Here is a 288,358-nt window from a genome sequence, read left to right as displayed (position 1 = left end):
GTCACAGAATATGACAGATTGAAGAAATAAATTAATGAATTAGAAATGATGGTCCAGCTATTATAAAGCTGTATTTATTGTAGAGAATTTTTTTAAATGTTTAGAGATTTTTTAAAAAAAGAAATGGGAAAGATGTATAAAAGAAGAGGTGATTTTTTTTCCCCTTAGAGTCAGTACATGTTTTATGTAACAATATCATTTTATTGCATTTGTAAATAATTTCAGGAAGAAGAAATAAAGTGAGTGTACTGGCAACCAAAAGAAAAATCGATAATAACACACTTTAATCAGAAATGAAAAAGCAAATAAATAAATAAATGGCTGGAAATAAATTGATGGAGGACTATGTTGGAAATGAACATGAAAGGCAAAGAGATACAAGGAGCAGAGTGGTGGGGAAATGAAGCCATCAAAGAAAACAGATCATAGATTGGATTTTCAAAATAACTACAAGGAAGCAGAAAAAAATACTATGAAAAATTACTCTACTGCTATACTACTTTATCCCCTTTATTGTTCATTCCAGAGGAAAATCTTGTGGTAACAGCTTACTATTACTTTCTTTTCCCCAGGGGAAACAAGACAGTTTTTTGATTCCTTTGGTAACCTTGACCGTTATTTCAACTGACAGAAGTTTTTAAAGTTCAATGGCTTATGTTTGTGACTACTTTAAAAAAAAATCATATGAAGTTTCTGATCCTTATTGCTAGGTAGCAATGGTGCCCTAGTAGGGAAAGAATCATCCCTCAACTTTTAATTATGACTTCCCTGAAAAAAGAAATAGATGTTATTTAATGCTTTTGAAAAAGCACTCTACTTGTTCATTCTATATAATCAACAAAGAGGCAATCTGATATGGAGAAAACACTGCATTTAGAATCTTAAGGTTCTCGATTCAAATCCAGAATTTGCTACTAATCAGCTGTGTAACTATGAACAAACAAACCTCTTTGGAATGTCTCAGTTTCCTTCACAGTAGACTAAGATAATCTATAAGGTCCCTTCCAGATATAAATCTATGATTTTTGTATACCATAAATACATAGTGTCAATCCTTTTTTAGTCACGGACTTTAGGTAGGCCAATAATTTTTAAAGTGTCTCTTCTGGATCTATTTTCCAGGTCGCCTTTTTCATTCTTTTTAGTTTCTTTGATTCTTGCTGTCTCACAAAGTCATTAGCTTCCATTTGCCATGTGTGGTTTTTTTTCAGTTAGCTTTTATATATCTTTTTCCATTTGTTTAATTTTACTGTTTTAAGGAGTTATTTTCTTCAGACAATTTTTTTCTTTCTGTTTCCAAGCTCTGTTTCCAACCTCTCATGCATACATCTCATTTCTTTTCTCATTTCTTTCTTCTATTCCTCTTATTCACCTTTAAAAGTCTTTTATGAGTATTTCCAAAAAGCTTTTTTGAGCTTGAGACCAATTCATATCACTCTTTGAGATTTCTTCTGTGGACATTCTGTCTTCTTCTGACTTGATGGGTTTTTTTTGTTTTTGTTTTTGTTTTTGTTTTTGTTTTTTTTTTTTTTTGAGGCTGGGGTTATGTGACTTGCCCAGGGTCACACAGCTAGGACATGTTAAGTGTCTGATTCCAGATTTGAACTGGGGTCCTCCTGAATTCAGGGCTGGTGCTCTATCCACTGCGCCACCTAGCTGCCCCCTGACTTGGTGTTTTGAACTATCCTGTCACCATAGTAGTTTTCTATGGTCAAGGTCCTTATGTGTTTCTTGCTCATTTTCTTTCTTTTTTCTTTTGGTATTTCTTCTTTTTTTTTTTTTCTTTTATGGTTGAGCTCTGCTTCTGGGGTAAAGGGGACACTGTCCCAAACTTCCTGTGCAGCCCTGAGCCTTTGCTTTGAACACAGGAGCCCCTTGTGTTTGAAAGGGGTAGCTTTGCCTTCTCTTTTGAGGAAATAGCCTGATTTTTCAAAGTTTGCCTTCTGAACTGAGACTGGAAGCTGTCCCACTGGTTTGTTCCTTTACTTAGCCAAGATTGAAGGTCTTAGTTGATTATTTTGTGTGATGAATCTCCCTCATTGGCTTTCCCAGTCTTCTGAGCTGAGCTAAACATCCTTTTCACCCCAATGAGGCTGACTGTTCTTGAAGTTCTGCCTTGAGCAGACTGTCAGACTGTTCAGAGGCTTGGTTTCACATGGGTTTTGAGGGAAACTGGGAGATCTCAAGCAGCTCCTGACTTTACTCTGCCATCTTGGCTCTACCCTGGAACTAGAATAAGGTCAACCTCAAATAGAAACAGAATCACTAAATCATACATAAGGACCCCTATTGGCTACAGACTGACTTAGAAAAATACATATTAATATTATCTATGTTCTATTAAATTTTTACTTATTTTGATAGCTATTTTCTACTTCTATTTTATTTTGGTTAGGGATGTACTTGTAAGCTGAGTATTTGACATCCCTGACATAAACTTAAAAGAAGGAATCTTCCAACTTACTCTGGCTACAAAGGATTGTTATCTGCCTTTTTTTCATCTTTCTATATTCCAAAATAATTCAACTCACAGAAAAGGTTTCAAATAAAGGACTGCACAAACACAATCATAAGAATCTTTCTCAAATTTGTAAAAAGGGTTCCAAATCTGTTTGGTTTGGAATATAAAATAACCCAAACAACTTGAGCTTCTCATAAGATTGGAAAGGGATTTATTGGTTAACATAGAACTCTAAGTGTAAAAACAGAAAGGAGAAATGGCTCCCTCTGTCTTGGAAATTTTCAAGGACTAGGTGTATGAGAGCAAGTGTAGCTGAAGATCTAAATAAATGAGATTGGTTAGGATGGGGATTTGAGTGAGGTTCAAATTTAGAGAAAATGCAGTAATACTATGATAAGAAGTAGCTAGATAATATAGTAGAAAGAGGCCCAGGCTAGGACCTAAGTTCAAATCTAGCCTCAGATACTTAATGTCTGTATGACACTGGGCATAAATGCCTACATTTCCTTAATTCTAGAATGAAGATTATAATCACACCAATTTCATAAAGTTGTGAGAATCAAGTGATAATATGTGTGAAAAGTGCCTGGCACATAGTAAACATTATATAAATGTCTATTTCCTCCTCTTTTCCTTCCCCAGGAATATACAGCAGACCACCCATTAATTAATTGGATGAGTTCTTGATTGAGTAGTGATAAGAATATCTACCATAATTACTTAGTTCATTAATTTAAAGGTGGAAGAAGCCACCTTTAAATCCTCCACCAAAAGGTGAATTGCCATTCTATATGTGAATTAAATTACTCAGTTCTAATAGTCTACTGAAAGAGAAGTCACAGGAAACATTGGGAATCAAACCATCTTAGAGTAAGGGGATGTTAGGTATAGTCTGAACTTAAAGTATTCAGAGAAAAAAATAGATCAAATTATAGCTGATATCTATGTACCACCTAAGGCTCTGAGTATTTTGCATATACTGTTCATTTAATGATCAGAACAATCCTGGGAGGTATCCAATATATTATTGTTGCCATTACACAAAGAGGTTAAATAACCTGTCTACAGCCACACAACTGATAAAAAATGCTACAGGCAGGATTTAAAGGTATGTCCATCTTAACTTAGACTCCAGCTAAGGCTGGATAAATACAGTTTAAGTGGGGTTACTTATTTAACTTCAATGACACAATACATGTGATTCTAACAGGAGAAGGAGCAGAAAAAAAAAAAAAAAACATCCTAAAAAGATAGCTGTGAATGAAATGCAACTCATCAATCAATTCAAATTTAAATAAATGTATGTGTATTCAAATATACATTAATTACATATATTAATTAATAGTAATATGTATTAAACAAACACATTTAAATTTAAATTGATATACATGTATTATATATATATATATATATATATGTATATATGTATGTAAAATATATAATCCAGGAGCAGTTACTGAAAATGATTACAGAAGAGTGGCAGTCTTCTAAGAATAACATTTTTTCTATCATTAATAGTATTTTATCTTTACAAATAGATACAAAAATAGTTTTCAATGTTCACCTTTGTAAAAATTTGTGTTCCAAATTTTTCTCCCTTCCCTCTCCCTTACCCAAAACAATAAACGATCCTATATAAGTTAAACATATATAATCTAAGCAAGATGTTAAGGGCACTATTATTCATAATAAGCTGAAGCTATAATAAATGACAAGTTGAGAGAAAGGATCTTTTTTTAAAAAGCTATTTTGGAGAACAAGAAGAGCAAAGAAGATCCAGGGCAGTAAATTCTGGCAATCTCAGTGAAATGGATGAATATTTACAAAAATATATATTTCCCAGACTAACATAAGAAGAAACAAAATACTTACCCCCATGTTAGAAAAATAAATTGAACAAGTCATCAGTGAACTCCCTAAGAAAAAATCTCCAGGCCAGATGGGTTCACAAGTAAATTCTACCAAACATTTAAAGATCAATTAATTCCAATACTATATAAATTAGTTGAAAAATTGGGTAAATAAGAAATCCTACCAAATTCTATTTATGACACAAATATGGTATTATTACCTAAACCAGAAAAGGGCCAAAAAAAGAGAAAGAAAATTATAGACCAATCTCCCTGATTAATATTGATACAAAAAAATTTAAATAAACCATTAGCAAAAATATTAGACCAACTTATTTCCAGGATAATATACTGTGGTCAGGTAGAAGTTAAACCAGGAATGCAAGACTGGTTTAATATTAGGAAAACCTATCAGCTAATTGAAAATATCAATAATAAAAACAATAGAAAGTATATATGATTATCTCAATAGATGCAGGTAAAAGTCTTTGGCAAAACACAGCTTCCATTTCTATTAAAAAAAAAAAAAAAAACCAAGAGTACATAAGAATGAATAGAGTTTTCCATAAACCATCAGGAAGCATTACATGTAATGGAAATAAGTTAGACACCTTCCCAATAAGATCAGGGATGAAGCAAGGATAGCCATTGTCCCGTTATTATTCAATACAGTATTAGAAATATTAGCTTTATGGCACCCCTCTTTGTAGTGGACACAAACTGGAAACTGAATGGATGCCCATCAATTGGAGAATGGCTGAATAAATTGTGGTATATGAATATTGTGGAATATTATTGTTCTGTAAGAAATAACCAGCAGGATGAATACAGAGAGGCTTGGAGAGACTTATATGAACTGATGCTGAGTGAAATGAGCAGGACCAGAAGATCATTCTATACTTCAACAACAATACTATATGATGATCAATTCTGAGGAACATGACCCTCTTCAACAATGAGATGAACCAAATCAGTTCCAATAGAGCAGTAATGAATTGAACCAGCTATACCCAGCAAAAGAACTCTGGGAGATGACTATGAACCACTACATAGAATTCCCAATCCCTTTATTTTTGTCTGCCTGTGTTTTTCATTTCCTTCACAGATTAATCGTATACTATTTCAAAGTCCAATTCTTTTTGTAGAGCAAAATAACTGTATGGACATGTATACATATGTTGTATTTAACTGATACTTTAACATATTTAACATGTATTGGTCAACCTGCCATCTGGAGGAAGGGGTGGGGGGAAGGAGGGAAAACATTGGAACAAAAGGTTTTGCAACTGTCAGTGCTGAAAAATTACCCATGCATATATTTTGTAAATAAAGAACTATAATAAAAAAATGTTAAAAAGAAATATTAGTTTTAGCAATAAGAAGAAAGAAATTGAAGGAATTAGAATAGGCAATGAAGAAACAAAACTATCACTCTTTGCAGATGATGCTTAGAAAATGTTTAGATGATATGCTTAGAAAATCCTAGAGAATCAACTAAAAACTACTTGAAATAATTAACCACTTTAGCAAAGTTGCAGGACATAAAATAAACCCCACATAAATCATCAGCATTTCTGTATATTTCCACCTAAGTCCACCAGCAAAAGACAGAAAAAAATTCCATTTAAAATACCTATAGACAATATAAAACTATATTAACACAATTACAAAGTACTTTTCATTCAAATAAAATTAGATCTAAGCAATTTTTAAAATACCAATTGTTCATGGGTAGATCAAACTAATATAATAAAAATGGACAATTCTACGTTAATCTACTTATTATATTATATTACTTATACTATGTACTACTTAGAAAAATATTTTATAGAGCTAGAAAAATAATAACAAAATTCATCTGAAAGAATAAAAGGTCAAGAATATCAAGGGAATTAATTTTTTTAAATGCAAAAGAAAATGGCCTAGCTGTACCAGACCCAAAAGTGTATTATAAAAGGCACTCATCAAAATCATTTGGTAGTGGCTAAGAATATTGTAGATCAGTGGAATGAGTAAGGTACAAAAGACACAATAGTCAATGATTATGGAAATCTAGTCTTTAATAAACCCAAAAACTCCAACTTCTGGGATAAGAATTCACTATGTGACAAAAATTGCTGGGGAAATGGGGAAATAGTATGGTAGAAGCTAGGCATTGACCAACATCTAACACACTATATCAAGATAATGTCAAAATGGATTCATAATAGTCATTAAGGGTGGTACTATAAGCAAATTAGGAGAGCAAAAGGTAGACTATCTGTCAGATCTGTGGAAAAGAAAAGAATTTTGACCAAAAAATAACTAGTGAAAATTATGAAATGCAAAATGGATAATTTTGACTCCATTAAATTAAAAAGGCTTTGCACAAACAAAACCAATGCATCCAAGAATAGAAGGGAAACAGAAAGATGGGGGGAAATTTTTTACAGCCAGTGTTTCTGATAAAGGCCCCATTTCTAAAATATATATATAAAGAACAGATTTATAAGACAATAAGTCATTCCCCAATTGCTAAATGGTCAAAAGATATGAACAGGCAATTTTTAGAGGAAAAAATTAAATCCCTCCATATGAAAAAAAAAAAATCCTCTAAATCACTTTTGATTAGAGGAATGCAAATTAAAACAAATCTGAGATACCACTTCATATCTATCAGATTGGCTACAATGATAGGAAAGATAATAATAAATGTTGGAGGGGATGCAGTAAAACTGGAAAACTAATGCACTAGTGGAGTTATGAAATGATCCAACCATTCTGGAGAGCATTTAGAAGTATGCCCAAAGAGCTATAAAACTGGGCATTTTCTTTCATCCAGCAGTGTCACTATTAGGTTTTTACCCTAAAAAGATCATAAAAGAGAGGAAAGGACACATGTGCAAAAATGTTTGTATCAGCAATTTTTTATGGTGACAAGGAATTGGAAATATGAATGGATGCCCATCAATTGGGGAATAGCTGAATAAGTTATGGAATATGAATGAAATAGAATACTATTGTTCTATAACAATCTATGAGACATGATGAGTAGACTGATTTCAGAAAAGCCTAAAAGATAAGAACTGTTATTGAGTGAAGTGAGCAGAACCAGGAAAACATTGTACACAATAACAGTAAGATTACGTGATGATTAGCTTTGATGAACTTTGCTTTTAGCAACATAATGATTCAAGATAATTCCAATATACTTGGAATGGAAAATGCCATTCATATCCAGAGAGAGAACTGTGGGGACTAAATGTGGATTAAAGCATAGTATTTTCATTTTTGTTTGTTTGTTTTTTCTTCCTCATGGTTTTTTCCCCTTTTGATCTGATTTTACTTGTACAACATGACAAATATAGAAATATGTTTAGAATAATTGTATATGTATCACTTATATCAGATTACTTGCTGCCTTGGGGTGGGGGGAGGCAAAGAATGGAGGGGGAGGAAAAAAAAGAAGTCTTACAAAAGTGAATTTTGAAAACTGTCTTTACATGTATTTGGGAAAATAAAATACTTTTGAGGAAAAAAAGATTAAGATAAATTTTGAAATATATTCAAAGGAATTGAAGAAAACATAGAAACCTAAAAATCATGAGCAATTAAAAGGGAAAGGAAAAAACATCCATTATAATGGAGAAAGGAGGGAGAATAACAAGCATTCTTTTAGAACCATATTTTTCTCAAGCATCACAGACAGAAATAAATAAAACACAAACAAAGGAGCCAGGTGTCATTTTGTCTTGGATTGGGTTTTTTTTCTCCTAATCTTCAGAGAAGAAATAAAAATAAGAGAGAAAGGAATATATCATGGAAGAAGTGTAAGAGCACAACTGATGTATGAAAGAAGAATACAAAAAATAAGGAAGGAGTGATATTCTTTACCCAAGAAGTATCAAATCCAAGAGGAAGAAACAGAAAATGAAATTCCTTTTCAAACAACTACAAAAAATATATAATATGGAATCAACTAGCCAAAACAGAAAGAGGAAGTATATGAATAAAATCATAAGACATATTTTGCATAAGTAAATATAAGTTTAAATAATTGGAAAGATATTAATTGCTCATAGTTGGACTATGCCAATATGACAAAGAGAAACAATATTATCTATATTAATTTAATTTTTCAGAACTAGAAAAAACTATGCAATTCACATGAAAGAATAGGAGGTGAAGAAGCTCAAGGGAAATACAGGGAAGAAAGTGGAAAGAAGAGGGACCAAGTAGTATAAAATCTCAAATTATATTATAAAGCTGTAATCATCAATACTATTTGGTACTGTTTTAAAAATAGGGAGTTGATCAGTTTGTAACACTGTGTGAGGATGGAGGTAATTAGTTTCATAGAAAAATTAACTACTTCATCTTACCTGACCCCCACCTTCAGGCTGGCAAAGCTACGTACCACGTCCCAATTTTTCCCTTCAGCTATCTCTAAGAGCATAACCTTTCCTTAGGTTACTTGCATTGCACCCCTCAATCAGGATTAAACTGAGTAGAGCACAAAGTAGATTTAATTTTCCTGAAGAATCTGCTCTGAGAGAATAATTTCTTCTTCATTAATTCCTTTTCACCATTTAAATTTTGTTACCCATGATTTAGACTTTGATCAAGAGGAATTCTCTTGACAATTCAACTGAAATTTCAAAAACTATCATAATCCATAAGATTCTCTCTCAGTTGACTCAGGAACCCCAAGCTAGGATAGAATCTTGGAAAATCAAACAGAACCTATACCTTAATTTTTATTCTTTCTATGTATGAAATATACCACTTACTTTGTTCTTGGAACTTTTTTGTAATTTATGGATAATAAAGTACTTAAACTCAAGTAATTAGGATAAATCATTTTCTATAACTGGCAAATTAAAAACTAATTAAGCAGAAATGATAAATGTAACTTTAAGGAACAATACAGCTTTGGCTTTTTATATACAATCTCCCAGTAGGGGGGAGAAAGCAGAATACTATTATCCACAGGAGTTCTCTTGAAGAGAGCAGATGGGTTCAAAAGAATCAGACTTACCTTTTGCCCAAGTCTTAGATTTCTCTCATATAATTACTACTTAAATCATAAATGCCTCTACTCCCTGCTATATATATATATATATATATATATATATTCATTTTAAAATTAAATATAAAATGAAAAAAGAAAAAAGAACATTTCCATGTTCAGCAAAACATGAAAGGGTTCAATATAAAACAATAAATTTCTATTTCAATAAAATCTATTTAATAAATTGTGATGTTCTTTTTCTCTAAATTACAATCATTCTCTGGGAGGAGGTTTCTTGAGGAGCTTCTGGAGGCAGCCTTATTTTCAGTTCAGTTCAATAATCCCAACATGCAACCAGGACTTAAAGTCCAGCTCCTTTATTGTGTCCTTCAAAATCCTGAATCTTTTTCTGTGCCCTGTTAGCTTTCTTAGAGGCCTATCTCTCTCCTTGATTCCCGAGAGCTCTCGTCTGAATGTCTCCAGCCAGCTTCAGCTTCTCGTTCTCCCCAGTGTCTCCAGCCAGCATAAACATGGAAATGGGAATGATCAGACTCTACCTCCAAGAGTGTGGGATTATGAGTTTCTGCCTTGTGAATCTCCAGGAATTCAGTCCTAGTTCTGAATCTCCTGGAAGTCCATGAGCAGGCTTTTCCTTTAGACTTGGGAATCTCCTGGACTTGTGAATCTCCCCACTGAATTCTGGCTCTGAATCTTCTCTCAGAGAGTGGGCTTGTCCTTTTATATGCTCTCTAAAGGTATAAAGTCTAATGTGTGAACCAATGAGCAAACTCCTTTAAAGGTATGAACCAAGTATATTACCTTGTCTCAAGTTTTGGCCCATAACATCTCCTTGTAGGATCAGATCAATCATACTAAACCATGCTAAATTAAATAATTATTGTCTCTATTCATTCCAGTGACTTAACACCTTGTAAGAATCCTAACAATAAATATTACATATTGTTTTTAAAATTATGCAACTTTTCTTTGTTTTCTTCTAGAATTTCTTTTGTTTTCTATTTTGTGTACTTTTTACATTATTTTATTTTCTCCTTCCTCCTCACTCCAGCCTTAAAGAAGACTATAATTTTTTTATAAAGCTTTTTATTTTCAAAACATATGTATGGATAATTTGACACTGACTTTTGCATAACCTTGTGTTTCAGATTTTCTCCTTCCCCCTGCCCCCTCCTCTAGATGTCAAGCAATCCAATATATAAAACGTGTTAAAATATATATTAAATCCAATATATATAAACATATTTATACAATTCTTTTGCTGTGCAACAAAATTAAACTTAAAAAAAGTAAATAAGTAAGAAAACAAAATGCAAGCGAACAACAAAAAAAAGAGAATGTTAGGTTGTGATTCACATTCAGTTCTTACAATCCTCTCTGAGTGTAAGATGGCTCTCTTCATCACAAGATCATTGGAATTGGCATCAATCATTTTATTGTTGGAAAGAGTCACAATCATCAGAATTGAACATCATATAATCTTGTTGTTGCCGTGTACAATGATCTCCTGTTTCTGTTCATTTCACTTAGCATCAGTTCTTGTAAGTCTCTCAAGCCTCTCTAAAATGATCCTCCTGATCTTTGCTTATTCTATTATAATTCCATAACATTCATATACCATAACTTATTCAACCATTCTCCAACTGATGGGCATCCACTCAGTAAGCAGGCTACAATTAAATATGGCTATACACATGCATATACACACACACACACACACACACACACACACACACAGAAGCTGCTACAAATGTACACATAAAATTATATTCCCTATAAATGTAAGACCACACTATGCTTATTTCTATTTGTCTTCTTCCTTGGAGGTGAATAACATCTTCCTTTATAGGTCTAAGTCTTTCCATGTTTTTCTAACTCAATGAACTCATCATTTCCCATACCACAGCAGTATTCCAATCCAATCACATCCTATCTGAGAGATTATCCATGATGACTTTTTCCCCCAACTTTCCACACTCCTTCTATTCTTGACTATAGTGGTTTTATTTATACAAAAAATATTTTATTTAAAATAATCAAAATTATTCATTTTACACTTCAAGTAATAAGTATAGTAAGACTCTTATCATATAGTTTTAGATCTGGTCCTGCTGAATCACCTTCCTTTAATCCTTTTTCTCTAATTTTTTTGAATTTCTTGACCTTTATTCTTTCAAGTAAATTTTATTATTACTTTTTCTAATTCAGCAAAATAATTTTTGTTATTTAGTTGGGATGTATTGAATAAATAGATTAGTTAGGTAAAATTGTACATTTTCATTATGTTGACTTTACCTATGCATAAACAATAAATATTACTCCAATGATTTAAATCTGACTTTATTACTGGGACACTGATGCATTGTTGGTGGAGTTGTGAACAAATCCAACCATTCTGGAGAGCAATTTGGAATTATGCCCAAATTCTCTTAAATTATAATGTTCTCTGGGACCAGATTTCTCGGGGAGCTTCTGGAGGCCTTGGCTTTAGTTCACTTTCAATACTCACCTCAAATGCAGCCAGGAGTTAAGGTCCAGATCCTTTATTTTCTCCTTCAAGTCTTTTCTCCTTCCTTGGGCCTGGTTAGCTCTAATAGAGGCCTAGCTCTATCCTTGGTTCCTGAGAAATCTTAACCAAATGTCTCCATCCAGCACAAAGATAGAAGTTGGAAATGAATCTTGACTCTGAATCTCCTTGAACTTCCAGAGCGGTTGTCCTTTTATATGCTCTTTTAAAAGTGTGAAAGGTGTGAACTCTGAATTAGAGAACTGTTAAGTACCATGCTAAATTAGACAACTGACTTAGCACCTTGTAAGAATCCTCACAAAACTGTGCATACCCTTTGATCCAGGAGTGTTACTACTGGGCTTATATCCCAAAGAAATACTAAAGAAGGGAAAGGGACTTGTATGTGCCAAAATGTTTGTGGCAGCCCTTTTTGTAGTGGCTAAAAACTGGAAAATGAATGGATGCCCATCAATTGGAGAATGGTTGGGTAAATTGTGGTATATGAATATTATAGAATATTATTGTACTGTAAGAAATGATCAGCAGGATGAATACAGAGAGGCTTGGAGAGACTTACATGAACTGATGCTGAGTGAAACGAGCAGAACCAGGAGATCACTATACACTTCAACAACAATACTGTATGAGGATGTATTCTGATGGAAGTGGATATCTTCGACAAAGAGAAGATCTAATTCAGTTCCAATTGATCAATGATGGACAGAATCAGCTACACCTAGAGAAGGAACACTGGGAAATGAGTGTAAACTGTTTGCATTTTTGTTTTTCTTCCCAGATTATTTTTACGTCCTGAATCCAATTCTTCCTGTGCAACAAGAAATTCGGTTCTGCACATATATATTGTATCTAGGATATACTATAACATATTTAACATGTATAAAACTACATGCCATCTAGGGGAGGAGGTGGAGGGAGGGAAGGGAAAAATTGGAACAGAAGTGAGTGCAAGGGATAATGTTGTAAAAAATTACCCATGCATACATACTGTCAATAAAAAGTTATAATAAAAAAAAACTTGAAAAAAAAATCTGACTTTATATATGTTCATGTCATTTCCTATGTCTGCTTTGGCAGGTATATTCTCGATTATTTCATACTATTTAATAATTTTAAATGGTCTAAAACAATATTGAACAATATTGGTGACATATAGTGTTTTCCCCATTTTTCTCTTTTAATTAAAACTATTTTAGCTTTAATTTTGTATGAGGTCATGATTACTACCCAGTTTTTTTTTTTTTACATAATAAATTCTACTACAGAACTTTATTTTGTCTTTTTTTGTGTTTCTCTCATTGCCTAAAGCAACATATTGTTGAATTCAGATTTTTAATCTGCTATGCATTTTTTATAGTTAAATTCATTTCATTCACATACTAAGAAACTATTACTTATTGTATATTTCCTTCCTTCCTATTTTTCATCAATATTCTTCTCATCCTATTTAGATATATATGTTGGTCTCCTGTTTCCAATGAGAGTAAGGTTCCAAGCACTACCCACCCTTCCCTCACCACTTTTTCTGTATCAATTCTTCCCTCCATGCCTTATTTATATGAGATAATTATTCCCTTTTGCCTCTCCTTACACTGTTTTATATTTTTAGAATCATCCCATCATACTCAGCTAAATCCAAGACTTTCTTCCAAACTACCCAAATAATGACAGTCACTAGAGTACTGATAATATTTTCACATATAAGAAGTAAACAATTTGACCTTATTGAGTCTCTTATAATTATCTTTTAATATTTATCTTATACATTAATTTTCCATTAAGTTCTACTATTTTTTGTCACAAATGCCTGAAAGTCTTTCAGTTAATTATTCTTTTTTTTTTTTTTCATTTAAAATTATACTTAACTTTGCTGGGTAATTTATTCTTGGTTGTAATCCCAGCTCTTTTGCTCTATGAAATATAATACTCCAAGACCCATGCTCCTTTAACAGAGTAGCTACTAGGTCTTCTGTAATTCTTTTTGTAGCTCCATGATATTAAAATTTTTTCTTGTTGCTTGCAATATTTTCTCCTTAAATTGGGAGCTTAGAAATTTGGTTATGATATTCCTATAAGTTTTTCTCCTGGGATCTTTGTCCAGTAGTGGTCAGCAGATTTTTTTTTCTATTCCTGCTTTGCCTCTTAGACCCTCAGGGAAATTTTCCTTGACAATTTCTTGCAATATTGTATCAAGATTCTTTTTTTCATCATAACTTTCAGGCAGTCCTATAATTCTTATATTGTTTCTCCTCAATCTGTTCTCCAGATGAGCTGTTTTTCTGATGAAATGTTTCACATTCTATTTTTTTCATTGTTTTTATTTTGTTTTATAATTTCTTGGTCTCTTATAATATCATTTGTTTCCCCTTTGCCCAATTCTAATTTTCAAGGAATTACTTTCTTCCTTGAGTTTTTTATCCTCTATTTCCTGTTGGTGGACTTTCTTTTCATAATTCTCTTGATTTTCTTGTATTGCTCTTTTTTTCCCCTAATTTTTCTTTGACATCTCTTACCTGGTTTTTAAAGTCCTTTATAGGTTCTTCCAAGAATAAGAATCAATAACAATAAAAATCAATTAACAAGTATTTATTAAGTACCTACTATGTGCTAGACACTATGGTAGGTATTAAGTTACACGTATAAAGAATGGAATAGTCCCTACAGACAAGGAACTTGTATAGTAATGGGGAAGAGTTATATTACACAAAGTTAAAAAAAAAAAAAAAGACAAATATATACAAGATAATCAAATATAAGATTATTTTGAAAGGAGTTCAATCCATTCATTCAAAGAAATAGAGGATTTTCAAATATTCTTGATGAAAAGAGCAAAGCTGAACAGAGAATCTGACATTCAAATACAAGCTCAAAACAAGCCTAAAAAAGTAAATAGGTACAAAAAATCATAAGGAGCATAATAAGACTACTTTTTTTTTACATTTCTATAGGGGAAGATGATACTTGTAACTCAAAAAAAGAACTTTCTCATTCTTAGGGCAGTTAGAAAGCACACAGGTGAGTTAAATATGAGAGTTAAAATTAAGAGGTGAGAGTAGAATTCACTGAGAGAAAAGGAAAGGAAAAAAATCAAATGAGGAATATTATCTCATATAAAAGAGCCAAGAAAAAGCTTTTACAGTGGAGGAAGATGGAGAAGTTGAGAGGAGTGAGTAAATCCTATTCTCATTGGAATTGGCTCAAGCAGTGAATAATATGCACACTCAGTTTAGAATAGAAATCTATTTTACCCTACAGGAAAGTACGAGAGGAGAGAGATAAGAGGAGGTAGGGATGATCGGAAGGAGGGTAGGATGGAGGAGGCAGTAGTTAGAAGCAAAATACTTTTGAGGAGGGACAAGGTAAAAGGAGAGAGAGAGAGTAAAATAAACAGAGGAGAAAATAGGATGGAGAAAAATACAGTTAGCAATCATAACTCTAGAGAAAATTTTGAAGCAAGTTTCTCTGATAAAAACTTCATTTCTCAAACACAGAGAATTGATTCAAATTTATCAAAATAAGAGCCATTCCCCAAGTGATAAATAAACAAAAGATATGAACAGTTTTCAGATGAAGTAATCAAAGCTATCTATAGCTATATGAAAAAATGTTCTGACTCACTATTGATTAGAAAAATGTAAATTCAAACAATTCTAAAGTACTATTTCATACCTATTAGGTTGACTATTAAGTTAGAAAAGGAAAATGGCAAATGACAGCAGGAATGTAAGGGAAATGAGACATTAATGCATTTTTGGTGAAATTGTAACCTCATTCAAACCATTCTGTAGAGCAATTTGAAACTATGCCCAATTAACTATAAAGCCATGCATACTCTTTGACCTAGCAATACTACTACTAGATTTGTAGCCCAAAAGAGTTTTTTTTTTTGTTTTGTTTTGTTTTGTTTTTTAAGGGAAAGAACCTATATATAAACAAAAATGTTTTTAGCTACTCTATTCTGGTGGCAAAGAATTAGAAAATGAGGTCATGTCTGTCAACTGAGTAATGACTGAACAAATTATGATATGTGATTGTGACAGAATATTGTGCTATAAGAAATGATAAGCAAGATACTCTCAAAAAAACCTGGAAAATTTTCCATGAGCTGATACAAACTGACATGTACTGTGTACAAAGTAACAGCAATATTGTAAGGTGATCATATGTGAATGACTTAGCTATTCTCAGCAATACAATGATCCAAGAAAACTCTGAAGGATTTAAGATGAAAAATGTTATCCATCGCCAGAGAAAGAACTGATAGTGACTGAATACAGATTGAAGCATACTTTATTTTTCTTGAAATGTTTTTTATCTGTGTTTTGTTTTATAACACGGTTAAAATGGAAATAGGTTTTACATGACTATACATGTATTACTATACATATATCAAATTGCTTGCCTTCTTAAGGAGGAGGAAAAGAGGGAGGAAGGAGAAAAAATTTGGAATTAAAAGCTTTAAATACAAATATTTTTTAAAATTTTACAGGTGAAGAAAAATTATTTCGATTTCCATAATTATCATGATGTTATGTTTAATGAATATACTAATAATTTAGTTTTCCTAGAGCTGCATCTTCTGGCTTGGAGTCAGAATCTTATAATGCAGCTTGAAATGATCAATCAATTCTTGACAAAGCTTTCCTATGTATTTTAGGTGAAGTAAATCAAAGATTGTAGAATCTGTTCCCATGACAGAACTCTGGTCTTGTCCTCCCACCAAATAACAAACCCCAGAATATGACACAATCATTTATGAACTGTTCTTACAGGACTGGAAAGCATCCATATTGTCCTGCATTTGTGAGTTTGTCATGGGAAACCACATATGCCCTGAAAATGATTGTACTATAATCCATCTTCCCCCCTCCCTTTTTACTTATGATAAAATCTCTACCTGTTTCTCAGGAAAACTTGCTCCGGGAGCTCAGGAGAGCTCCTGCTCAGGAGAACTTTGAGTTTGCAAACTGTGTTCCTTACTCTGAAAGTGATTCATTAAACTGCTATTTAATCTCTAAAAAACCTATCAGCTTTGTGCGGTTATACACAGTTTAGAGAACAAGATAATAAAATTTGGTTAAAACGTGTAATTGGGGGAAAATAAAATATTAAACAAAAAGACAAAAGAAAAAATTCTGGTGCCTTTAACAGAAACAGGGAGTTTGGAAGAAAAGAGGATTCAGGGGGAAATGAAAATACTTTGGTTTTAGCCATGTTTTCTTTGTCTCTTGGACATACAATTTGAAATTTCTAATAGGCAACTGGTAGTATAAACCTGAAGCTCAAGGTATATACTGAGGCTGGATACAGATCTGATAGTTAAATCCATGGGACTAATATGGCTATCAAGAAAAATTAGAGAAGGAGAAGAGAACCCAGGATGGGACCTTGGAGAAGAATATTTGCGGTTATCCCAACTGGATAATGTTGAGAAAAGACTCAGAAGATGCAATTAGACAGATAGGAGGTAATCAAGGAGAAGGACATGTCATGAAAATCTAAGAAAGGAAAAAATATCAGAGGACAGAGTAGTCAACAGTATCATATGTAGCAGAAAGGATTAGGTTTAAGGGAAGTCCAAAAGGTTGCATAGATTCCAAAATTAATGGTTACTTACTTAGATTTCAGTTCTTTGCTTCTACTGAAAGTATTGCTCTAATATTTTGGTGTATATCATACTCTTATTTCTATATTTGACTTCCTTGGGAGTATATGACTAACAGTGGGATCCTGGGTCAAAGTATGAACATTTTAGTTATTTTCTTAAGAAATTACTATCCAGAATATTGAGAACAATCCACAGATGAACCAATAATATCTTTCATGCCTTTTTCCCCACAATCCTCCTATGCTGACCATTGTCATATTTTGTCATGTTTGCCAATTTATTGAGCATGAATTTAAACTTCATAGTTGTTTTTATTTATAGTATTCTTATCTTTACTGATTAGGAGCAATATTTCCTGTTTTTTAAAATACTTTGCTATTCTTCTTTTGAGAACTATTTGCTCATATTCTTTGACTACTGATCCATTCATTGAGTAATGACTATCTTGTATACTTGTATTTGTTGATTTCCTATTATCTAACCCTTATGAATATATGTAATAGAGTTTTCCCAACCAAGTATTCCCTTCTTATCCTAATTGTACTGATTTTATTGATGTAAAAATTTGTCATTTTATGTGACTAAATTATCTATTTTATCTTTTGTAATTCTCTCTATCCTTTGGTAAATTAAATGGCTTTTTTTCTATTATCAAAAAAAAATGCAGTGGGATTTTTTTTTATGTGATTAGAAAGATCTCATCTGCCATAGAATATCATCTGATTTCCTTCTCAAATCTTCATCAAGAATGTCCCCAATACATGAAGTGAACTGGTTTTTTAATAAATATTTTGTAAAGATGAGAAAATAGGCATATGGTTAATAGTTCCATAGCTACCTTTTTCAATAATTATAACATCCAATCAATACTTCAGCCCCCTTCTGAGTGACCTCAAATTTAGACTTCTATGAATGTTTGATCTACTTCAAATGCATTTCCTATCTGTTTTCTACTTTCTCAGAACACTGGGTATTGTTTTGGAGTCCAAATGTGGTGTCCTCACTGACATTAATGAAGAAAATAGTTTATTGTAGAGATCTTTACATATATCCTCTGGTTAATATATTATTTTTCCATACATATATATATATGTATATATATAGAGAGAGAGAGATATCTAGATATCTAGATATATATATATATATATCCTCTGATTATAATTCTCTTTCCAGTATTATACTTAATATACTGGCTTAACTAGATCCCTCAACAAGCTTTCCTAGACTGATCCTTTATGTTTTTGAAATGATACTTTTGCCTGAAAAAAAATTCTATAGGTCTAATTTATAATCTATAATAAAGCAGAGGCTGCTATTTGTCCAAACAATATTCCTCAGCATACTAATAAACTTTTCTTTAAAAAAAAAAAAAAAGAAATGAAATTATACTGTTAATAATCTTCCACTAACACCCTCAATAATATTTTCCAAATAAATTATATACTAAGTATATAATACATATGCTTAAGCTAACATTGCTTTTGAATACCATATCTCTTCCCCTTGCAAGAACATGCTTTTTGACAAAGGTAATTTCTAGGCTTGTTTGGTATCTCCTTTATGTTAATTTACTTGCATTAAGATGTAATCATATTCTATATTCATACAGAGAAGAGATGGAATGAGCCTACAGGGCCATTCCTTGAAACATGCTTAATACTGTTGTTCTTTCTAGTTCTAATCAACTATGGAGGTGCTATGGAGAGAGCTTCTGGTCACATATGACTCAGAAATAATAAGCTCACACATTCAGATGATGAGGAGTTCTCTAATTGACTGCAGAGCTAGAAAAGCAAGTGACTCACTGGACATGTTAAAAATGGAGACAGTTTCCAGCAGATTTCTCTCAGCTATGATTCTCTAGGTGATATGATGTGATTCAAGCAAGGAGAGAAGGATACATCCTTCTCTACCCCACATCATTTTAACTTCATCCACCTAGCAGCCAGTGCCAGGGTTTGCAATTAGGTGAGCTTTCCCCTACATCCCTGTATTCCTCTCCTTTTTTTGATTTATTTCCTGATTTTGGGTGAATGAGTGATCAACCACAAAATGGATGTAGCCAGGGTTAAAAACAATCTGGTGAGTTAGAGTAGGCTGATGGCTGTAACTCATGAGATTAGAACTAGTTGGCAAAACTTCTTCTGCATTAGAGAAGTAGTCACCAATAAGAAAAAAATTGCACAGCTGTTTGGACAATGTCAGACTAAAGTAAAATGGAAAATACCAAATTATCAATACTAACCTCCCAATAAATTATTTTAGTGGTTTTGATTTAAGTTCCTGAATCCTGTTTAATTGTTCTGTTAATGCATGCTTGTGGATATTTAGCATTCCTTTTGTATGTATAAATAAATTAACTACACTTTTTGGATTTTGCATTGAGTACATAATTTTCTATTTTCTCTCTTTGGTCCTAGATGCTAGTCATAAATAAAAGCAGCCTTGGAATGATAGAATGAGGGAATTAACAAACTGAAGAGTGTGAAAAGGGGAATCTAATCCCCCTAATTAGAGGTTTCCTTTGAAGTGAGCCTAGTGAGTAAGTAAGTGATGATAGGATAAAGAAAAGGAATAGTACCACAATTCCTTCAGGCCCAGCAGCAATTCCTTAAGACTAGACATGCTTTTTTTCCCCCTTTTAGCTGTTTCCCTCCTTTCAGTGTTAATAGCTTGTTTTAATAGGTTGTGATCTACTAAAACTAAAATTCTCATTTTTATTATCTCTTTTAATGTAGTATTGAGTTTTACTTTTGTTCTAATAAGACAAGTCAAATAAACAAAAACCCTAAAATAAGATTATAAATCATAGGAGCTTATATTTAAAATCTGAAGATAACATCTAGTCCAAACCACTCCTTTTATAAGTGAAAAAAAGTAAGCCCTAGAGAGAGGAAGAGATTTGCCCCAAAGTCACAAAAATCAAAAAATCAAAGCACTAAATATATGTTTAATAGCCATTCACTTCACAAAATATAGAATTTCTTTCTCTTCTATTTACAAAGGATATGCTTCATCCATTCCAAAATATCAAGATTATAAAGAGGAGTCAACTTCAGACTCCTGTTGTCTAGAAGAAAACCATATCCTGAGGGGGAAAAAATGTTTCAATTTGGTCACAATCCAAGAAGAGAGAGAAAAAAAATTCAATTCTTGAATAATATTTTTATAAATATATTTCACTGGGAAGAAAAAATTTCAGTTCTTGAATAGTATTTTCATAAATGTATTTTCCTATATAGCAGTTTTTATGGACTTCAAGTTCAATAGTCCAAGAATTGATAGATTTGTTGAAATTATATATTCAGTACCTATGATAATGAATAATAGATTGATTAATGCCTTCCTGGTTTATTTCCGCTTCAGAAAAGATTATAAAAGTATCTCAGTAGCTCATGTTCATTCATTATAAAAGATTTTTTAGTGAAACAACTTCCAATGTTAGATAAGCTGATTCTATGTTAAGGGAACATATTTGTAGAAGATACTTAGGAGATATTATTTACAAAATATTTGAAAAAAATCTCTTCTTAAAATTATGAAAAGAAACAATTTTGGAAGATTTTAGAACACTGTGCAATGCAATGATTAACCAGTGTCCACACAAGAAGGAATATGACACATCCTACTCTTCTCCTGACAGAAAAATGATAAATTCAGAGAGACATGATAAAAGTACACTGAACAGTCTTGCTACTAAAATATATTTCATACATGCCCTTGATCAAGTATGACTGTTAGTGATTTTACTACTCTTGGCAATGAATGGGAATTATTATTTTCAAGTGTTGATGTTTGTGTTTATACTATATAATCAGGTTTTGGACTTACCCCAGTTGATCCTTGCAAGGGTTTACAAAGATTTTCAGTCCAAGGGAGGAATGTAATCTGAGTTTCAAAGCCCATTGGTATAGTACTCTCTCCTCTTTGATGAAAACCAATGCCTTCAAAGAGGCTAAGGTAGAGCTGGTGAAAGTAAGAGAAATGAGAGCCCTGCTCTTTTCAGCCCTTCTTCCACTTTGATCAGCTTTCTTTGGAACCTGCAATCACTTACGGCATTTCTGGCTTATGGTTTTGAGAGAAAAAATGGAAAATGCCAACCCCACCTCAGGCTGCTGAAGGAGAAAAAAAAAATTAATTCTGAGAAGAAGACAACATGAGAAGAACTGGCAGTCTCTATTATGCTCTAATCCCCAGCTTACTGCTTTAGAGACTTCAGGGAACTTTCCCTTGGATAAAAGCTGGGATTCTCTCTCTCTCTCTCTCTCTCTCTCTCTCTCTCTCTCTCTCTCTCTCTCTCTCTCTCTCTCTCTCTCTCTTTCTCTCTCTCTCTCTCTCTCTTGAGCTGAGTTACTTCATTCCCAATGGAAGAGCTCCTTCATTCTGTATTGTCTGATATATATATTTGTCTATAAATACTTCCTCTGATTTGTTTTGCTCTCAACATAAATGAATAAATTTTTTTACTTAAATAAAAAAATTTATTCATTTATGTGAGAGCAAATTAAATTCAGCAGGTTGTATTTTTAGTCATTGTATTTCTAAGATACTCATAATGAAACAAAAAATCAAAGAAAATTTCTAATTTCTATCTTTAAAATTTTATATCTCTAAGGTGTGACATTATAAGTAGGAACACTTAGAACTACCTAATGCTGGTTTTAGAGGACCTGACCTTTCTTTTATCTTTCCCTGGGCAAATAGAACCTTGAAGCACTTGAATTGTAATTATCTATGAATGTCAAAAATCAGCTAGCAAATAGTGCACTAGAGTAAGCCTTAACCTTTGCCTTTTTTCATTCCTATCATTTTTATGGACTTAATAGCAATGTGCTTTTCAGACACCAGACTTCAATTTTGAGGAAAGCAAGATATCTTTTGAAATATATTCTGCATTTTGATTGTCTTAAAGTATCACGTTACCAAAGAAATCATACCAAGTGCCTCCCTCATGTGATTCCTGAAGTCTTTCAAATCTAGGCAGAGATATTCCTTGGTGTGTGTTAATATCTCTCCTCTTACTATTAGATTCTGAATTTAAATCATCATATCCACACAAAGTATCACCAAATTATAAGAATAAGACAAGGGGAAAGCAACAATCATTAATTAAACACCTACTTTATATCACACATTGTGCAATTTTATAAATATAGAACTGGACCTGTGATTCCCCTGGGATAGGGAATTGCCAAACGAGGAAACTACTTCAGATAATTTATCTAAAGCACTAAGTTAAGAGACTTGCCAAAGATCATATTGTCTGTGTATGTCAGAGACTGAACTTGAACTTGGGTCTTCCTGTTTTTAAGACCAGCTTTCTGTGTACTATGCCATCTCTAACAAATTATAAGACATAAAAGCATTTATTTAAAAAAATCTTCCATTTCTCAATTCAGAGGGTGATTTGGGGAGAAAAAAATATTAAAATTTATTTTACCTATTTGGTACAGATTTCATTCAGAGAACTAAAGAAAGCTGTACTATGCATCCATTTGGAATTAGAGCAGTAGACCATAGGAGTGTGTAATACTTTACATACTACTATTGCCATTAATCATAAAAATAATAACAGCAGAGCCTAGATGGCAGAGAGTAAATAGAATATCCCCTGAGCTCTTTCCTCCTTCCCTTAGAATCCACACTAGATCAATTCTCTGAATAGAATTTTAATGACAGAACCCACAAACATTTGGAGTGTAATAATTTTCCAGCTTAAGATATCTTGGAAGGACATCAAGAAAGGTCTATCTCAATTGGGCAGGGGATAATTCGGCCTAGTGCAGACATGGCACAGAGAAGCCTAATGTGGAGACAGTCAGGATTGGGAACCTAATGAGAGGTCTTAGCCAAAATACAGTAAAATACAGCTAAAATACAAAATACAAATATCTTGGTTCAGAAGGTGAGTGGATCAGCTGATCAGTTGTGAGACCTCCAAGGCAACTACAGAAAGCAAGTCTGCCCAAACCGCCAGGACTTAACCAGGCCCAGTTGGCATAATAAGAAAGCCTGTAGCTGCCCCAGCTTAGTCAGTGAGAAGCCCCTGTTTACCTGCACAGGAAGCTTGGGACAAGCTTCCCTGTGCTCTGGGAGCAGAGCGTAACTTTTTTAAATGAGAAAAAAAGAAAAAAGAGCTCTGACTATAGAAAGCTACTATGAAGACAGGGAAGATCAGAACACAGACTCAGAAGAAGACAGCAAAGGCAAAATACCTTCAGATGAAGCCTCAGAGGGGATATGAATTGTTCTCCAACTAAAACGGTTCTCTTCAAAGAGTTCAAAAAGATATTAAAAGAGAGATAGGAAAAAATGGAGAAAAGAAATAAGAAAAGGAGAGTTATGAAAGTTTGAAGAAAAAAAAGTCAACAGCTTGGAAAAGGAAGCACAGAGATTTACTGAAGAAAACAACTCCTTAAAAAATAAAATTAACAAAAATGGGAAAAATATACTGAAGAAAACAACTTCTTAAAAAATAATAAGGGACAGTTAGATGGTACAGTGGATAGAGCACCAGCCCTGAGGTCAGGAGGACCTGAGTTCAGATCTGATCTCAGACACTTAACACTTCCTAGCTGGGTGACCCTGGGCAAGTCACTTAACCCCAATTGCTTCAGAAAAAATAAAAAAAAATTTTAAAATAATAATAATAATAACACCTAGCATCTATATAGTCAATATTTACAAAGCATTTTACAAATATTTTTCTCATTTTATGGGTGGTGTTATCACCACTATTAAATAATATTAAATAATACCTTTATTATTATCCCCTATTATTTTATTTATTATAATACATATTTTATAATTTTTCCCCCCCTGAGGCTGGGGTTAAGTGACTTGCCCAGGGTCACAAGCTAGGAAGTATTAAGTGTTTAGGAAGTATTAAGTGTCTGAGACCAGATTTGAACTCTGGTCCTCCTGAATTCAGGGCTGATGCTCTATCCACTGCGCCACCTAGCTGCCCCTCCTATTTTACAATTGAAACTGATGTAAACAGACTTACTTAGGGTCACATAGCTAATAAATGTTTGAGGTTAAATATGAACTCAAGTTTTCCTGAATCTAGGTTTAGGCTCTAGCCACTACAACATTTAAATTGCCTAATCTCTTTTAAATTCTTTTTCCCTCAGTTAGAGATTAGATGTGTCATTGTTGCACTTACAAAGACATTCTTTCAAGAAAACTGATGTTAGAAAGAATGGGAGGAAGAAGGAAGCAAAATTATAACAGAACATTCTCCAGAGAAGCTTCAGATTTTTCCACTTCCATGCAACTTTACTTCTAGCCAGGCTGAGGTAGTTTTGTGGAATGAGAGTGGAGAGTATTGTACTTTGTATGGAAGGGAAGTTTAGTTGTTCAGTCATTTTAGTCACATTCAATCTTTTGTGACACCATTTGGGGTTTTCTTGGCAAAAATACTAGAGAGGTTTGCCATTTCTTTCTCCAACTCATTTTACACATAAGAAAACTGAGTCAAACAGGGATAAGTGACTTCCCCAGACCACATAGCTAGTAAGTGTCTAAGTTCAGATTTGACCTCAGGAAGATGAAGTCTTCCTGTCTCTAGGATGGAATTCTATTGCATCTACATCTAGTGTACTGACTACCTATGGAAGAAAGGGAAGAAAGGAAATGAGACTTGGTGGGCTGAGAAAATTGTGGACACAATATTGTGTATCTGAATAAGAGACTTACTTCACTTTGTTGCAAAGATTTCAGAGACAGATGTAAAGTTCAGGTAGACATTTAGACAGAAACAAAGTTAAACTAATCTTACAGAAAATAATGTTTTTCCTCAGGATTGGCCCAAAATAGAATTGTAAAATTGTAAAAGTAGCAAATTCCTTGTCTTCCTCTCCTATTCTTCTTTCTTTATTCATTGTCCCTTTCCCCCTCTTTCTAACCTTCTTATGTTTTTCTTACTCCTTGAACTCTCTTATTGTTATCAGTCAATCCTATATTCCTTCTGTCACCAAATCAATCTGATAAATAATTCTTTCTAATGTTTTAGTATGTGCATTTTTCAAGTGGGGTGGTACCCAAACTGAATGAGTAAATTTCTAATGTTAGAATTTTAAACACTATAACATCTCAGTGAGATTCATTCTTAAGGAATGGATGAATGAATAAAATAAAAGCATTTATTAAATGACTATGTATTAGACAGAATTGGAAATATGCTAAGAACTAGAGACATGCATACAAAAATGAAACAGTCTCTGTCCTTGAAAAGCACACTTTTTTCTTTTAAATCCATGGAGGAAGATAATACATATAGAGGAGTGGTCACCAGGGAAAGTAATTTTGGTCTGAGGCAGCACAAAGATCATGAGTGAAGCCATAAGGTAATAATATGATCAGTTGTCCATAGAATATGTTGAAACTTGTGTTGTGATTCATATGGCAATAGAGTTCTTTTTACCTATGGGGTAGAGGGTAATGTTATTACCAAGAAAGAAGAATCTAGAATAGAGCACAGTTATGAACTAACATTTTACCAAGTCCCCTTAGCAACTTCTTCATGCAAAATGATGCAAATTGCTAGAATATTTAAAAATTGTGGATAAGCCTCATTTTGTAATTAGTAAACCAAACTGCAATCTAGAGATGAAATAGATAACTGAAGTGAGACAAAAATCTATAGTCTACATGGTTTTGAGGTACTTTTGCAGAAGGAGAGTCCTATACTTTGTATGGAAGAGAGGTTTTGTTGTTTACTCATTTCAGTCATGTTCAATTCTTTGTGACCCTATTTAGGGTTTCTTTGGCAAAGATATTAGAATGACTTGCCATTTTCTTCTCCAATTCATTTTGCAGATGAGAAAACTGAGGCAAACAGGATTAAGTTTCTTGCTCGGGGTCATATAGCTAGTAAATTTTGCTTGAAATTGCTAAAAGAGTATGTTTCTAGCTAATAATAGAAAATAATAATGTCATTAGGAAAAATACACTTGTGTATCAATCACATATGGATAGAAATTGCACCTATTCCCAACAGGACCTCCCTGTGGATATTTAAATAATGAAAGAAATTAGAATACTGGAAATTTAGCTGGAGAAACCCAAAATTATTATTGGAAAGCTAGATCACCAACTAAAAATTATGTATGTAAATTCACTAGATCTTATAATGTGTCCCAATTTGTTATATAATGTCCTAAATACCTATAAATATGTGTTTTTAGCAAATGGAGAATAACATCATTACCAGGAAAGAATATCCTTATGTAGAATGCAGATATGATTTGACACTGCACAAAATCCCATTAAAGGTTTCCTATTGATGTTGCATTAATATGAATAGCTAAATTACTGGCAATTTTGCCCAATATTTTTATTTGAAAGATAAATAATGAACTAGAGATCATGCTACTCCTTTACACTTCTAGGGAGAATGTCCAAAAGTTCTAATAAGATTGAAAAGAAAGAAGATATAGAAATCTAAAGCATAGGATCATTTACTTTAAGGTCTTAACTTTGCATTTCCTCAGAATTAAGAATTCTTTGGTTAAAAAAAAAATAGCAAAAAAATGGAGAGTTGTCCTCAATTAGGAGAGAATCATTACAAATGATACTAGATACATTCCAGACCAATTGCTACTTATCTGAGATTGTAACTCTGAAGTGCTCCTCATATTTACTTTACCAATCTATCATCCAAGGAAAGGGGAAGTTGTTATCATAATTATCTGAGCTTATTCAAGACAAGAATAGCATGAATTGAAAACTACTGATAATACCTAAGTCTCAATATAGCAAGAAGTTAAAGTAGTGCCTTTCATCAGAGATGCTAATAATTAGTTTTTTTTTAAATATCAAGTCCTCATTTCATTTCCTTGTACTTCTCCAACACCCTTGTAAGGGAGGTGCTAATGAACCCCAAAATGATAAAAAGAAAAGAGAATATAAAATTAGTGGTCTGAATAATGACTTCTAGATAATCAAGAGTTGTATGTTAGGTCTCATTACCTACTTTCAGAATTCTATGTTATGGGGAAAATAATCCTGTTGTTGTCTCCATAGAAAAACTTTACAGTCTAGATCCCTTTAAAGAGAGGGAAAGGGGAAATTTCTATCCCATACCAACCCAAAGGATGAGCCAAAATAACCAGAAAATACAATTGCATTTTCTAGTTATAAAAGATAATATGACATAATAAATAGAAAATTCAATAGAATTGAACTTGACCTAGATTCAAATTGTGACATTGTTGCTTACTATCACTTTGATGAGGGTGGAGGTACCTTTAAGATTCCTTTCTAATTGACCAACCCATGGCTGACCTTGATTCACAAGTCCTGGTCAAAGGCACTCTTTAAATATCCGGGCCCAGCCCCACTATCAGCTCAGCTTCCCCCAGCCCTCACCTGATCTGAGCTAACTGAAAAGCCCACCGAGAACTTAGGGGTACCACCCATCATCTTTTGGGTATAAAAGAGGTGAGCCAGAACTCCCTCTTTGCAGGAGCCCTCCCAGTCAACACATGGTATCCTTCCAGCCATGTAAGGGTTCCTGCCCGCCCAGCAGCCACCTCTGGCCCTGGCGTCTTTCTAACTTAACTTTACTTCCAAATTCCTACAATAAACCTTTTATTTATCAATCGAGGTTTTGGGGCCTGTAAATTCATTTTACAGGGGATAGTGCGCCTCATGGGATTATCTATGTGCCAAGAAATGGGGTTCCCCCTTTCCTTTCCCTCATTAGTTGGTGGCCTGTATGGGGACTCTGAAAATTGTTATCCCGAAAAACTAACCTTTTCAGGTCTCTCAGAACCAATTTTTGTCCTTAGCAGCTCAAGCAGCTTCCGGGAAGAATATCTGTGTTCTTACCCTCATCTCACTCTATCTCTAAAATATAGGGCACCAAGACCAGGTTTGGGGTGCGAGCAAAGTCTCCCGTGGAGACTACTAGCGTTTCAGGGGGAAAAAAGCTCTCTTTTTGTCTCACTGTCACTACAGGCTGCTTTTCCAAAGCATTTCTAGTCCCTTTATCTCACCAGAAAAGCCTACACACAGGCTGCAACTCCGACACTGGAGAGTGTCTCTTCTTCACCCCTCCCCCCACCATGTGGCCAACCCTCTCGGGTCCCAGGCCGGCAGTCTCCTTGATCTCTTCTGGGGGAGATATCTGTGTTTGAGCCCTCTCACACTCCACCATAGTGGCCAGGCTGTAGCCACAAGGAGACAGTCAATGGATCGGGGCAAACTTGGTGATGTGTCTCTACCCAACTGTGTGAGCCTTCACTTTTACCACCTGAGAAGCACTGGGTAAGATAACATCTCTCCCCTTCCCCATCCTCTCTCTTTTCCAATCTCTCCCATGTGGCTTAACCTGCCATTTAAATGCTCCCATCCTGTCCCCTTCTTGGGGTACAGTGGGAAGATTTGGGGACTCTTTTCAAGATCTCTAGAAACACCCCTCTCATAGCTTCTACCTGGCTTTTAAAGGAGCCAAGGCTTCCAGCACTCTCAGAATTAGCTTGTCCCATACCTTTTAAAATGGGACTCGGTTTCCTGCATTAGGCCATGCTCTCTAGGCAGGATTTTAAAACTGCCCATTTTCTTTCTAAGCCTCAGGATATACTTGCCTGCTTTCCCTTACCTTAAAGGTGGGAACTCCTGACTTTTCTCTTGGTCCAGGACTTTTAGCTCCTAGCACACTCTCTTATTTCTTTCAATTGGCATCCTATGCGCCCTATGCCCCCTCATATGCTGACAATTAAAAGATGTCCTTTCTAAGTTCTGGTCCTGGCCAGCCTAGAGCTTCAGAAAGGACATCTTTGTAATTTTGGCTGGGAAACAAAATTCCGAATCCAGGCAAATTAATTGTTAAGAGAGTGAAAATAGTTTCTTTTGATTTCTCCTTTTTTTCCCTCATCCTGACTGCAGGCAGGCAGGGGTGAATTAAAGTGGTTGAAACTATTTAAACATTCCTTAACTACTTTTAATTTGGCGCTTCGCTAGAATCTTTCTCTCTTCCAGTGTGCGACAATTCTTTTTTTACTGCCTCAGTTTCCTTAAATTGTCTCTCTCGTCTCAATTTCTTTGGCTTCAGTCCAGGAAGCCAGGGATATAAAATAATAGATTCTCCCTCAAGCTGCCTTTTAGAGAATGGCTAAATTAACACCTGAATTCTATGTAGAGTTCCAATCTCTCTCTACTCGCCCAACCCCCAACTTGCTTCAGGAGTCGCTTATCTCCAATTAGGGTCTGACCTTTCTAAATGCCCCAAACGCCCCCACACCCTAATCACTAGATGATGGGTGGGGGGTAGGGTTTTTGTCCTCCACTCTGTAATTCTCTGTATTAAGTACCTTGTATGGAGCCTGAGAGCTGCCTTCCCCTCCAACAGAGTAGGGAGGGGTCATGTGGGATTTCTCTTCTGCAGAGAAGGTTTTGAGATGGACCCACTCGTTAAAACTGGGGGACTTGCATAAAACTGTTTGACTATTGTTCTGTATGAGAAAAAATTTTAACTATTGCTGTATAAACCTGTTTAACTATTGCTGCATAAAACTGTTTGACTATTGCTATTTCAGGAAATTTACTAGTCTGTTATGTATAATCTGATAATTTCTGTAAACAGGGGAGGAAGGAAACTGAGATTTCAACTGGTCAGGAAATTGGGAAAAACTGATGTCTTATTTCAGTTTAGGCCAAATTGGAAACTATTTTACTCTTTGCTTACCTCATCATTTTGGTTCCCTGACGAAGGACCTCAAAAACTAGACATAATTTGGGTACTGAATGGAACTCTAGAAAAGGTAAAAGATTTTTTCTTTTCCTATTTTGCAGTGGACATGTAAGCTGCTTCAGGCCTGGATCATTGTTAGAGCTCTATGCTCGGGCACAATTCTTTAAGTATTGCTGGGATTGACAAAAGGTCTCCTTTTGTCTCACACTCTTGTCTCTACAGATAAGGGAGAGGCTGCAAAAAGTTGGAAAACTAAAAGCTTTTTACCTATCCACTATCTAGACACACCTGATTTTAAAATTCTTCCTTAGCAGACACTGGGTTTGGAGAAGGCTGCAGAGACAAAAGGCCTTCTTTTGCATCTCAAGACATTTCTAACCAGACCTTAACCTTGCTTCCAAACCTGGCAATAAACATCTTTTTACCCATCTAGGTTTTTGGCCTGTAAATTCATTTACGGGGGACTCTCGCCGAAAATTTACTAGACTATGATTTGCCAAGTTATGTTTTAACTTTAAAATCGCTTATTCAGTCTTTGGGATTATTCTTTAGAAACAACCAAAATCAGACACCTGTCCTGGGACTGGCAGCCTCTCTGATCTGTTTCTCCCCTCCTGTTACCCCAGTTCCTTAATTATTATTTCCGCATTTCAACATCAGGACTCTAATGGTTTGGGGTGGCCTGTGTTGGTCTAATTGCATAATTTACTCAGAAATCTCTCCTCCCTAGAGAGAGAGAGAATGAAGCTCTCAAACTCCATTTTTTGTTTCTCTCTCGGAGCCCCTGACTTGGAGTGCTTTCTCGGGGCAGTGGGACCGCCTTGAGCACTGCTACATAGCAGACTCTGAGTTAAATGCACAAATGACCACAGACCTAAAGACTGTCCATCTCTGGCTGAAATGTCCCCCAACTGCAGAGATTTGAACAGGGAGACTTGTGTCTCTCTGAATAAGGAGTGCTGTTCTATGCTAATAGAATTCTGGAGTTATTAGGGAGAAACTGGTCCTTGCCACAAGTCCTTGCATTTTCTAGTTTTAGTCTGGTTTAGTATTGTCCTGACTCAGTTTCCCTAATTATCCTGACTCAATCCTGACTCAGTTTCCCTGCCTCTTAGTTCTACAAAACCTCCCCTTGCCTCTTTATCAGAATACTTGATAAGATCTTATATTTCAGAATAGCAGAATGTTTCTCCCATCCCAAGCTATGGGAATGCCTTATCAAGATGCTGTCTCCACTGATTATGTCATCTCTCTAGAAACCTACTCCAATATTGCTCTCTCCTCTATTAGGTAACACAACCCCCCCCACACTCTATCAGCGAGGTGGGACAGCTCAATTTCCCGGGACTTGATTGCCGCTGTCTAGAGCTCTATGCTCAAGCCAAGCATTGCTCATTGAGACGTCATGGCACAGCTCTGGTGAAATAAAAGTTTTTGTCGTATTTCTCTCTCTCCCTTAGGGACACCTAAAGGGAATGAAGGCTACAGAGTTGGGGTCCAGTTACTGCCTCTCAATAAACTCCACTGAACAGAATCTAATCTCTCTCCACCCACCTTGACAGGGCCTCCCTGCTGTTAGGACACACCCAGCAAAGCTAGCCCCTTTGAAACAAAAAAGTTGAGAAAAGAGCAATATTCAAACTTAGCCTAGGTTTCTGTGAATTCCATCCATACTTCGGTAGGATTTATTTCTAAAAGTTTAACTGCTACCTTCTTGAATTCTCTTATGTGGAATTAGACATTCTGTATATGATTGTATTTGCATTGGATATTTTAAAAAAACTGATTTGTATGAATATCATCTACTTGGATATGAACTCATTGGGACAAATTCCTTATTGTTATCAATATAAGGTTATGATAAATATTTGTTGAGAATTTATGTTCTTGCATTTTTTTCCTCATGTAACTGATTTTAACATCAGAGCAATAATCAATAGAAATTGTTAATGCAATTCAATTATGTCATACCTTGCTGTTTCTAGCCTGATTATATGTAATCATTGTATCCTAAATGCTTGGCCAAATAAGTATTTAGCCTGGTCATCTGTCTGCTACTGGACAACTAATAGAGATCTGCAAGACCAAAACTGATTTCTAACACCTGTTGGTTTCCCTTTATCTCGCTAACCTGAGACTCTTAGTTCTCTTCTCAGGGCAACTCCTGCCTCCAGACACTCAGAAAGAAGCAGAGATGCCCTTTTAATGCAAATCTCTTCTAGACTTAAGCCTTAGAAGACCCCAGTCTCTGCCCTGAATTCAAGCAGGAAGAACTGCCTTCTCATCACCACAGACCTGGCCCCCAGTGTCCTGCTCCCTGGTAGGAATTTGAGGTCTGGCCCTGTTTCCCTTTTATCTCAGGACAGCCTCAGGGGCCGGTAAGCTGGGTAGGCTATGCTGATACTTTTTATCCCTCCCCCATAAAGAGTGGGGAAACTAGGAAGGAAAAGATTCAGGATCTTTGCTTATTGACTAACCAACTCTCTTCAAGAACAGCACGGTTTTTCCAACATTTCCAAGAGCTTAAACTGCATTCTTATCTTGATCTGCAGCTCTGACAACTGGGGATATAGCCATCCCTAGAACCTGCCTTACAAAAGAGCAGTGGTTCATTAAATCTACTAGATATCAAGGCCTCTTGCCTCCCCTGGCTTCTGGTCCACACCCGTTAATCCCAAACCCAGGAGAAATTAGCTTTCCTGGAATTTAAGGGTGAAAGAGCTAGGCTATAAATAATCTTTTTCTCTCAGCATTTTCTCCTATTTCTCTTTGATAATTAGATGGGCATCAGACAAGCAGCCCACAGAAGGGACCTGATGCATTTCTTGTTAAAGGCCCCATTCTCCTGAATGTCACCATCTCCACCCTAGATGACACCCCACTTTTAATCTGTTCCCAAGATCTGTTTTCTCTAGGCTTCACACTTTGGATTCTCAGATGGCCTTTCAGCCTGGAGAACACTGACTGGAGACAACTGACCGGGACACCTCCTCGATGCCCTGCTGCCATCCCCTACACCTCATGCCTCACCTCCTGGCATGAAACCCCAAATCTCTACGACCCTTCTCAGCTCGAAGAAGTTAAAGAAGAGATCGATGCCCCTTCTCCCACATGCATCTGGAGGCGATGGTTTGAGGGGAGAACAAGACGAGGGGACCCCACTACTCTGAAGATCTTTGGAGAAAATGTTCAACCTTGCCTTAAATGAAGGATGGATACTCCCCCAAATTTTCATTTTTCTTAAATGAATTTAAGTCTCAACTGTTTAAGGGGGGAACTGATGAGGGTGGAGGTCCCTTTAAGATTCCTTTCTAATTGCCCAACCCATGGCTGACCTTGATTCACAAATCCTAGTCAAAGGCACCCTTTGAATATCCGGGCCCAGCCCCACTATCAGCTCAGCTTCCCCCAGCCCTCACCTGATCTGAGCTAACTGAAAAGCCCGCCGAGAACTTAGGGGTACTGCCCATCATCTTTTGGGTATAAAAGAGGTGAGCCGGAACACCCTCATTGCAGGAGCCCTCTCAGCCAACACTTGGTATCCTTCCAGCCATGTAAGGGTTCCTGCCCGCCAGCGCCACCTTTGGCCCTGGCGTCTAACTGAGCTTTACTTCCAAATTCCTACAATAAACCTTTTATTTATCAATCTGGGTTTCTGAGCCTATAAATTCATTTTACAGGGGACACTGCACCTCATGGGATTATCTGTGCACCGAGAAATGGGGTTCCCCCTTTCCTTTCCCTCATTAACTTAATCTCTCTGACCATGGTTTCCTCATGTGTTAAGTACAATTATAATACTTAATTTACTTATGCAACAAGGTTGTTTTGAGGAAAGAGTGTGAATCTATGTATGAGGTATTGTTATTCTCTGCTATTTGTCTTAAAGAATGTGTAAGACTAATTGGATTGCCCAATACCCTGCAAGAGTTCTTGTCTATGAGTGGTGACTAGGAATAAGCACATCTGATAATTCTGATAAGCAGGCTGCTTCTGATCTCACAGCTTCATCACTTGCAATTTGTACTATAGCAAAATCTGAGAAATCACTGAAGCAGCCAATTTATGAACCTAAACCAACACAGACACTCAAGATCATTCCTTCACACAACACAATGCTAATCAATACAAGGAAACTCAAAACCAAAATGGGTGGCTACAAAACTATATCTTCTCCCATATCTATTTTTCCCACAATTCTGAATGAGTACTATTTTGGCCACACATTCTATCCATCAATAAGCAATTATTAAGTTATTATTACTCATCCTTCATTTTCCAAGAAGACATTATGAAAGATGGTTTGACTTGCATATGAATTGGATTTAAGTGAGGGAGTTACACAAAGTTGTCTTCATTCTCTCTAAACCATAGAAATGTTGAGGTTGGGAAGGGGAGGGGGTCCCAAAAGTCCCAGCCAGTGTCATGAGGTATCTCAAAAGAATTTGCAGGCTTGAACCCATCTCCTAGTCAAGGGGCCAAGTTTTATTGAAAATAATGGTACATCATTACAAAGTGGACTGAATTCCAAGAGAATTCAGTAAAGAAACAGAATCAAGGAGAGTTATTTTATCCAGCTTCTACCATAGATATGCTAATTCTGTGGTTCAAGGTAGGGAGGAGTGGTCTCTGGAAGGAGTGGCTCTTGGTTGATCAGATTATTAATGACAAGATTACCATCAGCCATGAATAGGAGTGGTTTTATTTACTATTGTTTCAGGAGTTTAATCTGTGCGAGTTTTCTGAGGCCAGAAGCTATCTGGTCTGAATCAGATAGATTGGGTGTGCAAATTTCCTGAGGCAGATTCCAAAGCCAGAAGACGCAGGACCACTGACCCATTAGAACAGAAGTCCCCCAAGATCAGGGGACCCCAAAATCACATTATATCAGTAGTCTGGTGGCAAGACAAAAGTCAGGACTACTAGTGATAGCCTAGGATACATCTTCAATATCTAAGCTCTAAGCACTCTACGACACCTATTTTAGCCACCTTTGTGGTCATTGGAACAAAATTGTTCTCATCTACCCATTCCACCAGGATAAGTTTTCACAATGCTTGTGATGAGTTCCTGAATGGTGTTCCTGTTGGGTGAAAGAACTGAAGAACTGATAAAAATCATTCCCTGAGGCAGACAAGCAGAAATAAGGCTTTGATAATCAGTTTAGTTTAGTGGTCCCATCCTCTAGAAGTAATCCAGTCAGAAATCCAGTAATGTCAGATCCCTGAGTTCAAATTCTCCCTCAATGTGCCACTGCACTCTGCCTCATAGTGCCTTTTTCCTTACCCTTCTTCATGCCATGTGGTATCTCCTAACCCCACCATGTCTTGTTGGTTTCTCTCCTAACCCCACCATGCCTTGTGGTGTCTCTCCTAACTTCATTTCTCTTCCTTACAGCTAACAAACTTTTGGGGGATGCTAAGTCCCTTTTAGGATTTAGCCTGCTAGCTAAGGGTTTGCCCCAACCTCATGGGGTATTTCCTTTCTCCTGGTAAATGGCAAGTTCCACAGGGGAATTTGCCTTTGCACCAATAATTATTAAAACCCCTTTCTATGCTCTCCCAACTCTATTTTATATTGACCATACCCAGTGTCTATTGTATCCTTATATTTTGTCTATAACCTCTTCCCTAAAAAAACCTGCCTTTTGTCAAAGAGAATGGCCACTGTAAATTCTTCACATGACCAGACCCTATCATTTGGTTTCTACCATTATCTAGTATCTCCATCAGCCATATTATTTGAGGTAACCATCTCCTGAATCATTGATGAGTTAAAATTCTAGTCAGTTACCCTCAACCTGGGTTAACCCATCTGCCAAGATGCTTTTACTGGGCATGGCCATCATGTATGCTACAGCTTCTTTGAAGCCATAGATGAGAGTTAAATGCCAAATAGATATTAAAGGTAGATGAACAGCTCTGGAAAGAGTTTGGCAAGCCCTACATACTATATACTGGTAGTCCTCTCTAAATTCCCCATATGTCCCATTTATCAAATAGCTACTACCGTGTTTCCCCGATAATAAGACCTATCCTGAAAATAAGACACCCACATACTCTTTAATATTCCGCTAAAATAAGCCCTCCCCCGAAAATAAGCCCTATCGAACTTACTATGAAAACGGTCATCATGGTGATCCCCTGCGCTATATGCTGCGTAGCGGTACCTTCAGTAAGCAGCGCCGCCCTCCCCTCCCGGGTGAAACGCACGTCGCGCTCCGAGCTGCATCCAATCAGAGCTGCAGCAGTGAGCGCGTCATCCTCTTCTTCCCTGGTGATTTGCTTGCTGGCGCTACTGAGAGCAGCGCTGCGGAGTAGAGCTGAGACAGGACCATCTAAAAACTCGGTAAGTTCAGTAAGCGATGGAGAATAAAATAAGCACTCAGGGGGCATGATGGAGGCTAAAAGGGGCATGATGGAGGCTAAAATGGGCATGATGGAGGATAAAAGGGGCATGATGGAGGCTAAAATGGGCATGATGGAGGATAAAAGGGGCATGATGGAGGATAAAATAAGCCCTCCCCTGAAAATAAGCCCTCTGGTGTTTTTTAGTCCCAAAAAAATAATAAGACAGTGTCTTATTATCGGGGAAACACGGTATGTATCAGGCACTGTGCTAAGAATGGACAATACAAAGACAAAAATGAAACAGTTTTTGTCCTCAAGGAGCCTACATCTACAAATTATAAGTGTAATAAATGAATGGGAAGAGAGCACCTTTTATACAAGGCATGTAGCTACTTGCTCACTCTGAGTTTGCTCACTTACTCAATGTGCCTTCATGTTGACTAAGGTAGGTTCTCAGAAAAAAAAAAAAAAAAGTACAATTATATTCAAATTCTCTCAAGTTCCTAGGAGTAACATTATTTTTTTATTTAATTTTTATTTTATTTTATAATTATAACTTTTTTTTGACAGTACATATGCATGGGTAATTTTTTACAACATTATCCCTTGCACTTACTTCTGTTCAGATTTTTTCCCTTCCTCCCCCAACCCCCTCCCCCAGATGGCAGGCAGTCTTATACATGTTAAATATATTACAATATATTCTAGATACAATATATGTGTGTAGAACCGAATTTCTTGTTGCACAGGAAGAATTGGATTCAGAAGGTAAAAATAACAGTTTACACTCATTTCCCAGTGTTCCTTTTCTGGATGTAGCTGATTCTGTCCATCATTAATCAATTGGAATTGGATTAGCTCTTCTCTATGTTGAAGAAATCCACTTCCATCAGCATACATCCTCGTACAGTATCATTGTTGAAGTGTATAATGATCTTCTGGTTCTGCTCGTTTCACTTAGCATCAGTTGATGTAAGTCTCTCCAAGCCTCTCTGTAATTCTCCTGTTGGTCATTTCTTATAGAACAATAATATTCCATAACATTCATATACCATAATTTACCCAACCATTCTCCAATTGATGGACATCCATTCATCTTCCAGCTTCTAGTCACTATGAAAAGGGCTGCCACAAACATTTTGGCACATACAGGTCCCTTTCCCTTCTTTAGTATTTCCTTGGGATATAAGCCCAGTAGTAGTATGGCTGGGTCAAAGGGTATGCACAGTTTGATAACTTTTTGGGCATAATTCCAGATTGCTCTCCTGAATGGTTGGATTCTTTCACAACTCCACCAACAATGCATCAGTGTCCCAGTTTTCCCACAGCCCCTCCAACATTCATCGTTATTTGTTCCTGTCATCTTAGCCAATCTGACAGGTGTGTAATGATATCTCAGAGTTGTCTTAATTTGCATTTCTCTGATCAATAGTGATTTGGAACACTCTTTCATATGAGTGGAAATAGTTTTAATTTCATCATCTGAAAAATGTCTGTTCATATCCTTTGACCATTTATCAATTGGAGAATGGCTTGATTTCTTATAAATTAAAGTCAATTCTCTGTATATTTTGGAGATGAGGCCTTTATCAGAACCTTTAACTGTAAAAATGTTTTCCCAATTTGTTACTTCCCTTCTAATCTTGTTTGCATTAGTTTTGTTTGTGCAAAAGCTTTTTAATTTGGTGTAATCAAAATGTTCTATTTTGTGATCAATAATGGTCTCTAGTTCTCCCTTGGACACAAACTCCTTCCTCCTCCACAAGTCTGAGAGGTAAACCATGCCATGTTCCTCCAATTTATTTATGATTTCGTTCTTTATGCCTAAATCTTGGACCCATTTTGATCTAATCTTAGTATGTGGTGTTAAATGTGGGTCCATGCCTAGTTTTTGCCATACTAATTTCCAGTTTTCCCAGCAGTTTTTGTCAAATAATGAATTCTTATCCCAAAATTTGGGATCTTTGGGTTTGTCAAACACTAGATTGCTATTTTTATTCACTACCTTGCTCTGTGAACCTAACCTATGCCACTGATCAACTAATCTATTTCTTAGCCAATACCAAATGGTTTTGGTGACTGTTGCTTTATAATACAGTTCTAGATCAGGTACAGCTAGACCACCTTCAATTAATTTTTTTTTTCATTACTTCCCTTGAAATTTTCAACCTTTTGTTGTTCCATATGAATTCTGTTGTTATTTTTTCTAGGTTATTAAAATAGTTTCTTGTTAGTCTGATTGGTATAGCACTAAATAAATAGATTAGTTTAGGGAGTATTGTCATCTTAATTATATTCGCTCGGCCTATCCAAGAGCACTGAATGTCTTTCCAATTATTTAAATCTGACTTTATTTTTGTGGCAAGTGTTTTGTAATTTTGCTCATATAATTCCTGACTCTCCTTTGGTAGATATATTCCCAAATAATTTATACTATCGACAGTTATTTTGAATGGAATTTCTCTTTGTATTTCTTGCTGTTGGATTGTGTTGGTAATGTATAAAAAGGCTGAGGATTTATGTGGATTTATTTTGTATCCTGCAACTTTGCTAAAATTCTGAATTATTTCTAATAGCTTTTTAGCAGAGTCTTTGGGGTTCTCTAAGCATACCATCATGTCATCTGCGAAAAGTGATAATTTGATTTCCTCATTTCCTACTCTAATTCCTTGAATCTCTTTCTCGGCTCTTATTGCTGAGGCTAGAGTTTCTAGTACTATATTGAAAAGTAATGGTGATAGTGGGCAACCTTGTTTCACTCCTGATCTTATAGGGAAAGGTTCTAGTTTATCACCATTACATATGATGTTTACTGAAGGTTTTAAATATATGCTCCTTATTATTTTAAGGAATAGTCCATTTATTCCTATACTCTCAAGCGTTTTTAGTAGGAATGGATGTTGGATTTTATCAAATACTTTTTCTACATCTATTGAGATGATCATATGGTTTTTATTAATTTGATTATTAATATGGTCAATTATACTAATAGTTTTCCTAATATTAAACCAGCCCTGCATTCCTGGTATAAATCCCACTTGGTCATAGTGTATTATCCTGGGGATGATTTTCTGAAGTCTATTTGCTAATATCTTATTTAAGATTTTAGCATCAATATTCATTAAGGAAATTGGTCTATAGTTTTCTTTCTCAGTTTTCCATCTACCTGGTTTAGGTATCAGTACCATGTCTGTGTCATAGAAGGAATTTGGTAGGACTCCTTCAATCCCTATTTTTTCAAATAGTTTACATAGCATTGGAGTTAGTTGTTCTTTAAATGTTTGGTAGAATTCACATGTAAATCCATCTGGTCCTGGGGACTTTTTCTTAGGAAGTTGGTTAATAGCTTGGTCTATTTCGTTTTCTGAGAGGGGACTATTTAGACTACTTACTACTTCCTCTGTTAATCTGGGCAAGCTATATTTTTGAAGGTATTCTTCCATTTCATTTAAGTTATCGAATTTATCGGCATAAAGTTGAGCAAAGTAGCTCCTAACTATTGTTCTAATTTCCTCTTCATTAGTGGTGAGTTCACCCTTTTCGTTTTCAAGACTAACAATTTGCTTTTTCTCTTTCCTTTTTTAAATCAGGTTTACTAAGGATTTGTCTATTTTGTTGGTTTTTTCATAGAACCAACTCTTAGTTTTATTAATTAATTCAATAGTTTTTTTTACTTTCAATTTTATTAATCTCACCTTTTATTTTTTGAATTTCAAGTTTTGTGTTTGTCTGGGGGTTTTTAATTTGTTCCTTTTCTAGCAATTTTAGTTGTAAGCCCAATTCGTTGGCCCTCTCTTTCTGTATTTTATGCAAGTAGGCCTGTAGAGATATAAAACTTTCCCTTATTACTGCTTTGGCTGTATCCCACACATTTTGGTATGAGGTCTCATTATTGTCATTTTCTTGGGTGAAGTTATTAATTATGTCTATGATTTGCTGTTTTACCCAATCATTCTTTAGTATAAGATTATTTAGTTTCCAATTATTTTTTGGTCTGTTTTCCCCTGGCTTTTTATTAAATGTAATTTTGATTGCATTATGGTCTGAAAAGGATGCATTTACTATTTCTGCCTTACTGCATTTGATTTTGAGGTTTTTATGCCCTAGTATATGATTAATTTTTGTATAGGTTCCATGAACTTCTGAGAAGAAAGTATACTCCTTTCTGTCTCCATTTAGCTTTCGCCAAAGATCTATCATATCACACTTTTCTAGTATTCTATTTACCTCTTTGACTTCTTTCTTATTCATTTTGTGGTTTGATTTATCTAATTCTGAGAGTGCAAGGTTGAGATTTCCCACTATTATAGTTTTGCTATCTATTTCCTCTTGCAGCTCTCTTAATTTCTCTTTTAAGAATTTAAATGCTGCACCACTTGGTGCATATATGTTTAATATTGATACTGCTTCATTATTGATGCTGCCCTTTAGCAGGATATAATGCCCTTCCTTATCTCTTTTAATTAGATCAATTTTTGTTTTTGCTTGATCTGAGATGAGGATGGCTACTCCTGCTTTTTTGATTTTGCCCGAAGCATAATAGATTCTGCTCCACCCTTTTACTTTTAGTTTGAATGTCTCACCCTGTTTCAGGTGTGTTTCCTGTAAACAACATATAGTAGGATTCTGACTTTTAATCCAGTCTGCTTCCTCTTTATGAGGCAGTTTGCCCCATTCACATTTATGGTTAGAAGGACTAATTCTATATTGCTTGCCATCCTATTAACCCCTGCTTATGCTTTTCCCCTTTCCTTCCCTCTTACCCTCCTATCCAGTATTAAACTTGTGAACCACTTGCTTTTCACAGCCCTCCCTTTTTAGGATCCCTCCCCCACCTTAAAGTTCTTCCCCTTATTTTATCCCTTTTCCTCAAAATTTCTGTATTCCCTTCCCCTTAGCTTACTCCTTCCCTTTCACTTTTCAATGAAGTGGAAGAAGTTTCACCATAACTCGAATATGTCTATTGATACACACTATGTTCTTCTCCCTCCTTTCTTTCTCTCAGATATAATAGGTTACCTTTGCCTCTTCATGAGATGTAGTACCACCACTTTACACTTTTTCATGATGTAATTTCCTTTCCACCTCTAGTTTCTAAGACAAATTGTACATATGTTCTTTACATATTTTTTTGGCAGAAGTATAGTTCTCAAGATTTCTTTTTATACCTTTTTAGAAATCTCTTGAGTTCTGTATTTGAAGATCAAACCTTTTATGTAGGTCTGGTTTTTTTCATCAAAAATAGATGGAATTCATTTATTTCGTTAAATGTCCATCTTCTTCCCTGGAAAATGATGCTCATTCTTGCTGGGTAAGTTATTCTTGGCTGCATACCAAGTTCCTTAGCCTTTCGGAATATCATGTTCCAGGCCCTTAGTTCTTTTAATGTGGACACTGCTAGATCCTGGGTTATCCTTATTGTTGATCCTCCATATCTGAATTGCTTTTTTCTAGCAGCTTCCAATATCTTTTCCTTTGTCTGATGGTTCTTGAACTTGGCCACTATATTTCTTGGCGTTTTGATTTTAGGGTCCCTTTCAGTAGGTAATCGATGAATTTTTTCAATGTCTATTTTACCCTCTGTTTCCAGAACGTCTGGGCAGTTCTCTTTGATAATTTCCTCGAAAATGGTGTCCAAGCTCTTTTTTTCCTCACATTTTTCAGGGAGTCCGATTATTTTCAAATTGTCTCTCCTGGATCTGTTTTCCAGGTCTGTTGTCTTTCTAATAAGGTGACATTCTTTTCAATTGTTTCATTTCTCTGGTTTTGCTTGACTACCTCTTGGTTTCTCCTTGAGTCATTCATTTCTACTTGTTCCAGTCTAATTTTCAATGATGTATTTTCTTCACTCACTTTTTTTATATCTCTTTGTAATTGTCCAATTGAGTTTTTATCTTCTATGGAATTTTTTTCCATTTTATTTTTTAGAGAGCTATTTTCTTTTTCCAGCTCACTAATCCTGTTTTCCTTGGAGTTGTTTACCTTTTCCAGCTCACTAATCTTGTTTCTCAATGATTTGATTTCTTTATCCACTCTGTCTTTAAATGCATGGGATGACTTCTCCAGGCTCTCTTGCCAAGCTTCCCTTTCCTTTTCCCATTTCTCTTCCAGCTCTCTTGTGAGAGCCTTTTTGATTTCCTCTATGAGATTCTTCTGTATTGAGGAGCAGCTCATATCCCCCTTAGGGGATTCCTCTGGGGACAGTCTGTTTTTAGTTTCCTCAGTGTTTGAAGTCTGCTCTCTCTCCATACAAAAGCTGTCAATGGTTAGAGCCCTTTTGAATTTTTTGTTCATTTTGTCAGAGTAGGAATCAAAGAAAACAAATTGACAAGAGAAACAATTGGTCTGTTTTGTGGGGGATGGGGCTGGATGGTATTAATGGGCTTCCTCTACAGACTGGGGGTAGGGCAGCAGAGAGCCACTAACAGAACAGCGATGACTATACTGAGTCTGGGCTCTGGGGCTCTGAGAATGCGCTGAGTCAGTCCAAAGTGGGGGTCGGGGATGGCCAGGTTCTGAGAGATGCTGGCTTTTCCAGGGTTTTAATCTTCACCTCCGGTGTTTATACCCTCTCTGCTACTCCTGGCTTACTGCCAAGATGGAGCATCCACACTGGGGAAAAAGTCTTTTCGCAGAAACGGCAGAGATCGTACCCCTCCCCCTCTAGTCTGAGCTGTGTGAGCTGCCAGTCTCACTCTGGCTTGCCTGCCCTCAGTCTGTGCCCAGTCTGATTGACCCTCCCCCGAGCAAACACAGACCTTTTCTGGCGACTTTCAAGGATGTCTTCTCTTGGTGATTATTTGTGGATTTCTTTCTGGGTCAAGCATTAAATCTGAGGCTTGTCATGAAGTAAGTTCTGAGAGAAAACGAGGAGCTCAAGCAGCTGTCTGCCTCCACGCCGCCATCTTGGCCGGAAGTCGGAGTAACATTATTATAGTGATTGTTCTCCTTCTCCTCACCACTTGAGCTTCAAGCCCCTCAATATGCTTCCATTTATATAAAATCAGCCATTCACAGTAATGGCACTTTGGAATCTTAACTACTTTTATAGCAATAAAGCAAATAAATAATATCATTATAAGCAAAACAAATCCAGCAATGATAATAATAAAGCAAATCCAGGAAAATAAGCATACTCCACACATAAACCCGAGTCACACTCTTCCACCATAAAAGAATGGATAAATGCATACATTCATCTTTCCAGCAACTAAATAGCTGTTTGAAGAATGAAGGGAGATCAAGAAACCTATACAGTCTCAATCTTTTTAATTAAGCAGGAAGTTAGGTTATCATCTGCCATAAGTGGAGGGAGAATAGAGTGGAAGGGAAGAGTTAAAAAGAAAAGGTTGAGAAATTAAGTAAAGAGTCAATAAAAGTAGAATAAAAGGATCATTGAGCAGCAATGAAATTATATACTATGAATTTATCATGGGTGAAATCAACTCAGTTTCATGACTGCAAAGAGCAAGAGAATCTAAGGTCATCACTAATGAACTTTAAAGAAACAAAATATGGAGTTAAGGTTGGCAAAGTAAAGGAGTTGAACAGGAATAATAAAGATACTCATAGTTGGTGCTTAATAAATGCTTGTTGAATTTAACTGAACCATCAACATGAATAGCAAAGCCCCCAGGGATTGGAAGTCTTAATTACTTCTCTACTGGATTATTATAACAGCTTTGTAATTGTTCTCCATATTTCCAATCTCTCTTTTCTCCAATTCATCTTCCACATAGCTTCCAAAATAATCTTCCTAAGGCACAGTTTTAACTAAGTCCCTCCCCTGTTCAAAAATCTTCAGAGATGCCCTTTTGCTTCTAGAAAAAAGCACAATCTGGTCCAGGCTACTTTTTCAGCCCCATTTCATAGTATTCTATTTTACATAGTCTATGAGTAGATGACTAGCTTAGTCCTGAGCTTATCTGAATTCTTTTCACAAGCAAAGGAATGAAATAATGTTTCATCCACAGAGTCACTGAGCAACATGAATTTGAATAATGCTGTTCAACAAGCAGAGAAATTAAAAAATCAGTTCACACAATTTTTCTTTGGGGACATTGTGTTTAGGGACTTTCTGTGACTGTGCTACTATTTTTCAAATATATCCATGAATTGTGGGGCCAATGATGACATAGCAGCAGGTCTTAGGTACCACAAAGAACCATATGGATTACCTGGGACCAATTAGATGAGTTTGAGACATTTTTCATCTACCATCCTTATTTTCAAAAACAGGAGTTTTGGGGTTTTTTTGTTTTGTTTTGTTTTCTTTTAATTGACATATGTAGGTTCCTTTTCATAACCAACATACTCTTTCTTCTATATGATATTTTTCCCCTCTCCAAAAATATTGAATGGTAAATATTGCATGGTAAAAAATCAATTAGCTCATATGTAAGAGACAGATAATAACTTGCAGGAACTTTTTAACCTATAGAAGAAGAAGAAAAGAAGAAGAAGAAGAAAAGAAGAAGAAGAACAAGAACAAGAACAAGAAGGGGAAGAGGAAGGGGAAGAGGAAGAGGAAGAGGAAGGGGAAGGGGAAGAGGAAGGGGAAGGGGAAGGAGGAGAGAAGAAGGGGAAGGGAAGGGGAAGGAGGAGAGAAGAAGGGGAAGGAGAAGGAGAAGGAGGAGAGAAGAAGAGGAAGGAGAAGGAGAAGAAGAAGGAGAAGAAGAAGAAGAAGAAGAAGAAGAAGAAGAAGAAGAAGAAGAAGAAGAAGAAGAAGAAGAAGAAGAAGAAGAAGAAGAAGAAGAAGAAGAAGAAAGAAGAAGAAAAGAAGAAGGAAGAAGAAGAAAAGAAGAAGAAAGAAGAAGAAGAAGAAGAAGAAGAAGAAGAAGAAGAAGAAAGAAGAAGAAGAAGAAGAAGAAGAAGAAGAAGAAGAAGAAAGAAGAAGAAGAAGAAGAAGAAGAAGAAGAAGAAGAAAGAAGAAGAAGAAGAAGAAAAAGAAGAAGAAGAAGAAGAAGAAGAAGAAGAAGAAGAAGAAGAAGAAGAAGAAGAAGAAGAAGAAGAAGAAGAAGAAGAAGAAGAAAAAGAAGAAGGAGGAGGAGGAGGAGGAGGAGAAGAAGAAGAAGACTACAGGAAGAACTAAACATGTTGGACAGAATAATCTTATTTTTCTCAAATAAAATAATCAAATTTCAGTTTGATTCAGCAAGGATAAAGTATGGTTAATTTGCCAACAGGAACCACTAAAATTAAAGTATCAAATAGTTAACCAAAGTTTTTTCCTGCTATGTAAACATTTTAATTGTTTAGTTCAATGAATCCCCAGGTTTTCACTATAATATTAAAATAAAAACTGAAGCTTTTGCAGGGGAATTAATACTACTCTCTCTTACATTTTGGTCCCCCCCTCAAAACTGATTTAAATGGAAATTGCTATACTAGGAAAATGGTTGGAGTCATGAGAATAGTTTCCTATGAGTCTGAGAGACAGAGACCAAGATATATTCCCTTACTGATGAACTTCTTTCATTTCCTAACATTTATAGCAGGTACAAGAGGGGCTGATTTTAGGGAAATTTGCCAGCATAAAGACTGCAGGATGCAACCTAAATCAGATGAATTGCTACAAATAAAGAATATAAATTACAGCAACCAAAACAACCCTGACTCATTCAGTATTTATATTTGGTGCTTAACATTTTAGAAAAAACAGAAAGCTATGGTACTATGTACACTCATATATCCTAATGATTCTAATTTCATTCTGAAACATGGGCTTATGAGCATTAGCATCATAGAAGATTACAAGAACTTTTGGATGGAAAAATAAATTCCTTTCATTTTTAAATTATAGAGTAGCTTACTGAAAGGTAGCATGGAGTAGTAGGGAAATAATCAGATTGTGACTCAAGAGAGTCGAGTTCTTGTCTTAGTTTTCTGACCAGTCAACCATACACTTGGGTGGGTCATTTAATTTAGGAAAGTATAGTAGAACAGAATAATAATTAGCATTTATATAACTTTGTAAGGGTTGCAAAATATATTACATGCACTGTCACATTTGATCATCACCACAATCCAATGAGATAGGTGCTGTTATTACCCTCATTTTACAGATGAGGAAACTGAAACTCAGAGAGCTTAAATGACTTGCCCAGTCACACAGGCTAGAGGCAAGATTTGAACTAAAGTCTCTGTGATTCCAAAGACAGCACTTGACTCACACCACCCAAATGCCTCAAAAAGAATTGTCTCTGGGGCAGCTAGGTGGCACAGTGGATAGAGCACCAGCCCTGAAGTCAGAAGGATCTGAGTTCAAATTTGGTCTCATACATTTAACGCTTCCTAGCTGTGTGACCCTGAGCAAGTCACAACCCCAATTGCCTCAGGGCGGGGGGGGGGGAACACTGACTACAATCAAAGAATTTCAGTTCACATCTTGTCTCTGAGACTTACTATCTATGACAGCTTGCAAAAAATGTTCAAGGTTTCCAAGCTTCCTCAGATGTAAAATGAGAAGTTAGCACTAAAAGACCTCTATAGCCTCTTCCCACTCTGGATCTGATTTTCTTGTTCAGTTCTCAACTCTTCATGACCTTATTTGGGGTTTTCTTGACAAAGATACCAAGTAGTTTGCCCATTTTTTCTCCAGCTCATTTTGCAGTTGGGGAAACTGAGGCAAACAGGATAAAATGGATTGCCCAGGATAATATAGCTAATAAGTGTCTGAGACAGATTTGAGATCAGGAAGATGAGTCTTTCTGACCTGGTCTAGCTTTCTATCCATTGTATTATCTAACTGCCCTGATTCTCCAGTTTCAGTTTTCCCATAGCGATGGAGACGATCTCTAAAGACCCATCAATTCTATGATTTTGAACGCCCCTGAAATGGATTTTACTTTTCTTTTCCATAAAGTTAAATTATACTATAGGAGGAAGTTAGGTACCTTTAAAAACTGCAATAAATTTCCTCATTTTCAAACATTTAGTGCATGAATCAGTAGTTTTCTTCATGATTGCCTGAAGCTACATAAGATACTTGGTAAGATCTTCAAAGAGCCTGGTTTTTTGTTTTTTTTTTAACATTCCTATTAACCAGGAATTGAAACTCAAGCTAAGAAGTTAATAATATAGTATCTAGCAGCATTCAGTGAATGCAATTCTGTAAGCCCAAATGTACTATATATGTGCTTTACAAATATTATCTCATTTGATCTTCATAAAAACCCTGGGAGGTAGGTGCTCAATTTTATAGTTGAGGAAACTAAGGCAGGCAGAATCTGCCTGGGATCACAGAGTATCAGGTCTTTATTTATAGGCTCTATGCTCTATCCATTGTGCTACCTAGCTATGGATAACAAGGTGTAAGAAGTTCCATTTTTTTTTTTTTTTTTTTTTTTTGCTGAGGCAATTAAGGTTAAGTGATTTGCCCAGGGTCACACAGCTAGAAAGTATTAAGTGTTTGAGTTCACATTTGAACTCATGTCCGCCTAACTTCAGAGCTGGTACTCTATCCACTGTGCCATCTAGCTGCCCCAGAAGTTCCAATTTTCAAAAAATGGTTTGGAGTGAGGTAGGACCAAGGAGGTAAAGAAGGAAAGAAGGTGAATTCTTCAAACAACAGTCTAGTGAACTTGATTTAGATTCCTAGCAAAATTCTAGGACATATTATTAAAGATATCCTTTGTGTACAGATAGAAAAGGAAGCAATAATCAAAAAGAACTAGCATAAGTTCAAAAAGAGATCATAATAGACTAATGTTATTTCCTTTTTTGACAGACCTATTTGAATGGATCCAGTCACAGTAATACTGCAGCCATGGTGGACCTGAATTTCAGTAAAGCATTATTAGATAAAGTCTCATGCAACAGAATCATACCCAGGGGAGCGTGGATAGGATTTTGCCCAAAAGGCCAAAATTGATACTGCAAACTGGTACCTGTAGGGTTGAGGGAGTGAGGGAAGAGCACCCACACAGGTCAGAAAAAGAGAAAGAAAGGAGAGTGAAAGTTGACATTACAGGTGTCTCTTCTCTTCCATCCACCACTAACACCATCCACTAGGTTCTGTGGAAATAAATAGGTCTTCTCAGCTTCAGTCCATTGGAAACTGAAAGCCAAACCAGAAGCCAAATGAGAAGGAATAAGGATCAGAATGCTAGATTACTACATTCTTTAAAGAGATGAGTAAAAGTTATCTTACTTCAATCTTGAAAGCAAAACTAAACCATCCTCCCTCATCTATTCACCCAATGATGTACAGAAGGATAAAGTGCAGCATTGAGGAACTAAGGATCCAAGGAGCAGAGGCATCCTGGTACCTGAATGCTAGTAGGAAAGGGTAGAAATAAGCATTCCATTCCCAAAAGACATACTCTTTCTATAAACCTCTTCTTGCACAAAGGGATAGGGGAAGACAAGACTATTCTGACTGGTAAGGTTAAGTTCCCACCACTTTTATGTCTTACCTTTTTGCCACCCTCGACTAGGGACTGACCTCATCCATTATCAAAGGGATCATATTATATACTACTGGAATCACATCCAAATATCAACAGGAATGGCAGGAAGATGGACAAGGATAGGCAAGTGAGAGAGGCAGGATGTTGTCTGACTTCATCTTCTTCCTTGGAACTTCTAGCATGACCTAACTAATATCTAATTTAAAATAATAATTAAAATAAGTAGTATTCATCCTAGATCTCTCCTTTTGACAGCCAAACTCCAAAAAAAGAGGGAAGTTCCTCTCTTACCACTCTTTCCTCAAACCCTTGTTCTTGACCCTACCAATTGATAGACATTTTTCTCGAAGATTACCGTCAATCTCTTAATTACTAAATCTGATAGACTTTTCTCAGTTTTCATCCTTTTGATCTCTCTGCAGTTTTTGATTATGTTGATCATCCCTTCTTCCTGGATATTCTCATCTCCTTCCTTCCTTCTTCTTTTTTTTTTTTCTTTTTTGATACTGCTCCTTTCTTATGCTCTTTCTACCCTAGCTGAACATTCCCACTGAATCTTTGTAAAATTATCAACCATGTTCCATAAACATGAAGGGATTATACTAGATGTTCTTCTCTCTACTTCCTCTCTTCTGATATAACTCCCATGGGATTAATTATCTCTTTAAAGATAACTCCCACTTCTATATATCTAACACTAAACTCTCTCCTGAGCTTTAGCTCCTTACTGCCAATAAATTGTACCACCAACATCTCAAAGTCAACATATCCAAAACAAAAGTCATTATCTTCCCTCAAAAAGCCTCCATTCCTCCAAACTTCCTTAATCCTGTTAAGGACTCCACCATCTTTCCAGTCACCTATGATCACAAATTCAATCATCCTTTTTTCCCCACCTCCTATCATATGCCATCTGTTGATTTTTGTCACTGTGGCCTCCACATCTCTTCATCTTACTTCTTCTCCTAGTCTTGTGACTATCATTCTAATAAAGACCCTCTTTACCTCCTACCTGACTCTCAGATTTTAATTTCTCCCCAATTATGTCAATCTTAAACAGAGTTGCCAGAGGAATGTTTCTGGATCCTAAATCTATGTCATTCTCCTGCATGTTAGGGTAGAAAAAGCATTGATCCTGAAAGCAGACTATCTACGTTCTATAATATTTACTACCTATGTAATCCTGGCAAGTGTGTTGGGGTTTCAATTTTGTTATCTGCAGAATGAGGAATTATCCTAGAGGGCTTCTGAGATTCCTTCCAACTCTAAACTATGCTCCTTGTTCAAAAAAATTTGGTAACTCCCTGTTTCCACTAAAATAAAATATAACCTTCTTTGCTTGGCATTTCACATTGTAGATCCAATTACCTTTCCAACTTTATTTCACATTACTTCCCCTCATATACTTTGTATTTTTGTCTAAACTAGCTTCTTGCTGTTCCCTGAAATCAGCATTCTATATCAGAACTTCTTAAAGTTTTTCCTCAAGAAACTTTTATATAACCACAGGTACATACATATGTAAGGCATACAAATCCAACATTTATTGATAACAAATCATAATTTGTGACCCCCACATTCAGTATGAGATGCTATATAGGGTTGTGACCCACAGTTTAAGAAGCTGAGTTCTATATCACCTTGTGACTTTGCATGGGTGAAGTAAACCATGTCTAGAATACAGGAACATCTAGAATGTCACCTCACCTCCATCTTCTAGTAGCCCTAGTTTCCTTCAGTTCCTAGCTCAGATGAAACCTATAGCAGAAGTGTCAAACAGACTACTAGACATATGTAGACAATACATAGGCTTGTTGTTCAGTATGTTTGACTCTTTGTGACCCCATTTGGCAAAAATACTGGAGTGATTTGCCATTTTCTTCTTCAGCCTATTTTACAGATGAGGAAACTAAGGCAAACAGAGTTAAGTGATTTGCTCAGAGTCACACAGCTAATAAGAGTCTGAGGCTGGATTTGAACTCAGATCTTCTTGATTCCAAGCACTGCACTTTATTCACTATACTACCTAGTTGCCCATGTATGTAAATATAAATCTAAACAGACAAAAATGTAGTTGGAAAATTTTTAACAAAATAAATAAAAATAATATTAATATGTGGTTTTCTAAGTCACATGAGGCTGCAGAGATTTTATGTACATTTTAGTGGCCCCCATTTCTATTTGGGTTTGACATCATTGTCCTACAGGAAGCCTTTCCTGGTCTTCTTTGTTGTTCATGCAGTTTTCCCCTCCTCAAACTATCTTGTATGATGCAAAGGTATAATCAGTGTTCATGTGTATACCCCTAGTAGAATGTCACCTCCTTGAAAATAGAGACTGTGTGGTACGGAAATGGTGAGGGGTCACCATTTAATAAAAAAAAAGCTGGAGAGAGCTCTAGAGAAAAACAAAGTTTATTGTACATTCTCGAGAGAAGGGCGTCCCACCCTTCCAGCAAACAAAAAGAGAGGAAGAGCCTCCTGTGGGCAGGACAGCACCTTTAATCCCTAATGCAAAACATCCCCTCCCACCACTGACTCTCAGCCTCATTGGCTGAGAGTCTTACATTCTAACCGCGAGATCTACCCATGAAATTGAACTTGACCAATAAGTACATAGTTGCCCATATTTGACTGAAATAGGGAGGAAGTTGTGTCATGGGAAGGTAGCAGGAAGGGGACTCGATTATGTCCTTGAATCAATGCTCAAAGTCCTTCAAGCCTACTCAAACTCTGAAATAGATGAAGCCTTACTCGACTTTCACAATTGTCTTGAAAGATCTCAACTCATCTCATTCAGGACTTTTGTCTGTTTGCTTATTTGTATCAACTTGTCTATATCAGTCAATCAATAAGCATTTATTAAGTGCTTGCTATAGGCACTATGCTAAATTCTGAGGAAACAAAAGCAAAAATACCGTCTCTGCCCTGAAAGTGATCATTTTCTAGAGGGAGAGACACTATGCAAACAACTAGATAAATCCAAAATTTTCACAACATAATTGGAAGTAATCTCAGAGGGAAGGCATGGGCTTGGCAGAAAGAGGGAAGAGAGGAACCACAAAAGGCTTATGTAGAAAGTAAAATTTGTGACAGTTCTTTGCATATAGTAGGCACTTAATAAAAAAAAAATTTATTGGATTAGATCAAATTAAGACCTACCAGATAACAGGCAGGGACCCATTTTTACTATTCATTCTGTCAAATGAATATGTCTTTACTGCTTCTTGCCTCATTGCAAAAAATACTTTTTGTATGTCTCTATCTCATAATATTCTGTCAGACAAGATGAAAAAACATGGGCTGAATGATGAGTGGATTTAGATCTGGTTGAATGACTGGACCAAAAGAGTAGTGATTAATGGATCAATGTTAGCCTGAAGGGAGAGCTCCCACAGAACGTCCAAAGGCTCTGTTTTGGCTCTGTTCTGTTCCACACTTTTATCAGTTACTTGGATGAAGAAATAGATGGAATACTTTTTCAGATGTGTAAATGACTCAAAGCTGGGAGGGAGACAGTTCAACATGGTAGAATCAAGATCTGAAAACCTCTAAACTAAATAGAATAACAAGTCTGATTTAATGATATAGTAGGAATAAATGCTAAATTACATATAGCCAGAGGATTTAGAACTGGAAGAACACTTGGAGATCATCTAATTCAACTCTCTTATTTAATATATAAAAAATCTGTGATCTAGAATGATAAAGTGGCATGACCAATATAATGTAATAAAATGTCCAGTTAGGATTCTAATCCAGGTCATCTGATGCCAAATCCAGTATTCTTTGTCTGTTTGTTTAAATAATTGGAGTATTATTCAATTACATAAAAAAAAAACAATTTTTTTAACATTTTTTAATTTTGAGGTGCCAAAATCTCTTCTTCCCTCTTTCCTTCTTCCTCCCTAAGACAGTAAGCAATATACAAATCAAGTATTCTTGACACCACATCACTGTCTATTTCCAAAGGTAAAATTTATACCTCCAAAAAACTTCTCTGAACAGAACTAAATTTTGAGAATTAGTGAAAAAACTGACCTAAATAGACCAAAGTCTGTTACTGTAGCAAATATACTCTGTTGATTTATTATGGTAAATGTTATTTGGTTTTAATTATTAATACTAGCACTTCACTATAAACTAGTAAATATTACTGTGAGGATATATATACACTTTGTGACAGTAATGAAGTCTTAGTAATATAAGTCCTCATCTCTGCATCTTGTCATTAAATAATTGTTTTGTAAATGGAATGAGTCTGCCAGGCTTTTTGTGAGTATGGATGAAGTGTTAATTATAAAGGTCTTTATTGTACTTATAGTTTGATTTTTTAAATGTGTAGTTATCCTTTTCTCTTGGAAAATAATTATTGGAAAGTGACATCTTAAGAATCGTCAAAAAATATGTTAGATATTCAAGAATTCCTTTCTCCTCTTTCCTTTTTATCTCCTTTCTTCTCTTCCTTCCTTCTTTTTCTTTCTTCCGCTTTCTAGTAGTTTCTTCCCTCACTTTTCCAGAACTTTAAGACTTTGATTTCTCATCTGCATTTGTAAATTAGTACAAAAATATGTTTCATTAAAAAACATCAACTAAAAAGAGAAAGAAAATGGGCTAAAGGTAAGAACTTTCCCAACTTCTCCCCCAAACCACTCCAAATTCCTTTATATAATAACTCTAAACAAATGTTAAAGCATTACCCCACAAACACCCACAAAAAAAGGAATAAACATTTTCCAGCCAAAGGCAAATTAGAAGATCAGCAGAAAAGGTCTATGTCTCTAGGGTGGGAGCCCAGCATGCAATCTTAGAGTTGCAGCCCCAGCCCTGCTCTAGCAGTCTGGGGAAATCAACAAGGACTTGAAAGGTCAGTGGAGAGGGTTTATAGCAAGGGTAGGAGTCTGGTGTGCAGTCCCAGAGCAGCAGAGCCAGAACAGCCCTTGTCCCAAACCCAGCAACTCTAGTGTAAGCAAAGGACTCTGGTACTTTAACACGCTGGATTGAATAGTCCTGGGGAACAGAACACTCTAACAACTCCAGAGCAGAAAAGAGTGTTTGTGGTCAAATTCCTAGAAGGATTTCTGAAACAGCTGCACAAAAGTTTGGGACAGTATACCCTCCATCCTGGAAACAGAGCTCTAAAAGCTGAATAATAAGCTAGGAAAATGAGCAGACCATAAAAAAAGTTTCTGATCATAGAAAGTTAAATGGTAACAAGGAAGATGGAAACACTTGGAAGATGATAACAAAGTCAAAGCTCCTACATTCAAACTCTCCAAGAAAAATGAAAATTCAGCTTAGACTATGGAAGAGCTCAAAAGGGATTTTGAAAATCAAGCAAGAGTGATAGAGGAAAAGTTGGAAAAGAATTGAGAGTGGTACAAAAGGAAATACAAAATAATGAGGAGAAGAATGCAAAATTATCCAGTTGAGAAAGGAGGTACAAAAAGTCACTGAGGAAAATAATTTCTTAAAAAATAGAATTGAGTAAATGGAAGCTAATGACTTTATGAGAAATCAAGATACAATAAAGCAAAACCAAAAATATTTTTAAAATAGAAAAAAATGTGAAATATCTCATTGGAAAAACAACTGATCTAGAAAATAGACCCGGGAGAGATAATTTTTAAATTATTGGTCTATCTGAAAATCATGATCAAAAAAAGAGCCTGGGCATCACTTTCACGACATTATCAAGGAAAACCATCCCAATATTGTAAAACCAGAGGGTAAAGTAGAAATTGAAAGAATGCACTGATTATTTCCTGAAAAAGATCCCAAAATGAAAACACCCAGGAATATGATAGGCAAATTCCAGGTCCCCCAGGTGAAGAAGAAAATAGTGCAAATATCCAGAAAGAAACCATTCAAATACCATGGAGTCACAATCAGGATCTTATGTTACAGTAGCTTCCATATTTAAGAAGTGAAGGTTTTTTAATATTATATTTTAGAAGGCAAATCCCCCAGGATTACAACAAATAATACCTACCCAGAAAAACTGAATATAATTGTTTAGGATAAAATGGGTATTTCATTAAATAGAGTAGTTCTAAACATTCTTGGTAAAAAGATCAGAGCTGAACAAAAAATTTTATATACAGACACAAGACGCAAGAGAAGCATTAAAATGTAAAAATGAAAGAGAAATCATAAAGGACTTAATAAGGTTAAACTCTTAGCATTCCCATGTAGAAAGATGATGCATGTAACAACTAAGAATTTTTTTAGAAGAGTTACAAGCAATCTACATAGACAGAAGATATAACTTTTTGTCAATTATATTGGAATGATCTCAAAAGAAAATTAAGAGGTGAGAAAAAGGGATGTATGGGAAAGGGGAAAAGGAAAATGAACAAATGTTATCCTTGTTCACAGAAAACAGTGATGACTTCTAAGTGCAAAGTTTTACCTTTTTTCTTGCTTTTTTTTCTACTATATAACTAATGTGGAAATATGTTTTGCATGATTTCACATATACAACTGATTGCCTTCTCGTTGAGTGTTGAAAGAATTTTTAACTAAAAATTCTAAAAGAAAAAAAAGTTAAAATATAATAAACTGCAAGAAAAAAAATTGGATCTACCAAAACAAACAAACAAACTGTGATATGTGCTTGTGATAGAATATTATTGTTCTATGGGAAATTATAAGCAGGATGCTTTCAGGGAAAAAAAATCCTGAAAAGTCTTCCATGAACTCAAGCAAAGGGAAATGCATCTATCTCTTTTTAATTTAATTTTTCTCGAAAGTTTTCATTATCATTAGGGTAGAAGATCTATGTTTTCTTTCACAACTTGACTTTTATGAAAATGATTCCAAAAGTTTTATAATTAAGAAAATAACCATTCTCCTGAATAGGACTATGGATACACATATGGAGTAAAACATGCATTTTTTGGACATAGTTAATATAAAAATGTGTTTTGCTTGATCATGTGCATTTGTTTTGATTTTTTTTCCTCTAAGGTAAAAGGGATAAAGGTAGGGAAAAGAGAAGGCAGATGCTTTTTAACTAAAAAAAAAATTTAATTTTGTTTTTAAAAAAGAAAAAAAAAGCAAGTGAAAAACACATGAACCAAATTTCAACATACTATTAGATGGATAGTTCACTAAATTAATTCATCCATGTATGCATGTGTACACACATGCACATGTCAAGAAATGCAGATGGATAATGATGTAGGCCCAAAAATGAACAAGGCTGCCCTGCATTGCATTTGTAAAATTGTACAGTGTTTTCAATGATTCCAAGGTGCTTGGTCATTAAAAAGCTCACTTCTTGAAAAAAAATACTATGAAATGGATTCTTCAAAAACCCTAAAATCTATTTTCTAAAAGAAGCACAATAAGATAGATAACACATTTTCCAATGGGAGAAGAATTGATCAGTATATTCCTAACCAATTTATTTTCCTTTCCCCTGCTCAAATGAAGCAATTGCAAAAGACTAGGGGCCAATTACAGAGATAATAGATCTTGATATCAGGTCTTAATTGAGATTTTGAATTAAGTACAAATATTCGTCAACATTGTGATAAATTTACAATATATTAAGAAATTCTTCAATCAAAATTTAACTGCCTGATCAAAATTAATGAAGGTATCTAGCTATGAGTTGGCCAAAAATCAGCCACATATCACTTAAAAAACTTAGATCCAATTTCTAAGCAGTAAAGTAAGGTAGAAGAGAGCTCTGAGAATACATGAGAGGATTTTCACCTAATAAAGAACCTAGTTCTTGAAAGAGAATTGCTCTTCCCCTCTTAGGGGTTAGAGAAGAAATTTGTGTATCCTTCCCACCCCTATTAGCTGTGATTCTTGTTTCTATTTAGTTTTTGGTTTGTTTTTGGTTTCTGGAATAAAACAAGCATTTCCATAACTTAATAAAATAAAAAAGATGATTGCATATGAAACTGCAAAACTATTATGCAAAACTTGTTATTCCTCTCAAACATACAAAGCTATCACCATGTGAATTTCTTTTTTTCCCTTTTTTTTCTTCCCTCTTCCTTCCCATCCTAGGGATGACTACTGTTAGACATATAAGGAGTATGTGTATGTATATATATTGTGTGTATATGAGAGTATGTGAGGGTGTTTTGGTTGGGGAGATGTAAAATTATTCTATACATATTTTCACCAGATGAAATGCAAGTAGTATCTTTCTTTGTATAACCTGTATAGTTAATTTGGGTATTTTTATTACTCAAAATAACTTATTTGCTCAAAATTGTTAAAATAACATTGCTATTATTGTATATAATATTTTCTTTGTTCTGCTCATTTTGCTCTTCATTATTTTGTACAAGTCTTTTCCTGTTTTTCTAAGATCATTGAACTCATTTCTTATAGCACAGTAGTATTCTATCACAATCATAAACTATAATTTGCTCAGTTATTCCCCAATTGAAGTGCAACCCTGCAATTTTCAGTTCTTTGCCATCACAAAGAGAGTTACATTTTAGAATATAGATTTTTTTTCCTTTCTCCTTTGGTCATAGTTCCAGATTGCTCTCCAAAATGGTTGGATCAGTTCATGATTCCAACAAAAATGAATTAATGTTCCAATTTTTCCACCTCCTTGCCAACATTTTTTGTTTTCTCCTTCAATTATTTTAGCTACTCTGGTAGGTATAAAATGATATTTCAAAGTTGCTTTAATTTGTATTTCTTTAATCAATACAGATTTAGAACATTTCTTTCATATGACTATATATTGGTTTGATTTCATTAGAAAACTGCTTGTTCATATCCTTTGAACATTTGTCAATTGACTTTTAGCCATGTGATCTTATAATGAAGCTGCTTTTCCAATAGGAGACTCCACACTGAGGAAAAAGTAGGGTCAAGGCATTGAGGCAGGGGAGAGCTCTGAGGAGTGTGACCTCCATTAATCAATAAGAGCCAGACCTGGTCATCAGGAGTTGAACTGAAGAGCAGAAAAGGCCCAGAGAGACCAGTTAAGTTGTCTGCCCAGCACAAATGCTACAATCAGGGAGAAGCATCAGAAGGATAACTTGAAAGGAAAAGAACATCAGGACCTTGCAATACTAAAGGGTTGAATTGCTTTAGCCACTGATATATTCTAAATGTGTGAGCCTTTCTACTAATGTACTTATGTATATATTCACAATTCTCATTGATGTTACATGGGAATTTATGGGAAAGTACACCTAGGAGAATGTTTGGTAGCAATTATTCTCATAATTCCACTGTAGTGAATGCCTTTGCTTCAAGTTAATCATATCCTCTGGCTAACTATTAAAAATAATGTATTTATGGGGATTCATGAACCACTTCACTTCATAAACCTTAGTGTCAGGATTGTTGACTCACAGTGTACCTTGAACCCAAAGTGGCTATCTCCCGAGAAACCCAATCTATAAGTGATAACTGGAAGGATGTAATGAGAGTATGACATAAAAGAGAGGAAAACTATATTTCCAAAATGAAAATTAGAAAGTAGAGAATTTGCCTCAAAAGAAGAAGAAATAGAAACATTAGAAACTACTAAAGCAAATTTATATTCCACTAAAACTAAAAAAAAAAAATTAAAGGGATGGATATTTACAAATATACAAATGCCCAATTTAATGAAATAGCAGAAATGATCAAAATAACTTAATTTTAAAAAGAATAAATCAATAAGTCATTAATGAAAACCAAAATAAAAGAGCACTATAAGTTCAGTAAATTATATCAAATAATTAAAGAATAAGTAATTCTTCTACAACATAAAATGTTCACAAAATCATGAAATAAAATATCTTACGAATTCCTTCTATAAGGCTAACATAGTCATGATACTGAAATGAGGGAAAATTAGAGAAAGAAGCTATAAAACTATATTCCTAATGAACAGTGACCCAAAAATATTAAATAAAATACTCTTAAAAAGGCTTTGCAAATATATGTTTTCATCATCTACCACAACCAGTTGAAAGTTTTACCAGCTAGGTGGCGCAGTGGATAGAGCACCAGCCCTGAAGTCAGGAGGACCTGAGTTCAAATGTGATCTCAGACACTTAACACTTCCTAGCTGTGTGACCGCGGGCAAGTCACTTAACACCAGCCTCAGGGAAAAAAAAAAAAAAAAAGTTTTACCAGGAATACAATTAGAAAAATTGTAAATATTATAAGTCATATTAAGAACAAAAATAATAAAAATCAGAAATTATGAAAATAAATGCACAAAAATCCTTTGACATGAAATTATACTCATTGAAATACTTTTTTAAAAGAATAAAGGAGGGGCAGCTAGGTGGTGTAGGACATAGAGCACCAGAGCTGAAGTCAGGAGGACCTGAGTTCAAATGTGACCTCAGACATTTAACAATTCCTAGCTGTGTGACCCTGGGCAAGTCATTTAACCCTAAATGCCTCTAAAAAAAAATAAATAAATATAATGGACCTTTCTTAATGTGATCAAAAAGTTTTTATTTTAAAAAGAAAATGAGCATTATGTTAATGAGTAAAAGATACAAACTTTAGAGGTAAGATCAGGAATAAAGTAAGGATTTCTAATCTCTTCACCACATGTAACTAGAAATGCTATCTATAGTAGTAAAATCAGAAAAAGAAATAAAGTTATGGTATGGTAAGAGAATTTGCATTTATATAACACCTAAAATGGCAAGCACTGTGGGTTTTGTTTTTTGGGTTTTTTTTACATCTCATTTAATCCTTACAACAGCGCTGTGAGAGAGAGATGATATTATTTTATCCATTTTCTACAAAGAAATTGAGACAAATAGAGATTAAGTGACTTGCCTAAGGTCACATAGCTACTAAGTATCTAAGGTCATATTTGGACTCAAATATTCCTGACTCTGAGCCCTGCACCACGTAGCTGCCTCTTTGAGAACCCTAAAAAATAAATTTAAAAAGTTACTCAGATTAAAAATAGCTTAATAAAGACCCTGGATTAAAAAATTAAAGTACAAACATCTGACCTTTCTAAATATTTCTAAATAAAATAGAGGAAAAAGATATAGAAGAGAGATTTTATTTAGGATAACAACAAATTTTGTTAAATATCTATCACTTAACCTACCAAGATACACACAGGACTTATGAATATATATATATATATTTTTTTTAAATTTACAAAGATAGTAGACCTAGATAATTAAATAAATATTCAATGTTCACAGTTGGGTTGTACCATCCCAACAAAAATGACAATGTCATCCAAATTATTTTTGAGATTTTGTTCTATGCAGCTGAATTACCAAAGATATGTTTCGTACAATTAGGAAAAAAATAATAAAAATTATTTAAGGACTAAAAAGTAAAAAGGAGGACATTTTTTTAAAAAGTAGCAAAGGACTGTAGCACTGCCAGATTTCAATCTACGTTATAAAATTAAATTATTGATGTTTTCTGGTACTAGACTAGAACAAGTGAGTAAAACATAAATAACATAAATAAACACAGCAGTCTATATAACCTATTGAGAAATTCCCTTTTTGACAAATTATATGAAGAACTAAGAAATAGCTTGTTAAAAAATAATTATGAACATGATGATATAATTTGCTTATATCAGCAGCTCACATTGTATCCTACAAAAATTTCCTAATGGATAAATAGTCTACACATTAAATTGATAAATGTATTATTCATTAAAAGTCATATTATGATAACAAGAGTTCACACTTATATAGTACTTTAAATTTTGGAAAGCCCTTTATACAAATGAACTTATTTGATCCTTCCAACAACCTTGTGAAATGGGTGCTATTATGTCCATTGTACAGATGAGGAAACTAAGGTTTAGAAAAATTAAGAGTTTTATCAGAATCACATAGCTAGAAAATGCCTGAGGGAGGAGCTGAACCTTAGTGTTCCTGACTCCAAGTCTAAGTCTCTACTTATTGTGCTGTTCTGCCTCAGCATTTAAAAAATATATATAGAAGAATGAAAGTTTATATTTCTTGCTATTATAGCTGGAAGGAAAATTCTAAATTAAAAAAAAAAGGATAGAAAGATCATAAAAGATACAATAGACCACTTTTAGTCACAAATAATATGATTTTACAGTAATAAAAACAATACCATCACAGTGAAATCAAAAGAAAAGATTTGGATTTGGAAAAAACAGTAAATAATTATCACCAATAAAATTTTAACATTTAAAACATACAGGAACCACAGGATGATAGATTTGCTCCTGGGGAAAAGATTAGAAGTCATAGAGTCTAACCTCCTCTTTTACAAATGAGACACTTAGGGTCAGAGTGATTAAATGACACAAGTATTAAGTAGCAGAATCATATTTTGAACCCAGGTCCTTTCACTCCAAATTCAACATACTTTTCACTATAGCACTCCATGATGAAAAAAAAAATGATAAAGTAATACCATTATTAGGTCTGTATCACAAAATGAGAAACAATCTACATGTACAAAAATATTTATAGCAGCTCTTTTTGTGGTGTGATGCCCATCAATTAGGAAATGCTTGAACAAGTTGTGGTATATGAATGCAGTGGAATACTATTGTTTCAAAACAAATAATGAGCAGGCAGATTTCAGAAAAACTTAGAAAGATTTACATAAACTGATGCTGAGTGAAGTGAGCAGAACAAGGATAACATTGTCCATCATGAAGGCACATTGTGTAATGATCAACTATAATGGACTTTTACTCTTCTTAGCAATGCAATGACCCAAGACAATTTCAAGAGACTAGTAATGGAAAATGCTGAACAATCCAGAGAAAGAATAATGGAGTCTGAATGCAAATCAAAGTATATTATTTTCACCTTTATGTTTTATTTTATTTTTTTCTTTCTCATGGTTTTTCCCTTTTGTTTTAGCATTCTTGCATAACATGATCAATGTGGAAACATGTTTAACATGATTGTACATGTATAACCTATATCAGATTGCTTGCTATCTTGGAGTTAGGGAAGGGAAGTAAAGAAGGGGAAAAACTGGAGCTCAAAAGTTTTAGAAAAATAAATGTTGAAAACTATCTTTATATGTAATTAGAAAAAATACTATTAAGTTATTTTAAAGGCAAGAGACATAAAGTTTTCCAAAGAGAAATGCATGTTATAATAACCACATACTCCCCCAAAATGTTCAAAATATAAATCATAACAGATATATATCAGATATATATCAGAAAGGTTAAATTATTTGCCCAAGGTCTTGCCCCAGTATGTGACAAAGACTAAACTTGAACTCAGAACTTGCTGACTGAGGAGGGCTCTCTAACCATACCATACTTCTCTCACTGAGTTTGCCTCCATAATGAAATTGTGAATTGGTTCAACCAGTTCTGAAAACAATTTGGAATTATACAAGAAAAGTTAATAAATCATGAGGCAGAAGTGAAGGAGGAAGAAAAAAAAGGCAGAGAAATAATATACATATATATACATACACATAATGCATACATTCATATGTACATATTCTAATAATATATATTCATATGTATATATCTATATATTCATATGTGTTTCTTATTCATATTTGTATATAGGTTAAAATGTTCATAGTAGCATAATTTGTGATAACAAAGAACTAGAAACAATTTAAGTACATAGTGACTAGAGAGTGCAGAACAAATGGTATATGAATGTAATAGAATATTCCCATGCAGTCAAGACTAATGACTAAGGAAGATTCTGAGAAGTTAGTGGAATAGATCAGTTAACTTCAGACTCTCCAGATTTCCCCTACAAACAGAACAAATAGAGCAAACATAGACGAGAAAAAACCAAGAAGTCTCAGATAGAACAGAGATTCTCAGAAAGACTTGAAGTAAAACTTGAGACCAGGGATTAAGCAATGTGAAGTCCAAATACCTCCAGGCTAGCCCCAAAGAAACAGCAAGTGGGGACTCCTCATGGGTTTGGCTGGAACCTCAGATGGAATCATAGAAACTTTTATCTCCTGAACAGCATTCTGATTTGGGGGTCTGAGTACAGGAATACTGAAGGTACCTTTGCTGATTAGGAACATCAGGCCCAGCTGTGCTGCTGAGACTTCACCCTAGGTGGATGAAGTAGAGCAGGGATGTGACTGGCTATGGGCACTTGCAGGAAGGGAAGGGGGGTTTTGGTTTGGGGTTCCAGGTCACCCTCTCACCCCAGGATTAGAGGTACTTACAATAATACTTCTCATTAAAAAAAAAAAAAATGAACTGGCAAAGAAGAAAGAACCCAATTATAAAAACTTACTATGAGAATAGGGAAAGCCAGAGTTCATCTTCAGAGAACACTGAAGTAACAAAAAGATTCTTCTACCCTCAAAAGTAATATTAATGGCACCCTATCCAAAGAGAATTTATAGAAAAACTCAAAAAAGACTTTACAAATCAAATGAGAAAGATTGACAATCAAGGGAGAAAACTACATTATATAGCAACTATATTCTTATTGTTTTAGAGGCATGTTTATATATAAGTAAGTGAATATACATATATATGTATCTAAGTATATCTAAGTATATATGTATATAGATCTGTTGGGGGGGGTCTGTGGGGGTGTGAATGTGTATATAAACATATATATGTATATATAAATATATTTTGCTTAACTTGGATTAAGGAAGATGGGGGAAGGAAAGGGGAAAAAAGAATTAAAAGTTAAAAGTGCTCAGCAGAGAATAACCTACAAAGAAACAAAGAGGAACATTCATGAATATAATTTCTTCTATTGCTATATATGCTTTCTTTTTTTTTTTTTTTTTTTTTTTTCTTTTTTTTCCCTATTATTTTAATACAGGCGGAACATTGAATAATTCCTTCACTTCAGCTCCTTCACAGCCAAACCAGGTGGCAAGGACTGTTTAAGTTTCTCTGCCTTTTCTTTGTCTGTGATGACCAACGTGTACAGGTACCTGCTGCACCGAACCTTAAACTTCACATTGTCCTTGTTTTTCTTGATCTTGACAGATTTGGCATCCTTTCGCCTGGCTGTGAGCAGGAAGTCTTTTATTTCCTCAATTTTTCTTGGCATGGCGGCGGCAGGACGAGGGGGCTGCGTGCGGCCCGAGACGTCTAACAACTGCTAAGCAGCAGAGGAAGACGGAAAAGCGCTATATATGCTTTCTTGAAATGGAAATTTACTATTTTATATATTGAATTCTCTCTGATGATCTGCTGGACAATGTTTCATTTTCTTCTTTTCTTTTTTTCTATTCTATTTTTTCTTATTTTTACATTTAGTTCAATATTTTTTTAAAAATATTGATGACTACAAAGAATTTAAAGAAACTTATAAGATATTTTGGAATAGAAAGACCTTCAAGTTATATATGGTATATATACATATGTGTATACATACATACATATATATGTATATGTGTGTAAACATTGAACTAGAATTTAATTCAACTCAGTGCTAGGCACTGGGGGATAACAAAAATAAGTAAGATGGAGATATCTAGTCAAGATAGCAACATGAAGGGTCTCAGAAGAGCATAGTTCTTCCACATGTAGCCTAGAAAGGTCTAAAAAGGGGAATAGATTAAATAATGGTCAAGCAATCCAAAGGGAACCAACAATAATTACCTTCATCTATCTCAGAACTACACAAAAAGACAGCCATGATTTGCAGACGTTAGGAGTGTGATCCCATTAGAGAAGCCAGCACAAATATAGCCAAACAATAGGAAAGCCAGCCAGCTCTTTGATCAGAAAGGCTTCAGGAGTACCAGAGGTCCACAGAATTTTCTGGCGTGAAAAGCCAGCCACGATATAGGAGATCTTAAAGATCATGAAGTTTTTCTCTCAAGATAATCAAGGGAAAACCTAAAGCTTGCCAGTGCTCTCAATGCAAGATACACTGGTAGGCAGGGGCAGGAGGGTTGCAGTCACTAATAGAACTCAAAAAATAAAAATCAGGACAAAACAGGGCCTGATCACCTTATCCAAGGGAGCAAGAGTATCCCTGATACAAAGTCTCAAACTAGGAACTAATTTGCTAGAAATATGCATAAATAGAAGATATGGAAGGCAATTAAATAATAAAATCAATCAAGAGTGACCCAAAAGGAAATTAATTCCACAGCTACAAGCAGAGTCTCAAAAAAAAAAATAAAAAATAAAAAAATAAATAAATAAAAGGCTTGGGCATAAGAGTTATCTGAGCAAAATGAAGCAAAAGTCTAAAAAATACAACAAGACCTCTGGAGAAAAAAATGGAAGGAAAATTGTTAGCTTAAAATGAAACATGAAAAAACTTACCCAAGTAGCAGATTACTTCAAAAAAAAATAGAATGAAACAAACAGAGCTCAATGACTACAGGAGACTAGAAATAATAAAACAAATTTTAAAGATTTTTAAAATGCAAGAACATGTATAGTATTTAGTATCAAAAACCACTATAAATCATGTCAAGAAGAGAATTTAAAAATCACTAAAGTGTCTACACTATAACCCAAAAAAAGTGAATGCTATATTACAAGGTCATAAAACTACCTAGATCTATCAGAAACCAAAAACAAAGTGAAAAAAGAAAGAAGCCACTAATCATCTCCTGAAACAAATCCCAAACTGAAAATTCCTCAATATGTCAAAACCCAAATCCAGAATTTCCATGTCAAAGAAAAATACTGCAAATAATCAGAAAGAGTTCAATCTCCAAGAAACCTAGTCAGCATCACAAAAGGTTATGTTGAAACACCCATAAGAGGTAAAATCTTAAAAAACAATACTCCAAAGGTCAAAAATTAAAAGCTTACATAAGACTAATTTACTCTGCAAATTTAATTCTAAAGTAATGCATTGGAGAAATGAACCTTTAATAGAAATAGAGGACTTTCAAGTCCTCTTCCTGATGAAGAGTCCAGAGATGACTAGAAGTTTTGAAATACAAACACTGGAATCCAGGGAAAACTAGAAAGGTAAATACATTTAAGCATTTGAAAGGGGCTAAAATTTAAAGAGGTAGTTAGGTGTTACAGTAGATCAAATACTGGGCCTAGAGTCATAATGAACTGCAGATGCAAATGTGGACTCAGACACTTTACTGGCCTTCAGCTTACTTAACCTTAGTTTCTGCATCTGTAAAATAGAGATAAAAATAGCACTAACCTCACAGTGATGTTACAAAGAACAAATGAGATGACATTTGTAAAATGTATAGCACAGTAACATAAATGTTCATTGTTATTATTATTATTATACAATGATGACCTATTTCCATCCTAATGGGAAGAGAAAAGATAGTATCCCTTCAGAATCCCAATGTCTTCCAGAATCACAGATAAAGTTAAATTAGAAAAACATGAGTCTGGAAATAATTAGTTCTATTTTTGTGTGTGTGTGTGTGTGTGTGGTTTTAAGAAATGAAAGAAAAAGGACAGAGAAAGGAGTACAACAAAAAAGAAATGAGGAAGAAGGTGCACGAAAGGAAAAGTATAGAAAACATCAAAAGAATAAGGAACAAATAAACTTCATTCTGAAATGAACTAAACAAAGTATGGTTGAACGGATCCCTACATTTTACACATACCCAGAAAGACTGGTTTAGAAAAATAATAAACCCAAAAAGAACACAGGCAGGAAAAGAAAGAGGAGAGAGAAGGTTTAAAGAGAAAGAGAAGAGGCAAAGGAAAAAAAAGAGTGACAAATAAAACATATGTCACCTTCTGAGGGTGAATCTTAAGGGAGAATAAAAAGGGAAAAAAAATGTAAGAAACAGTGACCCAGATCTAGACAAAGTAAAATGAAGAGGAGCAATAGAGGGACAGCAGATCACTTTTATTTATAGAATACCAATATCGATCACATTCCTTCTTTTTCCCCATCTTCTATTTATTCCCCAGGATTATTTCTTTCTTGTCTATCCCACCTCTCCATTTCTTTTCCATCAACCAAAAGTATGGGTATCCAGGATTTTCTCATCTACACTGAATTATCTCGTAGGTTCTGAGAGGTTTCAGGCACAATGGATATGGTTATACATGATTTTGCAATCTTTTACATATTGTTAAAAATTATGTGAACATGATATACTGTTTGAATGTGTGAATTTTATAGGAAGTGACCTAAGATAATTGAAAACTCCTAAGAGATATGAGGGCTCTTATTTAAGAAATAAACAGTAGATTTTGTATTTTAACACTCATATGAACATCTCTTTTCATTTCCCAGACTAAACTGAAATTCTATGCCCTAGGGATCAAAAAGGCTATTTCTGAGCTTCAGTCTTAAGGATACAAATGGCTTCCAGTTGGCTGAGGCTGCCACCCCACTAGAAAGCAACTTGTCAGGGTATAGATAGGCAGAGTGGAAAGCTCAGGTGTTTATGGGTTTTGAGCACCAACTGGTGACTATGTCAGATATTGCACTCAGCCTTTATTTAAATATATTTGGCTGGATTAGCAAAGTACCTAGCACACAGTAAGTGCTTAATAAATAATTGCTGACTAACTGCCTGGATTTATTAATATAGCTATACTTGACAACTTGGGAAGTGAAAAGGGAAGTAGAACAGAGCCAAAGTGTTACAAAAGTTCCTAGAGTATACACTTTTATTCCTAAGTCATATACATGAATTATAAAAGAATTTTCTAGAGCTAATATATAAATATTTTAATGTTTCAATAATATTGTATTAGTTTGTTTCTATGAAGTAAAATGATTAAAAGGTGCAAATTAGCATAATATCCCTCTAACATTATTTGAAAACCTATATACATACATTATATACAAGATGTGTGTGTGTGTGTGTAAAACAACTCTCCAAAATTATATGATCTAGAAATATAATCAACAATAGTCTTTTACAAATAAGTTTATTATATTCTAGATAAAGGCATAAATTAGAGTAGTAAGAATTATTCCTAGAAATCAAAGTAACTATTAAGAAAGAAAGAGAAGAAATCTAAAAACTAGAGAAATATTCATTTAAAAAACTGAAGTTTTGTCTCACTCAGATGAGTAAAGGTGACATAAAAGAAAATGACAAATATTAGATTGGCTAGAAGAAAACAGGAAATGCATTATTGGTAGAGCTTTGATGTGGTCCAACCATTCTGGAAAGCAATTTTGTACTATGCCCTAGAAGTTACTAAACTGTGCCTCCCCTTCTGACACACTATTAGGCTTGTAATACAAAGAGGTCAAAAAAAGAAGTTTCTTTATGTGCAAAAATATTTATAGCAAGGGCAGCTAGTCTGCCCTGTAGTCTGGAGGACTTGAGTGCAAATCTGACTCAGACACTTAACATTTCCTAGCTGTGTGACCTTGGGCAAGTCACTTAACCCCAACTGCTTCAGCAAAAAAACCATATATATATATATATATATCTCCATTCATAGCAGTCCTTTTTTTTTTTTCTTTTTCTGAGGCTGGGGTTAAGTGACTTGGCCAGGGTCACACAGCTAGGAAGTGTTAAGTGTCTGAGACCAGATTTGAACTCTAGTTCTTCTGAAGTCAGGGCTGGTGCTCTATCCACTGTACTACCTAGCTGCCCCATAGCAGTCCATTTTTGTAAGTAGAAGAGCTAGAAGACTAAAGCTAGAAAGAGCCAGAAACTAAAACATCTTTATCAATTAAGCAATGACTAAACAAATTGTGATATATGTGGGTAATGAAATATTATTATGCTGTAAGAAATGCTAAAAGATTTCAGCTTCAGGGAACCATTGGAAGATTTGGATGAACTGATATAGAGGGAAGTGAACAGCACTAGAAGAATATTTTAGACTATAACAGTAACATTGTAGAAAGAAGTTTAGAAAAACTGGAGATCTCTAATTAACCCAATGATCAATCACAATTCCAGAGGTACAACAATGAAACATGCTACCCTCCTTCTAAAAGAAAGTTAAAGAACTAAATACAAGTATGCAAAATCAGAGTTACATTTTTGGAAGTGAACAATAAAGCAATCATTTTGCTTGACAATATGTATTCATTTCAAGAGTTTTGTTTTCCTTTTTTTTGGGGGGTAGAGCAATTGGTGCTAAGTGACTTGCCCTGAATCACACAGCTAGACGTTTATCTGAAGTTCAATTAGAACTCAAGTCCTTTTATCTCCAATGGTCAGTTCTCTATCCACTCTCTATCCATCTGGCTGCCTGCCTCCTCATTTTCCTTTTGATTGGAGTTGGAGTAGGATTAGATTGGAATAGGATCATGTAGAAGTAGGAGGACCATGAAGTAGGAGGACAGAACATAAATGGTTATTAATTAAATAATAAAAATCTTTTAAAATTAAAAACAAAGTAAAAAGACAATGAAAGAATGAGCAGCAATATGAAATGATGCTAATAAATAAATAAATAAATAAATAAATAAATAGATAGATAGATAGATAGATAGATAGATAGATAAATAAATAAATAAATGTCAGGAAGGAACTCCTTTTCCTGGTAGTAAAATTCTAGATTGAGTGTTATTCTCTGTGCTCAAAGAGAACAAATATAATATCACTATCTTGCAATTAATGTGCAATGTCATATTATGTTCCTTGGCCTATATGTTGTAGACTCTACTCCCTGTCTTCTTTTTAAAAGTGGGACATTTGCCTCTCTCATGTCTTGTGGCACTTCTCCCATTCAGGCAGTCAGTCAATAAGTATATTTATGAAATGCTTACAACACGTTGGCACTATACTAAGCAGTGTAAATCCAAATACAGGCTAGCTGGGGTGTCCTCTTTAAATGAAAATTCTTGAAGAAGCCATCCAATCAAAAGAAAGGGTCCCAAGGACAGATGGTACTTCCAATATGTGAATTCTAGAGCTGAAGTGATCTTCTAGATGACATGTGTTTTCTAGGGCAAAACAGAAGAGCATTCACCAGAATTGCAGCCTGGTGAAAAATTATTTTCCATGATCTTTCAAAGATCACAAGGCAATCACATTTGCCAGTTCTTTCTCCATGCAAGATACAACTCATTTTGCATCTGGTACACTGAGAGCAGTTAGGTGGGCTCTGTCTTTTAGGTGCTTTCTTTCATAACTTGGGTATTACCTCCCCCATTAACTATTATCATTCTGTTCCTTCTCATTCCAAAGATCATTCTCTATAATAGAAAAAAGTAGAAGCAAATGAAAGTGTTGGTAATTTGTGCCTTCTCTCCATCAATCTATATCATCATCTATATACTCTATCTGGTCCCTTCTCCCAAGGGTCCCATTAATTCCACTTTCCAGTAATCATTTCCTTTTTATTGTTCTATAAGAAATGATCAGCAGGATGATTTCAGAGAGGCCTGGAGAGACCTACATGAACTGATGCTGAGTGAAGTGAATAGAACGGAGAGAAAATTGTATACAGAAACAAGACTATATGATGATCAACTCTGAAGAGCGTGGCTCTTTTCAGTAGCTGGATGATTCTGGCCAATTCCAATGGTCTTGTGATGAAGAGAGCCATCTGTATCCAGAAAGAGGACTATGGGAATTAAATATGTATCACAACATAGTGTTTTCACCTTTTTATTGTTGTTGTTGGTTTTTTGCTTGCATTTTGTTTTCTTTTTCATTTTCTTCCTTTTTGATCTGATTTTTCTTGTGCAACATGACAAATGTGGAAATATGTATAGAAGAATTACACATATTTAGCATATTAAATTACTTGCTGTCTATGAGAGGGGGTGGGAAGAAGAGAAGGGAAAAATATTTGGAACACAAAGTTTTGCAAAGGTGAATGCTGAAAATTATGCATATGTTTTAAAAATAAAAAGCTTTGGGGCAGCTAGGTGGCGCAGTGGATAGAGCACAAGCCTTGAATTCAGGAGGACCGGAGTTCAAATCTAGTCTCAGACACTTAACACTTCCTAGCTGTGTGACCCTGGGCAAGTCACTTAACCCCAGCCTCAGGAAAAAATAAATAAATAAAAATTAATTAATTAATTAAAAATATAAATAAATAAAAATTAAAAGCTTTAATCAAAAAAGAGAGAGAAAAGAGAAAAAAAAAAAAAAAAAGAACTTGACACTGTGCCTAGCACATAGTAGTTGCTTAATAAATGCTTATTGATTTGAAAGAAATAGAGCCAGATCTAAGAGTAGTTAATTTCTTCAAGCTTTTGAAGAATAAAATTACTGTTAATGCATACTGTTAAGACATTTAAAGCTGCTATGCTTTGAGCAGAAACATATTGTTGTAATATGGTCAACAAAGAAAAGCCTTCATATCCCTCAGCAGAGAGTCAACAATCACCATTTTATGAACCTCTTATTCTTATGATGTTTATGAGAGATGGTCTCTCACTTGACATCACCTGTAGATACACATCATTTTTTCTTAAAGGACAAGAAAAATTTTCCTCCTGAGAGAGTAGTTCTCCCCTCTTTAGGAAGTCTCATATCTGTTTCTCAGTCTCAATTAGTTCAGTTATATTTCTCCTCTTTTTTCTTTCTGTCACATTCTTCTACCCTCTAACCTCATGCAATAATCCATGATTCTCTTCTTTAGAGTCTTTCATCTTCATCTGAAATAAGGTCTGACCATGTCATCATCCTACTGTGATGTAACAACTATCATTTAAATAGCAATTGAAGATTTTCAAAGCACTTTACATATGTTATCTTATTTCATCTTCTCAACAACTCTGTGACAAATATGCTATTATTGTCCTCATTTTACAGGTGGAGAAACTGAGGCTGAAAGAGGTTAATTGACTTGCCCAAAATCATGGGGCTAATAATCCCATAAGCCTAGAAACCACTCCTTCCTTATCTCCATCTCCCCTTATTTTTATCTTTTTACAAGGAAAATCCAGGTGCTATAATATTATCCAGAAGGATTCCAACTAAGACTACCATAATCCAACTATTCAAGGACTGGCACCAACTCCAAGAAAAGGGAATGTATGCTGGAAAACACCTGTGGAAGTTCTCGAGAACCAGCAAGTGGGGAAAAGAATCCATAATATCAGCCTTTAAAGGACAGTGAAGTTTGAGAAACAGAATTTCACAATGGAACAGTAAGAAAGAGCATAACACTGCCTAGAAGAGGAGAACAATGATTAAAGAAGCACTGGACATTGGCCATAAGCAGAACTACTGCTAAGCACAAGGCAGAGCAACTATGAGTGATGAGAGAAATCACTCAATCTCTCCTCTTTAATAGAAGTGCACTCATAGCAATATTGCAATTTACCAGGAGGTCATAGATTTCTGAGTAACAGTGTAAGGGCACTGTCAAGTCTTTACAAACTTGAATGAAATTTTTTTTGCGTCCTTTACTGTGTAAACAAAAGCTATTCTATCTTTAAAATCTTGTAAGTATAAGAGCTTATAAGGGGAGCTAATGTTATCATTTGGGAGTGTCAAATCATAGCATTCCCAGATTTCTCCTGTAAAGGAGTTAGCTATCTAGAGAAATTTAAATGTCTCCCAAATAATCTTGGGCTCTTCCTATCAATAGTGTTCCCCTGGTATACATTTTATATAACTGTGTGATCCTAGGTAAGTTTTGTTCAGTTAAATTGAGTACCTAGAAATTTGATTGATAACAATAAAAATAATTGTCATTTCATCCACGTGGACAATACATACACTGACAAAGATCAGAGACTCTCCACTCTTTAATAGCTAGTTTTGTTAGGCACTGTGAGCAAAAATACTTACTACTTCATAGACCACTCTCTATTGTGAACTTGTCCAGATTGATCTCAGGGAAACAGACACAGTCCATTGTCAGGACCATACATACAGCCTATGCAATTTGGGAGGGTCTGCTTCAACTTCTGATCTATTGGCCAAGATTATCTCCACATTATAATAAGGTATCAGACTAGGAATTTCATAGAGGAATAATTATGATAATAGCTTATGACACTTTACAGTCACAAAGCACTATCTATGCATTAATTTATTGGATCCTATGTGGGAAAACTGAGTCAGAAAGATAAAATGACTTGCCTAAATTCAAATCACTAGATCATATAGGTTTAGAGCTTGTTGAGATCCAGAGATCATTTTAATCTAACTTCCTCATTTTGCAGGTAAGGAAATTAAGTAAGATTAAATAATATATCCAAGATAAATCAACCAGATGTGGTAGAGCAAAAGCTCAAACTGAGATTTTTTGACTAGGTCTAGTAGTCCTTTTTATGCATCACACTGGATTCCACCATGGTCCTGACCAATATAATCTCACACTGTTTCACACATATCACACAGCTACAATACACCAAAAAACTGACCTACAACTTAGTAACCCTGCTAGAGCTACCACCTATATTAAAGAACTATTTTTTAATAAACATTTTTAAATAAATCTGATACTACTAGGTCTAATTCTACATAACATGCTTGCCATCTAGTGGCCAAAATAGATCTTTAAAAACTATTGGGATGACAATTTATATTTCTCTTTTACTTTTATTCCAAAAATCTCAAAGCATTTTATATGTATAATTTCATTATCCATTCTAAATTTTATGTAATTGAAAAAATGAGTAGTGAAATCCAAGCAAATCTTAGATGGATAGATAGATAGATGACTTTATTTCAATATTAATGATACCCTTTATAATCCCACAAATAAATATATGGTTAGGAAAGCAGTAAGACCATCTGAAATGAGAACTAAGGAAGAGGAAGGAATATTAAAGTCTGGATTCCCAGTCAATCCTTTCTTCTCCTATTTTTCTTGCTAAAGGAAAAATCTCTACAATGTTATTTCATACCAGTTTTATTTCTACTGAATATTTTTTACTCCTCAATCTACCAACAAAATTTAATATTCAACTAGAAAATACTCAGGATCACAAGCATTTTGATACACCAATGGAATTGTGATCTCATCAGTGTATATCTTCCCTTTATTAAAGCAAAACCTAACCCATCTATGTCTTTCTATTCTGGGGCATTCTCTACACCCAATATTCTTTAAAGGATTTTCCAGCATATTAGAAGTCTTTCCCCAGTGGTATGATGATAAATTTTTAATAACAAACTCTAATAATAATGCACTTTTAAGTTCAATCTGTATTGCTATTAATATTTCTCTAATTTAGCTTTCTTGATTCCAGACAATCAAAATAATAAGGCCCTGATTAGTAGTATTTGTTGATTTTCAAGGTGTAAATGTTCACACTAATAATTTAATGAACTATAGTAAGCTTTAACTAGTTTGTTCCACGTTCCTGTTTTCCTTCAATAAATGTTTGGGGTTTTCTTTAAGTTGATTGACTTTGTGTATACATAGACTGTCCATTCATCTGTTATTCTGTTCTCCTTATATGACCAGGGAGATCTTTCACTTTCTTTTCCAGTGTTTCAAATCATACACGTTTATGAATTTAGGTCCACCACAGTCTTCAAGGATTCAAAGTTATGACTATTCCAGAAAATAATGGAGAGCCACCTGTTGGGTGAAAGTAATGATCTGTGTTCAAGAAACAATGAAGCTTAAGGAGATCTCAAAGGAACTGTATAATAAAAATGTATCAGGATCACCAGTTTGGTCTCAATGTGAAAATGGACTAGGAAATCCCTGTTTAGTAATTATCAGAGAAATGAATGTCATTGTACAATGTTTGGGGTTTTTTGAAGGGGAAGAGGAGGAAGGTTTAAACAAGTAGTACCCAAACTAGATGAAAAAATTGAAAACTTTATTTTAGAATCTGGGTATCTGGTTTATATAATCCCAAAATTACAAATGGCTACTAAGTAATGGAATGGATATTGGGTCTGGAATCAGGGAGACCTGTGTTCAAATTCCACCTCAGATACTTACTGTATACTGCAGCTGTAGCTGTGTAACTTGGACCAAATCCTTTCACATTTGTCTGCCTCAATTTCCTCAATTATAAAATAGGGATAATAATAGCATCTCCCTCCTAGGAGTATTGTGAGGATCAAATTAAATAATATTTTAAAAGTGCCCAGCACAGTTTCTATCATGTATTAGATGCTATATAAAAGCTTATTATTATTACCATTATTACAATCATCATCATTATTATTTGTTGTTTGTTGCTGTTGTGCTGCTGTGATTAAGAGGTGGGGTTTTTTTAAATTAGATCACTGATTAAAGCTTACAATCAGTTGTTTGGGGAAATATTAATATGATCTCAGAATAGTAAGCTAATAAACTATTCTTTTTCATATTATCCTAGGCAGCTACATAGCATAATGGATAGTGCCTGGTCTAGAGTCAGAAAGACCTAATTTCAAATCTCACCTCAGATACTAACTACATGACCCTGGACAAGTCATTTAAGCCATTTGCCTCAGTTTCCTCATCTGTAAAAAATAAGCTGGAGAAAGAAATGGCAAACCACTGCAATATCTTTGCCAAGAAAACCCCAAAGGGGCTCACAAAGAGTTGCACATAACTGAAATGAATGAATAAATTATCTTATTCCTTTCAGAGGGAAAGAATCATTTTTTTCTATCTTATTTCAGATTAAATAGAACATCTTCTCCACTCTTAATAAGGTTTGATTCTGGGGAAGAGAAATTTATATACTTATTGTCCTTCATTCTTGAAGAGGACCAAAATGACATAACTATGCTAGAATCAAGTTACAGTGTGTTCAACTGTGGCTGATCAGATCAATATGAGTTCAGAAGGTTTTACCACAGGTCAGGCATAAAAAGTCCACATGAATCTTTGGGGTGGATTGTCTAAATTTGTGCATCTCCCATTTCTTTTGAGCTCTTGCAATTCTGCTTTGCTCACAGAACACAGCACCTTCTCTGATAAAAGCACACCAGGCTGGGCAATTCTGTGCCAGTGTCTCCCATGTCACATAATCAATTCCAAAGTTCTTAGGAGAGACTTTGAGAGAATCCTTAGATCACTTTTTCTGATCACTTTGTGAGCACTTTAAGGCTTACCACACAATTTACATATCTCTTTTGAAATTCACAAAAACCTTGTGAAGTAATAAGAGTGATGAGAATATATACTAGGTGACCCAAATCAGTGCAGTTTAAAGCTATTGTGACTCTAAACTGAAGTAAGACTTTTGGAACTTCCTCTACAGCACTTTGAAGTTCACAAAGCATTTTATGTATGCCAACTCATTTAATTCTATAATAGTTAGTTCAGAGTTCAGTTAGTTCATATGGGAAAAGATGAGGAAAATTACAGCTCTAAAACATTAATCAACTTGTCCTAGGCTACATAGCCAGTATCAGAATTAGAATTTGAACCCATCTCCCTGAGTCCAAGTAAAGCATTTTTCCTACTACAGTACCTAAAATATATATCGATAACAGTAATAATCTCCCTAGTTTTGAGGATGAATTTCACACTCCCATCTCATACATCAAAAGTACTAACGAGACTAAAGAAGCTTTGCTTTTATGGTTTAAGAATGGATGAAGAAATTAAAGCTATGTATAATAATGTGAAAAAATGCTCTAAATCACTATTGATTAGAGAAATACAAATTAAAACAATCCGGAGGTACCACCTAATACCTATCAGATTAACTTTTTGCTGCCACATGTAACTGGAAAAAATACAATACTATCAAGTGGAAATTAAAAAAAAAAAAAAAAAAGCTTTACCTTGTCAGGTAGACATAGGTATTTAAGTATTTATTACTTAAATAATTCTTACTTTTTGTATTTATTGATGATAGTGGCTACATTCTGAGAGAGGGAAAAGACCAGCCAACTTGGAGACAAGAGAGGCCTGAATTTAAATCCTGTTTCAAATATTTTCTATAAGCAAGTTTCAAGCCTCACAAAATCATAAGAGAGAACTGAAAGGAAATTCTGCTACCATCTAGTCCAATCACCCCATATTAAAAGATGAAGAAAACTTGAAGCCCAGAGAGATTAAATTATTACCCACAGTCACACAAATAATAAGCATTAGAAATGACATTTGAACCCAAGTTTTCTAACTTCAAAGTCAGTGCTCTTTCCCTTTCTTCATGTAAAATGGGAAAAATAAAAGCACTTAACTAACAGGATTGTCATAAGGCTCAAATAGGAAAATATATATAAATGGTCTTATGAGTCACTATGGTCAAAAATAAAGTGTTTTGCACACTTTAAACTGCCATGTAAAAATCAGGATTTATTATACTCAATTTTCCATTCCAACTGGTTAAGTTGCTGATGATGAAGAACCTTAGACTCAATCACTCTTATGATCCTGTAACACAAAAGAAAATAAAGCAAACAGTACAAGAGAAAGGATTTGGTCCTCTGTAAAAATTTTTAAAAAGAAAAGAAAAGAAAAACTGAAGTGACAACCCTGAAAAAGAGCATCTTATTCTACTTATTCTACTATGTTACTCAGTATTACAATTCTTATTCTCCTAAAAGGAGCATGAGCTTTTCTCACTTCCCTCAGCCCTGTGCCTCAAAGGTCAAAAAGCTGGGGCTTCTGGGTTCACATACCCATTAGTACTTCATCTGATTCTACCAATTGGCATGGTTTTTGGAACTACATTTGGTCATACAGATATCAGTACTATTTATTACTGACTACAGCCTCTAACTCATTTCAAAAATTGTCATAGTTGTTCTGTCATTTCAGTCTCCTCAAGTTCTTCATGACACCATTAGGGGTTTTCTTGGCAAGATACTGAAGTACTTAGCTTTTTTTTTTTTTTCTTCTCCAGTTCACTTTACCAATGAGGCAAACAGGATTAAGTGATTTGCTAGGGATCATACAACTAGTAAGTATCTAAGGCTAGATTTACTGACTTAAACCAAGTGCTCTATCAATTCCATCCATCACTCCTCTAGATATTCTTAAACAATCCCACTTTATCTTAGTTGACAAGACAGTAAGCCTCCTTGGTAGGCAAAGGGTCAACAATCAGTCATCAAACATTTATTAAGTGCTTATTATAGGTTGGTGCTATATGGCATAGGCAATATTTTAGGCTATAAGATAGGTGATACGACATTATAAAATGAAGTGTTTCCAGTAACTAAAGACTTTCTGGGCCTTAAACAAGATTTTATATCAAATTCTATGCCAAGGTAAAAATGTGTTGACTAAAAAATTCCTAAGAGTCTTCAGAGACCATCTGATTCTTCTTGAGCATTACTTCTAATTAGAAGATTTGAACCAATATAATATCTTTTTTTAAAAAAATTAAAATAAAGGGTGAATGTAAGAAATCTTAGTAAGTCTCAGCCATGTCCTTGGAATATTTTCTATGATTGTAAGGAATCTCAGTGAATATCAGCCAAATCCCTTTGTATAACCTTGTACTGAGAACATGAGAATGTGCTTGCAATTATTTGATAAGACACCTGGAGGCACAGGAAGAATTGGCCATTTTTCCTTGGGCTTGATTTAAGACCTTCCTTTGAGCTTTACCATGGGTTTCACCCAGAAAAAAGTTGGCCAATTCCCTGAGTGAAACCAGCTGGTTTAAGAGAATGAATGAACTACTCCCCTTGGTGGAAGCCCCCATATCTGAGAAGCTGTTCTGTCCAGGGGGATTATATATCACATAATAATACTGGCACAGTACCTTCTTTGGTCTCAGCTTATATAAACCCCATGGTAGAGTAGAGACTTGGGAGCTTCACTCAGAAAGGGATGCCTTGCCTGAGATTTGTTTTCCTCTCTGGAACTGACTTAGGCCAGCTCTGTAGATTTGGGGGTCCTCCAGCCAGAAAGCTCAGGAGTTAATGTTTCCCAAATTAGTGATGATGTATGTTCCCTATTTGTCTGCCTGTTTTTGTTATAATTGTGATAACAGCCTCTGTTTGTAATGTGCTGTTGTCTCCAGAAACTGCCGATCGCTCTCTGAGGAGATCTGCTGTCTCAACTGCCACCAACTCTGATCTTTTGTAGAGACTCTTTCTCAATCTCTTGAGTGCCACCCTCTTTTATCCTCCCAGAGAATGGGTGTGGGATAACACAAGGGCTTCTGGGAAGAAATACTTCAACCAATGAACTTGCTCCTCCTAAACATGTAAGCTCCTCCCCAGGAGTTCAGAGGGGTAAAACTCCCCTAAAGGCCGGAACTAGAGAATTATTAAGTACCAACTTAGCACTTAGTAAGAACCTAATATCTCATTAGCTCATTAGTACTTAGTAAGAACCTAACATCTCCCCCTTTCTTTTGATTTAGAACATAGGGTGGTTATGACCTTGAAACATAAATCCATCAATATGGGAGGCATTACACATAATTACATAAACACATAGTAACATAATACATGCTAGAAGTATGTAACAAATAACATGATCAAATAATCATAAATTGAGAATTTATAAATGTCCATAAGTCCATCGTCCATTAGTCTCATCTTGTGTTAGGAAATCCAATTATTCCTGCTGGTTTTAAAGTTCTTTAACAGTCTTCTTATTAGCCATGCTCTTTCAGTGTCAGATGTTTCTTAGATTTTCTCCTTTGTTTGAGGTCTTTCTCTTTTTCTGTCTCTCTTCAATGGACAAGGCGAATATGACTTGTTGGCACCCATCTGATTCCTTCTCCATCTGAAGAAATACAAGCAAACCCTCTCCCTCAGGCAGTTAACCTATCTGGTCCCTTCCATTCACCAGTTTCTGGGTCTCTCCACATGACCTGGTGATTATCTAAGGATAGCGGAGCTGCTCGAACTGGACACTGCCCTTCTGGTGGGTTATAAAACCTGTCTGCCGGAGCCAATGCATCTTTGTCAAAAATTAGAAAATTAATGGTATAGAGAACTAAATTTAGAAGTTCTCTAGAGTTACCTGTGGCTCCCCCTTTCTTTTGTTTTTGGAGGAATGTCTTAATGTCTCTGTTTCTTCTCTCTACTATTGCCTGACCTTGCGGATTAAAAGGTACTCCAGTAGTGTGTAAAATTTTATACTGTGCACAAAAGTGCGCAAAATGTTTAGAACTATATGCAGGTCCATTATCTGTTTTTATTTCTTGTGGCACAAGCATAATTGCAAATGCTTGGATAAGGAATTCAGTGACCACTCGGGCTGTCTCTTTTGCTGTTGGCACTGCAAAAGTGAATCCTGAAAAGGTATCTACTACTACTCATTAGCACTTAGTAAAAACCTAACATATGTTAAGTGGTGTATTGTTTCTCTATTTCAAGTTTCTTCTTCCTTTATGTCTGGTTGAAATCAAGGTTCTGAGCAGTAATAAACTAGTATTCACCCCTACTAAGTCTGTGCTGACTGAATACGAATTCTGAACCTAGATTAATCTTACAAGGAGAAAGTCTGAAAATTACACCTTATATCATTTTAACACTACATCTTGTATTTCCCTGAAAATTGACTACATAGCCTATGATGGATGAATGACAAGATGACTAAATGAGTGGGAAAACATTTATTGTGCTTATATGTGTGTGTGTGTGTGTGTGTGTGTGTAAATTATTTGAATATACATGCCTGGGTTTTAATTCAAAATCTCAGGGGGGAAATACAAATCATTGGCAAATTGCACTCTTCATTCCCTGCAAGTCTTTCTGACTTCATTATTTTTATGCAAGTACCAAAAAAAAAAAAGCTTAAAATGAATAACAGGGAAAACACAGGGGGAAAAAAAGCAACCTTAATCACATCAATGCATTATATAACACAAAAGCATAGTTCCATTGGGCTCTGAGATTAGAGTTGGGAAAATTGCTATACTGTAAAGAGGCACTCAGGCTAACTATTGCATATGTTTTAATATGCCCCTTAGTAAAATTCTAGTGGTACACAATAAACTAGAGCAAGTAGCTTTGAGATTAAAGGAATAAATACATGAACTACTGTAAAAACCTTTATCTGCCTCAGTTTCTTCATATATTAAAAAAAAGAGAGAAATAAAAATAGTAGCAAATTCCCAGGGTTGCTACAAAGATAGTTTTTGTAGAGCACTTTGCAAACCATTAAAAATTATAATAATAATTATTATTAACATCATAATTATTAGGTCTTCCTGCTTCTACTGTATTCCTTCTATAGTTCATCATCTCTGTAACTGCCCCCCAAAAGCATGGATCTGACTAAGAATCTTTCATAAATTACAAACTCCTCAGCTTGGCAATTAAAGACTTTTACAGACTGGTTCCCACCTTGCTTTCCATTTTTCACATCATTTTCCTTCATATACTCTGTGATATAGATTAGCTGGCCTATTCCCCAAATTCAGCATTCCACATCTGGCTTTCGTTGCCTTTACACCCTATTCTTGGAATGCATTTTTTTCCTCTCCTTAGCTGTTTACCAAAATCCAGAAGCCTTTATGGAACATGATAGTTATCATGCTTTCTCCCTCCTCAAATTACCTTGCACTTACTTATCTATTTAAATATCATGTAACCCTTTCAAGTAGAATGTAAACTTCTTGAGGAAAAGGATTAGCTTTTTGTTTTTGTATCCCCAGTATGTAGAAGCTTTATCAGTGCTTGTGAGTGAATGAACAAATAAATCACCTGAAAAGTAATAATCTCACACTGGAAAATCATAAAGAAAAATCATGATTCAAAAGAAGAAATACAAAAACAGACTCTTCACCCCACTCCTAGCAGAAGTAAGAGATACACAAATATTAGATTTATTTTTGTGCTTTTTTGATATGTTGATCAGGTAGGTTTTTTCCTTTTTATTTTTTCTCTTTAAAAATATTAAATATTAAATGGAATGGCTTTTTGGAAAGAGAGAGGAAAAGATAATGGAAGAAATTAAAAATAATGTTAAAATGCAACCGAAAAAAATCAATAAAAATTTTATTTTTAAAGATGTTGCCCTGGAACCAGTAGAAAATTATAGCTCACTTATAGTTTTTATAGTTGTATAAGAATACTTATTGTATACTTTTTGTACTTGTGCAATTGTATAATAAACCCAAAGATTACTTCAAATGAGGGGTTTCATTAGACTGCATATAAATACAAATTTACCTCATCCTAGAAAGATTAAAGACAATACGTATTGGACTATGTACCAAAATGAAAGGAAAATCTATTGAGTCAAAACTCCACGCAATGCCAAAATACAAAAATCTGCATTCATATAGCTGTTTTATTTGCCTTTTTGCCAAGTATCCACATTTCTAAACATCAGATTACTTTAGTTAACTAATTATTTTTGTGAATTTTTGTGAATTATGCCCAAATATCCTACATTATAGAAAAATCCATTCCTCTATGTAATTGTACTAAGAATTGTATAGATTTTCAAATATATATATATATATATATATATATATATATATATATATATTTCCCCCCGAGGCTGGGATTAAGTGACTTGCCCAGGGTCACACAGCTAGGAAGTGTTATGTGTCTGAGATCACATTTGAACTCTGGTTCTCCTGAGTTCAAGGCTGGTGCTCTCTATCCACTGCACCACCTAGCTGCCCCTCAAATATATATATTTATTAAGCAGTTTTCAAAATGTAGGCATAATTTATATATTTTTTCTTTTAATGACTCATTCTAACCAAAGAATATTTTTGTTAGTCTCATTTTTGTTTGTGCTCATTGTGTTGTATAAATAATTATTAATGGCTTAAAAAGCTTAATGAGTCATTTAATTAAGACATTAATTTATTTTTCATCTCTGAAAATAATTCAGAACAGTTATTTCTTGGGAAAAGTAATGAATGAATAAGTGAAAAAAAGCATTTATAAATGTCTATTATGTGACAAATATTGTGCTAAGCCCTGTAGATACAACTACAAAATCTAACACAATAAAACCTTCAAAGAATTTTTATTGTAATAGAGACAACACATACAAAGGAATGGTGTCCAGGGAGGAATATTTTAGTTAGAAAGTTACAAGGATGATGAGCAAATCTATAGGGGAGCAGGTTGATATCCTTTCTGGTAGAAATGGCAGTGTTGATATTTTATTATGGTTGCAGAAATAGAAAGCAGTGAGGAAGAGAAGTATGAAGCATACTCAAGTTGTGGCAGGACAGATGACCAGAAGGTAGCTGGAGGGTTAAAACGAAACATGGTTTAGGACCAGTTTAAGTTAAATGAGCTCAATGTGGACACTGGAGTCCCAGGGCAGGAGTTCAGCAATTAAAGAGCTAAATCCTCAGCTGGTCACTAGTTGGCTCCTAGTAAAATGAAACAAGATTGATAGTTGACCAGAGATCCCCAACCCCCACCTCAACATAAGAAACTATATAATTATGCTTTACAATCGAAATTGGAATTTTGAAATGTAACAGCATAATCCAATAACAAGAAAGGAATAAAATTGTCAAAACATGCATCTTCATCAATCTAGTATTTTTTTCTTGTTTCTGTATCGTCATTTAAGAACTTAATATCATTTTGTCCAACATTTTAATACTATTATGTTAATTCTATAGTTTAATCCTGTTAAAGAATCTTAAATTTGGAAGAGACAGCAGAGCTTATTTAATCCAATTTAGTCCAATTGCTTCATTTTACACATGAGGAAACTGAATATCAGTTGTCCAAGGTCACATAGCAAGATAGTGATAAAGCTCATACTGACTTCCTTGCCAATGTTCTATTCAGTTGTATTGCCAAATCAAAAAAAGTTGTGCTAGAGTAAATTCAGACTTTAAATATTCCTGAATAGTTATGTCAAATAATGCATAAAATACATGTTTTTAATTGATAAATGCACTTTAAAAGGCCATCTCTATGGTGAATTTATCATTGCTTAAGAGCAATTTAAATTGCCAACAGGACAATTTGGCTTGGTAAAACACATGCTAAAAGTTTTATAGTGATCAAAAAGTTAATGGGACATTACAACAAGCTTAATAGGCAAAGTCAGGCCTCCTTACTCAGCAAAGCACCCATTGATTCTTAAGCAGACTTCTGCTTATTGGTCAAAGTCAATATGTTGGGGACAATTTTAAAGAAATTACTATTGATAAACAGGAAGTTATTGATGAACTATTTATAATTTTATGCATTTCCTTAATGGAAATTGTCCTTTTATGCTTATTTTTTAAAACCTTGGGACTATTTGTTCCTGTGCTAGTGAAACAATCACTTTCTTTGATAATTCATTACATTACACTCATAAATTTATGGAACTTAAAAATGAAAACTGGAGAACAGTGATGAGTGGTAATGGGAAGATTTTCTTATGTCCCATTTGTATCTGTATTAGAAATAAATGAGACTGTGACATTCACTTTAAAAAATACCAGGAAAGAATATTAAAAGGATCAGTACATTAACTTAACATTAAGTGCTTGAAGTATTATGAAGGTCAAAAAGAATTTATCAGAGTTATGATCTTGAGTCTTAGTTAACAGGTGTTTATTACGTACATGTTTTATGATAACCACAGTATTAGGCACTGGGTGGGGGGGGAGGGAGAAGAGAGGGAGGAAAAAGAAAGAAAGAATCCTTACTCTCAAGAAATTTACAGTGTGATAGTAGTTAACTTGCAAACAACCATGGACAAACAAGATATATTCAGGATAAATTGGAGATGGTCTCCAAGGTAAGTCACTGAGATTAAAAGGGACTAGGAAAGGTTTCTTGCAGGGGAAAGGATTTTAGCTGAGATTTGCAAGAAGGTAAGGAAATGACTCATTGGGAATGAGGAGGAAGAGAGTTCCAGGCATGGAGGAAATAGTGAAAATGAAGTTGGGAGGTGGAGGGTCTTAACTGAGGATTAGGAAGGAAGCCAGAGTCACAGGATCTCAGAATACATAGAAGGGAGGTAAGTATTAGAAAACTGAAGAGGTAGGAAAGGGTCACATTGAAAAAGAATTAAAATGTTGAGACATGAGTCTCCTAATGCCAAGGAATAGCCTGCTGTATTCTACTAGATGAACTTCCCATACTCTTTACTGTGGGAAAGAGGTTAGAAATCCAGAGAGTTCTCAAATTTTCAATTCAGTGACAGCAATATGATCAGTTAAAAGGAATTTAAGATGTGGTCAGAAAACACAATGCATCTCTGCAAAGTATGTTCAGAATGAACATGAAAGGAATACATACCTCTCCTCCCAGCTCTTTCAGTTCCAGACTGAATCCAAACAAAGACAACTTTTTTTCCTATCTTGACTAATTTCACATAAAAAAGGAAAGTATTAGGTCTTAAAAACAAAACCTTAATGAGAGAAGAGCTATGCAGATATGATTATAGTACAGTTATTTGGGAAGAGAAGAAAATTATCCTATTGGGGAGAAAAAGAAAGTAAAATCTTACTTTCTTCAATCCAAAGACATTTTTGGTGTGTGTGTGTGTGTGTGTGTGGTTTTTTTCCTCCTGACCAAATGAATATAATAAAAATGACTGCTCAACCATCAGAAATTGATTAAACAAATGTCCATCAAGTTATGGTAAAGAACTGGGTTTCTTCATTTCCCCAAGTAGAACACTATTTTTACCCTCCAGAAAGGTAAAAAACATTTACCTTCTGTCATGAGCCATTTAAGAAGCAGCTTTGTATAATCCACATAAGGCTGATCTTAAAAGTTTTGCCACTGACACATACTGACATTGTCAATTATTTGCCCTTGAAAGAAAGGTGCCAATTTGCCTTGGTAGAGGGAGCTTTTTTATCTAGAAATTCCCTACACCATTGAAATCACAAATCTAGTATTTGTCCCTACTACAGCCACTGATAAAGAACCCTCAAGCCAAAAGTATAATTACAGAAACTGAGGTAAAAGAAAGTTTGAAGATCAGTATTTGCCAAGTTAAAAGAATCTTAACTTTGAAAGAGAATTGGATCATCTAATACAACTTCCCTGTTTTAGAGATTAGGAAACTGAGGTACAATGATATCCAATGAATTAACACTGGTATAATCTCCTTTTCTTTTCTTTTTTTTTTTTTTAATAGCTTTTTATATACAAAACAAATGCATAAATCTCCTTTTCATTGCGAACTAAAAGGCACCTTAAAGATTATCAAATCCCTCATTTTACAAGTGAGGAAACTGAAGTCCACAGAATTTAAGTGCTTTGCCCTCAGAGTATCTGAGGTAGAATTCATTCCCTTTTTGAAGTCCATTATACCAAGATTCTTCTCTTTTACTTCACTAAACTGCCTCAATTGAAAAGCGTGACATCCTTTCATCACATCATGTTTGATTATATTGGACAAATTAAAATTCTTATTTTAGGAAAAAAGTTGCATTATAAGATTAAAGCAATCTCTCCAGGTGCTTAATGCCACCACCAAAAAGTTTCTTTATATTTATTTTGTTTATATTTTATGTAAAGGATAAGGAGTGAGCTGAGTCAGCTCTACTAGGCTGCCAGACTTGTTCATTCACTTTTTAGTGTGAGCATTTACACTTTGGCTTGATTTATTGTTTTGCTGATTATCCAGATTGAGGAAAATGATGTAGAGAGAGTTAATAGAGAATAAACTTAAAAGTGTGTCATGTGAACATATGAGGAGGAGGTAGAGTTGTTAAACACTTACAAGAACATCCTTGCATAGTTATGTACATAGATTTATCCTCTGATATAATATAAGCCCCTCAAAGATAGGAACTGTCTTATTTTTGTCTTCATTTCCCTAGTACCTAGCAAAGAGCCTCAAATATTTAGGTGATTAATAAATAATTGATTGATTGAATAACATTTTTTAGGATCATGGGATCCCAAATTTAGAGCTGGAAAAAACCAAAAATCTGAAGCTTGAAGAGGTGAAATGATTTACCCAAGATCACATAGCTAGTAAATGTCTAATAGGAGAGGAGGAGAGTTATGAATGAATAAGAGCAGAGAAAATGAAGACTATTTCCCATTGTATAAAGTTTATGTGCTCAAGAAGTCTAAAAAGGAAAGAAACAAGTATTTATTAAGTGACTACTATATGTCAGATGCTATACAAATATTATTTCCTCTGATCTTGACAACAAACCTTTGTGGGAGATAGTTTCTAGCAGTATCCCCATTTTAAAAATGAGGAAACTGAAGCAAATAGGGTTAAGTGAGTTGCCCAGGGTCACACCTCTAGTAAAATATCTGAAAAACTATATCTGAACTCATTTCTTATTGATTCCAGGTAGCTGAGTGATAGAGTGAGGGGCCTAGGATCAGGAAGACTCATCTTCCTAAATTTAAGTCTGGTCTCAGAAACTATCTGTATGACCCTCCAGGTCACTTAACCCTGTTTGCCTCAATTTTCACATCTGTAAAATGAGCTGGAGAAGGAAACGGCAAACTAATCTTTGCCAAGAAAACCTTAAATGGGGTCCTGTCCAGAGCTGGACAGGACTCAATAACTGAAACTTTTCCAATCTGCAAAATACACAAAAGAAGCCATATTGCTTTCTTTTTAGACTTATGTTTTACATGTGAAAAGTGACACAGCCCATTCCCAAGCATAGAGGGAAAGGGAAAGGAAATCATTCACTAACTTAGTATATAAAGTGCCTATTAAAAGTCAGGCAATGTGCTATCTCCTCATCACTAAGCACTGGTGATATAAAAATTATCCAATTACTGGTTTCATTATGCCAAGAAAGAGAACATGTGGATAAATATGTGAATGCTGTGAATTTATACAAAATCAATGAACAAACAAAATAAGCATGTATTAAGCAACTATTATAAGCATTGGGATCACAAAGGGGGGCAATAGTTTTTATCCTTGAGGAGTTTAAATTTTATCAGGAAATATAAATACTATGTCTTTATAGATATATGTATACAAAATTATATAAGGTGATAAGGGAAATGGAGGAAGGTGCTTGCGCTCCTATGGAGGAAGAGAGGCTACAAATAAGCAAAAGGCCTTGAAGGGAGATATGGATTCTAAGAACTAGAAGCAGGCATATCAGGATTGGGTTATGGCCTAGGCAAAGATTTAAAAGCAAGGAGGTGGAATTTGCTTTATGGGGAAACAGCAATTAGGCCCTTTGGGCTGGAGTAAACTGGGTTAGGGGGCAATAATCTATAATCAAACCTGAAAAGATTGTTTGGAGTCAGATTTTGAAGGGCTTTAAATGCCAAGCAGATGAGTTTATATTATGTCCTAACAGCAATTAAGGAACCACAGAAGCTTCTTGAGCAGAAGAGTGATCTGATTAAATCTTAGCTTTACACCTCTGTAGGAGGCTAGAATGAAGGTATAAACAATAAGACTAGTGAGAAGGCTACTGAAATTGTCCAGGAAAAAGGTGATAAAAATTAGTACTTGACAGTGTTATTTTTATTATAATAAGTACTGTGAATTCCTAGAACAATATTTATAGTTAAATACAGAAACACTTTCTGTTTTACAGTGACAGAATACTGGTAAAAGAGAAGCTGTACAAAGCAATTTTGTTAACCTTATCCTGTAATCAAATTCCTACAAGGGACTATCTAAAAAACTTACCATAGTATTTTTTTTTTAATTGGGGTATGTTATTCTTTATCCTTTCTGGATACAAGTAATATTGCTTTATTGTGAATTGTGTTGGCTACATTTTAATGATTTGTGAAATGATTCCTATTTCATTTACAAGGCATTGCATAGAATGTTCCTAGATAAAATGAGAAAAACATGGGGGGCGGGGGTGGAAAGAGAAAACAAGCTATATACTTTTTCCTTTTTCTTCCCCCATGCCACATTGTATCTCTCCTAATTCCATTATGCTTCACAATTTCCTTTCTCCTCCTTATAGCTAGCTAACTCTTTGGGGATGCTATTTCCCTTTCAGGAAAACCCCTTTCTGCGCTCTCCCAACTCTGTTTCATATTGATCATTCCTGGTGTCTATTGTGTCCCTTCATTTTGTCTGTAACCTCTTGCCAAAGAGAATGGCCGTTATGGAGTCTTCACATGACCGAACCCCAACTTTTGGTGAAAGATCATCTGGTGACTACATCACCCACACATTTTAGTCCATGAACCACATAATTTGGTGCTAAACTCCATATCACAAACCATCATAAACCAGAGGTTTTTTTTTTTTTTAATACTATAAATCAGGTGAAGAGAGAAAAATAACATCAACAACTTAAAACTACCTTTCCATTAAGATATGTGTTTTACTTAACTGTCTAAATGCTATTTCTAAGTGCTATATATACCTTTCCATTTCTAGGCTCAATTCATTTTACAGCTTCCAGTAACAGATAACAGAGTCCTTCCTTTGCAAGAGTACAATTTGCGTTTCTGTTCTAAGTCCAGTGACACCTTTCAAAGTCTGACCTCAGAAGAGCAAATAAAGGAGTCACAGAAATTTTACCCAGTGGCTTTCCCTAGTGAATTGCAAATACTCGGTGCAATTTCAATACCACTTATATTTGGAAATTTTTAAGAAAGAAGGGTCTCCAACGGGAATTCCATCCATTCTTTATCTTCCTTCCCTTTAAGCGTTTCATTTTTATTTAAAGAACCAGTAGTTGATGGGTTTTGTTTTGCTAATTGAAGAGTACTTCCCTATTGCCTCCAAGATAAAATACAAAATCCTCCAGCGTCCAAAGTCTCTTCAGAACCTAGCCCCCCCCCCCCCTCCTACTTTCCACTCTTTTTGTACCTTACTTTGCACTTACTCTTCGGTCCTGTAACAACCGACTTCCTTTGCAACTGGCCTCCTCGATGTTCCATGTCTCCCAATTCTAGCATTTTCTTTGGCTGTCTCATGCCTAGAATGTTCTTTCTCCTTATTGCTGCCTGCTGACGCCCCTGATTTCCTTTAACCGATTCATATCACACCTGCACCAGAAGCCTTTGCCGCCGCCCCCCCCCGTAATTCTAATTTTTAGTCTTCCCTTATTTCCTGTTTATCCTCTGTATAGCTCGTTTGTACGTATTTGCTTGCTTGCTTTCTCCCCCGAAAAACTGAGTTCCTACTAGGCAGAGACTATCTATGGCTTTTTTTTTAATCCCTTCGATTAGAACAGACCTGGCGCAGATTTTCTGTGTACCTGCGGCCCTGACAGGGAGCCCGAAATCTAGCCCTCCTCAGCGCCGGGTCCAACGTAACACACCATCTGAGCGTCCCATCCCCCCCTTACTCCTTCACTGCACCTCCAGCGTTTCTTTCCGAACCTAAAGTCAAGGTCATGCTGTTCACAAGTGCCTCTCTCTCCAACTTAGACGGGAAAAGGCCCATCGCTCTTAATGCTACTGTGTTCAATCCCTTCAACTAGTCACTAAAATAAGGGGGGGGGGTGTTGCCTCCCCCATACTATTCCCACCCCCCGCAAATACTGAGAATAAGAGAAATGCACCTAGCGAGAGCGTCCGGTCACAAGTTCACCTAGAAAGTGACCGGAACTGTAGAGATCCAGTCCGCGTTTTATAGATAAGGAAGCAGACGACCAGAGAGCAAAGCAAGTAATTTGCCTGTTATCACACAAGTGGTAAATGGAGGGAGTGAAGTTTGGGCCCCGGCTCTGGCTCTAAGCTCGATTCTTTCCAAGGTACTCCTGAAAGAGTGAGTGCTGGCAGTAGTGGGCGCACAGTCCGCCCACGTGGGGCACAGCCCCTCGCGGCCACCCAAAAAGCCAGAACAAAACCCGCAAGGACAGCCCCTAACCCCTGACAGGCTGGCACTGCCACGCTCGCTGCACTCACATCTAAATCTCCTCAGACTCCCAGTCTTAGCGCCCGTCCCCTCGGTGCGTTTGAGTTCTGTGCTCTAACTCCGAGTGGCAGGGAGTCGGAGGGGTCGCCGGCAGCGCGCCCTTCACTCCCATCAGCCACAATGAAAGGTTAGAACCGTGCTCGGTCCCCAGGCCGGCTCCCCCGGGCGGGAGTCTGAAGGAAGTTCAAGCCGCGGTTTGGGAAACTTCTGAAGAGACCCTGGCACGGCCAGGCACCAAGTGACTCCCCCCAGGGCAGAGCTGGCGCGAGAAAACAAGGACCAGCGCGTCGCGCCCTCCGGGGGTCCCTCCCCTCGGCCGCCCTGCCCCAGGTGCTCCTCGGGATCCCGAGGGCCCAGGGGGGACCCGCGCCTGCGCCCGGTCTGGGTGCGGGCCCCAGGAGAGGGCGCCCTGCGCCCAGCAGAGCGCATCCGGTGCCTCTCCCCGGCCCGAGGTGCCCCGGCCTCGCTCGCCTCAGCCCTAGCCCAGCGCAGGTAGGGCCAGGCCGCGCCCCGCCCCGCCCCTCCTTTGCTTGGGCTGCCGCGTCAGACTGCACCGCCCTCTCCGTGCTTCCTCCCCCTTTCCCCTCGCGTCCGGCTCCAGGTCCTGATTCCAGTTCTCCGGGCTCGGCGCGGCCGTGGCAGCTGGATCTCCCCAAGTTTTGACAGTTTCTCTGGGGGCTCGGCCGAGAGAAAAGGGCGCGCCGGCCCGGGCGGCGGAGTACTGGAGCTAGCCTCGCTTCTCCCCCGCCTGCTGCCCGCACCCTGCCGCGGTCCTGCTCCCGGCTCGCCTCCCCTGGAGACGGGGGCGCCCGGGCACTCAGCCCAAGCGGCCCGGGTAGGCGCTGTGGCCCCGGAGCGGGGTCGGCACTCGTCCTCCCTCCTCTCCGTCCCAGAGGCGGGCACTGAGACCCCCGGCGGAGCGGCGGAGACACCGGCACCATGTCTCGGGGTCCCGAGGAAGTGAACAAGCTCACCGAAAACACCTACAGAGTAAGGGACTGGGGCCCGCGGGCCCGGCTGAGTCGTGGGAGGGAACTGACGGGGCTCGTGTGGAGGACCCTGAGCTCGGGAGCGGTGCCCAGAGTTTGCTGGGGAGTTGGGGTGCGGGGGGCGGAGAGAAAGGCGGGGAATCTTCCTGATGGATGCTAGACCACCTCTCGTGTCCTTAGCTGTGGAGAAAGAACGGAAACTGTCCCTCTCAGCCCGGAGCTGTCGGCTCTCCCACTCCGGGCTGGGGGAGTGAGACTTAAAGGAGAAAGAAAGTGGGGAGCAGTCGTTGCGTGGTGAAAGGAGCAGCCTTTACCTATCCCTTTGAGCGCCGCTAAAAACCAAAAAAAACGCAAGTCCCAAGGTTTTGTGGCAGACACTTCTCCCACTTTTACTACGGAAGGGCGCCGTCCAAGAGAATCGGGCTCCGTTTACATTAGTCCCCATAGTCCGAGGTGGACTTGGATTGAAGTAAATAGCCAGATTTATCGTCCCAAGAGGCAAATGCTGATCGAGGCAAGGATGGTGCTTCCAGCAAGATTTTTTTCTGCACAAACGTTTATTTAGAACTCTTTGGATTTAAGGGACATAAAACCAGTCTTTTAACTAATAATAATAATGAATCTGCTGTAAAAACTTAAACCCTGGGAAAAGGAGCTTCCCTTGAAAAGTTTTCCATTTTTCATCAAACCACATGAAAATTATAGTGAAAACACATAAAGGTAGCAAAGGTAGCAGTGGGATTATTATTACATGTTTTCCAGAAGCCAAAAAAAGGCATCCAGTGTCTCGTCTTAAAAAAAAATACTATTTGCAAGTATGTGAAAGAGAAACTCCCCATTTAATTAAGAATTACCAGGTGAGCAATATAGCTCATTTGTAGTTCCTGCAGCTGAAAAGGCTTTATTGTAGCACACTCATCTTGTTGGATTTTACTAAAGTGGCAGTTAGTCTGCTTTTCAGTGGATCTTGAAACACCCTTTTCTTTTTATACCTTCTCTCATGTTAGACTAGGCTTTGATAGATGCCGATTATGATTGTGAAACATTTTGAGTCAACAAAAACTCAATGTTTTAATAAAGTGGATGTTCCTTTTTTTAAGTCATGATTAACGTTTATGTTTCTTAAGGAATTTTTTTAATATTGAATAATGTCTTTTACATTTGCACGAGCATTTTTCCAGAAACAGACTTATGAGGAGTGATCTATTCAGTAATGAGATACTTCTAAGTTTAAGTATTTGTAAATGAATTCCTTTTGAAAAAAGATATATACTTAATTATTTATAGACTGCAGAGCAACTTTTGTTTTATAACAACTTTTTAATAACTATTGGACTCAGACATATGGCTTTGCTAAACTCCAGATTTTTTTTTTTTGAGGCCTACATTAAGTTTTATTTTTTTTTTATTTACCCCAAGATTTAGTTTATGTTGTCTCACTGAATTCTCAAAATGAGTTTCCTGGGTAGGAGATTAAAAATGTTTCCATTTTAACCCCATGGATTCCAAAGATTAAACTGTTTTTTTTTTTTTCATATGTATGCCCAAAATGCACCCCCAATTTATTTTAAATTATTTCATTTTTTAACATACCTTTAGCACACATTGATTCTGCCCCTATCTGACTTTGATATCAAATTAAAGGCCTTGTTTGAGAAAATTGTGTATGTGTCCGTATATGAATGAGAGAAATGCGTAAGGCTGATAGATCTAAGAAGGTCATGCTTTGGGGTCCATTAACCTTGACCAAATTGCTTCCGTCGTATTTATATTTCCTTTCATAGTTGGCAGGTTTTTAAATTTCCAGAGACTTGAGTGTTAATATTTTATACTTAAATGGAAAAAATACTTTGTGTTAGGTCACTATACTGAGAATTTGTAGATACATATGAACATGCGTATGACTGTGTGCCATACACATTTGGTATAATGGATAGTGTTGGACTTGGCATCAGAAAGTGCTTGGATACAAATGCCACCTTAAACACTTATTAGTATCATCCTGGGCAAGTCACTTAACCACTTGGGCATAAATTTCCTCATCTGTAAAATGAGGATTGGATTAGGTTCTAAAGTTCCTTCTAGTTTTTCAGTTTGTGATTTATGATTCTCTGAAACAAATGGTAAGTGCCATCCTCATCTAGAGAGAGAATTATAAAGAATGACTATGGATCAAAGCATAGTATTTTCACCATTTTTGTTTTGTTTGCTTGTGGTTTTTTTTTTCTTTCTCATTTTTTTTCCTTTTGAGCTGACTTTTCTTGTGCAGCATGATGAGTACAAAAATATGTTTAACTTATGTCAGATTGCTTGCTGTCTTAGGGAGGGAAGAGGGTGAGAGAGAGAAAAATTTGAAACATCAGGTTTTGCAGAGGTGAATGTTGAAAACTTCTTTGCATGAATTTAGAAAAATAAAATCATATTTAAGGGAGATATATATATATATATATATATATATATATATATATATATATATATATATATATAATTATCCAGATTAATCCAAAAAAATGCTTATCTTTCTGGAGGCTCAGCCTGATTGATGACTGATTGTAAAGAAGGAAAATTTTTCATACACTATACAAGTTAGGGGGACTGTGAATATAAATCTACATATTTCATACTTTTTATGTGTTTTTCCCCCCTCTTTTTATTCTTTGTTTTAAGGAATAGCCTTCTGGGAAGATAAGGGATACATTGTATCCCCCTATACTTTGCTCCTAGTACACACTTAATAATTAATTGTTTTGTTTGTTTTTTTCATTCACAGAGAAATCCCAAGTGATGAAGCAAAAGATATCAAAAAACAAAAGTATATTTTAGATTTTCTCAAGCTCCAGTTCTATGACATTCTATCATTGTTATCCAATGACAGCTAGATAGCCTTGGGCCTAAAGTTGGGAAAGCCTGAGTTCATATCTTACTTTAAACATACATAGACTAGAATATTAAATAAAACTTCTTAATTTTTTTTTTAAGTTGTAAATCTCCCTGACAGTACAAGGAGCAAAGGAAAGAAATAATCACTTACTATTATGTGCACACACTGCTAAACATTTTACAAATATTATCTCATTGGATCCTTACAACAATGCTGTGTTTGTCCCCATTTTACAATTGAGGAAATTGAGACAGAGGTTAAGTGACTTTACTGGAGTCTCACAATTAGTGTGTGAGGTAGAATTTAAACTGTGGTCTTTCTGACTCATAGCCTAGCATTCTATCCATATGGCTGTATCTGTAAAAGACTTTGCACATATCTAAGCTCAAGAAATGTTTGATGACAATGATTAATTTCAGTCATTTTTTTTCTCAAATTTTTTTTATTTAGCATCTGGGAATGGGAGTCTATATTTACCATGTAAAAAAATAAAACAATTTAATCTGTGCAATATAAAACTGAAAGTGATCATGAATGGTTTCATTAAACCATGACTGTCCCTTACTTTTTTGCATGTTCAGATTGAAAGCCTTGAAAACCTCAGTTACTTATCTCCTGTATTCCCTATAAACAAATCTAAAGCTAAACCCTATTGAAAGCAAAATTTGTATGGCTAGGCATCCCTAGGAGTGCTTACTACAATTCTTTTTAAAGTGTTTTTTTTTTTTTTTTTTTTTTTCTGAGTCCTTTGCATTACCTGCCAAGCTGCTATATCTTTATAATGCAAAACATAAAATAACCAGGTGCATTTACAAAAGCCAACTCCAGGAAAGAATCTGTGGTTTGCAGAAATAGGTTTTAATTTCTTTATATTTTAAAGTTCTCACATTTCTGTAACTTTAAAGGAACAAATGCTGAAGAGGAAGAAGAAATTACCCCTTTGTTTGTCTAGCTATCAAGTATCTATCTTTAAATGTTTATTTGTTGTTGTTTTTTTAATGTGGCTTTGCAAATATTTAAGATGATATTTGTGAGAATATCAGTTAGGTTGCCTTTAACTTTATTCTAAGCTTAAACCTATTTCAATGCCCTCTTTTTACAGATGAGGAAACAAAATTATTTGACTATGGCCACTTTGTTTTTGTTTTTCAACCATGTCTGCCACTATCTCCATTTTAGGGTTTTCTTGGTAAAAGTTTGCCTAATTATAATTCATTTTATTGAATGGGGAAACTGAATCGGAGTCAAGTGACTTGTTCAGGGTCACATAGCTAGTAAGTGTCTGAGACTAGATTTGAATTTAGGAAGATAAGTCTTTCTGACTTCAGGCCCCACTTCTATCTACTGTTCCACCTAGCTGCTTCTACTAGGGCCATAGCTAATAAGTTTCATAGGAAGAAACTGGACATAGGTCTTTCACTCTAGTACTTAACCACTACACCTTGGTGCATGTTCAGTCTCGAGAATTTGTATGATGATACTTTAAAAACAAATGGAAATTAATAAATACTAAAATGTTGAAGAATGATAATATTAAGAATAAATGCAAATTTTGTCAGTTTGATTGTTTGGGGAGTTAAATTCTCTACTCTACCCTGAATTTGCCCTCACACTCTTGTTGTATTGCTTATGTATCTTAGTGACACTTAAGAGGAAACAAAGCTTCAGGGTGTGCAAGCATATGATTAAACAGAGCTACATAACCTTCCTGGAAGTTAGGTGTTGAGGAAGTCTTTGACAATTCAGGATTATGACATCATCCAGCCATCTTTTCTAATGGTTAGAATTTGACCAAAAGCAGGATAATGCCATTTTCCTTTACAAATTTTTTCAATGTAAGTGTGGGTATTTGAATGTTTAATGGTGACAGTGAAGGAGAAAAACTACCAATTATTCTTGATAAAGGAATACATTTTAACCTTTTAATTTCTTGCTTCTAACTGATGACTCATTAAACTACTAGCTGCATTTTGGCAATTTATGAAGACATCAACATTTTGTGTCATTTATCCCTTTAAATCTTAGCACTGCATTTTTTTTTTTTTTTTGCTATCTTATAGCAAAATGAGGGTAAACAGAAATAGTATTTTCCTATTATGATACTTTTTCTCTTTTGCAGCTTATTCTGTGATTTGTAAATGAAAGCCAATGCCAGATTTCCATTACTTATAAAACACATCAAGCACTGTAATACACAGGTGCAAGTTATTTATTTGAAGTTTCAAATTGTCTCCACCTTCCTTCCCCTATTAATAGCAATGCTTGTTACATCAGCTAAAAAATATCTGACATTCCTCTCTGTTTTTTTTTTTTTTTTTTAAGCTAGTCTTTCCCAAAAATATGTGCTTTCATCAGGTTTACTCAAAGGAACTTGGGTCATAAGATAAAAGAGGATTTAACAGCCCAAGGCTCCCCCATTCGAGGGCCCCATGGTGACTAAAGGGAAAGGAGGGAAGCTTCTGAGAGAGGTTACTTGTATCAGTAGCTTCATTCCATATCTCAATTGGCCCTAAATTAATCAGAAGAAAAGCGAGGTTGGTTCCTGGCTGTAAATCAAGAAAAAAGCCTAAGACATCAGCTTTCTGTTAGGAGCACTAAGATAAAAATAATAATTTTGCTTCAGTGGATCTAGGATTTCCTCAATGTGGGTATTCCTCCAGTGATCTGTCCTATCCATGACTGCTTATCCTTTTTAACTTTTATCCATGTTCTCCTATAAATTCTCCACACAGGATTCACCAGTGGTGGGGATCTTCCCCTAGTTCTCAAGGTTTCATAAAATGGGTGTCCAAATAATTCATCAATATCTCAAATCAACGTAGACTTTTAGGATTAAATTTGTTTAATGTTGAAGGGTTTTAAAGAGATACATCTTTGTTTAATTTTATTATAAAAGAGTTTTTAATCATAACATTTGGGAATTTATTAGTTAATTTATTTTCAGTCAGAAAGGCCTTTACCTTTTTACAAAGACATTTCAACTTTTTTTTTTTTTTAACTTTTCTGTTTCAACTAGTTCAACCCCTTTTTTTGGACAGCTAAGGAAAAATGCAGGTTGAATAGACTTTTCCAGGGTCTTTTCATGCTTTAGAACTGGAAGGGAGATACTTTGGGATAAAGTCAATAAATACTAGAACCCAAATATTCTGACTTCAGTTCTATCTTCATAATGCTATATTAATTTCTTTAAATTTTTGTGAAGTTTATAGGAGATTAATACTATTTATTTGACAAGTGGAAAAACAGCTATAGAACTATCAAACAACTCAAAATGTTACATGACATTAGAACTTTTATGTCTTCTACTTTTAAGTTTAGTATACTTTTCACTAAATAACTATTCAATAAGGAATTTTTAAAAGTAGCCAAAATTTAATATTAACATGTGATATTTTAATGGCCAGTATTTAATGCTAATATGTAATTTAATAACATATTTAGTATCTAATATACTTACATAGCATTTTATGTTATTATATAATATTTTAACTAATATTTGGAAAATGTGCCTCATTGGAAGTTTTCCCACATTTATACCAGAAGTTATGAAAGTTAGGAGACAGTAAATATGTTATAATATTCCCAGTTCTTGGGTTAAAAACTGTTGGAAAGGCATAAAACCTGAAGCCATCGAGAACATACATATTGTTTGGTTAGGTATTCCCTACCTGCCTTGTCTATTGTTTTGAAAAGGTGTGTCATGAAATAAAAATCGAGGGAGTTTACAGGAAAGTACTTTTTTTTTCCTGAAATGGGCCTCATTTGTTTGGAAGCCTGAGACTACTTAACAAGTAACAGGAACTGGAGACTAGCTTTAACAGATGAAAGGACAGTGATTTCAGGTGAACTACATTTCTTTTGAGTTCACCAATTCTTCACAAATGCTACTCTTAATAATTTCTGGAATAATTCTCTTGTATTTTCTTTGTAAACCTTGTGTAGATTACAGTAGGATTCCTTTGAATACTGTGCATTTTAAAAATTTCATGTGATATGATTCTTTTGTTTTAGTTTTTTTTTTTTAACCCATAAGTTTTTATTGCTGTTGAAACATTGAGTTGAATTCTTCACATCATACATTCTCTATTAAAAGTTCTTTTCAAATTTGTTTAACTACAACTGTGGTTTAAATGGAGTAAAAAATATTTTTTGCTAAACTCAGTATAAGAATATAAGTCTGTTTAGAAGAAAGGTATGGCTATAATAACTTCTGGGTGGTTTTTTAATGTCCTGTCCCTTAGAGTCACTTTTGAGATTTAGAACTTTGTGAAATTCTTCTCTCTAATCATAGCTTCATGTATGTACAGAGAATTCCTCATGAGGATACTACTTATCAATGCTGGGCAACATCTATTCTGAAATTTTATTTTTTAAATTTTTATTAAAGTTTTTTATTTACAACTGAAATATCTTAAGTATTAATTATTTAGAATCTTGAGAGATTGAATAAGCACACACCCCAGATCTTCTGACCTTGGGAAACCTCTCATGTTCATGGTTGTAAATTTTTGTCCTTTGTTTTTTATATGTTCTCAGTTGACAGTGATATATGTACCTCTCTCTTCTAGACATTTATTCAGAGGAATAAAATGGCATAAACATGAGTCCATAGCCACCAGTTACTCTCTGCTGTTTATAAATTGTAGATAATCTCAGAGAAAAGGAGGTGGCATTAAGGGGGACTGAGAAAGACTTTTTGCCAAAAGTGAGATTTTAGCTGAAATTTGAAGACGAACTATTAGATAAGCAAGGAAAAATTTTCAAGTGGATAGTTACATGAAGATTTTGTGAAGGAAGTGCCCTCATTGGGTCAAAGTTTATACCGAAAGTGATAGAGCTAGAATTGCAAATCAAGTCCATCATTTTTTCCATTGCATCCCGAGAAAAGAAGGGAAAACTACAGAAAGGTAGAAATGAAAAGAAAAGAGAGCAAATACAAAAACACCCCCAAAAATTATCATTTTTTTTTTGCTATCAGAATGCTTGCAAATTATTTTTGAAACACTAAATAGACCTATTTACCCAGGGCATAGACTATATGAAAGGGAATAATGTGGAAAAAGACATGGCAAAGGAGGCTGAAGCCAGATTGTGGATAGTCTTGAATTTCAAGCTAAGGAACTGATATTTTATCCAATGGCAAAAGATAGATTTTTAAGCACAAGTTCTCTGTGCATTAGGAAGGTTATTTTACTCTAGGTAGCTTCAAAAGCTAGAACAGAAAGAAGAAAGACCATATAGGAAGTTATTTTGATAGTTCAAAAGATGTATGATAAAAAGGTGAATAATAATAACTTACAATAGGATTAAAAATAAGAAAATAGATGCTGGACATAAAAAGATTAAAATCAGCTGGCAGCTGGTTAGATATTGGAGTAGGATGCAAGGGAGAATCTTACATAACTTGAATTTCAAACCTAGGTAATAAAGGGGATGAAGGTACCATCATCTGAGAAGGAATTATCAAAGAAACAGAAAAAGAAGCAGAAGGTATAATTGTCATAGAAGTAAGGATAGACTGATATAGGGAGTGACTTGAGGCAGTGAAACCAAGCAAGAGAACATTTCAATAGTTCAAACATGAAATCTTGAGAGCTGCAGGTAATCCCCTACGGGGGTTAATAATGTCAGAGGAGGGAAGAAAGAGATATTGAAGAGATGTTGCAAAAGTAAAACTGAACTCATCTTTGCCTCTACCCCAGTTCTAAAAACCTCCCCTCTTCCTAACTTCTTTATTACTGTTGAGGATACTATGATTCTTTTAGTCCCCCAGATTTATGCTCTTAAGTATCATCCTTGATTCCTCCTCCATTCTGACACTTCAGCTATCCTATTGTAGATCTTCATCACCTCACAGCTGGCCCATTGAAATAGCCTTTCTTGAGCTTCCTTGCCTCAAATCTCTTTCCCACTCCAATCCATTACCTACTTTGCCATCAAACTGATCTCCTAAAAGTATAGATCCTACCATACTGGTAGCCCCTTCCAAGACACTAACCTTATTGTTCTTCATACAAAACTCCCATCTCCAGATCCAAATCAGTTCTAGTTGATCTGTAATGAACAGAACCAGCTATATTCAGAGAAAGAACATTGGGAAATGAATATGGACCACAACATAACATTTCCACTCTTTCTGTTACTGTTTGCTTGCATTTTTGTTTTTTTCTTCTCAGATTATTTTTACCTTCTTTCTAAATCCAATCTTTCCTGTGCAACAAGATAAGTGTATACATATATTGTATTTGACATATACTTTAACATATTTAACACATAAGGGACTGCCTGCCATCTAAGGGGAGAGAGTTGGGGAAAGGAGGGGAAAAGTAGGAACAGAAGTTCTTGCAAGGGTCAATGTTGAAAAATTACCTAAAATGTTTTGTATATTAAAAGCTATAATAAAAAAAATTAAAAACTCCATCTCCCAAATAACCAAGCATTTTCATTAGCTGTTCCCCCATACTTGGATTTCTCTACTTTAGCATTCTGGAATTTTCTCCCTTCATTCATTCCTACTTTTTGGCTTTCCCAGTTTCTTTCAAATCCCAGCTAATATTCTGCCTTCTACAAGAAGCCTTTTATAGTCTTCCATAATCTTAGTGCCTTCCCTTTAAGACTACTCCCAATTTATTCTGTTTTGTAAAGTTTCTTGCATGTTATCTCCCTTTTTTATCCATTAACTCCTTGAGGGCAGGACTTTTTTTTTTTTTAATTCTTTGTATCACCAGAGCTGAGCACAATGCCCAGAATAGGTGTTGAAGAAAGCTCATTGACCCATTCCTTCCCTCCAGTCACAGAAGAGAGATTGCTACTTTTCATCAAAATTAATCCTACTTTCTCCACCTTGATCCCATTCCTGCCTGTCTTCTCTTGGATCTTGATCTAGTAATCATCCCCTACTATTCAGTTTCTTTTCATTTGCCTATAATAATACTCAGATCTCTCATTCTTAATTAAGCTTTCAATCCTTCTACCCCATCCAGATATCAATCAGCTCATCTTTTTTTCTTATCATTTCTAAAGTTCTTGAAGGAGCTTCCTTCCAGCTTCCTCACTGTCAATTCTCTCTTCCATTACTTGCAGTCAAATCTTACCTTCCCACTCTACCGAGACTCAAAGTAAGCTCTAACTCTCCAATCAAGAAATCAGAACTCCTCCCTTCAGCTTTTGTAACAGTGGAGTTTGGGGGGGGGGGGTTTCTTTCCTCTTTGGTTTCAGAAACACCCCACCTTCTCCTTTGATCTATCTGTTTCTTTCTCTTGTACCAGGATTTCTTTATAACCTATTAATGAGAATATTTCCCAAATTTCTGTCCTTGTTTCACTTAACTCTCTATCTTTCCTCTGCCAGTCGTATTTACTTCCACAAGTTCAACTATAACAATCATAGAGATTACTTTGAAATCTTACAAAATCTCCAATTCTATATCTCCTCTGAACTCTAGACCTCTGTTTCCTACTGTCTACAAGTTATCTCCAACCAATTGGGCTTCCAGTATGTCAAATTCAATATAGAAGCCCAAACTCCTTAACCCCTACCCTGTTTCTCCTTCTGACTTCACTATTTCTTTCTGGGATCACATTCATCTAGTCTCCTATGTTTAAACCCTGAAATTATTTTTGATTCTTTTATATCCCATATCTCAATAATATTATAAAGACAAATAATTTTCAAAGACTTTAATCGATGCAATGACCAACCACAATTCCAGAAGACTGATGTTGATACATGCTTCCCCTCTCTGATAGAAAGATGGACTCCTGCAGAACAAGACATATTTTTGGACATGGCCAATGTGGTGGTTTGTTTTGCTGTTAGAAGATTTTTGTTTTCCTTTATTTTCCAAAGGGAGGACAGGAAGAAAAAAAAGATGAATTCTTATTAATTGGAAAAAAAAAAATAGGGGCAGCTAGGTGGCGCAGTGGGTAGAGCACCAGCCTTGAATTCAGGAGGACCCGAGTTCAAATTTGGCCTCAGACACTTAACACTTCCTAGCAGTGTGACCCTGGGCAAGTCACTTAATCCCAGCCTCAGGGGGGGAAATATATATATTTGAAAATTATAGTAAGCCTCAAAAAATAAATAAATAAATAAATACCCTTGATGCCTGAACTGTTACTAAAAATAGCTTTCTAAGAGGTTTTTATACTTCCTCATTATCCCTTCAAAATATCACTGCCAGAGTAATCTTTATTACATAATATAGTTCTGATTGTATCACTGCTACTCATAAGATCTTCAAGAGTTCCTTTTTTTGTGGGGAAGGGGATAATTAAGTCATTTTATTAACAAGGCCAACAAGTTATTTAAAAGAATGGTCATTTGGCCATCAAGAGTTATTTATTGCCTCATGTAAATTTCAAAATCATTTGCTTGACATTCAGGGCCCTCTATAATCTGGTAGCTCCTCACCTACCTGTCTTCAATTCAATAAATATTTTTTGCATCAAATTGGTAGATTAGAGATTAGAAAGAAGGGAGAGAGTAAGCATTTATATAGTATCTTTGTGCCAGGCACTGTGCTAATTACTTTTATAGTGTTTTATCCTCACTAGTGCCTACTTTAAGGTTGGAACTCTTAGGTTTAAATGGCCTAATAAATACTACATGAATGACCTTGGTCTTATCACTTCAATGGTAATAGTTAATATTTATGCTTTAAAATTGGCAGAGCTTTGGATATATATTACCTCAACCCTCTAGCCCTCAGGTTGCTTATTTCTAAAATGAGGAAATTAAGCTAGATAAGGGTTTTTAATCTTTTTTATGTTTTGGAACTCTTTGGCGATCAATAATGATTTAGAGCATCTTTTCATATGACTAAAAATAATCTCAATTTCTTCATCTGAAAATTGTCTATTCATATCCTTTGATCATTTATCAATTGAAGAATGGTTTGAATTCTTATAAGTTTGGGTCATTTCTCTATATATTTTAGAAATAGAGACTCATAGTTTTAAATCTATTCTGAGCACCAACACCACCTTTGTGTTTTAAAATATTTAATAACTCACGAGGACCTGAGTTCAAATCTGGTCTCAGACATTTAACACTGCCTAGCTATGTGACCCTGGGCAAGTTACTTACCCCCAATTCCTCAGCAAAACAAAACAAAAATTAATAATGGAACTAGTAACATTTTCCTTTTTGTATTAAGAAGGTAATTCTGGAAGACTATAAACTAGCCGGTTATTTTAGATCATTTCTCTTTTGTCTTGTACAATACTTTTTTCATTTTTGTTTGGAGAAAAGGATGGTATAAACCTGTGATTTCACTGGTTTAAATTTTTTCTAATGAACAAATTTCTTCTAGTAATGCAGGTCAGCACATGCTCTGGAGTTTATCCACTTTGATCAGTGCAATTAGAGATTAACGAATTTGCCAAGGACCATACAGCCAGTATAGAAGCAGAATTTGAATTCAGGTCCTCGTGACCCTAAAGCCATCTATCCTCTAGTCTCTCTCCTCAGTACCAGTATTACCTTTCCTTATTCATATCATCCTAGCCTAAAACCTTGGAATCATCTCTTCAATTTCACCATCTATTAATGCTAGAGAAATATTCTTAATACACAGGTCCAGTTATTATTACCCTGCTCAAAAGCTCTCCATAGCTTCTCTGTTAGCTCTAATATTCAAGGCTCTGACAAACCATTCCAGCTCCATCTTAAATTATACCCCCATATACTCTATATGATTGCAAGGATTCTTCATGATTATGTAAACTCCTTCTGTTCCATTTTTGCATTTATAATCATGTCATCCCATTTACCTGGTATTCCCATTACCATATTTCCTACCCCTCTCCCTACTCCACATCCCCATTACCCCTGCTCTCCCCACCAATCTATGTTGAAATGTTGTTTATTCTTTAAGGCCCAATTTAGGCATTACTTCCTTAATGAAATCCTTTCTAATCTAATTCAAACTTGGAAGTGCCATTTTAGATCTGGCAACATTTTTTTTTTTTTTTTTTTTGCATCTTAACTCATTTATATCCTAATTTATATTATGATTATCTTATATTTAACATATTGCTTTCTGTTTGAGAACATTAGTTAAGGCTCCAGAAGCAGAATCTTTTTTTTAATTGTCTAAAACAATAACAACAACAATAACAAAAACCCTAATTACAGGGTGTTGTTTTGGGGTTTGTTTTTTGTTTTTTTTTACTTTTTTCTAATATGATGAATTGAGTGAAAAACATTTCTCACTTATAGCTAGTCCTCCTCAATTAAAGTTCAAAGTCTAAAAAAGAAACAATACTCCAAAATCATTGCTGAAGTAAGGAACTAGTATAGCTCTGACATCCTTATAAAATCTAAAACTTGCTAACTGCCAAGAGTAAAAATGCCTACTTTCTACCACTTGAAAGCTTTTTTGGCATTGTCCCATAACTATAGCACCCTATGGACTTTGAACCAGTGTAATTTTCTGCCTTTAAGCTCTAAGTAAAAAAATTTTAATGATCTTATCCTATAACCAAATATAAAACTTTTTTTTTTTTTTAGTATTTAAAATAGAATCACATTTTGCAGTCCAGTAGTGAAATTGGATCTCTTCAATTGCCATTGCATTTTCTTTGATTCAGTTACTTTATTTTTTAATGTTTTACTGATGCTTTTTTCCATCAGTGTCACTTCCTCATAACCCCTTTTCTCCTTCCTTCTCCCCTTCCCCACACCATGGATCCCTCCTTTCTAACAAAGAACAGTTAAGAAAAAATAAATTAGCACATTGACTGTATTTGACAAAAGATATATTCTATAGTTGGATCAAATATGAAATTTTCTCTTTTGACATTCACAACCTCTCATAATATGCTTTCTTTCTATCTTTCATAATATGCTTCTTATTCTTTACTCCCCACCCACTTACTCTAATAACACTATCTTCCTCAAACACAACACTCCATTTCCCCATTCTAAGTATTTTCACTGATTGTTTCCCAACTTGGAATTCTTCTGCTCTCCTCTCTTTGTCTCCTATTTTGCTGACTTTCTGAAAGCCTCAGCCAAATTCTTACCTTCTAACAAAAAGCACTTTCCTACCTTTCTTAATCTTATGATCTTTCTTCTGAGACTCTCTCCAATTTATCCTATGTATATCTTTATTGTCCGTAGTTGATTACATATTGTCTCCCACACTGGAATGTGAACTATGTGAGAGCAGGGATTGGGGATGTATTGTTTTGTGCTTGGGACAGCAGGGAGGCCATTGTCCCTAGATTAAAGAGTTTATTGGGATGAGTAAGTAAGGTCTAAGAAGCCTGGAAAGATAGGAGGGAGCTAAGTTATCTACTATTTGGTTTATTTGGTTTGGGGCATTTCTTTGTATCTCCAGAGTTTTGCACAGTGCCTGACACATAGGTAGTGTTTAATATATGCTTACTAACTTGTCAGTATTCTAAAGTAAGTATTCCAAAATTAGGACTGCATATTGCATTGAACTGGCTTAATGCTGAAATTTTAACAAGTATTCATTAACTCAAGAGTTAGCAGAACTAGAACCACAATTCTTTCAAAACAAATGAACACCTACATTTTTTACCTTCTTTGTTGTTGCTTAAGGTTAGAATTTATGTCTAAGGATCCCAATGTATTCCAGAAAAATTCTAACCCCATAAATCTTTCCAGGACTGTCTTGAACCAATCCAGATGACACACTAATGGACTTAATGGGAAAGAGACATTAAGTCTCAGCTGTGCATACAAACTCTTTGGCAACACACAAATACCTTCCAGTGTCATGCTATTGAAAGAAGTCAAGGCAATAGAGTCTGATAAAGAGTTTCATAATCATAGTTTGATGTCACAAATTTACTGATGCCTTTTGTTAATGCCAGTGTCCTCATTCCCACCATCACCATCATTCAGCAATAAAATCCTCAGTTATATCCAAAAAGTATACTTCAACAAAACAAACCAGCATACCAGCCAGTCACATCTGACATTATTTTCTTTTACATTATTTGCCATCAATGTTTTCTTCCCTACTGTGGACTTCATTCACTTGAAGAGAAAAGCTTTTGCTGAAATAATTTCTTAATAATCAGAAACCCCGTATGTAATTAAAAAAAAAAAAATGAAAGGAAGAAGAGTTCAAGAGGATGTTCAGGACAATAAGAAGACCCTACTTTTTTTTTAAGCTGAGGATTTTTTAATAAAAACTTCCTTAAAAAGTGGTCCTATATTTTTACTTAAGTTCTTTTTTCCTTAAGAATAGTTATGACAGTTTCAAACTGGGCAGTATAACTATTGGATTTGCTGGTTTATAAATGGCTTTTTCCCATTGAATTCTAATTAACATAGGAAAAAAATCACCAAAATAATAATTATGGTTGCTTTCTTGGATTTTCTAGACTGATTCCAGTGCTCAGAAAGGGAAACATATCACTAATTTCTCTTTTTCTGTAGGTGTTGTTTTAGCTTTGTTTTTGTTTCTTATTTCTATTAACTCATGTTTCCCAATGGCCCAGGAAGTGAAAGGTGGCCATACTTGGAATTTTTCATGGAAAGAGGATGCCTAATCTAATACCTAAGGCAGGATCTAAAAAAGTGATCTCATGGAAAAAACCAGGTCTGGCGATCCATAATCTTCAGGGAGAGCTCTGATATTTCTTTCTGAAGGCCTGTTATGGTTCACTAGGTAGAAGCTGAGTCTAGTGATTATGGGTTGGAGAGTTATTAATATGATCTAATGAAGCTGGAGGCAGTGGCCTTGTTGCCACACACTAAAGTTTCTTACCTAATTGGTCCATTGGGCCATGGGATTTATCAGCAGTGCTTTCATATGTGTTAGTTAAGCTAAAGAGAAGCCAAATACAGCTTGCTTACCTGTAAAGACATTTCTAAGATGTTTGAGATATATTATTTTAAAGTGCTACTGATAGTGTCATATAGTATTCTACATTAACCATAAATTTTGACTACACTTCTCTGACCTAAATGATGAAAAATTACCCATGATTACATTAATCTGTAATGTAAGTGAACCACTAAAGATTAAATCATCAATTTAGTTATTGAAAAAAAAATTTTTTCCACTCCTACTGAGAGATTATCAACATTTTAAAAAGCTGACACAGAGTTTTTAAAAAGTTGTTTCTCTCTATCTAAATGAGAATGGCCTTATCTGAAAATAAAGAAAATTCCTCCTCATTTTTCAAAGAAATCCATTGCTGAATTTCTTGTGATGTTGTTAAAAAATTAAAAATGTTCTCCATTCAAGTTAGATTATATAGTAAGTAAAAATGTACATTTAAAAACTTCCAGATGAAAAGAGAAACATTTCAAACAACCAAGTGGTAAAAGTTTGTATTTAAATAGCTCCAAGATTTTACACAATGCATAATATTTCCATTCTATACTTGAGAAAACTGAAGCTCAATAAAATTAGTTTGCTCAATTATACCTAATTATTAAATCAATACAGAACTCTTTTCTCTGTAACATTTGTATTTTCATGTGCATATAATATTTTCAACTTTTCAAAGTACTTCTATACCATCTCATCTGAACAGTAAGCCTGTAGAGTAGATTCTAATATATTACATTAGGAGTTTTGAACAGGGGGTTAATTATATTGGTATAAATTTATAAGCTATCAATAAACACAAATTATCAAATATATGTTTTAAAACACTGTAATAATTTGTTTTGTGTCCTACTCTGAATCAGTTTATGTACTTGTAAAATTGTTTCATTTATTAAATATATTTCAATCTTATTAAAATTTATGCAGGAGAAACTTTTCACATAATCTTGAGTTAAAGATCTAATTTTATGAATGGCAGATTCTCAATCCCTATCTGGACAATTAAGGGATTAAACTAATCTCTGAGGAGTGCCTCCTGATTCTAGATTCTGTGATTTCTATGAAAAGATAGATATTAGAGATATTTCATTATTTTAGTTTTTAATCTTAAAGTAATGTATAATGTAAAAACTAGCACATTGTCCATCAGAAGATATAAAGTATTCCAAATAGATGATCAAAATCATATTTTGCTTTTGGAATGTATTTTAATATTTATTTATATGGATACTTCTAATTATAAAATTTTTGAAAAGACTATTTAGATAAAATTATTCTGTCCAGCTTCTTCATCTTATTCTAATTTCCCATGTTTCCCATTTCACACTGCAGTGATTACATTTCAGAAGAAATATCTGTTTATAAATGGAGTTTCTTTTTTCTCAAATTTGTTCATTCATTAGAAGAAAAGGATATAAAGAGAGTAATGATATCACCAAGCAGTAAAGGAGGGGCAGTGGAAAAGTATGCTGAATTTGAAGTCAAAGGGATCTGATTTTGAATCTCAATCTTGCCTCTCTGACTTTGATCAAATTGATTCACTTCACTCCTCACTAATTCAGTTTTCTCATGTGTTTAAACACACACACACAAGAGAGAGAGAGGGAGAGAACATTAATATAGGTGATCTAAGATTCCTTTCTCCTCTAAGTCCTGTGATTTTAATAACATGAGTGTCCCTTAGATCAGAACCTCATGGTTGGATCTCAGAGACTATTTAATCCAATTTGTATTGGAATGAGTATTTAGTCTACAACATATGTTAACAAATGGTCATCTAATTTTTGCTTGATGATCCCCAGACTTTAAGTATATATTTTATTCTTAACTGGCTAGACACTTTTTTCATTTACCTTTTTAATTAGTGGATTTTTATTGATTAGTTTTTGTTTTTATACCATCCTCCTTTACCCCTGTATCCTCCCAGAGAATTATCCCTATAACCAAGAGAAGAAGAAGATAAAAGTTAATGTAGCAAAATCAGTCAGCAGATTGAAAAAATCTGATGGTATATGTATCTCTGCAAAGTAGAGTGGAAGGGCTCTTTAGTACTAAGCTTGCTCTTCATAATTTTGCAGCATTCAGTTTTGACTCTTGTGATTATTCTTTCAATTTACATTGTGCATGTATAATTTTTTGGCTCTACCTTTATTTTGCATCAGTTTGTGCATTCTCTGTATGCTTTTCAGTAATTATCATGATCTTTTTTCTTAAAACAGTCGTTTCCTTTACATTCAAGATTGTAATTTAGCTCATTTCCCTATCAATAGGTATCAATGTTTCTAGTTACTTTATTACTATGAGAAATGCTCTATGTGCCTAAATATTTTAGTTTATAGGGAGCCTTTATTTTTTTTTTATCAGCAATCTCTTTAGGGTAGATGCCTACAAGTAGTATTTCTGAATCAGAGTATGGATATTTGGTCACTTTATTTGAAGAATTTCAAATTGATTTCCAGAATGTAGGGTAGGGGCAGCTATGTGGTAAAGAAGATAGAGCATTCAGCCTGAAGTCAGGAGGACCTGAGTTCAAATGAGACCTCAAACATTTAATACTTCCTACCTGTGTGACCCTAAGCAAATCAATTAACCCCAATTTCCTTGAAAAAGAAAAAGAAAAAAATATTAAAACAGAGTGTGGGGGGAAATTGTAAATTCCTCCATTTATCCCATAAGATACAATTAATCAAAAGCAATCATTTTTAGGAGAGTGAATGAATAAGGAAGAATGGGAAGAGATCAGTTGCTACCCTGTAAAATAAGGGTTTTGGACTAGACTGTCTCTAAATATTCATGTAATTCTGGTCACATAAAATTAAAAAGGTTTTCCACAAAGAAAACCAAAGCAACCAAAATTAGAAGAAAAAAGTAGGAAGCTGGGGGATTGCAGCTACTTTCTCTGAAAAAGATCTTACTCCTCAACCAAAAGAAAACAAAGTCAAATTTATAAAAATAGGAACCATTCCCCAATTGGTAAATGGTCAAAAAATATCAACCATTTTCAGAGGAAGAAGTCAAAGCTATCAATACTCATGAAAAAATACTGAGTCACTAATAATTAGAGAAATACAATTTTAAACAACTCTGATACCACCTCATTGACTAAGATGACAGAAGAAAAAAGCACAAAACATGACAGATGCTTGAGGGGTTGTGGGAAAATAGCTACACTGTTGGTGCAATTGTAAACTAGTCTAACCATTCTGGAAAACAATTTGGAACTTTGCCCAGAGGGCTAGAAAACTACAAATATACTTTGACCCAGCAATACAACAATAAGTAGCATAATATCTTTCACATAGTAAGAATTTAATAAACATTTGACTTATTAAAAAGATGGGGGCAAGATTTGTTTAGGAAAATAGCCATATTGCAAATTAACTGAGGAACAACTTTTAAAACATCTGGCATTCTTAATAGACATTTTAAAATAGATTTCTTTGGCTTGGACATGTAGTGTCATTGGCTTAGAGAATTTCCAGTGTAGAAATTCCTCCCAGATACAGTTATATTAATGGACTTAGAAATAAAAGAACTTTTATCCAGTCACATAGCCAGAAAGAAACATTTATTAAGTACCTGCTATATTCTAGGTACTGTGCTGAGTGTTGGATATAAAAAGAGACAAAAGACAAGCCCCCCCTGCCCTAAAGAAATTCATGATTTTGGTATGAGTCAGAGATGGAACTTAAACTTTGTTCTTCCTGATTCTAAGCTTCTGACACTATTGTCTCCTAGTTCTCCTCCTACTTGAGTCATAGTTCCATTTGTTAGGTGCCACAATATATGTGTACTCATTCTCCAAATAATGAGCTTCTGCTCTGTTTCCAGTTCTTAACTACCACAAAAGATTGTTCACCTCTCCTGACTCCCTTTATTGGACTATCATCTGTGTCCTTGCCCCATACTGTGGTCTTCTTGCCTCAAATCTCTGTTCTTCACTACATCTTCCACACAGATAGAAGGAAAAGTTTGCCCATATTAGTCTTTTGTTCAAGCAAATTTATTAGTAATTTGCAATTAGTAATTGCTGAGTAATCAACTGATTGCTTTCTCACTCAGAATAAAACCGGTTAATTGAGAACTACTCTATAGAATCAAAATAATGTACATTTTTATAAAATCGTAATTTTAGAGCTCAGAGGGATTTCAAAAGTCATATAGTCCAACTCCTTCATTTTACAAATCAGGAAAGTAAAACCAAGAGAAATTAAATAACTTAGCCAAGATAACACAGGTAAGTTAAGTGATAAAGCTAAGATTCAAACTTCTAACCCCAAATTCAGTCCTCTTTCCATTATCTATACTGCATATTTATTGCTTCCAGAATAAAATACAGACTCTTGTTCAGCACTTAAGGCCAGTTTGACTACACATGATCTTTAGATTGATTTCACATCACTTCTCTATTACTCCAAATCCTCTATATTCTAGCCAAACCAGCCTACTTTTTATTTCCTGTATGTGTCATCCTGTCATCCATCTCCATATTTGTGCCCAGTTTGGTCTTCCATACTCCCTTCTCTCTCTTAAAATCCATAGCTTTTTATGCCTGAAAAATTGTCAATAAGTCATTCAGTTGTGGCTGATTCTTTTTGAACCACGATTCATGTACACCAGGCTCATCTGTCTTCCATTATCTTCAAAGCCTGTCCAAACTCATGTTTATTGCTTTCATGATATTATCTATGTATTTCATTCTCTGCCTCTCCTTTCCTTTTGTCTTCAGTCTTTTCCAGGGAATCCTTTCTTATTATATAGCCAAAGTAAATTTCAGCTTTAGCATTTGATCTTTTAATGAATAGCAGAAATTAATGTCTTTAAATATTGACTGATTTGATCTCCTTGCTGTTCAGAGGATTCTCAAAAGTCTACTCTAGCACCAAAATTCAAAAGCATTGATTCTACAGTGCTCAGCATTCCTTATAGTCCAACTCTCCTAGCCATACTCTGCTCCTGGAAAGGAAAAACCAGGTCAGTTTGACTAAGGAATCTTTTAATTTCATGGCTACAATCACTATCTACAGAGAACTTTGAGCCCAAAAATATAAAATCTGAAACTGCTTCCATTTCTTCTCCCTCAGTTTGCCAGGAAATGATAGGATCACTTGCCATGATTTTAGGGTGATTTTGTGTTTATTTTTGCTATGTTAAGCTTCAAGTCAGCTTTTCTATTCTCTGTTACTTTCATCAAGAAGCTTCTTAATTCTTTTTGACTTACTGCCATCAAAGTGTTATCACATGCATATCTGAGGTTGTTGGTATTTCTTAATTCTGGTTTTTAATTCATTCAGCTGGTATTTCACATGATGTACTCTGCATATAAGTTAAATAAATAAGGTGACAATATACAGCTTTGTCATAGTCCCCAATCTTAAACCAATCTTTTGTTGCATGTTTGGTTCTAACTATTTTATCTGCTTTTTTATTTGCATACAGGTTCTTCAGGAGATAAGTAAGATGATCTGTTACTTCTTTCTCTTTGAGGACGTAACACATTTTGTTGTGATCTACACAATCAAAGGCTGTATTTAGAGTGCTCTTCTGGTAGTTCTCTGTTCACATATTGCTGAAATCTGCCTTGTGATATCTTAAGTATAACCTTGTTGACATTTGAAATGAGTGCAGTTGGTTCAATAATTTCAACATTACTTAGCATTACCCTTCTTTAGGACTGGAATATAGTTTGATCTTTTCCAATCTAGTGGCCACTGTTGAGTGTTCCAAATTTGCTGACATATTAAAAGCAGCACTTTAACAGCATCATCTTTTAAGATTTTTAAATAGCTCATTTTCCAAGATAATTGTGGTTCTAGATCAGTAACTACACCATCATGGTTATCAGTAATGTTAAAATCTTTCTTGTATAGTTCTTTTGTGTATTTTTGTCACCTCTTCTTATTCTTTTCTATTTCTGTTAAGCTCCTACTATCTTTTATCGTGCCCATTTTTATATGAAACTTTTCCTTGAAATCTCTCATTTTCTTGAAGAGATCTGTCTTTCCCGTACTGTTATTTTCTTCCATCTCTTTGTATTGCTCATTGAAGAAAACCCTTTAACCTTTCTTGCTATTCTCTGGAATTGGGTATATATTTTCCTTTCTCCTTTACCTTTTGCTTTCCTTCTTTCTTCAACTATTTGTTAAAAAGTCATCAGAGAGCCATTTTGCTTTCTTGCTTTTTTTTGTGGTTTTTTGTTGTTGTTGTTGTTGTTGCTGTGCAGTATTTTAAACTTCTGTCTGTAGTTCTTGAGACTATATACCAGATCTAATCCCTGAAATCTGTTCATCACTTCTATTTCATATTTCTAAGAGATGTTATTTAGGTCGCACTTATATAGTTTGATGGTTTTCCTTACCTTGTGCAAGTTTAATGAAAATCCTATTATAAGAAGCTCAGGAGTGGAGTCACAATCAGCTTTAGGTCTTGTTGCAACTGATTATGTGGAGCTTATTCCTCTTTTGGCTCCCATTACAGAGAGAGAGAGAGAGAAGGAGAAGAAAAGGAGAAGAGAGGTCCCTGCTTGTATTGACCATGCTGGTATGGTAGAGCAGAAAAAGGAGCTCCACACTCCTCTTTAGATAGCTTTTGTATTTAGACTACCAAAAGCTGCATCAATGGGCACAACCTTGGTTCCCTAGATTACTTAACTCTAAAGGATAATCTTCACACACACACCTTTATTTATTTATTTATTTTTATTTATGATTTTTTTTTTCACAGTATATATGCATGAGTAATTTTTTTAAAAATAATATTATCCCTTGTATTCATTTTTCCAAATTATCCCCTCCCCTCTACTCCCTTCCCTTGATGGCAGGCAATCCCATACATTTTACATATGTTACAATATAACCTAGATACAATATATGTGTGTAAATACCATTTTTTTGTTGCACATTAAGTATTAGATTCCGAAGGTATAAGTAACCTGGGTAGATAGTGCTAACAATTTACATTCACTTCCCAGTGTTCCTTCTTTGGGACACACACCTTTTTTAAGAGAAATAGTAGTGTAGCCTAAAGTATAAGGCAGGGACTTGAGTATGGTGTCCTTGCCACAGGGCAAATGAAGCAAGCCCTATACTTATTAAATTTAACTCTTTCAAGTAGTAAAATATGTATTTTGTATTTCAATCATTTCATTTGTGATAGCAAAAATCTTTTATTTTAAAGATAAGCAAAATTAAGAAAAATCATTTATTCTGCTTTAAAAGACTTTAAATCCTACAGAGAATAGCGTAACATTGATTGCTACTTAAGTCAAATCTAGCCAGCCTAAAAATGTAATAGAAATCATTTACTAATAATCTTCATTTATCAACATTATTTTGAAGTATATAATAGGGGGGAAAAGATGGCCATCAATTCTAGTATTTTACTTTGGAATGAATCAAATATAATGTGGAGAATTTGAAACTTAAAATATAAGATGAAAATCAAAATAGGAAGGGATCATTTCAGGCAATGAAACAGTTTCTCTACCACCACCCTTAATTTTTTTTTAATCCTCTTAAATTTTGTGGGGTGGGGTAGACATCCTGTGAGTAGAGGGAGAAGTTCCAGGTATGACACACGAATATCCTGCTTTTCTCCACCATCACAACCCTCAAATTTGTTGTTTTGTAACCATAGCTACATCATGCCCATGTTTCCCTCTAAGAGGGTGTGTAACTTATTCTGGCTTAAACTGGAACAACAAATGGAATTCCACACCAAGCAGTGGATAGTGGCATATATAGCAATTAGTATTGTCAAACCCAAATGATGATTTGAGCATCCTCTATTTTAAAATCATAATAATGATAATCCTTTTAAAAATTACCCAATATCTCATGATTGCTTTAATCTTTGATTCAAATTGCTTTCTTGAAGTCAGTTTGTTCTCTATGACTAATATACCTCCGAACTGTAAAATTTCAACAATTTAAGCTTTGTAAGCCACCATTGCCAATTTTTCTTAGGTGCTGAACACTGAAATAGGAGCTCCTATTCTACTCTATATACTGTTTTTCTCTACATTTCTGTTCCAACTTAGAAATCTATTTAATTCATGAATATAATAGGACTATAGAATTCTATGGGTTACAAGAGCACTTGTAGCAGCACTTGTTTGTTGCTGGATTTCAAACTGCATGTGCCTCAGCCAAAATAATTGGATTAATAGCCAAGAGAAGCAGGAGAAGTAGATTTTCCACTCTCAAAAGAGGCCAGGATTACGGAGTTTCTTTTTTAATTTGATTCTATAACTGGACCTTAAATAGTGAAATCACACACTGAACTTTCAGATCTTTTTGAACTGCTTTTTTCTAAGCTCATCATGTTTCTACTGAAAAAAAAAATTATATTTAGACTGATTTTTTTTTTTAATTATCTGATTTGAGTTGTTTTACTTGAACAAGTTTTCGGTGATTTTTTTTTTTTCTTAGCTTGAAACTCAAAAGTTTGTGTAACTTGAAAATCTTGGTAGTAGAAGGAATTATCTTGTATCATTTCATAAATGAAGAAGAAACTGAGTCACAGTAAAATGAATTGGCTTGTCTAAGATTGCATCAAAAATTAGTAGTAGAGTTGGAGAGATAGAGTTCAAGTTTTCTGGTTCCCAGTCCTAATTATTCTATATATATATATATGCCTTAAAGTACCATTTTCACAAAAAGTAACAATCGCTTTCACTTGGAAAATCATTTGAAGAGACTACACTGTGTAAATAAAAAAATATATAAATTAGACTTCTGTAATATAATAAGCATTATGCAGAATACTGCGTTATATACTAGGAGAAATTCAAAAGGCTGGTGGAGGTAGTGCCTTTATTTTTGAGAGTAGGTCTCCCTATTTTTCCCAAAACCATTCATTGACCAACTCCAATATTGATTGGCATAGCAACCTGCCCTGCTCTGTTTTCTGAGGCTTCCTTAGGCAGCCTGATAGCTCTGCTTGCTGTTCAATATGTTGATTCACCATTTCCTTAGCCTACTGTAGCTCGAAGTTGCCAAGCTCTAGCAGTTCTCCCAGCCTCTGCTTCCCTAGGAGTAGGGATTATAGGAATGTTCTATCACTCCTAGCTAAAACTTCCTGCCTCCAAAGAGCTTTTGCTTCTAATTATATATTTTGTTGCACATGTTTCTTAAACCAAGCCTTATTTCTGTAGTTACAAAAATTGAGGAAAATCATTGTTCCATCTAGAATATTATTGTTCAGTTGTGTCAAACTCTTTGACTCCCATGAACCATATTGTTGAAGGGGGGTTTCCCAGCAAAGATAATGGAGGGGTTTGCCATTTCCTTTTCCAGTAGATTAAGCAAACAGGTTAAGTGACTTGCTTAGGGTGATGCAACTGGTCTAAGGCTAGTTTTGAACTCAGAAATTCCTCCAGGCACAGCACTTTATCCATTGAGTCACCTAGCTATCTATTAAGAATACTATAAGATTAAATAATACCGCTATACTGTATTCTACTGACATAGTATTTTAAAGTAATATATGAAAACATATTATACTATATCTTATTCAAACTCCCACTGAACAATCCATCTCATTTTGAAAAGAAAATGTATAAAAGATCTAGATTTATGAATGTTGGCTATTGTTTCTCACTCAGCTCCCACCTGCACATTTTTTTTCCCTCTGGCTGGACATCTAGAGTAATAAACAGTATTGAATGAAAATAGAGTTCAAAACAATTATGAAATTTAAAAGTTCATATTTTCTATATTTCTGACCCCATATTGTCTTTTTAAGTCATTTAATTGTCATTTAAGATAAAAAAAAGCATTGTACTTGTCATTTTCACTACATCCATTTGTATGGTAAATGTGGATATTTTTGAGATTATAACATCTGGGTTGACTATAAAAACAGGGCTGAAAATGCCATTGACAACCTGGAGAGGAAAAAAAAATTGGTACTATTTCATGATGGCATATGTCTTTGAAACAGAATACAGGTTTTTTTTGGTGGTTGGTTTTTTTTTTTTTTTAAAGATTTTCTGCTCTAATTAAAAAAAAAAAAGCCAAAGGATTTAGCAGTTTCTATGACAGTGGAACTAAAAACAACCAAACAAATTGGGTAATGATTGGGCTTTTTTCTTTTTTTTACTGGGTCTATAGCCCCTGCCTTGTTTAGAAACCGAGATAGAGCCTTAATCTGTGGGACCTCTATGCAATATGAGTTGCACTTTCACAATAGTGACTTGAGTGTTTGCAAAGCACACCATTTATAGTAGGTCATACCCAACCCTTAGGCCTCTGGAAATATGCCAGTACTAGATACAGCATGACAAATATAAGTGCTCTTATTCAACCATGTGAGGAAGTAACAGCTATTAATTATTTTTAAACCATTACCCCTTTCTAATTGGTAGTAGTTATACGTGTATTTACAGGGTCTAAGTTATTCTGTTACATTTAGTCAGTTCATGTATAGAAATCTGTGGATGTACTTGGTTTATTTTTTAACTGATTTTTCTTTATTTGTTTATCAGAATGTAGTGGAGCAGTTCAATCCTGGGCTACGAAACTTAATAAACCTAGGGAAAAACTATGAGAAGGCCGTTAATGGTAAGTGTTAATTAGTCTGATTTTTTTTTTTTTAATTTAAGATACACAATCCCTTGCACATAGTAGGTGAGCAATAAATGTTTGTTGTTTTTAACTTTAAATCTTTACATATTCCCAAAATTTTCCATTCTGGAAATAGATTTTTCACAGTCATGGAACTAAGTTTTTCAATCTGATACCATTAAGCAAATCCCAACTATATGCAAAGCCCTGTTTTTGACATTGGGGATGTCAAGATAAATGCAAAATGGCTCTTGCTCCTTAAGAACTTATATTCTACCTGAGAATAGAAATTGTAGGGAACTTAGAGATAATTTAATAGACATCTAGTTCACACCTTATTTTACAAATAAGGAAACTAAGATTCAGAAATTGTATCTCTTATTCAAACAGCTATTTAGTATCAAGTGCCTTGGTTCTCAGTCCAGTAGTCTTTCAATTACAAAATGCTATTCTTAATATTATATGAGCAAGTTTTTGTCTTTAGAAATAACTTCATTTTAGAAGTTTTATTTTTAACTTGGATCAAAACAAGTGAATTAGTAATTTTCATATCATTATTTTTCAAAATATATGCATGGGGGGCAGCTAGATGGTGCAGTGGATGGAGCACCAGCCCTGAAATCAGGAAGATCTGAGTTCAAATCTGGCCTTAGACACAACTCTTCCTAGCTATGTGACCCTGGGCAAGTCACTTAATCCTAATTGCCTCAGTACAAAAAAAAATATATGCATGGACAATTTTTCAACATTAGTCCTTGCAAAACCCTGTGTTCCATTTTTCCCCTTCCCCTAGATGGCAAGTACCCAATATATGTTAAATCATATAAACATATACAAGAAAAAAAGAGAAGCAAAATAAAATGCAAGCAAACAACGACAACAAAAAAGAGTAAAAATGCTATGTTGTGAACTGAACTCAATTCCCACAGTCTTTTCTCTGGGTGTAGATGGCTCTCTTCATCACTGAACAGTTACAACTGGTTAGAATCATCTCATTGTTGAAGAGAGTCGCATCCATCAGAACTGATCATCATATAATCTTGTTGCTGTATATAATGTCATATCATTATCTTGAAATTATTTCCTAGATTTAGAAAATCTAGGTTTTTCACATCAAAACAAAGTGAGTTTAATGTTAAATTTGAGTTTTATAACTTGTTTATCTGTGTGAAACAAAGTAGTTTGCTACACATGAATCCCTTATCTTAACAAGGTTTTATTGAGGAATTCAACAACTTCATAAGAAATTGTACTCTTTCTTTTAAAAAATTACATTTTGGGGGAGCAGCTAAGTGGTACAGTGGACAGGAGGACGAGAGTTCAAATCTGGTCTCAGACACTTAATACTGCCTAGTTGTGTGACCCTGGGCAAGTCACTCAACCCCAAATGCCTCAGCAGAAATATTTTATATTTTATATTATATTGTATTATATTATGTTACATTATATTATATTTATTATATTAGATAATAAATAAATGAATTTGCATTTTTCTAATGAGAAATGTATAAAAAAAACTTCAGCTTGAAATTAAATATTGATTTAAAATGTGATCAAAACAATTCTTCCCTGGATAATGTGTCCCCAAACTGTCCAGAATCCACTTTGCCACTTCTTCCCCTCCCCATCACTTAAGTTTTATTAGACACTATATAATGATGACTAGAAGGCACATCTCCATCTAGTATGATTTGAACTTTTTGTGTCATTAGTTTTTTCTCACACACAAACATATAAATAAATTTTGTATTTAACATACACACATATACATATATACATGCATATTTCCTTTCTTTTAAAAAGATTTACCATTGGTTATTTAGTAATATGGTACAGGCAGACTTTGAAATCAGGAAAACTGTTTATTAGTGAGTTTTTGGATATGTCCATTTCTCTTGCCTAGAGAATTCAAAAAGTAATTAATCTCTTCAGGTCTAGTTTTTTCTTTCTGTTTTGAATACCTCTTTGTTATTGAATAGTCACCATTTTCCTCTTATGAATAAGCTCACATGTCCAGGTTACCTGAGCTACATCCTCAGTGCCATTGCTCTTCAGAATATATCTAATTCTCCTATTCTTTTTTTTTTTTTTTTTATTGTTATTGTTGTTGTTGTTGTTGTCATATTCTTCTGGGAGACTTATAATTTTTAGTTGTTTCAACACATCCTATATACCATCAATTTACTTTGCTTGAATTTGAAAACATGTTTCCTACTGGGACACTAATACATTGTTGGTGGAGTTGTGAACTAATTCAACTATTCTGGAGAGCAATTTGGAACTATTTATGCCAGAAGGGCTATCAAACTGCACACTCTTTGATTCAACAGTGTCTCTATTGGGCCTGTATCCCAAAGATACCATAAAAAAGGGAAAAGACCCACGTTTGCAAAAATATTTCTAGCAGCCATTTTTATAGTGGCAAAAAGAGCTAGAAATTGAGTGGATACCCATCAGTTGAGGAATAGTTGAATGTTATAGAATATTATTGTTCTATAAGAAACAATCAGCAAGGTCATTTCAGAAAGGCCTGGAGAGACTTAGATGAATTGATGTTAAGTGAATTTAGTACAACCAAGAGAACATTGTACATAGCAACTGCAAGACTCTGGACACGAATGTTTTCAACGGTGAGGTGATTCAGGCCAATTCCAATAGACTTAAGAGCCTTTTCCATCCAGAAGGAGCACTCTGGGGACTGAATATGTATCACAACGTAATATTTTCACCTTTATTGTTGTTTGCTTGCTTATTTTTTTCCTTTTTGATCTGACTTTTCTTATGCAGCATGATAAGTAAAGAGGCATGTATAAAAGAATTACATGTGTTTAACACTGGATTACTTGCTATTTTGGAGAGGGAGAGGCAGAGAAAATTTGGAATACAGGGTTTTTGGGGGGTTTTTTGTTCAACCATTCTCTTTTTTTAATTTTATAATTATAAATTTTTTTGACAGTACATATGCATGGGTAATTTTTTTCACTTTTCCAAATTTTCCCCTCCCTTCCTCTTTCTATTCCCTCCCCTAGATGACAGGCAATGCCATACATAATAAATGTGTTATAGTATATCCTAGATACAATATATGTGTGTAAAACCAAATTTCTTGTTGCACAATAAGAATTGGATTCCGAAGGTATAAGTAACCTGGGTAGAAAGACAATAGTGCAGACAAGGAATACAGGCAAGGGTGAATGTTGAAAACTATTTTTGCATGTATTTTGAAAATAAAAAGCTATTAGAATTTTTTAAAAAGAAAAAGAAAGAATGTTTCCTTTTAATGTTATTGCTTTTTGCTTTTCTTCTTCTAGATTGTCCTTCACTTCTGTATATTTGCATTCTTTGTTTCTTTGACGAGATTTGCTGACTGAAATTCAGGTTTTTCTATTCTACTAATTACTTCTGCAGACTATAAATTCTATTCTCATAATCCTCATTTCTCTTTAAATCCACTCAGGAAAAAGTATGTTATGATTCCATATTCTCTTCAAATTCTACAAGGTCTTCTATCTCATCATGCATTGATCTTTCTCTTAGTTTTATTATATTTATTTTTAGATGCTTGAACTTTTTTATTGAAGACCATACTACCTTCTGTTTTTAGTGTTTTCCCTATTGATTTATCTGATTTTGCCAAAGGTTGGGTTTTCTTCCTTCTCAAATCTTTGGTAATTTCAGTCCATTTTTTTTCTTATTATTTTTCCCCATTGCTCACTTTATGACTCCCTCCCCTTTGGGATGGTTCCCCTGGATATTGGCCCTTAAAGCATCTCAGCGTCCTCCCATAATGGATAATTCCAAATTCATCAGACCTAGGCTGGTGACAAAACTGGCCCCAGAAGACTATCACGAAACCATCAAGGTTGTGTAGTGAATTTGGTTTTGCTGCAAATCTGTGTACCAGATCAGCTATTGCAGCTTTGTTGCCAGTAGCATGATGGGAGGTAGGGGAGGGAGTGTTGAATAAGTTCAAGGTAGGCATTATTATTTCATGGAGTTGTGGGGGGGTTTTCAATCTTCTTCTCGAGTACTAGTGACCTAAATCATGTAGACAACTGAAGTTGCTTTTCTTTGGTACTTAATTTCTGTTTTGGAGACCTGAGTGATTGTGAGGATCAAAGAAAATTTCTAATTATCTACCTATCTAATCACATGATCGAAAAGTTCTCTCCCTTCTTTGTCAAGGAATTCATCATCTGGCTCCTATTTTCTTTTCCAATTCAGTCATAGTCCTAATACTTAAGAAATTAAATTGTGCATTTTGATGTCTCCATAACACACTTTGGTCTCCAAGCTCCTCAGCATCATTCTTTCAAATTATATCAGTCATATACAGAAATATCTTTTATCTCACTCATAATTTTGTAGCCTTCATCTTTTGCCATTCCTTTCTCAAACTATCATCTCTCATTCTTCTACATCTCTGCTTTACTCCTGTAATTATTCTTCACCTTTTCCTAACTTCTAGTCACTCCTTCTCCCCCCTTCCCCATCCCAGAAAATCAATCCTCCATTTGAAATCTTAACTCTATGGGCAACCAGTTGAACCTTGTATTATTCTCTATCCCAGAATCTCTGTGACTTATTGAACGTCAACCCTTCCATTGATGTGTTGCTGAATGTCACTGAAAAAGGTCTTAAAACCATGCCAACTGGGATCACTACAAACTTTTATTATCCTATCACAACTGGGCCTTTACTATTACTAAAAAATAATTTGTCAGGCCATTAAAAGCTCCCGCTTCTTAGTTCTATACTTCACGTTTCCTCAAAATCATCCTTCATTCTCTGCTTTGTACTAGGTCTTGAGAAAGAAATATTCTATTTTCCTTAAGGCAAAGCTTTCTACATGTGCCTATCTATTCTTGGAGCCTCAAAGAAATTGCTCTCTTCAGATACTCTCTGTCTTCTAATGTTCAATTTCTCTTTATCTACTGACTCTTCCCCTCACCTACAAATATATGCAGATCATCCCCATCCTTAAAAAATCTTTACTTGAACAGCAATATTATATTGCTATATATATTATTATGTTATATTTATTATATAGTATTTTTGTTATATTTTGTTGTGTTTATATGTGTGAATTATTTATTATATTATAATTATATACATATATGTAACAATAATATAATAGCATTCACAGGTATGAATGACTTAGATATTCTCAGTAATACAATGAGCCAATGAGTTCAAGACTCTGAAGGACTAATAATGAAAAAGGCTATCCATCCCTAGAAAAAGAACTGATGGTGTCTGAATACAGATTCAAACATACTTTTTTATTTTTCATTAGAGTTGGGAGGGAGGTGATGTTTGTGTTTGGTCAGTGCTTTCTTTCACAATGTGACTTAATAATGGAAAAGTTTTGCATGACTACACATGTGTAACCTATATCGAATTGCTTGCCTTCTCAGCGAGGGAAGAGAGAAGGAAAGGAGGCAGAGTTTTAAAAATTGTCTATACACATAACTGGGGGAAAATAAAATACTAAATAAATGTTAATGAAGATTTTTTTTAAATTTACTTCACCCTTCTATATCCTCGTCATCATTTGATTTTTGTCGTCAAAACCTTTTTTTAAAAAGTTGTTGACTCTTTGTTATCTCTACTTCACTTGACAGTCATTTCTCAACCCATCACTTGCTACTTGACTGAAACTGCTCTCTCCAAGGTTATTAGTAATCTTTTAATTGCTAAGTTCAATAACCTTTTATCAGCCCTAATCTTTCTTAACTTCTCAGTAGGGTATGGCACTGTTAACATACTTTTCACTCCTCTTCTTTGATACTCTATTTCCATGACTTTCATGACATTGATCTCTACAAGTTTTTTTCCCTAAGGACTTCTCAGTCCCATTTATTGGATTGCTGTATGTGTTCTACTCTGTTCTACACTTTCTTTGCTGTAAGTGATCTCCTTAGTTCAGTCGTGTCTATGCAAACAATTCCCAAATCTACTTCTCCTAAGCTCTGGATCCACACCTCCAATGGCAACTCCATGGCAACTCTACCTGGACATTCCATCCCAATCTCATCATATCCAAAACCGAAGTCATTGACTTTCCCCTCCAACACACCCTTCCTCCTAACTTCCTAAATTCTGTGCAGGATATCATCAACCTTCCAGATAGTCAGGTCCTAATTTCATTCTCCCCTCTTCACTCTTGTATACTTGTATCTATTCAGTTGCCAGTCCTTGTCTAATCTGCTTCTACAGTATCCATCCCCTTCTCTCCATTTACACAGCTATTATTTATCTCAGAGCCTTGTAATAGCCTCCTCGTTGTTCTCCCTGCCTCCAGTTTCTGCCCTTTCTAATCCAACCTCCAGACAGCTGACAAAGTGATGTGCTTAATTGATATAATTGACTGTGTTACTCTGAAAGCTCCGGTTGAGAAAGAATACCGACTCTGGAGTGAGAAGATCCAGTTTCAAATACTCTCTCTGATGTGTATTATATCTATGATCCTGGGCAAATCATTTCTCTTCACCTCAGTTTCCTTCTCTGTAATATGAGGAAGTTGGACTGTAGCCTACAAGCTAAAATATAAACTCATTTGGCATTTGAATCCCTTTTTTTGACTAACTCCATGTTTTGTTTCCAGACATATTTCACATTATTCCCTTTAATACATTCTGTGTTGGAATAAATTGGCCTAGTCACTATTCTACTACAAGAGACATTCTATCTTTGAACAAGTGTACTTCATGTCTGATTATCAATTAATCAATGAGCATTTATTAAGTACTTTCTGCATGCCAAACTATATAAGCACTAGACAAAGATGAAAAATGAAACAATCCCTGTTCTTACATTGTATTGGAGGAGACCAATATGTATAAATGTGGAACACTAGACTCAATATTCTCTCCCACAGAGACTATAGATATTGTTACTGTGTCATTAAAAAGCATTAAAATCTTGGACAAGAATAGGAATCTATGAGGCAATTGAGAGTTTAAATGTGGTTCTGAAGAGATTGTTAACTGTAATGACTGGAGAGAGAGAACTAAGGGGAAAAGTCTGAGATGATTTATTTCTTGGAGAATTGTATTAGAATTGTTGAAAAAATTTTAATTTGTATCCTGAGAAAACTGAATGATAGGATTGTGTGCCCAGAATTGAGAAATCCAGCAGTTTTAATGATGGTTAATAACTTTTCCTGTGATCTTTCTCACAGCTGATATATTATAAATAATTATTTATGTCTTTGTTTTAACTGTATCTAGCACTATTAGTAAATAGTAACCTTGATGCTTATTTAAGCCAAGGCAATTAGAGGTTTGATATATAGAGATGAGCAAATGTTTCTGGGAAAGAGGTTACTCTTTTATGAGTTGGGGACTAAGAGCTAACTGTAATGAGAAAGATATTGCAATTTAATAATTAATGTGGACAGTAGAACATGTTTCTTTGTTACCTTAAGGTTTAAAATAAGAATGAATAAACAAAATAAATTAGAGATTGGGGAAAGAGAGAGAGGATTTGAATGAGCACCCTACCTAGGCTACATGAATGTGGGAAACCCTAAATATCCTGCTTTATAAATATACAGAATAAATATAGAGTAACTCAGCACTGTGTCTTGCTCATACTAATAAGTAACTTGGGAAATGTTTGTTAAATTGAATTGAATTTTTCTTCTGGGTTTCTATTGTTCTTTGCCAGAAATTTTCACTTGTCTGACTATCACAAAACCATCAAGATTGTGTGGTGAACAAGTTTCTTTACAAGTGCCAAGAAATTTGTATTCTAGTTTCATTTCAGCTGAGCCTCAATTGCTCCATTTGTAAAATTAGAGAGTTGGGGAAAGAGCTCTGCAGGTCTTTTTTTCAGTTATTTAGTTAATGGTTCTGTGGGTTCTACCAGGACCACGTTACCAGCTATATTATACAGAGTGGCTCAGATGGAAGTCCTAGGACTATTGAATTTAATAGCTGAAAGGGACTTGCAAAGATCATTTAGTCTAACTCCCTAATTTTACAGATGGAGCAAACTATAAAATATGGTATATCTATATGTCTATATTAGCACATTGTATGTAATATGGGTTTTACATATTTTTATATGCCAGAGAGACAAGAAAATCTCTTTTATGGTTTACAAAAAGCTTTTTGCATATTCTCATTTCATTCTCACATCCCTCTAAGGTAGGTAGTTTGGAATATTACATTTTACAAATAAGGAAACTGGAACTCATAGAACAATTGCCCAGTGGCTCACAAGTAGCAATAGAGCTGTGGTTCTTCATAATCCAGATTTAGGACTTTTTCCCAGCCTTCAAGAGACTCCCATTTGGAAGCTTTATGTGGCTCTTCTTTTCTTCCAGATCATTTAATTTGAAGTCATTTCTTCAGAGTTCCCCTGCTGAAAAGTCACAGTGACCTGCCAAGTAGTAATGTTTTTCTTGTATTGTTTTGTCTTTGCAATTCAACTGCTTCACCAAAGTGGGGAGAAAACAATTCAAGCTAAATAAAAAGAAAGAAAAGAAAAGAAAATATTTAAGCCAAATTACTGAGATGTACAGACAACTTTTACACCTAATCCCCAAGTAAGATGTGATTCAACTTATATAAATCTTTGGTTTTTCTCCTTTCTAGAAAGGTCTTTAATGTTTTCTACGCTCCCTTAGAGTCCTTATCAATAGTCATTTGGGATAGTTTTGTGCAGATTTGACATTTGACTTTAACATTAAAGGATAATTTGGAATTTAGATAGCTGGGAGAGAGGGGAATAAAAGGGAAATTAGGGAAGTTTCTCCATTTCAAGCAAAGTGAACATTATGAGCAAAGACTGAGGAGGTTTTGGGATATTTGGGTTTGTTTGTTTTGTTTTAGGTTCCTTCTGAGTAAATATTGAAAAAAAATTCTTGTGAGTAAATGATGAGGTGATAGATAATGTAAGATAGCAACAGATTATAGGAGCCTCAAATGACTGTCAAGAGAATTTGAAATCTGCTTTGTAGGTAGGAGGTTTTTAGTAAAAAAGTGCCACACCTAAGTCTGAACAGAAGAAATCTTGGTCTGTCAGGGGTTTGAAAAATACATTTTTAGGGGAAAGTAAGCATGTAGGTCAACTTTAAAGGTAAAATACAAATGGCACTAGTCAATGCTGGAAGAGCTGCAGAAAGATGGGCACACTATTATGCTATTAGTGGAGCTATGAGTTGATACAAATACCTTAGAATATATTTTAGAATCATACTTTTAAAAAAATAATTCTAAAATGTCCATATTCCTTGACCTAGATTTCCCACTGCAAGACTTAGACCCAAAGAAAGTCAAAGTCAGAAATAAAGATCCTATGTATGCTGAAATACCTCCTTGATTTTTTTCATAATATCAAAGAATTTGAAACAAATAAATTATAATGCATAAATGCATTATATAAATGCATAAATATGATGGGATTTTACTGCTCTTTAAAAAAAAAACAGAATTAAGAGAAATACAAGAATTAAAGCACCCTCTACCTTTGCCTTATGTTTAGACAATAATTAAGCAGTTATGGGGCAAATTAAACTAGAAAATACTGTAGTTAATGTAGGAAAACCCGAGTTGGAATTCTGCCTCAAACAATTAATAATTGCAATTCTGGACAAGCCACTTAACCAATTTCTGCCTCAGTGTCTTCATCTATAAAATGGAGATAATAAAAACTACCATCTTTCTTCCAAGGATCCTTATTTGATCCTTTGTTGTAAGGATCAAATAAAGTAATGCTTTGTAAGCCTTAAAGTGCTATATAAATATTAGTTATTGCTATTATTATTTTTTAAAATTGAGGTTATCCACTAAGAATTTCCTCTTCTCCCTTTTTAACCTAACAGTCCCTTCTCTTCATCTCACATCCAAGTCTCCATCCTAAGAAATCCTCACTAGATCCTACCATGCTATCATCCTACATTTCCTCCCTCTCTCAGCTAAATACCTTGAAAAAAATTACCCATACTCATCCATTTCCTCTCCCCTCACTCTCTTTATCTCCAAAAGTCTGCTTTCCAGCCTCATCATTCAACTGATATTGCTTCCTCTGAAATTACTCATAATTTCTTTATCACCAATCTAATGGTTCCTTCTTAGTCCTTGACCTTGGTGCTGCATTTGACACAATTAATCATTTTCTTCCTGGATATTTTCTCCTATCAGAGACATTACTTTCTCCTGATTCTCTCCCTGTCCAGCAATTTCTCAGTTTTATTTTACTGATTCATCATCTGTCTTCCTCCCTATCCTAAAGTTATGTCCTGAAACCTGTCCTCTCTCCTATCTCACCTGGTAATGTCATCAGATGTTGTAGATTCAATTATCACCACTTTGCAGAAGATTCCCAAATCTATGTATGTATGGAATTTCTCTATTTTGAATTTCAATCACACATCACCAACACTGCTGCTGTAGTTATTTCAATCATGTCTGACTCTTCATAACCCCATTTGGGATTTTCTTGGCAAAGACACTGGAGTAATTTGCCATTTCTTTTTCCAGCTCATTTTATAGGTGAAGAAACTGAGACAAACAGTAACTAAATAGATGCCCCACCTAGCTGCCCCACAATATCTCTTGTATACATTCTGTCTTTATTCATAAGGCCACCACCTTAATAAAATCTTCCAGCCTCAAGGCTCTCCCCTTCCCAATTGTCCTCCACACAGCTGCCAATTATTTTTCTTAGCTACAAGTCTTTCCTCAGCACTTCTCTGCCTCTTTCCCTCCTTGCAATTCTTAACTCTGCAAACTCCAGTGGCTCTCTCTTGCCTGGAAGATTATCTGTAAATTCCTGTTTAATATTTAAATCTTTCCATAACTTGGCCCCTATCTGCCTTTCCAATTTTCTTCCTATTTTACTCCCATCCTTGCAATTTATACTTAACAACACACACCACTTTTGGAACCCCTGAATTCTAAGTTCTACTGATATTTTCTTCATGAAGCATTTCCAGCAATGCATCCCCAGCTGCTAATAAACCTCTTTCCAATACTGCCCTGGATTCATTTTGCATTCGTTCTTTATGCACTTGGATACACATATGGTGTTTCTCCATTAAATAAGAGCTATTCGTTTTTGTCTTTGTATACCCAGCATTTAATGCTGTGCTTAGCAAATGCTTGTTTGATTGAGGGGAAGGCTTCCAGAGTGTGAGACAAAGTGGATAAGTTTGGAAATGAAAGAAATTTTAAAAAAAAAATTTTTTTAAAACAAAGGTAAAATGATTGCACATGTATAACCTATAGCTTGGTTGCTTATCTCAGGGAGTGAAGGAAAGAAGGAATAGAACTTGAAATTTAAAAAAAAAAATTTTTTTTAATGTTTAGAATTGTTTTAATGAAGGGAGATTTATTCAATCAATTTGTGTTTGTTTAATAAATTTAAATTTTATTTTAAAAATAAAGGTAAAATGAATAGTTAAAGAAAATTTTCAATGCGGTTTGTATAATGAGAGTAAATAGATAAACCAACATAATATTTAAGGAACCAAATTATTATAACTAGCAAGCATAGATATAAAAGGGCAACTAAATGGCACAATGGCACAAATTCAGGAAGACTCATCTTCCTAAGTTTAAATCCAGCCTCAAATACTTAATAGCTGTGTGACCCTGAGAAAATCACTTAAACCTGTTTGCTTTAATTTCCTCATCTGCAAAATGAGGTAAAGAAGGAAATGGCTAAAATATTCCACTACCTTTGCCCAAAACAATACCAGATGAGGTCATGCAGAGTCAGACCCAATCGAACAGCAACCATAGATATGAAATATTTGCTGTAGTATAGTTTGTGTAATTTACCTTTTTATCCCACAGATTGCCTTTGGTAATTGGTAGCTGTCAATATTTAATCCTCACACTGAAATATTACTTTTACCTTGACAGTTTAATAAACAAAGACTATATGTGTATAGCGTATATACATAAAAGTGTATGTATTTAAAATGCATATATATTTCTGTGCAGGGGATATACTCTTCACTATGTAATAACCATCTCTCCAGAAAAATTGTATGTATTTTTAATATATGTCATATATTATATATGCATGTATATAATATAAAATACAACATAATGCATGATTCAATATATGTATGTGTAATGCATACAATTTACATAATATAAAATAAATGTATTTTTAAATGTAGATTTCTTCTGAATTATTAATGTTTTTCCAATATTTTCTTAAGTCTAGACAATCATTAAATCAAATATTGATTTGTAGTATTTGTCAATTTCTGAGATAAATGCTCACACTGAAAGCTTAACAATTGGCTCTTAAGCAAGTTCAGGTTGGTTCTAGCACAGCCCTGCTTATATGTATATATTCTCAAAAGGAAGGTTTTTATGTTTACAAGCCCAGGGATCAAAATTGTCAAAGCATTTTAAAACTGGAAATAATCTTGTGAATAATTTACTTACCCTGATTCTTCTCCCTCTTTGTCTATCGTAAGACCTTGGGTACTTAAACTATTTACATCCTTTCTTTGTTTAGATATGGGATTCTGATGCTATAAAAAAGCCCTCAAGAGGGAACTCTCTTCATCAATTAGCTGTTTTGCAACTTCCTAGTCTTAAAGATTTGTCTAGTGGTTTGGAGAGATTAATTGATTTGCCTAGGTCCAGAATATGTTTGAGACAGGACTTGAACCCAGGTTTTCCTCACTCTAAGATCAACTCTCTATCCACCATTTCTCTCCCAACTTCTTGCTCATTAGTAAAATGTGAATGATGATATTAACGTCTAAAATTTATGTAGCACTATTTTGAGAGCATTGCATTTGTCAAAGATAAACCAGAAGAATTAACATAATCCCTTTTCACTGAGTTAAAATCTGGTTGTTAATCTGTGTTTTATCACTTATAAAACTGTTGTTTGTTCTTTGTCTCAAAGAAGACCAAGTCATCAGGAAAGGTGATCAAGCAAGTAAATTGGATTTAAGTGAGGGAGGACTGTGGAAAGGCTGACTCATTTTCCCCTCCAAAGCAATCTGGGTCCAGTGGTCAGATACAGATTACTACTGGAGTATTGGAGATGGCCCTGGATGCAGTGGGAGAGCTTGGCCTTGAATGGGATAAACTGAGTAAAGACCTCTCATGGGAATGGTGCCCTTAAACTCTGCCCTAATTGTGACTGGAGACTTTGCCATAACAAGTGGAGCTATAGCTAAAAAGCTGCAGGTGTTCGACTGTCTTGGATGAACATTTCCCCTCTTGGTTCCCCCCCACCTCTTAGCATTTAAGTACTTCTTTTAAAGATTATTGGGAATTCAGGTAACATAATTCACTCATCCAAGACTATTTGCTTGTATAACAATTCTCTAGAGAAATTTGAATTAAGAGTTAGTTATTTATTAGCATTCTTTTGTTGTTGGGATAGATTTCTGCCTTTGGAGTATATTCCCCTAGACTATGGGAGAAAAGGTGGGGGCGGAGGGTTCTGCCTTTAGGGTCTATTTAATTTTATGTTTTGTACTCCTACTGACTGACACCTTGTCTGTTGGGAGTTGCCCTTTCTCCAGAGATAATAATAAATAATTTTTTTTTGTTTTTTAACCTTGAGAGTCTGATTTTAATTTGGAAAGGACCACTGTCCCACACAGTCTTTTTAAACTAAGGTTTTCAACAAATCTCAATTTGACTGAGGCCTGGCATCCATTCAGTGATTAAAGCTAGGTAGTAGTAGTAGTAATTGAGACAAAGAATCTCTTCTTTCTATTTCACCTAGTCTAAAAAAAATCTAAATGAATGAATGCATGAATCTGAGCGGGGAAGATCCTCAGAGTTTCTAGCCAAAGCAAAATGATTGCTAATTACATTAAATTTGAGTCAAGCAGGACCCAAACAATGACCAAATGGGGCTTGGCCTAGGATCTATTGATGGTCAATTAGAATCACATTGGTTTTGGTTTTAGGCCTGATCCTTAAGAAAGAAATCTTGCCAGTAAACTTCAAGTTATCTTGGAAGGGTTCAGAGGTGCAAGAGAGAGAAAAATTATTTTCTCTTATTTATCTTTTAAAAATTATCTGCTCTATTATTACTAGATATATTAATTGTTAATTAATAGATTATATTATTATAATTAATATAGTTATATTATTATAGTTAATTAATATTAATAGATAAATTATCTCTTTTTAAGAATATGATATCCAAGTGGACAGAGGGAGGGAGCACTATTGCTGCCACTTGGCCAACCTTTTCTCAACTGGAGAAGATACCTCATTCTTCTTACCTATCACTTCAGTCCCTGAAAAGAGAGAATGGACATTTAAATAGCATTTAATTTGTCAGGTGCTGTGCTGAGGACAGCATATGACTTACATATGAAAAAAACTGAGGTAAACAGAGGTTATTGCACTTGCCTAGGGTCACTCAGATATTGTCTGAGATAAAATTTGAACTCGGATCTTCATGACTCTAGGTCTATTCTCTATCCATCGTCTATCTTTTCACTACTGTCAAACTGAGTGAAAGCTGTTATAGAATATTTACATATGCCCTTTGCCAGGGGAAGCTTCTTTCTCATAGAATGCGCAGATTGTTCTGCTTGTTTCTGGTTTCGTGGAAGAGGCTGGAGAACCTGCTTCTGGAAAGGTCTGATAATAAAAGATAAAACAAGGGATCACATATAAAATGAGGCACTAAAATGTATAATGAGAAATACTGTAAGTCCTCAAAGTGAGCCTTATTTTCTAGTAAAGGAATTTCAAATAAAAGCTTCTCTATAAAAAACTCCCATTTATACCCCTCCAAATTAAATCTCTAGAAACAAAGATCTAGGCTCAAAACTTTGGAATGAAAATAGAAAGTTATATTTGAAGAAAATTGAAAACAATATACATAATTGGTATTATCTTCACTTTGTGAATAGATGTTTGATTATTAAGGCCTCTTTTTTTTGGAATGATAAATTCCTTCAAAGCTTTCGTAGGTTTTTCATGGGACAAACTCAAATTTATTCACAGATTCAGAAACAATACTACTCTAAAGGCACAGGCAACTCCCACAAAGTTGATTGTTTGGAACTGATTGATTGGAAATTGGAATCTGTTTCCTCATAGAAGCAATGATTGATGGTGAGCCAATAGTGGCTCACTTTCCCAGTCCGTCCAGTTGACTAACACTTATGCTGCCTAAGTCAGATACTAGCAAGTCCCAGACTGCCTGTCAGCTGAATTATAAAACCAAATCTGCATTCAAGTCAATTGTTTTTGAAAGAGTTATTGATTTATTCTGTGATAAAAGCAATGGATATGTTTGTTTTTTATAGTAGCTTTTTACTTTTCAAAATACATGCAATGCAAAGATAGTTTTCAACATTCACCTCTGCAAACTTTGTGTTCCAATTTTTTCTCCTCACCTTCCCCCTCTAGATGGAAAGTAGGATAAATATTTTAAAGGGGAAATCTGCATTGTTGTTTTTTTCCAATCTTTTTATTAATTACTTTATTAATTATTACTTTTTTCTTCCCCTTCTAGCTATGATAATGGCAGGAAGAGCATATTATGATGGTGTAGCAAAGATTGGAGAAATAGCTACTGGTTCTCCTGTGTCCACTGAGTTGGGTAAGTTGAACAACAAATCACCTACACACACATAGCAGGGGTCCTTCAGTGTTGTTGTTGTTTTTGATTTGATTCTCTCTTTTGTTTCTAATTCCTCCAAATGAAATGTGTGGCAGTGTTTCTGTACTGCCAAAAAAGAAAGCAGTCTCCCATCTTCCTTCAGCCCATGTGAGGAAGTACTAAGTTCATTTTGAGAAGCAACAGGGTACAGGGTAAAAAGGCAAGTTAACAAGCATTTATTAAGCATATATTATTCCAGGCACTATTCAAAGACTAGGGATTCAAAGAAAGACCAAAAAAAAAAAAAAAAAACCCAGGGAAATAACATATAAACAATAATATACACAAACTATATGTATGCGATAAATTGATGATAATCGATAATAAACAAAAGAAGACACTAGCATTAAAGGAAATCAAGATACTTTTTTACAAGGTGGAGATTTTAGCCAAAATTTGTAGAAATCCAGAAAAACAAAGCAGAAATAAGAAAGGAGAAAGACAATGAAAATGCCTAGAGTTGGGGGGGGGGCAGGTAATCTTAAATGAAGAGCAGCAGAGAACAGTGTCTAAGTCTAAGAAGAAAAGAAAGATAGAAACCAAATTGTGACAGTTCTTAAAAATTTGTTTTTGGAGGCAAAAGGGACCCACTGGAGTTGATTAAAGAAAAAAAATTTAAAAAAAAAAAAAACAACACAAAAAAAGGAAAGTCACCAAGTGATCATAGCAGAGCGCTTAAGAATAAGGAATTCCTAGGGGAATAAGGAATATTCCAACTGCCCCACCATAATCAGTAGTATTAGAAAGGGTAGCAGGAGCTATGTCCTCAGCTCTTGGTGAGTACAGAAAATGAAGGGTTAAATAAACAGCAAAGGTTTTTGTTGTTTGTGGGTTGTTGTTTTTTTTATTATAGCTTTTTATTGACAAAACATATGCATCAGCAATTTTTCAACATTGACTCTTGCAAAAACTTGTGTTCCACCTTTTCCCTTTCTTCCCTCAATCCCCTCCCCTAGATGGCAGATAGTCCCATATATGTTAAATATGTTAAAGTATATGTCAAATACAATATATGTATGCATATTTATATAGTTGTCTTGCTACACAAGAAAAATCAGATTTAGAAAGAAGATAAAAATAACCTGGGAAGAAAAATAAAAATGCAAGCAAACAATAAGAGTGTAAATGCTGTGTTGTGTTTCACACTCATCTCCCAGAGTTCTTTTGCTGGGTGTAGCTGGTTCTGTTCATTACTAATTAAGTAGAACTGATTTGGATCCCCCCATTGTTGAAGATAGCCATGTCCATCAGAATTGATCCTCATATAGTATTGTTGTTGAAGTATATAATGATCTCCAGGTCCTGCTCATTTCACTCAGCATCAGTTCATGTAAGTCTCTACAGGACTTTCTGAAATCATCCTGTTGGTCATTTCTTACAGAACAATAATATCCCATAAGATTCATATATCACAATTTATTCAGCCATTCTCCAATTGATGGGCATCCATTTTCCAGTTTCTGGCCACTACAAAGAGGGCTGCCACAAACATTTTGGGATACAAACCCAGTAGTAACACTGCTGGATCGAAGTACAGTTTGACAACTTTTTGAGCATAATTCCCAATTGCTCTCCAGAATGGATGGATCTGTTCACAACTCCACCAACAATGCATCCATGTCCCAGTTTCCCCACCCCCTCCAACATTCATCATTATCTTGTCCTATCATTTTAGCCACTCTGACAGGTGTGTAGTGGTATCTCAGAGTTGTCTTAAATTGTATTTCTTTGATCAATAATGATTTGGAACACCCTTTCATATGAGTAGAAATAGTTTCAATTTCATCATCTGAAAATTGTCTCTTCATATCCTTTGACCATTTATCAATTGGAGAATGGCTTGATTTCTTATAAATTTGAGTCAATTTTCTGTATATTTTGGAAATGAGGCCTTTATCAGAACTTTTAACTGTAAAGATGTTTCCCCAGTTTATTGCTTCCCTTCTAATCTTGTCTGCATTGTACAAAAGCTTTTTAACTTGATATAATCAAAATTTTCTATTTTGTGATCAATAATTCTTTCCTCTTCCATAGGACTGAGAGGTAAATTACCCTATGTTCTTCTAATTTATTTATAATCTCATTCTTTATACCTAGATCATGAGCCCATATTGACCTTATCTTGGTGTGTCGTATTAAGTGTGGACCAATGCCTAGTTTCTGCCATATTAATTTCCAATTCTCCCAGCAGTTTTTGTCAAATAGTGCATTCTTATCCATAAAGTTGGGGTCTTTTTTTTAAATTTTCATTAGTTCCCTTGAAATTCTTGACCTTTTGTTCTTTATTCTAGGTCATTAAAATAGTTTCTTGGGAGTCTGATTGACATAGCACTAAATAAATAGATTACTTTTGGTAGTATTATCATATTTATTATATTCGCTCGACCTATCCAAGAGCATTTAATATTTTTCCAATTGGTTAGATCTGACTTTATTTGTGTGAAAAGTGTTTTGTAGTTTTGCTCATTTAGTTTCTGACTTTCCCTTGGCAGATAGATTCCCAAATATTTATACTATCGATAGTTATTTTAAATGGAATTTCTCTTTGTATCTCTGAACAGCAAAGGTTTTAAGATGAAAGTTAGTTTGTTACCTATAGAGTAGGAATTCCAGGGAACACAGTGAAAAGGGCTAAGTAGCTTAAAAGTAGGATTCTGGTAGGATCGGGTTGAGGCTGATGGGCATAAGGGAATAGTCAATAGGGATTGTTGAGAACAGAGTTTAAACAAGGAAGTAGGGACTTCAGAATCACTGAGATAGGGAGAGACCTATAGAGTAGAATTGAGGAATGAATTTAAATAGATTGTTCAGTCATTAGTTTTGGTCATGTCTTGACTCTTTGTGACCTTATTTGGAGCTTTCTTGGCATATATATTAGAGTGGTTTGCCATTTCCTTTTCTACCTTATTTTTACAGATGAGGAACTAAAATAAATGGGATTAAGTAACTTTCCCAGAGTTACACAACTAAGTATCTGAGGTAAAGAGTCCTTACTTCAAACCCAGACTGCATCACCTACTTACCCCTTAAATAAATTATCATTGTCTAAAAGTGTTCAGCCATCCAAGGCAATCCCAATGAACATTGGATAGAGAGCTCCAGCTGCATCCAGAAAAAGAACTATGGAGATTGAATGCAAATCAGCATGTGCTATATATTCATTTCTTTTTTCTGTTTGTTGTTGTTTTTTCCCCTCTCCCATGGTTTTTCCTTTTCTGAATTTTCTCTCAACATGATTCATAAAGCAATGCACATTTAAAAATAAGTAAATAAGATTTTAAGAAAAAAGTAACCATTAAAGATTCAATATTAGAGCAGCTAGATAGTACAATGGATAGAGTATCAGTTCTAAAGGCAGGAGGATCTAAATCTGACTTTAGACATTTATCACACTAGCTGTGTGACTCTGGTAAGTCACTTATCTCCAATTGCCTCTCCCCCCCCCAAAAAAAAAAAAAAAAAAAAAAAACCAAGAAAGATACAGTGTTAAGTGGGTGGGGAGGAGGGGGAGGATTCAGTTAGGGTGCCAGGCAAATAAATGTACCTGGAAGGGAATAAGATGTAGAGGTGTTAGGTGATAAGTTGTAAGTTATATTCAGGTGCCCCTAGCTAGGGTTAGCAAAATGGTGAAACCCTAGGGTTGGGAAAAGGTGATGTGGTACAGGTCAAAAACAGAGCAAGTAAAAGTTGGCTTATAGTGCTTGTTGCTCTTCCGGCTTGGGAAAGGTGGGAAGACCAGTTGGGGGAAGGGGAGGGGGAAGAGGGAAAGAGGAAGGGAGACAGGAACACAGAGAGAGAAGAGAGAAAGGGAGGAGAGAGAGTGCTCGGGTAGACAGCATATAGACTATATCAGTGGTGTCAAATTCTAATAGGAATAGATCTCTCCTGGCACATACATACATATTGACTTAGGAAACTATAAACTATAAATATTATCTATGTTGCATTGTATTTTTATTTATTTTGTTAAACATTTCCTATTTATATTTTCATTTGGTTTAGGGAGTTTTAAAAGCTAGGAGTTTGATTCCTCTGGACTAAATGACCTCTAAATTTCCTCTGAATTCATCCCCTCTCTATTTTTTTTCCCCTTAATTTATTTATACACACACACACACACACACACACACACACTCATTGGCTCCCCCATTGGAATTCAAGCTCCTTGAGAGTAAGGACTTTTTGTTTCTTTGTAAGTACTAGAAGAGTGTTTGTCATGTAGTAATTATTTACAGTTCAGTGGATAGAGTAAGGAAGGCTTAAGTTCAAATTCAGACTTAGACATTTACTATCTACATGGCCCTATGCAAGTATCTTAACCTGTTTGCTTCAGTTTCCTCATCTTTATAGACTTTTATCTGTATGATAAAATGGGGATAATAATATCTACCTCCTAGGCTTATCAAATGAGAAAATAATTGTGAAGTACATAGTATAGTGCCTGCCTTGCACATAATAAACTCTATAAATATTACCTAGTATTATTATTACTTAATAAATGCTTGTTAATTAGGAAATATAGTATTGATCTTGGAGTCAAAAAGACCTAAGTTGAAATCCATTCCCAGACACTTATTAGATGTGTAGGTAATTGTTTAACTGCTGTCTGCCTCAGTTTCCTTAACTATAAAATGGGGAGAGCACCTTCTTTCCATAGTGATTATGAGCATTAGATATTATACATCTCCTAGCCCAGTGCCTATCATGTAATAGTTTATTAATTTGTTTCCTTTCATGCTTGTTAATTGATTGATTTCTTGTTTTAAAATGAACAAATACAATGAATTGGACTAGATGATCTCTGAGTACATTTCAGCTCTAAATCATTGATCCTTAAAGTGAGACAGGATGAAGAAGTGATGATTAAGAAAAACTTAAGAGAATAGTTGCTTAACAGGAAATAATTGGCAACAGAAATGACAAGTAGACCAGAAAAAGACTGTATAACTATGTCTGCCTGACTTTCTTAGGACTTCATTAAAAACATCCCTCATTTTCAACTCCCATTTGGTGAAAAATGCTATTATAATATAGGCAGGATTTCCATGTCAGATTTACAACTCCTGATTCATAGAACAGAAATTATTGGAGTTATGATCTGTATTTATCTGAGAGGGATGGGTTAACTGGGCCCCCAGATTTTACCTTATGGTATGAACATTTCCTGTGACTCACATAGTTAAAAATCAGAAGCTCATTTTGTTTTGTTTTTTTTGTGGGTTTTTTTTTTTTTTGTGACCCTCCCTTTTTCCCTGAGTTGCTTTTAGATTTTATCTTATCAGTTTTGTTTAAATTGATCTACTTTACCGAGTCAACCTATTTAGCAATGCATTTTCATAATAACAGGCAATCTTAGATCACCATAAAGTAAGAGGAATTTGGTTCTCTCCAGAGGGTTTTTTTTTTTTTTTTCATTTTTACTAGTACAATTCTGTTTCTGTTCTCCTATTAAACAATTTTCTTACTTCATGAATACTTAAGAAAATTTAATCAATGTGACTTAGCTTAAATGAAGTAAAAATGACAAGTAGCAAACATTTCAAAGAGAGAAACTTTATACCATCATCTGAACCATAGCAGTAAAAAAGCAGACATTTGTAAAGGGTAAAGAAGAGAAAATCACAATATATTAAATTTAAGGTATAAACCATTTTTAAACTTCCAAGTAAGTTATTTTATGGTTTATCAAGAGTGATAATTGAAATGACCCTCATTGTTCAAATAAGCCTGGAAAAAGGACTAAATGGGTATGTAATACACTATGTTGTAATTAACATCAACTTAGCATATAAGAACTCTTAAACTATATAAATTAAAGCAGAATTCAAGTATGACTAGGGTAATAAACATTACCATATTTAATAGAGTTAATCATTACAGGAAGTTATTCAAAATGTTATGTTCCCTTTGGTTATCTTTAGCAGGGTTTTTCCATGTTTTTAACAATGTCTGAATTGGAATATTTTAAACATTATCATGTTGCCAATACATAAGTACAAAGGGAAGGTAGGGGTAACAATTTAAGACACTACTACAAACATTAAAGGATTAGAGAAATTGGGTTGATAATGTTCTCAAAATGTTACTAAATTGGAATAAAAAGTCTTTTTTTTTTTTTTTTTTTTTTTTTTGGTATCTAAAGAAAGGAAATATGTTCCCATTGAAACATATGGTTTTATGCTTAAACATCAGTCATCAGTTGCTATTTTTACATTTTATAGTTCTTGCCACTGTTTGAATAAGACTTTTTCTCTTCCACACCTTCACTTTATACAAAAGCAAGTTCATAATACTCAATCAGCTATTTCCACAGCAACAATGTTGTTGTAAATACTGGATTAAAACTTCAGTTCCACTAAGAAAAATGTGTAAAGAAGGTGAAGTCTTTCTTTCCTACTTCTACATAAATACAAATTACATAAATGTTAATATTCTGTATTGCTTTTTTTCCCCCTTCAAACTTACCCTTTGAAGTACAGTCCCTGAATGCCATATTGACTAAAACAGAAAAAGAACTGATTTCCTACAAGAGTCTAGAACATTTTTTTTTTACAGAAGAATAACATGCAAATAGGAGTTGTCCTTGAAAGATTAATATTTATTCCCTTTTACTTACGTGGCTTTTCTGAACTTAAACTACACCACTATCATGTGACTTTTCACATTCTGTGTTCCTATGGAAAGAACAGTAAATAAAAAAGAACAAACAATTCGAAAGTCTGTATTTGGTGTTTGGTCTAGTTACGGTTCTGCCTTTGCTTTTTTGAGTGTATCTTTTTTCTATAATTGTTTTTAATATATTGCCTAGCTTTTTGTGATCTTTTTCAATGTACATTAAATCTCTCCCAGAAGGAGTAAGTTTCAATGAATTTTTGAATGAAAAACTAAAGAAATATATTACATAAAAAGATTTTGTTTTAAGATTTTCCCAGGATGAGGGTGGGGGTAGGGAGGAAAAGGTGGAGAATAGAGATCTGTTTGAACTTTTTACTGTAAGTTATACTGAAGAACCAGTCAGCTAGATTTTGGGTCACAAACTGAAGTTATTTTCTTCTACATCACATTTTGTGACATTTAAAGTTTGTTTCATATTTTATGTTAGAATCCCTTATTATTTTTATTGAATTGTTTATAATTTGGGAGTACAGAAAATGTTCTCTTAAGGAAACTTAAATTAGCAGAAGTTTAAAATGAAATTTTTAGTTTTGGAAACTAGATGAACTATATTCATATGAATATTCCCTCAGTAATGATAAAGAAAAAACTAATTCCAGTGTGTTCCCCAAATAATAAAGACGAAGGGAATTCTAATGATTTGGATTTGTGTGCTGGGAAAAGGTTTCCTCCAGAAATTTGCTAGATGGCTTTCTAGAAGTTGGTTAAAATTATTGCCTCCCTTCCCTCCCCCGACAAAACAAACAAACAAAAAAAAGTGTTCTTATTTCCCAGTTATGTCCAGGCCCTACATTTGTCCTTGGATTCCTCTCTCAGCATTTTGGATTTGGGAACCAATTTGTATGGTACTGTTCAGTGGGGAGTAATTCATGAATTGACTGTTAATCTCATTTTTCTGAAGTACAACTTGGAAATTGGGGAAGGGGAGATAGAGGAAAACACTTAAGAGACTACAAACAGTTGTTTTTACCAAAGATTAAAGTCAAAACTAGTTTAACTTATTAGTCTTTTTTTTTTGTTCGGTCCTTTCTAGTCTAAAGATCATTCCCTTTAAAGAGAAAAGAAGAGCAAAATAAGATTAACATGTTTTATTAATTAATAATAGTCATTAATTTCATCCAGTCTTCCTTTTTTTGATCATTCTTTTTTCCTAATGCATAACTAAAATAGAGCTATCATATTATTGTACTTAACGTTAATCATAATTCTTTTATGAACAGCACCATGTTTTTCTCTCCATCCTTAGCTACTTGTCTTTGCTTCTTCTATTTTCTGTTTTGTTTTAAAACTTAGGTTGACCTGTGCATTCCTAATGCATTCATTCCAACCATCTTTTCCTGAATCATTTCTGTTTGAGTGCTAAGAATTGTCGCATCCTTTTGGGAATGACTTTTTTTTTTTAAGTTATATTGATAATTTTTCTTTTTACACCAAAATCATTGGTGTATTTACTCCCTACAAACCCTTTTGTGAGCATTCTCTTATACCAAGGCAAGGGGAAGGGGAAGAGGAAGAAGTAAGTAGTCTGTCTAACTATCAACTGACCACATTTGATAGCATCTGCAGTATTATACGTTTCTTCTCCTAGACCAAGATTAGTCACTATAATTATAGCATTTGGTTTCATGTTAATATTTTTTCACTGGCTTTGTGTATATTATCCAGTCTTCAAATATACTAAAAGTTAATAGTGTATCTGTCTTCCTACAGCCTGGATTGACCTTATAGAACCTTAGGCCATGGAATACGAACTGTTCTTCCTCTGAATCCTTTGAAATCTTTCTTCTAAAGGTCTAGACTATGCCTTGCTTTCCATTCCTATTTCACAGATTTCAAATTGAAATGGTCATTGCTCCCCATGATTCTTAATTAGTATTTGTTTCCTTGTCCACTTCCTCCTGTGTAGTTGTTCTATAGCATATTCTTAAATCAATATCACTTCTGTTTTGTTCCTCTTAGAATTCCTCAAAATGATCCCTCACTCTAGTTCCTTCATTTCCTCACATTAGAATAGCTTCTTTTTGTTGTTGTTGTTCAGCATTTTTAAAATTATTATTAAAATTTTTTATTTACAAACATATGCAGGGGTAATTTTTTCCAGCATTGACCCTTGCGTAACCTTTTGTTCCAAAATTTCCCCTTTTTCTCCCACCCCCTTCCTTAGCTGGCAGGTAGTCCAATACATGTTAAATATATTGAAATACATGTTAAATCAAAATATATATATATGTATATATATACATATTTATAGTTATCTTGCTGCACAAGAAAAATAAGATCAAGAAGAAAGAAAAAGAAAAACTGAAAAAGAAAACAATATGCAAGCTAATAACAATAGAGAGAGTGAGAATGCTATGTTGTGTTCTACACTCAGTTCCCATCGTCCTTTCTCTGAGTATAGATGGCTCTCTACATCACTGAACAATTGGAACTAGTTTGAATTCTCTTATTGAAGATGGCCACATCCATCAGAATTGTTGTTGCTGTGTATAATGGTCTCCTGGTTCTGCTCATTTCACTTAGCATCAGTTCATGTAAGTCTCTTCAGACCATATTCCATAATATTCATATACCACAATTTATTCAGCCATTCTCCAATTGGTGAGCATCCACTCATTTTCCAGTTTCTAGTCACTACAAAAGGGCTGCCACAGACATTCTTGCACATACAGGTCCCTTTCCCTCCTTTAAGATCTCTGGGATATAAGCCCAGTAGTAGCACTGCTGTGTCAAAGAGTATGCACAGTTTGATAATTTTTTGAGCATAGTTCCAAATTGCTCTCCAGAATGGCTGTATTTGTTCACAGTAGAATAACTTCTTAATAAATCTAATCCAATAAATATGCATTTATTTGTCTTAATGGAAAACTATTCCAATATCTTTGCCTAGAATACCCCATAGGTGCGCTATGATCTACAGGGCCACAGAGATTAAGACACTATAATCAATTGAGCAACATCAATGTGGCAGGCACTGTGGGCGGCATGATGATAAAAAAAAAAAAAAAAAAAAAAAAAAAAAAAAAAAGACAATCCCTGTTCTTGAGGAGTTTATAATCTCAAAGGGAAAACAACACACACAATGAGGCAGAAAAGCTGGAGTGAGGATGAGAGGAAGGAAAGGACACCAGAAAGTTCCAGGAGCATTTTGTTTTGGGAGTTAAAACCAGGCAGAGCAGAAATTAGATATGGATCCACACTTAACACCATATACCAAGATAAGATCAAAATGGGTCCATGATTTAGGCGTAAAGAATGAGATCATAAATAGATTAGAGGAACAGAGGATAGTCTACCTCTCAGACCTGTGGAGGAGGAAGGAATTTATGACCAGAGGAGAACTAGAGATCATTATTGATCACAAAATAGAAGATTTTGATTACATCAAACTAAAAAGTTTCTGTACAAAAAATACTAATGCAAACAAGATTAGAAGGGAAGTAACAAATTGGGAAAATATTTTTACAGTTAAAGGTTCTGACAAAGGTCTCATTTCCAAAATATACAGAGAATTGACTTTAATTTATAAGAAATCAAGCCATTCTCCAATTGATAAATGGTCAAAGGATATGAACAGACAATTCTCAGATGATGAAATTGAAATTATACCCACTCATATGAAAGAGTGTTCCAAATCACTACTGATCAGAGAAATGCAAATTAAGACAACTCTGAGATACCACTACACACCTGCCAGATTGGCTAAGATGACAGGAACAAATAATGATGAATGTTGGAGGGGATGTGGGAAAACTGGGACACTGATACATTGTTGGTGGAGTTGTGAAAGAATCCAACCATTCTGGAGAGCAATTTGGAACTATGCCCAAAAAGTTATCAAACTGTGCATAGCCTTTGATCCAGCATTGCTGTTATTGGGCTTATATCCCAAAGAAATACTAAAGAGGGGAAAGGGACCTGTATGTGCCAAAATGTTTGTGGCAGCCCTCTTTGTAGTGGCCAGAAACTGGAAGATGAATGGATGTCCATCAATTGGAGAATGGTTGGGTAAATTATGATATATTAAGGTTATGGAATATTATTGTTCTGTAAGAAATGACCAGCAGGACGAATACAGAGAGGCTTGGAGAGACTTACATCAACTGATGCTGAGTGAAATGAATAGAACCAGAAGATCGCTGTACACTTCAATGCTGTATGAGGATGTATTCTGATGGAAGTGGAAATCTTCAACATAAAGAAGATCCAACTCACTTCCAGTTGATCAATGATTGACAGGAACAACTACACCCAGAGAAGGAACACTGGGATGTAAATTGTTAGCACTACTGTCTATCTACCCAGGTTGCTTATACCTTCAGAATCCAATACTTAACGTGCAACAAGAAAATTGGATTTACACACATATATTGTATCTAGGTTATACTGTAACACATGTAAAATGTATGGGATTGCCTGTCATCTAGGGGAGGGAGTAGAGGGAGAGAGGGGATAATTTGGAAAAATGATTACAAGGGATAATGTTATAAAAAAAATTACTCATGCATATATACTGTCAAAAAAATTTATAATTATAAAATAAATAAATAAAACCAGGCAGAGTAGCAGGTGCAGGGTGGTATGAACTAAGAATCCAGCTTCTGTCTTCTATAAAGGAAGATATTAGTACGAGTTTCATACTTTACTCTCCAGGTTTTTAGTCAAAGGGGAGAAAAGGGGCTAAGAGATGTAGAGTCACTTTGGCTTGAATTAGCCATATGGTAGAAAGACATGGTAAATTTATCCTGGGAGGGGCGTCATATGCCAAGGAGTTGAAATCAGGCAAAGCAACAGTTCATTTTAAAAGTCTCCTATATTTGCAAAATTTCAGAAAAGTTTTTATTTCATATTTAGGTTTACTACATTCCCTGTATTTTAACTTTGAAATCCAAATTCTGTTTCAGATGCCATCTTTACTCTATGAAGATGAAATAATATCTTTAAGAAAATTAGTACTAACAAAAAAGCTTGTTTTCACTAAAATATTTAGTTATTCAATTTAGCAAAAGCAATATTATGCTTCATTATTTTTTAAAATCTTGGTTTAACATTTTGTGATACAGGGAGTTAAAGTTCTAATTCTGAGTTTAGTTTATTTAAATATTTGGTTTTAGTACCTACAAAAGATACTTCACACAGATATATTAGACAACTAGATGGTATACAGAATAGAACACTGGATTCAAATGCAGACTCAAATACTTTCTAGTTGTCCCTGGAAAAGTTACTTAACCTCTATCTCAATTTCCCCATCTGTAAAATGGGGATAATAATAGCCCCTTTTTTGTAGGAGGATAGTTGTGAGGATCAGATGAGTTAATGTTTGTAAAGCACTTGGAACTAATTGGCACAGAGTAGGTATAATTAATTCCCTTTCTTTCCCTGCACCAAGATTTTTGGAATAGATCCCAAAAAAATGCACCATTAACTTCATTTACTAAATTATAATACTCATTTTTAAATATCATCCACCCATTTATACAAAAGGTTTTGTTGAAATATGGCTGGTAAATTTACATCTTGCCTAATTTCAATCAGTTCTTACAAACTCATTAAAAGGACCTATATTTTTTAACAAATTGATTCAAACCCCACTAAAACTATTCATTTGGAATATTTTAAGCTTGTTATAGAATTTCTTTTCTAAGTTTTTAAAGCGTACAGAAATGGCCATCTCTTTCTTGTTTATATTCTCATGTTTTCATATTATCATTAGCTATTATCCTAAAGCACAGAACACACTGAGTAAAGGTTTACTCCATCAGATTCAACCACTGTATCTGATGGCTTTGCTTATGTCATTCTTTACGGTAAGGAAAGATCAACTGGAGCCAAAGCCTTTCTTTTGGTAAAAGTAATAGTAATGCAAAAGCTTAAAAGTACAGCTTTTTTTTTTTTTTTTTTTTTTTTTTTTTTTTTTTTTAATGATTTTCTCCAAAATAAAGTGCCTCTGAATATCAATTTTTCTTCCTGGGAAATAGAAAAAATAATATGTGGCTTTTATTAGATTTATAAGGACAGTCATTTTTCTTCAGGTAATCTATTCATTTCTTTAAGATCCTTCCAGTTGACCATTATAAAAATTTGAGTGTTAGAATTACCTGTTTTGTTAACTATATGGTGTTAGATGGGATCACACACACATCACAAAAATTTTATCCTTCTATCAGTAAGATTTTTAATATTTTCAAAAGAAGTAAAGTATACTATACCTTTATGATTTTTAAAGGAAGAAGAGTTGGTCACTTTTATATATATATATATATATATATATATATATATATATATATATATATATATATATATATATATTTTTTTTTTTTTTTTTTTTTTTTTTTTTTTTTTGCTGAAGCAATTGGGGTTAAGTGACTTGCCCAGGGTCACACAGTTAAGAAATGTCAAGTATCTGAGACCAGATTTGAACTCGGGTCCTCTTGACTTCAGGATGGTGTATTGCGCCACCTAGCTGCCCCAACTTAAATATTTTAACTAACGAACTCTGGATAGTTTTCTGTGTGTTTGTGTATGTATTTTGTATTACTCAAAACCAATATTCAAAGTTCCTTTCTTTCATAGAGAAAATGAGAATGGACATTTTTATAAGGTAATCTAAACAAGAGAAAGTGTACTCCATTTGGGATGCTGGGAACTGAGTTCAAAGCCCTACTCTTCCATTTACTAGTTAAATGACCTTTGGTTAGATTAGATTTCTTTCTCATAATTCCAGTTCCCTCATTTTTGGAATGCTCTCTAAGGCCTCATACACTATTTTGTGTATAGACTATAACAACAAGGTAGTTAATATAACCATAATAGCATTCACATAGCACTTAAAGGTTTGCAAAGCAATTTGCAAATGTTTTAATTTTCTGTCAGCACTATGCAGTCAAATTTCATTTGTAAATCCAGGCTATGTTTTTCTTGATCAGGAATTTACAAAGAGTCCTTACCTTGACTAGGTTTTTAACCATTAGATCATGAGCTCTTTTGGCAATCTAATGAAGCCTGTGGGCTCCTCATGGTAATGTCTTAAAATGTATAAAATAAAATATATAGAACTACAAAGAAAACCAATTATATTGAAATAGTTATCAAAATATAAAGAACCTCTGGTCTAAGACAAATCATTTAGTTCATTCTCCCATTTTCTGGGGCCCAGAAAAATGGACACTTACCTAACATTCCATATGGAATAAGTGGCAGCTGGATTGCAACCCAGGTCCTCTTCTTCCAAATACAATGAGGTAACAGTAGAACATGCTGTCTGCAGATGAGGCTCACTTGCTCCTTTTCTAATTTATTAAGATAAGTGAGTTTACTTTTTAAAAAATTAAAGAATCTGAGATCTCAGGGATCTAAATTGATTTTCTCCTATAATTGACATTTTTTCAGGAATATTAAATGTCAGTGAACCATATATAGCATCAATAGCATGTGGCTGACAACTTTATTACAGCTTTTCTTTTTTTCCATTGACATTTGACAGTTTTTCTAATGCAAATGAGAATCAAATGTTTTAATACTTTGAACTCTTAATCACTTACTTTCTATATGAATGTTCTTATAGATATTGACATTTTTTTCTAGTATAGAGCTTGTGAACTTCTCCCCAACAGTATTTATTAGCATTAATATTATACCAGAATAGTTGCAGACCATATTTTGATGACCTCTTCACAAAAACATGTGCCTGATTACTACCTTGGCAATGATATCTTTTATGAGGCAGCTAGGTGATACAGTGGTAGGGTTTTGGACTTGGAGTCAGGAATACCTGACTCTTCTATCAAACACTTGATAGCTTTGTGACTCTGAATAAGTCACCTTGTCTGTTTCCTCATCTGTAAAAATAAGGATAATAGCAACTCATAGGTTAGGTTGTCATTAAAATCAATTGAAATGCTTTAAAAAAATCAAATGAAATAATATATGTAGGCTTTACAAGCTTTTACAATCACCTTGAGATTTATACAATACACTGTGTCAATTTACACAATACCAATATCTCCATATTGCAGCACCTATCTGATTCAAGGCAAAAGGAGAAAGCTCTGAATTATGCATTCCAACATATCTAGATCTTACTTAGTTGAGGTCAAGGTTGCACTTTATTATTTACTTGAAGTTGTCCTCAGTGAAAAATAGGCAGCATACAAGTGGTTTTATTTTTTCCCTCATTGAAATTAGTTTTGTTTTTCCCCAAAGAAACTGTGATATAAGTAATAAGGTTTTTTTGAACCTGTTAATCTGTTTATCTTTTAATTATCAAAGCAACTGAACTATATTATTCTTAATGCTTTACTTAAAGATATTAATAATTTTACTTCTAATTTGATTTTTAAAAATCTATTATTGTGCTAAGAGCAATTTTTTTCTTCCTATTATTTCTTTCTTTTTTTTTTTTTTTTTTTTTTCCTGAGGCTGGGGTTAAGTGACTTGCCCAGGGTCACAGAGCTAGGAAGTGTTAAGTGTCTGAGACCAGATTTGAACTCAGGTCCTCATGAATTTAAGGCTGGTGCTCTATCCACTGTGCCACCTAGCTGCCCCTCTTCCTATTATTTCTATGAAGTTTTGTTTAAGGGCAGCGGTTTGTGGAAATTAGGAAGATTTCTAGAGATACTAAGGCGACCCAGATGATGAGAGCAACTGAAAGCTATCATATGAGAATTGGGGAGTGTTTACTGGAGAAAGATGTGATATAATACTATAGTCTTCAGTGATAATTTCAAGATTATCTTTTGGATGAGGGATTAACCTTGTTCTCCTTGGTGGGTGCTTTAAAAAGTACTATTGACTGGATATGATACCTGTCTTCAAAATGAATACATTTTGAATAAATCATAGTTTAGCTACGTGTGTGTGTGTACATATATATGAAATAAATAGGTTCCTATTGTAGCCTACCAATGTTAAACTGTCATTTATAGTATAAATTCTGAAAATGTATTCTTTTTGATCTGATCAAGATCAATAATAGAAACTATAGGAAAAACATTTTGGCTCAACAGTTATTGCTGTCTAACTACGGGATAGATTGTCTTAAAAGGTCTGTACTTCAAAGGTATAGAGTTGTTTGGGACAGAAAGTCTTCAATTAAAAGACCACTTGTGGAAAATATTGGAGAGGGATTCATGATTCAAGTTGTTTTCTAACTCTGGGTGGATTGTATAAGTCTCTTTACAGTCCTTTACAATACCTCTCCCTCTCAGATAATCTATTTTTTTTTTTTTTTAACTTACTGAGATTGACCCTGTGTGATATGAACTCCCTCAACACTTTTTTTAAAATTTCAGAATGTTCCTACCCATCCTTTCTGCCTTCTCTCTATCTATAAATGAAAATATCTGTTACAGAAAAGGTAGACAATAGTATGACATTAATGCTCTACTTCCACCGTTTTGTAAGGTGTGTGCCCATATCTCTTCTTTGGGATCTTCATTAGTTTTTCTGTTGTTATTGTTTGTCCTTTGTTTTCCAAGAGGACCGATAATATCATAGGATGATGTCTTGACTCTTGATTGAATTTAATTTAAGGGGGCAGAATTGCACAGTCATCAGCCATACTTACTCTTTTCTTCCAGAGACATCAAAGTCCAGTCATAATTTTGTATTTACCTTATACCAATAATAATTCCTTTTTAAAAAATGTTCACATATATTTCTACCATGTTGAACATATAATGGATTACTTGGTATCTAGGAAAGGGGGGAGGGAATTGGAACATAAGATTTTGCAAGGGTTAATATTGAAAAATTATCCATGCATATGTTTTGAAAATAAAAAGCTTTAATTAAAAAGAAAGAAAGAAAGAAAAGAAAATGTTCACAGTATCTCCTATTGGCAGTTCAGGTAAATAGGCACATCAAGATAGTTGACTTTTTAAATTACTATGATCAAGTAACAAGAACTTTTTCTCAGTGTTGAATATAAAGAACACCTTGATTTCTTACAGTCCTTCAATTTAAAAGCAGTTTTTCCATTATTCAGAATTCAACTTCTTTTGAGGGATTTTTTTTTTGTTCACATAGTCATTATGATTCTACTTATTTTGCCCTGTATCAATTGATACATGTTTTCCTAAGTTTCACTAAATTCCTCCTATTTGTCATTTCCTACTGCATAAAGTAGCCTATTTTATTCATATTCCATAATTTTCCGACCATTCCATAATCAATAGACATTTGTTTCAAAGTTTTTGCTACTGTTGTCCTGAAATGAATATTTTGGTTTATATTGGATTTTAGTTTTGTCTTTGGTTTCCTTGGGAACTGCTGGGTCTTGAAGAAAATGGATTGCTAAGTACATCCCAGCTAAAACAGTTTGTAATGCAATAAGAAAGAAGTGTGTAGGATTTGGAGTAAGATAACCTGAGTTCAAATCCCAGTTCTATTACTTATTTAGCTTGAACAAATCACTTAATTTTCTGTGCCTTAGTTTCCTCATCCAAAAAAATGTTATGTTAGACTACATGAACATTCTAGCTCTAATCTATCGTCTTTTTACATTCTTTACAATTACTTACTACAATGTAATAGTCTTCTTTCCAAAGCTGTCCTCTCAATTCAGTAGATAACTTATTATCTTCCTGATTTCTGCACCATCAAATTATTCCTTCTATTCTGATTTCTTTATTATTAAAAATTCCTTTAGTCTCCAACCATTGTATTGCCTCAAACAATCTCTCCCCAAGAAAAGGCATTTTTTAAACATTTACTTTGTGCTAGACATTGTTCTAAATGCTGGGGATAAAAATACAAAAAAGAAAGTCTTTGCCTTCAAGAACATACATACATACATACATACATACATTCAGTGGGAGAAGACCATACAAAAAGGGCAGCTAGAAAAGTTTTTTGGGGAGAGGGGAAGAAGAGGGAACTAATAAAATTATACTGAACACTTTTCCAAGTAAAGATACCATTCAGCTTCATCTGAGCAGGGTTATTATAAGGTAGGGATTCTTAACCTGAGGTCCATGAACTCTGTGTGTGTGTGTATGGGGGGGGGGAATAACTTGGTAACTCTATTCCAATAAAATTCATTTTTCTCAGTAATCTAATGTGTTTTGTTTATGCGTTTAAAAAAACATTGAACTGAGAAGCCCCTAGACTTCACCAGAATACCAATCTAAAAAGAATGAGAACCTTCCATTTTCTCCCTTGATTGTTTCACAGTTTAAACAGTTTGACTGGGAAATGAGTTGAACCACTACATAGCATTTTCAATCCCTCTATTTTTGTCTGCCTGCATTTTTTATTTCCTTCTCAGGTTAATTGTGCACTATTTCAAAATCCAATTCTTCTGTCCAGCAAAACAACTGTATGGATATGTATACATATATTGTATTTAACATATACTTTAACATTTTTAACATGTATGGGTCTACCTGCCATCTGGGGGAGGGAGTGGGGAGAAGGGGGAAAAGTTGGAACAGAAGGTTTTGCAATTGTCAATGCTGAAAAATTACCCATGCATATATCTTGTAAATAAGAAGCTATAATAAAAAAAAATTTTTTTTTAAGTTTAAACATTTTGAATTTTGAGGAAACCTTAGCCCTCACCCTAATTCCAAGTGTCACTTAAATCTGTACATAAAAACCTAAATGACTTTGAACATGAAAGACCAACCAACAGTTTTAAGTATGTCCGAAAATTTGGTGGGACAGAAGTATCCTGTTCTTGATCCAGATTTTCCAACACAGATTTATTTACAGCACCTAGCTAACAATCTGAGCACTACTCATCTTACCTATCCTAAATATTAAAAAGCTTCTAAAGCTCCTTACAGGTAATAATCTCATCACCTTCTGCCTCCATAATAGAGCAGCAGCCATTATCCCTCCTCACATCATTGCCAGAGCACCTATTTGCCCAGACCTGCTGGAGTGCCCCAATCTCCTGCTCAAAATTGACTTGCCCAGGCCTGTATAGTGGTCTGGCAATGAATATCCACAGCTAAGTCTTGGTGCTTTTCAAGTAGGATTCTGCCCAGAAATCAATACCAGTTAACTGTACTTCAACTAGTCTGGCCATAAGGAGTTGGGAAAGGTCATAGAAACAGGGTATGCATTCAGTCCACCAAACCCATTTTTAAAATAACAAAAACAACTATATCTCCTCCCTTACTTTCCTCCAGCTGAGAATTGGTTTTGAGGGAAATCCCAAACTCTGCTCTCTTCCTAACTTTCTCTTGCTGTTGAGGGTTCACAACCTCAGTGCCATCCTTAACCATAGTCTAAGCCTTAATCACTCTCAGCCTTAACTGGACTACAGCAATAACCTTCTATTTGATTCTCCTGCCTCAGATCTCTTCAATGTATCTTCAATATACCAACATAGCTGGCAAAGTAATTCACCTAATGCACGTCTGATCATGTCATCACCACCCCCAACAAATTCCATGGCTCCCTGTTGCCTGGAGGATCTTATAAACTCCTATTTGATATTTAAAAGTCTTTGCAATTTGGTCTCTTTCTACATTTCCAGTTTTTTCACATCTCATTCCTCATCACAAATTCCCAAGCCAGATACACTGGTTTGCTTTCTGGTTTTTTATATGTAACATTCCATCTTCACGACTTTGCACTGGCTGGCTGTCCATCATGCAGCAGATAGGAGAATAGAGAAAAGACTTCTGCAGAAGGTTGGCTTTGAGCTGAATCTTGAAGGAAGTCAGAGAAACTAAGGGGCAGATAATGGTGACTTCAGACTCAAAAAGGTAGATTTAGATTGAATCCTCTAAGCTGGCTTCAGCTCATTCTTGACTCTTGGACATCTCTTAAATCACTAATAAAAATGTTGGTAATGATTCTAAAAATGGAGGGAGTTGCTTTCTCTTCTTTTCTGTCTAATTCTATATGTATTTTGTCATTTATACATTGTTTCACCCGTTGATATGTAAGCTCATTGAGAGTAAGAGTTGGTTTTGTTTTTGTTTTTTCTTTTGTATTTTTAGTACCTAATAAAAATGCTTGGCACGTAGTAAACTCTCAATAAACGAAGGTTGGCTGACAATATAGTACTGACTTTTATAAATATTGAATTAGAAGATCATAGATCTAATGTTAGAAGGGATCTCAGAGATCAAGTTCAACCCTATTTTACAGATGAAAAAACTGATGTACAGAGAAATTTTGACTTGCCCAAAATCCCAGATCTTTAATTAGTGTCTAAGTAAAGTTTGAACCAATGTGTTCTTCATCTACATGTCTACCTTCTATACCTAGTGTTTTTAAATTGAAAATTGCCTATAAATGATTCAGCTGTGAATTTAACATGTTTTGGTTTGTTTCTCAGTGAGGGAGAAATGCAAAAGAAAAAAAAAATGGCATCTCAAAATTATGAGAATATACATAGAATAAAAAGGACTTTTTCCCTTTTTTTTTTTCCTCTTTCTCCTCCCTCCCCGAAAACTGACTGATATTTTAGAAATAGTTCAGAAACAAAATAGTAATCACTAGGTGCAAGTTAAAGCAAATATCCTGCCACTTATAAGTATATCTAGCTACTATGTTTAAGAGCTAGACCCTTTCCATATTCTATTAATTTATCCATAAAAATCTTGACTGTAATACATATCCTGGCCAGGTAGTTAGCACACAGAGATATTCTTGATAGGTTTTTGTTTCTTGCTTTTTTTTCTTAGTAACTTAGAATTTTGTTACCCTATGAAGCCAATTATATTTTATAATTTTAACAGTCATTCATGACAGACAACACACATACACTTTTCAATCCTGTCATGTGAACATGAAGGTACTTTTAAAAAAGAAAGCCTCTTTTGTCTGACGATTGTTAAGCTGCTGTAGCCATAGTTACAAAATAACATCTGTAAATTAGTTTATTTGAATCCAAGTAGATAAATATTTCAGTTGCCATAAAGTCATTGTTAATTGCATGTGTTGTAAAAAGTACTTCCTTTAAAATGTAATTGTTTTTTTTTTAATCTGTATGTATTTAGATAATTATAATAGCTACATATCTGACAGACTATTTAAATTTTCAATGGTATTTTCTTTAATGCAGTTAAATTGAAGGAATTGCCATAAATATATGATCATTTCAGACTAATCTTGAGATAACAGAATGGGAGGCAATAAAGTGAAGGATCTGACCTCTGGAGATACCAAGGTCTGTGTTTGAATCCAGACTCATTCACTAAACTACCTGAGCAACTTTGGGCAAATACTTAATGTTTTAGGAATTCAACTTCTTTTGTAACATAAAAGGGTTGGAATAGATAATATTTAAAGTCCATTATTTTTGCATTCTTCTGATGTAAACTAAACAAATAGAATAGAATTAGGTCACTCTCAGCACCTAAGTATCAGAATCTTTAGAAATGTATCTTATGGTATCATGTGCACTTAACCCATATGGCCCTTTCAAAAAAACAAATAAGGTCAAAAGTCTGCAAAATACATGCATTATTCAGAAGTTAAACAACTTTAGGAGGTAAGTTGAGATCCTGTGTGTAGATGGAGCCTTGAAGCTTTCTGTTAATTTTCTTTCTATAAAGGAACTATAAACATTCCTTATTAAAATATCAGTCTCAAATGACTAGGTAAGGGGCTTCCATCAAAGCCCCATATTTTAGGTAATGGCTCATCTAACCTGAGTGCTGCCATAATTTTCAGTTTGCTTGGTAATATTCTGATCTTGGGGTATAATTCTTTGAAGAAAGTAGCTAGGTAATAAATTGGATAGAGTATTGGATGTAGAAGAAGGAAGACCTGAATTCAAATGCCATCTCAGACTTTACTAGGTGTGTGAAACCTTAAGCAAATCCTCAGTTCTTCCATCTGTCAATTAAAAATAACAATGGCTCCTACCTCCCAGAATTTGTTAAAAGGATCAAATGGTCCAGCAGTGTCAATATTGGGTCTATATCCCAAAGAGATCATAAAAGAAGGGAAAGGACTCACATGTACAAAAATGTTTGTAGCAGCCAGTTTTGTAGTGGAAAGAAATTGGAAACTGAGTGGATGCCCATCAGTTGGGGAATGGCTGTGGAATAGGAATACTATTTTTTGTCTTTCATTATTGAAAACCACTTATCACATCAGGGAGGGGATGCCATGACATGTAAGTGAATTGGATTTAAGTGAGGGAGGACTGAGCAGGGTCACCTGCCCCACTTTCCTCTCCAGAGCTACATGGGTCCAGTGACCAGATATAGATCAGGATGACTAGAGATGGCCAATGGAATATTATTGTACTATAAGAAATGACAAGCAGGCTGATTTTTAAAATGTCTAGAGAGACTTCTAGGAACTGATGCTAAGTGAAATGAGCAGAACCAAGAGAATCACAGTAACACAAGATTATGTAATTATCAAGTGTGATAGACTTGACTCTTCAGCAATGCAACGATTCAAGGCAATTCCAATAGATTTGTAATGGAAAGTGTCAGCAACATCCAGAGAAAGAACTATTGGAGACTGATTGTGGATCAAAGTATAATGTTTTTATGTTTTTGTTGTTGTTTGCTTACTTGGTTTTTGTTTTTAACGTTTCTCTTGGGGTTTTTTCCCTCTTTTGGTGTGTGTGTGTGTGTATACGTGGCATGACAAATACGGAAATATGTTTAGAAGAATTCCGTGTGGTTAAAATATATCAGCTTGCTGACTTGGGAAGGGGGAGGAGCAAGGGAGGAGGAAAACATGTATTTGGGGGAAAAAATTAAAAGGATCAAATGGGTTTAGTATAAAATAAATAGCACAGTACCTTGCACATAAGCTGCTAACAATGGCTAGTTTTTTTTATTAGAAAGAGAATTGGAATTGGGATAGAAATCCTAGGTTCAAGACTTAACTTCAGATACTAAGAGTAGGGTTTTTGGAAAATTACTTAAGCAGTCTGAGTCTGTTTCCTTATCTGTGAAATGGATATAGTTTATACTACTTACCTCACAAGGTGTTGTAAGGAAAACTCTATCAAATGTACTTCCCTCCTTTTTTAATGGAAAGATTAAAGAGGAGTCTTTTAGTTGTGAAATGTTGCACATGATCTTACCTGGGTCCAATCCACCAACTGGTTTTGCTGAACTGATTTTTCTTTTTTTTTAACCTTTGTTTAAAAAGGTGAAGAGAAAGACTCATTATCAAGGTGTTTGACCATTGGGTCTTTTTTTCCTAGACACAGAAACTTGTGAAGATGGTAATAATTAATAGCAGTAGCTAGCATATGTAGATAAATAAATGTATAGATACCTATTGGTATGTTTGTACATACCAACTTGGCAGTGCCTTGCCAAGAGTGCCATAGCTAATAAGTGTCTGAGCCATATTTGAACTCAGGAAGATATCTTTTTGACTCCAGACCCAGCACTCTATCCTCTGTACCACCTAACTTTTAATTAACCTGAGTTATGAAGGAAAAGATGAGTGATCAGAAGAATTCTAGACACAGCCAATGTTTTAATTGGCAGCATTCTTCAGTGGATTTCAAACTTCTGGGAAGCAGCACCTTGTCTACTATTATTAGTTAAGGAATACAAAATTTTTTCCATGCTATGAATAACACAATATCATTGCTTAAGACTTAGCAATTCACTCTTTTTCTTAATGGTTTTCTTTGTTTAATTTTAAAAATATGATCAGCTCCCAATTTATGAATGGGTTCAGTTCCAATATGAATGGGTTCAGTTCCAAAAGTTTGTTATTAACTCTGTCATATGGAAATTTGAATACATTTTTTTCCTAAAACTAATGTTATGAATATTGGTTAGATTCTTCCCACCCCCCACCCCTGGCAATTGGGGTTAAGTGACTTGCTGGAGTCACAGAGCTAGGAAGTGTTAAAGTGTCTGAGACCAAATTTGAACTCAGGTCCTTCTGACTTCAGGGCTGGTGCTCTCTCTATCCACTGTGCCACCTAGCTGCCCCTATTGGTTAGATTCTTAAGTCAATCTATTTAATTAGTAATTTCATACAAATATGTTACTGTACTAATAATTTTACAGGTAATTAGGTGGCAAGATTATGTATAGAATGCTGGACTGGAATCAAGAAGCTCATCAATTCAAATCTGGCCTCAGATATTTATGTGACCCTTGGCAAGTCACTTAACCCTGTTTACCTTGGTTTTCTTAGGAATAAAATGAACTAGTATAGGAAATGGTAAACCACTTTAGTATCTTAGTCAAGAAAACCTCAAATTGAGTCACAGTCAGACACAATTGTAATAACTACACAATAACAACAAAATAATTCTAGTTCATCCATAAAATAACACCACTTGTGATGTTGATTTTCTAAGAAAAGTTAGGCTTGTTATGTAAGTTGTAACTCCGAGAACATAATATTCTCTACTCCCAAATTGTCAGAGATTCCTTTCGGGACTATTTTTTGGGAAGCAGGGGGAGAAATAGAGGAAGAACGAACAGAGTATGATTTGAAGGGAAAATGTTCTTTCATACCAGTGTATGGGATAAACTGAGTGAAGACCTCTCATAAGGATATAGCTTCAACTTATTTCTGTTTAGAATGAAAGCCTGGACTCCCAGACAATGGGAGAAAAGGTGTGGTTTAGGGACACTTCTGGTCAATATAATCTTGTGTTTTGCAGTTTGTGCTTGACAAACATCTTGTAAGATGGGAGTTGCCCTTTCTCTCAAGATCATAATAAACCCCTTTTTGCTTTTCTTTGAAAGTCTCTGATTATTTTTGTGGTCACTGCTGTCCCACACACCAGTGACAATGACATGATGTGATAAAACAAGTACCAGATTTGGGAGGTCAGGAAACCTGTGTTTGAAGCCTGATTCTGACAAATTACCTCTGTGCTACATAATTAGGTGTCCATTGTTTAGTTATTTCAGTCTTGTCTAGCTTCTTATGACCCCATTTGGGGTTTCCTTAGCAAAGATCCTAGCGTGGACTGTCATTTCCTTCTATAGCTCAATTTACAAATGAGGAAACTGAGGCAAACAGGATGAAGTGATTTAGCTAGAATCACACAGCTAGGAATGTCTGAGGCTATATTTGAACTCAGGTTTTCCTGACTCCACACCTGGCAGGCACTCTTATCTACTTTACCACCTAGTTGCCCCTGGTTTAAATCTATGTTTTCTGTATAAGGTACTGTTCCAAATAATGACAAATTTACTGTGTAGCTTGAAAAGAGAAACTTTCTCCTTTATAGTCATGTGTATAGAAATGCTTCCTATTCTTTTGTATTTAAAAAAAAAAAATGTTCATTTTTATGCTTGTTGTTTTTCCTTCTCTCCTGGGAAGGCAAGTGGCCTTTGTAAGGTAAGGTCTTCAGGTCTCAGTTTAATCCAAGGCTATACACTCTGTGATTTAGGTTAGGAGCAATTGAGGCAAAGAATCTCCTCTTTCACTTAATCTAAAAAAAAATCTAAATAAATAAATCTAACAGGGGAAGACCCTCAGGGTTTCTGGACTAAGCACAAATTTATGCTGTTTTCATTCAATCTGAGTCAATTAGTACCCAAACAAAAAACAAAGGAGGCTGGCCTGTGACCTTTTAGTGGCCAATATATGAGAATCTCAATGGTTTTGGTTTAAGACATGGTCCTGAAGAAAGCAATCTAGCTAGTAAATAAACCCCATGATATCTTGCAAGGGTTCAGAGATCCACCCACCCCACCTCCCCCAAAAAAACTTTTAAGATCCTCTATGATACCTTTTATAGTCTATAGGAGGGAAGGAGGAAACTGAAGGATGATGTTGAATAAGATTTGTTTGATAATGAAATAAACCAATAAGATTGTGGAATCTCTTTAAACTTAGACAAGAGATCTGTCAATAATTATGATATGGTTTATGATATAGGAATGCGTGAGCTGATACATGCAACATCGTATAACAAGGGACTTGGGTTCAAATTCTAGTGTCTACTAATTTCTGTAACTGGGCAACTCTTGGTGCCTCATCTAATTGAGGGAGGAGACATAGAGGATCCTATCTAGATCTAAATCTATAATCTGAAGGGTCCTTAAAACTCTTGGGTTTTGGTTTTTTGTTTCGTTTTGTTTTTTAGAATTGTTTCATTCTCATTGACATCTACTTTTGTCTCATAATGCTTTCTTTGTTTGATTAGTATTTAGACTGAAAGCTGCTTTTTTGTATTTGAAGAGGCACTATTTTCATTTTTTAAATTTTATTTCTTAGTCTTAACCAACATCTCTACAGGTCTCCTAAAGTTTGTTACTGCTGTGAAATGAAAAAGATAAGCTTTGTCATCTTCATTTATTATTTACAGTACACCTGTTTAGAGTTTTTGTTGTTGATAACATTAAATGGTTGTACTTGCCCCTTAATTTACCAGTTGCTTAAAAACAAGATTAATTTTTAATGTTAATTTGCATTGCTTGGGAAAATGAGCCTTTAGCAAAATCTTGATCTTTTAATGGTGAGGTTTTTATTTAATTTTCTTAACTGAAAAAGCAATCTTTGTATATAGATTCAAATTGTTAGTGTTTCTTTGATATACATAATTAATACACTTGAACAAACCTTTGTGTAAATGAACATTTTTCATTGAGATTTAAAAATAAGAATAATACATCCGAATCAAATTTAGAAAATTTATTCTTTTTTCTTATTGGTTAATTTGTTGGCATTTGTAGCACAGTGGGTAGATTATCTAGAAATAAGTTAAGTTGCTACTCAAGAGTGAAGCATATTAATTTGCTTCTGGAATCAATTAACAAGGCATAAAAGAAACTGCAGGCTTATCTAGGGTCTGAATCCTTCTATTTATTCTAGAAGCATAACAATGTTCCATTTTTGTTTAAATGATATCTCCACTAAAGGTCTGTTTGGTTTATTAAAAGAACTTGTGTATTCATGCCATGTTTTGTTTTTATCTTATCAACAATAATTCCTTAAAGAAAATATTAAGTGCTTCCTGTTAGTAGTTCAGGTAAATGAACACATCAAGTTGGCTTATGTAGGATTAATTAAATAAAGCCATTATTCAGATGAAGTAGCAACCCTTTTATTATCTTCCCTACACATTGACATGTTTTGTATCTTCCCTAGAACAAAGGGACATGTGATTGAAGATCTGAAAAAAAAAATTTTTTTTTTTTACTGATAATATCAATTTTTTTTTTTTGCATTTTTAAGGGAGAAGAGAAAGAAAAAGTGGTAGAACTAATATGTCAAAAAAAATAAAAACTTATACAATGTTACACAGTGCAAAAGAATAGAATCAGGATATCTTCTCATATTTCTTCTGTGGAGCCATGTTTGTTCTTGGTGATTTTGCAAAATTCACTCTTCTTATTCCAAACTCTCTGCTCCTTCATAGTAGAGGTTGTTAAGCAATATTTTTTTTCTTTGATCTATAAACTCTAAATTTTGACTGTAATGTTCCTAGTGATGAGGTTAATGGGAGTCAGAGAGTTGTTAAAATGCCCTTTTGGTCAGCACAGGCTTTCATGAAAGAATTCATGAAACCCCGAATTATTAATTGACAAAAATGAAAGTGTATTGTTGGATAGGAAGCCAGTTTTGCTAAGAGACTGACTTTGTTAGTGGCAAAGTCCTGTTAGGGAAATGAAGGTGACATTGAGAAGAGAATGCCTTCTCAGCGGGCAGAGGGTCCTTGCAGTAGAGCAAGCTGCTGCAGGCCTTCTGCAAAGTTTTATTAGGAAAATTGCCCTTTAAAGGGGGTCTTGAGGCTTCAGATTTCAGAAAGCCAAAGTTTCCAGGCCTAGGTGCTTATCTCAGTATCTGGCCCAGATCTCCTATTGGAATTAACAACACTTCAAAGAAGTGCTTTTTGACCAGGATTTCTTATTGAATCAAAGGCTCTGGCATCCCCAAAAGATAACTTATCTGGGGGGATATGCCTTCCCTAGGAGGGGCTGAGACTCCAAAAAGGAACACGGCTTCAGTAAAGGGAACAGTTTGTCGTCGTCCCCCCCCCCCCCCACTAGGAGTTGTCATTTTGAATTCTTTTCATTTCAATTTTACCCTCATCCCGAGTTGTGTTTTGTTTTCAGTATTTCTTATTATGATGTCATAGCTTTTACATTTCATTTTTTAAAATATTTTAAACTTCTTAATTATTATTCATCTTTTCCAAGAATTCTAGTTGAATTTGTGCCTGACTCAGTTTTCCTATGAGTTTATATATGTTTTGGAATTATTCTCTTTTCTAGGTTTGTCTTAAGCATCCCTGCGTTGGTAATAGCTTGGTGGGATTTTTGTTGTTTTCATTTTACTACTTCCAGATTTTGGATTTGAGATTAGGGCCTAGGTCTACTAACCTTTGGACAGATGATGTGGTTTGGTTCTGGATTTCTAGACTATTTTTAGAGTATTTGCATCCCCAGTCCTATCACAGTACCTAACACAGTGGATATTTAATAAATGCTTCATAAATTGACATTAATAATGCAAAATATTTTTGCATTAATGTTTCTGTATTGTACTTTTGCAGAATTAAGTTATTCTATTACCTTTTTTAGCTGAAACAGCTAGATTTTCTCAATACTGATGCAAATGACATTTGTAATTCATTTCCATTATTAATCCCTCTAATTTCCTCTTTTATTACAATTATTAGAATTTCCATTATCATCAAATAAAACTATTGGAAGTAAACATCTCCTTGTATATGTCCTTAGTGGCGATGCTTCTCTATCCCAATGACTAATACTAATTTTTTTTTTTTAAAAACAAAAATTAATCTGTTAAGACCAATTATCTTTCAAATCTTGCTGACTGGCTCATAGTGAATGGCCCATATATTCTAGAATTTTACCAGAAATCTAAGTAAAAGTGCATTTGATGGATTGTGCCATATGAAAATTGGTTTTAAAAAGAACTAGTAATGTTTAACCTGGAGAAAAGTTATAATTTGTTTTTTGTTTGTAAGGAGGAAAAGTGATAGAAAAATAGAGAATAAAATTCTCTTCAGTAATTTGAAAGGATGTCACATGAAAGAAAGCCTAGACACCACATGAAACTTATTTTCTGCTAGCTCTTCCTCTTCTTGTCCTCTACACAGATTCTACTTTTTGCTTTGTCAAATTAGTTCTTAGCCAATAAGCTCTCAGCCTCATCTTTGCAGATGCAAACCCTATATAGCACATATATACAAAGTCTATAGCATTCTTTCTCTCCCTTAGTACAGAACACTAGAAACCTCCTAAGAGGTTTCCTGTCTCTCAAACTGTGAAGGATTCATGAGGTCAAACAACTTTAAAGAGCACCAGAATTGAGCTAGCTTCCTATAGGCTTTCAAACAAGCTTCCATGCCTTTTTTTCCCTACCCAATCAGAAAAGAAATACTACCTTTCCTAATAGTAGGCTCCCAGCATAGCAGCTAAAGCCTTCTTATCAGCTTACTATCTCCCCTGTTGGCTTGCCTTTTATTTTTTAAAACACTGTTTACTCACTGTGCCTCAAATCAGTCTCCCAAAGTCAGAAACTTATTTTCACCTTATAATATTAAACTCATAAAGTCCACATTTCTACAATGAAGTTGAGTTCTTATTGAATCTTTCTACAACCTGCACAATTATTTGACCTATAGTTTTATGAGTTATAAAATTTAAAACTTTAAAACACAATTACATGTAAATGACCTGATGAAACAAAATGCCCTGCAGCCATCATTACCTCTGTCATTTCTCTTCCTTCAAATAAGTCCAGTCCTTTCAGTACATTTATCTGAGGGGCTCTTTCTGCTCATTTCAACAGTCTGTGTTGTCTCTCCTTCACATTTTATCTGAGAAACTGTGGTTCTTCACAAGCTGATTGCATCCTTTTTTCCTTACACAAAAGTTCTTTTTCTTCTTTCAGCACCCAAACTGTTCACATAAGAAAGGAACACTTTCTTAGGCTCTGAAGAAACATTGTAAAGAACCATTGCTGGATTAGAATCCATAATAAGATTGTAGAGTTTGGTCCGTAGATAATTCTTGTTTACCAGATCTGATGGTATATCAATGAATGCTATGTTCTATGAATAATCATCTTCTTAAATATTTTCCTTTTAAAATGGGGAAAAGATATCAATAATCAGTGATAGAATAATTGTGTTCTGTTTGTAAAAAAAAATATTTCTCAGAGAAACTCACTCCTATGATTTGCTGAGAAAACTGGCCTAGAATTTTAGAATCATAGGACCATAGGTTTAAAGCTACAAGGAATCTTAGAGAACTTTCAGTCCAATATGCTCATTATAGATGAAGAAATCAGAGCCTAGGATGATAAAATGATTTGCCTAAATACATACAAGTAATAAGCAAAAAGGCTAGAATTAGAAATCAATTCCTCTTTCTGGTACAGTGTACTGCCTCCCAAGCAAAAAGACAGGACCAAGAAGCGTTTTGTTTTATTTTTTTATTTTATTATTAGGTCAGGTTACTCTGACCTAAGAATCTGTTAACTATGGGCCTACCTATTCATGAGCTTCTCTGTCCCTAGACTAGTCCTTGGATAGAAAACAGTGTTACTGGATTGTGGTCAAAATCCTTCCAATTCGGTAGAAACCATCAGAGCTTGTTCTCCACTGACATAACTTTCAAGAATCCAGGGCCACCTCCATACCACAATGAGGTTTGTAACAGGATTTTTGTGGTGGATAATGGTGGAAAGTAAGGAAGAAGGTGCTTAAGAATCAGTTTTTTAGACCACCTTTAAACATTAATTTAACTCTTACTAATCTAAGTGCAAGGTCCTTATTCAGTGACTAGCAAGTTAATATAAGTTATCCCACGTCAAGATTGGTGTACTAGCTGTAGATGAAACAAGAAGACATAAAGATACAACTGAATGGAAGGATGATTCACAAGGGAAATAAAAGAGTATCACCTGTCTATGCAGTCAAACTGTCAATGAGTAAAATATAAAAGGCAAAGCCAGCACCAAATTGGAGAAAGAGGGGGAATGAGAAAATAATACTGTATATAGATAAAATACCTTCAGTCTAATCTGTTTGAACAAGTTGTTGCTACCCCCAAAAGAGGAAATGAGCAAATAGGCAAAGATTCTCTCCAAGTTAAAAATAAAGTGAAATTCTTGCAGAAAATTAACCAGTTATAAAACCACAAAAAGACAGTCCCAAAGAGCCTAGAAACCACCTAATCCTATTTAATTCAGCATGCTGAGAGTCCCTGTAGGTATAAAAAAAGTAAAGGGGGGGGGCGGCTAATAAAAGGTTTTCTAAAGGAGATAATAATTGAGAGAACTAGGAATTGGCCAAACTGAATGGAAGTAATTTAGGAGTACTGATTTCTTAGCTAGATGAAGATGTGTTGGAAAAATGGAGGTTTTGAAACCAGAAGAGGAGTGGGGTTTTTTTGGTTTGTTTTGATATAACTTATTTGATCACTCATTTGGGGCAAGATTTTTCACTTGTGTGTTCAGTAGTTTCTGTCAACAATTATTAAGGTGTTTTGTGGCTTTTTGGTTTTGTTCTTTTATTTTTATTTATTTATTAGTATATTTAATTCAATCAGCCAACAAGCTCTTATTAAGACCATACTTTGTGCCAAGGAAGTTGTTGGGGATTCAAAGACAAAAATTAAAGTCCCTGCCTTCAAGAAGTTTACATTCTATGGGAGAATTAACATGTAAAAACATATGAATATGAAAAGCAGCTAGTAGCTGGAGTGCCTGAGTTCAAATCCAACACTAGTTATGGGACCCTGGAAAAGTTACTTAACCCTGTTTGCCTCTTTTTCCTCGTTTGTAAAATGAGCTAGAAAAGGAAATGGCTAACCACTTCAGGATCTTTGCCAAGAAAACTACAAATGGGATTACACAGAGTCAGATATGACTGAAATGACTGCATAACAACCAAAATTTGGAGGCAACCACTAGCAGCTGAGGGGGATAATAATGGAGAGAAAGAGGAGGAGGAATGTGTGTAAGTGTACTTTTAAGTTTACAAAACACTTTATAAATGTCATTTTATCCTTCACAATAACTCTATGAAATGCTATTAGTATCATCATCTCTTTATAGATGAGAAAACTAAGGCAAAATTGAGGCTAAGTGACTTGCTTAGGGCCACTGGTTAATGTTTGGGGTAAGATTTAAATTCAGGTCATCCTGTCTCCATATCCAATACTTTATTCACTGTACCAACTGGTTTGGTATAGAAGTTAACTCTATAGTTTAACTCTGAAGGAAGCTAAGGATTCTAAGAGACAAAGGTAAGGAAGAAACTTGTTCCAGATGTAAAATTATGAAGAACATCAACAGGGCTAGTTTGTCTGGCAGTACAACTATTTAAATCCTGGTAAGATCAGAAAACCTACTTTACCTGCTCTGCTCCCAGGTGCTCCACTACCAACTATCAGTCTAGCATTCATAAGGTGTGAAAATATTTGATGTTACTCCTTTGCTGCATTTAATATTTACTTTTAAACTTTTGTTTTTTATATATAAATTTTGCCTTCTTACACGTACATTATTAATAGAATAGACAACAAAGTTTGCCACTTAAAAAAAAGTTCAAGCACATTAATGAACATTTAGAGATATATGTAGATGCTTATTTGATGAATGACTGGTATATATTCAAAGCATTATGCCTAGGGACTAAGGATAGAGAAATAAAATAAATGCAGATTGTGACTTCAGAGTCTTACATTCTAATGTAAGATAGATCTACCTACAAATAAGTAAATATAGACTTGCATGATACATAGGATGCTAGGAGAATTCTAATTAAAGCAAGTGTGGCTTAGAATACTGGTTCTCCCCCCCCCCAACTTTATCATTTATCAATTCCTCTCCTTTTTTCTCCTTGAAGCATCCAGGTGGCATAATGGATAGAGTGCCATAACTTCCATTGTCCTCAGGTTCCTCATCTATAAAACAGGGATCATTAACATTTTCCTTATAGGATGTTATGAAAATAAAATGAGATAATATAGCTAATAAAATATTTTCCAATCTTAAAGTATAGTAAATTCACAATAATCATCCAACATTTATAATCATAAACTTATGTGTTTATTTCTTGTGGATTTAATTGAATTTTTTGTTTATATTTTGAAATAAATTACTCTGCATTAGTTATTTTTATAAATCCCATCTATTAATTTTTCATTTAATTTTCTTTTTCATAAATGAGTAAAATTTGTCAGAGCACATTCTTATAATATCTAGTAATATGTTTATTCTTAATAAAACCCAAGTTGTAGAGGAAAAAGGATGTGATAATTGCTCTTTGTCAGCTCTGGGGAAAGTTTGTCCTTGTGGCATTCAGAGCCTCTTGCATACTCCTGGGTCCAATGTTTCTGAAGAATATGGCAACTCAAAAAAAATAAGTTTAGGAAGCTCAGGAGCTCCTTAATGCTCTTGAATGTTTTAGGATCAAATTTTAGAGCAAATCTATTCTGAATTTCTGAATATCCCTAATGTGGAAAACTAAGAAGAAACTTTAGAACATCACAGTTGTCACAATCTCTTCAAATTAAGAGGCTAGGGAATTAGAACTGGGAAATGTGGTCTCCTATGTCTTCCCGCCACCCCTACCCTCACACCCATACATATTTCTGCTTGTGCAAGGTCCTAATTGCCCTAAAGTTTGGCTTTTCTGCCATTTGAATAGCAACATTTATCTGTTTAAAAGAGCTAGGTGCTCAAAAATTGCTTAAGGTATACATCCCTATCCAAAGGATATTTAACATGAATCTAATATTGGAAGAGGGGATGGGAAGGTGAGAAGTGATGCTGATCTAGACCTGTGGTTTCATCTCTGTAAAGGACCACTCTGTACCACTGCCAGATCTACAGTTCCAAAAATGAAAGTTTACTGAGAGATTAAGGAAAGTTCTTTTGGGCCCACAGTATTTGTCAATCCTCCTGGCATTCTATATACTTCCCCATGTGAAGTTAGTATATAAGGAGGTAACTTGGAGTTGAGGAAAGGGTACTGGGACTAGAACCAAAAGGATCCAAGTTTGGTTCCAAATTCCTTGGGCTATCATGGGTGAGGTTATTTCAGCTCTCTTGAACTTGTTTTCTTGGTGACTCAGGATAAAAATTGTTGGATTCTAATTTCTACTTCATTCTGTTATCTGCTTTCATTTTTTGAGTGAACTCATCCCATTCACATTCACAGATATGATTAATATTTCCTTCCCTCTTTATCCTCTGTCTCTGTGTCTCTCTCCCTCCCTTCAAAAAAATCTGTTTTCCTTCTGATGACTTCCTCTATTAATCCACCTTCTCTTTTTTGTTACCTCCCCTACCATATCTCTTAACCCCTTAATCTCTTCTCCTTTTGGGTTAGATTTCTATGTCCAACTGAGTGTGCATGCATATTGTTCCCTCTTTTAACCAGTTCCAATGGGAATGAGATCAAAATATTGCTCATCACCCCATTTTCTTCTCCACTATAAAAACTCTTCCCTTATCACTTCTTTAAGTGAGAAATTTTTCCCCATTCTGCTTCTCCTTTTTACTTAATCCCAATTCATCTCTTTCTCACTTCATTTTTTTTAGATCATCCCAACATAATTAATGCTTACTCAAGCCCTCTCTATAAATCCCTTCTAAATGCCTTACTAATGATAAAATTCTTAGAAGTTATGTATATCATCATCTCACATAGGAATATAAGCAGTTTAATTTTATTGAATTCCTGATGAAAATTCTCTTTCATATTTATTTTTTCATGTTTTTCTTGAGTCTTGTGTTTCATTGTCAAATTTTCTATTAAGCTTTGATCTTTTCAGGAATGCTTCTTCTGTTTTGTTAAATATCCATTCTCTCCTCCTACCCTCCAAACTCCAAATATTACACTGCATAGGTTATTCTTGGTAATATTTTCTTCTTGGAAGCTCTGGAATTTGGTTATAATGTTTCTAGGAGTTTTCCTTTAGGATCATAATTTTAGGAGTTAATCAGTGTATTCTTTCAATTTCTACTTTACCCTCTGTGTCTAAAACAGTGGGACAGTTTTCCTTTATAGTTTCTTGAAATATGATATCTAGGTTCTTTTTATCATGACTTTCAGGTAGTCCAGTGATTCCTAAATTATTTCTCTTCAATATATTTTTCAGGTCAATTGTTTTTCCAATGAAAACTCTATTGTTTCTTTTTCTTCTGTAGTCATTAGTTTCCTCATGTCCAATTCTAATTTTCTTCAGTGAGCTTTTGTACTTTTTTTTCCATTTAGACCAATTTTTGCTTTCTTAATTTTTTTAGTTTTGTTTGTTTTTTTTCTTCAATGAATTTATGGATCTTCTTTTCCATTTGGCTTACTCTACATGTTAAATCCAATATATGTTTGAATGTTTATACAAGGATTATGCACAAGAAAAATCAGATGAAAAGGAAAACAAAATGCAAGCAAACAACAACAAAGAGTAAAAATGCTGTGTTGTGTTCCACACTCAGTTCCCACAGTCCTCTCTCTGGGTGTAGATGGCTTTCTTCATAAGATCATTGGAACTGACCTCAATCATCTCATTGTTGGAAAGAGCTACGCCCATCAGAATTGATCTTTGTATTATCTTGTTGCCATGTACAATAATCCCCTGGTTCTGTTCATTTCACTTAGCATCTATTCATGTAAGATTAAATGTTTTTAAGGTGTTTTTTCCTCCAGGATTTTTTGTTGTTGTTGAGCATGTTTCCAATTAGCATTTTTCTTTGAGGTCTTGCTTGTAGCTGTTTTCAATTTATATTTTGGTCTTCCTTGCCACTATAATGGCTTTTTATGGTCAGGTTCTTTTTTTTTTTTTTTTTCCTTGTTTGATCATTTTTCCAGCCTATTTTTAAACTTTGAATTTTATGTTAAAGGTAGGGATAAGGAAACAGTGTCCCAACCTTCAGGCTTTTTTATGCAATTCTTCTAAGGTGATCCAGGAAGAGATGTGGTCACTCTCCTGGTCTACATCTGCCCTTTACCTAGGAAGAGCCCTGCTTCCTTACAGGTGAAAATGCAAATGTTCTTCCTGTATATAGAACAGTGACCAGGCTCCCTCTCACCTATAGTCACAAGCACTAGTGCCTTTCTCTTCCTTGGAACTGTGACTAGGGCCCCCACTCCCTTGTGATGAACAACTAGCATACCTCAACACTGATGGTCCTAAAAGTTTAATTGAGTTATAATTAAATGTTATTATTTTATACCTCTACTAAGACTTTCTTGAGAGAATCTGCATAAGATCTCTCAAAAGCCTTTGTTCTCTTTCAAGCTTTATCATTAAAGTGCACTGATTTTTGTATGAAGCTCTATGCAAACCTTAAACCACTATATAAATGGGAGCTATTGTAGTTATTGTCTTTCCTTCATAACTTAAGTGTAATCAGTGGCCAAATAACACCACCACCCACCAAGTAATGTAGAATTTGTAGAGTTTTAGAGGTTCTAGTTTGTATAATAAGATTCTCTTAGGGAAAAAATGAATTATTCTCTTTTTAAAAAAATTCTAATCTCTTTAAATTAAAGCTTTTTCTTTTCAAAGCATATGAATGGATCATTTTTCAACATCTTTTTTTTTTTCAACCCTGCAAAATCTTGTATTTCAGATTTCTTCTCTTCCCCCTACCCCTCCCTCTAGATGGCAAGTAATTCAATATATGTTAAATATGTTTTTTTTTAATATGTTAAATCTTATATATGTATACATATTTATGCATTTATCATGCTATACAAGAAAAATCAGATCAAAAAAGGGAAAATGAGAAAGAAAATAAAATGCAAACCATCAACAACAAAAAGAGTGAAAATTCTGTGTTGTGATCCACACTTAGTTCTCACAGTCCTCTGGATATAGATGACTCTTGAAGAAACTCTTCAGCAAATTATTACTGCAAAATCTCATTTTATATTATATTCATAATATATACTTAATTTATTCAAACAAGAGACTTTTTGCCACTTCTATAAAATCTTAAATCTAACATAAATTGAAAATGTCTCAGCTTCATTTTTTTTTTTTTTGTATGAATTTAAGTTAGAAATTGGGGAAGAGGGTATTTTAAGTTTTATTTAGTTTTTTAAATGTATGAGATCCCATTTTATTAGTAGATCCATACAGCAATATAATTCATTCTTAACAATCACAGTAGGTTTATGTACTCCAGATTTGTTCTCCAAATACTGACTCAAAATCTAAAAGAGGAGACATGATTAAGTTTTTACATATAGTGCCTCTGAGGTTCTGATAGTGTCAAGTTAATTCAAGCTTAGACATGTCTTTAGATCTACACTTATAATCTGTAGCTAGTCTTTTTCCTCCTTTTCCAAGTTTTTTCTTTCCCCTTTCAAAATAATTTATGTAAGAGGAGGTCACAGCAATAAAAATAAACAGAGGCATGTGGTGTGGACACTTCAAACATAAAGTAACTTTTGATATTAATATTAAGCCACTCTAAATACTTAAAATAACACAAAATATTTTCATTTTCTATTTCAAGATAAACCTTTGACAGCATCATAGTAAAGATGACGGGGTTTTTGTTGTTGGTTTATGCTAAATCCTCTTGACTAAGGATTTAGTGTCTGATGCTTTGAGGTCTACTTTTAAATTCCATGCACTGTGAGGGACAAGAATAACAAGCTGTGTAAGGTTAGGTTTTCCATTCCTGACCCACAGAGTGAATGGCTTATTTTATTAAGCTTTTGCACCAGGGTGAGAACAAGAAACCATAGGAAAGGGTGTGTTAGTGATGAGAGAGTTCAAAGACACAACTATATTCTCTTCTGACTTGTGCCTCGCTACCATCCAGCATTAACAGATAGTTTTCTTGGGCATATAAAGTTGGAGAAATATATTTAACATAAAAATGTGAGTGGCATGTCCCTAGCCATTAAATATTAAACTCCTTGAAATAGTTCCTTTGGGGGTGCAGAGGGATAGGGAAGAAGGATTTTACTATTTAAGTAAAAATGTTGTAATTTAAGCAAATTTTTCAACTAAACTTTTTACCAAGATGCCTAATTTTAGATATCAAATAAGAGACTTTTTGCCACTTCTATGAAATCATAAATCTGACATAAATTGAAAATATTTTTGATGCGAATATGACAAAGGAACAGGCAGGCTTTTGTAAATGGTTCTCTATAGCAGACTGTATCTTGTTAGTAAAGAAACTGACTAAAAATAAAATAAAATAAAATCCCACTATTTCTTATTTGTTAGTTATCTGTTGGTAATTTTTTTTAAGGGTTTGACTCTAGGCAAAATGCAACTTTGAAAATCTCCTATTGTAGGCCAGGCCTAAACTAGATCAGTCCAGGAATTCAAGCCTGAGGATAAAAATGTAGGCAATAAGGTATCAGTACATAAAGGAAACTAAGATCCATTTTACCAATGATACATTAAAGGAATCAAGTTTAAAAAAATCCCGAATCAAAATAAAATACTTGACACATTCTTACTTAGCTGGGTATTTTTTATACTACTTTAAGCAAGGCAGTTAATGGCCTCCTTCTACCTAACATTAAAGAATAATCCCAGTATGTGTGTGTTCTCTCTGACAGAAGTAGCTACTTAGATAAACTCTTCATTAGAATTCAGTAGCTTATTAACATCCCACAAGATATAAATCAAACTTTTTTGTTGTTCACTCATTCCAGTTGTGTCCAACTCTTCTTTGACCCCATTTGGAGTTTTCTTGGCAGAGATGCATGAATGAGTTGCCATTTCCTTTTCTAGTTCATTTTATAGATGGGGAAGCTGAGGCAAACAGGGTTAAGTGACTTGCCCAGGGTCATATAACTGTTATCTGAGACTGAATTTGAACTACCCAACTCTAAACCTGACATTTTATCTACTCCATTACCTACCTGCCCATAAGCAGCAAGCATTTATTAAGTACTTGCTGTATACCAAGTACAGGGGTTAAAATCCAAAACAAATGGAACCATCTCTGCTCTGAAGTCAGTCAGCTTATGCATTCAATAGTATGTTTTTTCAATCATAAATTATATTTATATATATATATATGTGTGTGTGTATATATATATATTTCTATTAGGGCAACTGAGGAAGGGATCATAAATAGTGTGTATTACATTAATATGAATTTGTGTTGTGGGTATTTATTATTTTCAGTGATAAACAGTTTCGAAATAATATATGAAAACATTATATTCTAGATACTATGATCTTATCATCACAACCCATTCATGCCTGCCTGTCCTATGAATTCCTGTCTGTATATTCCCATAAATTTAAGTATAGAGTTTGTATACTATGTTACAAAAATTGTTCTACTCCAGACTAGGACCATTTTTCTTTTTCTTTTTTTTTTTATTATTTTTTATTATTATATATTTTTTTATAATATTATCCCTTGTATTCATTTTTCCAAATTATCCCCCCCCGATGGCAGGTAATCCCATACATTTTACATGTGTTACAATATAACCTAGATACAATACATGTGTGTAAATACCATTTTCTTGTTGCACAATAAGCATTAGATTCCGAAGGTATAAGTAACCTGGGCAGACAGATATTAGTGCTAACAATTTACATTCACTTCCCAGTGTTCCTTCTCTGGGTGTAGTTGTTTCTGTCCATCATTGATCAACTGGAAGTGAGTTGGCTCCTCTTTATGTTGAAGATTTCCACTTAGGACCATTTTTCAGCCAAAACTGTTAGGATGGTAGGAACAATATAGACATGAATGTATACTTATAAAGCATTTACTAAGTTTTTATTATGTCCTGAGAATACAAATATAAAACGCTAGATAAATCCTGCTATCAAGAAGCTCACTTTCTAATTGAGAAGTCAATAAATAAAGTTAAATTGTTAGGCAGATTGAAAAGCCTGGAAAAATTCCAAGGGTGTAACATGGAATATTATGATTTTAAATTTGAGGACTATATTTAGGACCTACCACAAAGCATCCAAAAGAATGCAACCAGTGTGGGGAGATCTTGTCATGTGAGGATCATTTGGTAGAATTAGAGGTACTTATCCTGGAAAAAGAAAGGAAAAACTTATAGGGGAGAATTGAAGGTTGACATTTAGAAGGATTACATTTGTTCTGCTTGGCCTCATAGGGCCTAACTCTTAGAGCAGTGGATGGAAGCAGCAGGGAGATAGACTTCAGCTTGCTATAGGGAGAAGCTTCCTAATCATTAGAACTGTTTATTCAAAAGTAAAATGAGCTAGAGGAGTAGTGGAGCTCCACAGGCGATCAACAAGCATCTATTTATTTATTTGTTTGTTTATTTTTTATTTTTTCTAATACATGCAAGATATTTCCCATCATTCGACTTTGCAAAAACTTGTGTTCCAAATTTTTCTCTCTTCCTCCCCCTACTCCCTCTCTTAGACAATAAGCAATCCAATCCAATATAGGTTAAATGTGGGCAGTTCTTCTAAAATATATTTCCATATTTATCATGCTGCACAAGAAAAATCAAAGTGGGGGAACTTGAGAGAGAAAAAAAAAAGGTGAAAATACTATGCTGTTATCTATATTAATTCTCCATAGTTCTGTCTTTGGATGCAGTTGGCTCTTTCCATCACAAGTCTGTTGAAATTGCCTTGAATCACCTCATCAACAAGCATTTATTTAGGTACCAGCTAGGTGCCAAGTGTTGTGTTAAATGTGAAGGATACAAAGAAAAATTAAAGAGTCTCTCTTCTCAAGGAGTTTATTGTCTAATAGGATATGAGTCAGCATGCAAATAACTATGTTCTTTAAAAAAAAGATATTTGATTAATTGAAGATAATCAACAGATGAAGACATTAATATTGAGAGCAATAGAGAAAAGCTTCATGTAGAAAGTGAGATTTTAGCTGGGGCTTGAAGGAAGCCAAGGAAAACAGAGAGAATTCCAGCTATGAGGAATAGCCATTGAAAATGCCCAAAGCCAGAATATGTGTCCCTGGGGGAGGGATGGCAAGGTTCACTGAATCATAGAGTGCATAAAGGTGAGTAAGGTATAAAAAAGTCGGGCAAGGAAAGAAGGGAACAGATTATAAAGAGATACTAGAGAAGTTTGCATTTGGTTTCCTTCTGATTCCAAATTCTGTTAAAATTGGATAAGAAACGAACCTGTTTATTATATAGAAGGCCATCTACATGGAAGAAAACTTTATCAAAGATTGTCTGGGTATTCTGAATACTCTTTCTGCCAAAGATTCACAACATGGTGCGTGTTGTGAAAGGAAGAAACACATTAGTAGAATGCCTACTATGTGCCAGGCTCTGGGCTTTGCAAATATCTCATTTTATCCTCACAACTTTGGAAAACAGGTGCCATCATTATCCCCATTTTACATTTGAGGAAACTGAGACAAATAAAAATTAAAGTCACTTTCCTGGCTCACTTAGCAAATTTTAAGCCAGATTTTGAATTCAGATCTTCCTGACTCCAAGCAATTCCTATGTAAATAAGCCATTACTGTTTGGATATCAGTTCTAGAGTTAAATGAACAAATAGATTCTGGTATTTTCTGTAACCATGTTAGGAGAAGGGGAAAGAGTAAAGGATCAGCTAACCATTCCCAGAAGATTCAATAAATCGATTGCTGACATTGTGCTTGTTTACATATCTAATGACTTGATGCTTTTTGCCTTGATCACCAGTTCTAAATTATAGTTTTTAATTGTGGTACCTACAGCTAATATATTTGGTTAATTTTGCTGAACTACTATTTTCCCCACTTTTTTGTTTCTTTTTCATTTTGTTATTCTCTGTAACCAGGGCTAGTTCTCTGGGTAGGAAGGGGAAAGAAATATATTTTAAAAAAATAAATATGATGACTCAAATGAGAAGACACCTCCAACCTACTTCATGGAAGTGGGAGGTACAAGGTTACATATAGCACATGTTTTTGAACTTTTTAAATGTATTGATAAGCTATGCTGATTTTTCTTCTGATGGAGATATAAAAACTAAAGTATGACTACAAAATAATCTTTTAAATGTTATGTTTTTATGACTGCTATTCTTTCCCAGACTTAGTTGAAAGAACACCCTCCAACTGGTCCAAGAAATGTTCCTTACTTTGTATAGCATTTATTTATTTGTTTGTTTGTTTTGCTGAGGCAATTGGAGTTCACAGCTAGGAAATGTTAAGTGTCTGAGGTCGGATTTGAACTCGGGTCCTCCTGACTTCAGGGCTGGTGCACCCTCTAGCTATCCCCATATATCATATATATTCTGAGTATAACATGCATCCACTATATTTAGCATACTTTAAAGATCCTACACATCAAATGGTCCCAGAGCTATGTGTATCATTTGTTGTACATATAATATACCTATATATATATATATATACATACATACACACACACACACACACACTGTATTTGCATTTATCTGTAATTTGGGCACCAATAACTTAACTTTCTGACTCCAAGTGCAGTGCTCTATGCCAAACTTGAAAATTAAGTTACTTATTTACTAAAAATTTAATGAAACTTAATGACTGACTTTTCATTGGTATATGACATGACTTCAAACTTTTCATATTTTAAACTTATCAAGACAGTATTCATGAAAGTTCTTGAGTCTATGTCATGAGGATCTGTTGAAGAAACTACACGTTTTAGCTTGGAAAAGAGAAGACCCAGGAACACTGACAAGTGTCTTTAAGCAGTTGAAGAATTCTTGTGTATATAAGATTTGTTTTGTGGAACCCCAGAGGTTCCAGGAATAATGGAAATTTTAAGGGAGTAAATTTAGGCTTTATTTCAAGGGGGGGAAAAAAACCTTTTTAGCAATTAGCACCAACTTTAAAATCAAAGGGCTTGGATTTATATCTAGGTTCTGCCACTTTACAACCTGTAATTTTTATCCTTAAGTTTATAGTTCTTTCTCTTTGAGCTCTTTTAACACTGCTGTATTGCTTTTAAAAAATTTTATATTATATAAAAAGTTATTCTGTAAAAATTTTCCCCTTTTTTTCTTCCTAATTCACCTCCTGCTCTAGAGATGGCTACCATTAGATGTGTGTGTACATACAATTATTTTATACATCTATTTACGACTTCTTTCTGCAGTTACACAAAGCATCTTCATATGTCATTTGTTTAATTTGTGTATTTATAATAGTCAAAATGACTTATTTGTTCAAAGTTCTTAAAACAATATTGCTGTGACTATATACAGTGTCTCTTTGTAATGTTCATTTGTTAACTAAACTAGGTCAATATTCTGTTGTGTCTTTGGAAATCAATGATGCTTGCTCTTTTGTCTCCCCTTTATTTTATTTCATTTAAGTATTATGCATATATGTTTGCTTTTCTACTCTGTAAGTTAAATTACTTTTGACTTTTAAGCTTTTTTCTAGCATCACACCACTGTCTTCTGAAGACAGTTGATGGAGAATTGGGGTCATATTTAACTGGGCTAGAATAGTACAGCAAAAAAAGTATACACCCTAGTGACAGAATAGAATATCTTTAACATAACATCAGAAACTTATAGTTTTTGGAGAAAGGATGATACCAAAATATCTATACTTCTTTGCAATTTCTACATTTAATGAACTAGTAAAAATAGTGAATAGAAAATAATGAATCCCATGAAAGGGTCACATGGATTTGAATGGAAACCAGTTAGTATATTTTATGTAATCACATCTTCAAGTAGTTTTAATTCAAATATACTTCATTGTATACATTATTCATATTAATTTGGACTTCCCCAGCACTTTATTTTTGTTTTCTTTTGGGGGTTAAGTGATTTGCTAGTAAGTAAATGCTTTTTTGAACTCATGGCCAGGGCTCTATCCACTGTGCCATCTAGCTGCCCTGAATTTTGTTTTCAAACATTCACTTCTTTCTTTGTGAATGGATCCTGACAGAATTTATGCAGTTGTTTCAGTAACTTGCCAAGCCTAATGTCCCATGAAAAGATATATATTCAAAGTGTTCATGCTGCATACCATAGCACCACTACTTTGTTCTGGGATGAGAAAATTGCAGATGTTAGAAAAAGAAAGTAATCTCTCCCTTTAACCCTGATAGATAATCAGATTATAGTTTAAAAAAAAAAAAAAAAAGCATAATCTGCTCCTATAATTAGTTACTGTAATCATCCAGGTAGTTATTTATCAGATACAACATGTGGAGCAAAGTATAGTAGGCTTGTGTTTAAAAAAAAAATAAAATAAAGGACAGTGTACATAAGATAAGTTTCACAATGACAGTAAATTTTTGATACATATCAAATTCTGAAGTAGAGATGCTGTTTTTCAATATATTTGGCTTTATTTGCAGGACATGTCCTTATAGAGATTTCAAATACTCACAAGAAACTCAATGACAGTCTTGATGAAAATGTAGGTGAACTTTTTTTCATATTTAGTTTTTTGAAATTCATTCAATTTTGTTTTTAGAATTTCCAACATCTATTTTTAAACATGCCATGTGTTTTTTTTCTTTCCGGTAGTTTAAAAAATTCCATAAAGAAATTATACATGAACTTGAGAAGAAGACAGAACTTGATGTCAAATACATGAATGTGAGTATTCTGCTTTCAGTCACCAGATTTCTACAGATGACTATCACCAAAGAAATAATCTTCCTACTTTCAATTCTGGGTCAATTTTTCACTGTAATCTGAATCCAAAGACCTATTGCTAGCTGTGCAGGGATTTCCCCAACCAGCTTCCAGTTTCCCCAGCCTTAAAACTTAGATGGAGTTTCTTCATTTCTTTCTTTTCTTTTTTCTTGCATTCTTTTTTACTCTCTAATCTTTCTTCTGGGCTTCTTTTTAAAGAACACACAGCTACCTGCTTAAAATGTTGTAAGAAATATTGTAAGAAATCATTAACGCTTTCTGCAAATTTAATAATACCTAGCATTTACATAGTGCCCACTAAGCACTGTGCTAAGCACTTTTTATAAATAAATATTATCTCATTTAAACAATTTCCTTGATTTATTTAAGTATTTAGTTAAGACATCTAAGTGACACTATGGACAGAGTGCTGGACTCTGAAGTCAAACATACTTGGGTTCAATACTCACTAACCAAGGTAAGTTACTTAACCAGTTTGCCTCAATTTCCTCATGTAAAAAGGGGACATAATAGTACCCGCCTCATAGGATGTAATGAGGATTAAATGAGATAATAATAATAAAGAAAAGTTTGTGTTGACTGTAGTATTTTTTTAATAAAGCATATATTAAAATTTTGCAAATTAAGTACTGAAATGCGTCATAGTGAAAGTTTACCTAACAATAAGAGATAGTACACTCATTCCTGGAATATTGCTCTAATCCAATCAATTCCAACAGACATTTATTAAGTGCCTTCCTGGATCATGGAAGAAAGAATTACAGACAATTAGAGACAATAGAGACAATTGCAGACAAGCGGAAACTTGAAGGAAATTCTGGAAATCTAAGAGGCAAAAATGAGAAGTAAAGACAATTCTTTTTTTCCTTTCCCAGTGAAGTTAGGATTGGTGGGGTGGATACCGCAGGCACATGACCTGAAATCTGGAAGATCTGAGTTCACCACTTGACTTTGAGGCTCTAGGCAAATCATTCAACTTCAGTTTGCTATACTTTTTTGAAGTGTAAAATAGAGATTAATATTATTGTTAGAATCAAAAGAGATTGTTAAGTGCTTAACCCAGTGCTAATCTTTTAGCACTTTTTACTTTGTAAAAACTTATTCCCTTTCTCTTTCCCCCATCTAGCCTTTTATCTTTGGTCACATCTTCATCCTTTCAATAAAAATTTTCTGTTTTCCTAGAACTTTTATTTCATCCCAAAGCTCTGTCCTTTATGTTCCTACTATTACATTATTACTACTTAGCAAAACTCTCCATATTAACCTTTCTCCTTTTCTATTAGTATAAAAAGCTACTACCATTTTCTTTCACTTTTGACTTAGCCTTTGGGCTCCCATTTACCTTATCAGAGTCCTTCCCAGCATTATCCTTAGATAACTTTTTCCTATACCCACCTAATCTACCACCCAGGGTTTTTAATCCTATTCAATTATCTTGCTAAAAATCCTTTGCATTCCTTTTTTTTCCTAAATTTCTTTTATTGAATCTCTTCTTTTGTAACTTCTTCCTTATTGATCACTGTACTAGAAAACTTTAACCTATAATACTTTTTCTTTAATCTGCTCATTTCCCCTTACTTATTCCTCTACTCAACCTCAGCTACACACAGATCTTATCATATACAAGAGTTCCACTTCCATTCTTCAATTCCAATTGGTTTCCCTGCATCAAATCTCTCCGGACTCCTCAAATCACTCAGGTGATTTTTTTTTTTTTTTTTTTAAGAATGGGTCTGACCATGGTCACACCCTATTCTATGAGCCCTAGACCTCCTGTTAACTTTGGGACCTAATGTAAATGCCTTAGGCACTTTACTGTTCTTAATTTGACTCCTTCCTACGTTTCCACACTTTTTCCCCCCCTTATTCTACTCCAAAAACTCTGTTTTGGCTACACTGCACTATTTAAAATTCCTCAAATACTGCACTCAATCTCCTATCTCTGTGCCTTTGAACTAACTGGAATGTTCTTAAACCTTAACTCAACCTCTTAATTTCCCTAATTCTCAGTCCAAATCCTCCAAACTATCTAGGTTGTTTACAAATTGTCGTATATTGATATAATTTTATTAGAACAGAAGTAAATGTCTAAAGGCAGGTACTGCTTGCTTGCTTTTATTTCTTTTTTACTTATTTCCAGCACTTAGCCCAGTCCCTGAAATGTATATGTATTCAATAAATGCTTGTGTGTTTAACTTGTCTTGACTTGACACCTCCCATCTCTTCATTTAAGGAGTCTTTCAAATTTTCTTTCTGTAAAGAAAGCTGTAAAAATCACTTTCCCATCCCATCCAAAACAATGTTAGGGCTACTCACCAATGAAAACTATTAACTTCCACCAGAGTTCCATTAAAATAATGACAAAAAAATGCTAAAACCCACATATAAATCTTCACATAAAAACAAAATTATAACTAGACTAAACCATGATCCTATTATTTTTCAAAGTAGTAATGTGAAACATTGTATGCTTTCAAAAAAAATGAGCAATATAAAATGGAGATTTATCATTTCATATATAATCTTTCTGTGTCTGTGTGTTAAAGGTGGTATTAAAAATGAAAAAGAAGATATTTGTTCTCACTTTCACAGAGTTTTCTATCTATCTGGGGTTTTAAAATATTCCAACAAATCTTTAGATACAGAACAATTTACATGCAATATTTATATAGTACTTTATAATATACAAAAAGCTTTCCTCACAACTCTGCAGGGGAGTATTTTTTACCATTTTATAGATGAGAAAGTTGAGGCGTATGAGGGTTAATTGACTTGCTCGTGGCCATCTAACTACTTTTGGAGCCAGAGCCCAAGTCTCCTCAAAGCAGAGTTTTTCTATTCCAACAGGCAACTACTCTTCACCTTCCCACTATAATTATAAGGTACTTCAGAGTTGCAAAGTAAAGGACTTGCCCCTTCATTAAATGCTAATTGGTAGTGATAATTGAATAAATGTTTATATGGCATTTTGGCATAATGTTTTAATTACAGGCAACTCTAAAGAGATACCAAACTGAACACAGAAGTAAATTAGATTCTTTGGAGAAATCTCAGGCGGAGTTGAAAAAGATTAGAAGGAAAAGTCAAGGTGGAAGAAATGCCCTAAAATATGAACACAAAGAAATTGAGGTAAATAGAAGCTTTCTATCAGATTGTTTTAATTTTATTTCTGGGTTGGTTTTATTTTGGGTTTTTTGCCAGCAAATGATTCCTGATAAATGGTATGCTTGCCCAGATGCATTTTTATCTACTAACATTCCATCTGATAGGATGAGTGATACACTAATTTGATATAGTTTAGAGCAATTAGTAATCAAAAGCCTAGAGGCTATTGAGTTTTCTATAGTTAGGGATAGTTAAAAACATTAGCATTTCTGTATCAAACTGAAGATATGAGGTACCCAATTGCCCAGTTTGACTATGGATCATCTTAAACTAGGCTCTTAAAGATCTTTTTGATAACTGATCCAGCTAATAAATGTTGAACTTGTACTGAGAATTTGTTTTCTATGATCTGGATAGCTTGAATATTAACATTGTTACACTTATAATTGTTATTTTTCCCTTAGTATGTGGAAACTGTCACTTCTCGTCAGAGTGATATCCAAAAATTTATTGCGGATGGCTGCAAAGAAGCTCTCCTTGAAGAGAAAAGGCGATTCTGCTTTCTAGTTGACAAACATTGTTCTTTTGCCAATCACATAAATTACTATCACTTACAGGTAAGTATAAAAGGAAAATAAGGTTGTGAAGGTTCTAACAATCTTCCAAATATAATTATACTTACATAGGATTGTAACATCATAGATTTAGAGTTAGAAGGGACCTCAGAAGTCAAGCCATCTGGTTCAACCCCTTTTTGTAACTGGGGAAACTAAGATCTAGGGAGGTTGAGTGATTTCATCAAGTAATACATGTACTTGGGCAGCAGAAGTAGAATTTTAATTCACTGCTCTGATTCAAGAACTAGGTCTCTTTCTGCTATAACTTCTTACTGCGTTCTATATACATACTCATACTTGCTTGCAGAATATATAATATATAAAATATTCAGATTTTTATGGTTTTTTCAAATACATGCAAAGATAGTTTTCAATATGTATCTTTGCAAAACTTTTCTACATATATTTTTGAAGAGGGCAATGTGGTAATATAATAGAAAAAGACTATATATGTGGTATATTATATAATAAATATATTTCAAATGATTCTGATAGATGTATATATTGCATTGTGTGTATGTGTACAAATGCAATATGAAATTGGGTTGGTCCTTTTTTTCCCCCCTTAATATATATTTTGGTAAACCAAGATCTTGGACTTGTCTACCATTTCCTTCTTCAATTTATTTTACAAATACGGAAACTGAGACAAATAGGGTTAAGTGACTTGCCTAAGATTATATCCCTATTAAGGGGTAAGTAAGAATTATATTATTCACTCTGAGACTGAACTTAAACTTGGGTCTTTCTGACTTCAGGTCCAGGGATCTATCTACTTTGCCACCAATAAATATTGTTGAATTCAATTCAGTTCAAAGCTTTCTGTCTTTTTAAGAAGTGATGGTATTATCCTGTGTGGCAACAGCGGCATCTGGGGTTTAAGGAGAAAAGAATCCTGAGCCAAAAGCTAGAAGGCAGACATTCTTGTTCTAAGACTGCCATTAATTAGCCGTGCAAGAATGGTCAAATCTCTTAACCTCCCTGAGCTTTAGTGCCTTTGCCTATACTTTTGGACTAGATGATTTCCAAAGTCCCTTTCAGCTCCAGAGTTCACCATTACAGACGATATCTTGTTTATCATCAAGTTCCCAACAAAATAAGTTCCTCTTTAACTCTTTTATTTCTTTTGGCTTTACAGTCTGCAGAATTGCTCAATTCTAAACTACCTAAATGGCAGGAAACTTGTGGTGATGCTACCAAAGTGCCAGAGAAAATCATGAATATGATAGAAGAAATAAAAACACCAGGTTCCACCCCAGTATCAGGAACTCCTCAACCATCACCAATGATAGAAAGAAATAGTATGGTGGGTACTTTTATTTTGATTTATGTTGGAAGCCAATTTAACAACTGAAAGACATCCTGATATAATGAATACAGGAGAGTGTGGCAGGAAGAGGGGTTTTGCACAGGTTAATTTTTTAAAATTATCCATGCATATCTTTTGAAAATTATAAAACTTTAATTAAAAAAATAAAGCACTTTGAGATTTGCAAAAAAAAAAAAAAAAAAAAAAAAAAGTGAAGAGATGATGGCCTCTCAGGTCTTTTCCAACTCTGTTTTCTTCTCTGATAATCTGTGGGATTTTATTGGAAGAGCTTTGGAGTGCTTTGCCATTTCCTTCTCCAGCTCATTTTGCAGATGAGGAAACTGAGGCAAACAAGGTTCAGTAATTTATTGAGGATCACACAACTAGTAAGAGGTTGGATTTGAACTCATGAAAATGAGTCTTCCTGATTCCAGACTTGACACTCAATCCATAGTGATACTTAACCACCCCTTAAGCAACTAGTCATGCCTAAATTTAATAGAATTTAAGTAACACAGAATTGTCATGAATGCTATAACTTAAGGCAATTAATTCAGTATCATTATTCTTGTTTGTTAATGTAATATTAATTATTATCCACAGGTTGGAAAAGATTATGATACTCTCCCTAAGTATTCACCAAAGATGCCCCCAGTTTCTTCAGCCAGAGCATATGCCAGTCCTCTGGCTGATATGTTCAACAACCCAGCAACCATCCCAAAAACTTCAGAAAGATTAAATAATACAGCTGGTAAGAAATTTGGTTGTAGTTTTTTTGAACCAATACTTAATTTGTAATTACACTGTGTGAATATTTTCAATCAAACATGTACCAGTTGCTGGGAAAAACAGAAATATAATTAGTGTCAACAATGAAATTCTTCAAAACAAAGATCCACTTTTATAAGAGCATCCTAATTAGTGACATGCTGGTTGTTTTGTGATATATGCTGAATTTATGCATTGATTTAGAGTTTGGGAAGAAACGAACAACATTTTAATAAATACTTATGTGTCAAGCATCATACTGTATTATACAATTCTCTGCACTGTGTCTCTTGTATTCAGTAATTTTATTTTCAAAATCTTCATTGAAACATTCATTAAGTACATGCTACATCCAAGGCGCTATGCTACGGTCTGGAAAGACAGAAACAAAACAGATCCCTGCCCTCGAGGAACTTAGATTCTACTGGAGGGGCTCACATAATGGGAATGTAAGCCAGTGATATCTATGGCCATTATCATGAAGTTGTATTTACAATGAAACATTCTGAGACATGTTTCAGATTATAAATTCCCAGACTACAACTCCTCTTGCCAGTAGGCTCAGATAGATTTTTCATCTTTTCTAGCAAAGAATTATGTATGTTTTAGATGCAGAATCAATACTATTGGGTCGTTTTCCCAAATGATTAAATTCATCATGCAGCCAAGATTATTAAACAGTTCTGAAAATTAAAAACCAAAATGTAAATTTGCATTTTCAGTCCTAAGCATAGAAGGATTAATTACCACATAAAGATTACTGTGCCTCTTAGGAGGTCATGATTTCTTTCCATTTTCTGTGTCCTCCATCTCCTTTTGAGTTCCATTTCAGTTTTAATTTACAAGATTCAGTTTTATGTAAAAAAAAATATATATATATATATAGCGCAAGATTTGGGCTTTGAAGTAGTTGGGGCAAAGGTAAGAATAGGAAATCTTTACAATGACTTTTGAGAGAGATCTATATGGAAAGAACATTTTATAGTCTTGCTTTTGGGAAATGTTTCCAATAGTAGTAGTTTAGAATGTATAATTAAAATATTGTATATAGGATTCACATTCATGTGACTTTGATTTTGAGGTTTTAGAAAATATCACTTTGGGAAGCTAAATGAAAAATTCTAATTGTTTCAGTATTATCTAGATAATAAGAGTTTGGAAAGCTTGCTATATTTAAATTTTTTAAAAGTATACCAAAGTGCATCTCATGCTTAAAAACTGGAATAACAACTACCTGTCTAGCAAGAAGTGCATGGTATAATATATCTTGATTGGAATGTCCAGAGTATTTTCTTTGCTCTTATGTTTCCATATACTTGTTTTTTTGGATAAGCCCATTAGGTGAAGTTGAGGAACCTTTAACATTTTTAGACTTTCCATCCAGATCAAAAATTTCCTTCTTTTCTTTTTTTTTTTTTTTTTTTTTTTTCCAATAGAGAAAAAAAAAAAAAACAGTAGAATTTGTCGTTGGGATTTGAGTTATAGTTTTTAAAATTGGTGTATATTTCCTTTGAATATGATTAAAGTATAGAGAACATGGGATGAGAAAGTACTTTCTTGCCATCTGGAAGTAAAGTATCTTCAGAGTTACAAAAAAAAATACCCCTGAAGAGAATCAGATTGGCAAATTGAACAAGGTTTTGGTTTGTTTTAATGATGTGGGGGGAAATGTTTGTGGTCTAGAAAGAAAAATTCCTCTAGCCATAATTCTTCCTTTCCCCCATACCCTTAGTCTGATTCTGAGCAGAACTATTGTGAAAACCTAGCCAGTAATTTAGTTGGATAGTTTAGGATTATTGGCAAGGATCACAGTAAATGGCTTGAGGATTCTACTAGTAGATTTGAGCCTGACCTATATTTTGTTTAAAACAATTTAATGTTTTGTTGTATGGATTAGCCATCAATGTTGATTTCATTTAACAGATAATTCGGAGGATCCCAGTTTACCGCGATCTATTTCTGTGGCAACAGGATTAAACATGATTAAAAGGCAGAAAGTAAAAACAATCTTCCCACATACTGCTGGAAGTAACAAGACATTACTTAGCTTTGCACAAGGAGACATCATCACATTGCTCATTCCGGAGGAAAAAGATGGCTGGCTCTATGGAGAACATGATCAAACCAAAGTGTAAGTCAGTGAGTTGTTCATACTGGTGACACAGGAATTAGAATGACTGTAACCCAGAGTAACTGTGGTATTTGAAAAAGGCCTGTTAGATTACTACTACTAATTTTAGCAATCAAAAATAAAGGTTATGTTGAGTTATTTTAGTCAATGTCTAACCTATTAGGGGTTTCTTGGCAAAGATACTGAAGTGGTTTGCCATTCTTCTCGAGCTCATTTTCCAGATGAGAAAACTGAGGCAAACAGGATTAAGTGATTTTTTTCCCCCCAGGGTCACACAGCTTGTTAGTGTCTGAGGCTGGATTTGAACTCATAAAGATGAATTTCCTGATTTCAGACCCAGCATTCTATCCACTGCACCACCTAATTGCCCACCTAGCACGTAGTAATCACTTAATAAAAAATACTATTGATTGACAAAGAAAACATAGTTCATAGCAGTGGTTTTAATAACAGCAGCGTGTAAATCATTGTCTGTAAACTCCAGAATCGGTTCCCCAATCTTTTTTAATCTAAAAAGTAGAGGGTCAAAAAAATATTAGAAAGCCATTGCTTTGGGACTATTTCTTTTTAAATTCTGAAGCTCTTTTTTCTTCATGAGAATGTCAATCATAACAACTTTTACTTCTCCTAATGTCATTGTGCCCTCTGAAGCAATGAACTGTTCTGGTGGAACAAAGACAGCATTTATAGCCAACAGTGGTGATTTAATAGCTTTGCTCATTAGAGTCATTATTTAGGGATTTGATCTTTCTAGATAGTGGCAATATTATAATCTCCATTTATAAATGAATAAACCTAGATTGAGATTAGGAAACTGTGTAGTCCAATGGGAAGTGTGCTGGTTTGGGAGGCTGAGGTCCTAAATTCAAATCCCACCTTTGTTATTTACTGGGCAAATTACTTAATCTCTCTAGGCCAGACTTCATCTGTAAAGTGGAGGAATTAGACCTTATACCCCTTGCTTCTAAGTGTTTCTTACTTCTCTTAGTATTTTGTTATGAAAACAATGTATTTTTTGCCTTGTTCAATATGCAAAGTAACCTCAACTTAATTGTATTGATAATACTTATTGAGGCCTACTGTGTTCAGGACATCAGGCTAATCACAATATTGATGACAATTCACAATCTATCTGCAGAGTAAGACAAAATTTTTTGGTGCTTGTTGTTATTCAGTCATTTCAATTATGTCTAACTCTTTGGGACCCATACTGGGCTGGTTTGCCATTTCCTTCTCCAGGAAAATGAGTCAAAGAGCATCACTTGCTCATGCTCTCAGTGTGAGGGCAGGCTTGAATTCCTGACTCTAACCACTGCAAGGGCTAACTGCCCTAAGGCAAAGTTTACAGTAATAAAAAAAACAATAACAGCTGATGTGAATTAGCACTTAAGGTTAACAAATCATTTTAAACATAGACACATGCATACATATACATACATATTTTCATTTATATATAAAATTACATGCATAATTTTATCTTCTAAGTATAGTACAAGATAAAATATGTTCCAAAAAAAGAAACAGAAAGTTCTTGAGAATTTCTTAAGAAAAGGAAGAATTGTTGGGGAATCAGGAAGTTTTGTGGAACAGCTCTGAAGAACAGGCAGGTAGATTTTTTGACAGTGATATAGGAGGAAGGCATTGCAAACAAAGAAACTTCACAAGAAGAGACAAGGTAGGAGAAGACAATACATATTGAATATAATTCAAGTTGTCCCAGAAAATAGATTAGGCCAAAGGAGCTGTGACAAATAAAAATTGAAAAAATTAATTGGGCCATATCATGTAAGACCTTGATTATCAAATTGAGGAATATGGATTTCATAAGCAGCCAAGTTTTTTAGTAGAGCATTGATTAGATTTGTATATCTGTCTATAAGATATTTACCATTTCAACAAGAGCTAGAGTATCCACTCATCATTTGAGACAAAAATTTTGCTCACAACAATGTGAGATTTTGATTCAGGAAGAATGTTCAAATTCTATCTCAGGTTTGCCTCTGTGTCTCAATTTTCTTCATTTGTAAAAGGGGATAATCATCATTGTAATATGTAATTCATAGGAATATTGTAAGAATCAAATAAGATAATGTATGGAAAGTGCTTTGCAAAATTTAAAGCACTACCTAAAAATCTGGCATTGTTGTACTTATGTGCCAAAGAGAAATGTTACCGAAATTTTTCACTTCAAACCTCCTCCTTTTTTTTTTTTTTTTTTTTTTTTTTTAATTACTAGTCAAGGCCCATTATAAATAAAATTCAAATGAATATATAAGTTGTTGGGTTTTTTGTTCACTATAGGAAAGGCTGGTTTCCATTATCATATACAAAACCATTAGAAGAAAATGAAGAAGAAACTCTAAATGTGCCAACTCCCAGGTAATAATTTGAGTTCTGAATTGTATTTCTCTATGCAAAATGCACTCTTTGCCTGAAAGCTTTATTGTCCAATACTTCTCCAGGTATATTCGTTATTCATTAACATTCCAGAGACTTATCGCATGTTGAATAGTAATAAAAAGCAGTTTCTAGGTTGTTATTCCTATTCATCTTTTGCCTTGCATTTATGTAATTCTTTTCCTTTCATCTTCCACAACATGAAAATAGTATTTCAAGCCCAGATTCCCTAAAAGAGAAAATCAATAACAGATTGAGACGTTAAGAGGAAGGTACATGGTAATAATTCAGAGCATGTATGAAAAGTAAAAAATTCATCTTAATTATTGACTTCCCTCACGTATTTTTTTCAGTACCTAATGTGTTCTGAAGATACCCATAACAAAAGAAATGAGATGGCTAACAAATATAATAGAAACTCATAAAATTATTGTGTTTTAAAGGATAGTATATCGATTTAAAAACAAACAAATTAAGGCAATTTGATATCAGCAGTACTAAATACAACTGACATTTATTTCTTGTCCTCTGTTCTAAAAATCAGTGTATCTAGAAATGCCTCAGATGTCATAAATTGTTCTCTCTTATTTGTAATCCTTTTCCAGGGTTTCTCATGTGTCTAGTTATATGTTCTCTTAATATATAACCTTTCTTTTTTACTTTGCATATAAATTTAGTGCAGATTCTGTTCGCTAGATGTTAGAAGTTTTGCTGCTTAGACTGAGACTTTGATCTAATACATTTCTTCCCTTCCCCTTCATTTTTTGATTTAGCCCTGCACCTGTTAGAAGCATCAGTACAGTGAATTTAGCAGAAAAAAGTAATGTTGTCATCCCGCCTCCTGATTATCTAGAATGTTTGTCTGGAGTTGCTGCTGCAGATAGAAGAATAGATACTTCTTTGAAAAATTCTACATTTAAGCCACCAGTACCCAAACCAGAAATCACATCTCCTGTGAGTAAAACTGACCAATACCCAACTTGAACAGCAAAATCTTCTTCCCTAAAGCCAAAAATATTTAATTCTTGACATAAGGTCATTCCTTATTGTTCGAGTCATTCTAGTCATATCTGACTCTGTGCCTCCCATTCAGGAATTTTTTGGCAGAAATCCTGCCATTTCCTTCTCTAGTTCATTTGAAAGATGAGGAAACAGAAGCAAAAAGGATTAAATGACTTATCCAGGGCCACATAGGCAATAAGTGCTGATGGCCAGATTTTATTTTAGGTCTTCTGTCTCTAGCCCCAGTTAGTAATTTATACCATCTAGCTGCCCTGAAATCATTGCTACCTAGACTTTTATAATGTTGAAGAATTTTAGGTAGTGTCTTTAGTGCTTACCTTCTATACAACCCTTAATATAATTATTTTGTTCTTGTGTTATCTTTCAGTTGTTTACATTATTCTCCTGCTTGCCACATAGATATTTTATTTTTCATGTAGATATCAACATATCAAATTCTTCATCTCTGCTTGTTGTAAACCATGCTTGCACACTAATCCTTGTCTAGTTTCCTTTCTTTGGCTTTTCTTCATTTACAAATTTTATTTTTCAACAGAACTACTTCATTTATTTGTATATTTTGTTAAAAGTTAAATTGACCTATATCACTTACTGTTGTTTAGTCATTTTTATTCTTGTCCAATTCTCCATGACCCCATTTGGAGTTTTCTTGACAAACATTGGAGTAGTTTGCCATTTCCTTCTCCAATTCACATGGCAAATAGAGTTAAGTGATTTTCTCAGCATCATACAACCAGGTAAGTGTCTGAGGCCAGAGTTGAACACAGGAAGATCCTAACTCCAACCAGGAATCTCTATCCGCTGCACCACATAACCGCCCTTATTACTTGTATATACATACATTAAATCATTTTTATTGTTCTTCATATTGACTCTTTGAAGTAGCTTTGTTATTCTTATTTGACTGGGGAAAAAAACTAAAGTTTTTAAGAGGATGAAAACAGTTCATTAATTCCTTTCTGTCCTGGGGACATGGAAAATTTCTGCCAGTTAGGCTTTTTGAGGGAGAAAGTAGATTTCTTCACAATTTTATTTTGTTGCTACTTGTAGCCTTTTTTCTTTTTACAAGACTGATTCTGTTTGTTATATTAAATGAGGAAGTGACTGGTTTAATGGAAAGAGGTTCTCAATGTCTTAAGATCTGAATTCAAATCTCAGCCTGCTACTTATTACACATATGTCTCTTATGTATGTTCCTTTAGATGAGTAAACTATGTTTTGGAATATTTATACCCTGCATAAAGCTAATTTTAAAAGCAGCTCTTCATAAGAATTTAAAACATTACTGAACATGGACTTAAAAAAAAAATAAAGTAGGACTTTCTTCTTTAAGAGCATGCAATTATACATATGGCAATTGATTAGAAAGTTATGTTAGAGGGGGAAATTAAAGGTATATTTTATTTATTGTTTTGTCATTTTTAATCATATCTAACTTTTCTTGATCCAATCTGGGGTTTTCTTGCTAGTGATACTGGAGTGATTTGCCAGTTTCTTCTCCAACTTGTTTTTATAGTTGAAGAAACTGAGGTAAACAAGGTTAAGTCGTTTACTCAATGTCACACAACTAGTGCCAGATTTTAACTCAATTCTTCCTGATTCTAGACTTTATACAATGTACTATTTAGTTGATATATATTAGTATTTTGAATATTGGCATATCATTTGTGTGTGTGTGTGTGTGTGTGTGAGAGAGAAGAGAGAGAGAGAGAGAGAGAGAGAGAGAGAGAGAGAGAGAGAGAGAGAGAGAGAGAGAGAGAATACGGCTTTTAATAAACTGAAATTATTTTGGTTGTACCTTTCTTGAATCAAGAATCTAAATTGAAATTCAGACAAACAGAACTATCATTCCTCTGAATTGGGGAGAGAAAAGGGAATTCTTTTAGTCCTGTTCAGTAACCAAGTGTCAAATTTGGGACTGGTCTTGATATGTTTCCTGAAGCATACTTTTTCAGATAATGAAAGAACCTCTGTAGTACATTCTATAAAGCTATAGTCTTCCTAAAAGTTATTGCATATTATAGTAAACTCAAGGTAGGATTTAAAAAGCCATATTCCTTTCAAAGAATAAATAACTAATCAATCTAACATTTTAAAATGAAAAAAAAAATCTCAAGAAGAAAGTAAACATTCATTCAACAAGCATTTATTAAACACTTACAAACACTAGGGATTTAAAAAAAAAAAAAAACTAGCCCCACACCCACCCACACCTTAGAGCAGTGGTCCTCAAACTTTTTAAATAGGGGGCAAGTTCACTGTCCCTCAGACTGTTGGAGGGCCGGAGTATAGTAAAAACAAAATCTTACACCCTGTCTCCGCTCCTCAGCCCATTTGCCATAATCCGGAGCGCAGCATCTGGCCCGAGGGCCATAATTTGAGAACCCTTGCCTTAGAGGTCCTTTTAGTCCAAACCTCTTATTTCACAGGCAAGGAATTTCAATTCAGAAATGGGAAACAATATAATGGACCCATAGCCATACAAAGTAATTTCTAATAGGGGAGGAATAGGAAGAGACCTCGTGTATGAGGGAGGCTTGAAAGGAACATGGATTCCATGAGATGAGAGAATATTCCAGATAATAATCTTGCTAAGAAAGAGATTGATATCTAAATTTAAAAAAGTTTTTATTCCTTCTTAATTAAAGATATGATGAATAAAGTCTCTTGTATAATTCTTTTATCTCAATGAGTTTGATTAATGTTAAAGGCAGCATTTATATAGTGCTTTGGAGTTTGCAGAACAGTTTACATATATTGTCTTATTCCCTGTGAGGTAAATGTCATTATCCCCATTTTATAGATGAGGAAACTGAATCTGAGAAAGGTTAAGTGACTTACCTGGGATACATAATAAATATCTGAAACAGTATTTGAACATAAGTTTCCTGGCTCTAAGCTGAATATTTTGTATTGTATCACCTCCCAATATATACATGCATGGATGTATACACATACACACATACTTGTGTGTGCATATATACATAGATACATATAGTATGTATAATTATAAATTAATTATTTGGAATCTGGCATCTAAATTTGCATCTTCATTTCTCAGTGTATTATGTAGATAAGGACATCATGAAAAATGTTGAGATTACATAACATGTAAGTGAACTGAGTCTTATGTGTGTCTTTTCTCCCCTCTACTTCCTTGTATCTAAGTATTTTGAATGGAAAAGTTCTTATAAGGAAAAGAAGTATGGACTTTATTGAAAAGTAATATGAATAAGAAGGGTGTGGAAGTGAAAGGGAAAATTCAAGGTGTGTTTTCTTCTCTCCCTACCTTCCTCCTAACTGTGAGCAGATATTGCACTTGAATCTCTGATTTGCTTTTGTCTCCCTACCTATATACTCTTAGGCAGCTCATGCCCTCTCTTATGGCTTTGACTATTCAAGAAAGCATATATAATAATAGAAGAAATTATAGTCATGAGTATCTGTCTTTTCTTTGCTTCCTTGTAGGTCATTCTTTTATTCTCTGTGTGCACTTTTTTACTTTATTTTTTTCCCCTTTCATCCTTCCCATGTTCCCTAAGCAGGTTATAAGTACAGATTTATTTATATGTACATACACACACACACAATATATATATATATATATATATATATGTATATATGTATATACATATACATATGTATATACATATATATATATATACATATTCGCACACCCATATACATATATCTGTATGTACACATACATAGATCTACATGCATCCCTATCCACATATACTCAGACACATATATACACATTCACATTTACCTATATGTAAACATGCATCTGAAGCATTATTAGTATAACTGACATAAAATATAGATTTCTCTTTTGATTGAATCTTTAAGTCTGACTTTGTCTAAGATCAATGACTGTTAGCCTTACTTTTTTTTCTATTAAATTCTACTCCTAATCCTTGTTATGATATTTGTATATATCTTATTTCCTATTCCTGCTAGTTCTTCTACTTTAATTCTGCTCCCTAACTTGCTTTGTTATTACTTAACCCCTTTCAATCCATGAATCTTCTCTCCCTATCCTTTTCTTCCCTCTTTATCCTATTCCTTAATCCATTCTTGTTAATCTAAACATCCCTCTATACCCTGTGACACCCTTTCCCTCCCTTTGTCCCTTGACCATTAATCTATACACTTTTCCCACTGCCAGAAATCAACATATCCTTAAATATCCTTCTATATCCCATTTTATATTATCTTCCTCCCTTGTTTCTTCATAGATTTTGAAGGTGATAGAGAGACAGACAGATCGATAGTTCCTTATTTCACCCATTCCACATGTGAGCAGGTTTTCAGAACTGAACCTTCCTCCCTCAAGCCTCTGTATCAATTCTGTATTTCATTTGTATAACATAATTACTATTTTTGCCTTTTCCTAGACAGTTTGCTTTTTAGAATCACAGATCATACTCAACTCTGGCCCAGTCTTTCTTTTGAACTATTTAATTACTAACATCAGTCTTAGATATGTGGTATATATTTTCAAGTAAAAAAACATAAATGATCTGTCCATATCAGCTAGCCCCCAGGGTTCTCAACTTGCTATTTCTGTGAAGTTAGCCTGGAGGTGTTTGCACTGAAATTGATTAATTCCTGCCTTGGATCTTTCTTTGGGTCTTCTGGGGTTTTTAGGAGAAAACCCCTTTTCTGTCCCAAGTCTTCTTTTTTTTTTCCATCTTTCTATGTTTAGCCTAGGTGCAAATTTATGCTGTTTATAGGGGAAATCCCAGAATCCTTCCCTCTTCGATCTTTTTTTTTTTTTTAATTGTTCTTTCCAATGACATATTTATGACATTTTGAACTCCAATTTTTTTTTTTTTTGTCTTCCAAGACAGCAAGCAATCTGATATGGGTTATATATGATTACATGTGTATATGTACCATGTATGTGTACATGTATACATGTGTGTAATTATACATGGACTTTTTCTATGAATCATATTGTGAAAGAAAAATAAGAACAAAAGGGGAAAATCACAAGAAAGAAAAAAATAAAACAAAAACCAAAAAGGTAAAAATAGTATCCTTTGATCCTCATTCAATCTCCATTGTTCTTTCTCTGAATCGTGGATGACATTTTCCATCTCAAATCTATTGGAATTGTCTTGGATCACTCTATTGCTAAGAAGAATTAAGTTTATCATAGTTGATCATCACATAATCTTGCTGTCACTGTGTACAATGGTCTCCTAGTTCTTCTATTCACTTCATTCAGCATAAGTTCATGTAAGTCTTTCCAGGATTTTCTGAATTTAGCCTTTTCATCATTTCTTATAAAACAACAATGTTCCAATATTTTTATATACAACAGTTTATTCAGCCATTTCTCAGTTTCTGGAATCCAATTCCTTACCACCATAAAAAGAGCTACTACGAACTTTTTGTAAATGTGGATCCCTTTTTTGTGAGCTCTTTGGGATACAGACCCAGTACAATACCCCAAATCCAGCACTGCTGGATCAAAGGGTATGCACAGTTTGATAGTTCTTTGGGCATAGTTCCAAATTGCTCTCCATAATGATTGTATCAGTTCACAACTCCACCAACAAAACATTAGTGCTGTCATCTTAGCCAATCTGATAGGTATGAGGTAGTAACTCACCTGAATTTTATATAGCACATTCACCACTTGGGAAGAAGGAAAAAAAATTTTGCAATTGGAGTTAAGTGACTTGCCCAGGGTCACACAGCTGGGAAGTGTCTGACATCAGATTTGAACTCAGATCCTCCTAACTTCAGGGCTCCATCCACTGCGCCACCTAGCTTCCTCTGGAAAATTTTCAGAAGCATCTTTAGGAGATTTTTAGTTTTTAAATTTTTAACATATATTGATGTGTTGAATCAAAATAAATGCAAGGGATTATGGAATACAGTTAATAAGTTGTGTAAAGTCAAAATATTGTCTACTATGGAGACATTTCATCTTAATTTCTTTTTATTTTTAATGAAATTCATTTACTCTTCTAGTGACAAGCAGAAAATGTACTATCTCTGTACATATTCATAAATTGAGTGATTAGTGTTTTTTCTGACTGCAGTTAATTTGGGGGGGGGGGAGTACCTTATGTTCAAGTAACTATTAGCTGAGTCTTCAGATTTAGGAGGGAAAATATAGGTCCTTCAGACTAGAGACATAACCTGGAAACAGATAAGACATTTGTGTGTCTTTGGCAAGGTTTGAAAATTGGGGCTTCACTGTAAGCTAAAGTTAATTTGTTAACTGTGTTGACCCCAAACAAGTCACTTAAATATTTTTGAGTCTCTAAGTTTTTTCATCTGTAAAATAGGTATAATAGTACCTACCTCACAGAATTGCTCTGAGCCTCAAACAAGAAAAAAGCATATAAAGTGCTTAGCAAACCTTAAAGCTGTTTGTCTATAAATGTAAGCCATCATTATTTTTATCACAAATAATACATATTTGGCATAGAAACAGAATTTGGGCATTTAAAATATACACATTTAATTAAGCATTAAAGAATGAACTTCATTATTCTTTTTCTAGCTTTGCTTATCATAGTTGCCTATGACCAGTCAGTCCGTTTTCTGACCAGAAGGACCAAGAAGTACTCTTAAGATTTCATGGTTTCTGAATGTTGTTCCTTAAGGGCCACTTACTCTTTTTACATTTCTCTTGTTCTTCCTCTGCAGAAGAATGAAAATAACTAATCTATCCCTAGGATGGAGAAAGCATTATTTGTGTTTAAACATTGAAAACAATTACATGAAACTAAAATATTTTGTTATTTCTTTTGGTACTTAAAAATGACTTGGAGCTAAATTTTGTCATTAATTTAGAAAATAATTTATGCATTTAGTGCACAATTTTAGATCTTTCCTTTTATTTTCATTATTTTAATTATTATATTTAATTATTTTTATTCTTTTTATTTTCATAAAACCAAATCCATCCATTGGAAAATTTCCTGTGAAATGCAACCAGTTATGTATCAGTAAATCTTAATATTGTCTTTTACTGCTCACCACTCAAAGAAGATATTCTAAGGATGATGCTGGCTGTCAGCAACAAACAGGTCAACCGCAGTTAGGACAGAAAGAAAACAAGAGTTACTCCAAAGGAAATAACTCCTACAGGTGAAATTACTTTTATTTATAATAGCCAGCCTCTGGCAAAAACAGCAGGAGGCACATGATCTAGCTATCTTTGTCTCTGGAAGCCTGGGGAAGAATTGGATGTGTTTAAAGAAATGAAAGCAGGGAAAGAACAGATCATACAAGTAGAACAATGAGCCATTCAAATGTTTGATCCAGAATTTAACAGTCAAGGAACACTTAGTATTGTTAAAGACAAAATATAAATTACCTGGAGAACAGTCTTCCAAAGCCAATAGAACTGGAGAGGGAAAATATTCAACTTCGAGGAGGTAGAGAAGAGAGGAGTAAGAGGGAAATACCAAAATAAAAAAAGAAAGTTGTTCTAACATGTATTTACTCAAGATATAATTATCTTCCCCATCCTAAACCACAGCCTATTGATCAATTGAGGATGTTGGACAGATGGGTCAGAATTCAGCCTGAGCACTGGAGCATACGGAAACTTTGTCTGTTCTCTGGGAAACTTTCAAAAATTTATTTCTTGAACATACATGCAACAATCCACATTCTTTTTTTTTTTTTTATTAACATTTAGCATGTACTTTATCAAAATTGTTGTTATTATTTTTCCAAACTCATCATGCAGTTTTTTTTTGTTTTTGTTTTTGTTTTTTTTATAATATTATCCCTTGTATTCATTTTTTCAAATTATCCCCCCCTCCCTCTACTTCCTCCCCTCAATGACAGGCAATCCCATACATTTTACATGTGTTACAATATAACCTAGATACAATACATGTGTATAAATACCATTTTCTTGTTGCACAATAAGCATTAGATTCCGAAGGTACATGTAACCTGGGCAGACAGATATTAGTGCTAACAATTTACATTCACTTCCCAGTGTTTCTTCTCTGGGTGTAGCTACATCTGTCCATCATTGATCAACTGGAAGTGAGTTGGCTCTTCTCTATGTTGAAGATTTCCACTTCCATCAGAATACATCCTCATACAGTATTGTTGTTGAAGTGTACAGTAATCTTCTGATTCTGCTCATTTCACTCAGCATCAGTTGATGTAAGTCTCTCCAAGCCTCTCTGTATTCGTCCTGCTGGTCATTTCTTACAGAGCAGTAATATTCCATAACCTTCATATACCATAATTTACCCAACCATTCTCCAACTGATGGACATCCATTCATCTTCCAGTTTCTAGCTACAACAAAAAGAGCTGCCACAAACATTTTGGCACATATAGGTCTCTTTCCGCTCTTTAGTATTTCTTTGGGATATAAGCCCAATAGTAGCACTGCTGGATCAAAGGGTATGCACAGTTTGATAACTTTTTGGGCATAGTTCCAATATGCTCTCCAGAATGGCTGGATTCTTTCACAACTCCACCAGCAATGTATTAGTGTCCCAGTTTTCCCACATCCTCTCCAACATTCATCATTATTTGTTCCTGTCATCTTAGCCAATCTGCCAGGTGTGTAGTGGTATCTCAGAGTTGTCTTAATTTGCATTTCTCTGATCAGTAGTGATTTGGAACACTCTTTCATATGAGTGGATATAGTTTCTCAATTTCTTCATCTGAGAATTGTCTGTTCATATCCTTTGACCATTTATCAATTGGAGAATGGTTCGGTTTCTTATAAATTAGGGTCAGTTCTCTATATATTTTGGAAATGAGACCTTTGTCAGAACCTTTGCTTTTAAAAATATTTTCCCAATTTGTTACTTCCCTTCTAATCTTGTTTGCATTAGTATTGTTTGTACAGAAACTTTTTAGTTTGATGTAATCAAAATCTTCTATTTTGTGATCAATAATGATCTCTAGTTCTCCTCTGGTCATAAATTCCTTCCTCCTCCACAAGTCTGAGAGGTAGATTATCCTCTGTTCCTCTAATCTATTTATTATCTCACTCTTTATGCCTAAATCTTGGACCCATTTTGATCTTATCTTGGTATATGGTGTTAAGTGTGGATCCATATCTAATTTCTGGCATACTAATTTCCAGTTTTCCCAACAGTTTTTTTTCCGAATAATAATTTTTGTCCCTAATGTTGGTATCTTTGGGTTTGTCAAAGATTAGATTGCTATAGATGTACCCTTTTTTGTCCTTTGTATCTAATCTGTTCCACTGATCTACCGGTCTATTTCTTAGCCAATACCAAATGGTTTTGGTGACTGCTGCTATATAATATAGCTTTAGATCAGGTACACTTAGACCACCTTCCTCTGAGTTTTTTTTTTTTTTTCATTAGTTCCCTTGCAATTCTCGACCTTTTATTCTTCCATATGAATTTTGTTGTTATTTTTTCTAGGTCATTGAAATAGTTTCTTGGGAGTCTGATTGGTATAGCACTAAATAAATAGATTAGTTTGGGGAGTATTGTCATCTTTATTATACTGGCTCGGCCTATCCAAGAGCACTGAATGTCTTTCCAATTATTTAAATCTGACTTTATTTTTGTGGCAAGTGTTTTGTAATTTTTCTCATATAATTCCTGACTTTTCTTTGGTAGATGAATTCCCAAATACTTTATACTTTCAACATTTGTTTGGAATGGAATTTTTCTTTGTATCTCTTGCTGTTGCATTTTGTTAGTGATATATAAAAATGCTAAGGATGTATGTGGATTTATTTTGTATCCTGCCACTGAATTAGTATATAGGACATTTCTTTTATCATTGAGCTCCTTGGGATATGAGACATATATCTATCGATAGATAGATAGATAGATAGATAGATAGATAGATAGATAGATAGATAGATAGATATGTAGATAGATATGTAGATAGATAGATAGATATACTAACATATATACTAGCAACTTCTGAATAGAAAGACCAAGTGACTGGCATAAAGAGGGGAAAAGAGGTTTGGTTTCCAGGGACTGACTATGCAAATCTGGGCAGATCACCAGATCTTCTTGTTGACTAGCCTGAGAGACTTAGACATAATGATACCCTTCTGAAGGGATTTTGTGAGAATGTGCATGAAGTACTTTGAGATTACCCAGATGAAAGACACTCCATAAATGCAAAGTATTATTATTATTTATTAGTTAATGAGGTCTGGTGATATAGCATGGGATAGGTTGTGGAAGAAAGGAAAGAAACAAGAATTTATTAAATGCTTACTTGATGTCAGGCACTGGGCTAAATGCTGAGAAATACAAATGCAAGGCCCCCCCTCTCCAAAAATATGGCAGTATTTATCCTTCAGAGATTATGCTATAATAAGGGAAGATAGAAAACAAAAAGAAGCTGAAAGAAAAGGGGGGGGGAGGGGAGATGAAGATATAATAATATATGTTTCATTGGATGGAATACCCAATTGATGATAACCCAGTATACTGTGACCTCATCTGAAGTACAATGTTCAAGTTTTGGTGCTGAGACTTAAGAAGGATATTGTTCACTGGAGAAAGGTCAGAGGAGGATGATCAGGGCCGGAAGCTCATGTGTTGTGGGGTTTGGTTGGAGAAACTAGAGAAAACTGGAGGGCTGCAGGGAGAAATTGATAGCTTTCCTCAAACCTTTGAAGGACTGCTGCAGAGAAGAAGGATTTTAGGCCTGTCAGGGCTAAACAAGAAGCAAGGTGGAAATGGAACTGTCCTAAGGTAGAATGGGCAGTGTCAGAGGTAGTGCTTCCACCTCCTTGGAGGTCTTTGAGCTGAAGCTGGACAAGCACTTGTTCATATGTTGTAATAGGTATTCTTTTCCTAATTGTTGGACTAGATAGGTAATGGAATAAATATTAAATAATTTACCATGTGCTAAATATTTTATTTCATTTAATCCTCACAGCCCCTGAAGTAGTGCTATTTTTATTCCCATTATACATTTGAAGAAACTGAGGCAGCAGTTAAATGACTCACTCAGGGTCACATAGCCAGTAAGTGCCAGAAGCAGGATTTGAAGTCAGGTCTTGACACCCCATTGTCCACTGTGCCACCTATCTCTAAAGATAACCACTAAAGTCCCTCTCTCAAGTTGTATGATACTCCAAAGATTCATGGTAGAATGTGAGACAGTGATATACAGGAAAGATTATAATATAGTATCTGACATAGGAAATAAGATTTTCCAGATAGCTGAAGCCTATCTTTTTAAACACAGAAACTTTTTTAGGCCATTTTGTATACAAAATAATTATATAAATATGCTGATTACATATCTCCCTGCCTTCACAAACAGAAGGTTGAATATAATTTAACCATGTAGATGACTAAGGGTCATCATGATAAGTATTATTTGTTTACTGTGTAGTAATAATGTTGTTAACATAAAAGACTTTCAAAGTATGTGTGTCTTTCTTTGTACTAGATAAGTGGCCCCATCTGCTGTGCTTTATAAATTTATAGGTTTTTAGTCAAGGGCCACTATAAGTCTTCATTTCTTTGTGCCATTAAGTATTTCTTACCTTATATCCACTTCTTCTAACTTGTTAAACTTTTATAAGCCATGGATTAAAAAATCAAGATAGCCCATTTATTTGATTGCTACCTAAAATAAAAGTAAATTGGCTCCAAGTGAGGGCCCAGTTTCTTTTTGGCTACTTGGAGGTCTTTTTTGTTGTTGGTTTGTTTCCCCCCCCTACTTTTCAGCTATGTTCTAGATATTTATCTAGATGTTTTTGCTATGTATGAAGAAGGTATATTAGTCCTCAGTTATGAAGAGTCTAAGGTTGGTGGATCTAATGAGATCTGGAGTTCTGAGCTTCTAGAAGAATACTTAATCAGGTATCTGCAATAAGGTCAGAAGCATCTGATTAGCCCCTTGAAATAAGTGGGGAAAAAGAAGGGGTTGCCAAGCTGCCTAAAAAGAAACAAACCAGCCTCAGTTGGGAAAATGCAAATGATTAAATGAAGCTTTGATTGCCTCTAACAACATTTGTGATCAGATCAATGAATATCCCTTGTACTTCTAGTGTAGGCTTTCTTTAAATTTAAGGTAAATATGTAGGGTTAGAAATATTGTTGAAAGGCTTCCAAAAAGAAATGAATCTCATTCCTTGTAGGGAGCAGAGCAAACGGAAACAAATATATTATTTATTTGAGGGACTGGGTATGATGTAAAATTTGCCATGACCTGAACCACATACCTTCTTGAAATTTTTTTGCTCTTTAAAAAAAGTTTGATTTGGCTTGGGATATACTTTTTCGAACTTCAAGGTACAACAGCAAACTTCCTACTCATCAGGAGGACTGAAATGAAGGAAAGTTCTTAAGGAGTTTATAATGTTACTGGAACAAAGTATGACCTACTGTGGGCCTTCCTCTCCCTTCATTTGGTTTATCAGTTAATTGAATGCTTTTGGAGGGATGAATTTAAAAATTTGAGAACCCCAGAAAGTAATAACTGAGTCGAACTGTGTGCTTGACTAGAAGACTGAATTCAAATGCCACTTGCAGCATTTGAGAGCTATAGGATCCTATACAAGTCATGTAATCTTTCTGTTCCTTGGACAACTATTTAACATTTATATATTTTAGTATAGGTAGTTGTGACTTGTGTTGGTCAAGAGAGAGCTCTTTGGTCAGGAAATACCCATTCTGACTAAATCCTAGGACATTGTCTTAACTCTTCAATCAACACCACTCTAGTCAGGTCCTCATTAATTTCAGGTGGCTTCCTATTGCCTCCCAAATAAAATGTAATTCGAAGCATTTTCAAGGAATCCTTAAAGAGAAGTCCTCCCTTATGCTAGTGCCTGGCACATTATTATGTGCACTTAGTAAGTGCTTGTTAGTGCCTAAGAGGGGAAAAGAAAGTACATTGGGGATTAGGGGTGACAGCTGTTCAGAGACAAAAGTGAATGAAAATGGAATAACAATTTGGCTGAATGTAGAGTTTATGAGAAGTTGTAGAATTGCTCTGTGAGGCTGCCCTCGGTCTCTGCCCCATTTTTAGGTAAGAAACACACTGTCAGTATACCTGGATAACTGTCTTAAGGTTACTGATCTCAAAGTTTTCGTGTTAACTCATGGAAGTAGCATATCCTTATAATGGAAGGGTTAGCATTTGGATTCATTTAATTTTGTTTTCATTTTGTTGAATTAAATGGAAAGTAAAGAAAATTTCTAAATTGAGTCTTTCCAGAATAATCTGTCCATCCACAGTCAGAGGAACTGATTTCACTTTAGTTACTTATACCGTATAAAATCATAGGAAGCTCCAAGTTAAGTGATTTACATGGTGTTAGAGCCACTTTCTGGTCAGTTTTAAGTATAAACCTGTCCCCAAATATATAGAGTCCTCTGTGATAGTACAACACTGCCATCTCCTGGAAAGTTATCTAAATAGCATAAAGAATCCTAAGTATTGGATTAGGAAAAAGCAAAATGTAATTTGGACATATGTATATATTATATGCACGTGCAGACACACATTATATATATATAAAATACAGAAATTTGTTTTGCTTGACTATACATTTTAATAATGGGTTTTAGTTTTAATTTTCTTGGATGGTGGGAGGGAGAAAATTTGTTCTCAAAATAAAATTTTGGGCAATTTCCTTATTTCATTTAGTACCCTTAAAAAAAACTGAAGGGTATATATACACACACACTTTATATATATATATATATATTACAGTGAGGCTATGAGTGGAAGTCTTATACCTGCTCATAATTGGAATAAAAAGAATCCTTAATTGGAAGTGGAATGTAGGAGAGAGATGGGGAGCCCCAACATCTTCCCATGGGGATAGAGATACCAGGACATTGCTGAGGCTGGAGAACCCACATCTAGTCCATATTTCTCAACCTACTCTACAAAAATATAGGATACTTTATTTAAAATCTTGCTAAAATTTAGGTCAACTCTTTCCATGGCATTTCTAGTATAATCTGTTCTTAATGAAGTCATACTAGGTCTCTGTAATCATTGCTTTTCTCCATTTTGACCAACTTTTGCAATAAATTTTCCAGAGATCCAAGTCAAGCTCTCTGGCCTCTAGGAGTCTGCCAACTATTGACAATTCTTCCATTCTTGAAAAGCAGGACATTTTCATTCTTCTCCAATCTTGTGGTACCTCTTCCATGTTCTATAATCTTTCATATATGACCAGCAATGGCTCAGCAGTTCTGCCATTTGGTTCCAGAGGATATAGTAATTTGAATTCATTAAAAGTAAGAGGGTTTTTCTTACAATCTCCTTATTTATCTTAGGTATCAATACCCATTGGTCATTTCTATTCTGTCATTCCCAGTGCAAAGATCATTCTTGAGAATGCAAAATAAGCAATTAGGCTTTCTGTTTATGCTCAGTTTATTATTTTCCCACCCCCACAATATAACGTTGCTATTCTTTCTTTAATCCTCTTTCTTACCCCAATATAACTTTTTAAAATTAAATTTAAAAACTTGAGCTTCTCACCTGCCTCAGCTCATTCTGTTTTAAGAATCCTTGACACTTTTTATATTCATCCCTTTACCTGGTCTTGTTTCTGTTTTCTGTGAATTGCTTTTGAAAATCAAAATTGGTTGGTGAGTCTCCAATGCATCAGTTTCTCTTCTTTTTTATCTTTTTTTTTTTTACATTTTCAATTGTGTCAATGTATTTTTATATTTTATATTACAAATATTTATAGATTACTACTGCCTAATGAGTGGTCTAGTGTAAGGAAGTAAGGTCTAGTGTAAGGAAGTAAAATAGTTAAGTAAAACCTTAGTGATAAGTGATCTTATCTGAACGTTGCAATAATGTTTCCTATTTACAGCATCTCCCCCATTCCCATTTTTTAAAAATTAACAGAAAACTATTTTCTCTTTGTCCCATTCCAAGGGAGAGAGAAGAAAAAGGAAAAATGTAGATTTCCTGTAACAAATATGCATGATCAAACAAAACTGTTTCCCCCAGGGGCTATACACTAAAATATATGTCTCATTTCAAATCCTAACTCATTACGTCTTTTTCTTATATAATACTATTCCACATTCATAAAACCACAATTTAATTCAGTCACTAGTTTGTTTTTTGCAACCAACAAAAAAGTGTTACTATAAACATTTTTTGTACATAAAAGACCTTTTTTTCCCCTTTTGAGTAAAGGCCTAGAGGTGGTATATAATTGGGTCAAAATCTCACAAGCATGAGAAGTAACTACTTCCTCTCCCCCCCCCCCCCCCCCCCCCGGGTTCACATCATATCTTCCCTTTTAGTGAGAATTGAATCCAAAATCGACCTTCCCTTCATTAAGTTCCTTCCTTATAAAAGGAAAGGCTCCAATTAGAAGTTTGGGTAACTCAAACCCTACCCCTGTCCTCCCCTCCCCATTAATCCTCCAGACTTGTGACACTTGTACAAATACATTTGTTTCCTCAAGGTGGTTTGCATTATACTCCAGCTTTCCTTATAGTCCAGTTCTCACAACCACATAATGCTATTGGAAAAACTAAAGCTTTGACTACAGAGACCTGTCAGGAAGGTGACTGCTTTTTAATATTCTGTCCAGATTTGCCATAGGTTTCCTTCCAAAATGCAAGTGTCTTAATTTCATGGCTGTGTGAAACTGCATTACTGCATGCCTTGATTTGATCCCAAGGATATAAAATCTGACACTGCTTCCATTTCTTCTCCCTCTGCTAGGAGATAGGGTGGTTTTGATGTTAAGCTTCAAGTCAGCTTTTACACTCTCTTTTACCTTCAAGAGACTTCTTAATTCTCACTTTCTGCTCTCAGAATGTATCATCTGCACATCTCACACTGTTAATATTTCACCCAGCAATCTTAATTCTGGCTTTTGATTCAGCCAGACTGGCATTTTCACTTGTGATGTACTCTGAATTAGTTAAATAAATAAAGTGACAATATACGGCCTTGTCTTACTCCTTTTCCAATCTTAAACCAATCCGGGTTTCATGTTTGGTTTTAACTGTTGCTTCTTGGAACCACATTCAGGTTTCTCAGGAAACAAGATGATCTGGTACTCCCATCTCCTTGAGAACTTGCCATACTTTGTTGTGATCCATATGTACAAATAGTGTTGTCACTGAGACAATGTTTTTTCTATAATTCCCTTGATTTTCTCCAGTGAATGTTGGTAATTTCATCTCTAGTTTCTCTGCCTCTTCAAAAACTAGTCTGCTCTTCTGCTAATTCTCATTTCACACGTTGCTAAAACCTTGCTGGCATGTGAAATGAGTGCAGTTCAGTAACTTGCTCGTTTCCTTGGTATTGCCCTTCTTTAGGAACATAAGCTGATCTTTTCTAATCCAGTGGCCACTGGCGAGTTTTCCACATTTGCTGGCATATTGAGTGTGACATTTCAACATTATCATCATTCAGAATTTTAAATAGCTCAGCTGGAATCCACTAGCCTTATAACCATAAGGCCATTTAACTTCTCCAGAATGTCTGATTAAACTACATCTTCTTGGTTAGCAGAGATGTTAAGATCTTTGTTGAATTCTAATTTCCTTTCCTTAATCTCTCTGCTTTGGTTAAGTCCTTATTATCTTATCATGTTCATTTCGCAGGAAACTAATACCTCTAATTTTCTATTAGAGACTTCTTCTTTCCCATACTTTGTTTTCTTCTGTTTCTTTGCATTACTCATTTAAGAAAATAGGAATCTCTCCTAGCTAATTTTAGCAATTTAGAGCAGTAGCCCAGGTCTAAAAACTTGCAACTAAATAAGACCTGTTCCTCTAGATTTTTTATATCATCTTTTCCCATCCTCTGGGAAAGTTTTATGAAAATTGGAAAGGCTGGTCCTGGAAAAGAAAAAAGTCTTGGGTGATGAGGATTGAGGAATTTTTTGGAAGTCATGTCCTTCAATCCACGCTCTGGAGTTGTCTACATCCCTTTCTGCCATATTAGACCCTGAAGACAAACAAGGCAAAATTCCTAGGCCTAGGGAAGTGTTTCCCTCTTTTCCTTCCCTTTACAGGGTGGTATATATAAATGCAAAGGTCTAAACCTCACAAAAATTCAAGGAACTGGAAGAAACCAAAAGCCTTTCAGAAAGTCCTTGGGATTAGGGAATAGGTGTTCCAAAAATGGCCAGCTGTTTTAAAAGACAGAAACGGAAAACTAGAAATGTGTTATAGCCTCTATTCTCTGGAACCAAACTATTCATTGCTATTTCTCCTTTTAGGGTTGTTTTTATTTTTGTGGTCATTTTTTATGTTCTCTTGGTGTTTTGCATTGTTCACCCTGTACCATTTCATATCAGTCTTATTTTTCTCTGGCTTCTTCAGTCACTTCCATAATGCTCCATTAGATAAGAAATCTGGGTCTATAAAAGTGAAGCTAATTGTCCATGGCCAATTAGTTAGCAATTAGCAAAGCTCGGTCTGGTATTCAGGTCCTCTTTGGAAGGAAGACTTGAAAATGTACCCAGTACTTGCTGTGGGATTAATACAAACTTTCAATTTAGTTTTGTCTCCTATCTTCCTAACTCTTTATCAAGCTATTCCTGAACCTCAATCAACCACCTGCCACTGCAAGATATAATCTCTTCAAAGCGGTCATTTTTGTTATTTTTAAGTTTTATTTTGTTAACATTCTTTCTTTAAAATATCAGAATTCAATATATATCTGCAAATGTCAGATGTTTTCTTCAGAAGAGTCCATGAAAAAAACAGTACGGTCTTTATGATTAGATCAGTTGTCTCCAAATTCTACAATCCACACAGAATTTAGAAAATCGGGAGCTACAATAGGTAGTAAACCTCATCACCCTATTGTTACAGTAACAAAATTGTAACATTGAAAAAAATCAGTTCTTCAGATTAGATACAAAGGACAAAAAAAAAAGGTACATCTATAGCAATCTAATCTTTGACAAACCCAAAGATACCAACATTAGGAATAAAAATTCATAATTTGGAAAAAACTGTTGGGAAAACTGGAAATTAATATGGCAGAAATTAGATATGGATCCACACTTAACACCATATACTAAGATCAAAATGGGTACATGATTTAGGCATAAAGAATGAGATAATAAATAGATCAGAGAAACAGAAAATAGTCTACCTCTCAGACCTGTGGAGGAGGAAGGAATTTATGACCAGAGGAGAACTAGAGATCATTATTGATCACAAAATAGAAGATTTTGATTACATCAAACTAAAAAGTTTCTGTACAAACAATACTAATGCAAACAAGATTAGAAGGGAAGTAACAAATTGGGAAAAGTTATCAAACTGTGCATACCCTTTGACCCAGCATTGCTGTTATTGGGCTTATATCCCAAAGAAATACTAAAGAGTGGAAAGGGACCTGTATGTGCCAAAATGTTTGTGGCAGCTCTTTTTGTTGTAGCTAGAAACTGGAAGATGAATGGATGTCCATCAATTGGAGAATGGTTGGGTAAATTATGGTATATGAAGGTTATGGAATATTATTGCTCTGTAAGAAATGACCAGCAGGAGGAATACAGAGAGGCTTGGAGAGACTTACATCAACTGATGCTGAGTGAAATGAATAGAACCAGAAGATCGCTGTACACTTCAATGCTGTATGAAGATGTATTCTGATGGAAGTGGAAATCTTCAACATAAAGAAGAGCCAACTCACTTCCAGCTGATCAATGATGGACAGAAATAACTACACTGGGAAGTGAATGTAAATTGTTAGCACTACTGTTTATCTACCCCAGGTTACTTATACCTTCGGAATCCAATTCTTACCGTGCAACAAGAAAATGGTATTTACACACATATATTGTGTCTGAGATATGTTGTAACATATGTAAAATGTATGGGATTGCCTGTCATCAGGGGGAGTTGAGGGATAATTTGGAAAAATGAATACAAGGGATAATATTACTCATGCATATATACTGTGGAAAAAAAATTCTAAAGAAAAAAATCAGTTCTTTTAGTGGCCATAGGAATTTTGCATCAGGGAGACTTGGATTCAAATTCCATTTCTAATAGTTAAGTCACTTTAGTAAACTAGAAGTCAAAAAAATTGTCAAATAGGACTTGTTTGCAAAATACTACTTTGAAGATATATTGGGAGGCTCAAATAAAATACTTTATGTAAATCACATTGCAAACTCAGTTCTGTATGTTAATTATTACCTTAATTTAAAATTGCAAATATATCTTGCTATGAATACTCCTCAATATATTTTAAAACATTTAAAGTTTCTAAACTGTGTATATTTAGCTACAGTTGAGGATAACCTTTTTTTTTTTTTTTTTTTTTTTTGCTGAGGCAATTAGGTTAAGTGACTTGCCCTGGGACACACGGCTAGGAAGTGTTTGAATTCAGATTTGAATTCAGGTCCTCCTGACTTAGGGCAGGTGCTCTATTCACTGTGCCATCTAGCTGCTCCTAATGCTTATATTTTTTATCTTAAAATTGTTCTAGTTGGACGTGAACATGTTTTAAACATGAAAATGGGGTATGTTTTGCTTAACTAACTTGTCAGAAGGATCATGTTTTTCCCTTAATTGAGGGGGAGTAAGAGATACTAATGATTGTGGCCAAAAAGGGGGGGGGGGGTTGAAGCATGTTTGAAAATGCATAAAACAGAAGCAAGTTCAGAAAGAAACAGACAAGTTTCAAACAGCCCTGAAACTAATGTGTTAAATGTTTTTTGAAAGCAAACTTATACATATTAGAGATTCATGGTTCCATATATAACCCATTTTCTATTCTACTGTATACACAAAAGTGTTATTTTGTTAAACTCAGAATAAGTTTTTAATTATTGTGATATTAATAAATTTCATCTTCTTTCTTTGCAGAAGCCAGATACAAATGGAATAGCAAAACATCCATTTCTAAGGTATTTAATTTTATTTCAACACTCCAATCTATTTTTCTACTATGCACATAAACATTATATTTAGTAATTACAAATTATCCCTAGCCCTGACATCTGCTTTGCCCCCCTAGTCACCAGGGGGCATACTTAAAAGAGTATGAATGGCTGAGTAATTATTCATTCCTTGCTATTGGAAAATTCGAGCTCTAAAGCAAATGCCCTGCTTGATGGCTTTATCCCACCATATGAAGACTCCTTCAATGTAAGAATTGTTTTGCTTTAGTACCTAATATGACAGACCACAACAAATGTTTTCTAACTGAAGTAGCATCCAAGAACAGCAGCACATTTCCATCCTCAGTCCTCAATTTTTGTCCTGCCACTGAAGTACAGTGACTCCAGAAGAGAGGCTGAGGACTTTGTCCAACGCCGATTCACTAAAATCTAATTTACCTATAAGTCAAAACATTACCTCCATCTTTGGTCCTCTTTGAAAAAAAGATTGAACATCATCAACAATATGAAAATATTGTTCTATAGAAATATAGAGCAGAATTTAGGAAGAGGCAGGTCCATCTCAGAACTTCTTCAAAGCAGGACCATTAAAAGGACTGTTAGAGAAATTCAATATGTTAAGGTATATTTTTTTTTTTTTTGTGTGTGTGTGTGTGTGTGTGTGTGTGTATATATATATATATATATATATATATATATATATATATATATATATATATATATATATATTTTTTTTTTTTTTTTTTTTTTTTTTTTTCACCCCTCCCACCCATTAAGGACAAGGGCAATCTAGCATATTGCTATTAATCAGGAAGGTATTCTAAATTTTAAGCACAAAATAGTGTACTGGATTTAGTCAGGAAAACCTAAATTTCAATCCCATCTTAGACACTTTTGATGTCTAATTGCAGCAATGTCTTATTTTGTTATCAAAACCTCAAGCAGAAGGTCTATTAGACCAACTCTTTACTTTTTACAAATTAAAAATAAATAAATAAATAAATAACCAAGAACCAGATTATTAAGAGAATGGCATAGCTTTACACAGCCAGCAGAGTCAGCATTTGAAGCCAGCTTCTTACATTCCAAATTATGCTGCTGTATTTACCCCAAAACAGCATGGGCTAATGGATAATAGAGTTGACTTTGGTGTCATGGAAACCCATATTCAAGACTTGCTCTGACATCTACTGAGTATGGGCCAGTGGCTTAACTAAATTGTCTCCAAGTAATTTTGTTAATTTATAGCAGTTCTTGAAACCTAATGTCTATGAACTACGTTTTTTTGATCACTGAATTTCAGTAGAATTGGATTCCTTTGCATTTCTACGTATTTTAATTTTAGGCATTTAAAATATTCTGAGAAAGAGGTCCATAGACTTCACCAAACTGATAATCACGGTGTCCATGAATTAAGTTAAGAACCCCCTATTTACAGTTGCTGATCTATATTAGGAGTTAGTTCCCACACATGGGATGTGTAATAAATTTATTTGTATATTTACATATCCTATAAGATAATTAAATCACAGATCTGGATTATGAGGTGTTTTAGTGTTGGAGATTTTTTTTAAGCTTTTCAGATAATAGACTCAAGGCACAGAATGAGATTTTTTGGACATGGGCAATGCAGGAGTTTTGCTTGGCTTGTAAATATGTCACAAAGAATTTCTTCCTTTTTTCAGTGGCCAAGGAGAAGAGGTGGGAGAGAAAATAATTTTTGTTAAAAATATAATAAATTAAGTGCTATTAAATAATATTATCAGGAACTGCTAAAGTGCTATGTAATATAGTGCCTATTATTCTCATCATTGCCTAAGGTGTGTGTTTAGTTTCATTAGATTTCTGATGTAAGAAACAAAATTTGATGGTAAAGCTTGCAGTAAACTAGCCTGTTCTTGTTCCTCTTACTAAATACTAATACTTAGCACTCTCTGACCACTGTTCTTAAGCTTATTCCTGGTCTCCCTGTGTCACAATTTGCCTTTTAGGGAGTCTATCCTGTTTTCCCCATCTTCACATGAAAAAGAGCAAGATATACTTTCATTTCAATTATGTTCAAATCATTTAATCTTAGCACTGATGTAAATTGTGGTTTCTTTGGGGAAGATTAAAATTAAATGTATCATTAGATATGATAGGATGTACCATTTCCATTACTATACATACAGAATTTACATTAAGTACAAGAGAGTTTGAAATGTAATTTCTTAAAATTGAAGGTATTGGTTCAAATTTGGCAGGGCTAGCAAACATCTCTGTAGCTTTTCTTCATTAACTGGATGCTTTTTTCTTGGTACACAGTGGAGAAAATCCTTTTGCTACTGTGAAACTCCGACCAACAGTGACAAATGACAGGTCAGCGCCAATAATTCGATGAATGAGTCAAGAAAGTTGAACCCATCATTATTTCCTCATGTAAAGTACATGTTCAATAATTATGATTATCTTGTTTAACATCTGCTTTCGTTGTGCGGGAATGGAATATAACAGGTTTTCCAGTTTTCAATGAATCTGTTAAATTAAGTAAATCATAATTGCTCATAAGTTTTGAAAGTGAGCTCACTTCTGTCTTTAAGTGAACATAATATACTGTAATAACAACCACAATTAATAACTTAAATGTTTTCTTGTTCATCTTTTTGGCAAACCTGTTTTCCATTGATTCGCTTTGTGGGTTGAGCATTCTATTTTTTAAAATGCATAATTTTATAGAAATAAGCAATTTTCTTTGCTTAAATGCTCTGCATCCAGGTGCAAAAAATTATTCTTTTGCTTTAAAGTTAAACTTGTGCTATTCTATATGAGCAATAGCATTGTAGTATTTCATGGATTTGTATCACGCACCAATCATAAGTTATCTGTGTTGACTTAGATTGTTAAGATACCATTTCAAATTGTAAAGTTTGTTAGTTTTTTTAACTTAAATTTTTATTTTTTAAAATCAAAGTATACAAACCCCAAAGGCAGAACTGTAAAGGGGAAATCCACATCCCTTCCTTCACAGTCATACTCAAGTCTTAGTGATAAATCATCTTCATCACACATAAAATTTTTAGAATCTTTCTTCTTAAGAAATGACTTGTAAAAACTATTGAATATTATTGGATTGTATTCCAAATTCACAAATAAAATTTCAAAATATAATGTAGGGTGCATGTTGGGATTCTTGTACTATATCATGTCAAATAAACTTACAATGACACAAAACAATTACCATAGTTTGATGTCTAAATCACACATACATTAATGATTTATCTTCTGTTCTATTGGGTCTCCTACTTACTCTTAAGATTTGAACACAGGTTTCTCCATCTTTGAAAGGAAGTAATTTGTTTGCCCCAAACAGCATTCATTAAGAATAGAATTCCACTTTGATCAGTCTTCAGTAATGAGATTATCTTGTTGGGTGTTGCTGTGCTTTATCTGAAATAATTAGAAACTCCAGAATTCTTATGCCTTAGAAAGCTTGTCAAATGACACTTCAGTTAGTTTCATCTAAAACTCAACAGGATAAATAGGTCCACATGCAATCCGCAATACCCCTGTATATGGCCCAAGCCAGATTAGAATTTAATTGGGAAATGTTTAACAAATAACTAAAGTACAATAAAACACAAATCAGCATGGTCCTTAGGGATCTTTATGTACAGGTTAATCACCCCATTTCTATTTGGGTTTGATAGCCCTGGCACAGTTAGACAGAGTTTATTTCTTTCTTCCTTAACTTCCCAAAACCAGCCAAGTCTTTGGGGGCCACTATGGAATGACACTCCCCCTTGTAAGTGAGTGGGGGGAAGAGGATAAAGAAGAAACAGACTCACAGCAAAAGGAACAAAACCATTTAAATGTAACCTATTGCCTGCCTGTATTGTTACTCAAAATTAAGGCAAGTTCTGTTTTTATTTTTTCTAGGATGGAAAAAGCTCAATTATTAGAGGTCAAATATAATGAAAAGTCATTCCTATCCTATCCTATCAATAGCTTATAATACCAGATCTTGTAGTTCTGGTAACCTAGCTTTTTAAAAAAAACTGCTTCAGGAAAATTAAGCCATGGCTTCCAAAGAATAGCTAGTTTTGTCTCCCTTCTCTACATTCCCGCCTACAATTATCTTCAAAGAGAAGAATTTCATGATTAAATTTATTGATAACTTTAAAACCCCCAGTTTGTTACTCAGGAATGGAAGCTTTAGTTTTCCCTTGAGCAATTTACCTTAAATATAAGTTAACTGATTGTCATACAACCAAGCAAAAGTAATTATTAAGGCTTCATGGAAGTCACTGGAAGATATCCACTCTGTACAGGGTAAAAAGAAATTAAAGTGCATTTAAGAAACAGATTTGCCTTTAAAAAGATCTAGAAGTGAAGTCCTTGTTTCAGTCTACTACTGTCCTGGCTACCTCAAAAAGGATGTTGTGAGGAATTTGCTTGATTTGGATTTTTTAAATCTATAAAGTTATTAAATTGTGAGTGAGGTTATATACCACATAAATTTCAAGATGATATAGTTTAATAAAAAGTTCAATTCAAACATTCATTTCTGTTCAGCTGACTTTCTGAATTATTACTTTAAGAAATAATTTTGAATGCATGTTATATAAGCTATGCTTGGGAGTTAGGACTGGATTCAAATCCTGTCATTTACTTGCCCAATATCACATTGATATAACCAACCTCTCTGAGCCTCAATTTTCTCATCTACACAGAGTGAAACTGGAACATAACCCCATCTCACCAGAGTTATGCATATTTTTAAAACACTACAATGTATTTGTGCTACAGTAGCTAAAGATAACTACATGTACTTAACATGTAAAAGTTACTACTGTTAAACCAGTAAGCTATTTTGGGATAAGAGGAATAACTCAGTGAAAGTTAGTTTTTGTTTTTGGAAAATCAAACTAGGTGACCAAAGTAGTACACTTCTCTACACTTTTCCATGTTACATATATTTTAGAGATAAAGGCATTTACAAGATCATTTATTAAAATATGTTCCAAAATATGGTACACCAGTTTTACCATGGAGTACTATATCTGATTTCAAAGCAATGATTGAAGTCAGAGTTGAGATGAGTTAACTTTATTTTTTAAAAATATACAGAAGTGACAATGTGCAAACATCAAATTAAGCAGGGCCAGTTAAAATAGTATGAACCTCATTTATAAAAACAGCATTTCTCAATTTGCACAAAGTGAAAATTGCAAAAAACAAAACAAAACAAAAAAGCAGCAGCTGTGTTTTAAATCAAAGTTGTCATTAACTTTGAAAGTAAATTTGCTTTTTCCCCCATATTTTTCAAGCCACAAGCCCAAGAAACACTGGCTATCTCATCACAATTTTACAAAACAGTTCTGATACTTGATCAAATAAAGCTATTTTACAAGACATTTACATTAGAAAAAGAAAAAGTGGGAATAGGAAAGCTGGGATGTATAGTTCCATTTAAAGATAAACTACTCCGCAGTTAGGACATTTTTGCCTTCTCAGTGCAAAACAGCAGATAAGTCCAATGGGAAAGAAAAGAATGGCCAAGAGGATACCTAAGCAGGTAAACGACTCTTCCAAAACGCCAACTCTGTGGAAGGGGGGGGAAAAAAAAAAGGTTATACATACATTGTAAGACAGTTTGATTTAAGAATCTTATGAGCAACTTGATATAACTTTCCTGCATAAAAATAACCATTTTACAGGTGAAAGCCTCAGATCACTTAATTTGATTTTCATCTACTTTCTCTTATTTGTCATAGTAAATGGACATATGATTATGATTTAATACCACATATTCAAAGTAAGAAGTAAAAACATTTCATTAAAGGGAGCCTTTACCTGTAAGAATAATTTCACAGTACTTGTACCATACTGTAGGTTATATCTATAGCCATGTTTCAATCAAAAGAAAAATCATATGAAAAGGTAACAGCAACTTCATAATGAGGGGAGAATGGAGTTAGAGTGAGGACAACTGACTCAAATTTTTATTCACTTGCCATAAAAATGATCTCATTTCTCTGTATAAACCAAGACCCAGAAGAATAGGGAACAGGAAAACGCTTGGACATGAAGTAAATGGCAGTTAAAAATAAAGTTGACCCTTCTGCAAAATCCACAGACTACCAATTAAGTCAGAATGGAGTATACTCTATGTCACATAGATCACGCTCAAGATTTACATACAAAAACAATTTTCCTTCTAAGAGGAAAGACACAGTAAAGAAACCTTAAAATCTTTCCTTCTAAGAAGTCTTCTGCAACTATAAACTATGGTTTCTTGTAAAAATTTTACATGGCTTCCCACTACAAATATTAAAGCAGAATCAGTAACTAGAAGGCCAGTTTCATGAGAAAATTTAACTACATTGTTAAGAAGTATGTTGCCCTGAAATTTCCTGCAAGAATTTCACCTAAATAACGAGCAACTGTTTGTAGGTCTGTGGTGAAATTATCTATACAAAAGTCACCTCTATTGTAGACTAAGTAGATGAATGCCACTGACTTTGCTGCTATTATCCAAACTATTTCTGAAGAGATTCAAATTTGAACACAACTGTTAAAAAAATGGACATGGCAACACAAAGGGAGACAAGGAAGCTAAAGTGAGAAACAAGATTCACTGACATCCTCAGCCAGTGAACGAACCATTTCTACAACAGTTTTTGCTGTGAGAACCAGCTACAAGAGGAAGAATTGTGAATTAATAAACAAGAAAGCAAAAAACTAAGTAAAAATGAAATTTAAATCTCTGGAGAAATAAATTGGTTATTTCACATCACATTCATCTTCCCATCCTTTAATTTATCACTCAAATTTTTACTTGATTCCTAATTTATGTTTGCCCCAAATTCCAAGGCAAGACAAAGTCAGGAAACCCCAGGTCAACCTTTTACTTGATGAGTTATCTAGGCCCTTACCGTACTAAAATGGTAAAATTATGCAAAAGAACTCTCCTGAAATGCAAATTAAGACAACTCTGAGGTACCACTTCACATTTCTCAGATTGGCTAAGATGACAGGAAAAGATCATGACATGTTGGAGGGGATGTGGGAAAACTAGCACACTAAAAATTGTTGGTGGAATTTGTGAACTGATTCAACCATTCTGGAGGGCAATTTGGAACTATGCCCAAAGAGCTGTCAAACTGTGCATGCCCTTTGATCCAGGAGTTATTTCCACTGGGCCTATATCCCAAAGAGATCTTTAAAAAGGGAAAGGACCCACCTGTGCAAAAAATGTTTATGGCAGTCTTTTTGGTAGTGGCAAGAAACTGGAAACTGAGTGGATGAGCATCAATTGGGGAATGGATGAATAAGTTATGGTATACAAATGTCATGGAACATTATTGTTCTATAAGAAACAACCAGCAGGATGATTTCAGAGAGACCTGGAGAAACTTACATGAACTGAGTGAAGTGAGTAGAACCAGGAGATCATTGTACATGGCAACAAGATTATGTAATGATCGGCTCTGATGGACGTGGCTCTTTTCAACAGACCAGTTCCAATGATCTTGTGATGGAGAATCATTTGCACCCAAAAAGAGGACTATGGGGACTAAATATAGATTACAACATAGTATTTTTTACCTTTTGTTGTTTATTTTTTTATTTGCTTTTTGCTTTCTTTTTTTCCTTTTTGATCTGATTTTTCTTGTGCAGCATGATAAATGTAGAACTATGTATAGAAGAATTACACATATTTAGCCTATGGATTACTTGTGTTTAGGGAAAGGGGGTAAATGGGGAAGAGGAGAAAAAAATGTGGAACACAACAAGGTTTTGCTAGGGTGAATGTTGAAAATTATTTTTGCATATATTTTGAAAATAAAAAGCTATTAAAAAAAAAAAAAAGAAAGAAAGAAAGGGAAAAAAAGCACTTCCCTAACCTGGGTCAAAATGTCAAACTTGCTGATGTCTCCCCTTCCTCAAAAAAGCCTTACTTGATCCATCTATCCATCCATCCCCGCCTCACATCATAAATATCTCCTGCCTTTTGTGTTCATTTTCCTCACTATCCAGCCCAAACTGCTCTCTCCAAAGTTCCCAATGGTCTCAATCCAGTGGCTTTGTCTTAGTCCTCCTTTTTGATCCCTGAACCCTTTGACACTGTCCAACTCCCTCTTCTCTATAGGTTCTCAGCACACTACTCTCCTACTTGTCAGATCTCTCCTTAGTCTCCTCTTCGAGATTCTTCTCTATCCAGACCATGCACCCAGGGGTGTCCCATGGGCTCTATCCTAAGCCTTCATCTTCTCTTCTCTCCCTCCTTTACTTCACTTGGTGATGTCCCTAGAGATTTCTCTCAAAGCTGATGATTCTAAAACACACTTATCCAGACTTCACTTCTCTACCTCCAGTCTCATTAGGCATCTCAAACTGACTATCCTATGTATGTCTTAAATTCAACAAACAGAACTAATTGGAGAACACCACCATCCTCCCAGTCTCCCACACTTAAAACTTTAATCCTCAATTCTCAATCTCTCATGTACAATCTGTCGCCATTTTAGCTAACATCTCTTGTCTATTCACCTTCTCTAATAGGACATCCTGGTGCAAGGTCTTATTACCTCCCACCTGAACTATAACAGCCTTTCAGTCTGCCTCATTGCCCCCAAGTCTCTCCCCACTCCAGTCCATCCTTTGACAGGTGTCAAAGTGATTTTAAAGTTCTGACCATGTCAGTCACAAACACATCCCAAACCAATACACTCTACTCAATCCAGAATCAAATAAAAAATTCTTTCATAAATTAGCCTCCTTGCCTCAATCACTTCCCCAAATTCCCCAACCTTTCCAGGACTCTTCTATCCAATGAGACAAGGTCAATCTCTTGCCTAAGGTTATTTTAATTGGCATTTTTATGCATAGGATGCTCTCTGCCTGTCTCCCATTATCTCTGCTTCCTGGCTTCCCAGATTCTACAGGAACCCCTTTTCAATCTTTCTTTTAAAAACATGTTAAAAATTATTTTACACATAATTGGAAAAATAAATATTAAAAAGAAAAGATTTATTTGTTCATTTCCTCAAAGAGGAGGGAGAGATTTTAGAATTTTAAATATTTTTTAAATAAAAAAAAGAAAGAAAGAAAGAAAGAAAGAAATAGAGCAAAATTAAAACCTAACTTTCAACAGTTTAATAATGGATTAAGGGGTAGCTAGGTGGTGCAGTGGATAGAGCACCAGCCTTGAATTCAGGAGGACCCGAGTTCAAATTTGGTCTCAGACACTTAACACTTCCTAGCTGGGCAAGTCACTTAACCCCAGCCTCAGGAAAAATAAATAAATTAAATAAATAAAACAATGGATTAAGCATTCCAACAAAATAAAATGGGACAATTCAAAGTCAGTTTTCTTCTGTCATATGTCACATTTTTAATATTGAGAATATAAAATGTTATCCTAATTCTCAAAGTGCTTAATAAACCAGTCAAAAGTTTGTCCATAAATGGCTCTATAGTTTTACCTTGATACCCAAGAGTAAAACTCAATTTGGATTTCATTCAACAAGTATCTATTTAACACAAATTATGTGCAAGATATTTATGCCTATGTGCTGGCAATACAAAAATGAACTGTTTCTGCCCTCAAGGAACTTTTCTACTACGGAATTTAACTAAATATCCAGCCTACAATAATGCCAAGTTGAGTAGCCAGCCAACTTAATAAGAATAATTACTAGTGTTTTCTCAAGCCCTGGAGGACAATGAACTCCTGAAGATGATGTTAACACTATTTTGCCATGAGACTCCTAACTGTAATACAATCAATCTGGAAACTTCCAACTCATTCAGTTTTTGAAACATTATCCGACTTATAAAAGCAACATGAAAGTCACTATCAACAACGGAGCTGAAAAGGAATCTGAGAATCTAGTTCAAAACCAAGATTTCCCCATTTTCCTCACCACACCATGATGCATTTTGTATAAAAGATAAGCATGGAAAAGTCACTTCACATTATCTCTCTGGGTCTCAATTTCCTCATTTGTACAATGACAAAGCAATGATCCTTTATTTATGTAAGACCCACAGAATTAATAGAGCAATCCTGTAAGAAATGACCAGCAGGAGGAATACAGAGAGGTTTGGAAAGACTTACATCAACTGATGCTGAGTGAAATGAATAGAACCAGAAGATCGCTGTACACTTCAATGTTGTATGAAGATGTATTCTGATGGAAGTGGATATCTTCAACATAAAGAAGATCCAACTCACTTCCAGTTGATCAATGATGGACAGAAATAACTACACCCAGAGAAGGAACACTGGGAAGTGAATATAAATTGTTAGCACTACTGTCTGTCTACCCAGGTTACTTATACCTAAGAAATCTAATACTTAATGTGCAACAAGAAAATGGTATTTACACACATATATTGTATCTAGGTTATATTGTAACATATGTAAAATGTATGGGATTGCCTGTCATAGGGGGGAAGGTGTGGAGGGAGGGGGGATAATTTGGAAAAATGAATACAAAGGATAATATTTTTTTTAAAAATTACTCATGCATATATACTGTGAAAAAAATTATAAATAAATAAAAAAATTTAAAAAAAAATTAATAGAGCAATCTAACAACCAGAAGAAACTGAGGGCAGAATCCAGGATTTGACCAGATGGCTTTACAAAATCTGTATGGCTAAGCACAAATATAATTCAAGAGGCTAGGAGGCCAGCCCTCCATTTTACCTCAAAAGTCCATGTTTAAAACTCAACAAGAGGTAACCAAGTGATAGTGATATAGATGATATAGAACACTGGCCCTGGAGTCAGGAGGACCTGAGTTCAAATCTAATCTTAGACACTAGACACGTGGCAAGTCACTTAACCCAATTGCCTCAATAAAAATAAACCCTCGAAATGTCACTATCCACTTGAAGACAAATGTACTATCTTCACTATGTCCTCTCTTAAAGGGATGTGGGAAAACTATAATCATGCATTTTCTGAAACATGTTAAAATTTTAAGAGCAGAATGAATAAAGGGGAGTTATTTAACAGTTAAAGTTTTGAAGAATTCATATGTACTAGAGAAAGATTTTTGCTTCTTCAGAAACCTTTCTGATAGTGATCCTCTAGGAAACAAGGGGGGTTTTAGAGTATAAAATATCCACTCCTTTTATATCTTCTCCTTGCCATTCCCCCCCCCCCACTTTCCTTTTGGAGTATTGTAAAGTTCCTTCCAAACTGTGTAAAAGTGGAAGAGTAAGAGGGTACATTCCTGATATTTTTAAAGTTTTCTTTTTCTTTTTTTGGAAGGAGTAGTAATTGTAGTAATTTTATTGATAGTACTCAATATGTTTCTCCTCCCTACTAAAGGGGCACTTTGGAGTAATGCTGTGAATGGAGCATGGGACCTCGAGTAAGAAGAGATGGGTTAGAGTCGTGGATTTCTAGTGGTTTTTAGCTGGGAATGAACATCCACAGCTTTCCACTTTACTCCTTAGAGACCATGTAGATCATGAGGTCTACTACACAGTTGCTATAACTATTCACTGTCATACTAGGAAATGAGTTTGACAAAATGGTCTTTGAGGGCAATACCCAACACCAACATCAAAGGTAAAAGGATTTTAAAGTTATAGGAAATAATCTGATCTTCCCAGCTCCTTTAAGGTGCTCCTTCAAGGGTCCTTCCTGCTTCACCACTTTTTCCAGGAATGGGGTCAGATCCACAATAGATATACTAGGAATAGAAACATAGAAGGTCATACCTATGAGTTTCCCATTCAGCTTTGATGGAAGTGGAACGATAATTTGGGAAGCACTACGCCCATCACACCACAGTTCTGCCAGAGGGGCTAGCCACTGCCTTCTGGGTAGCAATAATGGCAGGCACTGTGGGGTCATGACTCTTTCCACAAAACAAAAGTTGTCCTGAATGACTTGGCTAAGGGAGACAAGCAGATGGTGGGTAATGCAGGGGCATTACTGATTCACTCCCATTATAAAAAGCCATCAGTGGAAGAGACTCCACCCTTCAAAGATGAAGGCTGGTCTCTTCCATGCTGGCAGTGGACTCTACTACATACTCAGCTTCTACTTCTCCCCATTTAATACTGGTGGGATCCTACTTCCCAGAGGAGAGTAATGGCTTTTCCACTGATCACTAGTCTTCAACTCTCAGCCTTGGAGGTATTGTTGAATGTGTCATGGGTGGAATCATAATGGAACACATGAACCATATTGTTGAGGTCAAAGAAGGGGTCATAAATGGCCACAATGTCTACTCTGCCTCAATTAAATGTACTTCTGGTCACTAGGCACCCTACATGGCCAAATCCACTGACTCTAACTTTCACCATCTTGACTGTTCCATATGGACTTTTAATTATCAACAGTGAATTGAAAAGCACATTGGATTTCAAGTGACCCACTAATAAGTCCCTTTCTACACTAAACCTCATTTCTTCTAAAAACAAAGACAAAAACAGGAGTTTTTCTGATACCCCATTCTAGAGCCAAGTATGAGCAAATCCTACTTAGTTGGAAAGGTTTTAGGTCTGTCACTGGAGACTCTACTCAAATCTTATCCCCTAAAAGGGTGGTTCAAATCAGAGGTTATTAACCTTCTATGTATCAGGACCCCCCTTCTTTGGCACTCTGGTGAAGCCAAAGACCTTCTCGGAATAATGCTACATAAACTTAAAATACCAAGATTTCAGAGGAAATCAATTATTTTGAAATGTTCTTTTTTCCTATTCAAGTTCAGACATTCCCCCCACCCAAAAAAAAAATCCTATCCATAGAAGCTTTAGAAGTCTGGATTCCAGATCAGAACCCCTAATGTACATGACAAGTCATAGAGACATTCTACCTAACATACTAAAGATGGTTTGCATGCATATGAAGTATGCATAGGTTGGATTCTGTTGGTGGAAATCTGGGGGCTAGTCTTAGTTATGCCACTACCTATGAAATCACAAGCAAAGCACTAAGGCTATAAGCCTGTTTCTCTGTCTGTAAAACAAGGGGGATGGACTCCAGAGGACATGCCAACAAGCCTAAGGAATTAAAATTAGTGGCAGAGGTAAGACTTAACCCAGCCCTCTCTTATCCAAATCCAATGTTTGCATTTAACACATCCATTCAGCTTTTCCCCAAGTTGCTGTGACAAACTTAGCAAGGAATAACTTCTAAATGGAAACTCAGAGTACCAACACTGTATCTCAAGTAAAACACTACAAAGAGGCTACTTCAAGTCAAATTTTCCCTTGAGTGGGGAGAGAGTTAGGATGGATAAGCCCAAGAGCAAAAAGCACTTCTCATACCTCCCTAATTTCACTTGTGAAATATTGTACAACCACAATCTCTAACCTCCACCATTGCCTACAGAAACCAGTCATTTGGCTGGATGACAGAAAAGTGGAAGATGTGTACATCTTGCTCTGCAGAACTATTATGAAAAATCACATGCCAGCAAGGGCAGTGACTCAGACTTCTCTATGTATTATTCTATACAATTCATAAAGGAAGTTACACATCTGACTACTCAATAAAAGACTGCTGGCCAACCAAGGTTTCATGGGTTCCATCCCCAAAAATATCAATCATCTTTAGAATCTGTCTCATTGCAACATACCACATTCCAAACAGCCCATGCTTTGAGGGAAGAGGATACTTTTGAGAAAATGTATGCCAGCACAAATCTAGCCCCCTCTCACTTCCCCATCAGGAAAAATACTTCAAAGAACACATTCTACCAATGGTGACTCCGGAACATTCCCTACCATAAAATGTAAGTAACAAACCATTACATCAGGACAGTTTTTTGCCTCTTTTTGTATTCCCAGTGCCCAGCCCAAAGCCTTCCATATAGTAAGAGCTTAATAACATTTACTGACTCATTCATTCTGTGATTATTCAATAATGTGAAAAGACAAATTCAGCCATGATCTGACAGGAGCCCTAAAAACTTAATACCATAAGCTAGGTCTCAAAATAGCTTACTGAAAGAAAACTGAAAGAATTAAGTTTTATCTTACCAGACACAAGAACTACATTTCAGTTTAAAATTTTAAACCTCAATATTTTAAAAATATTTTAAACCATTCACATCAAATGTAGCACCCTCTTCAGAGAAATTCAAAGTGCCTCTTTACTTAGCAAAGATTTAGGCAAATCAAAGGGACTACTCTTCCTCCCTTTACTCTACATGGCACTTAATCTATCCAGGTAACGCATCCTCTGCATGGAGTACTACTCCTTGTCTATGAGCATATTTTAATAAAATAACTATTTATTAATGAAACAATTTGGACTCCAGGATGGAATCTGTTGGGATTGAGGAGTTTCTCACCTTTTCATCTTTCTGAGGTTTACAATAATAAAAATAGTCAACAGATAGGAAAACTGAAGACTAAAAAGATGTTCAGTGGCTTCTACAAAGTCACAAAGCTCCCAAGTAATAAAACCCAGAATTCAAACCTACATCTCCAGATTCCAAACCAGGACTCTTTCCTTTCTCAGTAGCAGAAGGTGTATGGAACAGTACATAGAGTAGGGAAATAATGGGTTTGAATCTTTGCTCAGACACTAGTTAAGCAACCTTCTTGGACAAACCATTTAACCTATGGGTGTCAGCTCTCCATTTGTAAAATGGGAATAACAACAGCACATATGCTGGACAACTGTTTTGAGGATCAAGTAAAATAATGCATATAATGAGCTTTATAAACATTAAAGACTATAGAAATATAAGTTTTTTCCTACAGCAAACATTTATCCAGTACTTCAAGGCACTAGAAATACAATAATAAAAAGAAAACCAAGCAAGTGGGACAATATAACCCCACACATGTTGCTCTCATTGAGTAAAGCACCTCCAAGGAGAGAGGTGCTGCCTCTTCCCAATCCTCCTCCAGAAAAAAAGTCTCAATTTAATGAAGAAGGATACTATAAAAACTGTCTTAGCTAAAAATATGATGATTCACAAAAGGTCCCCCTGGAAAACATCCCAGGTTGTCCAAAAAAAAAAAAAAAAAAAAAGATTGCTTAGGACACAAACTAGCCAAAAAAAAAAAAAAAAAGAGTGGGAATGCTAAATCTGGCTCCTTTTTTATAATTTCTCCCTGAAGTACGTTTATAACTTGCATTTTTAAAAACTTAGCCCACGTTTATGGAGGAGAGGGAGGACATTAACACCCTGGTCCAATCCTAACCTCCAAAACCGGCTTATAATTAGTCTATTTCTATGTTCCCAACACTGAGTGCTTTGAGGATTATTTTAAGTAATCACAGGTTAGCCCCTAGCTGCACCCTACACTAAAACTTTTACCACTAATTGACATAAACACTACTTCTCATTGTTCAATCCAAATCTTCACAACCCCATTTGGGGTTTTCTTGGCAGAGATATTGAAGTGGTTTGTCATTTTCTTCTCAAGCTCCTATGACAGATGAGAAAACTGAGGCAAACAGAATGAAGTGACTTGCCCAGACAGGGTCACACAGCTAGGAAATGTCTGAGTCCAGATTTGAACTTCGGAAGAATGAGTATTCCTAATTCCAGGGCTGGCATTCTATTCACTGTACTACCTAGCTGCCTCATATACATACATTACTTAAAATCCCCCAAAGAAGCAAACCATTATGCCATCTTTATAAAACGATGATTGGGATTTTCACAGGATGACTGAAACACTAATCATATAATCAAATAGGATTTTTCTAACAACATTTTCTCCTATATATGGTATTCTGACTCAAGCTTTTCCTTTGCAATCTTACAACAGAATGTGAGCTCCTGGAGGGAAAGAACTATCTTTTTTTCCTTCTGTGTATCTCTAGCACCACACACAATACTTGCTTGACATATTATAAGTGCTTAATAAAGGCCCACTATATTGAACTGAAAGCAGCATAGACCATCAAAAAGAAATCTGGATTCATAGAACCTGAGTTCTGATCTGACCTTTGTCACTACAAGGTAGGGGAAAGAAAAATCAATTGTCCTGGGCTTCAGTTTCATCATCTGTACAATGAGCCTCTAAGGTCCCTTTTAGAAACAAATCTATGACACTTTTCCCTCCCAATTTTTAAAAAGCATTTAATTAAAGTTTTGAGTTCCCAATTCAATCCTTTTCTCTCTCCCCAGCTTTACAGCCCTTTGGTCATAGTTCCAAATTGCTCTCCAGAAGAGATGGATTACAATTCTAGCAATGGTGCATTAGTGTCCCAATTTTTCCACATAACCTTCAACATCCAAAATAAAAAAAAATTACTGATATCCTGTAACATCAGAATTTTTACTTTATGACTTGAGTAAAGTTAATAGCATCATAGAATTTTTAAAGTTGGAATAAATCTTAGAGATTATCTATTTCCACTCAAAAAAAAATTTTTTTTTAAACTAATCCCCTATAATTTCAGAAAGGGCAGTTGATGGAATCAGGAAGACCTGAGTTCAAATGTGACCTCAGAAGACACTAGATGTATAATTCTGGGCAAATCACTTCACCATGTCGCTTCAGTGTCATCGTCTGTAAAATGAACTGGAATAATGGCAAATCACTCTAGTATCTTTGACAAGAAAACCCAAACAGGGTCATGGACTGAAATGACTCAACAAAATCATTGCAGAAATTAAAGGCAAAGAGGAGAACAAACATGTCCAAGAAAGACATTTAACACCCAACAGCAAAGGGTTAAATGTTTTGAGCTCTTAGGTCCAATACAGTTACAATAAATTAAAATAAAATTCTCTAATGGTACTAGTAAAAGGAAAAGGACACAGCCAAAAGAATATGAATTTTGCCAGTTAGCATCCTTACAACCTATAGATGTGAACTTTAAATACTGTTCTCTTTAGAGAATTAGAGAATTTTAAAACTGGAATGAAAACTTGGAAATAATTCAATCAATTCCCCTCTATTTATTACCACCTAAAAACCTTGGGAGACAGTATTCAGAAGTATCAGAGCATGAAAAAAATGCCTTTGCCCTGAAGAAGCAACTACTGATCTCCATCTCAACCTGTTCTTACAAGCCTTATTTCTTTGTCCCCTATAAATACAAGACAAATTCTAAGTCAAGACAGGACAAGTCCTAACTATTAATCCCTTGGCTAAGAAGACAATCTTAACATGAAGCTCTTCTTTGAAAAGCTTTCTCAATAATCTGTTTAGCATTTTTTTCCTTCCTTTCCTTAAGAATTATTCCTTCAAGGTATTCTGATGGAAGTGGATATCTTCAACATAAAGAAGATCCAACTCACTTCCAGTTGATCAATGATGGACAGAAATAACTACACCCAGAGAAGGAACACTGGGAAGTGAATGTAAATTGTTAGCACTGCTGTCTATCTACCCAGGTTACTTATACCTTCGGAATCTAATACTTAATGTGCAACAAGAAAATTGGATTTACACACATATATTGTATCTGGGTTATATTGTAACACATGTAAAATGTATGGGATCACCTGTCATCGGGGGGAGGGAGTGGAGGGAGAGAGGGAATAATTTGGAAAAATGAATACAAGGGATAATATTATAAAAAAAATATTTTTAAAAAAATAATTATTCCTTCAAATCTTCTTCTTTAATTCTTTCAAATCAAAGATACTGTGTCCTGGGTACTTTGGGCTTTTTTTTTGGGGGGGGGAGGTGTCAGGGAACTGAAAATATTAACTAAATTTTCTGTACACTTTAATTTAGTACTTTTAATAAATAACAAGGAATTTGTACTTATTAACTATAGATGTTTGGCAAGCTTTACAAATGCTTGATATAAATATGAGCAAAAGGTAAAAATTCAATTAGAGTAGAAACTACTTTTGAAGGATAAAATAGGGTTAAGTGAAAACAACAGGATACCTAAATGTCACTTTACTTTTGCCATCTGTCCGTATCTGTCTGCAATGATTTAACCAGCATATATTCAATAAATATTTGAGTGTCTATAATGCAATCAGTTAAAGGTGTATATACAATCAATCCACCCTACAATGTGAGCCAAAGGATTGGCCGACCCCCTAAAATATTAGCTGTTTCTCAATTAAAATTTAGACATTATTTCTCTTAACTAAAGACTTCTAATTATGAACTTGTAAGATTTCAGCAGGATGAGAAGTAGTGTATAACAGACTAGGTACTTTCAGTTCTATAACAAGAACATAACATTAAAAAGGCTTCCTCAACTAACTTCTTCCCCAGGCCCATCAGATGCTGTCCAAGTATTCTAAAACCATGTCCAATATTCCAAAAAGACTGTCCCAAAGACTTGACTAGAACAATATCATCATCCTGTAATAGAATGAATCCTAATGAAAGAATCCTAGAAGCCTTAAAGCTTAAATTCAAATTATCTAATTTTACTCCCCAACAAAAGTCTTTTTTTTTTTAGATCATCTCAATGTCCATACACACCATACTCAGTTTTAAGCACTAAGATTTTTCTATTGCTGTCACTCCTACAACACCACCTTTTTTCTATTCCTTTTCAAGTAAAAATCTTACCCATCTCCAGTCCCACTTTTTCCATAAAGCTTTTCCCTACTTGTAATATTCAAAGTTCTCTTTGAGCTAATTTTTAATTTTTGACTCCCACAATTTATGTTACTCTTAGCCCAAGGAAAGCTGTAACTTAAGAGTGGGTCTCATCTGCAGAATAGAAGAAATTTTTAACAGAGAGTGAAATCAACATCAGTCCAAAAAAAAAAAAAAAAGCAAAAGAAACAATTAAATCACAGATCCAACTCAAAAATCAACAAAAATCTCTTTTACAAGTATTTTTTTTTAACAAAAGAACTGAGTTGACAGAAGGGAAAAGCACTTTAAAAGCACTTCAATTTCCTAATTTGTAAAATAAAGGGATTATGTGTGACCAACCCTAACATTCTACATACATACACACACACACACACACACACACACACACACAGATAGATAGATAAAATCAAGAAGATATATAAATGACAAAATAGAGAAATTTGGAGAACCCTGGGAAGATATGAATAAACTGATGAAGAGTAAAATAACCAGAACCAAAAAAATTATTTTTAGAGTAACAACACTAAAGAAAAACAACAACTAATAACAACTTCAGAAGAATAATGATAAAACAGCTCTCCCACTTCTTGGTCTAGAAATGATGGTCTACAGATTCAGAATAAGATGTACAGAGAACCACAACACAAATATTTTGCTTGACTAAACTTTCATTACAATGGAGAGCTTAGGGAAATAGAGGGTAAAAAGGAGAAATTAAAGGGAAAGTGAAAGAGGTAGTGATAGTGATGCCAAAAATAAGATAAGAAAGCAAAGAACATCAATGAAATACCTTTAAAATAGAAAGGAAAGCACAGTGGGATTCAGAGAGGAACATGAAGCAAGACAATATTGATACTAATCATGTTAAAATTAACACATGCTATAAAGGACTAGATTGTATACATGTGATTCACAGTTTCATGTACATTCTCTATGCTCTGAGCCTTTCCTTGTAAACATTCCTTGTTTGTTGAGGATTTTCTAGTTCATAATAAAAATTTGACAAGTTATAAGCAAAATATATCAGTGATGAGGAACTTCAACTATCAAGCAATTACTACAAGCCTCATTCTGCTACAAGTGGAAAATCTGACAAATTCATCTCTTAGGAAGAAGAGGAAGTGATCAGGAGAAATGCTCCTTTGGATCTGATTTCAGTCAACACAGAAGATCTTGTTGATAAATAACTACTCTTAAAATAATAATAATCATACTAGGGCTTTTGATAGCTAAAGAGGCCATTATCTGAGACTTTTTAAAAAATTCACATTTCAAAAAATTCAGAGTAAAGTCAGGTATGATCATGTGAACTTGAGACTAAAATGTCCAAAGTATCCCCAAAATTCACTAAACCACTATAATACTCCTTTGATGAGGATAATAGAGCTAAAGATTCATATAGTGCTTTAAAATTTGCTTTACAAAAATCATCTCAATTTATTCTCAGAACATTCCTAGGAAGTAGGTACTATTATCCCCATTTTACAAGGAGGAAAATGAAGCAACAGTGACTTATTTAAGGTCAGACATAACAAATGTCTGAGAATATGAACTTGAGCATTCCTAACTCCAGATCTAGTTATATTCACACTACCTACCTGCCCAAGTATTACTCAAAAAATATATATATTCCAAAGATGTCAAAGACAACAGGAAAGGACTTATGTGTACAGAAATGTAACAGAACTTTCACTGGAACAAACAACTGGAAACAAAAAAGGTTGCATGAAAAGTGGGAACTAAAATTGGGAAAGGATGGACACAAGTACATAAATATAACCGAATATTATTGTACTATAAGAAATGATTCAAGGTATAATGACCACTCTGAAGAAAACCAAGGGAAAGATGGGAGAACTCCTGCTCAGCACAGGCTAATGGTGAAGCATGCCCTGCTCCTTTTGGCAGAGATGACTTCTATTTAGGAATACTTCTATTTAGTTAGTAGTTAGTAGACAATGTTGAGGCCAGATGTAAACTCAGGAAGATGAATCTTCCTGACTCCAGATCTGGCACTCTGTGTACCCTGCCCCCTAGCTGCCCATGCTGTTATTACAATGTCGAATTTAACATACTTTTTCTCTTTTTTAATTAACTAATAATGTGGTATGAACTGAGGAGATATGGACTGAGGATGGGAAAACCTAAAAGATTTTCAAGACCTGTATATAACAGAACTCAAGGTTTTCAGACAATTTTCTCCTATATAATGAAATGTCCATGTCTATTCATGAAATATTCAATTTTGTTGAATGCTCATATTAATAGAAAAAAAATTAAATAAAATTAACAAAATATTAACTGATCAAAATTTTTAAAAATGGGAGCACATCTATAGAAATCAACAGGACACAATTAAGAAAGAAATGGATAACTTCAAATATTAAAAGAGTACATATAAAGAGAGAAAAGTTTAGAGAAAGAACAGGTCTTCTAACTGAATCAGAAACAGTTTCATAAAATGATCTGAATTTTGCATTGAAGGATTAACAAAAATTTCAAAAGGCAGAAATATGAAAAGTAACCTTTCCACTATACTGAGTTTCCTCTATCTTACCTAATACTCTGTAAGCATCTAGAAAATAAGGATAGTATGTCTACTACTTTACAATCTGCTTACCAAGTCTAGGTTGCTGCTACTATTCCCCAAGAGGAGAGCTAAAAATAGGGATTCTCCCACACAAAAAACACATCCCTAGCATACCCCTCTCTTTCCTTGAGTCAGAACACAAAAAGGCAGAATTATCACATCTAATGTTAACTTTTCCTGGGAGTTCTTAACCTGGAGTCCATGCACTTGCTCCTTCCCCTGCTCCCAATTCCTTCAAAATTTTGATAAGTAGATTTAATATAATTGGCTTCCTTTATAATTTAAAATTTCACCAGACTACCAAAGGAGTACATAAAAAAAGAAAAAAAGTTAAGAACCACTTGCTTTTAAAGCCCACTAGAAGAAATTAAGTAAAAATGCACCCAAGCAAACTAAAAGACCATAAGGGCCTAAGGAAGAGCTGAAGTTTCTTTAGGTCAGAGGTGTCAAATTTTGATGGTTCCCCACTATCTCATTAAAATGTAATTGGGAAATTTCATTTGTCCTTTTCTAAGTCAATATTTGGCCCTCTATTTAACTTTAGGTCATTCACTCACCCAAACATCAAAATAAATCTACATTTTTCCCTAAAAATAAAAATTGCTAGGTGTCAGGTTTCCCATAACATATAGGTTTTTTTGTTTTTATAGAGCTAGCTTACCAGGCTATATAAAAGCATCCTGGTTTGTTTTTATAATGTTCCCTCCAAAGCACTTTGCCTTTTGCATCAATTTCTTCCAAACAAATATGGTTACTTTCATATATATATATATATATATATATATATATATATATATATATATATATATATTCCCAATTTGTGATTCAGTCATTTTCCCACTATATATATATATATATATATATATATATATATATATATATATATATATGCCCAATTTGTGATTCAGTCATTTTCCCACAAAAAAAAATTAAGTAAAAGCTAGTAACCTAATCCTTCTGAATTCAACTCATTAATCACAGGACACCCCTGGCAGAACTTTACAAGTGACAGGCCTTGGAAAGACTTACATGTACTAATGCTAAGTGAGCAGAACCAAGAGAACATTGTACACAGTAACAAGATTATATGATGAGCAACTCTGATGGACTTCGCTCTTTCCAACAATGAGGTAATTCAAGGCAATTCTAATAGACTTGTGATAGAAAGCCATCCCAATCCAGAGAGAGAACTATAGTCTGGTGGATTAAAACATAGGATTTCCACCTTTTTATTGTTTGTTTGCTTTTCTTTTTCATATTTTTTCCCTTTTGATGTGTTTTTTTTTTTTGCTCAGCATGATGAATATTTAGAAGAATTGCACACATTTAACCTTTATCAATCAGACTGCTTGCTGTCTTGAGGAAAGAGGAAGAGAGAAGAAGAGGAGAAAAAATTGGAATGCAAGGTTTGGCAACATTGAATGCTGAAAACTATCTTTGCATGTTATTTGAAAAAATAAAATACCATCAAAAATAATAAAAATAAAAATATTACAAAGAGGCCTGGAGAGACTTATATGAACTGATGCTAAGTGAAATGAGCAGAACTAGGAGATCATTGTTCACAACAACAAGATTATAAAATGATCAATTCTGATAGACATGACTCTTTCCAACAATGAGATAATTAAGGCCAATTCCAATGATCTTGTGATGAAGAGAACCATCTATATCCAGAGAGAGGACTGTGGGAACTGAGTGTAGATCACATCATAGCATTCTCACTCTTTTCACTCTTTTCTCATTTTTTTTCCTTTTTGATTTGGTTTTTCTTATACAGCAAGGTAACTGTATAAATATGTATACATATATTGGATTTAATATTTTTTAAAACAATATTTAACATATATTGAATTACTTGCCATCTGGGGAGGGAGTGGAGGAAAGAGGGAACACAAGGTTTTGCAAGGATCAATGTTGAAGAATTATCCATGCATATGTTTTGAAAACAAAAAGCTTTAAAAAAATAAATAAAACTTTTTAAAATGATATGCTTTCTTACTAATATCTAAAAGACTTGGCTCTATCTTTTTCCAAATCTAACTTAAAAGTTTACTAATTTAAAGACTTGTTTCTAAGGTTCTTCCTAGATCTAGCACCAATACAAAGTATCACATATCAGAACATTGAATGACTGAGGTCATCCAACTCAGAGTCAGGGAGAAATCAAAAGCTACTTTCTCCCTAACCTGAGCTTGCAAATCTGCCCAAGTCCTTTAAAATAAACTTTATTCGGAGATTGTATTAATAGCTAAAATAATGTAAAAATAGCAAGTAGTACAAAGATTCACGGGATGATCATATACAAAAATTATCCCTTTGTACCCAGGAGTCATTTTGGGATACAATTGTCAGCTTGAATATACTCTTGGAAATTCTTATTTTCCTACTGAGTTTCTTGCCTGAACTTCCCTAGAAAGAATACCAGGAATGATTTGTGTTCTAGAAGGCAGCACATAGCAGGAAGGTAGAATTAAAGTAAACAGGGGGAAGCAGGATCTATTTAACAGTGTCAAACCACTAAAGAACTCACCCTCCCCCAGTAATACATTATTGGTTGTTCTTTATTAACAAGAATACAGCCTTTATAGGATTTAACATAAATCAATGCTTTCTTCACTACAAGAGCAAATTTAGAATTTGTAATTTATACTCTAAGGCCAAATAGGTCAATCACCCTGGATTACTTTTTTCTTGCAGTCATCTGAATTTTAATATGCTTTTGTATAGATTTTTAAAATCTGTTATCATAAGCAGCTCTTAAAACTTGTAAAACTGTAGATTCACTAGTAGAAGTTTCCAGGGAGTACCCTAAAGCAATGAAATTCCTAATCTCTATAACTAACATATTATTATCATGTCATTATCATTAACGTAATATATCATTAATATATATGTATACACACACACACACACATACACACACACACACACACACACAGATATAATTTTCTCTGCATGGAATTGACAGCTAGAAAGTTTTCAAAGAGCCGCCAATCATCTAAAGATTATCTTTCATAATAAAAGTCTTAGCTACAATCTCCAGGAAAAAAACCTCTCTAGAAGATGAGCTGATCCTCGTATTTCTATAAAGCACTAAATGTCTTTTAGGGCTTAAAGGGGCCAAGTTTTGAGAATCGGTCTGAGCTTTTTGTTCCAAAGGAAAGCCACAGGAACAACTGGCCCTTTGCCCTTCATTATCAGTCATAAATAGACAACTGTGTAAGCAATCATCAAGGACAAAATGTCTCTCCATTCTCCTCCTCTCTCTGATCTCCCTTTCAAAGTCTTTCAGTCTCTAACCTCCTAGGAAGTGAAGAGTCAAGTTTGCAAAGGCCTACAGTAAGGGATATGATTTTTTTGCTTTGGTTTTCAGTCTATGGCCTTGTTAGGAAGCAGAAGAAGTTCCATCTGATTAGTTAACATAGAAAGCTTCTCCATCAAACCACATTTAAACTTGAGATGGTTTCTGTCAAGAAGACTAAAGAAAAGGGAAGTCTGGGGAAGCTATTATTTACAAACATAGACTCTCTTTCTCACTTCCCCCTTACCTCACTACCCATCAGAAAGAAATGCCCAAACTCACACTAGCCCCCCCCTTCCCCCAGATTTGAAGACCATTATTTTGGCCACATTGGATCATTTACAGAATAGGAAACTGATTGGGAGTAGAGGTAAGAAATGCGAAGGTCTGGTCTAGCTCCTCTTGTCAGGATAAGCAAAAGTCCTTGCCCCACGTGTGGATGCCAATTGTAGTGAGCTGTCGTCTCCAGAAGCTGCTGGATCGCTCTCTGGGAAGAGATCTGCTGTGTCTTCTACTCAAATCTCTCCGACAGATTCTTCTTCCTGTAATGAACCGTTGTCTCCAGGCAGTTGCTGTTAACTCTTGTCCAAAGAAGTGACTTCCCTTCCTGCAGAGAGCCCCGTCAAGCCTGATGCAATTCAGAGTCCTCTTCTTTCTCTGAGAGTCCTCTCTTTTATTCTCCCAGAGAATGGGCGTGGGATAATGCAAGGGCTTCTGGGAAGAACCACCCCAGCCAATGAGCTTGCCCCCTCTATCAAGTCAACCTGAGTTCTCACCTTGTAATTGTCCAGAAAACCTCAGTTCTCACTTAGTAATCCTAACAAAGAAAGATATTCTAGGGAGAAAAGGCAGATCTTCTATGAGCATAAAATAAACTCTAATTTAAAATTTTTTTTTAACTATATGAACTAAAATACCCCTAAGAGACTTCAAATATCAAAATCTTATTAAAGAAAGAATTTCTCTGTTTCTCATTTTCTCAAGAGCAGAAGCCAAATTGACTAGTGAAAATGGGATACAGAGGGGGGAAAAATGGGCAAACTTAAAAAAAAAAAGTAAATGGGCTAACTTATTAACTGAGTACAAAACTTATTAACCAAGTACAAAACCTGATCTTGAGTTGAATAGGTCAAAAGGAGACAGTAGGAATAAGTTTAGCTCTGTTCTATCTATCTGCAAAAATATATATTCCAACAGAAACTTTTTCTTCCAATTTGGGGCAGAACAGACCCAGTCATTTGCAGATAGTATTTACAAATGAAGGACTGCAGTAATAATAATAATAATAATAAGGCTACACACATTGCTATATATTACAGTATAATGAATTAGCTTTCATGTAAGGAAATAATGGCATTACATTGCAGCCACAAGAGCTTCGTTTTCACAAATCCAATGCTTATATGAGGACTAATCTAGTAAAATATCCTTCATTTACCCAAAAGATATCTTTGAAAGCTATTGGTATACAGACAAAAGTACAATCTCTAAGTATCACAAACTCATTTGGCAAAAGAAAACACCCTTGTTTGAGGCTTGAAAGAGCACAAATTGATCCCAAAAGATTGCTCTAAGTATACCTTTTGAGGATAACATTAAATAACCTCAAAACCACAAGGTACCTTTGCTCAGTTAAGGAGAGAGGAAGAGGAGGGCAAGGGACTGGAAAGGGGGAGAAGAGAAGAAAAGTGAGAGAGAGAAACAAATAGGAAAAAAAAAAAGAGAGAAGAGACTTCAAGACTTCTCACCAATTCACTTACTTCCTAGGGTAGTGATAAGGATTAAGGATTTGTTCTGCTGCTACTTCCTAAGAATTTTAATAGGAAACAAATTTAAATACCAAATAAACACTTCTCTATATTAATGAAATTCCAATCAAGAGAAAAGGGGTTATATATACACTTTGGTCATCTAAATTCAGTACTTTGACATCATTGACAGTAATTAAAATATACCTTCTTCCCTTCTGTTAACAAGTGGTCAACTACAAAATGGAAAATTATATATTATAGTGAATAAAAATTGACTTGGAAGTTATTAAAATGAGTTGGAACTCTACCTTTGATATTTATGATGTAGGCAAAGGTAACTTAGACTCTCAGGACCTTAATATCTTCAACTGTAAAAATGAAGGAGAAAGGAAGAGTAGACTGATAAGATGACTGTTGAGGTCCCTTCCAGTATTATGTATGCTAAAAAACACTAAAGTAAAACAAAATTCATGAATACTTGTTAATACTTATGTACTACATATGTGTATGTATACATGTATCTTTTACACACACACACACACACACATAAAATAAGCAAATAAAAAAAGATGCTGTATTATGCTATTTAATTTCAAAATTTTGCTTAAAATACAAATATAAAGCACCATATGAATTAGCATACAAATCAAATCACTTGGATTTTAAACAATAAGCTGTTTTTAGTATAGTATTACCTTAGTAAAAACCAGGCTTAAGCAGATAGGAGCAGGGTCTTGCTTAGGATGTAATTGTCAAAGATGTGGTCCTAGAGAATTAAATTTTCCTCACAGAATACTAACACTGTAATGGAAGATGTAGACTCAGATGGACCAAATGGATTAAGAGTAATCAAGTACAGAGAATATTCTCAAACCCTAGACACAAGTAACTCAGTAATAATCCATATGTATCATCATACCCAACCCAAATAAAATACTTATTTATAACCTAGATTCAGATAAATATTAGGTCAGATGACAATTTTTTAAAATCTTTCCACATTTTTACTTGATTCTATACCTGTGAAGATATTTACTGTTGAATATCATGATAATGAAAGCTTTCCTATTTCCTTTACATATTTTCAGTTAACACATCACTAAGTATGTGATTAGCTCATTCTCTTAAATGCTTTTTATACTGATATTAAAGTAGTCATATGCTACTAGTTATTAATATTGTAGATGTTACTTTAATATACTACATCTGGATAAATGAACCCTGCCTACTAATAAAAAAAAGTAGTTAAACTAAGTGACCCCCCCCCATATGATCTAATCTGACAGTATAAAAATATTTCCCAGTTTTTTATTTATTATTAAAACTTTTTTACTTTCAAAACATAAGCATAATTTTCAACATTCATCCTTGCAAAACTTGTGTTCCAAATTTTTCCCCTCCCCCAGAGGGCAAGTAATCTAATATATGTTAAACATGTGCAATTCTTTTATACCTATTTCAGCAATTATCATGCTGCAAAAGAAAAATTAAATCTAAAAGGGAAAAGATGAGAAAGAAAACAAAAAGCAAGCAAATAACAATTTAAAAAATGAAAATACTATACTGTGATCCACCCTCATCCCCACAGTCCTCACTCTGGGTGCATATGGCTCTCTTCACAAATCTAATGGAACTGGCCTGAATCACTTTGTAGTTGAAAAGGGTCAGCTGACATTTTAAGAGTCAATGATGCTATGACCTCAAAAAGAGGTCAGATCTAACTTAGAAGTTCAGATCTCATAAGTAACTTGTTTTTGCAAAGCCTCTCAACTGAAAAGATTCTACTGGTCCTGCTAGTTTCAAAAGCTGGCAAGGCAGGGTTGACAATTCCCAATTATCCCTCTCTCTGCATTCAGTCAGAATTAAAAAGGCTGAATTGCAACTGGTGACCAAAGTCCGACCAGGAGACCTCTGAGAAAGTATGGCCAAGCAGTTAACATGAACCAAAACTGATCTTGCTTATTACTGGATTAGGAGAGAGGCCATCCAATACTGCTATCACCATCACACCACCAACCACATTTTCCAAGTGACAGCAAGTACGAGAACAGATGATATTATTTAACTTCACAGCAAAGCCCTACACAAAATGCTACTGAGAGAGAGTGCTAGGCCTGGAGTCAGGAAGAGTCTCACCTTTCTGAGTTCAAAATGTGGCCAGACACTCATTAGCTGGGTGACTCTAGGCAGGCTGGAGATGGAAATGGCAAATCATTATTCCAGCATCTTCACCAAAAAAAAAGAAAACAAAAAACCCCAAACAACCCCAAATGGGGTCATGAAGAGTCAGACACAACTAAAGTTGATCAATAACAAAAATACGATTATTCAACCTCATTACTACACTAAGAAGTTATACTAGAATCACTTTCAACTTAACAAAGGTGATTAGAAAAATTATTTGACAAGAGAATGATTTGTCTGTCAACTGAAAAATTTCAGATTTTTAAAAAAAAGGAAATATAGTAATCTAAGTATTGGGAATACAACTTTAGGAATACTATCTTCAAACCACAAAAATAAAGAATATTCAGAATGGGAAAAGGGATACAATAAAACCAAAAACAACCAATTATTTTCTGCTCACCTAACACTTTAGGTTCTCTGCTGGGACACCAACCCTCACTTTCCTATAGTAGTCTCCTCCTCCATATATACACTTATATTTCAATAAAAAGCTAATCATACTGAAATATGCTAAAAATGAAAGGAAGCAAGGAAAGGGATTAAAGTGAGGGGAATGAGTAACTTTTCCTCTTCCATGCCAAAATGACCTTTAGGCTAATTAATTACCTATGATTAGGATACAGAGCAACTCAGTCTGATTACTTAGAACATAAGATTCAAATGTTTGTTTTAAATATGTATCACTTATTTTCATGTCAATATAAAATTTTTTCTTCCTTAATACAATTATATAATCATCTGGCTAAAAGAACACATATTTTGTGAAATGTATGAGACCTGCATAGGATTTGAGATGCCTTCCTAGAAGCTATCACCCTAAAATGCATGCATAGATTATACCTTCCCTCAGAATCAACAGAAGCATCATACCCTCATCAAATAAAATCAGATTCTTAACAAACCCTCATTATTGTAAGATTATATAATCCAATGCATATGGAGGAAAAGTACAAGAAATGCTTTCTATCTCCAACAATATAGAAGCTAACCAATACAAATCTGCCACCAAAGCTTTCAAAATTCTTTAAGAAACTATTCAAACTACTTCAGTTAAAACTAGAAGGAAAAACAAACAAACAAACAGGTAACTGAGGTTAAAAAAAAAAATTGTATTGCAACAAGTTTCTTTCATAACAGTCTCATATCCAAGAGAAGAACTGAGTCAAATTTATAAGAATATGAGAGATTCTCCAGGAAAAGGATATGAACAGACAATTTCAAATGCAAGCTATCAAGAACCATACCAAAGGGGAAAAAAATGCTCCAAATCAGACAATTAGAGAGATGCAAATTAAAGGAAATTAGCTTCCACCTCACACCCATTAGATTGACAAAATTTATCAAAAAAAGGAAAATCACAACTGTTGGACAGGTTTTGGGAAAGCAGGAACACTGAACCACTATTGCTGAAATTATAAAATTCTCCACTCATTCTAAAAGCAATTTGGAACTATGCCCCAAAACTTAACTAAGCTATGCATAACCCTTAACCCAGCTAATACCATTACTAGAGTTCTATGTCCCAAAAAGAGATCAATGAGGAAAAATGCCCAAATGTACAAAAAATATGTACAGCAGCTCATTTCATATTAGCAAAAACTGGGAACTAAGAAAGGTGCCCATTAATTGGGGTAATTATGGTATATGAATATAATGCAATATAACCACACTATGAGAAATGGAAAAAGACACAATTTCAGAGAAACATGGAAAAATCAACTGATGCAGAGTAAGCAGAACCAAGAAATACTTTATGCAATAATAAGAAGTATAAAGAAAAACAATTTTTTAAGACTTCAGAACTCTGATCAATGGAGTGACCACCTACAGTACCAGAGGACTAAGAGAGAAAGAAGCATGCTATTTCACTTCTTGACAAGGTGCAGACTAAGACACACATTTTTGGTCAGAGGCAATGAGGGGATCTGTTCCCCTGGACTATGCATGCTTGTTTTAAGGGCATTCTCTTTCTTTCCTCTCCAATGAGGAAGGACTGTTAGGAAGATGTGATAACAAAAAAGAGGGGGAGTAGAGAGTGATCATTAAAGCTTTTTTTTTTTTTTTAAACGAAGAAAAGAGAACAGGAGGGCCAAAAACAAACACAAATAAGCAGGCAAATTTTGAAAGCTAGTTTGAATTTCAATAATCTTAAACAAGAAAAAGGTTAAAATAAGTTAAAAACAACATTTGAGTTGATATTTGACTCTTAATAGGATTCACCAAATCTCCAAAAGCTATTCAAGAATTCTTTCTCAGACCAGTTCCAACAAATTTTGGGAGTAATCAGTCAAAGGGACTTGCCAGTGATCAATACATTAATTCCTACAGAATGGGATTCCACAGGTAAGGTTAATCACTAAACAAACTTAGGAGAGTCAGAACTCTAATTCTCATCCCTTCAGGAAATGGGGTAAGGCAACTTTCATAATTAAGCAAACAACTAGTAACCCAGAGATCTAGGCTTTGGTTTTTGACCTCAGACATATTTCCTTCTAAAAGGAAAGTCTAAAGGACACTTCCTGACTCCTGAGGTTAGAGCCTCTCTATCGAACTTCTCCCCCGCTCCCCAGTTCTTTATCTGCATCATTCAGTCCTGGCCCTACTCTTCTAGCACTTTACACAGTGACACTTGATTACCTTATCAGCTCCCATAGATTCAATTGTCAGCTCTGCAAGTAATTCCCAGAGCTATGCCTCCAGCCCTGTGCTCTTCTCTCCAGAGTTAAGTCTCCTAAATGCCTTTTAGATTTCTTGAACTGAATGTAGCATAAACATCTCATAAGCAATGGATCCACAACAGTGCATTATGTTTCCGGTACCCTCTTCTGAGCTTCCCAAATTTACTATGGAAGGTTACTACCAACACCTCAATCTCAGGGATCTGTAGACCAGGACTAACCTTAGGCAGGGTCTAAATTAAAAATGAGTGCATACTTGATAGAATTCTCTAACAGTATTTCAAAGCCAAACAAGAATTTAAATAGATTATGCAATTTCAAATTGCCCTCACTTTAGATCAGGTCCATTGTTGTATATGAATGATTTGATTATCATAATGTAATCATACATACCCAGACTGACAGTATACAGTTCAACTTTATCCTACTTTGTATTAGAATGTATTCTCCCTTAGGGAAAATGTCAGGTCTTTAACATAAACCCTCAATTCATTCATGATCATATGTCCTACAAGCATTCCAAAAATCTTTCTAGAACAAGGTGTCACTTCCCCAATACTATTCATTCATCTGAGTATTTCTCTTTCTGTTGAATTTCATTCTCAAACTTTTCTATCTCAATAGACTAGAATAGTCAGAATTAACCTGTAAGTAGATAATGCAGAGGTATACTTCCCAATTATACTAACTCATAAAAGATATTTTACTGGAAATGTTGGTTTAGAAAAGGAAGTAGCCCAATCTTGTAGTGAATAGATAGATAGTCTGACTGCTACAATGGCCTCCACATATTACAAGTCCAAGAGAATGACTTCCAGGACATTAGGCAGCTCCTCTTTGAAAGACATATGGGAAAAAGAACAATTATTTATTAAATCCCTACTTTGTGCTAAAAACTGCATTAAACATTTTATAATTATTATCTCATCTGATCCTCACATCAACTTTGAGAGTAGCTGTCAATCAATAAACATTATGTGCTAGAGATACAAAAAAAGAGGCAAAAGCCCATCCTTGCCTTCATGGAGCTTACAATCTAATGGAGACAACAAATAAAAACTATACATACAAACAAGCTAAATTAAAAAAAAAAAAAAGAATTAACAAGGGTTGGGAAAGACTTCTTATAGAAGATGTGTTTTAAGAGACTTTATAAAGGAGGCCTTGGGCAGCTAGATGAATCAGTGCCAGGGCTCAAAAAGACTCCTTGAGTTCAAATCTGTCCTTAAACACTTACTAGCTGTGTGACCCTGAGCAACAACCTGTTTGCCTTAGTTTCCTCATCTGTCAAATGAGTCAGAGAAAGAAAACAGCAAATCACTTCAGGATCTTTGCCAAGAAAAGCCCAAATGCGAAGAGTCCATTAAACAACAAATAAAGGAAGCCAGTAAAAAGGAGTAAGGTGCATTACAGAAATGTGGGTCCGTCAAGAAAATGTCCAGGGCTGAAAGATTTATTAAATAGCAAGGAGGCCAGTTGCTGGTTTGAAGAATATGATGAGGAAGGAATAAGCAAGGTGTCAGATTGGAAAGGTAGGAAGGTGGGTTTTGAAGGGCTTTAAATGCCACACTGAAGATTTTGCTTTTGATCCTGGAGTCCATAAGGGAGCCACTAGAGTTTATTTAGTAGGAAGGATTCTAGGGTTGGACCTGCATTTCAGCAAAATCATTCTGGTGATGGAACAAAGGAACAGGGAGAGACTTGAACTAGGCAGATCCACTAGCAAAGTACTGTCAGTCCAGTTGAGAGATTAGACCTACTACAGAACAGTATCAGTTTGGGAGATAGGGGGAAGACCAACCAGAGATGCTGCAAAAGTGAAATCGTCAGATCTAAGGGACAGAATAGATACAGGAGGTAGGAGGAAGGTAGTGAAGAATCAAGAACACTTAGGTTGTGAACCCAAGGAAACTGAGGCAGACAGAAGCTAAGTAACTCTGCAGGATAACCAGCTAACAAGTGTCTGAGGCTGCATTTGAATTCAGGTCTTCTTGTCTCCAGGTCTACAGTGGTACCCACTGTGCTACCAGCTCCTTCTAAATCTACATAGGTGTGCATAGATGGAGATTTACATCAAATGGGAGAGTAATTGAACTAATGAGATCTACAGATCCATTAAAATATAAATGCCAATAATTCAATGCCTTCTTTTGACTCAGAACTATAGAAAAGTCAAAGAAGTATCTTATCACATAACAGAACCACACTGTGGTCTACCTCATTTCACCCATCCCCTACATCAAGTCTCCTGGGTCTACAAAGCCAAGTTCTTAACCCACACAATCACCATAATAAAAAACAATTCACCTACTTCCCTTAAATAGTAGTGCTACCATAACACTATCTGTGTTTACTAATATAACTTCACTGAATAATATAACCTTATTGGGGGAAAGGGTGCTTCCAATGTTGCATCTGATTCCTTGTTTGAGTAATGTTACTATTAATACTGCAAAAAAGAGCCAGCAGGAATGTATTTCTAATCATTTAAAAAAAAATTTTTTTTAGGATTTTGTTCAAAACAAACATATCCCAGTAAAGTGGGGTTTCCTACATTTCTCCAAAGAAAGAGTTTCCAAAAGTCACTGACACCTCCTATGATGAATAGGTAACAATCACATTTAATTCTCCCACTGAATTTAGTTAAAAATGAGTCAGAATATTTATTTCCTAAACATCTCACTTGAATAAATTTCCTCAATTTTATGAAAAAAATTAATTTCAAGTAAAAAAAAGCTTATGAGTTTTTTAAGTTTTCTGAGGTATGTAGGTGAATCAAAAATAGAAGAAAAAAAAAAAAAAAAGATGCGATCCAGGTTAAAATATTCACATATCTTAACTTCTCTGGGACAATAAAGTACAAATAACTAGACACAAGAAGAATTTCTCATAATGTCTAAGAAGCATACTGAGCTTAATTAAAAAAAAAAAAAAAAAAAAAGGTACTTTCTAAGATGCCTTAGAAATCTAAAGCTACATGGTTTCTGCCTTCAAAAGTGAGGGGAAATAAAATATATACACACACATACACACACACAGAGATAAAAATGAAACAATTCAGAAAAAAATCTTTACATACCTATCTGATCAGCAAAGTTAACATTAAAGGAAAATGACAAATGTTAAGAGAAGCTGCATAAAAATAGACAAACTAATGTACTGTTGGTAGAGTCACTCTGGTTCAGCCATTTTTGAAAAACAATTTGGAACTCTGCCTCACAAGTCACTGAACTGTATACTTAGCCAGTTATACCGCTATCAATCCATATTCCAAAGAAGAAGGAAAAAAAAAAAAAAAAGAACCCACATATACAAAAATTATATATGACTATAATAGAATACTATTAAATTATAAGAAATTATTATAAGAAATTCTGAAAGTCCCAGAGAAAACTGGGGAAAACTTATATAAATCAATTCAGAGTAAAACAAGCAGAACCAAATAAACAATTTCTATAAAAATAACATGGTAAAGACAAACCACTTTGAAAAATAATGAAATGATCTAATATTGGCCCAGAGGACTAATGAGGATACTTCTTTTCCATCTCCTGACAGTGAGGTAATAAATTCTTAGATGCAGAAACATATATTTTGGGATGTGGCCAATGTGAGAACTTATCTTACTTAAATATGAATATCTGACATAAGGATTTTGTTTTCTTTTTCTTTACTACCTATGGGGAGAGGAGGAGACAGAGAAGGGATGAGAATTGGAAAAAAAAATGCTTTCTTAACTAAAAAATTTTAAAAGAGAAAAAAAGTGTTGAAAGAAGTTATGGCTTAATCCCCATGTAGTGTTCAAAAGCCTTTATAGAGAGTAAAGTGGCATTAAACTAAAAAGATAGATAGATGGTTGAGACAGCATCAGAATAGAGGAAGAAAGGCAATCAAGAGAAAGGAAAAAGCACACAGATGAATAAAGGCAGAACAATGCAAACACGTTCAAGAAAGAGTGAGTATTACTTGACTAGCACATAGATTACATGTGTTTAAGAAAATAATGGAAGATAAAGCTGTCAATGTGAGTAAGAAACAGTTTGTAGCAAGCCTAGAATGTAATACTAAAGAGCTGGATTTGAATCTCTAAAGAAAGGAAATAATTGAAAATTTTTGACTAAAGGAATAACATAACCAGAAAAGTTGGCATAGAGGATAGATTATGTAGGGTAAAGACTAGAAGTCAGGAAGATAATGGTTAAGATAATGATATACTTCCAAGAAATTATCTTAAGATTCATTTAAGCTACCAATGAGAATAGAAAGGAAGAAAGAGATGTTTCATGGGCAAAATCATTTGGAAAATAGTAGTGCCATTAACAAACATAGGAATTCTGAAGAGGTTTACAGAGGCAGAAGTTCCCTTTGAATAATACTGAGTTGCCCATAGGCTATTTCTACCTGGTTTTCTTGCTAACCATCCATGAAAATGTGAAGGACTAATATTTAGAGCTATCAATTTAGGACTCAATAGCTGAGTAGATGAATTTGTCTAAGAGGAAAAAGTAAAGAAACGAAAAGATAGAAAACAGAATTAAAGGGAGTATGAGGAGTCATTGAAGAGAGACTGCAGTAATAGAAAGGCAAAAAGACCAAGGAATAAAAATTCAAAGGAAGAGGTAGTAAGTATCAAATGTTGCCGAGAAATCAAAAAGAATGAAACCTAGGAAAATCTTGTTAGCTTTGGTAGTAGGGATAGTAATGGCTATTTCTGAAAGTTATTTCAGTTGATTGATGAAAGTAGAAGAAAGAATGCAAGCAGTGGAAGGATCAGATGTTGAGGAAGAGGCAACAGGAAGTGTGCATAAGCTAGGCAATAAATGGAAAGAGAGTCAAGAAAGCATGGAGAGGGAAGAAAATAAGGAACACCTGAGCCTATTTTTAGGCAGAAGAGTCAGTGGAGGGAGAATCATTTTGCAAGAAAGAGGATGGATAAATTAATGGACTGGAATTACTTAAGAGAGGAAAAAAATGGATTTGCAAACACATGCACATAAGTAAACCTTGGAAAGGAAGAGTGACACTAAGAAGATGAAGAAAATGTAATGCTGAGACAGAGAGAAAGAAGTTGAAGTAGCTCACATTAGATGGTTTGCATATTCTCAAAACAACGAGCCAGATCATCCATCAATTGAAATTATGAGAACAGTTATAGCTTTTTTTTTCCTTATGTGCCAAATAATTTCGTCTTTTTAGGTTTTGAGTGAATGTTTTTTGTTTGTTTGTTTGTTTTTGAGGCTGGGGTTAAGTGACTTGCCCAGGGTCACACAGCTAGGAAGTGTTAAGTGTCTGAGACCAGATTTGAACTCAGGTCCTCCTGAATTCAAGCCTGGTGCTCTATCCACAGCGCCACCTAGCTGCCCCCGTGAATATGTTTAAATTGGTTTCAGCCAATTGTCAACCAATATATATTAAGTATTAACTATGTGCCAGACACTATATCAAGGATTGAGAATATAAAGGCAAAATCATGATCCCTGCCTTCAAGAAGCTCATAGTTGGAGGGGGGGAAGATAATCCTTGCCTGGGGGAGGGGGAAGGAGAGAAGACATGACTCAGAAGAAAAATATGGTAGGTAATCTCAGAGAAAAGATCCAATGGGGGGGGGGGGTTAAGGAAGAGGTGGGAAAACAACAGAGAAATGTCTCCTTAAGAAGGTGAGACCTGATCTGAGTTCCACAGGAAGCAAAGAGGTAGGAGGTAAACAAGAAATGCATTTCAAATATGGAGGACACCCTGCAGTCTGGAGATGGGGCATCATTTTCAAAGAATAGGAAGGCAGCCAGTGTCACTGTATCACAAAGTGCACAAAAGGAAGTAACTAAGAAAACTGGAACAGTAGGAAGGGTCCAGATGTATATAAAATTTAAAAATCACTCTCTTAATAATTCAATGTAGATAGAGCTACCATACCTGCAGGCTGGACAACCTCCAACAACTACTATGGCACTGGAAGGCTGGAACACACCTTGTGGTTGAATATTGTAGGATCCAGGTGCATATGCAGGCCGACCTGTCAGGAACAAGCATCACATCCAAGAGAAGGAAAGAGGAAAGAAAAAAATTATAATATTTCATAAAACTCCATTGTAAGTTCCCTGACCCTTAATTGAGAAAGTAAATAAAAAAGCAAAAATGGCAGTTTCCTAAAGAAAGATGTCTTACAATATGCATATTGTATAGTATATCTCAATAACAAAAAACAGAATGGGGGAAATCACCTGGGTTTGTATAATGTTCATTACCAGGTCTAAAGATAGCTACTTACGTCTGTAATAATAAACACTTAATTTCAAGGTGGAACATTTAAATCACAATGGTAACAACTTAGAATCTTGATATAAGATGTATGAAGCCAGTTTCCTCACAATTCTAAGGTGGATGGTACAAAGACCATTACACTAATTATCACATATTAGCAAAAAAGTATTTCAAATTAAGTTTCAAATGCACTCCAACACATACATTTGAGCCAGTGTAACAGGCTTCCTTGAGCTGGCTAACTCGCTTTTTAAGGCACATCCAGGTTTAGTACAGCAGCGCAAGAGGAATTACCTTTAAAAAGTTCACTTTAGCTAGATTCGAAGACCATTTATCACAATTTTAACCAGTAGCCTAAAGTTTATCTTACATTTGCGTTCAGATGGTGACAGGATGTGTCAGTAAAGCTTACCAGTTTGACTTCAGGTTCACTTTTCAAGTTAAACAGTAACCCGAGCACTAAAAACAAGGTGAAGAAGGAGGAAGGCAGCCACCTCCAAAAGTGCATTCTCTCAAGCCAACGACTGAGATCACTTAATAATTTCACAACTTAACTCTCTCCTTAAAGGAAACTACATATACAACTAAAATCTCCAGGCAAAATAAAGGAAGTTAGAAAGTTAGTCATAGAGGTGCCAGAAAAGCACAAGTATTTATTTCCCCATCATCAGAGAGAGCACCAAAACGCAGAAACCCTGGGTGCAAGGGTTTAAATATGTCGAAACTACAAACCCAGGACTCAAATAAAGTTTGCCCATTTTCTAATCCTTTAAAACAGTTGCCATATTAAGCAAAGCTTCTGCTAACGCCCTCGTCTGAGGGTGGCACGCAGAGTGACCTTGTGCTATCTAGGGCTGCCAGGAGAGCACAAGCCCTGTCTGGCAGGGCCTTCGGAGCTGGACAGGCTGGGTTAACAGGCTGTCCTCGAAGGAACGGCCCAGCTAAGTTTGGAAAGGCTGTCACCAGAGGGCTGGCCACCAGGTGAGGTTTTTTCCTAACTACAGCAACTTATAAAGGCCGTCAACCACATGTGGACAATAAGATGAAATCTGATGTTAGTGGGGACAACAACCCACGTGAAAGATATGAGGGATTCTTGTACTCGGCAAGTACCAGTTCTCAACAAACCAACACAAATACTAACTAAAACCCCCAGAAGCAGACAAAAATTACTCGATTTTATCCTCTCCACAGACAGCCTGACTTCCAGGGTTGCATTGAGATTCCCTCCTTTTCTTAGGAGTGAAGCGGGAGTAGATTGGTAGCAGTGAGAACAAGTAACAGGGATAAGTCACAATCTGGACCTGTCCTGGGAGAGTTCTCCGTACGGGGAGTTCTTTCTTCCAAGAGCTCTGGAGAACGTTACTCCCGTTCAAAAGAGACAAAGAGGGGAGGAAGGGAAGGCAGAGGCCAGAGCCACACCGAGGAAGTATAGGTTAACTAATCTTACTCCGAGTGCTTCAGAAGTGAGGCGCCTCACCCTAGGCCAGAGCCCACGGGGCTCTAGATGTTTCTTCAGGACTGTTATGAATAATTCCTTCCCTGGCGATTGAGGCGGATATTCTACAGGCCAGGAGCGTAATTGACACTTGCTGATAAATAGTTCCCATTAGGGCCAGGAGACTTCAGCAATCCAGAAGCGTTCGTTCTTAACCCGGGAAGAGGGCTGCAATCCGTCTCGCCACCTCACAATACAGAGAAGCGGGCACGCTGCGGATTAAAAACCAGCCCGCCCCGGCCAGACTGGAGCGCACTGGTGGCTGAGCAGCACTACAAGGGGCGTCATTCCAAGGGTTGGTTTCCACCATCCCCAGAAGGTTTCAAAGTTTCTTCCCTACCCAGCGCGAGCCCGGGCGTCCTGGAAAGCTTCCAGACAAGGAGCTCTGGCCTCCGGCACCCGGGCTGCCTGCAGTTCTCGCACACAGAAGGGACAAATGCAGCTCGGAGGCAGAAAGGTCTAGCAACTCCAGCTGCATCAAAACAGGAAACTTTGAAGCCCGGAGTATCTCCGAAGGGAGGAAGGAGAGAAGGGTGGAAGTTAGTGTGAAAAATAAACAAGTTTCCGACTTTTCCTTCGTCCCTGTGCGAGTCGGCAAACGTCCCCCAACCACCGTATTCTTCTCCCAGGGCCCCCACCACACACACATCCCGACACCCAAACGGGACCCCACCCACTCTAGAGAAGGGGGGAGGGGACTAGTGGATCGCAAACTTCGCTCCCCCTACCCCCACATCCGAGGTGGCATCCCTGGCACTGGAGGGAAGCGACCCACCTGCGACGTTGTAAGAGTAAGGCGGCGGGGGCTGGAAACCGGGCTGGTAGCCCGGCTGGAAGCTCGGCTGGAGCCCGGGCTGGGCAGGGGCGACCGGGATGGCCCCGTAGTTGTGCCGCCCGTACGCGTAGTCGCCCTGGCCGGCCTCCAGGTTGTAGGCAGGTGGTCGCTCCTGCAGCAGAGGCTTGTTATCCATGGCGGGGCAAGGGGCGAGGGTGCGGAAGAAGGGAACGAAGGGGAGGGAGGGTAAAAAGTGAGGCGGGCCAGCGAGTGCCCCAGCTGCTGCTGCTGCTTCCTCCTCGCTCTCCTCCTGGGTTCGAAACTCCCAACTTCGCGGCGGCCCGAGGCTGCAGTACAGGGAAAGCCCGCACGCCACTCCCCCCGCCCCTGTCCCCCGAGCAGAGGGGGGATTCCCTCCTCCGGCTCTTCCGCCGCCCTCCCCGCAGCGAAGCGGCAATGCCAGAAGCAAAGCCGCGCGGCTAGGCAGGCACGCGCGCAGGGGCAGGCGTGGCGCGCGGGGCGCGGGGGCTGGGGAAGAGCGGGCTGGGAGCACCCGAGCCCTTCGAACTCCAGAGAAGGGAGGTGAGGAGGGTGAGCAGAGGAGGGGGAGTGGCGCGCGCCTGAGCGCGTGCTTTCCCTCTCTCGGGCTGGGCTGGGCAGAGAAAAACTGGAGCGCGCGAGAGGTGCTCGCTCCCACCCCTCCCGCCCCCAAGCCGAAGTGCTCAGGCTGCCTCTACAGCTCCCGCTTCCCAGGCGGGTCACAAGACTGGGGGTCACGTGGCGCTGCTCCCCGGCGCGGCGACTCGCCCGCCTAAGCTGGGGGAAGGGGAAAAGGGGGCGGGAGCAAAGGAGAAGAGTCTTAAAGGAGCCGTGCGTTCGGCCAGCCGCTTGCTTTCCTTTCCCTCCACCTGTTGGGTCTCTCCCCCCAGTGATGGGAGCGAGGGTGGGACTGGGGGAGTAAGAGTCGGTCTTCTCTCCCTCTTCTCCTTCCGGACCGAAAAAGCTGATCCATGCCCCAGACCCCTGGGAACACCCACTCACCTTTTCCCGCGGCTCCCTGGTTTCAATTCAAATCCTAGATTACCGATCCATCCCCCCTTTTCCTTGTTAGGTGATCCCTGGCCCGACGCAGGTGATATCCCCAGGGCACGCCCCCCCGCTGTTCCCAGGGACAGCCGCGCTACACCGACCAGTCACACGCACCCCCGCCCTGCGGAGCAGCCGCCTCCCCATCCCGCTCCCCACACAGCCCGTGCGAATCCCCGCTCCCCGGGGGACTCCGGAGAACGGAGTGCTCTCTCCACGAATTCAAGAGGACATCCCCAAGCCTGAGCAAGGCCGCCTCCCTCAGTAGCCTCACACACACGCGCCCCACAGCCAATCACGCCCGATCTAGACTTGGCACACTTCTCTCAGTCAGCCCCCACCCCCACCCCGAGGAGAGCCAGTCTCCAGGAGGGTCCCCAGCCTTAACAGGGGTGCGCGCGCACACGCATATGCACACGCGCGCGCGCACACACACACACACACACAGCGGCCAGCTCCCACAGGAACTCCGTTTCCTCCACATGGACACACACCGCCCCCACACACAGTCACATTTCCAGGCCGGGGCCGAGGCCTCGGTCTCACCCCATCCACAGACGGATACAAACAGCCCACGTGCTGGCCGACTCCCAGAGGGGATCCTTTTCCGTCCCCACTCACAATATCATATTTCTAGACCCTTGTGAATATGCCCGAGGGTGCCAGTCACCCACACACACAACAACAACTCACAATACACAAAACTACACATCTTCAGAGCCCCCAAGCACACACACACAACAAAAACCCCCCATTGGTGGCTGACTCCTAGTCACCGTTCCCTCTCCTCCCCCTTCACATGGCACACACGGGGCCACCCCTCCCCCCTCCATTCCCACCCGCCCAAGGCCCGGGAAACTCTGGAATTTCACTTTCTCATTCACCCCCCACACATGAGTAAGTCCAGATTCATACGTCACACGACCCCAGGCTGACTGGGCAAGGTTTTCATTCCCAGGTACACACACTTCAAACACATCTTGCATCTCTCACTTCTATAGAATTCCACTCCAAATACACAACAGCGCACACACACAAACCCCCCCACAGGGCTGAGCCACGCTTGCGCCCCTACACCCACACCCACACACCCCATATGGCGTCTGCCTTTCAGAGGGTCCCCCTTCTGGCTGCCCACATATACACACCCAGTAACGGGCTCCAGAGAAGCCCCTCCCCCACACACATAAATCCTCAATCAACACCTATCTATCCCCTGACCTGTGATGGGGATGACTCCCCAGGGTCTCCATTCCTGTATACCCACACCCTATAAACACCAAGCCTCAAGCCTAGACTTGCATAGATCCCCAATCTTAAATTAAGACTACAAGCTCTAGTCAAAGGATCTTTGTTCAAATCCCCCTAGATGTCTTTAAATCTTGGGCAAATAATTTTACCTCAGTTGTATCCTGTATAAAAATGAAGGGACTTACTTGAGAAGAATCTTCCAACTCTAAATCTGTGATTCACACAGTTTGTGATTTCCCCAGTACACACACACTCCATAAACAATCCCACACGGGCCTGGGCCACATGTGAAAAGGTTCACCTGGTCCAGGCCCCTGCGCCCATGTGGCCCACGCGTCCTATCCCACACACTGGGACCAGACCCCTTTTCTAATGTCACTCTCTCACACCATCCCCATCCCCGAAATAAGGATCGGTGAGGGAGGCTCATTGCAGAAGGGGCCACTCCGATCTGGGCCTGCTGTGAGCTCTCAACCTTGGAGCTCCACACGGCTCCTCCTAGTCCAAAAGCAAACCAAAGATTAGCTGAGAGGAAGGAAGGGAGGCCTCGTTCCTGGCTGGAGGAGGGGGCAGCCCTCTTCCCCAGGCTTCGGGAATGGGCAGGCTCCCCCTGCACTGAGGCCCTGAATGGGGAGCCCAGACGCTGGCTGAAAAGTCCAGCCAGTCCTGGAACTCCTGCCGATTTCCTTCCAATTATTCCCCCCACTTTATAATGTCCTCCATGTTTATCTTCTATTTAGTTTTTAATTCACAATCTGGCCCCGGCCTATCTTTGGAACATAGCTGAACACTCACTCCAAACTGGTCTGTTCTATGTTACTCACAAGCAGCAGCTCAAACACCAGCTTCTACTGAAAGCCTTCCCGATCCTTCCCAAACGTGCGCGTCGCATTTAACTACTGTGTACCCTTCTCTTTATATTTATCCTATATAAATTCATATATGTCCTGGTTGATTCTTCAGTTAGAACATAATTGAGAACGGGGATTTTTATTCTTTCTATTGATCTGCTCAGCAGCTAGCACATTTACTAAGCACACAGTGAGGTGCCCAATAAAAGCTTCTTGACTGATTTGCACACACGGCGCAGCTAGGTGGAGTCAGGAAGAACTGAGTTCAGATTGGACCTCAGACAATTATTGCTCTGCTTCAGTTTCCTCATCTAAAATGAGCTAGAAAAGAAAATGGTAAATCACTCAAGTATCTTTGCCAAGAAAAGCCCAGATGGGTCACAAAGAGTTAGACATAATCGAAGTGACTGAGGAACCTGACTTCTGGAGCTGCCCCCAAAGAATGATGTGACGTAGACAGATACAAGCTATGAAGAGAATTCATCATCATGCTCACATGGTTTGTCCCTTTGCAGGGTAATTGCCTGTCACCTAGCATTTCCAGTCCCAAATGGGAAATTGCAATTTAACCTCTCCAATTTAATCTTCCATATAATTAGGAAGTCAGACTAGATGAAGTGTAATGTTCCTTCTGTCACCAGATCTCAGCTCCTATGCAAGCCACCTTCCCTTTTTGTGCATCAAATTTTGCTAAGGTCATAGAGTCCAACGCCCTTATTTTACATATGAAAAAAGTGAAGCCCAAGAAAATTAAATAGTTTGCCCAAAATCACATAAGTAGTGTCAGAGGAGCGGCTTAAACCCAGCTTCTTAGAATGCACCACCAGTGTAATGTCTGTTGTACTAAACTTTCTTGCAGATTTTAATGCCTTTTTAAAAATGTGCAGGATTATAGTTACAGAACTACCAGAGCTAAAACCTGGGACTCCATATAAAAAAAGCACTACCATCCCTCCAAACACCCAGGTGCAAGACCTCAGCATCTCTCTGACTTTTCACTCTTTCATATTACATATCTTAGCAGTTGTCAAATTTTACCATTCCTATCTCTATAATACCTCTCAAATCCAATCTCTCAAATCATCCCCTATATAGTCATCACCCTTGTTCAAGTATCACCCCTTTCCTGGACCACTGCAACCATCTTCTAATCAATGTCTCTTCCTCTTCATTACATCCTACAGAGGTCTGCCAATGATTTTCCTAAAGAACAATTTTGACTTTGTCACTCCTCTAATCAGTAAACTCCGGTGATTCTCTATTGCCTACAGAATCAAATATAAGTTTCTCTTTTTTGGTAAGCCCTCCACCCCCTCACTCCAACATACCTTTTCAACTTCATTATGCATCATTTTCCTTTCCATACTGTATAGCCCAATCAAAGCAGCCTTCTTCCCATTTCATTTCTCAATTGGAAAATGCAATGCATATCCAGAGAGAGTATTATGGAGATTAAATATGGATTTTTTTGCCTGTTTATTTGCTTGTTTTTCTTTCTTGTGGTTTTTCCCTTTTGGTCTGATTTTTCTTGTACAACATGACAAATGTGGAATACATTTTTTTAAAGTGCATATTTTTCTACCATGTTTAACATATATTGGACTACTTGCCATATAGGGGAGGAGGATGGGAGAAGAGGGGAAACACTGGAACACAAGGTTTTGCAAGGGCTAATGTTGAAAAGCTTTAAAAAAAAAAAAAAAAAAAGAATTGCATATATTTAACCTACATCAGATCACTTGCTGTCTTGGGGAAGGGGAAGGTAAGGAATGGAAGGAGAAAAATTTGAAACACTTTGTGTTACAAAAATGAATGTTTAAAACTATCTTTAGATGCAAACATTCTGGAGAGCAATTTGGAACTATGCCCAAAGGATATAAAACTGTGAGTGCCCTTTGATTCAGCAGTGACTCTTGTATTCCCAAAAAAAACATAAAAGAAGGGAAAGGACCCACATGTGCAAAAATGTTTGTAGCAACTCTTTTCGTGGTGGCAAGGAATTGGAAAAAGAGTAGATGTTCATCAATTGGGGAATGATTGAATAAGTTGTAGTTTGTGAAAGTAATGGAATATTATTGTTCTATAAAAAAATGATGAACAGACTGATTTTAGAAATACCTGGAAAGATTTACATGAACTAAGGCTGAGCAAAACAAGCAGAACCAGGAAAACATACATAGCAACAGCAAGATTGTGCAGCGATTAACTATGATGGACTTACTTCTCAGCAGTTCAGTGATCCAAGACAGTCCCAATAAAATTTAGATGGAAAATGTCAACCAAATCCAGAGAGAGAACTAAAGAGATTGAATGTAAATTCACTTTTTTTTTCCTTTTTTCTTGGGGTTTTTTATCCCCCCTCAAATAGTTTTTCCTTTTTGTTCTGACTTTTCTCTCCCAACATGATTTTCATAAAGAAATATGTAGGAAAAAAATGAATGTACATGAATAACCAAAAAAAGTATTGTTTCTACATGAAATTTGGGCAAATAAATTTTTTTAATTAAAAAAAAGGAAATTGTCTCTACATATATTTGGAAAAATAAAATACTATTGAAAAGAAATTTTTTTTAACTTAATCTCCCATTTTGCCTGGCCATGCAGTCACTCCCACCTCTCTTCTCCCTCTAAGAATACTTTGTTTCCTTTAAAACTGCTGGAGTGCCTCTTGCATGAAGCTATTTCTGATCTTCCCCAAACTTTGGTGTCCTCCCCATCACCACTACATTTAATTTGTATTTATTTAATATATATTTATTTATGTACATGTTGTTTCCTTGTTTTAAGAACTTTTTTTTTATTTGGATTTTTCATTTGGGTCTTTCTATCTTCATCTAGAACAACGGCTGGCATATTGGTAGGCAAATAATAAATAATTGATGCTGGATTGTTGCCTCTCATAAGGCAATTTCCCAAATTTCTCTGAGCTTTACTCTTCTAAAGGAAACTAGATTAGATGAACTTTAAGATCCATTCTAAGTCTAAATCTATGTAATCCTGTGAACTAACAATGTGAGAATTCAAAGGATGGGAAACACGCTGATCAGGAAGTTGCTTGAGGTCTCTCCCATATTCCCTTAATTGACAAAATAAGGAGTTTGGGCCTAAGGTCTACCTTATCTACCCCACACGAAGAGGATCTTTTTTCTTTTTTCCTATTTTTCCAGCAATACACAAATATTTTCAATCATGGACCCATTACCATCCTAAATTTTAGACTTTAATCTTGTTAAAAATTGTCCACACATATGTTTTGAAACATAAAAAGCTTTAATAAAGGGGGAGGGGGGGGAGAAATACTTATGTTCCCAGCAGTAGTCAAGCTTGATAAAAGTATTATAGAGAATTTTGACATTGGTCACATCCAGCCAATTTGCATTCAGGCTATGAAAACTATGGGGAAAATGGCTTGGCATTATTCTCAAGCTCTAGATAACAATAACTAGTTTTGAATCTTCTCAAGTTCAGCCAGGGGAAAGTAAAAGGGATCATTTCTTCTTTTGCCTACTTCTGTGAATTGCTGGTGACCCATCATGTGAGTTTCTTGGGTACAAATCAAGAAGTTAGCATCACATGATTGTGATTGTAATAGCTGCAGAGGAAATACAATCTAGGATCACAAGATTTGGAATTTGGGGACATGTGTGGTCTAACTTTTCTTCTTTTATAGAGGAGAGAGCCAGAGAGGTTAAATTATTGGTCCCATAGGTAATAACAGAAATTGGATTTGAACTCAGGTCCTCTGACTCCCAAGTCATTGCTTTTACCAACATTCTAAATTACAAAGTACTAAATTACAACTATTACACAAGAAGGTTCTTAAGAGTCTGCTTTACACATATCAGTGTTAATCTAATTATTGTTCATTTTTTATATTACTGATTTTTGTGGTACCCCAGCCAAAGCCTGAAGTCAGGAAGATTCATTTTCAAATCTGGTTTCAGGCACTTTCAAGCTATGTGACCCTGGGAAATGTTACTTATTCCTGTTTACTTCAGTTTCCTCATCTATAAAATGAACTAGAGAAGGAAATGGCAAACCACTCTAGTGTCTTTGCCAAGAAAACCCCAAATAGGGTCATGAAGTATTGGATACAACTAAAATGACCAAACAACAACAACAATGTATGTATTAAGCATTTGTTATGGAAAAATTTTGTGAATTGATCACATGCTCACAAAGGAAAAAATCCATCTTTATGCTAAGTGAAATAGACACATGATAAAGCTTATCAATCATGACTTGTGTTTTGATTTATAGTTTTCTGTTTTGGTCCAGAGCATTCCAAATGAAACACTGTTGATATCCAGTATGTGAACCCAACAAACTCGTCTATATAAACTACAAAGCATAATAAACATTGATCTTAGTCAACCCTTTCCAACACACAGCAAATCTTAGAAGAATAAATCTTTGAATATTAAGTTTCTGGACAAATACACTTACAAGCAGCTGCACTGTCTCTATCCTAAAAGGAATACTTTGAGATATTCCAATGATATACCAATTACTCTCAACTCAGTATGTTGAACCAAGGAAATAAATGGGGTTTGTGGTAATTGTGAATAAAATTGAAATAGTAAATTTTACCTTTGCTCCTCGTTTCAAAATACCTCAGTCTTGTTATCTCAGGCCTCCCTTCTCCATCCCCCCATAACAAGAATATAGAGCTCTCTATAGACTCAGAAGATTATAAAGCAGGAAATGTAAATGGAAAGGAAACTCTTTGAAATAACTTTTCTTTTAGGGAAGCTACATCCTTCTTCTTTCTCCTGGTTTCCTTATCTCCCACTTGGTCCCAAAATCAAAGACTCATGGAATTGGAACTTCAAGTGATCTCTAAATATGCTTCTGTTTTGGGGTTTGAAATACTCCTAAACTGTCACAGGAAAAAAATCCTGATAAAATCAGTGTAATCCATGTATGTATCTAAGGCTTTATTTAAATTGAAAGGGTGAATCTCTGTACTTGGGAAGAAAAGTCCACAGATTTGGCTATTGTTAGAAATAACACTCTTGACACTGAAAATCGGATAACAAGGAAAATTTATTAAAGAAGAATCTTAAAGAATCATCTTAATGTTTCTGGACAGAAGTAGACCCCATTCCTCTTCTGGAAGAGGGAGCCTTGAGCACAGAAAGGGGGAAACCTTTATACTTGCAGATGTGGTTCAGCCCCTCCCTTCAAAGAAGGGATTGGTCTGTTTTATCTGGGTTACAGTCTTTCTGATACACCAACTACACATTTCCCCTTAATGTGTATAAAACATGTCCCCCCACCATCATATATCCCATGTTCAAAAATGGCAAAAAAAATTCCTCCTCTAGAGTGTGTTATTTAATACTTAATTAGCCTATAAAGCAGGTGCAGTAGCGATTTGGTCAAGTCCTTTCATTGACCCCAACTAGTTTGGCCTGGATGGGCTATTATCTTAAGTTTGTGGTTTTCTCAAAACCATAAAACTCTTTCTGATTGGCTGAATACACCAGTGCCTTTTCTAGCTCACCAATTCCTTGTTCGCTCAAGGCTTCTATTGATCACTTAATTGTTCTGTGAATCTTAACCTTCTTTAACCTCTCACATTCTGAAAACCTCTTGGTCAGTGAGACCCACTATCCCAAACTACCTCGAAGCTTCTAACACTGTGTAACCGAAATTTTCAGCATTTCTCACACTATGAACTAAAGGCCTCATTAATAGCATCATTCTAATACCTCTGTAAACCCCACTCATAGGCATAATTTCATTGAAATTTATTTTAAATTACAGAAGATCCTTTAATTTTAAACCTTTTGTCAGTTTCTACTTGTCCCAAGATGGTCAGGCTAAGCACAGATCAAACCTGACATATATCTTGTTTGCCATTAATAGCATCAAAGTAAGTCAGCTTTCAAAGTTCTCATGGAATTTTCAGGAGCCACCAGACCAAAGTAAAATGCCAAAAGGAAAGAGCCTTCATTTCCTTTGGTTTAATAAACTACTTCTTTTTAATTTTTTTTAATTTCATTAATGCTTTTTATTTATAAAACATATCAAGGGTAATTTTTCAACATTGACTTTTACAAAACCTTCTGTTCCAAATTTTCTCCTCCTTCCCTCTACCCCCTCCCATGGATGGCAGGTAGTCCAATATTTTCTTTTTAAGATTCATTTGTAATAATATTTAGGCTTTCCCTCAAGCATTTCATATAGCAGTATGAAACAACAAAAACTTAAAGCCTTTTTGGTCAAATTATTTCATGGAGACCTACTTGAGCAACTTTGGGCATGATATTTTGGGCTTTAGTTTTATTATCTGTAAAAAAAAAAAAAAAAAAAAAAAAAAAAAAAAAAAAAAAAAGAAAATAAAAAGAAAGAGTAGATTAGTAGATTAGATGATCTCAAAGGTCCTTTCTAGCTCTTTATTTATGAGCTTGTCACTGATTTCACTCCAGGTGATATCTATAAGACAGAGGGTCCATTATTCATACAGAGACTAACTGAAATCTCCTGGTTATATGGCAAGGGGTTGTTATCAAAGATGTTATCATTGTCCATTTCTATAAAGGAAAGGTAATGGGGGCCTCTCTTAGTCATTGCTGGCAAGATTCTTGCTAAAGTCCTCCTTAATTAGTTGATCCTTCACCTGTAAGATGATCATCTACCTGAGAGGTAGTATGGCTTTGGAAAGGGCAAAAGTCAATATGGTATTTGCTATCTGATAACTCCAAGAGAAATGCCAAGATAAGCTTTTGTCTCACCCTTTAACAGTTTCCAATGGAGTGAAGCAGGCCTGTGGGTTTGCTCTCATGTTTTTTAGATTGATATTTTTCTCAGTGTTGTCAGATGCCTTCAAAGAGGATGAAAAGACCCTTAAGGTGTGAACCACAACATAGCATTTCCACTCCCTCTGTTTTTGTCTGCTTGCATTTTTTATTTCCTTCTCAGGTTAATTTTACCTTATTTCTAAGTCTGATTTTTATATGGATATGTATACATATATTGTGTTTAACATATATTTTAACATATTTAACATGCATTGGTCTACCTGCCATCAAGGGGAGAGGAGGAGAGGAAGGAGGGCAAAAGTTGGAACAGAAGGTTTTGCAAGGGTCAATGCTGAAAAATCACACAAATCTTGTAAATAAAAGTCTATAATTAAAAAAAGAAAAAAAAAAAAGAAAGAAAAAGAAAACAGCCTCAAGATCAGCTATCTCGCTGATGGTAACTTGAAAAAGACTACCTGCCAAGGTTAAAGTGGAGGGAGAGCAGATGTGCTAGTTTTTATTCAAGGATACACTTACCACAGCCTCTGAGAATGAGATGTAACAAAGTATGGATTGATTCTCTACATTTGTGATAATTTTGGCATGATAATCTGTTAGGTTCTCACTAAGTAGTAAGTTGATACTTGGCAATTCTCTAGCTCAGGGTTCACACCTTTAAAAGGAGTTTACACTTTTAGACTTCTGGAAAGGAGTTTACACCTTTAAATGAGTTTACATCTTTGTAGTACCCACAAGCCCATTCTCTGGGAGCATAAAAGGAGGCAACATTGAGTCTGGAAGAAATCAGTCTGGAAGAAGAGAGTCTGGATAGAGTTAAGATTTCATTTCCACGTCTGCCTCCATGCTGGCTGGAGGCTTTGGATTCAGAGGGAGCTGAAGACATTCTGACAAGAGCTCACTGGGGAACGAAGGAAAGAGACAGAAAAGGACTTTAACTCCTGGCTGCATTTTGGGGATCACTGGTACTGGAACTAAAACTAAGACTGCCTCCAGAAGCTCCCCAAGAAACCTGCCCCCCAGAGAACGATTATAATTTAGAGAAAAGAACATTACATTCTGGCACCCAACGTGGGGCAGGGACTTTTTTTTATTCTGACTGGCTGATTCTGAGCTCTTCAGGGAGCTAGGCCCAAACTTCACATTTTGGAGCCCAAATTGGGGCCAGAGGAATTGCTGCTATAGCCCAAGCCAGAACCCAAGCCCAAGAAGAAGCCGCCCCGGCCCCACGCCCCCTTAGGAGCCTCCGGCCCAGCTCAGGAGCCTCTGGCAGTCAGAAGGAGGAAGACCCAGGCCTGGTCGAGGGTGATCCAAGGGACAGCGCTCTCAAGGACCCGGAGCTGGAGGCCATCAAAGCCCAAGTAAGGGAGATGGAGGAAGAGACTGAGAAACTGAAGGAGCTTCAGAATGAAGTGGCAAAACAGATGCACATGAGCCTACCCCCAGGCAATGCTGGCCCAGTGATCATGTCCATTGAGGAGAAGATGGAGGCTGATGCTCGATCTATCTATGTGGGCAATGTGGACTATGGTGCAACAGCAGAAGAGCTGGAGGCACACTTCCATGGTTGTGGTTCAATTAATCGAGTTACCATCCTTTGTGACAAATTCAGTGGCCATCCTAAGGGGTTTGCATACATAGAATTTTCAGATAAAGATTCCATGAAGACATCGCTGGCCTTGGATGATTCTCTTTTCAGAGGAAGACAGATCAAAGTGATACCAAAACGGACCAATCGGCCAGGGATCAGCACCACAAATAGGGGTTTTCCCTGTGCTCGATATCATGCCAGGGCTACTAACTACAGTAATTCACGCTCTCGATTCTATAATGGCTTCAACAGCAGACCTCCAGGCCGAGTCTACAGGGGCCGGGCTAGAGCAACGTCATGGTATTCCCCTTACTAAAGAAAGAAAGAAAGAAAGAAAGAAAGAAAGAAAGAAAGAAAGAAAGAAAGAAAGAAAGAAAGAAAGAAAGAAAGAAAAATACAAAATACAAAAAAATAGCAAAAAAAATACAAAATACAAATATATATATATATATATATATATATATATATATATATATATATACACACACACACACACACACACACACACACACACACACACACACACACACAAAAGTATGAATGTATTAGGAGAGAAGAAAAAAAGGAAAGAAGGAATTCTAAGAACTCAATCAAAAGATAGGTGGGGCATGATGGCAGCTGAGATTACACCCAAGGAACCTTTAAAAGGTCAGGACTCTGATGTGATCTATCAGCCAAACAGCTCCAATGTAATTGCCAGATGATGAAAAGAGATTTAGAAAGTGGTAAATAGAAGGAAATTAGATAGGTTAACTGCCTGGGAGAGAGGGTTTGCTTGTATTTTTACAGACAGAGAAGGAAACAGATGGGGGCAACAAGTATCTGGAGAGAGACAGGAAAAGGAGAAAAACCTCAAAACAAAGATGAAGATCTAAGAAACATATGACACTGAAAGAGCATGGCTGATAAGGAGACTGTTAAAGAACTTTAAAACCAGCAGGAATCATTTGATTGCCTAACACAGGATGAGACTCTTGTAGGACTTTAAAACTTGCAGGAATTATTGGATTTCTGGCACACGAACTAATGGACAATGGACTTATGGACATGTATAAATTCTCAATTTATGATTATTTGATCATGTTATTTGTTACATCACTTCTAGCATGTGTTATGTTACTATGTATTTAGGTAATTTATGTAATTATGTGTAATATCTCCCATATTGATGGATTTATGTATACCTGTTTCAAGATCATGACCACCTTCAGACACTTAACACTTCCTAGCTGTGTGATCTTGGGCAAGTTTCTTAACCCCAACTACCTCAGCAAAAAAAGCAAAAAAAAAAAAAAAAAAAAAAAAAAAAAAAGTATATCTTGTTTTCAGAGGCCTGGAGAGACTTAAATGAACTGATGCTAAGTGAAGGAAGCAGAACCAGGAGATCATTATACATGGCAACAAGACTATACGATGATCTGATGGATGTGACTCTTTTCAACATTGAGATGATTCAGGCCAGTTCTGATGGTCTTGTAAATGAAGAGAGCCTTCTACATCCAGAGAGAGGACTGTGGGGACTGAGTGTAGATCACAACATAGCATTTTCATTCTTTTTGTTGTTGTTTGCTGGCATTTTGTTTTCTTTTTCATTTTTTTCCTTTTTGAATAGATATTTCTTGTGCGGCAAGATAATTGTATAAATATGTATGCACATATTGGATTTAACATATTTTTATCATGTTTAATATATTGGATTACTTGTCATCTAGGGGAGGGGTGGGGGGGAAGACAGGGAAATTGGAAGGGTTAATGCTGAAAAATTATCCATGCATATGCTTTGAAAATAAAAAGCTTTAAGAAAAAAAATTATTTTTTTAAAGTATATTTTGTTCTGATTCCTCTTAATACTCTCTCCCACTTTGTTCAGTATAGACAGTTTGGGCATTAGCTGGAAATAAGATAACAAATGGGAACCTGGAAGTCATATACAAATTTTCCCAAAGCTCAAAAGAGCATAATTTATAAACTGCATCATGTATTTACTAATATTAACCAAAATTTCCATTGTGTCATGTAGTAAAACATTGGTTACAACAAATGGAGAGATTTTGAATACTGTGAATAAATTCACTTATTTTGACATTATACTTTCTAAGGATGTACTCATAGATGATAAGGTTGACATTCTCATTGATAGCCAAAAGAAAGTGTAGGAGAAAAGAGGTATTAGATTGCCTACCAAGCTAAAGCTCTACTGAATCTCTGTGCCTGACTTTATCATTGTATATTTGTGAAATCCAGACAGTCTGCCAGTGCAATGTCAGAAAACTGAACTGCTTTTATTTGAATTGTCTTAGGGAGAGTCTGAAGATTACCTAGCAAGATAAGATAGCAGACACTGAGGTCCTTTCCTGAGCCAAACTGCCAAGCATTCCAACTCTCCTACAGAGTATAACTCCAATGCGCTGGTCACATAGCCAGAATAACAAACATACATTTACTTACAAGACTTCTAGGGGAATTGGCATAAGGCAAGCGCTCACACAAGATCAAAAGCGGTACAAAGACTTTGGTTCTGATTGTGAGACATGGTAGAAGATAAGGCACAAAACCACCAGGCATAGTGCACTCTCATCAAAGAAGGCTCTGTGTTCTAAAGATAAAGCAGAATTAGGAATATGCAAATCTCAAGACATCTTCATCCCAAATATTCAAACAGACTATTGATGCCCCACTTATTAGATGCTTCCTGATCAACCACAATGGAACACACTGTACTTTGACCCCAACATCAAAATATGGATAACAACATGATCTCATCATACCTTTATTTTATAAAAAAAAAAAAAAAAAAGTTTAGAAAGCTTGGAATTAGGGTTAGAGTAGAACTGTGGGGAGAGCCTTCAGAGAAAATAACCTGAAAAAAGAAGGAAGCAGGAGAGCAAAGTATTATTAATAAGGAGCAAGGGATTGAAAGGAGTAGAGAATAATTAGGACTCCCAGAAACTTCCAAATTTACTCTTTTCTATACTGCTCTATCTTGACAGAATGGTCATCATCTCTTTTTTTCTCCTTCCCTAATATCCTTCTCCCATTCCAAGTTTCTTAAAACCTTTTTTTTTTTTTTTTTTTTTTTTTTTTTTTTTTTTGTCTCTCAATCCCTTTCTCTCCTTCCCTTCCTCTCTTTCCTAGCCTGCCTTGCACTGTGGGCATTTATAACTTCAGACATAATGACTCTTATCCACTGTGGAAAGGAGCAAACTAATGCTACTGGGAAAAAAGATCCCTTAAAATCCAGCAAAAGGCAGACTGTGACATATATGAAGGTCAGAAAGGAAAGCAATAAATTAGAGGACTAATGAGAAGCCCATGGCAGATAAGGGACTAAGGAAAGGCTGGGGAGGGGCCAGCAGTGCACACAATCTTGCCTCATAAACTAGCTGAATCTGAAAAGTCTTTTCTGTCAACCCGAGGATTTTTGGAAACTAGGTGTAAAACAGAGAAAGTTAAAAGTCCCTATTCTGAAAATAACTTGGGGGACCTTTGACATATATAGCAATCACCTGCTCAATTCAAGCCCTGGCTTCAAAAAGACATGGATAATGACTATTACCTAGGAGGAATAGGACCGAAACTACCAGTGTATATATGCTCACAAACACAAGCAAACCCCACCTTCACAATTAACTCCCTCTACATCCTGTTCTATATGACATCTTTTTTTTTTTTTTTTTTTTTTGATTTTTTTTCTCTTCTTTTCTTCCTCCTCCTCCTCTTCCTCCTTCTATCACCATCAGCTTGGACAGCCAGATGGCAGAGCTGATAGAGCACAGGGCCTGGTGCCAGGAAGACCTGAATTCAAATGCAGTCTCAGACACCCACTACATCAGTTTTGCCTCAGTTTCTTCATCTGTAAAATGAGCTAGAGAAGGAAATAAATCACTAATATTTTTGTCAAGAAAACTCCAAATGGGGTCAGGAAGAGTCAGACACAATTGAACAATAACAATCAGCTGTTGAGTGACTTTCAACACTTCCTTGTTCCCTAGGAAATGACCCTTAGAGATGTCAGGCTAGGCATGAAAGCCCATCAATTAATCTCCCTCCCCTTCTTCTACCTTCCTGCTTCTTCTTGGGCAACTCCCTCTCAGCTCCATCTGACTCATTCCTACTTTGTTATACTCTCTTCAGCAGATTTTTTTTGGTGGGGGAAGATAATATACCATAACAATTCTCACAAACCAGTTCAGAACATTGTCTTTTCAAGTGTATTCTAAAATTCAGACAAATGTTCTATTTTCCTTACCCCCAGGAAGTTAACTAAAAATAATGAAACAACTTTTCAAACCCCCTATTTTTGAAACTATAAAGTCAAAATTTTTTAAATTAAAAAAAAATTGAAATCATCATGGTAGAGGAAAAAAATATTTTAGAGAATTTGTCAGGGACAGATAGATAGCACAGTGGAGAGAGAGCCAGCCCTGGAATCAAGAGGACCTGAGTTCAGATCTAACCTCAGATACTTAACACTACCTGGGCAAGTCTTAACCCACCTGCCTCTTAAAAGAAAGAGAGAGAGAGAGAGAGAGAGAGAGAGAGAGAGAGAGAGAGAGAGAGAGAGAGAGAGAGAGAGAGAGAGAGAGAGAGAGAGAGAGAGAGAGAGAGAGAGTATAACCCTGTGCCTAGAATAGACAGTTGGCACTTTTAAAATAACTTCAGGAAATCATATTCAGGGGTCAAAAGTCACCATGAAGGGTAAAGTTAACCTTCATGTTGACTGGTAAGCGGGAATAATGGATGAAATTTTTGTACTGGGATTTTTAGCAATTTATTTGGGGGCTTTTTCTCCCCTTGAAAGCCTATCTCCTAACTCTTTGTACCACTTTCTGTGCTACAAACTGCACCTAATCATGAATTAGGGTCTATGGATGACATCTCTAGCTCATCTAGTCCCTGAATGAGGAAGTGGGAGACTCAGCAATTTTCTGCAAGATAAAAGGACTTGGTGATATTTCACATCTGGCTGGCCATGAGGAAATACACAGAGAATTTGTCAAAACTTAGCCTTAAAGTTTACATTTCATAACTTGATAATTAGAGCTGGATAGGACCTCGAATATCATCTAAACTAAACCCATCTTTTTTTTTTTTTTTTTTAATAGTTGAGGGAGGAAAAATGAAATCATTTACACAATATCACCCAGAATTTGGATCCATATTTTCTGATGCCAAATCTAGTTCTTTCCATTATATCAATCTCCTTCTTAGAAGCTTCAGATTCACTACAGAGCATAATCAGACAATTCATACCTTCATTCCAGGTTGCAATACATCTAAGGATTTCTCTCAGTTTTTCCAAGGAAAGGATACTGCTTGGTTCAGTCTAATCTTTAGCAACTCAACATCTTATGTGTTTCTTCTTTCACTGGCTTTTTTTTTTAACCTACCTTTGAGAAAGCAAGTGCTAATCATCAAAGATATTTCCTTTTACCACTTATTTTCCATACTCTCTGCCTTTGGAATCTTATTCATGCTTATGGCATCAAACATGAAGTCTGTGAAGATGACTTCTCTCCTGACTTCCCTTGTAACTTCCAGATCCTAATATCCAACTGCCTATAGAACATTATCATATGGATCCCAGCCAGTATCCCAAATTGCTAATTTAACCTCTACACTGTTTTCTGAATTCTTGCCCTCCTCTCAATTCCCATTGACACCATCCATCCTATCTATATATTTTTATTGCCTCTCCTTTCCCCCCATATTATTACAATATACTACTAACAAATTCTACTCTTTGCTCCTTTAAAATTTATCCTTCAGGGAGGAATTTATGGCCAAAGAAAAACTAGAGAACATTATGAAATTTAAAAGTTTTTATATAAACAAAACCCAATGCAACCAAGATTTAGAAGGGAAGCAGAAAGCTGGAGTGAAAATTTATATCCAGTGTTTCTGTTAAAGGCTTCATTTCTAAAATATATAGAGAATTGACTTAAATTCTTAAGAATACAAGCCATTCACCAAAATCATGAAAAGATATGAACCAACAATTTTCAGGCAAAGAATTTAAAGACATTTCTAGTCATATGAAAAAAATGCTCTAAAGGAAATGTAATTTAAGATATTTCTGAGATACCATTTCACATCTCTCAGATTGCATAAAATGACAGAAAAAGATAATGATAAATGTTGGAGGGGATGTGGGAAAACTGGGTTACTAATATGTTGTTGGCAGAATTGTGAATTGATCCAACCATTCTGGAGAGCAATATGGAACTATGCCCAAAGTGCTATCAAATTGTGCATACCCTTTGATTCACCAATGTCTCTACTTCCCCAAAAAGATCATAAAAGAGGAGAAAATACCCACATGGGCAAAAATGTTTGTAGTAGCTCTTTTTGTAGTGACAAGGGACTGGAAACTGAGTGGATGCCTGTCATAGGGGAGTGGCTGAATGAGTTATGGTATATTAATACTATTGTTCTATAGGAAATTATGAGCAGGATGATTTCAGAAAAGCCTGGAAAGACTTACATGAACTGATACTGAGTGAAAACGTTGTATACAACAACAAGATCAACTGTGACTTGGCTGTTTTCAACAATGAGGTGATTCAAGGCAGTTCCAATAAACTTATGATGAAAAAAGCTATCTTCATCCATAAAGAGAATTATGGAGACTGAACGTGAATCAAGCATAATTTTGCCATTTTTTAGTGGTCTTGTGATTTGTTTGCTGTTATTATTTTTTTTTCTTTCTCATGTTTTTTTTTTTTTCCTTTTGATTTGATTTTTCTTGTACAGCATGATAAATGTGGAAATATATTTAGAAGAATTATACATGTTTAACCTATATCAGATTGCTTGCTGTCTAGAGGAGGAGGAGAGGGAGGAGAGAGAAAAATTTGGAATGCAAGATTTTGCAAAGGTGAATGTTGAAAACATAAAACCATTATAAAAATATAGAAATAAAATTTATCCTTCATACTGTTACAGTAACAATATTTCTTATGTGTATATATCTAATTCTGTCATTACCATGTTCAAAAATAGTAGCCAGGATCTTACCAGCTTTGTGACCCTGGACAGGTCATCTATCTTGTGGGGTTATTGTGAGTATCAAATAAGACACTATATATATATATGTAAATATAATTTCATTTAATATGTTAATGTTTAATGTATTATACACACACATTTATTCCCTCTTTTTTGAGTATCAGATGAGAGGTAGGGGTGTGTGTGTGTGTGTGTGTGTGTGTGTGTACTTCCTTTTCCTTCCTTCTTCCCCCAGTCAAAGAAATCTTCTTGGAAAAAACTACTTTCTCTGAACTCTTATTTTACTGATTTTCCATACCAATCATGTGATACTTATTTACTATCTTGTTCCTGGTCACTGTGTACTTGTCTTATCTCCCAACTAGATGATAAGGTCCTGGAGGTTAGAGACTATGTTGGACTTCTTTCTATCTCCTGAAGTAGCACCTGACACAGTATCTTGCTCACAGTGAATGTTCAATAAATATTTGTTGAATGAGTAATTCCTGGAAATTAGCTTATCTGAAAAATAGACTATTCTAAGGAAGCTCTTGGGATTTGTGCTATGATCCTGATGCTGGAACACAACCTATATTAAAACTTTTGTCAGCTATATGCCATAATTATTAATTTATGAATTTCAGGATTGTTGGGGGAAGGGAATGGTTGGGGCTTATGAAACAGTGTTTTTCCTATTTTATTTCATGTGTGCCTACACAAATGATAATTAAACAAAGTAGGAAATATTTTGAGCCAATATAATAAAGGACTGTTATAAAATGTCTTTAATCTCCAAGAGACTAGGAAAAGTATATAGAAATTAAAGTAAATATAGAGTTAAACATGGGTCTGTTCCATTCCATAAAGGATGAGAGGGAAAGAGAGTTCAGAGAAGACATTCCCAGAGGATAGAAAGGACAAAAGAGAGTATGGGGACATGGGATACCCAAGGAACAAAGGAAGAGGGCACCAACCAATGGCATTTCTTCCTCTTTAGAGTTTGGTGATAGAAGGATAAGATTTAAAAGGGCAGAATATTCTTTGGTTTTTTTTTTAAACAGAATATTATTTTTAAAACCCAGGGTATCTAATTTTGTCCACCTGCATTTTTTTCCTTCACAAGCTAATTGTACACTGTTTCAAAGTCTGATTCATTTTGTACAGCAAAACAACTGTTTGGACATGTATACATACATTGTATTTAATTTATATTTTAATATATTGAACATGTATTGGTCAACCTGCCATCTGGGGGGGGGGGAAATTAGAACAAAAGGTTAAATATATTATTCTGAAAAATCCATGGGCTTCCACAAACTGACAAAGGAGCCTATGACAAAAAACAAAACAAACAAACAAAAAACTTAAGAACTACTATTTTGCAGGGAGTAAAACCTTTTAAATTGATAATTGAGATAAGATTTTGCAATACAAATATTCTTAGGACAGTTGGTACTTTGACTTCAATCAGCTTCCTTACATTAAATTTATTTCAATAATTCAGAGTTCTTGGATTTTATTTGTATAAGTACTTCCTCCATCAGTGAAGATGGAAATCTGCTTTGTGCCTTTGTAGACATCTTCATAAATTGATATGGCCAAAAATATTTATCCCCTGGTGATTCACTCTTTGAACATAGATTAGAATGAGGATGACAGGATGGATGAAATCCATCCATTGCAAAGTCTTTGCAGTTTGGTAAAATCTAAGATTGGAGTTCCACTGGTATATCCATTGAGAGACACACCACAACAGGGCATCAGAGGAAAACGTCAGAAGAGGCTTCCTTGTAATACTGTAATAATGATAATGATGATGATATAACAATAACATATTTATATATCACATTAAGGCTTCCAAAATGCTGTGTTTCTGTAGTCTCCTTTAATCCTCACAACCACTCTCTGAGGTATTTGTTTTCGTTAATCCCACATTGCAGATAAAGGAATAAACCGAGAGCTTAAATGACTTGCCCAGAATCACACAGCCAGTTTATGAGGGAAGATTTGAATTTAGGGATTGCCTGACTCTATTACTTAGTCCCTGAGCTACCTGCTTATTGATATGTGTACTACTTGTTTCATAAAGTATTTTGATAAAAGCATTTTTATACATATAAGGTAATATAAAAATAACAATTCATATAAAACTGGGAAAGATTCTTATTTATTGAGAACAGGTTTTGACTGACTGTTGGGTTAGAAGAAGGAAGCTAATAATACTAACAACATTGGACAACTGAAGAATGGGAAGAGAAATCATGAAATGCTGAGAGTCTACAGAAACAGGAACCCAGCAACCCCAAAGACAAATTTCTTCCTCTTCATAATTTTGTTCATAAACAGTCCTCCTCCTCAGGGATTATTGCTGGTAACTCTTCACTCCCAACACTCGTGATCAAAGGCTACTGTTTCTTGACCACATCTTTAAAATCAATGCCTTTCTTTTCTCCTTCTCTTAGCAGTCCTCCTTCATAATAGCACTACATCTCGTATTTAGCAAAGTTGGCAGCCTCCTTCTCTCCTCCAGATCACTGAAATCCAATTTACCTGAAAGTCAAGATCACCCTCATTTCCCTTAAAGCGACCCTTGGTATCATTATTGGAGACAATACTGAGATGAAAGAACCTTTCCTGAAAGTTCTTGAAAAAACAAAGGCCAAACAACAGCTTATGTTAAGAGCAAAACTCCTTTCTTACAATGTAAGAAAATGTCACAGGAAACATATATGTAGGAAAATTATAAGCACTCCTTTATTCCCTTTTTGGGAGTGTTTCTGACTCTGGGCTTTACCGTCATGACTCAGCTACTTTCTCACCCTGGAACATCCCTTCCAAAATTTCACAAGACTTGCTCCCAATCTTCAGCTTTTCCCTAAATTTCCTTGCTTTTGGTCAGGTAATGTAGTTCTTTCTAGTTGTGCATGATAGCAACCTAAATCCAATAATTCACACCTGTTCCAATCTCTCTCTCTCTCTCTCTCTCTCTCTCTCTCTCTCTCTCTCTCTCTCTCTCTCTCTCTCTCTCTCTCTCTCTCTCTCTCTCTCTCTCCCTCTCTCTCTCTCTGTCTCCGTTTCTCCCCCCACCCCTGTCTCTCTCTGTCATCTTTTTCTCTCTGTCTCTGTCTTTCTCTCAGTCTGTCTCTGTCTCTGTCAGTCTGTTTCTCTCTTTCTCTGTCTGTCTGTCTCTCTTTTTCTCCCCTCCTCTCCCTCTTTTCTATTAACCAAGGGTCAGGTAAATACAAAGGAGATTTGGCCTGGGGAGCATAGTTTGTTGGTCCTTACCCTAAACACATGTCTTTTTTTTTTTTTTTTCCTTCTTCATTTCTATCCCCAATCCCATGGATAGTTGTGTTAAATATATACCTTGTTCTGGTTCCCCTTACCATCCTTTCCCCCTCTACTCAGTATAGACAATTTGGGCAAGAGCACAAGAAAGGTATTAACAATCTTATGTGAACTGAGATGAAGTCAAGATATGCAGCTGCTATTCTTTGTCCAAAAATTCAACCAACTGACATTTCTCTCCACAGCTATTTCTCTATTACATATTCACTTTCTCCATTTTATATTCACTTGAGGCAACCATGGAAAATCCAACCTTTAACTTTAGAGCTTCAAGGGGTTAAGCAGAAAAAAAGATCAGATAACCAAAGGAAGTGGTTTCTGTCTAATAAGACATTCACTTCACTAACAAAGTAAGGGGTATGGAAACCGCTGTTATTTATATTTTCTCTTCCCATCTCAGCACAAGAATAAACAATGTATTGAGAAGAAAACCAGAAAAATATTTTTTCTTTAATCTTTTTTTATCATGTAGGACAATCATTTGGCTTTTCCTTAAAGCAACCCTTGGTTATCACTATCAGAAACAATAATGGGATGGAGGGACCAATGTCATTTCCTGAGCTTTTATATAAATACTGGCTTTTTGTGATGGAGCATAAACTCTGTTTCTACACAAGGCCTTTTTTTTTTTTCCACACAAATGATAGCTTATTATTTTATTTTTTCAAGTAACAAATGTTTAAAATCAATTTATAATTCTTCTTAATAATCCGTTGGCCTTGTTAATGAAACTATTAAATTGCCCCCCTCAAAATAAAATAAAACTAATTTGTATCTTCCATATTTCCCTTGTGTTTTAAGGGAGGAAAACACATTGAAAAAGAAATACCTCATTATATAGCAATTGGCAAAACAAATTCCAACAATTAGCAAAGTTCAAAAATGTATTCCTGTCAGGGGCAGCTAGGTAGTGCAGTGGATAGAGCATCAGCCTTGAATTGAGGAGGACCCGAATTCAAATATGATCTCAGACACTTAACTCTTCCTAGCTGTGTGACCCTGGGCAAATCATTTAACCCCAGCCTCATGGGGGAAAAATGTATGCCTGTCTCTTTCTATATTTAAATTCATCTCCTCTCTAGGAGAAGATCAATGATCTGTTTCATTTTCATTTTTATTTTTGACTAGTGGCTTATCATTGTATTTCTTAGACTACTACAATCTTTCAAAATGTTTTCTCTAGAGCATGATGTTATTGTTTAGTTGTTTTCAGTCACATCTGACTCTTTATGATCCCATTTGGGATTTTCTTAGCAAAATTACTAAAATGATTTGCCATTTCTTTCTCCAATTCATTCTATATATGAGGAACCAAGGCAAACAGGATTAAATGATTTACAATCCAGGGTCACACATCTAGTAAGTGTCTGACACCAGATTTGAACTCAGGAAGATGAATCTTCCTGTTGCCAGACTCTATCTACTGTGTCATATAACTGCCCCCTCTTTATAATATTATTGTATAAATTGCTCATCTAGTTCTCCTTGTTTTGCTGAGCATTAATACATAAAGGTTTTCCCAGTTTCTTCTGAAATTGTACATTTCATAATTTCTTATTTTGTGATAATATTCAATTACATTCCATAATTTGCTTAGTCATTACTCAATAGGTGGAAAAGTTCCCTCTGATTTCCATTTTTTTAGCCATCACAAAAAGAGCTACTATACATTTTTAGATCTTTTTTTTTCTTTCTTTGATTTGTTTGGGTAAAAAATTTAGAGTAGACATTCTTAAAATTAGCAAAACAAAGAGATACCAAAGAGTGGGAGAACCTGACCAAATATAGCTACTTTCTCAAGTAGGTAAGACTCCTTGAAAGATGGTTTCTAGGGCTGCATTACTATATATGTAACATACAATATACATTAAAGAGGAAAATATTCAGCACATTGTGAAGATACCATATGGAGTATATATGGGAAGATAAACACATTGTTGTGATTTTATATGTGAAGAAAGTACCCACAGGAATAAGACTGCTAATCTATTGAAATGTTATTTTTAGCAATTATAATAAAAATGATAAGTAATTTTTAAGTGATCCCTTTTATTTCTTCTTGAACTATATCATCACCAGAGTCCAAAAGAAAAAGAGGCATCTAATGTGGTTGATCTCAATGCTTAAGAACTAAAGAGGATTTTTAAAATCTCAACAAGCTATACAAATCACAATGGGTCAGAGGGATTGCTCTTTAAAGAATCTCTAAAGAATCTAAAGAATCTCCACAACATCAGACTTGTTCAATAAATGAATGAATGAAATGCATTTATCAAGCACTTACTCTGTGCCAGTCATCATGCTAGACACAGTGGGAATACAAATGCAAACAGGTAATGAAATACTTGACCTCAAGGAGCTTACATTCTAACAGGGGAAGACAATGCTTATAAGGTAGTGTGTGCCAAGAAAGAGCATTTTGAATGAGAAAACAAAAGGGAATGATGATTAAAGTCATAAGACAAATGATTGATAGGTCCTTTTTAAAGAATAGCATTTTTTATTTAATAATAGTGTGTGTGTGTGTGTGTGTGTGTGTGTGTGTGTGTGTGTGTATGACTTAAATGCAAAGCTCTTGATTACAGGGTATTCCAAAAAGTCTTAGTTTTGTTGTATGTAAGAATACAAGGCATTCTCCAGTTGATAAATTGTCAAAGGATATAAACAGACAGTTTTCAGATGAAATTAAAACCATTTGCAATCACATGAAAAAATGCTCTAAGTCATTGTTGATCAAAGAAATGCAAATTAAGACAACTCTGAGATATCACTAGATCTTCTTCAGATTGCCTAAAATGACAGGAAAAGATAATGATGAATGTTGGACGGGATATGGGAAAACTGGGACACTAATACATTGTTGTGTATGAATGGATCCAACATTCTGGAAAATGAAATGGAACTGTGCCCAAAGGGTTATCAAACTGTATATATATATATATATAAAATGAAAAGCTATTATTTTTAAAAATGCATAAGAGATGGACATGAATAGACATACACATTTATTTTTATCTTTATCTTTGTGTCATAATGTCTTAGATACAGTAGATAACTAATAAATGAAGAGAATGAAAACAAAAAGAAAGAAAATAGCCCAGAAGTGTATTGTGGGACTAGGTCCAAATAAGAAAAAATGAATACTCATCAATCAGAAGTCTGGGATTTCAGGGGAGGAAACTTTAATTTAGGATCAGAGGTGGGAAGATTAGAACTCAGACATGAAAACTCCCTCCTCCAATACAGTTTAACAACTGGTTGGAATTTAATAGTCTTAGCAATAGGTACCTGGAGTTCTTGGAAGGTGAGTGACTTGCGAGTGTCAGAGCAGATCTTGAAGCTAGATCTTCCTGACTAGGACAGTTCTTTATTTGCTTTCATGTAAATATTCTATTGCTACAGAACTTAGTAACACTTTTTGACTACTTCTAATTTTTCTATATCTTGAAGGTTAGCTTCTTAATGTGCATTTGTATTCTCATCTTTATTGTTGCACTACATATTCATAATTTCTTCCTCCCTTCCTCCCTCCCTCTCCCTCTCCCTCTCCCTCTCCCTCTCCCTCTCTCTCTCTCTTTTCCTCTCTCTCTCTCTCTCTCCTCTCTCTCTCTCTCTCTCTCTCTCTCTCTCTCTCTCTCTCTCTCTCTGTCTCTCTCTCCCTCTCTCTCTCTCTCTCTCTCTCTCTCTCTCTCTCTCTCTCTCTCTCTCTCTCTCTCTCTCTCTCTCTCTCTCTCCTTCTCTCTCTCTCTCTCTCTCTCTCTCTCTCTTTCTTTCTTTCTTTCTTGGCAATTGGGGATAAATGCCCAGGGTCACACAGCTAGGAAGTATTTATGATTTCATTTTTTATCCTAGTAAGAGACATTAGCTATAGGATTTAGGAAGGAAAAAAAAAAAAAAAAAGATTATACATTCTTCTGAAGCAGGACAATATTACTGAATACAACTAATATACATAAGCAATTATATCATGCTCCTAAAGGAAAATGATGGATACAAATATGTCATGTGTGGTTTTATTGCTACAGTTAACTTCTCTGACAAATTGCATTTCTGTAACTACACCACTTTAAGAAATAGCCATCAACAAGTTATTTATTGAACACAACACTCAGAGGTTGAATGCTTTCTGAATATTCTTAATTTCCTAAAAGATTCAAAAAATATTTAGTTAAGAAAACATAGTTGACATAGAACTGTGCTAGATACATACATATCAGATAAAATAGACACTATATTCTTTAGCCAGAAGCTCACTTTTAGCAAACGCTAATGTATCCTAGACATAAGGGACCATCCCAGCATTCCTACAAATTAAAGTATACTCACTTTATGCACAAGTGCTGACATAAGTGATAACTTTTATAGGTGAAGAATAAGAGGTAAAATTTGAATGAACTCTGACCCTCTTCTCAAAAACACTTTCTCATCGATATCATGGTTTTACCTGCTTAGGTGCTGTTAATATCCTTTATTCCAATTATTTATAACTCTTTCTGTCTTATAGTAATTTCGCATCTCTCTCAACCCCCCACATCCCTTGCATTATTTGAGGGAAAGTATTATCATTCTTCTTTGTATTTGTCCTACCAACACACACACACATAGAATACATAATACCCTATAGATGCTTTAAAATATTTTGAATGTATAAATGAATAAATGGAGTCTCGTTTTCCCAGATATCCAGCATAAATCTTTTTGTCAAAAGATTTTTGATATCTGGATCACAAACTTAAACACCTGAATCTTTCCATATATGTGCTTCTGGTTTTAACTTAGTTTTAACTTCTTTTTAACTTCTGGTTTTAACTTTACATCTAACTCAAAATTTGTAAATATAAAACACAAAATTTTAGGTGTTAGAGGTTTGTGGCTTCATTTTCATTTTCTTCCCTTAGAAACAAAGTGAATTATTTTCTTGCATTGATCCAGACTGCGATGTGTGAATCCTGGCTTCAGGAACTATGATGACTTCAGTCCTTAATGCAAGCTTCTGCAGTAATTTTTTTTTTTTTTTTCTTCCCTGTAAGAAAAGAGTTTTTCAGTCATTTGAGTCAGCACTTGAGGTGCTACACTAAAGAAAAAGTGAAATTGTTTGATTAAATTAGTTAACACTGCATAATGGGCAGTGAACATAGAGCTGTTAAGTGTTAAATGCCTCTGGGCGGACAGTAATATGGAAGCAAGTTTGGAAAGAAAATGAGGGCAATAAGGAATAATGTAAAGAATAATCATGTGATAGCATTCTCACTCTGTTTATTGTTTGCTTGCATTTTGTTTTCTTTCTCAGGTTTTTTTTCTTCCTTCTTGATCTGATTTTTCTTGTGCAGCAAGATAACTGTATAAATATGTATACTTATATTGGATTTAACATATCTAATATGTATTGGACTAGCTGCCAGCTAGGGGAGGGGATGGGAGGGAGGAGGGGAAAATTTGGAACAAAAGATTTTGCAAAGGTCAATGTTACCCATGCAGATGGTTTGTAAATAAAAAGCTTTAATTTAAAAAAAAAAAAAAAAGAATAATCATGTTATTTTGGATTACTTGCTGTCTAGGGAGGAGAAAATTTTAGATTTTGCAAGGTTTTGCAAGGGTAAATGTTGAAAACCATCTTTATATACATTTTTAAAATAAAAAAAAACTATCTTTTTTAAACTGGAAAAAGAATAATCATGTTATAAGCTTAGAATCATAACATAATCATGTCATAAGATACTAGGTTCATCCCTGGCACATAGAAAAATCTCCTTACTATTAAACAATATTCTTTTTAACTTCATGAAGATAGTGCTAACCATAAGCAGTATGAAAATGAAATTATTATGAATCATTTATGATAAAGTGTTTGCTCCCAGGGGAATAACATGATAACCAATCTAGGTTTAAACATAGAAAGAAAAACCAAAAGGTGAAAAGAATTTCAAAATGGCAAATAAAAAATTTTGATTAGAGAGAAAGTTATGCTTTAAATTGTCTTAATAAACGTTGGGAAATGTAACAACCTAAAGTTATTCTAGCCAATCTGGTGGTTCATCTCCAAGACTGGAATGAAATGAGACACTCACAAGTCATTCAACAATTAACAAAAGAAAGCTTAATTAGCTATAGCAGAGAAAAGACTTTGAGAACAGGGAAGAGATAGTCACTAAGAATATAGCCTTGATTCATCTAGTTACAACTCTCAAGTTCTGGCATGATTGCTCATTTTAGTGGTATGTGGTTCAAATCCTAAGGGAGAAGCTTTCCCCTTCTGGATGTTTTTGTATTCAGATGACCAGGAAGCTACATCAACAGCCTTAGCCAATTAAATCTTGACTGTTTCAATATTTTTTAAGTAAAAACTAGCCTTTCCTGCATGGAGTAAGGCTATAAGATTATTATTTCCATCACATCCCACTCCTAGGTGGTAAAGTCTAAAAGTCTTCTAAAGGATCTTTTACCACATAAATGACTTTAGAGGTGTTATTGGACAAATTTGACCTCAGAAATATAAGAAACCTAACACAGGCAGCACTGAAGAAGGAAAAGAAAAGCTAAAATAAAGATTATCAAAACAAATCATTTAGGAGACCTTTAAAGAGGGAATGACCAAATATGGAGGAAATCTCATATTTCCTCATATTCTAGAAATCTCAGGCTAAACCTTCCCCTTTTGAAGGGCCAGAATCTTGAATCCATGCTGTGACTAATGTCAAGCTTTGTAATTCATAGTGGGTTTCTCAATGTAAAAAGATCAGAACATGAGCAGGAATAAAGCTTATATGTCAAAAATATAGCTCAGATGATTACACTTATGCAAAGTCACCACTCATCATCATGAGTCAGGGTCATTTGTAGGATGGAGTTTAGAAATAATTATCCACTTGTATGAAATTTGTCCCAATTACTCTGTATAATCACCCATTTAGTGTTCTTTAGTCCACCAGCCAATATTTTAATATATCCTTGCTCCTTGCCTCTTCTAAGGGAATTCTTCCTTTTCCTTCACAGATCATTTCTCCTCCTTTCTATCACAAGAAAGCAAGCTACCAAGTAAGCTACCACCTAGAAATATGAACTTAATATTCCTCTAAATATCCCTAGTGAGATGTCTAATGACCACTGGTAGTAATATGAAGGCACCCCATTAGTTCCAGATCCTAATAACTAAAGTGCTATGCTAATGTCAGTTCTGCTGATATCAGTGTCTCTGATATAAGGAGACATTCTGTGGTCTCTGGGGTCTGAGTTGCACTCCCTGGATTTCTGAACACAGTCACCAAAAAAGCTGTTTACTGTCTCTGTGTCAGGCACTGACACTGCTGGGACTTGCCTCTGACTTTATTCTGGGTCAAGTATTGCTAAGGGCCTGACTCTGGACACACACACAAATATACCTCCATATGTCTATATGCATATATATTCTTTTTTTATTGTAGTAAGTTTATTTATTTTTAATATACATTGCTTTATGAATCATGCTGGGACAAAAATATCAGAGCAAAAAGGAAAAAAGAAAAAACAAAAAAGAAATGAACATATATACATATATATTCACTTACATGTATATGTATACACATATACACACATAAATATATACATACAAATACATAGATATCTGCATATTTACTTACACACATATATACATATACACTATTATTAATCTATATATCTAGGGTTATTGTTCTATTGTTTCAGTCATGTCTAACTTTTCATAACTCCTTTTGGGGTTTTCTTTTTAAATTTTTTTTGATTTTTCTTTTTTTATTATTAAAGCTTTTTATTTTCAAAATATATATGTGGATAATTTTCAACATTCACTTACAAAACCTTGTGTTCTAATTTTTTCCCTCCCTTTTCCCCATCCCCTTCCCCAGACAAGTGATTCAATATATGTTAAAAATATGCAATATTTCCACAAATATGCTGCACAAGAAAAATAGATCAAAAAGGGAAAAAATAAGAAAGAAAACAAAATGCAAGCAAACAACAACAAAAAAAGTGAAAATATTATGTTATGATCCACACTCAATCTCTACAGTCCTCTCTCTGGGTGTAGATGACTCTCTTCATCACAAAACAATTGGAACTGGCCTGAATCATCTCATTGTTGACAAGAGCCATGCCCATCAGAATTGATCAACATATAATATTCTTGTTGCCATGTACAATGATTTCCTGGTTCTGCTCATTTCACTCAGCATCAGTTCATGTAAGACTCTCTAGACCTCTCTGAAATCATCCTGCTGATTGTTTCTTATAAAATAATAATATTCCATGACATTCATATACCTCTTTGGGGTTTTCTTGACAAAGTACTGGAGTGACTTTCCATTTTTTTTCTCCAGTTCATTTTACAGATGAGGAAACTGAGGCAAACAGGGTTAAATGACTTGCACAAGATCATACAGCTAACAAGTGTCTGAATTCAGGGAGGGCCAGTGGATAGAGCACCAGCCTTGGAGTTAGGAGGACTTGAGTTCCCATGTGGCCTCAAATTACCTAAGACTTACTAGCTGTGTGATCCTGGACAAGTCACTTAACCCCTTCTCTCAAAAAAACAAAAACAAAAACACCCCCCCCCAAAAAACAAAACAAAACATATTTGAACTCAGGAAGATGAGCCTTCCTGACTCCTGGTCTGGGGTTCTGCCCTCTGTAGCACTTAGTTGCTAGATTTAGCTACAGTTGTACCTGTACTTATGAACTTGACAGACCACGTTTTCAGGTGAGACAAGAATAAAGGAGGAGCCATCACCAGGAGGCATCTTGGGGGTGTGAGATGAGGAAGGGCAGGGAGGGAAAAGGGAAGTGGAAACCTGGGAAGTTCCAGGAGGGATAGAAAGGTTTGGAAGAACCATTGTATAAGGGGGACAGTGAGGTAATTAAAGAGATTTAAGAAGATTGCATTGTAACCATGAAGACTCAGTCTTGGTTGTATAAAATACATCTGTACTGAGCCCAGTAACAGTTTTGTGTTTTCCAGGTTCATTCAGCAGCAAAGGCAGCAGATGGTGGGAGTGATCCAAACTGAGCCTTTACTGGCCAAGATCGGAAACATGATAAGGGGGCAAGGGACTCGCGAAAAGTGGATAGTGTAGAGCTGAACTGGTTCACTAGAGAGTCTAGATGGGGAAGGAAGGATAGTGCTAATTAGTGCAGGATGGATGTCCTGAAATGCCCCAGTGTAGACAAACAACCAAGTTTGGGGTTGCAAGACAGAGGTTAAGGTAGGATGACAACATATTGTGATCAAATATAGGAAGTTCACTTAAATGGAAGTGGTAGATTTGTGGGTGATGGCAAGGTCAAGAATGTGAACGAATTTGAGGATCCTGAGGTTGGGTGGAAGAAAAGCTCATGCGAAATAAAATGGTTATGGAGATTAAGGAGTATCAATATTAGGTGTGTCTGGCAATAGTAGGTGCTTAATAAATGTTTATTCACTGACAGACTGAAGTATGAGGGCAACAGTTGGCCAGAAGAAAGAGTGTGAACCTGAAAGGGGAAAATCTTAGAGGTTGGCAGACAACTTCCAGAACTGGAAGAATACTCTCACTGATTAACAAAGGTTGCAAAAGTTAAATCCCTGTGCATGGTCAGGAAGGATGGGAGAAAATGACTAGGAAAGAAGAAAAAAATGATAACAGAAGGAAGCAGTAGCAAAAGGGGGCGTGGAGTTTCGAAGCAATGATGGGACACAGTGAGTGTAAATGGCCCTGTGCATAGAGCCTCAGGCCTGAAGTCAGAAATCTAGCCTCACACTTACCAGCTGTGTGACCCTAGACAAGTCACTGCACCCTGTTTGCCTCAGTTTCCTGAGCTGGAGAAGGAAATGGCAAATCACTCCAGTATCTCTGTCAAGAAAACCTCAAGGAGTCAAATGCAACTAAAACTGATGAGATCTTGATTACTAGATGGGCTAGGCAGAGAAAGCCTAAAGTAATGATAAGATTATTCATAATAATTAAGATTATATTTAACCCCAATTGCCTCAGCAAATAAAAAAGTAAATAAAATAATTAAGATTATAATAATCCCTGAGGCAAGCAAGGAAGGGCACTGATGGGATGAATCAGTTCAGCCTGAAGTCTCAACCCTTTGAAGATTTTGGGAAATCCCACCTTACTGATTCCAATCAGAAAGCCAAGTTATGATGTCAAACCCCACCAAGGTTATATTCCCCTTATAAATCTGTCAAAGGCCTAAGACAACTTGTCTGAATCCCTGTTGGGATTGGCCCATAACTCCTGGTGTCCTTCTCACTCCCTCCTTATGGTGCCTTTCTCCTTGTTAGAACTAACTCTTTAGAGTGCTATACTCCTCAGTGAATTTAATCTATAAGTCAATGGCATATTCCCACTCATGGTGAATTCTTTCTCCAGAAACTTGTCTTTTCAGTGATTAATTGTTAAATCCCCTTTCTTTGCTAGCTATATGTTCTTCTAACTCTATTTCATATGTACCACTCCTGGTGTCTATTTTACCTCTTTATTTGTCTGTAACTTTTCTTATAAATAAAGGTACCTTTATTTATAAGAAAAAAAATGGCAAAAAGAAAGCCATTGTGAATTCTTCTCATGTGCCTTGCTTCTTGTGTCTTGTATTCTGAATTAGAGATTGCTAGCCTTATCAGAATACATATACTTTTTAAAAAGTCTATGGAACCTCTGCACTAGAAGGATCACAGGATCTAAGGAAGGATTTCTTAAACTTTTTCTACTTGTGACCTCTTTTCGATTGAAGTTGTATATAGGGGCAGCTAGGTGGTGCAGTGGATAGGATACCAATCTTGAACCTTATCAATTGGTGGCAAATTGCTACTGAACCTCATCAAAACAATTGAATAATAATACTCCTCTATGGCACATGGGGGAGAAATTATATTACCATGCTGCATCATATATGAAAGACACCCTGAAGAATGAATTGACAGTGAACCATTTCCCATTATCTAAAGAGATGTTTAGTCAATTATTGGGTCTGAATTCAGATTATTTCCAATTAAGGAGGACATGGAATAGCTTGAACTCAACAGGCACTTCCTTTGAGAACACAGAGCAAAACCACTATCTGAGGCTAATGGGCTATACCCCATTTGTTGTTAACACTTCCTCTTTAGGTAGGGCCCTTCTTTCTAATGCTGACCATTATCTCACATAATTTTTCACTAACCTATGCTGCCATGAGGACCACAGAGTTCTTCCAAGTTTTTGACATATTAGCATTCTTCTCTCTGGCCCATCTTCAAAACTCAAACCCCACAAGGGTAGTAAAGAAATGGAAAAAGACTTATAACAAATATATTTAACAAAGATCTGGCATCCCAAATATATAAGAAATTAATGCAAATTTATTAAAATAAGTTCTATTTCCTAAAGGAGAAAGGCTCAAAGGATATGATAGGTAGTCTCCATGTCAATAATCACCTTGAAGACTATTCAAAGTCATTAATAACCAGAGAAATGCAAATTTAAAAAATTTTTTTAATTGTCAAAGATGGTTAAAAAGAGTAAAATTCAAAAGTTAATGGCACTATCGGGAAACAAGTGTACAATATTACACTGCTGCTAGAATTGTGAATTAGTAATGTCTCTTTTATGTTAATAAATAATAAGAGTTCTAAAACTGATCCTTTAGACCAAAGCTTCTTAAAGTATGGGTTATGATCACTTTATATGGGGTTGTGTAACTGAATGTGGAGGTCACAAAATTATGATTTATTATTAGAACATATTTGATTTGTATAACTATTTTATATATTTATGTACCTGGGGAGTTGTATAAAATTTTCTTTTTTCTTTTTTCTTTTTTTTTTTGCTGAAGCAATTAAAGTTAAGTAACTTGCCCAGGGTTACATAGCTAGGAAGTATTAAGTGTCTGAGATCAGATTTGAACTGAGGTCCTCCTGACTTCAGGACTGGTATCCTATCCACTGCATCACCTAGCTGCTCCTATATGCAAATTTGATCGAAAAGGGGTCACAAGTAGAAAAAGTTTAAGAAATCCTTCCTTAGATCCTGTGATCCTTCTAGTGCAGAGGTTCCATAGACTTTTTAAAAAGTATATGTATTTTGATAACTGTATTTCAATATAATTTGTTTCTTTTATAACTATGTATTTTATTTTATACACTTAAAAACATTCTTCTAAGAAGGATCCATAAGTTATACCATTGCTCAAGAGATTTGTGACATACAATAAAGGTCAAGAAGTCCTGTTTTAGTAGAGTTATACACTAAGACTTTTTTTTTTTTTAATGTAAGTATTAAAAAAAGGGAAAATAAAGATACAAGTATAAAAGTAAAAGTTTGTTTTTTTTTTTTTTTTTTTAAAGAAAAATAAAGATCTTTCTGGGGGAAAAAAAAAGGAGATTTATTTGCAGTAGCAAAAATCCAAAAACAACCTATATCTCCAAAGGATGGCGAACAGCTGAATAAATTATGAAATATTTACATTATGATATACGATTGCACTAAAGGAAATGATAAATATATAGACTACAAATAAATATTAATGGATTGATATAAAACAATATAGATAAATAATCAGAAAGTAGACTATGATTATATAAATAATTTTTAAAATTAGACAAAATATATTCCAAAAAAAAGGATCAGAAAGCAATTTGGATGCATTGTTATTATTTTGCTAAATTGAATAGAGATATTTTGTAAATAAACTAAACTGAGACTTATGGCTTTATATGTGATCTCATTTTTGTTATGCTACATGTGTTTTTATTGTTAATAATTTAAGACACAAACTTAATAAGGAGAAAAAGAAAAAATAGTGCTTTCCAAATATAAATTATTAAAATTAATGCTCAAAAATTCTGAATCATCAACAAAAAGTTGAATTATGATTAGCATACACATTTTAAGAAGAGAGGACTATACTTTAGATTTATTTTCTTCTCCAAAAAAAGTTTTAAATGGAAAGGTTTGGTAAAGTGTTATATTTCAATTACATGGAAATGCAACTAATTCACTGATAATATAGAATAATTTAAAATGTCATACTGTCACATAAAATGTATTCCACTTATCCTGTTTCCTCTTCTACCCTTGTTGACCACCGCCATAATCTACCTTCTGTTCAAATATTGGCAAAAAACATAAGGGAAGCCAGGACATCATATAGAAAACATGTTCAACATTCATGGCAGATTAGTTAGGAAATATTTTAATCTTGTATTATCTTTCAGGGACCTACATGCAGTTATTAGACCTGCTGGAAAGAGTTTATGTGTCTGAGTGCCTAGGTACAGAGAATGAAAAAAATAAGTTTACATTTATAAGTGTTTTGTTGTTTTTCAGTCATGTCTGTAATGTCAAAGAGAATCCATTTGGAGTTCTCTTGCCAAAGATAATAGAGTGGTTTGCCATTTCTTTCTCCAGCTCATTTTACAAATAAGGAAACAGAGTCACACAGCTGGTAAGTATCTGAGACTAAATTTGAACTCATTAAGATGAATTTTCTTGATTTTACATCTGACATTCTATCCAATGCACCACATAATTGGTGCATTGGCTAGAATGCTTTACAATTTGCAAAATTATTTTCACATCCATTAACCCAATCTTCACAACAAACTTTTAAGGTAAAATAAATACTATCCTCACGTTGCAAATAAGGAAAGTGAGGATCAGAGACTTGAAATCATTTCCTAGGATTCCCCTCCAATAAGTAGGAAGCTAAGATTCAAATATTGATGTCTTTCAGCATTTTTTCCATCACACTTTACTGTCTCAAGGTGACACAGTGTTGGTCCTAGAGTCAGGAAGATGAGTTCAAAGACTAGTTCAAATCTGGTCTCATACCCACTTCACTTCTCTCAGATTAGCTAAGATGACAGGAAAAGATAATGATAAGTGTTGGAGGGGATGTGGGAAAACTGGGACACTGATACATTGTTGGTGGAGTTGTGAAAGAATCTAACCATTCTGGAGAGCAATTTGGAATTGTGCCCAAAGGAATCAAACTACACATCCCTTTGATCCAACAGTGTCTCTACTGGGCCTATATCCCAAAAAGATCAAAAAGGAAAGAAAGGGACCCACATGTGCAAAAATGTTTGTGGCAGCCCTTTTTGTAGTGGCAAGGAACTAGAAACTGAATGCATGCCCATCAGTTGGGGAATGGCTGAATAAGTTACAGTATATGAATGTTATGGAATATTATTATTCTATAAGAAATGATGAGCAGGATGATTTTAGAAAGGCCTGGAAAGATTTACATGAACTGATGCTGTTATGGGCCAGAACTTGAAACAAGGTGTGCTAAGTCACTGGAATTGATAGAGACAATGATTATGCACTTAGTACTTATTAGAATTCACACTTTTGAGAGACCATATATAAGAAGAAACCCACAAGCCCACTCTCTGAGGCAGAGGCAGATTCATTCCATTTTCCACCTTTGTGCTGACTGGAGGCTTTGGATTCAGAGAGAGCTAGAGGCAGAAGCTGGTGGAGACAAAGGACTAGTGGTAAGAGCTTTTGGAACCAAGGAGAGAGAGAGGCCTCTATTAAAGCTAACTGGGCCCCAGGAAAAGATTTAAGATTTTGAAGGAGAAAATAAAGGATTTGGACTTTTAATCCCTGGCTGCATTTGGGGTGATTATTGAACTGAACTGAAACTAAGGATGATCCCAGAAGCCCCCCAAGAAACCTGCTCCCAGAGAAGATTACATTTTAGAGAAGAACATTACATTTTGACGACTGATCATGGGACAGACATGATCCTGATTCAGTGGAAAAGTCTCCTTGACTCAGAAATTAGGGTAAGTACAACAAGGAAACTTTTTTAAGGGCTAAAATAATATTTCAGCTGAAATGGGACAGATGTTTAGAAAACAGTCTGCTTTTCCAATTCAAGGAAAATGTGTAGAGAGCATTGTCAGATTTATGAAAAACCTAAGTTTGGTTATAATTTGAGAGCAGATCACTGAACTTTTAGAAACTGTACAGTACACATCTCCTTAGTTCTCTATGGAAAAAAAATTGGATCTAGAGGATTGGAAATTAGTAGGAGAGCAATTATGTCAATTCTACAGTGATAATGGACCTGACTCAATTTCCAAAGACACACTTAATACATATAATTTAATACTACAGGTTTTAGGAAATTATATAAGTTATAGAATAAGGAAAAAGAAGAAAGAGCAGGAGGGGAAGGATACAGACAAACTAGGTGAAAAGGATGAAGAATCAAATAAGAATGGAGTTAAGGAACATTTCCTATCCCCTGACCTACCTCCCTCAATTAATCCTTCATGGTGGAAGGAGGAGGAGGGGGAGAGGTAGTGACACAACCACCTCTGAAGCAGCCTATGACAAGATTAGAAAAGGCATTGATTAAGGCAAAAAAATGAAGGAGAGGATATATCTGATTTAAAAATAAATGCATACCCTGTGATTGAAGAGCTTGGCTCTTCAGGTCAAAAAAAGAAGATAAACTCCTTTTGATCTGGAAAAAATTAAGGGTTAGAGTTGGGAGTCGGCTTGTCTATGTTGGAAATTGAACTGAATTTAATTGCTGCTCAATCTAAAAAATATTGTGGACCTTGCCTAGTGTTATAATTCTTCTATTCCCCTGGGCTTACAATTTTAAAATTATTTAGGTTTTTTTTTTTTGTTTTGTTTTAATTCTGCCTTCTCTTCCCTTTGCCCTCCTCTTTCAAAACTATACTAGATCCTGCTGCCTCCATATTTTTTGAATTAACCCCTTTCCGTTCCTTGAATTTATATTGCCTCTTTATTTCCAAAGGAGATAGACAACTTATATGTGTATTAATCCCTTTAAATATCTCAGTATCAATCAGAAGTCCTTTAGGAGCAGACATTTTACATTTCCAGAGAACTCTGACTCATAACTCACATTTGCCAAAGACAATTTAACATAACAACAAAAAGGTTTTAAAAATGGACAAAAGGGGAATCTAGCAACAGTCTAAATTCCCCTTGCCTTCAGAAATAAGGTCAGTGAAAGTCAGAAAGCAAACTTGCAACAACAAAAAATAATTAAATAAGAAACAGCCGTTAAGCAGACCAGCATCTCCTTTCTTTCTGGGATTTTTCAGGAGAGGTGTCTTCTCAAAGGAAAAAGGAGCCAAGTAATTCCAGAGCTCTTAAATCTTCAGAAAAGAAACCTTAGACCCAGAACAAGAGAGTCCTCAACATTATACTATGCAATGGATAAGATTCTGGGCCTGGCGTCAGGAAGACCTGAATACAAATCTAGCCTGAGATATATACCAGCAATGTGACCCTGAGCAAATTACTGACTCTATTAGAGTTTTTTTTTTTTTTTTTTTTTTTAACTATAAAATGAGATATTAGTGCTCTCCTTCCAGAGTTGTGAGGATCAAATGAGATAATATTTGTAAAGTGATTAGTATGGTGCCTGGCACATAGATGCTTAATACATGCTTGTTTCTTTCTTCCTTATAAAATGAGAGGGTCATACTGATGAGATTTAGGAAAGCACCAAATGATGAGACTGAGTGTAGATCTGGTTATGTGAGGAATTCACAATGGCAAAAGTACCTTTATTTATGAGAAGAGATTACAGACAAAATCAATAGATAAATAGATACCAGGAGTAGTGCATATGAAATAAAATTGGGAGAGGGTTTTAACAATTAATGATGGAAAAGATAAGTTCCCAGGAACTGGTGGGAATACTCCATTGATGGCAGACTAAACCTAAAAGGGATTTAGCTACAAGAAAAAAAAAGACGCCATTGATGTGTTCAGGGCAGCATTTCCAAATGAGGTGTTGGAGTTTGATGTAGGCACCACATATTGGGATTTGGTCATGTGAAGAATTAACAATAGACATCTGAAACAGGAAATATGAAGTAGAACTGGGAGAGCATATTGTTAGTAAGGAAAGTGATTTTAAGAATTAATGATGGAAAAGATAAGTTTCCTTGTGAAAATCACAATTAACCAGGAGAAGGGAAACATCCCATGAGGCTGGAATATGCCCTTGGCTGGCAGGCTAAATCCATAGTGAGATTTAGTATTCTAAAAGAGTTAGTTAGCTATTTTAGGAAGGAGGAGGGCACTTTGAGGCATGGTGGGAGATGAGAGGAAAAGTACTCTGAGGTGTAGGGAGGGGTAAGGAGAAAGCTACCACAAGGCAAGCAGTGGCAGACTAAACAAAAAGGGATTTAGCAAAGACCAGGCACAGGCTTTTGGGGAAATTTAACCTCAGGGGTTGGATATAACTTGGCTTTCTGATTAGTATAGTAAGATGGGATTACCCAAAACCACAGTGTCCTTCCCTGCTTACCTCAGGAAACATTATAATTTTATCCCTTCTTCTGGTTTTCTCTGCCAACCCCACCTAGTGACCTAGGAGCTCTTTGTTGGGTCTTCCTCCCACACTTAATCGTATTTTATTTTTTCCAATTAATATGTAAAGATAGTTTTCAACATTCATTTTTGTAAGATTTTGAGTTTTTTCTGATATAGGTTATACATATATAATCATTTTAAACATATTTCCCTATTAATCATGTTGTGTAAGGAAAATCAGAACTAAAGGGAAAATCATGAGAAAGAAAAAAAATGAAAATAATATGCTTCGATCTGTATTCAGTCTCCATAGATCTTTCTAGAGGGCATTTTCTATCACAAGTCTATGGGATTGTCTTGGGTCACTTTCATTGCTTAAAAGATATGTTTTATCAGCTTAAATCAGGGGTTCTTAACCTGGGATATGTAATCTTATTTTTAAAGTATTTTGATAACTATAGTTTAATGATTTTTTTCCTTTGCAATCCTACAGCAAATAACACAAAGTTGTATTCTAAAATATTACAGGTTCACCAGATTATCAAAGGGGTCAATAAGGACTCCTTCGTGGCCCGGTTGATCCAAAAGATTTTTCCACTTCAAAAGTCTGGTTTTACGGAGCTTTAGAGGCGGTCATCCCAAATGTCACATCCGGGAGTTTTGGCTCTCACTGGGCGCAGGATGCTTCCAGGTCCAAAGGTTTCGGAGTGCGGTTATTTCCCTCCTCCACCCTTTTTCCTTTTCGAAAGTATTTTTCTGAATGAGGCGGGGCCACGAGTCCTCTGCAAAGCTGGTTCAGAAAGCAAAATTTGCTAGGGAAGTCTCCTAACAGAGAAGGTGGACTCAACATACAGAATATAGCAATTTTTAGACAGGATCAATAAAGAGATTTCGTTTTTCCTGATTATGCATATGTTTCATTATAAGGGGTCTTTTTCATGTTTTTTCTTCTCAGTGGAGGGGATGGAATGGAAGAATTGGAACAGAGAGAAAATAAATAATTGTCAACTGAAAAAAAAAAGTTATTTTGCTTTATTTTTTTAAAGAAAGCAACCTAGTAAATCTGATGAAATTCCCCAAAGGAGGGCACTTTAGAGAATGTATGGGGTGGATTCCCGTTTTTCTTTCCCCACTGCTGTATGAGGAAGCAAGTGGCCGTCCCTTCTCTCCCTCTCGGCACTTGTTTTAGCTCCCGCCCCTCTCTCCTTTCCAA

General features: G+C 35.2%; 3 protein-coding genes and 1 pseudogene across 5 annotated transcripts; 2 read left to right on the top strand and 2 right to left on the bottom strand.

The window, feature by feature from the left end:
* Positions 1 to 63,595: 63,595 nt before the first annotated feature.
* On the bottom strand, positions 63,596 to 63,959 carry LOC141550430 (large ribosomal subunit protein eL38). The gene has a single exon (XM_074281083.1). The coding sequence runs from the start codon at positions 63,883 to 63,885 to the stop codon at positions 63,673 to 63,675; it is 213 nt and encodes a 70-aa protein (XP_074137184.1). The 5' UTR covers positions 63,886 to 63,959; the 3' UTR covers positions 63,596 to 63,672.
* A 26,852-nt stretch (positions 63,960 to 90,811) lies between these two features.
* Positions 90,812 to 211,650, top strand: BAIAP2L1 (BAR/IMD domain containing adaptor protein 2 like 1). 3 transcript variants are annotated; one of them, XM_074281079.1, is made up of 14 exons: positions 90,812 to 91,244; positions 117,428 to 117,503; positions 132,981 to 133,067; positions 176,956 to 177,017; positions 177,128 to 177,199; positions 180,251 to 180,388; positions 180,829 to 180,981; positions 182,120 to 182,287; positions 182,894 to 183,041; positions 184,982 to 185,189; positions 187,491 to 187,568; positions 188,360 to 188,540; positions 208,403 to 208,443; positions 210,742 to 211,650. In XM_074281079.1, the coding sequence occupies exons 1-14, from the start codon at positions 91,194 to 91,196 to the stop codon at positions 210,815 to 210,817; spliced, it is 1,539 nt and encodes a 512-aa protein (XP_074137180.1). In that variant the 5' UTR covers positions 90,812 to 91,193; the 3' UTR covers positions 210,818 to 211,650. The 3 variants fall into 3 exon arrangements, with proteins under 3 accessions (XP_074137180.1, XP_074137182.1, XP_074137181.1); XM_074281081.1 differs by lacking the exon at positions 188,360 to 188,540 and having other exon boundaries at positions 90,814 to 91,244; XM_074281080.1 differs by lacking the exon at positions 117,428 to 117,503 and having other exon boundaries at positions 90,820 to 91,244.
* A 1,856-nt stretch (positions 211,651 to 213,506) lies between these two features.
* BRI3 (brain protein I3) lies at positions 213,507 to 249,115 on the bottom strand. Its single transcript, XM_074281082.1, has 3 exons — positions 247,980 to 249,115; positions 245,359 to 245,458; positions 213,507 to 214,018 (listed from the first exon to the last, which is right to left on the bottom strand). Exons 1-3 carry the CDS (start codon positions 248,173 to 248,175, stop codon positions 213,886 to 213,888), a joined length of 429 nt encoding a protein of 142 aa, XP_074137183.1. The 5' UTR covers positions 248,176 to 249,115; the 3' UTR covers positions 213,507 to 213,885.
* A 10,186-nt stretch (positions 249,116 to 259,301) lies between these two features.
* LOC141555018 (polyadenylate-binding protein 2 pseudogene) lies at positions 259,302 to 259,838 on the top strand (annotated as a pseudogene).
* Positions 259,839 to 288,358: the final 28,520 nt, after the last annotated feature.

The sequence above is a fragment of the Sminthopsis crassicaudata genome, chromosome 1 (assembly GCF_048593235.1).
Source record: "Sminthopsis crassicaudata isolate SCR6 chromosome 1, ASM4859323v1, whole genome shotgun sequence".
NCBI lineage: Eukaryota > Metazoa > Chordata > Mammalia > Dasyuromorphia > Dasyuridae > Sminthopsis > Sminthopsis crassicaudata.
Note: the sequence above shows the minus strand (reverse complement) of the source record. Positions and strands in the feature narration are given on the sequence as shown.

Excerpts from the sequence above, each read along its gene's own strand:
- LOC141550430 (XM_074281083.1), bottom strand. The coding sequence starts at position 63,885 with ATGCCAAGAAAAATTGAGGAAATAAAAGACTTCCTGCTCACAGCCAGG.
- BAIAP2L1 (XM_074281079.1), top strand. The coding sequence starts at position 91,194 with ATGTCTCGGGGTCCCGAGGAAGTGAACAAGCTCACCGAAAACACCTAC. Across the intron at positions 117,504-132,980 it reads CTATGAGAAGGCCGTTAATG|CTATGATAATGGCAGGAAGA; the intron begins GTAAGTGTTAAT and ends TTCCCCTTCTAG. Across the intron at positions 177,200-180,250 it reads TTGATGTCAAATACATGAAT|GCAACTCTAAAGAGATACCA; the intron begins GTGAGTATTCTG and ends TTTTAATTACAG.
- BRI3 (XM_074281082.1), bottom strand. The coding sequence starts at position 248,175 with ATGGATAACAAGCCTCTGCTGCAGGAGCGACCACCTGCCTACAACCTG. Across the intron at positions 245,459-247,979 it reads TTACTCTTACAACGTCGCAG|GTCGGCCTGCATATGCACCT; the intron begins GTGGGTCGCTTC and ends TGTTCCTGACAG. Across the intron at positions 214,019-245,358 it reads GGAGGTTGTCCAGCCTGCAG|AGTTGGCGTTTTGGAAGAGT; the intron begins GTATGGTAGCTC and ends CCCCTTCCACAG.